Below are 288358 nucleotides of genomic sequence, written 5' to 3'. Positions count from 1 at the left end.
AAGGCCATTAAGTAAACAATTGTCCTGAATTTTTCACTGCCCGTTCAACCTAACGGTTGATGAGCAGGCAAAAAGGCCAAGCAGCCTTTGCATTTTTTAGGAAACCTCATCCACGGACGGGATGAGGTTTCCTAAAGCAAATAAAAAAAATAAAAATTTAACACCTGAATTAAAAACATGTCTGTACTCATGTAACAGAGTCACATGATGGGGACATACTTTATGACATTTTTATTTCCTTTATCATTTTTTTTAAACAGCGCTTCATTCTCCCCAAGGCAGATCCGTCCCTCAGGGAGATTGAAGCGCTCTTTCATACACATGCGCAAAATTCGCGCTAGGCCCACTCGCGCCCCCTTCACCCGCTAGCACAGGCAGCACTCAGCTGGAAGTGCCTTAATTGGCCCGCCTACGTAATATCACGATGCGGTGCCAATCACGGGCGGCGGTCGGCTTCCCAACTGCCCCTGCTTGCACCCACCAAGCACCCACGCTAAGGGCAAAATTCTGCCCCAAGATTCCCCCAGGTCAAAGTTTGTACCACTGGAAAAGCACGAAGAGAAATGGAAAGAACTCAGCACTTCTCTGAATGAACTGAAGGATGAGTTGACAGAGAAGATACAACAATGCTCAATTTTCCAGGAGCCGGCAAACAAATGCAAAAAAGAGATGGAAGAGCTGAAGAATCAGCGACATGAAGCCAAAGAGTCTTTGGAGACAAAAGTCGCAGAACCTTTTAAGAAGCAGACAGACCACGAAACTTTGGAAGACTCAACCACTGAGCTCACTCAAGTCGAGCTTGCATCTGAGATTAGTATGGTGAATATTGAAGTTGAAAAGAAGGCCGAGATTAAAGTCAGTGCTAGAAAGAAGAAGGCACATAGAAAGAAGACGCAGGAACACAATAAGTCTTTAATTCGGCAGCACATGAGCAGAATTTTGTACATAGGCCGGGAAATCAAATTGCAAACGTTGATTCACTTAGTCATTTGCCTTTACAAGAAAATGATGAGCATGTCCCAATTCTGCAAGAACTTGTGTTACGGTTAAATTTCTTAAATTCCTCACCGGTATGTGCTCGACAGATCAGAAACTGGATAAGTTGGAAGTCAATCCTATCTCGAGCATGAGAACAAGTTTACATGGTTGGTCACAAGAGCCTGTATCGGATGAAATGAAACCGTATTTCAACAGAAGACATGAAATAACCAGCCAGGATGGCATTTTATTGTAGGGAACACGAGTGATAGTTTGCCCAAAGACAGCCACTTCTAGTTGAACTACACAGTGCACATCCAGGATTATCACGAATGAAGACCATAGCTTGCAGCTACCTGGAGTGGCCTGGGATGGATGGCAAAATAGAGAGTTTAGCGAAGAATTGTGTGCAATGTCAGCAACTGCAAAAGTTATCTTCAACAGTTCCATTACACCCTTGGGACTGGCCAGGCAGGCCCTGGGTGCGGTTACACATTGTTCCCATGAAAGGTCCCATACAGTCAATGTTCCTGCTTATTGTTGATGCCCACTCAAAATGGATGGACACATATGAGGTAAAGTTACGAACGTCAACTGCTACAATTGAGAAGCTACGTCAAAGTTTTGCCATTAATGGACTATCAGAAGTAATCGTTTCTGATAACGGCACAGCATTTACGAGTGCTGAGTTTCAATGGTTTATCAGCTTCGATGGCATCACTCATGTAAGAACTTCACCATACCAGCCTTCCTCAAATGGACTGGCCGAAAGGGTGATTCAAACGTTCAAGGCAGGCATGAAAAGGTTAACTGGCAATTCCTTAGCAACCAAGCTAGCACGCTTTCTTTGTCATTACAGAGCTACCCCTCACACAACAACAGATGTCACACCTGTGGAGTTATTGATGAAACACCATCTCAGGAAGAGATTGAGCTTAATAAGCCAAATTTAGGGGGGAAGGAGGAAAGGAGTCAGGAAAGCCAGAAAACTAGACATGACTAGCATAGCCGTGAGAGGGAATTTACCGTGGGAGACATGGAATACTTGAAGAACTTTGGAGAAGAACCAAAGTGGTTACTGGGTGAAATAAGTGCAGTGACTGGGCCTCTACATTATCACGTGGAAGAGGAGGGCTGAGTCATATGCAGACATGTGGATCATCTAAGGAAGAGAGAAACAAATCACCAAGAATTGATGCCACCAGTGTTCAAGGCCGGGTCAGCGTTTCCTGTCGAGAGTACTCAACACAGTACAGACATGTCTGATGTTCCTGTAAGAGTTGAGGATACTGAACCGCAGGTACTCCTGGGGAGCAAACTGAGGGTGGGTGTGGTATGAGGGAATGGTGAGGATGACCGAGGGCAGAGTGAGATGGTAGTGTGGGAGGCTGAGGGTTCGATGATAGCGGTAGAAGGGAAAGCAAGGGTGGATGGTGGGGACTTAGAGGCAGACACAGGGCCTGGGGGTGGGAAGGAGGAGGTCAAGGAGTTTGATGGGGTGGGATATTCAGGGTGGAAGGGAATGTGCACGTTTACCTGGACATCCCCAAAGGAAAAGGGCTGTGGCTGATAGGTCACAGAGGGAAGGTGGATGGTGACATCAGGGAGTCAACTGTGATGGGGGAACAGAAATGGGTGATTGGGGGAGGGGAAAAGATGGGAGAGGTGATGAAAAAGCGAATCCAGACCATGCTAACCAAATCGAAAGTAAAACAAGAATCATGGTGGATGAGATCAGGTGCTGCATGGAAGTGTGATCATTGGGTGGGCAGAGATGTAGATCAGCTCAGATGGACCTCAAAGCGAAACCCAGCAGGCAGCATTGAAAATATTCAGGACATTGAGGTGAGTGTGAAACATGAAGGATCCACGTTTGTGGGAGAGTGCTTGCACCAGGCTCTGAAAGGCCCTGCCAAACACACACTTCTCCCTCCAGAATCACTCGTTGGCCAGCTGCTCCCTCTGGTGACAGAGGCTGAGGTTGAGGGGTTCACAGGCAAAGGAGACTCGGCCGGGAGAGGACAGCCTCTGAGATTCCTGAATGGATGACCCAGGGATATCTAGCTGCCGCTTCTCCTCCCTTCAAGTACTGGGGGCCCCAGCCTGACTCCTTGAGGGGAAGCAGCAGTTGGAGGGATGTCAAGGTGCCTGTTTCCCTCTTGCATTGCCACTGCAGGAACTCACCCACGGCTCCCACAACAGAATGCAGGGGGAACATTTTCCCCCTGTCAGGGGGGGGATGTGTGGGAGTGGGAGTGCCATGCGCTCCCTGTGCGGGCAGGGGGATTCCCTCAGCCGGGAGTGCTGCCTCAGGGAGATCGGTTCCGATTCAAAAGTTGACAGAAAGGTAATAAAAAAAATTCCCTGACATGTCCCCTCGTGTGTCACTGTCACATGAGTTGGGACATGTCCTTAACTTTTATTTAAACATTTAATAAACATTTAAAAGACCTGACGAAACCTCATCCTGCCCGTGAAGAGGCTTTATGCTTTTTCTGAGGCCTGCCTGGGCTCCCGGTCTGCCGTCCAGCCCTAATAATGGACGGCAGGTCCATCAATCAAGTTAATTCGTTTTTTAATGGCCTTAATAGGCCATTGACAGTTCGGCAAGTGCACAGTTGATTCGGCTGTGCGCCCGCCAAATTGAAAGTCTAAATGAGGCAGGGTGACATCGGGATGCACACCCGACATTTCCCCACATCATTTGACACTTCAGCAAGCGGGCCCCGCCTCCACTCACTGATCGGAAAAACCTGCCCCAGGTTTGCACATATCTCTGCATTCTATTGCACCAGGGCCTCCATGGCATCTGCCATCATCCCCATGGAGACCTGCATACATGCACAAGGGGGCACCACTTCATCAAAGAGCAGGCAGATGCACTCCTCCGACTCGCATACTACTCTGTTAAGGGCTTCCAACAGCTCTGCATGATATTCTCACGCCTTCTGCTGACCCTCCAGGATAAGTTGGAAGGCCAAATCTAGAAGCCCCATCATCTGACTTGGACCTCACAGGGGACTGCAGCCGTTCAAGGAGGCAGCTCATCACCACCTTCTCAAGGGCAACTAGGGATAGGTAATAACTGCTGGCCCAGCCAGCGAAGCCCACATCCCATGAATGAATAAAACAAAACAATTTTGACCACCAGGGGAGCTATCCCTGGTGCCCTGGCTAATATTTATCCCTCAAGCAATGTCACCAAAACAGATTATCTGACCATTTATCCCATCATTGTTTGTGAGATCTTCCTATAAACATACTGACTGCCACATTTCCCCATAAAAAACAGTAACTATACTTCACAATTAATTTGCTGATTGCAAAGTGCTTTGCAATATCCTGAGGTTGTGAAAGACGCTTTCCATTTTATGTTCATCGTGGCAAGATTATATTTGTTATTTCGTAAAGGATAGCTGATAGGAAACCCATCAGCCACTTAGACATCTGTCTTCAGGGAAACACAAAACATGAAACTCAGGAAATGATGGCACTGAACTGCAGGACTATTGGGGTGATCTTGATGCAGCCTTCTGGTGTGGAAACCCTTTCTTTCTGAAGTGAATCCCCCCCTTAAGCGACCCGAATCAGAATGAAGTCGGAATAAGTACAGTCTCAAAAATGAAAGTGCTAGTTATCCGCAGGGTCAGTGTGAACCACTGATAAGCTACAAACCAAATCACGAAGCCAAAGGGTTTCTCAGGAATGCTTATATCTGAGCTAATGATGGCTTGAAAAATAACGATAAAGGTTTGCAGAGGACAAAGTGTTCCAATGTGTATATGCCTTTCCTATATTCCATATCCTGATGCAAATTTTGTCATTGTCACACCTAGCATCCTATTAATTAGTTACTAATATCTAGAGATTTAGTAGGTTGGCAACTGATTCTTGGTATTGTTCTCCAGGGATCTTGGCAGTTCAGTAAGAGGACAATGTGATAATGTCTTTTCATTTCACAGAACATGGGAGATAATTGTATTCATATTCCCCAATAGTCATTGAAGTTCACACATGAGCTTACATTGATGGGTTTGCTCTTTACCTTTAAAAGCAGCCTGCAATTTAGTGTAATTGAAGCTGAAACCCAAAAGAAGATTTTGCCTTTGTGTAAAAGAATTGGCACTGATATATAAATAAATATATAATCGCTGCTTCCAAACTTAGTCCAATACTTTAAAATAAATTCTTATGTATGGTTTTTCAAATAAAGTGTAACTTCCATAAGGCTAAGGTATTGGCTGCATGTAGTGACACCACCTTTCCCAGCCAGAATGTAGATGACTGGGTAATACCCCTGTCAATCATACCTGGAGACCACATGGCCAGAAATGACCAGGTTTGATCATACCCACATAATCTGCAGTAACTATCCTCCACTGACTGCATTTTGCTGGGAAGAAGTCTTGTCTTAAATTAGGTAAAGTTGCTGCAGTTTCAGTCATGAAATAGACCCTGTAAATAGATATTGCTTTCTTTGCTGTTTGCTTATTAAATAGACTTTGCTTGCGGTAAAGTCCAACTGTAATTTGTCCCACCTCCAATTTATTGGCTGACACAGTGGTGTCAATGGATACTCAGTAGATTATTTTCCTAGCCTGTATCTCTTCACTTGCTCTGTTATACACTATATATAAAATCTACAATAGAAAATGGAAGATTGGACAGAAAATGAGTACAGTATATTACAGCTTCAGGCGCTGGGGCACTGTAACTTCAGGTTGAGTGGGAGCAACATAACTGCTGAAAAGAGAAAACCAAATCTTTAGACAGGGAACATCATCCATTGGATATGATATATCACATTGGGGGCCAGAGGGTAACAACATTAATGATGAAAATACAAAGAACTAGTTAGTGGATTCAAAACTGTGCAGTGTTTCTTGATTTCAAAGTACTGTCTGACTGTAAGTGGCACCATCTGGGGGTGGTGGGGTAGTGAAAGTGTTAGCATTGAGTAGAAGGCCAGTAATGTTAATGCGCATCCAGGGCCCCAGCAAATGACTCATTTCGATCATTTTGTGTTTGCTTACTTTATTGTATTTTTATACTTTCAAATTATAAAGAGACATGAAATTGTTGGAAGTCTAAAATAAGACAAAAATCCCAAGAAGGGGCTAATTAAACTAATGGATTTGCTGTGGAAGCACACAGGCTTTACATTTAGTCTGTGCTCAGAAGCCTATAGGTCTGGATTTTGCAGTTGTAATGATGACCAAATTGCATGCGGTCATTATTCTGTCAAGCTGACAGCAACTCCTGGGGCAGAATTTAGCCCTCAATGGGTGGGTGGACCCCACCATTCTGGCAGCAGGCGGGCAGCCGAACTCCGCCACCGAAACGGGCCCCTCCGCCATTAAGAGTGGGTGGGCTTCCTGTGCGGGGGAGGGAGGGATTCCCCAACTGTCAAAGTGCGCTCTTTCGCGCACTGCTCTCTGATACTAAGTGCTGTCCCAGGGAAATTGGTGACAGTTTAAAAAACATCAAAAATAGAAAAATAAAAAAATTATTAACATGTCCCTGTCATGCGACAATGTCACACGAGATGGGACATGTTAATAAATATGACATAAAGTTTGTTAAAGATTTTGAAAATGGACATGAAACCTCATCCCGCCAGTGGATGAGGTTTCCTGTTTTCTCTATTGCCCGCAGGGGCTCCTGTCCTGCCCGCCAGCCTTAAGGTTGGATGGGAAGGGCCTTTAATTGGGTTAATTATCCTGTCAATAGCCTCAATTGGCCATTGACAAGTCGGTGGATCCGCAGCTGATTTCGCTGTCCTTCCTGAATATTTAAATGGGGCGGGATGATGTCAGGGGTTCCTCCCAACATCATCCCGTGTCATTTTTGTGTCAGCGTGCGGGCCCCGCCCCCAACTTGCTGACAGAAAAATTCTGGCCAATGTCACTGTTGCTGCTGAGCACACCCTCAGGCCCTGAAAAAAACTAATTTTAGAATCCTAGAATGTTCACCTCCCATAAAAAAATCCATAGGCCATGACTTTATGGCCCCTCCCACCCAGCAGGATATTACGACCCTGCCGAACTGAATGGAGGTCTAAATGGCTTGCTGCATCCACTAGGGGGCGGAGACACGCCGCGGCGGGGCCGAAAAGTCCTGGCCATAGATTTTTGAAATAATTTTTTTTTATTTTTAATTTTTGAAAGTTGTTTTATGATATTTCAGCTCCTACCTTAATCCCCATTTTATATACCAATCTTTGGGCTGGATTTTACATGGAGTCAGTGGCCCACCCACTTTTGAAAAGTCAGGGTGGGTCCAAGTCGCCAGCCCAAGAAGCCAGATTTTACGTTCATCAGGAAGTGGCTTCCACCACATCTTGGAGAATGTCACACTTCCAAAGGCTGCCAAACAGAGGGCAGGCAGCTCTCCTGTCCCAGCAGTGCCACAAGCAACTGCTGGGACTGCAGTCAGTCCTGACAAGGAACAAGGAGGAGGGCGGATTGGAATTTAAGTGGGGGCAGTCTCACCACAGCCAATCAGGCCGGCCCCAGTGAGTGAGGGAGAGGGTGCTGGCAATCGGGAGGCTGAGGAAGGTTCAAACAAGCGCAGTCCCGTGTACACGTGGGGCTCTCCATTGGGCACAAGTATCTGGCAGCCAGGCCACATGGCACAAGCACCTCGTGGTGGTGAAAGGAGGCCCTTAAATGACCCTTAATTGGCTTGAGCGCAAGAAGGCCACAAGACACCTAGACCATCACTGGTAAAATACCAGTGGAGACGGTTAGGCGATGGGCACACCTCCCCCCACCATCCTACCCAAATTTAAGCCCAGACTATGTGCCAGGCTGCTCCTTAGGAGGGGGCAGGGGTGGAATGGTATAAAGCTCTGGTCTTTATTTCACTCTCTGTAAACTGATTAAAAAATGAAGGATAATGGGCAGAGTTTTTCCAGCTAGGTGGAGACAAATACCAGTGTATGCAGGATAGGAAAGTCTCGGAAAATGACATAAAGTCACTCTCCTCCAACTTTCCCCAGGGCAGATTCTTTGTCTTACAGGGAACTCCTGAAGGTCTGGCAAGAAAGCAACTGAGGTGATTGAAAAGAAAAAAAAAGAACCCTTTTAACATGAATTCCTTCTTTCCTAACAGCACACAACTTCCATGCTGTGTCTACACTTCACTGGGGTCACCAAGGTGAGTGCACAGTGGGAAGTGTTTCTTCAGTGATATTGACAAGAGCTCCAGCCATGGTGATTGAGAGAATATGGTTCAAAGCCCCTTTTCTCCCAGACAGTACTCATTGTTTGACAGGTGATTGGCAACTTCTTGGAAGACTCTTCACCTGTCTAGCTCTTCAGTCATCTTCAGCTGTACTTCCCTGCTGCCAGCCTTCACCACAGAATGGGAACAACTCATACAGCTCTACCTCTTACCTCTGCTGAGGGTCAAGAGCAGAAGCCACACCACTATCATCAACTCCAGCAGGAGCAACACCAGCAGCTGCCTTCTCCTCAACCACATGCTCCTCCATAGTTCAGATGGGGTGGGCAATGAGATCCAACTGGAAGGATGTGAGACCCCCAGCACAGGGTAGACAGGCAGAGGGTCAGCTCTCCTGACAAGACTGAGCACCAGTGCCCCAGGAGGCTCAAGCTCTCACGATAGGTTACTGCTGATATCTGCAGTCTTCTGGAAAAAGACCTCCTTCCCAGTGAAACAGGTGGGCATGCATTGCCAATGGCTGACAAGGCACTTCTCAATGGCTTCTCAATGGCCGTGGCTGGGGCTCTTTCCACCACATCAGTTTCACCAAAGCAGCTGTTTCTGCGTGCACTTGCCTTGGTGACCCTAGTGAAGGCCAAACCGCCCAATCCCCACCCCCACCACTCTGAAACCACTGGCTTTCCAGGGAAATTGGCAATGAGGTATCCTCTCAACTGGAGAATCACAATACCACCTACATTGACACTGGGGGGTTAATTTTCCAAATCAGTGTTGCTGGTAGGAAGCCTCATCTGCAAACAACATAAATTAGACACTGAATGTACAATGATCTAACCATTATGGTCAGAGAATCTGGGGTTGTGCATTCCTGAAATTCCAAATTGTTCTCCTTATGTAAGACTCCCTTCAACAGCAAGGATTGCCAAAATGACCCCGCCAGATTCACCTTCATTGGGTATATTTGGTGAGTCTCCTCTAATAGGTAAATTGTGCTGTGTAATATTAGTTTGGGGATGCTTAACACATTTGTCTGAAATTCCTTTGTCTTCTGTTTTAACAGAGCATTTTCCCACTGATTTTGAATGACAAAGCCATGTCACACTAATGTGTTAAGTGTACATATAATATTTTACATCTGGTAGCTACATGAAAGAATATGCAAACATAGATTGCAGGGAAGATGGGTGAGAAGTAACTTCAATGCCAGAAGTTCTCCAGTAGCTTTGATAAAAAGCTGGAGAAATGACAGAAGCTAGACTTCTTTGAGACTTTCACCCAAGAAGAAAAGTCAAGGGAGCCTTGTGGAAATTCTCCCCCAAGTCTTGCCTCCAAGAATTTGGGCAGTTTTATCAAATTTACCTGGCTATGAAATACATGATGACTTCTGTAGGGGTCCAGCACTGATGCAATTCCTTGTTATGTAGGTTCAGTACCTAGGCAGTTCAGTCAGCAGATCCCAATGGAAAAGGGGGTAAAGGTTGGGCAGGATTCTGAACATAGTCACTATCAGAATACTCCTGCCCAAAAGAACTTGTGCGTGGATATTGGTAATAAATGGATTAAGCAGAGGCATGATGCTGTCCACAGATGAATAACCCGAAAGCATTCAATGTATTGGGCCAAAACATCCTTAAACCTGCCCACTCTCTCTCCTACTTTAAGGCTCTACCTAAAACCTACCTCTTTGTCCAAGCTTTTAGTCACCCCTCCTAATATCTCCTTTTTTGCCTCAGCATTCATTTGTGTCCAATTACCCTCTCTTCACATTCACACGCTAATTTCTCCATCATTTGGCCTCCAACACTAATTCAACCAATGTTACTTCAGGAATAATATCCAATCTTCATCGTGGGTGATCTGCAGTCTTTTTGTCCTTTGAGAAACTTAAAATATTAGCTGCATCCACCTTTTTCTTTACAGCAAGTGGTGCTGTTGGTGGTGATAGGAATGGGCCTGTTAGGAAGTCAGGTTTATGATCCAGATGCAGATCTTTTGTCAGAGCAGAGTTCTAGCAGGGCTGTTTGTGCCTTTGACTTTATTGCTTGTGGGGCTGTTATACCTCCACTTTATGCTTTCAGCATTTTAGTTTTCATTTTCAACCAGCATGCACAGATTCTTTATTTTCCAATTTTCCATGCACTTTTTTTATTTGGGTGAACCACCAAACAACAACTTTAATATAGCTATAAAATGCCCCAAGGCACTTCAGAGGAACATTATGAAGCTAAATTAGACATTGAGTCATATACATTAGGGCAGATGACCAAAATTTTTAACAAGGAGGTAGGTCTTGAGGAACGACCTAAAGGAAGAAAGAGAGGTCGGAGTCAGAGAGGTCCGGGGTTGGGGGGGGTGTGGAGTTGGACATGGGAGTGGGGCTGGGGGGATGGTGGTGGGAAATTCCAGATCTGAGGGCCTAAACAGCTGAAGACACACCAGCTTTGCCTCACCATTCACAAACTAGAACTTTGTGAGACAGCACATGACACTAAATACCACTATCCTCTCCCTATTTCACAGACTCCATGTGCCCCAGTAAACTGAATTTAAAGTCATTGTCTTCATTTCAAATTTTCACTGAGATGTTCCCAAGGAGCATTATATATAAATGTTGGTGGTAGTGCTGGTGCAATTGGAATTGTGATGGTGATTGTTACAATGATAAAATTGTGTTGAGACGGTTGCTATTTGAGGTCTCCTTTTGCAGCTGTCAGGCTTTGTTCTCCTGAGCTGGGAGGGTGAAGCATTCAAGGCCAGTTAATTCTCCATAGTTAGTATTGATGCTGCTCCATGATTCTCAGTGAATTAAATTTCTGTGGATCAAGTGTAGCCCAAGCACTGGAGGCATGATTCAAAGCATTTCTTTCCACTCGCGCAAGATGGACTGTTCATCTTTTGCACAATTCTTCATAAATCAATCAAATGAGAACTGGTCAGATGTATCCTATGCAAGGAAAGCTGAGGTCAAAACTGACTTTGTGGCACTCCAGAAGACCACTCTTCTACTAGTTATACGGTCAAGTTGCTAATCAGTCTTCAGGCTTTTAGCGAGTAGACATACCCTTATAAGCAAATAAAAAGCATGCCTGGCTCTATACAAACTCACTAATTCAATCAGCAACGTTTCTTGACTTCTTTTCATTTTAATAATTAAGCTGCTTTCTTTTCTAAGTAGCATTCATGAATGTGTCTTCAGAACCAAAAGAAACATATGGAGTTACTGTGTGGTTACAATCTGAAAAGGTTGGCATAGTGTACATGAACTGTGATAGATTTATAAAAGAAAGGGAGAGAATATGGCTCCATTTCAATAGCAAAGTCAAATCCAGTAGCGTGTTATATTCCGTGTGTATGATAGACAGAAAGAACCGTCAGAGTTATCTACAGTGACATTTCAGCTTGGATCCTTTTCTCATCCCGCGGGAACAAACTGCATTGACAGCAGTCCTGTGTCAATTTCCATCTGACTGTCAGTTTCACTTTCCTTTTATTATCTGCAGTAAGCTGGGGCAGTTCCCAGTCTGGATAGGCTGCTGATCGCTATCTCTCCAGCTCTAAGCTGCCCTACTGTGAACCTGACCAAGGGAAAGGAACGCTGATTCTCTTTGGATCCTTTTTTTCTCTTCCTTTCCTTTTCTCTAGCGCCCAGGCTTTTGTGTCTGCTTTCAAAAATGCTGTTTGACTGGCAGCCTGTCACAGATCGGTTACCACCTAAAGCCGCTTGGCAGGGTGAGGTGACGGCCCAGGAAGGGATCTAAGTGGGTTTATCAGTGCTTCTTTACGCCTCGTGGGCTCCTTGACACAAAGGAAAGGGTATTAAAGATCTGAGGCGAACCTAAAAGCGTGAAAGCTCCTTATAGGCTGCAAAATGCAGATGTGACTAAATTTTTAAATATTCTGAGAGGCAGCTATTCATTCAGCCTATGGAGAAGAGAAAAAAATGTGTTTCTTTCAAAATGAAAAAATGGTATACGTTCCACTTGAATGGGACTTGGAGTCTCTGGAACAATTCATTTTGAGAAGCTGTGGTGAAATGGTGCCAAACAAATACTTAAGCTTTATCCTTTTCCAGTGCTACTAAATCACAAATTGTATTCTTCCTCACTTCATGCAGACAGTGTATCAGCTTTGATTAAAATGGGTCTTCAAGTGACAGTTTTACTCAGTTGTTTACTGCAGTGAATGTAAACTGTGGTCCTCTTGCTATGATAATATGGAAAGGCTGTATTCACTTTCCACTCACATCAATGGACAAATTTCAGAATACATTTGCTACTATCTATTATATGTATTTACTATGGAAAAATATTAATCCATTCATGCTAATTTATTATTAGGATTTCACAACAAACATTGGATAGCAATAGTACATTTTCACCTTGCAAAATAACTGTTTCTGTTTAGTTTTATTTTCTAATTTGTTACTTTCTTCACCTTCCATTAAAATGCCATTGTTTTTCTGAAGAACAATGCAAAGTGTCATCTTTTTCATCATTAGGTTCAAATAATTTTCCCCTATATTTAAATTGCACTTACGTTATGTTACGGAAGGCACAATTTTAATTGCTTTCCAGCTCCAATAGATCAAGTAAAATGAGCACAATCTTATAGATTCATTTTGCACTTACTGGTATTATGCTTAAAATGCATGAAGAGTTTCAAAATCCAACACTGTCTTAATTTCCTAATTTCAAGATTGAAAACTAGGATGATTTAGTAATATTCAGAAAGCTGATTTTTAATAAGTCACACTGAAGACATGTGCCATGGTTTCTGAAGATATGCCCTCTGATTAGTGAACCCCAAAAGCATGGTTCTACTTCAGATTACAATTAGTTTTGTACTTTTTTAGCTTCTACTTCACGCTGCCTTCCTTCTGACCTGCTTCTCTCTGACAGATGCAGATAATGAATGCTCATTGCATTCACAATGCATACTATGGGTGCAAACCTATATCTTAGCGCCATGTTTACATGCTAACCATCAGATGGACAGTTTTATTATTTATTTTTCTGTATACAATACACCCACAATGTATGTTTTCAACTATTTATGCCATTTCTTTGTTGGCTCCACCGGCTTCCCAATCAAGTCACAACAGGAATGTAGGACAATCTCTGTGGAATTTTAGGACCGATGAAAAGATTTCCTCAACCATTCTAACAACATGTGCTTACAGTGCCTTTACTGAAGGAAAATGTCCCAAGGCACTTACAGAAGTGTTGCAAAAGAAAATTTGACACCAGGCAAAATAAGGAGATATTGGGACAGGTGGACAAAGCCTGGTCAAAGAGTTATATTTTAAGGCGTGCCTAATGGAGGTAAGAGAGGTGAACAGGTTTAGATAGGAAATTTCAGAGATCAAGGACTAGGCAGTTGATGAGATGGCCTCTAATGGTAGAATGATGAATATCAGGGATGGGTAAGAGGGTTAAATTGGAAGAGCGCAGAGATAATGGAGAGTTCTAGGGCTGGGAGATATTACAGAGTTAGAAAGCCACAAAACCTTGGAGGATTTGAACACATGGATGAGAATTTTAAAATTAGGGTGCTGCCAGACATTGATTCCATTGTACAGCTATGTCAATGGAGGCTCTAAAACAGAATAAATTGAAACCTTTGAAGCAGGCTGAACAGATGACTATCTGGCTCACCAGATGGATGACTCTTTGATTGGCAGGCTAATCATCTGTTCAGCCTGCTAGAAAGGTTTCAATACATTCAATTTTACAGCCTATGTTGACACAGATGTGCAATGGAATTCAATTATGAATGATTGTCTGAAGTCCAAGCCCACTAATGGTTTTAGATCTTTAGGGGGCTGTTTATCCAGCTGTGAAGGGAACATTTAGCTCTGTTTGGTTGACATATTTTATAGGCTTTTAATAACATTATCTATCTGAAATGGTTGTTCAATGCCTATTTGCTTATTTGGACAAGATTAAGAAGTGGTAAGCAGATTAAAGCTTTCTCAGTTGGAGTATTAATAGCTGTGTTTGGTTGACAGTTTTATGAGCTTGCAAGAGGAGTGATTTTTCAAGAGGATTTTGAATGACAGTTTGCTTATTTTGACAGTTTTATGAGCATTTCCCAATGTTATTTTAGGGCTCATGAGTTCTGCCCATTGTGGATACTGGAAGAGTACTTCAAAGGTTTAACAGATCTCTGGACTTTAAATCAATCTGAAGAAGAAAGCACAGTGTCCAGATGATACATTAAGTCAGATTACAAAAAAAGCTCTTTATCCACTGGATAATGTACCAAAATGCATGTGAACACCTATACAATGCTCGTCAATTTAATTGTCACTTACCTTTTAAGAACAGAGCCCTATGATCAATCACTGAATTAAAAACATATTTAACTTATCATAAAGTCTCTAATTATGACAGCTGAAGCTGGAAAGACTTTTTAAATTCATTTACCAAAAGATTCCAAACTCAACAACAAGCTTCCCCATGGTTGAAGACTCCTCTGAGGTGCCATGAACTACATTTTGCAACAAAATGGGCCTTACTCCATGAAAAAAGTGGGGGTCTAAAATGCCCAAGTAAGTAGGTAAGGGTAGAGGTGCTAGGTGTGGGCTTGCTACCTACACCCTAATTCCAGAGGCATTAAAATCCCATGCCAGAAATGAGAGCCACAATCCTGGAATTGGGCCCCGCCTGCCATTTTTAAATCATGTCTGCCTCCATTCTGACGGAAGCATGAAAATCCAGGCCGAGGTCATTTTTTTTAAGTAAACACAGCAGGAAATTGCACACATTAAGAGATGTTAATGGAGAAATAAATGAACAATGAAGGAGAACTCCCCTGCTCTTCTTTGAACAATGCCAAGGGATCTTTACATTCACCTAAACAGTTGGGCAGGCTCTTGGAGTAACATCTTATCCAACAATACAGCAACCACGCCACACCCACCAATAGTGTGCTGAAATGTTAGCCTAGATTGTATGCTTCAACTAACAGAAGGCACACTACCACTGGACTAAGATGATACTTCCAATAGAAATGGAAGTTAACACAGTGGAGAAAGAGGGATTTCCTCAGTGCACTTGCTGTATTGAAATTGTGAGCATGTTATTGAGAATAGATTTGAGATTTTGCATAACCAAAACATCTGGATAAATTTTCATCTTTGCTGCCTGGCTGGTAATCTGACAGACCGGAGCAATGGTTCATTATGGAACCTGCCCAATGTTCATTCCGCAGGTTCTATAACAGGTGATGATCTGTTCCCTCAGGTAATCACCCATGCAGTGAAGATAAAAGTGTATCCCATAATATCCACACCTTGAGCTTTCATAAAGGGTTAATTACCCTTACACTGTTGTCAAGCTTCCGCATCAACTAAGTGTACAGTGCCATGTGAATGATTGAAAAGGAAATTCTTTGAACATGTTGAAAAAGCTTTGAATTAGAAGGAATAAAACATCTTACACCATATTTCATCTTAAGAATGCTGATGACTCAGATCTAGGTGGGGATGTGATTTGTGAGGAGGATGCTGTTATGAACAGGATGGGGGCTAATTTAAACAGCTCTGACCGATACCTAGCATCACACTGTGGTATATGAATTTCAGTGCCGTGTGATGTTAGGTCTGAAGGACATATGCCTCAAAGACACCAGGTCGTATCAAACAACATGTCCCAGCCGCTGTTCACAACTGGCAGGGTACAGACCATACCCAACCAGCCCATGCTTGCAAAACTCAAAATGCAGTGTCCAACATTAGATGTGATTCTGTGATTGAACAACATTTGCTAAATAATCCTCAATGTGCTAAGAATTATGCTGACAACCAACCTAAGATTGTCAGCCAGGCTCACAATGTGGTGCATTTGCCTGTACTGGAAGCTACGTATATTAATATACAGGACAGACAAACAGAAAGAGCATGTACGTATATTGTGCCTGTTTCAGCTAAACAAAATAAGTGACAGCCATTTGCTGACTCAATTCTCAGGGCAATGCCTTGACCAATCAGAGTCAAGCCACCTGGTTTAAATTTCAATGTTTTGCAGTTAATTGTCAGGCACCATCAGTGGCGCTTTCTCCATGGCAATGTCACTTGCCAACCAATCAGCACTCTCTTCATATGCAATAAAAATTATTGTTTTCCCCTTATGTTGGTATCCTTGTGAGTGTCCTGATGAGTGCAAGATGGAAAGCTTAGACATGTCTCTTTTTTCAGCAATACTCAAGTTCTGTACTACCAAATGACTATTGGTGTATATTCCTTTGTCTGGGTTCCTGAGATTGTTAATGATTTTAAGAAATTGAAAGAAAGGTTGCAGGGCTCTTTGCCTTAGCAGGCTTGTAGACTTCGGTTGGCCAGCCTGGGTTCTGAAATGCAGATGGCTTTTGTATAGTTCCCACAGATGACACCAAAATTGGTGGAAAGTAAGTTGCAATGTAGAAATAAGAAATTTACAAATGGATATGGACAGGCTAGGTGAATGGACCAAAATTTGGCAGATGGCGTTTAACGTGGATAAGTGTGAGGTTATCCATTTTGGTCAGGAATATATAAAGGCAACTTATTATTTAAATGGAAAGAAACTTCAGAATGCTTCAGTGCAGAGGGATCTGGGTGTCCTCGTGCATGAATCGCTGGAAGCTAGTGTGCAGATACTGCAGGTAATAAGGAAGGCAAATGGAATTTTGGCATTTATTGCTAAAGGAATAGAGTATAAAAATAGGGAAGTGTTGTTGCAACTCTACAAGGCATTGGTGAGACTGCACCTGGAGTACTGTGCATAGTTTTGGTCCCTTTACTTGAGGAAGGATGTAGTTGCACTGAAGGCGGTTCAGAGGAGGTTTACTAGATTGATTCCAGAGATATGGTGCTTGTCTTATGAGGAGAGATTGAGCAGTTTAGGCCTATACTAGCTAGAGCTTAGAAGGATGAGAAGAGATCTAATTGAGGTATATAAGATGCTAAAGGGGATAGACAAAGTAGACGTGAAGCGGATGTGTCCCCTTCTGGGGCATTCTAGAACAAGAGGCCATAGTTTTAGGCTAAGGGGTGGTAGATTTAAATCAGAGATAAGGAGGAATTACTTTTCTCAATGAGTCGTGAATCTGTGGAATTCACTACCTCAAAGGGCAGTGGATGTGGGGACGCTGAATAAATTTAAGAAGGAGATAGACAGATTTTTAATTAGTAATGGGTTAAAAGGTTATGGGGCGAGGGCGGGAAATTGGAGTTGAGGCTGAAATGAGATCAGCCATGATCATAATGAATGGCGGGGCAGGCTCGAGGGCTTAACTGCCTGCTCCTCCTCCTGGTTCTTATGTTCTTTGAACTTGGTCTCTGCAGCCCACAGGGGAGTTGTTAGGGTCTCCAAAGGTAACAAAGTGTAAATTTCTTTGATACTGCGGAATAGTCTCTTTTGCTCAGGGTAATAGACAAACATGGCTTCAGCCATTTGAAAAGGTCATTTTGCAGTTTTAACATTTTAGAATTAGCCATGAGGATATATATAAATATATATATATAAAATATGTATTCTAAAAATATAAGAGTGTGAAGTCTTAGCAATGCAAAGAGGCTTCCAGGGGATTTAAACAGGCGAAGTAAGTGGACAAGAATATGGTAGATGGAAAATGTGAAGTTGTGCGCTTTGCTAGAAAAAGCAAAAATGCAGAGTATTTTTTAAATGGTGAGAGATTGCGAAGAGTTGCTTTCCAAAGGGACTTGAATGTCCTTGTTCATAAGTCACTGAAAGCTAGCATAAAGGTGTAGCAAACAGTTGGGAAGGCAAAAGATGTGTTGGCCTCTAAGTGCAAGATGATTTGAGCACAGGAGTAAAGATGTCTTGCTGCAAGTGTATGGAGCCTTGGTGAGACAAGACCTGGAGTATTGTGTACAATTTTGGTCTCCTTATTTAAAGAAGGACATACTTGCCATTGAGGGAATGCAACATAAGTTCACCAGACAGATCCCTGGGATGGCAGGATTGTCCTATGGATCAGCATTTTCCGGTCGGCGAGTGTGTCACCCCGCGTCATTTAGATTTTCAGTTCGGTGGGCGCGCAGCCGACTCGGCTGCACACCTGCCGACCTGTCAACGGCCTATTAAGGCCATTAAAAAGTAATTAAAATTATTAATGAACCTGCCCGTCCAACCTTAAGGTTGAGGGCAGGCGAAGAGCCCAAGCGGCCTTCCGAAAAAGCATGAAACCTCATCCACAGGCGGGATGAGGTGTCATGAGGGATTTAAAATGTTCAGAAAATTTTAAAATAAAATTAATAGACATGTCCCAGCTCATGTCCCAGCTCATGAGGGGACAAGTCAGGAAAATTTTTCCTTACCTTTAATAAATATTTTAAAGTTCAACTGATTTCTCTGAGGCAGCATTTTGCCTCAGGGAGATCTGTGTGCTCTTCCGTGTGCATGCGTGAAAGAGCGCACGGACTTGCTCAGGGAATTCCCCGCCCCCACCCGCACAGGGAGTGCACAGTGCTTCCGGGCGGATGTCACAATAGGCTCGCCCACGTAAAATGGCGGCGTGCCCCCAAGTCGGGGCGCCGATCGGGAACCCACCCACTCCCGCACAACCTCCCCGACGGGGGGGAAATTGCTGCCCATGAAGAGAGATTGAGGAGGCTGAGCCTGTATTCTCTACAGTTTAGAAGAATGACAGGCAATCTCATTGAAATATACAAAATTCTTACAGGACTCAACAAGATAGATGCAGGAAGGATGTTTCCCCTGGCTGAAGAGGGGAGGGAGGGTGGGTCAAGAGCCAGTGATACAATCTCAGAATACAGGGTTGGCCATTTTGGACTCAGGGTGTGGTAAATCTTTGGAATTCTCTATCCCAGGAGGCTGTGGAGACTCAGCTATTGAGTATGTTCAGATCAGAGATCAATAAATTTCTGGATAGTAAAGATATCAAGACATTGGAATAATGCAGGAAAGTGGTGTTGAGGTAGAAGATCAGCTACGATCTGATTGAATTGCAGAGCAGGCTCGAAGGGCCAAATGGCCTACCCCGGTTCCTCTACATGCAAAATTCTTACAAGGCTCGACAAGATGGATGTAGGAAGGATGTTTTCCCTAGCTGGGAGGTCTACAGCCAGGGACACAGTCTCAGAATATTGGGTTTCAGTTTAAAATATATTTATCTGTAATGCAGTGGACAATTCATGTTAAGACAAACTAATGTAGTTATAGACTTTGTTCCAATGTTATTTAGAAATGGATTTTACTCCAACACATATTAATTTAGGGTACACATTATTCCAAGGTATATGTCTAAGACGTCATCCTTAATGTAAGGGTGGTAACTATTTTAATATAATAAAATATATATATATTACATTTGAATATACATGAATTATATTAAGATAATCTACCCTGCCATGTCATAATGTTTCATGGTTTCTAGTGTGCTGTAATGTAATACTATCTACTTTGCAGTATTTGCACAGAATATAATATTTGCACTTGCACAGAATATAATATTTGCACTGTTGCAGTGTGAATGACTGTATCAGTGTGAATCAGTGTAAAGAAGTACTAAAAAATAAATCGTCGCCAATACTTTAGAACAGGTTTCTATGTTGAACTATTAAAATAAGGAGAGAAGATGCCGTAGGAATGTGAATTTTAGAAGGGGATACAAAAAACACATGGGGCAGGATCTTCCCTTCCTCCGGTGAGTGCGGCGGGCAGGACCTGGAGCAGCCAGGAAATGGACCACCGCCCGCAATCGGGTTCCAATCGCAGTTTCACGCCAGCTGGCCAATCAACGGCCAACCAGTGTGAAATGCGCACTTGGAGCCTCAGCGCTGCCGGAGTGGGGGTGGAAGGAGCGCGAGCGCTGAAGTCTGCACATGTGCGGGGGAGCACGCACTGAAAGCTCTCTGCAGGCACAGAGCTGCCTCAGGAAGCTGAAGAATTTTAAATGATAAATGAAGATTTTAAAAATAATGGAAACATGTCCCCACATGTGACTCAGTCACAAGAACAGGGACGTATTAAAAATGATGTTTCAAAATTTTTATTTCTTCCTTAATTACTGTTGGAAACCTCATCCCGCCCTTGGATGAGGTTTCCTCAAAACTGCAAAGGCCATCTGGCCTATTTGCCCGCCCGCCAACAGTAAGATTGAACGGGCAGCAAAAAATAGCAATTAATTAATACTTTAATGGCCTTAATAGATCTTTTTAATTGTTGGCGGGCACACTGCTGACTCACGCACGTGCTCGCCAACTGAAATATTGCGCAATGATGTCGGGACAAACGCCTAACGTCTTCGCGCACCATTTTACTCCTGATCAGGTCGGGTGCATGCCTGCCCACGGGATGTAAAATTCTGCCCATAATGTAACTGGAATTTTAAACTTTGCCTTAGCTCAATGCTATATGTTCAACTGAAATTAATGAGAAATACCTAATGCTTGGGGAGAGTGTGTGATGACCAAAAAGAGACTTGGGTAGAGGAGTCAGCAAAAATCTCAAAAACACAAAAAATATTACAAAACAATAGCTTTGCTGTCCTGATATTAATGTCAGGGCCAATGAGCTGCCTCAGTGATGACCAAATAATTGGTTGTTCACTTCTGTCCTTGTCTCACCCTGACAGTTCTGCAGATTCCCTGAACAATGCTCCAAAGACTATATTCATTGGGGGTAAATCCTCATTAATCATACCAGTCTGACAGGAGTAAGAGCACCTGCATCTGTTAAACTAACCCATGGTGGTTTCTTCTTGAGGCTCTGCATGCATGAAGAAGGAAAGAAACCCACATTTGCGGAGGAGCAGGTAATCTGAGCGAACACGTGAAAGTCATGCTTTAATTATCCATGAACAACTTTACATGTTAACTGTTTGATGGCCAAGTTTACTGTACTCATTTAAAACATTATCCCATCAATTTTTTGCCATCCTTTTCCCATCTCAAGTAACATAGAAACAGGAGTAGGCCATTCAACCACTTGAGTCTATTCTGTTATTCAATTAGATGAGGTTGATCTCTATCTTAACTCTTTTTACTGGCTTTTCTTTCATATCAGGGCACCCTTGCCTAACAAAAATCTATTAATCTTAGTTTTGAAGTTTACATGTTTTCAATGGACTAAGCCCCAATAGCTTATTAGAATAAAGCTTTTTTTTGTCCATAGAACACTAGCATCGCTGACATTTATTAACCTTTTTTAATTGCCCTGGAGAAAATAGTGTTGAGCCATCTTCTTGAACTTCTGCAGTCCATGTGGTGCTGGTGCACCCATAATGCAGGGAGGAATGTCAGGATTTTGACCCAGCAACAGTAAAGCAATGGCAATTTATTTCCAAGTCAGGATGGTGTATAACTTGGAGGGGGAGCTTGCAGGTGGTGGTGCTCCCATGCACCTGCTGCCTTTGTCCTTCTAGGTGTTAAAGGTTGTGGGTTTTGAAAGTGCTGTCAAAGGAGCCTTGGCAAGTTGCTGCAGTACATCTCGTAGATGGTGCACACTCTTGCCACTGGGTGGCAGTGTGGAGGGAATGAATGTTTAAGAATGTGGATGGAGAGTCAATCAAGCAGCCTGATTTGTCCTGGATGATTCTGAGTTTCTTGTATTATTGGCACTGCACTTATCTAGACAAGTAAGAAGTATTCCATCACACTTTTGTCTTCTGCTGTGCAGAACTTGGACCAGTTTGGGGGGGGGCGGGGTAAAGACATAAGTGCAGAATTCTCAGCCTCTTCCTACACTTTTAGCTTCCATATTTATGTGGTTCATCCAGTTCTGTTTCTGGTCAATGGTAACTCCCAGAATGTTGATGGTGGGGGATTCAGTGATGGTAATGCCATTGAACATCAAGGGTAAAATCTTTCTTGGTGGAGATGGTCATTGGCTGGCATTTGCCATGAAGTTATTCACCACCCATCCCAAGCCTGGTTGTTCTCTGGGCCTTGCTGCATGCAGACTTGAACTGCTTCAGTATCTGATGAGTTGCAAATAGTATTAAAAACTGCAATCATGAGTGAACATCCTCACTTCTGACTTTATGATGGAGGGAAGGTAATTGAAGAAGCAGCAGAAGATGGTTAGGCCTAGGACACATCCTGCAGCGATGTTCTGGGACTGAAATGAACAGCCTTCAATAACCACAACCATTTTCCTTTGTGCTAGGTGTGATTTCAGCCATTGGAGAGTTTTCTAGCTGATTCCCAATAACTTCAGTTTTGCTTGGGTTCCTTGATGCCACACTCAAGTCAAATGCTGCTTTGATGTCAAGAGCAGTTACCCTCACCTCACCTCTTGAATTCAGGTCTTTTGTTCATATTTGGAACAAGTCTGCAATGAGATCTAGAGTCAAGTGGTGGTGGAACCAAAAGTGAAAATCAGTGAGTGGATTATTGATTTGTAAATGTTGCTTCATTCTCCAGAGACATGAGTTCAAATGCCACCATGGTAGCTGTGGGAAATTTTAGAGGGAGCTTAAAGTAAATTTATTAATGGAATAAAATGCTGGTCTCATTAATAATGATCATGAAACTACCAGATTGTTTTAAAACCCATCTGATTCACCAACGACTTTCAGGGGAGGAAATCTGCTGTCCTTACCCACTCTGGCCTACATGTGACTCCAGACTCACACCAATGTGGTTGACTCCTAATTGCCCCCCGAAATAGCCTAGCATGCCATTCAACTGTTAGTGGCTCACCACTACCTGCTCAAGGGCAGTTAGGGATGGGCAATGCTAAGAAGATATAATAATGTCTATAATGTTATTGGAAATAATTTTAAAATAGAGTTTAGTGGTGCTTCTGTCTATATGTGTGTATGTGCCTTAATTGGATTAAAGCCAGCTGGTCTGGAGGCTTTGACATATAGAAGAGAAGTAGGTTTGAAATGTTAATTTGGTAAACATGGGGGTCATTTGCAGTTTTTCTTTAAACAAAGTAGTGTAGTTTGGATTCAGAGAGGGAGTGAAATATTACACCTAGCCAGAAGAAGCCAAACAATGTGTTTACTTTTTCAAAAGCATACAAGTAAAATTGTCATTATGAAAGGGTTTTTTATTAGATGAGGTAAAGTACAAAAGACATAGAGATACAATGAAAATTTGCATTCAAAGGGGAAAATATATATAAAGGAAGAGAAGGCTGTTAGCAAAAAGGACAGGGATTCTAAGATCTAAAGCCTCCAGCCTGCAAGCCTCAAGCTGCTGTATGCAAGGATCCAGAGCTGAAAGAGACTCATTTTGAACGTGACTGTCCAGAGCGTGCTTTACCAAGGGTCTGTTTAAATCTATCTGTTTTTCCTTAACTGAGGTGTAACTGAGAGTCAGAACAATGAGGGGATTTTTAGAAGTTATTAGCATAGTAATTTGTAGACATATGTATGTGCTTACAATCTTTTAATTAATAAATGTTTAATTTTGTTTTATAAAAACCCCTTGAGACTTAGTGATCTTATAACAGAATTCAAAGCCTGCATCTCGAAACATAAACATTTCAAAAATTGGTGATGAAAGTTGTTTGAAGTTTCCCTCCAGGATTTGAACAACTCAGCATTTACCATCAGCTATGTCATAATAATTGGCGGCTCACCTGGGAAATGTTTGAAATTCCTTGATTTTTTGGAATTGGTGAATCTTAAGGTTTCGAGTATGAGAAGCGCAGACTGGAGTCAAACGTTAACAGCTGCAATGTGAGGATCTACAGGGACACCTCACTGCATGTCGTCATCATCTTCCACAAATTTGGCAGCCTAAGGGCCTCCCGGGTGCACCTGCCTCATCTAGCCAGTGCAAGAGGCTCATCCCCATCATCATCACTACCAAGAACCCCCTCACCCTCATCCCCATCAACGTCCTCCTCATGGGAGGAGACATGCAGCTCCTCCATTTCCTCCTCAGCCAGCTCCTCTCCCTGTTGCAGCGCCAGTCTGTAAAGGGCGCAGCAGATGATGACAATGCGTGACACACTCTGCAGACTCTATTGCAGGGCCCCACCAGACCGGTCCAAGCACCAAAACTGCATCTTCAGCATCTCGATGGTCTGCTCCACCAAGTTACGAGCTGCTGCATGAATGTCATTATACTGTCACTCTGCTGCAGTCTGAGGCCGCAGCATGGGTGTCATCAGCCACAGTCTCTGTGGATAGCCCTTGTCCCCAAGGAGCCAGCCCTGCAGCTTCTGTGGACCCTGGAAGGCTGCAGGGACCTGCAAGCAACTGAGGATATAGGGGTCCTGCACATTCCCTGGAAACCATGCACATACCTCTAGTATGTGTTTCTGATGGTCACATACCAGCTGCACATTCAGTGAGTGGAAGCACTTACAGCTGATGATGCACCAAGCATAGCAATGGAGACCTGAGCACCACATGAGTGCAGTCAATTTCACCCTGCACCTGTGGGAATCTCAAGATCAGGGCAAATCCAATGGCCCTTGCATCCTGGCTGTCCCAATCCCAGGCAAAATGCATAAAGTTGTGTGCCATGGAGAAGATGGCATCCGTGACCTCATCGGTGCATTTGTGGGTGATGGATTGTGAAATCCCACATAGGTCACTTCTGGAGCTCCGAAAGGAATCACAGGCATAGAAATTGAGCGCCGGGGTCACTTACACAGCCACCGGCAGTGGATGCCCTCCATGTTCCCTTGGCGCCAAGTCCTGCAGTAAGTGGCAGATGTGAGCCACCCAGGTCCCTAGATATGCACAGTCATCGGTGACACTGGTTCTCAGTCATCTGCAAGAATGGCAGGCAGCATTCAAAGAGCCCGGGCATCACTAGGCGTCGACCAGCCACGGCGCACTGTCACTCCAAGGCAGAGTGTGCGGGAGCCCCTGCTGCCCCTTTCTTCAGGAGGTTGCTGCACCTGCCTTTGCGTGGCCAGGAGCCTCAGTCACTCTCTCTTCCATCTTCTATGGTCTCTGTAGGCTATCAGGCATACAGCTAGGTCACCAGTATCCATGATCCTGATGTGGTCCTTCTGCAGCATGAAAGAGAGAGAGAGACATGGTTATCATGGCTGGACTTAGCAACTTTCCTGGCCGTGTGTGACCTCCCCTTAAAGCTTCCTGGAGAGTGCTGGTTATCCCTTGGATGGTCAGAGATGCACTGCATGACTGCCCTGTCAACCTGCGACATGGGGGACACTGGTCCAAACCAGGATGCTGAGATTGCAAGGGGCTGTGAGCGCCTCCAGCAGTGACTGCTACATGGCCAGCATTGGTGAGGAGGTTGTACAACGTGTGCACCCCAACTACTCTGCGGTTCAATGAAGGCAGTTAATTGAGTTGCAGCAAAATGATTTGCAATTAAAACCATTATATTAGACAATTTACTCAGAAACAGAGGGAAAATGTATTTCAGAATGTTATTACCTTAAGGGTGATATTCTAATGAGAAAGTGGGGGCCGGATTATGTCTCAGCAAATGAAAGCTGGAGGGAGGTACATCAGGTTGTTATCACAGTTGGGTATAGAAATGAGATTCTGAGGATTGCTCATGAAATTCCAATGGGGCAACATTTAGGAATTAGAAAGACACAGGCAAAACTACAAAGATATTTTATTGGCCAGGATTGCACAGGGACATAGTCAAATTCTATAGAACATGTCACACATGTCAGGCAATAGAGAAACCACAAGCAGTGATTAAGCAGGCCCCTTTAATTCCTATACCTGCATTTGAAGAATCTTTTACAAGGGTCATGATTGACTGTGTAGGAACCCTTCCTGAGACTAAAAGTGGAAATCAGTAATTACTGGCAATAATGGATGTGTCTACCAGATTTGTTAAAGTGATACCTTTAAGAAACATTACAATCAAGAAAATTGTGGAAGAGTTAACTACATTTTTTTCAAGGTATGGTTTATCTAAAGAAATGCAATTAGATCAGGGGCCAAATTTCATGTCACAGCTGTTCAAGGCAGTAATGAACAGTTGGGGATAAAACAATTTAAGTCAAAAGCTTAGCATCCTGAGTCACAAGAGGATTTGGAGAGATAGCATCAAACTTTAAAAATATGATGAGAGCACACTGTCAGGATTATCCACAGGATTGGGGTAGGGGAATTCCATTCTTGTTATTTGCTATTAGAGACGCTCCTAATGCATCAACCAGTTTTAGCCTTTTGAACTAGTTTATGGTCATAAGGTAAGGGAACCACTGAAATTGATTCATGAGAAATTAATGGGTCAAAATTCAGAAACTATTCTCCTGGATTACATATCAAACTTCAGTAAGACATTGGATAGAGCATGTGAGTTAGCTAGGGAACATTTAAAGATATCACAACAAGTGATGAAAGTGAAAGCAGACAGGAAGGCTACAGCTTGGAATTTTATTGTTGGAGAGAAAGTGTTGGTTCTGTTACCAGTGCTGGGTGACTCATTAAAGGCAAGGTTTAATGGGCCTTACAGGACTGAGAAGAAATTGAGTGAAGTAAATTATTTAATAAATACTCCAGATAGAAGAATGAAGCAGAGGATGTGTCATGTAAATACGCTTAGAAGTACTTTGATGGGACAGAGGAGCAAAAGGAGGTCTTAATGGTGGTAGATAATGAGACAGAGGTAGAAATGCAGAGCTCTCAAATTGGTTTTCCTCTAATCAAATTAGATAATGAGGGGGTACTTGAAAATTTAAATGTAATATTGAGTTACCTTCCAGACAAGTGTCAAAGGGATTTGGAAAAGCTATTGCAGTCATACAAAACTATTTGTGGAAATAAGCTGGGGAGGACAGATTTAGCTTCACAAGGTGTCCCTGTAGAAGTTTCATCTTCGATAAGGCAACATCCTTATAGATTAAATCTGGTAAAGTTATCAAAGTACAAAAATAAATTGACTTCATGTTTCAAAATGATATCATTGAGTCTAATTGCAGTAACTGCAGTTCACCTATTGTACTGGTATCAAAACCGGATGGAACACAAAGACTATGTGTGGACTATTGGATGGTAAATGTGGTGACAAAAGTGGATTCATATCCTATACCACGGTTGGAGGATTGTATTGAGAAAGTGAGACAATCAAAATTTATCACAAAGATTGATTTGCTAAAAGGATATTGGCGAGTACCGTTGTCAGAGAGAGCAAAGGAGACATTGGCTTTTGTGATACCAAATGGACTGTATCAGTTTAAAGTCATTTCAAAGACTGACGAACAAAGTAATTGCAGGTCTAAGCAATTGTGCTGTTTATATGGATGATTTAATAGTTTTCAGTCAGACATGGGATGAGCATTTACAACATCTGGAGGAATTGTTTTCTTGATTACAAGAAGCTAATCTGATGATGAACTTGGCTAAAAGTGAATTCGCAAAAGCGCAAGTTATGTATCTAGGCCATACCATTGGACATGGTAAGGTGGCTCAGAGAGATGTGGAATTCAAGGCTATCATGGATTTCCCAGTGCCTACAACAAAATGAGAAGTTTAGAGATTACTGGGCATGAAATTTGTACCAGATTTTAGCAGTGTGGCTGCTCCACTGACTGAACTACTAAAATGAACAAGAGGTTTCAATGGACACTGGGGTGTCAGAAGGCATTTGACAATTTGAAAACTGTATTAACTATGATAGCAGTTTTGGCAGTATCCAATTACGCCAAGCAATTTAAGTTGGCTGTTGACACAAGTGATATAGGCATTGGGGCCATACTGTTACAAGAGGATAATGGAATTGAAAATCCGGTTGGGTATTTTTCTTGAAATTTGAATGCACATTAGAGAAGGTGTTCAATAATCAAAAGGGAGACGTTGGGTTCGATGTTAGCCTTGAAGCATTTTGAAATCTATGTGGCAAACCATTCATCAGAAACAATTGTTTATACAGACCACAATCATTTGAAGTTCCTGGACAAATTTCAAGACAGAACTGTAAGGCTATTCAGATGGAGTGTAATACTGCAACCATTTAATCTACAGATTATACATGTTGCTGGATGAGAGAATCTGATTGCAGATGTTTTATCAAGAGTTTGAAGCTTAAAGGAAAGATTGGCCATTTTAAAACCTAGACATTGAACTGGAATGATTTATGCCGATACCAAGGATTTATATACATACTAATGCATGCATCTGGTAACGTAATAATGTAAGTATATAGATACATATAGGAGATGGTGTAAGATGGGTTGATAAAAATGAAGCCATCTTTTAAAATTATGATGTTTGATTTTTTGATAAGGAGGGGGATGTCAAGAAGATATAATAATGTCTATAATATTTTGGAAATTATGTTAAAATAGTGTTTAGTAGTGTCTGTGTCTATGGGCAGATATTTCAGCTCATCAGGCTGGCATGCACCTGATCCAAACGAGCATAGAATGACGCGCAATGAAGTCAGATGAGCATGGCAATATCATCGCACACTCGCACGATATTTCAGTCAGCAGGTGTGCTGCCAATGCCTGCGCGTGCCCGCTGACAATTAACAGGCCTATTAAGGCAATTAAATTACCAACTGAATTCGATTTTTCACTACATGTCCAATATTGCAGTTGATGGGCAGGCAAAAAGGCTAAGCAGCCTTTGGATTTTTTGCGAAACTGCATCTACGGGTGGGAGGAGGTTTCTTTCAGTGATTTAAAAAAAAATAAAAAATTTTCAAACTAATTTCTAACATGTCCCTGCTCAGACATGTCATGAACATTTTAAAATTCTTTATTCTCATTGTTCAAAATCTTCATCTCCCTGAGGAAGCTCTGTGGCTCAGGAAGTAATTCCTGCACGCACCTGCACACATGCGCACTCGCCCTCCTCCCCAACCCACACAGGCAGTGCTGAACGCTGCAGAGTTTGTTTCACGCTAGATGGGCGGACCCCAATTGCAGGCAGTGGTTGGCTTCCCAACCGTTCCCACTCATCCCTGCCGAGCTTGCCCGATGAGGGTAAAATTCTGCCCTTTCTGGGTGTGTGTCTTAATTGGATTAAAGCCAGCTGGTCTGGAGGCTTTGATGTATGGAAGAGAAGTAGGCTTGAAATGTTAATTAGGTAAACCTGGGGTCCATTTGCATTTTATCTTTAAACAAATTAGTGTAGCTTGGATTCAAAGAGATGGAGTGAAATATTACACCTAGCCAGAAGAAGCCATTCAATGTGTTTACTTTTTCCAAAGCTTATTAATAAAATCGGTGTTATGAAAGGGCCTTATTATTAGAAGTAAAGTTGGAAAGACATAACAATACAAAGAAAATTTGCATTCAAAGGGGAAAATATGCTTAAAGGAAGTGAAGGCTGTTGGTAAAAAGGAGAGGGATTCTAAGGTCTAAAACCTCCAGCCTGTAAGCCTCAAGCCGCTGTCTGCAAGGATCCAGAGCTGAAAGAAACTCATTTTGAATGCGACTGTCCAGAGTGTGCTTTGCCAGGGGTCTCTTTAAATCTATAGGCAGAATTCTGCATGCCTGCTAGCAGCAGGTGTGATAGGTGGCTTGCGTAGACAATATGGCGTGATTGGTTTCACGACGGCGAGAAGGCAGGTCAATTTTGTCCGCTCAGCCCACCGATGGTGGGCCACATTTCCTGCCAATGGTCATCAGGGAGCTCATTGTAATACATCAGCATACCATTAAAAGGCCATTCCGCCAGGGTCATGCACCCCACCAGATCGTCTGTCCACGACAGTGGGAAAGCACATCAATGTGTCTCACAACAGCGCACAGGAAACGTGCAGTTGGCAGCCTTCTCTCTGGGAGAACTGGAAATGAATGAACAACATCATTTTACAGAGCTCGCCAGGGCCTCCTATTGCTTTGCAAGTTTCAGAGGTGCTGGGGAGCCGGGGTGAATTGCCGCCCTGCCACATCGAGTGGGGTGTCTGGGGGCAACTGCTGGCCAGCCTCAGTGCTGACTATTGTTTGGTGGGGGGAACGTGGCAGGGGTAACTGCTACTCTGGCATTGGATCCCACTCACTAGAAATCAATATGGTGGTCAGTATAGGCAAGGGAAATAGCCACGCAGTAGGGACACCTGTATAAACTGACCATTTCTCTGCAACTGAGACAGTTCAGGCACAACCACAGTGATATGATTCGGGCGAGGCTCCTAGCCTGCCCACACATGCTAGCAATGCAGCGACACCAAAGGGCCACCAAGCACTCCAGAATTACCGCCCCCCCCCCCACCAGCACAGACTGGAGGCACTCACAGCCCCTTGCAATCTCAGCATCCCAGTTAGGAGCAGTCTCCCCCACGTCATAGGTTGACAGGGCAGCCAAGCAGCACACTCATCTGTGGCCACCTCTCTCCAGGAAGAGTCAGGAAAGGTGCTAAGTTCACCAATGCTAATCACATCTCTCTCCGTTTCATGCCGCAGGAGAGCACATCAGGAGCATGGAGCCTGGTGACCTAGCTGTGTGCTGGATAGCCTACAGAGACCACAGAAGATGGAGGAGAGCGACTGAGGCTCCTGGCTGCACAAAGTCTGGACCAGCAACCTCAGGAAGAAGGGGCAGCAGGGGCTCCCACACAGGCTGCCCTGGAGTGACAGCGAGCTGTGGCTAGTCGGCAGCCAGCAACACCCAGGGTCTATAGACACGGCCTGCCATTCCTGCAGATGACCAAGAACCAGTGATAACTGTGCATTTCTAGGGACCTGGTCACTCACACCTGCCACTTACTGCAGGACTTGGCACCAAAGGGTCATGGAGGGCATCCAATGCCAGTGGCTGTGAAAATGACCATGGCGCTCAATTTCTATGCCGGTGGCTCCTTACAGGGCTCCACAGGTGACCTCTGTGGGATTTCACAATCCATCACCCACAAATGCATCCATGAGGTAACAATGCCATCTTCTCCATGGCACACAACTTGGTTCATTTTGCCCGGGACTGGGACAGCCAGGATGCAAGGGCCATTGGATTCGCCCTGATTCTGGGATTCCCTCAGGTACAGGGTGCGATTGACTGCACTCATGTGGCGCTCAGGTCTCTGTCGTTACACTCAGTGGACTTCATCAACCGTCAGGGCTTCCATTCACTGAACGTGCAGCTGGTGTGCGACCACCAGAAATGCATCCTGCAGGTGTGCGCAGTTTCCAGGGAGTGTGCACGACGCCTACATCCTCAGTAGGTCACAGATCCTTGGAGTCTTCCAGGGTCCACAGAAGCTGCAGGGTTGGCTCCTTGGAGACAAGGGCTACCCACAAAGGACGTGGCTGATGACGCCCGTGTGGCGGCCTCAGACTGCAGCAAAGCAATGCTATAATGAGGCTCATGCTGCAACTCGTAACTTGGTGGAGCAGACCATCGGGATGCTGAAGATGAGGTTTCGGTGCCTGGATCGGTCTGGTGTAGCCCTGCAATACAGTCTGCAGAGGGTGTCACGCATCATTGTCACCTGCTGCGCCCTTTACAACCTGGCGCTGCAATGGAGAGAGGAACTGGCTGAGGAGGAGATGGGGGAGCTGCACATCTCCTCTGATGAGGAGGATGCCAACGGGGATGAGGCTGAGGAGGTCCTTGGAGGTGATGATGAGGGGAATGAGGCCCTTGCACTGGCGAAATGAGGCAGGCGTGCTTGGGAGGCCCTCATAGCTGCCAGATTTGTGGAGGATGATGGCGACATGCAGTGAGGTGACCCCAAAGTTCTTCACATTGCATTTGTGAATGTTTCACTCCAGCCTGGCCTATGGCAGCGCGGATACCCTCTGTGAGAATGCTCCTGTCATGGAGATGCAGTGAAGGCCCCAGTAGTCATTTGATTGCAGGAGGATAATGATGATGACATGCTGTGAGGACACTCCATGAATCTTCACATTCTCTGAGAACGTCTGACCCCTGTCTGGCCAAGGGCAGCTCCGAGATCAGGATTATATCATAGAGACGCAGCCATGAAACTTTAGAAGCATCTGATGTTTTATCCACCTTCAGCACCTGAGCCCTTCAGCACCTGGAGCACAGCATCAGTGGTCATAGATGTTGAAGAGATGGGGGCCAGCCCCTCCATAAAGGTGCTGAGAACACATCGAGAAAATGAGAGAACTCTGTTGTGTCCACCCTCTACATCCTGGCAGCAATGACAAGTACTGCGAAGGTGCAGGTATCAGTAATGTTTCCTGGGACTGTGAGGCTGGACCATCACTTTGGTCTGAAGGCTGCTCAGAACAAAGGGAAGAGGCCTTGGACTGAGACACCTGCCTTTATCTTGTGCAGAAAGCTTTCACATCTGAGTGACAAGACATTGCTCATCAGAATAAGGAGCCATAAGCAGGGAGACATTCTGAGGAGTTTAATGACTATAATGAACAGTACATACAAGTGATTGCCCAGGCTGTGTAACTAATTCTCCTTAAGTTTCCTAACCCTACCACTACATCTGGGTGCTCTCCAGACATCCACAGCAGAGGTGGAGGCAACCTGCTGACTGTGATGTCCTGTCAGTGATGACTTTGGTGGGCATCCTCAGGAGGGCCAAGACTTGGAGGGCCCCCGGCCTTGTTGTGCTGTTGTTGCAGACGGACTCCTCTGTCGTGCCTTGCAATCTGAGGAGCGGACATCCCTTCCTGATGTTCCCGAGCTAGCCTTTGTAGCTCCAGCAACTGTGATATGACTGAGTCCAGAGGCTCATCATCTGATTCGGACTCAGCAACATTCTGGCCTCCAACAGTCCCCCAAGTTCCGGGGACCTGGGAAGTCCCTGCCTGTGGATCCAAAAGTGCGATGTGCTCACCAGATTGTGATCCCAAGACTACTCTAAAGTTAGGTCCCACTAAGGTGTGTGTCTCTGCGCTGATGGAGGGTGTGGGTGAGAACTATGACAGGACTTTAAGGAGGGTGCCTTCAGATTTCTCTTCAGAGGTTTCTTTGGGGCTTCATTGGAGGCCATGGGTCATGGACTCTGTCAGCTGTTTCCCAGCTGTGCCTGAGAAAGCAGGGAGAGATAATTAGTGCATGGCAGTGGCCTGTGAAACAGGACACATCACTCACAGCATGGTTGTCTGATGGATGTTGCACTGCTGGATCCTCACTTAGTAGATCACCACTGACCTCACCATCAACACAGTAATGGTCCAGATCCTTTCCAGCCAGTTGGATGGCTCTGTTTTCAAAGTCTATGAGAACCTTGATTTCAGACATACCTCCACCAGTCTGCGATCTCTCTCTCTCTTGTTGTGTGCCAGCTTGTCCTGCATGAATAGAGATGGAGAGTGTGTAAACTGGACATCTGTCAGGCCAGATAAGTATGCCTGGCATATGTGGGTGGTGAGTGATCCCATGGGCGGAATGAGGACAATGAAGGTGTGTATGAGAGAGTGAGTGGTGATGACTCTTGAACTGGCAGTGAGTGAGGGTTCTGTGGATGTGTGGTGGGTTTGTGAGTGTATGAATTGAGAGTGATGGGAAGAGTGACTTAGCCTGGCAGAACAGAGGAGATCAGTCATCCTCTTGCAGCTACAGCTGCTATCGCCTCCCAAGCCAGATTGCTGAAGTTACTGCCCATCCTGCAGCCAGAGCTGGGGTGGAGGACATCGCAGCAGGCCTGCACAGCATCCAAAAGGCGCTCGAGGGACACATCATTGAACCTGGGGGCTGCAGTCTTTTGGGGGCATGTCCTGGGCTGGAAGCACTGAGAGGTGTGCACGCGGCTGCACTTTAAATATGATGTCCGGCGTGATGAAGCAGCGAGGTGATGGCATGGCGGGTGAATGAGAGCCCACCCACCACAGAAATGGCATGTTTCCCAGGGAATGCATAAATAACGCGGTGAGATTGGGACGATAAGGCGTGAGAAATCGCTTTTGCAGCTGGCACATAAAGTGTCATTTTTCCCTCCCAATACTGCATCTACTGCAAATCTGGGACAATTCCATCCCTTTGATTTGATTATCATGCACTTCCTGATACATGGAGTTCTCAGAAAGATGGAAATGGGGATATTTTAAAGGTGCAAATCCTATTGCTCAATTCCATTCTGCATTTCAACTTCCGATCTCAGCAGCAAATGGTTCCAAATTCAAACTCAAGAGCCAGTGTTCGGGTGAGAAATAGTGGCTCCCAGTGAAGTTCTTTAAATACTGGGTGATTCAACATATATACAAAATGCAAAGTAATACATTGCAGATTTTATTTTTGTGAATTCTTTGATATTTTCAATTATGTCATAAGCCAGGCTTGTCCAACTTTTTCACATGGATGGGCCACATTTCAATTTTTTTCTCACTCAAGGGGTGATGAGCAAACTTTGACAAGATATGATTCGGAACAACATTAAAAATATAATTTTTAAATTAACATCAAAACAATAAATCGATATTTTTTTAGAAAAGTGCTGAATAAAAACGACCATTAAAAAGCTCCAAGCAGCACAGTTAACCAATGAAACCATTTTTTGCCTTTTCGCATAAGAAGCAGAGCTAGCGAGATGGACTTGGCTCCAAGTTCTGGTCACCAGGGAAGGGGTGGGGACTGGGGATGAGCTAAGGAGTTGTATTTAACTAACACTGACCTTGCATTCGCTTTTGGCGGCACACACTCTAAGCTGGTCTCAGCGGAATTCAGACAAAAGCAGGTGTCGGAAGCGGGTTGCCTTTCAGCCTCGGTTTTCTCCTCTCCTGGTGTGCTTTTTGGATAGGTTTTTGGGGAGGGTTGAGGAGGGCAGGGTTTGTGCATGTATCTGGCTCACTCCCAGTCTCAGGGTTCTCACTGTCACTCACTCAGACAGGCTCTCACAGTCTCACTCATTCATACAGACTCACCCACTCACACAGACTCACTATCTCACACAGACTCACTTGTTCACTCAGACAGACTCACCCACTCACACAGACTCACTCTCTCACACAGACTCATTTGTTCACTCAGGCAGACTCACCCACTCACACAGATTCACACACTTATACAGATTCACTCACTCACACAGACTCACACACTCAGACAGACTCATGCACTCAAGTGTGGACTTTGGGAACCTGATTGTAATACATCAGCATATCATTATTAGGCCAGCCCGTTGGACTCATTGCCCCCACTGGATTGTCCGCCCACATCGGCAGGAAAACACACCGGCGAGTTTCACAACTGTACATTAGTGATGTGCACTTCGCTTGAGACTTCAGGGTTTATTTGCCTGCCTTGCTTCAGGCAGCACTCACAGTCATCAGCACCAGGCTTCACAGACAACATCACATCACTTTTAGGGGTCTCACAGCAGATCTCTACCTACCAGGTCAGCCATATGTGGGTGGCTTTTCAATGGCTGCATGGCCAGGGCTTGCTTGGGAAAGGGGGAGGATTGGCCTCAGGCAAGGGAAGAGACTGCAGGACGAGGGCTGTACTGGGGAAGGAGGGTAACCCAGGGTGTGTGGGGGGGGCCCATGTTGATTTGTGCAAGTGGCCTCAAGATGGTGAGGGCTGAGGAGGCAATCGCTAGGAGGAGATGAGACCAGATGGAGATGTGAGGGTATGTGTGTGAGATTGGATGGTGATATCCCTTGAGCTGGCAGTGAGTGAAATGTCAGTGAGTGTGTGAGTTTAGTGATGAAATGGTTGCCATACCCTGGCTGCGCAGGTGAAATCATTGATCCTCTCTCTGCATAAGATGAACAACCTCTTCATTGCAACATTGGCACTGACCACCACTGCCACCACCTGTCATGCTGGATTGGTGATGCGGCTACCCATCCTGCAGCCAGAGTGGGTCAAAGGACATCACGGCGGGCCTTCATGATGTCCAAATGGCATTCCAGTGATGTGTCATTAAACCTGGGGGCTTCAGTCTTCTTGCCTTTCGAGGACACCTTCCCTGCAGTGATCATGGGCTGGAAGCACTGAGATGTATGTGTACGGCTAGACTTTAAATACAGCACTGGCGTGATGAAGCAGGCAAATGAGAGCCTGCCCACCATGGAACAAGGCGTGTTTCCCAGAAATGCATAAATGGCGGGTTTGGGACAAAACGGCGTGATTATCTGCCATCATGGCCAGAAGAAAAATGCCCGCCTGTTTCCACACACACTGCAAATCTGGGATGATTCTGCCAACAGTGTAACTTGGGTGCAAAATCCTCAGAAGCATACTTAAGCTTGGGTGTGAGGATATGCTATTGCACTTGTCTGGCTTCACAACCAGTGTAGCATAACTGGGTATTTGACACAACAGATGGTGGATGACATGAGGAAGAGCAGAAAGGAAAGAGAAAGTTTGAGAGAAAGAGAAAGATTATCATTTTTTTTTTAAATGGCAAAAAAAGCCCAATTTAAGGCAGGTATACAGAAAATGTCAGAAACCTGGAATTTTATTGAGTTTGATTAAACATTTGTGCTGCTGAACAGTTTGTGATGTGGCCAAAATAACCTATTCGGGTATTGAATGGAGAAATGATCTTGATTTACAGGAATAAATCAATCCTGCTACATCGTCTTAATGCTGAATGCTTGTGGGTAACAATAAGTAGGTGCTAAAATGAATATTAGGAGCAGGAAAAGCTGAAAATAGCCAAAAGCAATCAATATATTTATTAAATAATCACTGATTAAAATAATGTGATAAATTGACCACAAAGTGTAAAATCATTGCACCACTAATAACTTCCATAAAATGCAATAAGTTTTTTTTCATCTCAGATCAGATATCCAGTTCATCTTCTATGGAAAAGCTGAGGTCTATTATAGCAATATTCAGCAATATTATTAACAGCACACTGAGCAGAATGTCACCAGTAGGTGTAGTTTGAAATGAATATCCACAAACGTGTATTACTAGAAATTATGGGTACCTACCCACAAGCGAACCCTCGAGAAATAATGATCCTGATTTTCAAGGGTGAAAGATTGGCCCTCCTGCAGTGCCTGAGTAATTACGAACTGTGTGCTGACAAGACACTGTTTAAAGTCCCAGCTGAAAACTGTAAGGGTTGCTTCACACATGGAACAATTGTCCATGAAACAGTCACTATTTTCACATGACTTGTCTTTCTCTACTTGCCAGTTTTAGAAATTTGTATGTTCAGTTGGAATCCAGGTAATTGTACTGCTACGTTTTTGGCAAATACCAAACGTACTGAAGAACTAAAATAAAATGGATATAATATTTCTGCTATAATATTTAATCTTTTTAAAAACACTAATATTTATCACGTTATTATATAATGTAAAATCATTTGATGAAATAATTTAAATTCTATGTGGTACGATTAAGGCTGGAGACTATGGTAGATCCTTATTACCTGTCTTTCTATTGCTGGATATATTTCAGAAATAATTTGGTGTATTTTGCTCCATTCACTAATGATGACAAAAAGGTCCCAATTTGTGCTCACACTGACAATTTCACTAAAATTAGTTAATCTAGGGAAATATTCCAATATATTCTTTGTGTTAGTCTTTGCAGACTCTTCTTAAAACAGCAAGCAATGCCTGAGATAGCATGGATTAGTCATGGGAAAGGCTACAGTTCAGTTCATTCCAACACCATGGGAGGAGGAATGTACAGCTTCTGGATGGAAATTAAACCAAGAAATAGAAGTGCAGAAAAAAATGCATACACTATCTGCAAATAGTTCAATCAACTTTAATTAATTCTTGCTAAAGTTGCAGCAATTACATCACAATCACTTTTCTATGAATATAATTATAATCTATCAATTACAGGAAGTGTATGATCAGTTTGAACTATCAGGCACAGCCTATCTTCCAATCCAGGTGAATGCTAAAGAACCCATGGGGGGATGCTGCTAGAAGAAGAACAGGGGAATTCCCCTGCTGTCCTAGCCAATACACCTCTCTTAACCAATACCACCCATAATAAATGACCTGATGATTCACCATTGTGCTTTCTTGAAATCTTGCTATACAAATTGGTTGTACTTCTAAGTAATTCATTGTATTTCTGGGAGATTTAATAACGTGATTTACAAAATCAAGTCCGTTTGTCACAGTAACCTTGGCCCAAAACAGAATTAAACCACACTATCAAATTAACAGTACCACGAAATAAGTAAAGGACAGATAAACTGGACTGATAATTATCTCATAATTCTAACAACAAACATAAACTTCATAAATTAAGCTTCAATCCTGCAATTCTTGAATTCATCTGAATTAACAGACCAGCCTGCTATCTTCTATCTGTTACTATCCACATGTGACTCTGAGGTGTTTATTATTGCCTCCAGTTACCCACCAAATCCTCTCCTTAATTTTTTTAATTAATCATTTATGAAAAGCCTTGACTATCTGTGTACATTGCGTTTGCAAGAACAATGCAATGCAGCTGATGGGAACTTCCTGTGATAGTTCTTTTTAAAAGTATGATCACATAGGCCATCAAGGATTCTATTATAATTTTGGCACTTGTAATATAGCTAAGTCAACAGAAAGAATGATTGTCAGGCAACAGCATACAGTGTTGTGAATTCAGTAAGTAAAGCATGATATTCTTGGCACAGCAATTAGAATATCTACAGGTATCAATGCTAGTAGTATGAGCTGAACACACAATGGAATACTAATGGACCTGTTATCATCAAAGAGTGATATATGGGTCCATATTTTGTGGTTGTAATGATGGCAAAACTGTCAGCGTTCACCACCATTGCAACAGTGAAACTGGCAGCAGTGTCTGGTATCTGTACATGCCCAGTTAAATGCAGAAATCTAGAAGTTGCTGTCAGTGGTCCCCTGCTCCTCCACATGCTGCACTGTTGCAGTCCCCACAGATGGGGCAGGATTTTGAGGTCGGCGGGCAGGCGTGGTAGGCAGGCCCGGGAGCGGCCAGGAGACAGGCTGCTGGCCGCGATAGTCGCTCGATACGATCTCACGCTGGTGGGCCAATTATGGCCCGCCGAGCATGAACGGTGGTGGGCCAATGGCCAGCAAGTGGCAAGCAGAGGCGGGGGCCTGTCACCAACCCAGCAGCTGGTTTAAAACCGGCACAGTCAGGCCCTGGAAGGCTGCCAGTGATGAGGAGAACTCTGCAGGAGGGCAGGTTGGGTGGGCACTCAGCTCCCTGGCTTTCTGGTGAGTGCCTCGCACTCCTGCCGGAGGAGGTGGCTGCCAGGAGGAACACCCTTGTCCCCAGGTATGGAAGGAGGAGGCCTCTGCACCTCATGAAAAGAGCTTGGGAGGAGATGGCAATGCTGGTCAGCAGCCATAACGTGGTGCGAGGTCCAGTACCACCAGAGGTTTAAGGACAAGCTGCGCAAGGGAAGGGTGAGTACTGTTTTGGCATGGGTCAGTGTGGTGAAGTGTTAAGGTCTGCCCATCCTCCCATGGATGGGAGGGGTGTTAGAGTCTGAGTGCCAGCTGTCAATGATGCTGGCGCTGGCCAAGGGGGTGAGCCCTGGCTGCTTGGACTGAGTGCCTTGAAGCACGAAAGCCATGACTCAGATGTGCCTTGTGAGATGTTCCTCAGGTGGGGTTGGCCAGGCTGCAATGGCTCTGCAGGTAGAGAGTGAACTAATCAATGCTCCTCTGTCCTTTTAGGAGAAGATGGCCTATAACAACATTGAAAGGTCGTGGACCGGCGGAGGCCCAGCTAACTTCCTAATCCTTTCCAGATATGAGCAGGAGGCCTTGGAGCTGTGGGGGCACCAGGCACCTCGGTCAGCCGATCATAGAGCGGCTGAGGTGTCAGACGAAGCTGAGAGAGCAGTGCACAGAGGTGAGAGCTTCAGATGCTGCAAACGTTCTTGTGTAGTCTCCTCATTGATGGGAGCCTAAAAACTGGTTTCCCCATTTTGATCACTGAATGAGAATAGCACGATGATGTAGATCTCCATGGTCTCACCAGGGTGCCTGGCATGCACAGTGACAGTGTGATGACATAAACTAATAACATGTTGTTGTTCTCCTTTAGGTTTGCCACCATGCACCTAATTGCAGGACCCTGAAGAGCCACCCCTGACACCAGGGGACCACCAGACTCCAGATGCAGCTGCATCACACCCGGTCTCTGAACCAGGCACTAATGCAGATACCAGCACCTCGGTGGGCGTTAGATCTTCAGCTAGAATGTCGGTACACAGTGGTGAGGACACTTCAAACTTGCTTGAGGTGCAAGTGGAGGCAGAAAGTGCCCAGGGCACCGGCAGTCAGAGGACGGCTGGAGGCCAGGACAAGACAGATGATGAGCCTCTGGAGTGGTCCACTAGGCAGCCGGTGCTGAATGTTCAGCAGGATGTGCAGGAGGATCAGGTGGAAATCCATGAGGGTATGCGTGCCATGTTCTCCGTTGTGGAGGAATCCATGTGGAGCATGAGCACTGCGGTGACCTTCATGGCCGAATGCACTGACTACTCCATTGAGAGAGTGGAGACTCTTATGGAGAGGCAGCTCCCGGGACAGAATCAGGGGTTCCTGGAGTTGTGCTCAGACCTGTAAGCCCCCACAGGCACTGACCTCAGGTGGTCAGTGCCAGTGTGGGAGATGGATGAGGCACCCCGTATCCCAGCTAGGTGCCCATCCATCAGTGATGAGCAGGGAGGTCCAAAGCAACTTTACGTTGGCGCACAAGCTGCTTGTCATCTCTGCGGGCTCCTCTCAGAGGTCTCTGGATGACAGCAGCAGCTCCTCCACCCCTCTGCCAGTGACCATGACATCTGATGAGGCTGTGGCAACTGGGGAGATGCAAGCCGTGGCTTGGCTGCTCCCTCCCAGGCAGGGCAGGACGGGGCTAGCACAGACTGCACTGGCCAGAGGACGACCATCAGGGTCATCAAGGCCAACAAGACAGCAGAGTCAGCAGGCTGCGTCCAATGCCAGGGCCAGTGACAGGGGAGCACTAAGATGTAGCACTCGTAAACGTAAGTATAAGGCACCATGAGCACAAGAAGGATTGGCCACGAGTGATCTTCTGTTGTGTAATGTTTTGCTTATTTTAACTGGTTTTAGGTTGAAGACTAAAGAGAAAGTTCTGTTAATTTGTGATGTGTCAATATGAGATGAAGTTTCTTTTGTTGTAATGGCCTGAGTATTCTTCACCTTTTTTATTTAATGTTATGCAGGGTATGCCAGTATGTAATGCAGGATGCGGGTGGCTTGAAACTTAATTGTGCAGGCATTGAGTGAACTTTGGGTGCAAATAAAAGAGTCATTTCAGACATCTGGTGCACTGGTGTGAGGTTGAAGCTGATCTTTGGTAGCCTAGCTATTGGAGCGTTGGGTCAAGACGTCGTGGTGACCCTGCCCCCTGACGATTACCGAGGTCTGTCTCCACTTTGTTTTATTCATTCATGGGATGTGGGCATCGCTGGCTAGGCCAGCATTTATTGCCCTTGTTCAAAGGGCATTTAAGAGTTAATGACATTGCTTTGGGTCTCTATTCACATGTAAGCTAGACCAGGTAAGGACAGAAGATTTCCTTCCCTAAAGGACATTAGTGAGCCAGATGGGTTTTTACCACAATCATTAAATTTAACTTCCAGGTGTTTATTGAATTCAAATTTCACCACCTGCAATGGTGGGACTCAAACCCAGGTCCCCCTTGGTCTCTGGTTTGATTACCAGTCCAGTGACAATACCACTACGTCACTGCCTCCCCTAGAGGTGAGGAATGCCTTCAGAGTTCTCCTCACCGTGGTCCTCCTCTTACTCACTACTGGACTCATCATTCGTGGCATCTTCTGCCTTGGACCTCCTGCTGGCCCTGAACTCCTTGTGCCTGCCACTCTCCCCCAACAGGTCCCTCCTCTGGGAGCTGCAGTGGGATATTTCGCCTACTCTCCCTGCTGCCCCTCTCTTCCTCCTCAGAGCAAGTGCTGCCAGCAGAGACCACAATCCCCATTACCCCCAGGTAAGGGAATGCTGCCTGATACCTGGAAGAGTCCACATGGCCTGAATCCTCTGGGGTCCTTTGGAGACACAGGTCCTTTGAGTCCTGAAATGAAGCCTGGAAATGCTCACAATGAAACCCCGAACAGAAATGAAGCTGCCAAGTGTCAATAAGTCACCAGCAGCAAACTATGTACCAAACTCCTCACTACTCACATTTGGCAATGCTGCTGACCCCTTTTATCCCGCCCGTGGATTAAGTTTTTGAAATTGTCGGCTGGCCGTCCGCCCGTTTTGCCCATGCAATGAGCGCAAAACTGCATGGGCAATGAAAAATTAGCATCAATTGACTTTTTAATGACCTTAAGAGGCCTCTTAATTAATGGTGGGCTTGGCTCTGGCACCCACTCCCGCCCACCAACCGAAATATCGCACAAGCGCACGACGGCGTCGGGACTTTCAACTGACGTCATTGCGCGCTATTTTATGCCCGATCGGTTCAGGCGCGTGCCCCCTCTCCCCCACCCCCCCCCCCCCCCCCACCATGGGATGTAAAATTCTGCCCATTGAAGTCTTCTGAAATCACTTGAATTGACATGAACCTCCACCTTTCCATCATTAGTCTCCTGTAAAAGCTCTTGAAGAAGTTGCACCTTGTTGAATGAAATGTGACTGGGGTTTTAACGACAGTAAATTCATAATTATGGTGAACAACCGCTCTGTCCTGAAAAACAAATTTTATACTTGTGGAATGTTAAGTTTCTCCATAATGGTAAAAATGACAAGACGTATAATATAATTTTTAAAACGTTTGTTCATGATATTTTAGCATCTGCTTTACTCCATGTGTCCTTATCCTTATTTTTCTGACTGTAAAACTATTTTTAAAATGAAGGATAATCAGTGCATTTTGCTTTTTGGTTTGCTGTCTGAGAATACTTCTATTTTATTGGCTGCTCAGCCAACTTGATGGTATCAGTGTTGCTAGATGCCAAAGATTCCCCCTTAGTTTGCACTAGAATCAAACTAATGTCAGGAAAGATGAAAACCATGCCACAGAGTTTGCTTGATCTTTGTGGGGAGATTTGTTTGAGATCAACAACAAGAGCAGCTGACTGCAAACTCCGGGTCACTGTACCAGTGTCCTTTCATGCTGGATGATGGAACCTGTGTTTATACCAGGATCCAACGAAGAGGATAATAGGCCTAAAAATTATGTAAATGTTGGCAATCTTAGCTTTATGGTCCAGATTTTCACAATTTCAATCAAATATTTGTTCGCTGTTCTGTTTTCAAATCAATTTGCAAACTTAGGAATCCTTTCATTCAGCTCAGCCTTTTTTTATTTCACAGCCTTGCGCTTCAGTGTCAGATTTACATTTTCCGATCCCATTTCTGTTTTTCTTTTACATGTTGGCAATGATGCCAACACTGTCAATGTTCGCCATCCTTACAGCTGTGAAACTGACAGTAACTTCTGGCATCAACACAGGCACTGTTAAATAAAGAAATCTGGAATTTGCCATCCGTGTTTCTCTGTTCCTTCACAGGCACACTGTTGAATTTTCCTCAGGCTTAGAAAATCACTTGAATTGATATAAACTTCCACTTTTATGCTATTGATCTCACTGCAAAAAGCAGTGAAAAAGTCACAACTTATTCAATTCTGTTGCAACTGGGTTTCTAACATAATAATAACTTTGGAAGTACTGCTGAACTCCTCTCTGACTCCAGAAAACTAAAGTTGTTTTTAATGGCAAATTTTTGAATTGCAAGAAAAAATTACACATTTTTAAAATAATGAAAAATATATTTTTAATTTGTTTATGCTATTTCAACTTCTACCTTAACCCCATGTATAAGTCAATTGAACTGTTAAGCGCCTTAAGTGGCCTCTAATTAATGATGGGCACGGCTCCAACACCTGCATGTGCCCGCCGACAGAAATATCGCTCGCCCGATGGTGTCCGCCATGTCCACGTTGGATCTTGACATTTCGCAAATGGAATCTTCATTTCCACTTGTTTCACAATTTTAATCAAATATTTGTTTGCTGTTCTGTTTTCAGATCAATTTGCAAACTTATGAATCCTTTCATTCAGCTCAGCCTTTTTTTATTTTACAGTCTTGCGCTTCAGTGTCAGATTTACATTTTCCGATCCCACTTCTGCTTTTCTTCTACTGTCTCCATCAGAACTTTGACCTTCTCCTTCATTTTGGATTCACTGTTGGCCAGGTCTGGTTCATGTGAAGCCTTAACTTGTTTCAGTTCTGTAATTGTACAACGCATGGACAGGGATTTTCCCTGCCCACCAGTGTCGGGTGTGATCAGTGGCATGAACAGACAATATGGCGTGATTGGTTTCACAACAGTGTGAAACCAGTTTGCGATCATCCGTTCAGCCCGTCGATGGCGGGCCACGTTCTCCGCCATCAGAAATCGGGAACCTCATTGTAATGCATCAGCATATCATGATTAGGCCTGCCCGCTGAAATCATTCCTCCCCACACTGGATTGTCTGTCCACGTCAACGGGAAAACACACCAACACGTTTCACAACAGCACATAAGCGACGTGCATCTGGTGGGCTGCACTTCGCTCAGGACTTCAAGGTTTGTTTGCTTACCTTGCTTCGGGCAGCAATCGTAGTCATCAGCGCCAGGCTTCACAGACAGCACCACATCACTTTTAGGGGGACTCGCGGCAGGTCGCTACCTACCATATCAGCCACATGTGGTGGCTTTTCAATGGCTGCAGGGCTAGTTCTTGCTTGGGGAAGGGAAGAAGTGGCCTCAGGCAAGGGAAGAGGCTGCAGGACAAGGGTTGTACTGGGGAAGGAGGGTATCCTAGAGTGTGTATGGGGTCACATGTTGATCTGTGCATGTGGCCTCAAAATGGTGAGGGCTGAGGAGGTAGTCTCCAGGGGAGATGACAGCAGATGGACACGTGAGGGTGTGTGTGTGAGAATGGGTGGTGATGTCCCTTGAGCTGACAGTGAGTGAGATGCCAGTGAATGTGTGATGGGCTTGAGTGTGTGAGTTTAGAGTGATGAGATGGTTGACATACCCTGGCTGCGTGGATGAGATCATTCATCCTCTATCTGCATTGGATGGCCAACCTCTTCTGTGCAGCATTGGCAATGATCACCGCTGCTATTGCCTACCAAACAATAGTGTTAATGTATCTGCCCCTCCTGCAGCCAGAGCTGGAGTAAAAGACATCACAGCAGGCCTCCACAGCGTCCAAAGGGTGCTCAAGGGCTGTAGTCTTCCTGCATTTCAGGGCCATGTTTTCTTTGCTGTAGTCCTGGGCTGGAAGCACTGAACGTGACTGTACATTAAATGCAGTGCCTGGCATAATGAAGCGGTGGGGTGATGGCATGGTAGGTGAATCAGAGCCTGCCCACATGGAAATGGTGTGTTTCCTGGGAATGCATAAATAGTGCGACGGTTTTGGGACGATACGGCATGAATCCCACCATCACAGCCGGCAGATAAAACATCATTATGCCCACCCGCTACCGCACTTAGTGCAAATCTGGGATGATTCCCATGGCTTCATTATCCACTCACAACTTGAAAAGTTCTACGGCTTTTCCTTTCAATGCCTCCTCTTTTCCATTCAACTGCTCCTTCGGCTCTTCAGTCTGTTTCTTGTAGCTTTTGGCTTCCTCCTGGAACGTAGAATATTGCTGAGTCTTCTCTGCCAACTGGTTCTTCAGTTTGTTTGGAATGACATTAAATTCATTTTCCTTCTCTTTGTAATTGTCCAGAGGAACAAACATTGACCTGAGAAAATCTTGTCGTATTTGAAGGCCTTTCAACAGGTTTTCCTTTTCTTTGCGAAGCTCGACTGTTTCATTTCCTGTAAGTCAATAGAATCTCTTTGAGTTCCTTCTGCTGGGTTTCCATTCTGCTGTTTAAGACAGTCTCCGCTTCTTCATGCTGCTGAATGGTTACGCATTCCTTTTGCATTTGACCTTCAAGGGCAATCAACGGTTCTTTCAGCTGTTTATTTTCTTGTTGAGCTCTTGCCAACTCACTCTGGCCTTCAATGTGTCATTTTGTTGTTACTGATAGTTCCAACCTGTTTTTCTGAAGTAACATTCAATGTCCTTATTCCCTCCTCATCTTTTTCCATGGCTACATATTTATTTTTCAAGGAGTCTTTCAGGGTCACAACTTCTTTGCGTGCCTTTTCTGCCCGCTGCCTTGCTTTGCTGCATATCTGGTTGAGTTTTCCCAACTCATGCTTTGGTTTACCAACTGTGGAACTGAGGGTCATTATCCCCTTCTTGTACTTTTATGTCATTGCTGAAATTTATTTGTTCAGATCTTGAACAGCTTGGTTCATTGAAGGCGTCAGTTTATCGTGTTTATTCAAGGGTATATACTCAGCTTGAATTTTGCCCTTCAAATCTTCTAGTTCAGCTCTAATGCAGATATTTTCCTGTGGAAAAGCTTCATTTACTTTTTGCACATTTTGCTTCTTTTGAGTTACTTCAGATAGCTTTTCTTCATTCACAGCCATCTGCTCAATCTGCACTACTATCGGTGTCACTCGCTCTAAGGTCTTTTGTCTCCCTCCCTCTGGGGTCTTTTGTTGCTCTCCCTCAGGATCTTGTTGCCCTCAGTGCTTTATTGAATTTGTCCTCTCTCTGGGGCCTCTTGTTGCCCTTGGCAATTTATTGGGAGCTTAAAATATCTATCAAAGTCTTTTAATATCTTACCAAATGTTGTTGGATCCATATGTTGGCTGTGGAGCATTTCACCAGCAAATGAACCAAAGACAAATAAAAATTTATAAACTTACACTTCTTCCGATTCCTTATTTAATCCCGTACTTCTATACATTAAAAATTGTCTTCTCCAAGACTCCCACTTTTTGGTCTGGTTTAGTCCTTTCCATAACACAAATATGTCTGGCTCTTTACTTTTCCGTTCATGGCTGGTTTTTCTTTTGTAGTTACTGCTTTAAATGTCATTACTGCTTGGAGGGCTGTCAGTACAGTAACATTTTTGTTCCCTGTCAGGTTGTTTCCACAGCTGTCGGTTTCTCTGTGTTTGTTTCCCGTACTTTTCCTGATTTTTGCAGGCTCCCTGGCAATCGTGGGCTTTTTTCTCTTTTAGACTCTTATGGGAGGAGCATTTCTTTTCTGGGTGGTTCTACTTTTTCACTCCTAAATGGCTTTTAGAATGTCCTGTGCTGTGGGAGTTTTGGCAGGCTCACAGTCCAATCAGGGTCCTTTTATTTAAACTTAAAGTGCCAGCGCTTTGTTCTTAAAATCTGCAGATGTTGTTTTTATTTTTTAAAACTCTGCAGGTTCTGCTTAAACTTTTGACTCTGCCAGCTGACTTTTTTTTTAAACTTCAGTGCTTTAGTATGCCTTACTGCTGCAATCTGCTGAGCCCTGGTACTGCCACCTATTCTATAATGTAAGTACAGCTTCCTTTTTATAACTTTGATCACTGTCTCTTAAACTGACCAGGTTCTTTGAATTTGCATTACTCAGGTTCTTGCAATTTTTGCTGTTTTGCACACCATCTTGTGATTTAACTAAGTGTCTTATTTAGCGGCATTCAGGGTCTTGCGAGTTTTGTAGTGTTGCTCGCCCATTATGTGATCTAAGTAGTTTGTTTGCTCTGCGCCACACAGGGGTCTGCAAATGGGCTCCCACTCAATCTAGTGAAATCCTCTAAGTCTGTAGCAAAGCTTCTTTAACTGTTTCTTCAATTTTTCTTCTTAGGTGCACGTCTCTCTTGTCCAGCTTCAGCTGTTTTTAGCGTTTCATACCTTGGGATACTGTTCTGTGTTCATCGTTTAAAATGCTGCTACCTTTCAGGTCACCACTGATGTGATATCTTTTAGGAGCTCCTACTGCTATCAACCATACTATATTATGCCGAAAGCACTGATATCCCACTGCTGCCAACCATGTTGTAATCTGAAATAAAAACAGAAAATGCTTGAAAACTCTAACAGCATCTGTGGAGAGAAAAACCGAGTTAACATTCCGGGCCCATATAACTATCCTTCAGAGCCAAAGAGAAGTAAAAATGTGATAAAATTTATACGGTTTAAGGGGAGTGGAGCAGGTAAAGCTGGATAGAAGGCCAGCAATAGGTGGGGGCAAAGGAGAGATTGACAAAGCTGTCATGAACAAAAGGACAAATGGGGTGTTAATGGCAGTGGTAAGGAGGTGCTGATAGTGACATTAAGGTCAGAAAGCAAAATGTGATAATAGCAGAACAAGGGTAAGCTCTCTGAAAAGAACAACATGAACAAGTGACCGATGGCCCTTGCAGGGGTGGGATGGGGGGAGGGGACAGTGGTGGGGATAAAGATTGAAAATAGGATAAAGGTGGGTATAGAACAATGAATAGATAAATAAATATGAAAATAAATAAAAATAATAATAATTGGATAAAAAGAAAAAAGAAAAAAAGAAATAATAATGAATATTGAAAAAAGGGGATAAAAAAGGGGGTGAGGATGGAGGAGAGAATTCACGGTCTGAAGCTGTTGAACTCAATGTTAAGTCTGAAAGGCTGTAAAGTGCCTAGTCGGAAGATGAGGTGATGTTCCTTCAGTTTGCGTTGAGCTTCACTGGATCATTGCAGCAGGCCAAAGACAGACATGTGGGCATGAGAGCAGGGTGGTGTGTTGAAATGGCAAGCGACAGGGAGGTCCGGGTCATGCTTTCAGACAGACCGAAAGTGTTCCGCAAAGCAGTGACCCAGTCTACATTTGGTCTCTCCAATGTAGAGGAAACCATGGGCAGAATTTTGCCGTCGGCAAGCAGGGGGCGGGGCCCACTCACCAACATGCTAAATGATGCTGGATGATGTCGGGCATAACCCCCAATGTCACTGCACCCCATTTAAATTTTCAGGAAGGTGGGGGCACAGCAAAATCAGCTGCGGGCCCGCCAACCTGAAAATGGCCAATTGAGGCCATTGACAGGATCAATTATACAATTAAAGGACCTGCCTACCAAACTTAAGGTTGATGAGCAGGCCAGGAGCCCCAGCGGGGAAGAGAAAAAACATGAAACCTCATCCACCAGCGGGTTGAGGTTTCATCTAGGGCTTTAAAATGTGTAATAAACTTATTATGTAAACTATGAACATGTCCCATCTCATGCTAGGGAATTTTTTTTCAATTTTCATATTTTTAAACGTGTCAGCGATCTCCCTGAGGCAGCACTTAGCCTCAGGGAGATGTGCGCTCTTTCATGCACACTCTTGCTTTTGGGGAATTCCCCCCCCACCCTGCCCCTGCACAGGAAGTGCATAGCGCTTCCCACCGGATGTCACGCTGGGCGGGCCTTAATTGGCCCGCCCACGTAAAATGGCGGCAGGGCCCGCTTCTCCAGCGGGGATCAGCTCCCTGCCTGCCAGAGACTGTGTTGGTCCCGCCCACCCAACAGGCAGAAAATTCTGCCCCACATTGGGAGCAGTTAATGTAGTAGACCAAACTGCAGGAAGTGCAAGTCAAGCACTGCTTCACCTAAAAGGAGTGTTTGGGCCTTTGGACGATGAGGATGGAGAAGGTAAAGGGGCCGATACTGTACCCTCTGCGATTGCATGGGAAGGTGCGTGGGAGGGGGATGAGGTGTTGGGGGTGATGGAGCAGTGGGCACCATTTTTATTTATTTTCATTTTTTTCATTTATTCATTGTTTTATCCCCAGTTTTTATCAAATTTTCAACCTTTTTCTTCCTACCACTGTCCCCTCCTCCCACACCAATCCTGCAAGGGCCATCGGCCACTTGTTCATGTTGTTCTTTTCAGAGTGCTTACCCTTGTCCTGCTATTATCACACTTTGCTTTCTTACCTTTATGCCACTATCAGCACCTCCTTTCGCCCTTACCACTATCACTAACACTCCCTTTGTCCTTTTGTTCATGACATCTTTGTCAATCTTTCCTTTGCCCCCACCTATCGCTAGCCTTCTATCCAGCTTCACCTGCTCCACTCCCCCCTTAAACCGTATAAATTTCATCACATTTTTACTTCCCTTTATCTCTGAAGAGTCAAATGGACTTGAAACGTTAACTCTGTTTTTCTCTCCACAGATGCTGTTAGACCTGCTGAGTTTTTCCAGCATTTTCTGTTTTTGTTTCAGATTTCCAGCATCCGCAGTACTTTGCTTTTATCATGTTGCAATATGGGTTCATTAGATGTCTCAATGTTGAGATTTTGAGACTTGTATATTTAAACATGAGCACTTTATTGTTAATCTTTAACAATTTACAGATCTCAGGTTACCGACATGCATGGTGCTGTTACCTCCATGCAGGCTAGATCCAGAGTGGTCTTTCTGGCCTACTCTCTCAGTCTATTACCATGCCGCTCTATATACCATACTGTGAGCAGTGCTATTCTCTAGTCCTACATTAAACCTTGCTCTGCCTAGCACCTCTACCTTACAATGGCATGCAGGCAGATACAGCATCATACAATGATCACCATGTTTTAAGCACACATGTTCCTTTAACCCTCTGAAAACACAAAAGGTTAATGTTAGGCAAAACAAAGTTTGGTTCAGTTTGCAAAAATGCTTTATTCCTCAGAAAACTAAACATACAGAACATTGAGTGTGATCAAAGATGATTGGTATGATCAGAATAACTTTGGTTCCTGTACTATTATAAAAATTAAGCACATCCATCTGCTGGTTCATTTCAGAGAGACCATTACTTTGATAAAAGCCCAAACTCTCCTTCATCAGGGCAGAGGTTTGCAACTTGGATTCTGCTGCTGTCTGCCTCCCTTTGCTTCCTTTCTGTTTTCTGTTTTAACTTCCCTGTTAGTATCCCTGCTGATTCCCTTCACAGGCTAGCAGATATCAAAGAAATCTGTCAACACTAAGGTGCCAAACGTTTCCTGAATGACCAAACAAGCTGAAGAATGGTTTATTATTTGGGACCTCTTCAAAACCACAGTCCATCCTGCATTTTATACACTTCTCAAGACCACTTGATTTTTAGTGCTACATGAGACTGTCTGGAGCAGCTAGGCTTTGGGCAAGCTTCTGCTGAAAATGCATCTTAACGTAACTCATATCGGTGACCAAGTCCTAAAACAAATGGTGATGGAAGTTCTGAATCATGGCACTGATTTTAAAGCTGGAGCCAAGACAATATGCAATATATACCAAAACAAAAACAGAATTACCTGGAAAACTCAGCAGGTCTGGCAGCATCGGCGGAGAAGAAAAGAGTTGACGTTTCGAGTCCTCATGACCCTTCATGAGGACTCGAAGCGTCAACTCTTTTCTTCTCCGCTGATGCTGCCAGACCTGCTGAGTTTTCCAGGTAATTCTGTTTTTGCTTTGGATTTCCAGCATCCGCAGTTTTTTGTTTTTATTTATGCAATATATACCAGTTGGAAGCAGGAATCTGGGGGTCAAAGATTCTTTGTAAAGGGGAGGGTGAAATTTTCTGAACTAAATTTTCCCTTTTCAGGGTTACAAGGCAGAGTCCAGTTGGGGCACACCTTGGCGTCTTCCAAGTTAAGTTCTTGAATAAGGCTTTTGAATTCTTTTCTTTAGCTTGTCTTTAAATAATTTTCAAAAACAACTGAATAGGGACTCCTGGAATCACAGAACTGTTTTGTGTCTGCACCAGCTCTCCGAATCAGCATTATGATTCAGTGCTATTCTCCTGCCTTTTCCCCATTACTCTGCATATTGTTTCTATTTAAATAATCATCTAATGCCCTCTTGAATGCCTCGATTGAACCTGCCTCCACCACACTTCCAGGCAGTGCATTCCAGTCCCAGACCACTCGCTGTGTTAAAAAGCTTTTTCTCACACCGCACTTGCTTCTTTTGCAAATCGCTTTAAATTTGAAGCTGAGAAAAACGTTCCAGCAGTTCCATTCACTAAATGGTACTGCTGCATTTTGGGAAGTTGGATACACTGCACAATCTATATTCAGCTGACAGAGTTACTGCTCGGAGTAAGTTCATGAGCAACTTGAGAGATTGTAAATTCGAACTCTGATATTGAGTGTCCTGAGGCCCAGCCGGACTCAGGAGGGTGTTACTGGTTATCTGGGAACCAGAATCTGGTATAAATGGGATTATTAGGATTTAGCAATTGGAGGATGAGTAGTAATGGGGAGGTAGTGGAGTTGGTGGTAGAAGGATCTAACAGCCTCATGAAATATGGAGGCCCGTGATCTCAACTGGCATTAGCTTCTTTTGAACTATTGTACCCCAACTCTTCATAATATTTCCACCATCCAGCTTCCTCTCCCCTCACGTGCTCTTAGCTACTCCCAAACACTATTTACACAATCAACAGCCAATTCTTTCATTCAGATGAAATTAAACATTGTCTGCACTTCCAGGTGAAAAAGAAGGCCACAAAATCTATTTGACAAAGAACATGGGAGTTCTAGTGTCTGCCAACATTTATTTGTCAACCAACACCACTAAAACAAATTATTTGGTCATTTGTCTCACTGTTGTTTGCAGGATTTCCTATGTACAAATAGGCTGCTATGTTTCCCTACTTTAACACTGGTAAATATTTCTTTGGCGGTAATGCACTTTGGGACATAAAGGTGTCAAACAAAGTAGGTTCTGCCTTCAGGTAATCAGGCATAAAGTTTCTAGTTCATAAAATAAATAGACAGAGAATCGCCTCATGGCGTGCACAATTTCCTGATATGCACTCCTGACATGCGCCAAGATGTAGAAACAGGAAATGTGTCCTTTAGTGTACTATTAGTGAGTTTGCAAATTTATACAGTCTTTAATGAAGATAGGAGTTTATTTTCATCCTCATCGCCTGGACAGTAATCTAACAAAAATTCCACATGGGCTGAACAATCTGCTCCACCGATTACTACCCAAGCAGTGGAACTATAAATATGTGGCCAAAGCTTGCCATAAATAAACAAACATAACCCCATAAAATCCTCATAAAAGTTCATCATTCACACAATTTCAAGTTTTTATATACAAGAGAACTTTAGGCTTTAAATGGTTTAAAATATAATCAGTTTTTAAACTGAATTTTCAAAGCAATAAATGGCAAACCATTTGCAACATAAAGATCTTTTTTTCTTTTCTAATCATTCGCAATAGCAGGTTTTGATTTTCAGAGATGCTGTCTGTGAGAAGTTCATAACATCAAAGCATATAATCTTTATAAATGTCATCACATTTCTGAAACAAATGCAATGTGAATTGCAAATTCCAATTTCTTTCAAATCCTTTGGAAAACAAAGAAACTCAAGATTTGAGGTAGGGGGGTTGGCGGGTGAGGGAAACGTACACTTATACCACTCAATATCCATTGATGCAAAATGCACATGCTCAGAATGGGTAGGTGCGATTGAAACCCTCCCTATCTTTGTGAGATAAAAATATCAAATCAAAACCTAGTCTGAGAAAACCAGCGGGAACACAAAAGGCAAGTCAATATGCAAATTTAATCACATTGTTGTGATATGTGTAGGTTTTTTTTAGTTTTTTTGGAGACCTTATTTTAGAAATTAAGAATTTTAGTTCTGACATTAAAACTGTCTGACTATTTTTCTGATATCATGTTGACTGTGAAAGGATTATACACCACCTACTGGTTTGACAAATAATAGTGGCACATCATTGGTGTCAGTCAAGATTGGCATTCCATTATAGTACCATCTAGTGGCATTACATGTAATAGTCATAGCTCAGCAAAACAAGTAGGATTGATATTTTAACACTGGCATTCCAATTGCGAATGTTGGTGGTTGATGGCTTCTGTGCAGAGCATGTAGCACATAAAAAAAAAACATGATATAGCCATCAGATCTTTTGGACAAGGGTTTTTAGATGATATCAAAATAAGAGACAGGAGAAATTATTATGAACAATGCAACAAAATTTAGAACATTTACATCTTTTAAATTAATGGGCCAGTGGATGGCAGATACAATTTTATGTGGATAAGTTTGAGATAATTAATATGAGAGCAAGGGAGCAAAATGAGAAGCAGTTGCTAAATGATATTGTTGGAAGTACATTATGCATACAATGCCGTCTAAGTGGTTGTACAAAGAAAAGCGATGTTACAAAACAACTTGAATTTAAATGAGGAGCCTTCATTATACCTGGCAGCTTCAAAACAATCTTTATTTGAATTCAGAAAGATAATTATTGGAAAAAATATGAATTGATCAGCACAATACCAAGCTAAAGTGAAAGGAGGAAAATAATTTTAGGATGGTTAGAGTGAAAATGAAGAGAGATTTGATTATTACTACTTAAGGCATTAGTCAGACTCTTTTATGCATATTTTTGGTCATCTAATCATAGAAAGGATGTTACCGTCCTTGAGAGAATACAGAGAAAAATCAAAAGAATAATTCTGTATATTTAAGTTTGTGCAAAGATCCAGATGTTGATCTCATTCCTTTGTTGTAAAATAATTATTTAACTGATGTCCCCCAGGAATGGGAGTCCACCATCCCTATCTGGCCTGGCCTATGGATAACTCAATGTCCTCAGGGCAACCAGGGATGGACATTTAATGTTGCCTTGCTCCCGTTAGCCACATTCTGACATTAAATATTTAAAATGGAGGAAGAATAGAATTTAGGCAGAACTTTAGGTGAAAAGGTTTTGCCCAATTTGTGAAATACGTTACCAGGAAGGCCGCTGAAGAAGTTAGTATAAATGGGTTCAAGAGACAATTAAATACACTTGGTGAGAGAAAGGTACAAATAAGGTGAGTAGATGGGGCTGATCTGTGTACATGTGACAGGGTTTGTTTTGAACCTAGCGAGCTTTTTATTGTCCTTAAAATGGCTTACGTTCTTCCTAAAGTATGCACTTCAGGCTGGCTTGCAGGTAACAATCCATATTAATAGGAAGATTTTGTTAAAAACAATTTTAATGATCTTGGGCCAGGATTTTCCAGTTGTTGGGCAGGTTCGGCAGGGCCGAGCAGGAGCGGCTGCGAAATGGACCACCGCCCGCAATTGGGCTGCAGACACAATTTCACACTGGCTGGCCAATTAACGGCCAGCCAGCATGAAACATGCTGCAGCGCTCATCACTGCTGGGGTGGGATGTGCGTGAGGAAGTTCGCGGATGCGAGTGAGGACGTTCACACATGCACATGGTGCGCACACTAAAAGCTCCCTGAGGCACAAATCTGAAGATTTTTTAAAAAATAAAGAAAGAAATTAGAAATGTTAAAAACATGTCCCCTCATGTGACTCTATCACATGAGCAGGGTTGTTAGAGATGAGTTTGAAAAGTTATTAATTATGCTTACAACACTGGTCGAAACCTCATCCCGCCTATGGATGAGGTGAAGCCAAAAATGCAAAGGCCACTTGGCCTTCTCACCGGCCCGCCAGCCGAGTAGTTGGAGGGGCAGTGAAAATTTTCAATCAGTTAGTTCATTGGGGGCCTTAATAGGCCACTTAATTGTCAGCAGGCGTACTGCCGACTTCTGTGCGCAGTCACTGACCGAAATATTGCGCAATTGCCCAATGACATCAGGACGCTCGCCCAACATCATCGTGCGCCATTTTCGTGCGCATGCCCACCCGGCGAGTGCAATATTTTGCCCTTGGAATCAGAATTTCAGCAATTAAACAATGTCATTGTATTCTTAATGCAATGCAATGTTCACCATTACATTTCATTTAAAAAATTATGATTTTTTCATAAGTAAAGGACCCTGTGCTGGTAAACTGTGGAAGACCATACCAGTGATTCTTTCAACTGAAAGGAATTTAGGCATGTTGTGCACAAATGACAGAGTACTTTTGTGTAAAATAAATAAAATATTTCACGCATGTTGTTTAACTTCACCATCTTCTTGAGCCATGTGTTCCTATATCACACCCTCTCTAAGCACTTCCTGTGTCAATCATCTGGCTGACTTCATCTGTCATAAAACATGGAATGGATGCTTCATGACATAGGGAATGGAGCATGTCTGCATCATAAAGTGGGCTGCATTTATTACAAGACTCCTGATTTTAAATAAACACTCAACATCTATCATTCCAATTTAATTTATGAACAGTTTTGAGGTGTCAAGTTTAATAAAATAATTAAATAGATTTAAAAGTGTTTCAGCAAAGGGTTCTGTAACTTCACCTTCTTGTGCATATTACTCAACAGGCATCGAGCATGTAAAAGCAAAAGGATATTTGTTTAAAAATAGTCCCCATTATGTACCATAGGATCAGGTGTAGAAACAGGTAGTCCAGCCCTTCAAACCTGTTCTACCATTCAACTAGATCATAGCTGATCTGCATCTTAATTCCATCTACCGTCTTGATGCAATATTCCTTAATAATCTTGGCTAATAAAAATCTATAGATTTCAGATCAATTATACGCATTGCAAATTGTGAATTTTAAACTGAATAGACTACCTGATTTACCTGATTCACATTCAGAGTGACAGGTGAAAGGATTTTTTTTATTGTGTGTTCCACAAGTTTGTCATAATTTCAGCCTTTGATTATAAAAAGGTAAGCACTGTCTTCTAGGGAAACGCTTAACTGTTAACCTGCATAATCAAAAAGCAAAACTGAGTTGCTCTGCTGTGTTTCTCTAGCTATGCCAGCTATGTGAATAAGTATACAGAAGGTGGCTGTTACAATCTCCACTGCCTGCGGGATTGTAACAGTCACCCAGAACACTGGTGAGTTCAGGGGAATGTGTTTTGTCCACTATATGCAGAAGTTGGAATAACTTTTGACAGACTTTATGGTAAGAGCATTAACACACAAAGTATTTACTATACTTTGATTGTTTACAAATGGCCATAATTTAATATAACAACTTTAGCTAATTTGTGTCCAATGGTCACGTTTACATTGTATTAACAACTTGTATTAATACAGTACCTTTAACATAATAACATGTCCCAACATGCTTCAAAGGGCCATTATCAAACAAAATATGACCAAAAGCTTCATCAAAGAGGTAGGTTTTAAGGAGTCTCTGAAACTAGGTAAAAGAGGAAGAGAGGCAGAGAGGTTTAGAGTGGGAATTACAGAGCTTTAGGTCTTGGAACCAATGGCTGCTTTTCTCTTCTTCCTGCCAAAGTGGACAGGTTCACATTTTCTCACACTGAATGTGCCAAAACTTCGCCCGCTTTATTAACCTATCTATATCATTTTGTAGATACTTTACCTCCTCTTGAGAACTTACATTCCTACCTATCTTGGTGTCATTGGTAAATTTAGCTACTATACATTTGGTCCCTTCATCCAAGTCATTGATCAAGGTTGTAAATAGTTGAGGCCCTAGCACTGATCCCTGTGGCACTCCACAAGTTACAGCTTACCAGCCCAAAAATGGCCCACTTATCCCTACCCTCTGCTTCCTGTTGGCTAACCAGTCCTTTATCCATGCAAATATGCTACCCCAGCTTATGCCATAAGCTTTTATTTTGTATAGTAACATATGATGTGGCACCCAAATGCCTTTTGGAAATCCAAGTACAGCATATCTACAGTTTCCCCTTTATCCATTTGCGGTAGGGTAAACGTGATGTTCCCCAAAGACTTGAGCATAAAAACCAGACCGATGCCTGGCTCTTCTTAGGCAATCCCTTTGGATCGAGAATAACGTATTTCTTCACTGGTTCGATAAGTTCTGAAATGGCCAATAAGTCTAATACATGATGTGCAGACTCTGCCATATGCTGGGCAGATGATGTTTGAATGTTCAGGTAGATGAGTTGTTAGGAGATTTGTGCGCTCTCTCCAATGCCTTAACTTCACCTCCGAGTGTTCCCAACGAAGCCTCTTGAAGTGTTCGCTGTCTTCCCAAAAGAACCTTTTCCATTTTTGTCGGTCACAAGCCAGGGACTCCCATGATAAAAGCAAAATACTGCGGATGCTGGAAATCCGAAATAAAAACAGAAAATGCTGGAAAACCTCAGCAGGTCTGGCAGCATCTGTGGAGTGAGAAACAGAGTTAACGTTTCGAGTCCATATGCCCCTTCTTCAATTCTGTTAATTTCAGGGACTCCCATGAGTCGGCAGGGGTGTTTGACCTCTTCCAGGATCCTTTGACGACATCCCTAAAGCATTTCCACTGACCTTCTGGAAATCTCCTGCTGAACCGAATTCCGAATCTGGTGTCAGGCATAAGAATAACGTGTCCTGCCCATCGGAGCTGGTTTTGAGTGATTAATGGCTCGATGCTGGACATGTTGGCTTGGGAGAGGATGCTACTGTTAAACCTCCTTTCTTGCCACCAGACTTGGAGGATCTTGTGAAGACACTGTTAGTGATATTTCTCCAGTGCTTTGAGGTGCATGCTGTAGGTTATCCAGGTCTCCAAAGCATATAGGAGTGCAAGGATCACTGCTGCCTGTGCCGTACAAAGGGAATCCTGCATTGTTGGAGGCCCTACCTTTTGGATGATATATTAAACCAAGGTCCTGTCTGCCTGTTCAGATGAACTTAAATGATCCCATGCAATATTTGAAGGAGAACTGGGCAATTCTCTTCATGCCTTTGTCAACCGAATTCCCTCCAAAAGAAGATTTGTCTGACCGCTTATCTCTGTTTGTTGGATATTGCTGTTTGCAAATTGGCTCAGTGTTTGCTCACCGAACAACACTTTCAAAATAATTCATTGACTTTGAGCATTTTGGGACACCCTGAATGTGAAAGGCACTATAAAAATGCAAATACAAGTTATTTTCTTCTCACTGTCACTTTAGAGATGTTTTTGGAGCAAATTGTTCTTGTTTATTCCAACCCAAATTTTAACAGAATTACCTGGAAAAACTCAGCAGGTCTGGCAACATCGACGGAGAAGAAAAGAGTTGACGTTTCGAGTCCTCATGACCCTTCGACAGAACTCAAGTTCTGTCGAAGGGTCATGAGGACTCGAAACGTCAACTCTTTTCTTCTCCGCCGATGCTGCGTTCTGTCGAAGGGTCATGAGGACTCGAAACGTCAACTCTTTTCTTCTCCGTCAATGCTGCCAGACCTGCTGAGTTTTTCCAGGTAATTCTGTTTTTGTTTTGGATTTCCAGCATCCGCAGTTTTTTTGTTTTTATTTTTGTTTTTATTTTTTTGTTTTTATTTTTGTTTTTGTTTTTATTTTTGTTTTTATCCAACCCAAATATTGCCCACCATGGAGATAACAACCCCCACCTTCATTTAATTTAATTTAATGCAGGTTTGCTGAGCCTAGTTTCTATCCAGCTAACATTGATGTGGCATCAATTAATCTGGATAATCATTTTGTTTCTGTTGTGAAAGCAAGAAACATAGAGAGTCATAACTAACAAATTACATTACTTGGTTTCCAAGCAGATAACAATTTTTTTTAAAAGTTCCGTTCATCTTATACCACTTACACTAGGTTCCAGTAACAGCATCATTTTCATACATAGTTTGCTTCTTAATTGTCCAGTATCTCGCAAGACATAATGCCTATACATGTTTCCTATCTGTAACATAAAATACAGTTGTAAGAATTACTTAATGAAGAATGAATACTATAGTGGAGGAATGAAGTGAAAGAGTTGGCTGATACAATGGGCTGAATCTTGACAGGATGGCTGCATAGGCCAAGGAGGCATTGATGGTGGTGTTGGGGGAGGGGTGGTGAGTTGGAAACAGAGTTGCTGTCAGGGAACACAAAGCGTCAAATTTCCCTGAATTCTATGGAGATCTGACTCAACAATTCATAGTTTTACTTTGATAGGTTCCTCATCCAGAAGGCAAGCTGATGGAGATGCTTATCTTCTTGTTAGTGGGAAGGGCTTTGGAGAGGACTGCAGCTGCAGATAAGGTGCAGCTTTGGTGTGGGCGGGGGGGTGGTGGGGGGGTGGGGGGGGGAGTGTGGGAGGAGGGGGGTTGATTGGGTGGGGAATAATTCCTGACTGCAGGATGGGGGACATGTGGGTAGTATTGGGGGGTGGGAGTGAGCTGATGCTGGGGGCCTAGGGGAGTGGAATCACTTACTTTCTCTCCGAAGCTGTCACTTCCCTTTAGGTGCCGGGATTCCCGAAGCCTCAGAAACTCTGCCGACCGTGGCTTGACCCATAGAGCAGGTTAAACCTGAGGCTGCCAACCTCATTAAAGTATTTAAACACCTAACCTGCCTCCTGGGTGCAGTTGGCCATCCACCCATTGACCTGCCTGCATTAAGCCCATGGGGAGATGGTGGTGTGGTGGTAATGTCACTGGGCCAGTAATCTATAGGCCTAGGCTGATGTGCTGTGGACACAGGTTCAAATCCCACCATAGCACCTGGTGAAATTTAAATTCAATTAACAAAATCTGGAATTGAAAGCTAGTAATGGTGATCATCAATTATTGTGAAAGCCTAGTTAGTTCATTACTGTCCTGTAGGGAAGAAAATCTGCCATCCCTACCTGATCTGGTCTACATGTGACTCCAGATCCACAGCAATGTGGTTGACTCTTAACTGCCTCCTGTGGCTGAGGAAGCCACTGGGCTCAAGCAGGACTTAGGCATGGTCAACAAATGCTGTCCTTGCCAGCAGTGCCCACTTCCCATGAAAGAATAAATATTAAAAAAAAATAGAAGTGGACAATTTTGAGTCAGCTTTGAGATTCTTAAAGTCTTAACATTTCACCCAACCCCAGCCTACTTGTTTTGACTGTTAGAATTCAGCCCAGTAGTCTTGTACAGTATTTATGTTAATAGTTGAAATTACACCCCTCCACTATGCTGTTAGGTTTCCCTAAACAACATTTACTCCTCTTTTATTTGGCCTACACTGTGCTTCTCCCCTTTGCTTTGCTCACTGCGGTGCTCATGCCCCCAGTATGCTTCTTCAGCTTTGTTCATTCTGGTATGCTAATTCACATATAATCTATCTAGTTTCTAGCCTTAGATTATAAATTTGCCATTGCTGATGGTCTCTAAATTAATTACATGTTACCACACTAGATAGCTCAATACCCAGATTAAATGGACATGTTCAATAACTCCATGCAGAAGTACAATGTTAATGCTGCTCTGAAACCTATGGACAGAGGAATGAGCTATTATGTAGCTATAACACCAGTATACTAGAGGGGAAAAATCCATGCTAAATTTAATCCAGAATAGTAGCTCTGGTATGAATAGGAGTGGCTGACCTTGAACACCTGGAAACTAGATAGAATTGGAGTTAATCATCAAGGATAAAATCTTTTGTTTTGCTGATATGGGCACATTATAAATCTGATCACTAGCGAACATAATCACAGTACGAAACTGAATCTAATGCACAAGCAAAGTACTCAGAAAACTGGATTTTTGAAATAATAACAGAAAATGATTAAAGGTCATTAATCTGAAATGTTAGCTTGGTTTCTCTCTCCACAGACGCTGCCTGTACAGCTGAGTATTTCCAGTATTTTCTACTTGGAAAACAGAACCAAGTTTGAAAGCTTCTTGGAAAGGTATGAAATAGAGATCAGGAAAGTTATCTGGTTCAGTGAGACAGCTTTTCTCAGCTTGTGTTATAGCAGATAGCCCCAGCACAGCTTGTGGCTGCAGCCAAATTTGTTCAAGAAAATGCTGGAAAAACTCTGCAGGTCTGGCAGCCTCTGTGGAGAGAAAAACAGAGTTAACATTTCAAGTCTGAATGACTCTTCTCCAGAACTCAAAGCAAGAAAGGGCTCGAGGAAAGGGCTCACGGCTCGAAAAAAGAAAAAAAATTCCAACCCCAAAACTCTTAAGGCAAAGGTTGAAGACAAGAGCTATATAAATCTTGAGCCTACAGGGTGAGTGAGACAAGAGGGTGATTGTCAACAAAGTAGTCTATCAGCTTGGACAGTGAGTGATGCAAGAGGGTGGATTTTACAAATTGGTAACTGGGAGTATATAGGGGTGTCATTCTGCAGAGTGAACCAGTAGGGTTAGAGGACAGGGATAATTGGACCAGGGAATACTGTAATGTTGAAGACTGGAAGAGGTCAGGATAGGAAACTGGGGCAAGAGAGTGTAATGTAGAGCAGGATGGAGAGGAAGCTGAGAGGAAAGGGGAGAAGCAGGAGGGGAGGTGGGGCCTGAGAGACTGAAAGGGGGAAGTGAAGAAAGTAGAAGACTGGAGGGAAGGGGGCTAATGAAGGGAAGCATGGGAGAGAAAGGTGGGTGGGGAGAGGAGAAACAAAGACATGGAGCAGAAAGAAAGGCAGGTGACAGGTGTGAAGAGGGAAATGGTAATATGGAGAAGAAGACAGTCAATAGATGGTGTGAGAGAGAAAACAGGGATAACAGAAAAGAGGACAGAGGCAATGGGGGAACAGTGCTGAGGTGTTTCTAGATGCTTTTACACATACTCACTTAAGTTTATCGCTGTGAGAATTCAGGTCAAATGTTGGATTCTGTAGGGGTTTACCTAATTGTTTACACAGCTGTGGGGTTGGTTACTTGACTGAAACAATAAAGTACTTTGGAAGTCTCTGACTCTGGACACCTGAAGAGGTGAAAGAAGGTCAGGGAGGCTTTCTTTTATATTATATTAACAGTATGATATAGAGTGAACCAGCATGGACAGAGATCTTAAATTCAGAACAAGAGAGAGGTATTGCTGGGAACAGGACCAAGTATAAATCTTGCAGTGTGCATATAATTTTTAATTACAGGCTCCTCACAACATTGTATGCAGCCCCTTGCACTTCCCTTTTATTCTTGAATGGAAAATGATGGTGCCCTGGGACACTTTACTGTGTTAAAAATGCTAAATAAATACAAGTTGTTGTTGTCATTGTCTTATAGGGAGAGTTCATAAAGGTCAGGGCCTGGATGGACAGCAGCTGAAAGAGGAAGAAGCATTGCTGGGAGGTTGTTTCAAAAGGCATAACCCTTCAACTGGGCATGTAGCAATGATGCAAACTGCAGCTGTGCATGAACAGCCAAGCGACAGTGACAGAGAGGGCAGATAGATTACAGCAGCAAAGTGAATGGGGACCAAGTGGTGGTGAACAACAGCCAGGAGCAGGCAGAGATCACCAGTTGGAGAGAACAGGTGGACCATGACATTTGAGGCCAGAGATGGATAGCTGATAAGAGAAGGCCACATAGCAAAAGAGGCAGAGAAGACCACACAGCTCACAATAGACCAGAGACCCAATAAGTGGCTGGAAAAACTCTAACACCATGGCAATGGAAACTCATCAGCAATATTTAAAACATGAAAAAGCATAGAGATGTCTTGTCTTCAGGTCAAAATGAAGTTGGAGTAAGCCCTAAAGGCACAAACTTGAATCGCACAAGAGGTGGCAATCAGGGCATGGCAGAGGGAGGTTCAATTAATATGCTGTATACTTTCAAAAACTTAAAAGGGAAAAAAACATTAAAAGTGTTTAAATGAAGAAATAAATTCACAAAAAAAGTAAAATGTTCTTTCCAATTAAAATGTTAGGATCGCAATGCCAATAGAGACTGACTGCATTCAATCAATTGACTATATAGAAAACATGTATACATGTGCAATAGTACCTACTGTGCACGTCACACAGGCATGAGTCTGTGAATCTGTAATAGACAAGGTGCAACACCCTAGCACTGAAAACACTTATTACGTTGCCATTTGAAGCATTATGGGTACTAGAAGTACTTATTATGGGCATTTCCAATAGCAGTAAGATTGACATAGGAGTTTTCAAAAAAAGAGCAACCTAATACCAATTTTAGGTAAGATAGTATAACATATATGATACATATATATATCAAACTGGTTGGAGAACCATAGTTAACCTCTTGATGGGACGGTTATGTGGAGGCATAAGAAGACCAAGGCCTGAATTTTTCATATGGTGGGGTCTTGCTTCCCACCATCTGACGAGTCAGTGGGGAACACATCACCACTGATTCCAAGCACCCTGCAGCCATTTCATGCTCAAATGAGCATTAAATGGCTGCAGGTGGGACTTCCGCCCCTCATTCAGGAGCAAGGTCCACCTTAGAGAGCTGTCACCCAAACTGATTGGCCCGCAGCTCTCCAGTCCCTGCAGCGACAGCACTGCAGCGGACAGAAGAAGAAATGCAGGAGGACGCCTGAGACTAAGTCTGGACATTGGAGGTCTAGGTGATTTCAAGGGGTCCCAGGGCAGGGACGGTAGGGAAGGCCTCGGGTGTGGGGGCAGGTGTGAAGGGGACAATCTGGGTCTTGGGGGAGAGGCTGAGGGCTGGGCGTGGAGGGGGGGAGGGGGCACAGAGTCCACTGGCCCTTAAGGGGGTGGGAGATCATCCAACTTTAGAAGGGGGCTTCTGAGGGATGTGCCCCCCAACCCTTCCCATCCTTTCGGCCTTCCCCCACGCAACTTCAATCCTACTGACAGCCTAAAAATTCAGGCTGGGTGGGAAACAGCTCTTAGGTGACTAATAAGTTGCCACCGAGAGACCTCAATTGGGGCAAGGGACGACTTCCTGCTCGTGGCCTTGCCAGCCCCAGCATAAAATTGCTGTGTAGTTGGAGCAGGCAGGAAGCCAGACAGAATCCCATCCCTTCAAGTTCATGTTTCCTCCACCCTGCCTAAAAACTTGCCAGTGGGTGAGTGTAAAATTCTGGCCTAAAGACAATGTGAGGAAAATTAGACAACAGATCACTCTGAGCTCTTCTCAATCATTTAACAGTCAATCCTAGAGGATAATTGGAACACGGGCGTGGAGGAACAGGGGTGGGGTGTGGTTGGGTGGGAGTGGTGGGGGAAGGCTGCTTGAAGGCCCTGTCAGGCCGTGGGGCAATTATTGGCATGGATATACTCATAAAGAAGAAGAAGAAAAATAATCAAACAAGTCTGGGTAACCAAAGGGCGGGATTGTTCTAGATTTGCACAAAGTGCAGAAGCAGGCAGGAAAAAGGATGCTTTACCTACCAGCCGCAAAGGCAGGTTTTCGAGCCATATTGCCCCATTCTCGATACTTTATTAATACTGCATTGCCAGGAAACACGCCAGATTGTCGGCTGTGCAGTTTCCGATTCACCCATCCCACCATCATGTCAGGCCTGAAGTAATCTGGAAGCCATATTTAATGGGCACCCCTGCACAGAGCTAGCACTCTTTAAGGCATTAGAAGCTGCTGCAAAGTCATGGCTGCCAAAGGGAGGAAACTTGCTGTCCCCAAATTTAGCGACGCCTCCCTTCAGTGCCTATTGGATGCAGTGGAGGGCCGCCGTGAAATCTTCTACCCCCGCTTTGGACGAAGACCAGCAAGCAAGGTGGCAAATCCAACATGGGAGGCGGTGGCAGCAGTGGTCAGCACCAACACCCTGCAAAAGAGCACAGCCAGCCAGTGCTGAAAGAGGATGAATGATGTCCTCCATTCCGCCAGGGTAAGTCAATCTTTTCATTACTCTCAACTCACACACTCACAAACCCATCACTCATCCACAGGGCCCTCACTCACTACCCGCTCAATGGCCATCAAAATTCACTCTCTCACATATAGCTTTCATCTGCCCTGTGGATTGTGTCCTCATCCCATCCATGGCACCACTCACCATCTACACACACCAGGCCTGGCAGGTGTCTTGCTTACGCTCTCTCTATCCTGCAGGGCAAGCTGACACACAACAAAAGGGAGAGGTCGCAGACTGGTGAAGGAATGCCCAACATCAAGATCCTCACAGACTTTGAAAATAGAGTCATCCAGCTGGTCGGTAATGATCTGGACCGTTCCTGTACTGAGGGTGAGGTCGGCGGTGCTGCACCAAGTGAGGATCCAGCAATGCAACATCCATCAGACAGCCATGCTTTGCATGAGGCCCCCTGTTTCACAGTCCTGTGCCATGAACTAATTATCTCTCCTTACTTTCGCAGGCATATCTGGGAAGCAGCTGAGGGGGTGTACAACCCAGGCTCTCGACTCAAGCCCCAAAGATACCTCAGAAGAAGAATCTGATGACACCCTAATTGAAGGCCCATCACAGTGCTCACCCACACCCTCCACCAGAGCAGAGACACACACCTTGGTGGGACCTAGTTCTACAGCAGCCTCAGGGTCACAATCTGGTGAGCACATCTCATTGTCTGATCCACAGCAGGTGGCGCGGAAGCAAGGGCTTTCAAGGTGTCTGGCATGCAGAGGACTGCTGGAGGCCAGAAATCTGCTGCATCTGAGGCAGATGAGGAGCCTCTGGACGTGGACATACCTCAATTGCTGGAGTTGCAAAGGTAATTTCGGGGACATCAGGAAGGGATGTCCGCTGCACTCCCAGATTGCAAGGCATGATGGAGGAGTCTGTCCAACTTCAGGCTGAGGTGATAGCATCAGCATGCAAATGCACCAAGGTAAACATTGGTAGGATGGCGGCTGCCATGGAGACCTTGGTCCAGGACATCAGTCCTGCACTGCTGCGTGGGCTGAACTCCATCGCTGATGCCATAATTGGCCTCTAACAGTGCCAACACAAGAAGGGTACATGACTGCTCAATCTCACTCCAACTTCCCCTTCTGAAGAAATCAGCCAGAGGCCCTCGGGCACCCATAGGGACGAGGATCAGCAGGTGTACAACCCAGGGGTCATCCACCCAGGTGACTCTGGGATTGTCCAGCCCATCCGAATCCCCTCTTCCTATGACATCAGCAGCTCCAGCTCCACAGGCTGAGGAGGATGCCACTACCATACAGCAGGACCCTGAAAGCAGGCCAGGGCCCTCCAGGTCTTGACCCTCCAGAGAGTGCCTGCAAAGGTCATCACAGACAGGTCACAGCAGTCAGCAGGCAGCCTTCACCTCGGCTCTGGATGTCCAGGGAACACTAAGACGAAGCAGCAGGGTTAAAAAAGTTAGGAAGGTGTAGTTGCACAGTTTGGGCACAGGTGTTAATCACTTTTACTTAATGTTCACTATTGTAAATAAACTTCCAAGAATGTCTCCCTGCCTATGGCTCCTTGTTAGGATGAGCAGTGTTCGTGCCACTCAGGTGTGAAACCTTGGTTCCTTCACAAGATAAAGGCAAGTGTTTCAGTCCAGGGCCTCTTCCCTGTGCAGTATGCAACATTCAGACCAAAGTGATGGTCTGGCTTCACACTCGCTGGACGCATTACTGATACCTGTACCTTGGTGGTGCTTGTCATTCCTGCCAGGATGTCTTGAGCATGTGTCACAGAGTTCTGTCATTCTCTCTGTGTGCTCTCAGCACCTTTGAGGTGGGGCTGGCCCCCATCTCTTCAGCATCTGTGTTTGGTGACTCTGTGCTCCTGAAGGGGTCAGGTACTGAAGGCTGACAATGGATCAGATGCATTTAAAGTTTCACGGCTGCGTCTCTATAATATGCCCCTGATCACAGAGTGCAAGCAAAAGGCTGTGTGAAGATCTATGGATTGTCCTCACTGCATATCGTCATCATCCTCCTGGAATCTGGCGACTATTAGGGCCTCTGCTGCATCTCCATGGCATGACCCTGAGCACTGAGGATATGTGCATTGTCATCAGGCACCCAAGAGTCAAATGTTCACAGATGCAAGGTGAGGGTGTCAGGACTGTCCTCACTGTATCTCATCATCATCCTCCGTGAATCTTGCAGCTATGAGGGCCTCCCGAGGATGCCTGCCTCATCTGGCCAGTGCGATGGCCTCATCGCCAGCATCTTTGCCTTTGAGGACCTCATCATCGTCACCCCCTTCGACATGTGCCTCATCGGAGGATATGTGCAGCTCTTCTAGCTCCTTCTCAGCCACATCCTCCCCTCCCATCCCAATACTGGAGCAAGCAACGATGATGCACGACACCCTCTGGGGACCACATTACAGTGCTCCACTGGACCTGCCGAAGAACCAGAACCTTATTATTTGCTATACCAAAGTCAGGCCGCGGCATGAGTCTCATTATACTGTTGCTCTGATGCAGTTTCAGGCTGCCACACTAGGCATCATCAGCCACATCTTCTGCAGGTAACCCTTGACCCCGAGGAGCCAACCCCACAGCCTCTCTGGACCCTGGAAGATGTCAGGGATCTGAGACCTGCTAAGCATGTAGGTGTCGTGGACTCTCCCTGGGAATCGTGAACTGACCTGTAGGAAGCATTTGTGGTGCTCGCAGACCTGCTGAACGTTCAGCGAGTGGAAGCCCTTGCGGTTGACATAATTGACTGCTTGTTGCCACAAAGATCTAAGCGCCACGTGACCAATTTGATTGAATTTTTCAAAGAGGTGACCAGGTGTGTAGATGAGGGCAATGCATTTGGCATAGTCTACTTGAACTTCAGCAAGGCTTCTGATAAGGTCCCACATGGGAGACTGATAACAAAGCTAAGAGCCCACAGGATCCAAGGAAATTTAGCAAATTGGATCCAGAATTGGCTGAGTGGCAGGAAGCAGAAGGTAATGGTCAAGGAGTGTTTTTGTGACTGGATGCCTGTGTCCAGTGGGGTTCCACAGGGATCGGTGTTGGGTCCCTTACTGTTTGTGTTATATATAAACAATTTAGACTTGAATATAGGAGGGTGGATCAGTAAGTTCGCAGATGACACGAAAATTGGTGAGGTGGTAAATAGTGAGGAGGATAGCCTTAGATTACAGGAGATATAGATGGGCTGTTAAGTGGGCTGATCAGTGGCAAATGGAATTTAATCCGGGTAAGTGTGAGGTGATGCACTTGGGCAGGACAATAGCAGGTGAATAGTAGGAACCTGGGATGTACCAAGGATCAGAGGGACCTTGATGTGCATGTCCACCGGTCCCTTAAGGTAGCGGGACAGGTAGAAAAGGTGGTTAAGAAGTCATATGGGATACTTGCCTTTATTAGCCAAGGCATAGAATATAAGAGCAGGGAGGTTGTGTTGGAATTGTATAAAACGCTGGTTAGGCCACAGCTAGAGTATTGCGTGCGGTTCTGGAATCCGCATTACAGGAAGGATGTGATTGCACTAGAGAGAGTGCAGAGGAGATTTACCAGGATGTTGCCTGGGCTGGATAATTTTAGTTATGAGGAGAGATTGGATAGACTGGGGTTATTTTCCCTGGAGTAGAGAAGGTTGAGGGGGGACATGATTGAGGTATATAAAATTATGAGGGGCATAGGTAGAGTAAACAGGAAGGAATTTTTCCCCTTGGTGGAGGGATCAATATCCAGGGGTCATAGATTTAAGGTAAGGGGCAGGAGGTTTAGTGGGGATGTGAGGAAGAATTTTTTCATCCAGAGGGTGGTGGGAATCTGGAACTCACTGCCTGAAAGAGTGGTAGAAGCAGAAACCCTCATAACATTTAAGAAGTAGAAACATAGAAACTAGGAGCAGGAGTAGGCCATTCAGCCCTTTGCGCCTGCTCCGCCATTCATGATGATCATGGTTGATCATCCAACTCAATGGCTTGCTCCCACTTTCTCCCCATACGCTTTGATCCCTTTCGCCCAGGTATTTGGATGTGCACTCGCGGTGCCATGGCATACAAGGCTATGGGCCTACTGTTGGAAAATGGGATTAGAATAGTTAAGTACTTGTTTCACCGGCGCAGACTTGATGGGCCAAAGGGCCTTCTTCTATGCTGTAGACCTCTATGACTCTATTACTCTATGTGAGTGCAGTGAATGGCAACTGGCACCTTTGAAAACCTGAGATCGGCGCAAATCCTAGTGCTCTTGCTTCCTGGCTTTCCTGATCCTGGGCGAAATGCACAAAGTTCTGTGCCTTTGCGAAGATGGCGTCCATAACCTCCTGGATACACTTGTGCATGGAGGCTTGCGAGGTATCGCACAGGTCACCTGTGGAGCCCTGGAAGGAGCCACAGTCACTTTCATGGCCACTGGCAGGGCTTATAATTCGAAGCAAATATATTAAAATGATGTTCCCAAAGTACAGTGGTGGGAAACAGAGCCCGCTATTGACGGATAGAGTGGATGATCAGAATCTGGTTTCACGTTGGCATAAAACTGATTTTTGGCCATCTTGCCATATTGTCCACCCCCACCCGCCAAGGCCAACAGGGCCAGAAAATTCTGGCCAAAGTATCTTCAATTAAACGTCAGTAGGATTACTTCTCTGTAAATTGAAAAGGCGCTGTGCGTTTTACACATGCACAAGACATTACTATAATTGCATGTAATTTTATTATAGCAAAAATGGGACAAATTTGTTTCCCCAAATGAATTCCTGTTTGTCAACTACTTATTCCATGAAAGCTGTGTCTCTTTAAATATGTAGGATGGAATACAATTATAATTTACATCTATCAATAGAGTAAAAGAGAATAAAATGTGCTTGTGCAGTTAAAAGTCTTTAAATTGCAGACAGGGACAGATGCAATAGTGCACTGTTCCACAGTGTTATTTCCATTGAATCCCCACATGGTGACTTTCTAACTTCTAATGTCCCACTTGTTGGAAGGCACCAAGTCAACCAGACACTTAAGGGGAGGGGAAAAGAGGAGTGAATTACAACAGATTGTCATTGCAGTTGCAAAGTGAAACTTGCAGGGGTTAGGGGAAAAAGTTATCTGCCTGGTCCAATGACCAAGGATAAAATAGAGGTAAGGCAAAAACTAGAAGGTAGTTCAAAGTATATATACTGTTCAATTCACTGTGCAATACTTTGCTCCTGGTTAAATTACTTGGTACAACACTATTGCAATGACCTGGATTTTCACCCTCGAGGCAGGTACGGGAAAGTTCCCAGCTCGGCCTGCCCACCCTAGGAGAAAGTGCCCACAAAGGCAGGATCTTCATTGCTATAGGCCAGCTGACCTGGAAAGAAATGCGTTGGGAGCCACAGTGGCTGCCAGGTGCAGGGGTGGACTGTTTAAAAGGCCCCCATTGGTGCCATTGGACTTTATCCCAGTGAAAAAAAAACAAAGGCCCTCCAGCCCTACCCTTCACATTCCCTTCACCCTCCAAATGCTCCCCATGCCACCTCATGCCCCTGCCCCCATGCTACCCATTCCTTCAGGCCCTTCATGTGCCTATGTCCCCCTCAGGCCCCTCATGCCTGCTATGCTAAGCCCTGCCACTTCCATGCCCATTGCCTCACTGTACACTTTCTAGAACCAATGGACATCATAGCGTATAGTGGAATGTGTAAAAATGTAGCTTTGAAAAAATGCAATCCATCGATTGCTTTCTCTTATGCATGAAAAAAAACTCTGGTCTGCAAACTAATAAACCTGTCACTCATGCAGACTCTTTGAAGTTTCAAAAACTACAAACTACAAACACTTGAAATCAATTGTTCTGTCAACAAACATTTTGAAATTGATGCAGAGGTCAGAGAGCCTGAGCTGTCAATCAGACAATATTTCCTCTGGAACACAGGGATTCTAGTATCATAAAAGCTGTCTGGACTCTCAGCCAAGCCTCATTAAGTATGCTTGGCTGAAAGCCCTGACTACCACTGGAATACTGGAACATCTGCACCCCAGAGGAAACATTGTTTGATTGACAGCTCCGGCTCTCTGATCTCTGCATCAATTTCACAATGTTAGTTGACACAAGTTAAATAGTTTCAAGGGTTTGTGGTTTGTGGTTTTCTGAAACTTCAAAAGGCCTGGATGATTAACATTTTTATTAGCTTGCAGTCCAGATTTTTTTTTCAAGCATAGGAGAAAGTTATCACTGGATTACATTTTTTCAAAGCATTTTTTTTATACACCCGCTATGCACTATGGTATTCATTTGCTCTAGAAAGTGAGTTAATGGGCATGGAAGGGCCAGAGCTTGGCAGGGTGGGAATGAGGAGCCTGAGGGCAGTGGGTGAAACGGCAGACATTGGTATAAGAAGCTCACGGGGCTATATGGAAGGGGTGGGTTGAAGGGCATAAATTAGCATAGGGGGCATGAGGGGACATGGCGTGGCTGGGGGGTGTAACTTGGCATGGTGACATGAAGGGGTCTTTTTAAACATATGTCTTAAAAGGCTTCCTCGTGCACACTAGGGTTCATTATTCCTGAGGGGTCGTGAAGCACAAACTTTAAATACCTGGCCCAACACAATGAAAATTGCAGAGGTGTAGGACCTGACACAATGAAAATTGCAGAGGTGTAGGACATGCTTATCGCTGCAATCCTGGCCAGGTCAGGAGTGCTGAATGCAGGCATTTGACAGGAACCAGCCTGCACCCTTTAAAGGCACTCCCAAAAATTATAAAACCCAGGAATGGGGTCGAGTATCCCAGAATCGGGACCCAGCCGCCATTTTTAAAGAACTCCTGAGTCAACCTGACTTGGTGAAAGTCCAGGCTGGTGTTTTTGTACCTCCTTATATCATCAGAGGCCAAGGCAACAGGAGAAGGTCCACTGACAGCCACCCAGGAAGGGGCACAGTCTTTAAAACTTTGGGGCGGGGGAGAAATGGGGCTTTGTGAAATAAAAATAAAAAAACTCCGCAAATGCTGAAAATCTGAAATAAAAGCAGCAAGTTCTGGGAAGACATCTAACATGTTGGGTCAGAGGTATTCATCTAACTGCCTCATACAGGAACATAGAAACATAGGAAAAGAAGCAGGAGTGAGTCATTCAGCTCCTCAAGCCTACTCCTCCATTTACCGAGATCATAGCTGATCATCTACCTCATTCCATTTTCTCACACTATCCCCATATTCAATCACAGAATCACAGAATTACAGAATAACAGAATCACAGTGCAGAAGAGGCCCTTCAGCCCATCGAGTCTGTGCCGACATGTGAAAAACACCTGACCTACCTACCTAATCCCATTTATCAGCACTCGGCCCATAGCCTTGAATGTTATGATGTGCCAATTGCTCATTAAGGTACTTATTAAAGGATGTGAGGCAACCCGCCTCCACCACCCTCCCAGGCAGCACATCCCAGGCCATTACCACCCTCTGGGTAAAAAGGTTTTTCCTCACATCTCCCTAAACCTCCTGCCCCTCACCTTATGTCTCCTCGTGACTGACCCTTCAACTAAGGGGAACAGCTCTCCCTATCCACCCTGTCCATGCCCCTCATAATCTTGTACACCTCGATCAGGTCACCCCCTCAGTCTTCTCTGCTCCAACAGAAACAACCCAAGTTTATCCAATCTCTCTTCATAACTTAAATGTTTCATCCCAGGCAACATCCTGGTGAATCTCCTCTGCACTCCCTCCAGTGCAATCACATCCTTCCTATAATGTGGCAACCAGAACTGCACACAGTACTCCAGCTATGGCCTCATCAAGGTTCTATACAACTTCAACATGACCGCTCTACTTTAGTAATCTATGCCTCGATTGATAAAGGCAAGTGTCCCATAGGCCTTTTTCACCACCCCACTAACATGCCCCTCCAACTTCAGAGATCCATGGACACACATGCCAAAGTCCCTTTGTTCCTCAGAACTTCCTAGTGTCATGCCGTTCATTGAATGCTTCCTTGTCAAATTACTCCTTCCAAAGACTATCATCTCACACGTTTCAGGGTTAAATTCCACCTGCCATTTATTTGTCCATTTGACCATCCCATCTATATCTTCCTGTAGCCCAAGACACTCAACATCACTGTTAACCACCCAGCCAATCTTTGTGTCATCCGCACAATTCCTTGATATCTTTAATATCTAGAAATCTACTGATCTCTTTCTTGAGTATATTCAACAAGTGAGCTTTCACGGCCCCCTGGGGTAGAGAATTCCAAAGATTCACTACCCTCTGAGTGAAGAAATCTCTCCTCATCTTGATCCTAAATGGCCAAACTCTTATTCTGAGACTGTGTCCCCTGGTTCCAGGCCCTCTGTGTCCTCTGGCCGCTGGGGGGCCAGGGGAAAGATCTTCCCTGCATCTACCCTGTCGAGACCTGTAAGAATTTTGTATGCTCTCATTCTTTTAATCTCTAGAGAATACAGGCCCAGTCTCCTCAACCTCTCCTCATAGGACAATCCCACCATGGGATCAGTCTGGTGAACTCCTCTATTGCAAGTATATCCTTCCTCAGGTAAGGAAGCCAAAACTGTACACAATATTCTAGCTGTGAGATTGAGTTGCTGTGTATTTCCACCTAGAAGAACAAGAGCAGCAGATGCATAGGAACAACACAACCTGCAAGTTCCCCTTCAAGCCACGCACCATACTGACTTGGAACTATATCGCCGTTCCTTCCCAGTTGGTGGGTCAAAATCCTGGAACTTCTTTCCTAGTGTCACTGTGGATGTATCTGCACCACATGGACTGCGGCAGTTCAAAAAGGTGACTCGCCACCATCTTTTCAAGGGCAATTAAGGGCTGGGCAATAAATGCTGGCCTAGGCAGTGAGGCCTACACCCCATGAACGAATAAAATTTTTAACATACCAGCCCTTCCTGGTGGGAACACCCACATTTTGACTGAATCATAAAAACCTCAACAATGATTTTTCTTTTATTGATTCATGGGATGTGGGCTTTGCTGGCTGGGCCAGCATTTATTGCCCATCCCTATTTCCCCTTGATAATGTGGCCACATTGCTGTTAGGGAGGGAGTTCCAGGATTTTGGCCCAGCAACAGTGAAAGAACGGTGATATATTTCCAAGTCAGGATGGTGAGTGACTTGGAAGGCAGCTTCCAGGTGGTGGTATTCCCATCTATCTGCTGCCCTTGTCCTTCTAGATGGTGGTAGTCATGGGTTTAGAAGGTGCTGTTGAAGGAGCCTTGGTGAATTCTTGCAATGCATCTTGGAGATGGTAATCACTGCTGTTACTGTGCATCGATGGTGGAGGGAGTGAATGTTTGTGGACATGGTGCCAATCAAGCGGGCTGCTTTGTCTTGGATGGTGTCAAGCTTCTTGAGCGTTGTGGGAGCTGCTCTCATCCAGGCAAGAGGAGAGTATTCTATCACATTCATGACTTGTGGCCTTGTAGATTGCAGACAGGCTTTGGGGAGTCAGGAGGTGAGTTACTCGTTGCACGATTCCTAGCCTCTGATCTGCTCTTGCAGCCACAGTATTTATATGACTATTCCAGTTCAGTTTCTGGTCAATGGTAACACCCAGGATGTTGATAGTGGGGGATTCAATGATGGGAATGCCATTGAATATCAAGGGTGATGGTTGGATTTTCTCTTGTTGGAGTTGGTCACTGCCTGACACTTGTATGGCACGAATGTTACTTGCCACTTGTCAGCCCAAGCCTGGATATTGTCCAGGTCTTGCTGCATTTGGACATGGACTGCCTCAGTATCTGAGGAGTTGCGAATGGTGCTGAACATTGTGCAATCATCAGCGAACATCCCCACTTCTGACCTTATGATGGAAGGAAGGTCATTGATGAAACAGCTGAAGATGGTGGGCTGAAGACACTACCCTGAGAAACTCCTGCAGTGATGTCTTGGAGCTGAAATGACTGACCTTCAACAACCACAAACATCTTCCTTTGTGCTTGGTATGACTCCAACCAGTGAAGGATTTTCTCCCTGATTCCCATGCACTTCAGTTTTGCTGGGGTCCTTGATGCCACACTCTGTCAAATGCAGTCTTGATGTCAAGGGCAGTCAGCTCAGGAGTTCAGCTCTTTTGTCCATGTTTGAACCAAGGCTGTAATGAGGTCAGGAGCTGAGTGGCCCTGGCGGAACTCAAACTGGGCATTAATGAGCAGGTTATTGTTTAGCAAGTGCCGCTTGATAGCACTGTTGATGACCCCTTTCATTATTTTACTGATGATGGAGACTGATGGGGCGGTAATTGGCCAGGTTGGATTTGTCCTGCTTTTTTGTTTGTGTACTGGACATACCTGGGCAATTTTCCACATAGCCGGGTATATGCCTGTATTGTAACTGTACTGGAACAGCTTGGCTAGGGGCGTGGCAAGTTCTGAGCACAAGCCTTCAGTGCTATTGCCGGAATGTTGTCAGGGCCATAGCCTTTGCATTATCCAGTGCTTTCAGCCGATTTTTGATATCACGTGGAGCGAATCGAATTGGCTGATTTTGAGTATCTGCAAATCATTTTTGATTGCTTGCCAAACACTTTTTAATAAAGATAGGTGACTGTTTAAAATGACATGATCAAACCATATCATATCAGTGGAACTAATAAAATAAATTGGTCATATTTATGTCAATATGGCTTGTAGGCATAATAATCAATTCCTTTTGAGCTTTGAAAAGTGAAAAATGATCACTGATTTTAATAATATTATATATCTCAACTCCAAATGCATTTGGTCCTTGTCGACAGGTTTATATAAAGCATGATCCTAACTGTCTGTTGTATCAGCTTGGAGATAACTGCTTAAACCATACTGAGTTGCATTATAATTTAATTTCTAGGCGCATAATCACTTTATGCCTTATAGAATCAATTTTTATTCATTGCTCGTTTTCAAGGTTCTCTTGCACTCCATCAGTAATCTACAACATACTGACTCTCTCGTGGCTACTCCATGGCCCGATTAAGAGGTGAGGTACTGCAGCAGTGTATCTTAGTGCTTTCCCGTGGATACTAAAGGGGTCAGAAAGTGGGGGTGGTGGGGTGGGGGGAATGGCTTGTAGGCATGAGCAGCCTGGCTTCCAATCTCTATAGAATCTGTACTACTGTGTACAGTGTTGGTCCACATATTTAAGGAAAGATGTAAATCTGTTAGAAGCAACTCAGACAATGTTTATCAGACTAATACCTAGGATGAGTGGGTTGTCTTATGAGGGAAGGTTGGACAGACTAGGCTTCTATCCACTGGAGTTTTGAAGAGTAAGAGGTGACTTGATTGAAACATATAAGATCCTGGGGGATCTTGACAGGGTGGATGTGGAGAGGATGTTTTCTCTTGTGGAAGAATCTAGAATTAGGGGTCACTGTTTAAAATTAAGGGGTTGCCCATTTAAGACAGAGATGAGCAGAATTTTTTTCTCTCAGAGGGTTTTGATGCTTTGGAACTCTCTTCCTCAAAACACAGTGGAAGTCGAGTCTATAGCCAAAATTTTCGGCTTGGCGTGCGGGGGCGGGGCCTGCTTGCGAGACATAAAATGATGCAGGGTGACGTCAGGCGTACGTCCTGAAGTCAACGCACATCATTTAGATTTTCAATTCAGCGGGTGCGCAGCCAAGTCGGCTGTATGTCCGCCAAACTGTCACAGGCCTATTAAGGCCATTTAAGAACTAATTAAATTAATAAACTGAGCTGCCCGTCCAACCTTAAGGTTGGCGGGCAGGTGAAGAGCCCAGGTGGGCTCTTTCATGGAATCTCATCCACGGGATGAGGTATCATGAAGTGTTTATAAATTGAATAAAATTTTTTATAAAAATTCATTGACATGTCCCAGCTCTGAGGAGACATGTCTTAATTTTTTTTCTTTCTTTAATTTAGATTTTTAGAACTTAAACTAATCTCCCTGAGGCACCTCTGTCTGTCCGCCACGAATATTTTTAAGGCAGAGGTAGATAGATTCTTTATAAGCAAGGGGGTGAAAGGGTATCTGGGGTAGGCAGGAATCTGGGGTTGAGGTACAATCAGATCAGCCATGATCTTATTGAATGGCAGAGCAGGCTTGAGGGACCTACTCCTGCTCCCAATTTGTATGTTTCTATGTTTGTACATTTGTAATCAATTAAGCTTAGTATAGAGGCTGTAACCATGCATGAACCTCTTCAAGTCTTTGGCGCTACAGGGATTTACTTCCATTGGCCATGAGACTTCAAGAGGACCAAACTTCGAATACTTTGCCATCCTTACTTTTTAAAAATCTTTTTCCATATCTTTTTCCTATGACAGCATTCCCCCCACCGCCCCCCAACCACCCCCTCCCCTCCGCTGCCACCCCCTCCCCACACCACCACCCCCCCCCCCCCCCCCCCCCCCCCCCCCCGTGGAGTGCATCCACAATCCACACTAACAAATATAGATTGATTTGCATATGGCTAATTTAGGTAAGATATTGTACAGAATAATAAAAGGAGAGAGGCATACAGATGAATAACAACCAAGAACTATTTACCTCATCGTGCTTACAAGAGGCAGGTGAAATGCAGATATGTCAACTTGCCCAGATTTGAGGTATTGTATTAAGTGCGAGAAAAAAATCAATGAATTTCTGTGCTAAAACTCATTACCAATAATTCCAAACAGACCATCTTAGACCATGCACCTCAACATAAACATTGTTGGATGAGAATAGGTCTGGGTTGATTCACTAGGGCCCAAAAATATGACTGAAATTTAGGTCTTAAGTTTGGTGACCTTAGGACTTTCAGCTGCAATCTGCCCCATAAAGGAGAGGATCAAATATAACCTATTATCAACACCATGGTAATAATCATCATATCTTCAGTAAAAACACTTTGCTTCAACAGAGTTTAATCAAGGTGTTTGCGATAAACACTTCCAAACATTAGCCTCCACAATGGAAAAGATTTGCAATATTCAGTGTTTCTTTTACATAGCCCTCCCTCCTTCCATTCCCAAAACACTTTCCTCATGTAACTGCAATCAGACTTTAATTGTAATTTCATAGCTTTTCATTTGTAACTTATAGAAGAAGAACCATATTGATTGAGGCTGATTTTCTCAGTGAAACCTATTGTTTGGAGATTATATACAAGCTAGGTGATTTTATCAAGTTCCCTTTGGTTTCATTTTCTTCCTTATTCTCCTGGGAGATCAAAACCTGGCTCGCACAGCAAATCGTCCTAAATTAAAGTTCCTTCTCCAACAGCATCAACCAAGCTTCAGTTTATGAGTGCATTTTTTCATATAAACTTTTATGTGTTCTTTCCCTTTCCTCTTTATGAACCCCCTCACCAATTAAACAGAATGAAGCATGCACCAATACCTGCTCCCAATTAAGTGAAATCTGTATTCTTGCCACAGCCTGCAGATTTTTTTTCTCACTCTCCCTTCATTAGCCCTATTCCTCTGAGGCTGGTTGGCTGGCTGCCAGGAATTGAAAATCCTTATACACAGAACATCTCTCTTCCTCACTCTCAGCCTCCCCCTCCTTCCCACCCTACCTCCACACACGAATACAACAATTACTGGATTACATTTGCCTTCTAGTGATCTGGACTACATTGGAATGAGATAACATATTTGGTTCAAAATAAAAGCTGTGTAATGTTTAGCGTTAATCAAAAAAATTGAATGTATTAACATTTTATTTAATTCTGCTCAGCTTTATTTAATCCATATAATATTATAGAAATTTCCTTTTAACATTTTCAAATGATAGTCCAGCATGACAGCAAGTTTGATAAAAGTATGATAAAAGAGGAAGTATATCAGGAAGCAATGATGGATTTTATTTTTTTCTAAAGAATATTTAACAGATTAAAGTAATTAACATGACGCCAAGAGGTTAATAAACAAGGTACATCTCAAAACATTAATAAAAACACAGTATTTTATTCAAATGCATTGCCTCCAAAGAACTTGTTAACGAATTATTGCCTGAGGCTGTCAGGCAACAGAAGGCAGGACTGATAGCTTCCTCAGCAGAGCTCTGGGCTCAGTGTAGTTTGTGTAAAAGTGACCAAGAGAGACAAGCATTATTTTTACAAGTTAAGTAAAATAACTTATATGTTGCATGTATGTCACACTTGAAAAAATGTCAATTGTTATGACATGTCATAATGCAATGGGGTCTTTTTCAAATAAAAGCTCAGTTCGGGCCTAAGGCTTTTGTGTGCAAATTTCTCACCAGAGTTTAACAGCTCCACCAAGGTAGTTAATGAGAAGCAAACATAAGAGAACCTTTAACAAGCTGAGCCTCATGAATAAGGAACTTGTCCCCTGAAGAGCAGGCAAAGACCACAAAGCAGTCCGCAGCACTTAGGAGACGACCAAAAGACCTCCCAACCTGGTGGCAGCCATGCTACTAAAGGCCAGTGTTATCAGCACATGCATTGAATTAAGAACTTTACAAAAGAAATTAAAGTTGACTATCCTTTTATGTATTCAGGAAACTTCACTGCATTTACTGAATAACCTTTTCTTTAGATTGGAAATCATTCAGCATTATAAGAACACACAGAGATCTTTGCAGATTCAACTGATAATGGAAAAGTTTGTTTAACATGAACTATTTTTTTTAAGCGCAAAAAATATTTAACCCTAATTGAGTTATGCAACCAGTTTGAATGCTGCCTGTGTTCCAATAAATTTAGAAGTAATAAATCAATAATGGATACATGATGTACTGTCTGGTCAATCTGGCTAGGTGAGTTGACTGACGAATAAAAGTCAAGCTCATCAATCTTCGACATGTCTTCAGTTCAGGGAGACATTGGTAAACAGAAATCTATCATTGCTTTTCAATCATATTAAAGATGATTATATCTATGTCGATGTTTATACCAATTATTTTCTCCAAATATTTCTTCCGTTGCCTTTTCTTCCTACTTCATGTTCCTTTGCACTATTCACTGGAACAAGAAGGTGCCAGGTGACATGTACGCATACTGCACTTAGTATTATACTTCCAGGAGATCCCAAATGCATTCCAGCTTAAACTGTTCACCAGCTTTCTCTCTTTCCCAGATGTGGACACTGCTCCACCATCCTGCTGCACTGATGTTCTGTACAACCAGATGGAGACTTTGTTGGTTCCCAATCCTCCATTACAGTATCACTACAACACCATCCAGCTACAGTATCTAAAATGAAGCTTGAGTATAGGCTGTTTATAAGTGTTGAATATAGCAGCTTATAAAACAAGATCATTAGAAAGCTGCCAAACAAGCCCACAGGCACCTCGCTAATTAGGTCTGTCACAAACTCTGAGCAACTTATCTGACTTCCCTGGGACAAGGTCTACAAAGTTTCTTGCTCTTTGTCCAAAAACAAATTAAACAACATTTCATATCTAATCTTACATCAATACATTATACATCTTAGCATGAATGCACTCTGGGGCATAATATTTCCATGGCAAATCAGGAATGAACACGATGAATCTGTAGTTCTCCTTGTAACTCTGAATCCCATTCCTTACCAGATGTTAATCTAGTTCCTTTTCATGGGTGTTTTACCTATAGAATTAATTATCCTAGCTGGCAGGCTATTCCAATTATATGCAACCCTGGAAAAACTTGCTTGCAATCACATGCCATGCTTGAGATTGGTTCAATTTATATGCATGTTCCCTACTCCTGCATTCATGATGAGATAGCTTCCATCTATATTTATCATCCCCCAAAGCATCCTATGGTGCTGCTATTCTGCAGAGCAGTTTGACACCCAATACCTACTCACACCAACATATGATTTTTCATCACTCTCTAATGAAGCAAAAAACTACGTGCAAATCAAAATTCCACACAACAGGGTTGAAATTTTCAGTTTACGTTTAGATGTGCCTAAGGCACCTCATCAACTGGAACATGTGGGAAATCAGGAAACCCTTACAACCATACATACCCTGGGTAATGGTGGCAGCAGGGTGATGTATGCACAGGTTGCCAGCAAACCAATATTTTTGTTCACTCAACATCAATACAAATGGGCAAAGGATGTGTAGCACACACTCCACCAGCAGAATTATGAGAAAGGTCATTAGAATTCAATTTGCATATAAAAAGCGGCCTCCCTCCTAAACCAAGTGGGCACTCAGTTTGCCCTTCTCAGAGTCCAACCTAGCTGAGGTGGCAGCAGGTGGAGCACCACAATGAGCACAATAATTTGCCCAGCAAAAGCATTAAAAGCAGAGCTTATAGTAGTCAATCAAACTGTAACTCAATGAAGTACTGAGAATACCTTCCAGTCAATCAGACTGTGGCATAACAGCAATTAAGTCAAATTCCATTCAATGAGGTATGATTTATTAACTCACAAAAGACAGCAATCTATACTCTAAATATAGGCATTATTAAATTTTAAAAATATTTAAATGTTATTTTATAATTTGTCTGTAATGATATATAATCATTTATAACATATAGCACCACTCCTATGTCTCAAACCTTTAGACCACATTTCTTTCAGCATGTTAGACTAAATGCTAGAGTTTGTTGAAATATGCTCCTCTCACCCCAGGATCACAGTTCAAGCACTGGTCAATAAAAGGGATGAGTTTTTCCTGTTCAATAATGGTTAAGTGTTTTTGAAGTGCAATGAATTTGGGAAGCCTTTGTCAGTTCCCTGTAGGCGTGACTCCATATCAAAAATGTGTCTTCATTTCATGCAATTATCATGCAATGGCTTTCAGAAAGACCATAAGGACAGAAATGTATCAGAAGGGTGCAGCTGGGTAGTTTGATCCCTGAAGACTGCATACTCTGCCAACTGTCAATGTTTTAATCTGACAGTCAATATTTGAAAACCATGGCTTTAATTTTAATTTCACCTGTCTGATTGAAACCAAATGGAGGGACCACTTAAAATTGAGTGAAGGGCTGACCCACTGGCTAGCTCCAACTGTGGCAAGGGCACTCCTTTCAAGCTAGCAAGGCACTCTTTAAATATGCAGGTCTAGATCCAACATAGTCACTGAGGCCCAATCTACAATTTAAAAGTGAAGCCTGAGCAGGAGAGCAATGATGGCTTTCTCACCAGGGCAAACCTGTGTGGAGTGGTGGCCAAGGACAGAAAAACAAGTTCTTTCTTTTTATTTTTATTTTGTGTGGTGCTCCTTGGCTACACTCCTGGCCCGACTTGGGCCTCCCCCCACCCCACAACACCCGACCTGGCAAGGATCCCCTCCCTAAGCTCTCAAACGGTCCTTCCTTGTCAAATTGTTCCCACGAGCCCCACCGCAGCAGCCTCCTGTCACACAAATTCCCAAACTCATCAGTGATTCCTATTAGAGTCAGGCAGGAGTCTATGCTTGCATATGTAAATAAAATCTGGGAGCTAAAATCTTTATTTGAGTTTTCCTGTCAAAAGATGGAAATCTAAACTAAGGTTTAGAAATATAGGGAACAGATTTGGCATGGCGTTTTTTTTAAAAATCTAATTGTATTCGTGGATTCAGGACTCCGCTACAGTGTCCCTTTGTTACTATGGAATAATAAGCGAGAGATCCACACAATCCATATTAGAACATTCAGCATTCAAGGGGAAATATGAGGAGCGCCATTAATAATCAATAAGAGTGCAAAAGCTTACTAATCCCAGATAGCCAGGTCCACCTAAGAGCATAAAATTAATTTCCCTTTCTGCTCCTGAAAACCTTCTACGTACTTACATTTTCCTACTGATTGCAATATGTAATGACTTTTATTTCCAGTTCAGGAAAACAAAGCCTATTGAGAGCAAATCAGCAATATCAGCAAAATTACTGTTGATGACAACAGCTGACAAATGATTCATACATTCATGATATTCTTCTGCTTGCTACTTTAAGGAGGTGTTAATCTCTTTACACAGAGGTATTTTCTTGAAACCATAATTATACAGTATTCCCTAAACCACGGCTCCCAAACTGTGGTCGATGTATATCTCTAGGGATATGTAGGAGAAATAGTCTGATGTCAGATTCTCTTGCACGTCCTCGCTGCTCACACTGTCTCTCGCATGCTACTTTATTTGTTTTCTCTCATTTCACTGTAAATGGTGCAAGTTGCATTAAATTAGGAGATGCAGACTGTCAGTTACCAGCATTGATGACACACTGAGAAGTTAAATAAAAGAGTCTTTGGGGTTTGTTGGCAGCTTTTGATCGGGTTTAAACTTTTCGATATGTTGAACTGCCGCTTGCTTTGCTAATTCAGTTTAAAATGGAAAGAAAGGCTTGCACTTAAGAACATTACCAAGCTCACCGCTGACCAAACATTACAGGAGGTGGTGGAGGTGGGTCACAAACATGTTGGAATATTCTTTGATTTATTGAGCTTTTTAAAAAAAATCGTGCTTGTTGCTGCCTGAGATTTTCTCCTCCTTTGTCATGCATTACTTTAAAGATCTAGTTTAGACTTTTATGTTACTTTTTTGGGGAGGAATTTAAATTATTTTATGTTTTGCAAACAGTTATTTTATTAAGAAAATATTAACTTATTTTCACCTTATTCACAGGTTGATTGATCCAGTCTCTATGTAAACTTGATAGTTTTTATTAAGTGTGCACCAATTCCAAATTAAATATGAAAGGCATAACTTGACAAAGAAATGAAGTCAGTAAAATGTGAAATGCTTTAATCGACAATGTTAATACCTAAAGGTAACAAAATACTCCAAGCAACTGTGTAAGCAATCCTATTGTTAGATGTGGCTTATGGTAATTACAATAGCATGCATTAAAATAATATATCTGGAAGAATAGAAAAGTTCACTTAAAAAAACAATCTTGTAGTTTGCAGGTTTAGTGGTTGCAACGCTGAATAACTCCAAGTGCAGAGAATCACATAGACTAAAACCAGCATGGGAAAAAATAGCCCTCTACATTCTTGAAATTTATAGTATCTGAAAATGTTTCTAGAAAATGTCAAATAGGATGGACTGATTGTAACTAGCAGAGTGACTTAGTTGTTAAGTCAATTTAGGTTAAACTGAAGGGTCTGTAATCCTGGATTTAGGTGAAACTGGTGGGAGGGATGCACTCTGTACACAGTGAATTGCAAATAGCTGGGTCCACTTCCTTTTCACAAGTTTTTCGGCAGTAGCCAAATCGCAAACTTGTCCTGGACATCCCAACTCAGTCTCAACCAATATTCTCTTTACAATTTTGTTGCTGTGCAAAGCCAGTTTTTTCAATGTATGGTTGAGCATGCAGTATTTAAATGGAACAAGGCCTGCACAATATCTTCCAGGCTTCTGCACCGCTGGGCATGCATGTAGCTTGGCAGGAACATTGGTTCCAACAAAGGCAGTTGGCTAGGTTTGGGCCCAACTGCGAGCAGGGTTTCCTGAATTATCATAGAGGACTGGAAAAGTCTTGATACCATTTGTTACAGCTTAACCTTTTCATCACTCACGGTAATGAAATTAGAGTATCGTCCATGCCTCTTTACAAATCAGCAGTCACTTATCACTTCAAACATTATGTGCATGCACTCAACAAAACTTATCTGACATATTATTGGTGAATTGTACTATTAAGCCATTGTTTAATTTTATATATGAATTATAATATGTGCATTTTGAACAATTCTTGGGCATTAAAGAGATTACGAATTTAAATCCGTATGGTGATAGGAAACTTAGGCAGCTGAGAGTTCTGGAAGGGGTTTTCAACGTGTAAAGTTTGGGAAGCCTTGCTCTACTAATTGTTCTTAAAATTTTAAAATCATTGTATATCAAGTCATTCGCTAAATAAAAGAGAAAAAGACAGATCAACTGGACACTTTGGCACTTTCACATTCCCAATAAATAGGAATGTCTGTAGGGAGTGCAGGTCAGAGAATTAGGTTACAATGCTTTGGGTGCATCTTTCACCCAATTTCCTCTGGCTGCAACTCATTTCTGGAGCGTGGGATTAGTCCTGTCATTTCCTTGGAATTGTTCATTAGAATTCAATTTTAAGATTTTGTTTCAATGATATCCATCCTGAAGCAACATAACAAAATAATTATTTAAGATAGTTAAGTCATTTTAACTTAAGCCAAATAATCTCTCACCTGCCTCTGGGCAGTGGGTCCAGAACAGGGATAGATGTGATTGTGAACAGGTTTTGTCTTGCAGAAGGAGAATGTATGCATTATTGGTTGGTATTATTGCATGATATGTGTGAAAGGATTTCAGTCCACAAATTAGCATGATGTACCTGGGGCTGGATTCTCATCTACAGGAAATTAACTTTGATAGAAAACTATTTTTAATTTTATATTTAAAATATCTGTAAATCCTGCAATGACATATCATCTGAAAAGCAGAATTACAATGGGCAGGAAAACAATCAAAAATAAAATGTCTTTTGAAAAATTCCTGGGGTGTGGGCAGAGTTAATGGCAAGGTGAATGGCAGCAAATGAAATGAGGAGATGCTGGGAGGCGACTACAGGGGTTGATCAGGTAGTTCAAAGGCAAAGAGCCTGAAGTAACAATGGGAGTGAGAAAGTGCACTGGCAAAGGAATAGGTGATGGGAATGAGAAAAGCAACAAGTGATGAGCAGAAGAAATGGGACTCATTGAACCATAGAATGATACAGAACTAAAGGAGGTGATTTGTGCTTTTGCTGGCTTTTTGAAAGAATTATTGAGTTAGACTCCCTTCTCTGCTCTTTCCCATCACCCTGCAATGTTTTTGTTTCCCCCATCCAAATATTTATTCAGTTCACTATTAAAGTTATTACTGAATCTGCTTTCACCACCCTTTCAGGCAATTCATTATAGTTCATAACAACCCGCTGCATAAAAGTTTCTAACTGTGTCGCATCTAGTTCTTTTTACCAATTATCTTAAGCCTGTGTCCTTTGGTTACTGACCCTCTGCCACCGAAAAGAGTTGTTTCTTATTTACTCTATCAAAGCCTCTCATGATTTTGAATACCTCTTTTAAATTTCTTCTCTATTCAAAACTTCTAGGCAGCAAACAATTTTTGGGGGTGTGAAGCTAACTTATGTTGGATAAAATCTGAAAAACATAAACAAAGAGTGCCTAATGAAGCCTTCTCTGTTTATAATAATAATAATCATTACCATAATGATTATGACCCATATCAATTCACTCAGGAATGTGTGTATTGACCCAACATACTTCAGTTCCTGACTCTCTACAGCTGATAGTATCAGAGTATCTGTCCTAGCTGGTGGAAGAGCAATGAGTGTCAGTTAATACTCATTTTCAAATCCCTCCGCTGCTTTGCCCCTTCCTATCTCTGCAACCTCCTCCAGCTCTCGAACTCTTCTAACCTTATGCACTTTCCCATTTTTAATCACGCCACTTTTGTCTTCAGCTACCTAAACATTAAGCTCCGGACTTCCATCTCCAAGCATCTCTCCCTCTCTCTTCCTTTATGATATTCCTTAAAACAGCTCAGCACCTTTCCTAATTTCTCCTTATGTGGCTCAATGTCAGATTTTGTTCAACAGTGTTCCAATGAAACATCTTGGGATAAAAGCAAAATACTGCAGATGCTGGAAACCTGAAATAAAAGCTGAAAATGCTGGAAAAACACACTAGGTCTGACAGTAGCTGCCCACAAACACCTAGAGATGCTTTAGGGTGTTAAAGTCATTATTTAAACACAAGTCATTTTGTTGTGGCCTGCAACTTACACCTTGGGCAGTATCTTTCATTCTATAGTAGAAGTAGGGCGGCGGGAGCGGAAATGAGAATGACTTCTGCTCGGAGACAGGATGGCTGGCCACGTGTGATCTCGCGCTGTTCAACTCATTACATATGTATGCATGAGGAGCTCGGCAAATCTTGCAGTGGGGGGCAGGAAAGTCACCAATGCCACTTTTACCTTATGGGGTCAAAGGTTCCGGCGCCGTACTTAAGCGGCACCTGGACAGCCATTCACTCACGGCAACCAGGAGCATCAGTCTGGTTTTCTTCCCTGACACTCTCCTAACAAGTCCTGGAGAGTCTGGCTTTCTTCCATAGACACCCTCCTAACATGCCCCGGATAGTCTGGCTACCTTCCCCGGGCACCCTCCGACCCTCCCCCCCTTAGCCTGCCTCCTTTGCACAGCTTCCGGCAGCCAATCTCAATTTAGAGGCTGACATTCCTGAGTGGTTCCCTGGAAGGCCAAGGAAGCAACTACCAACTTCAAAGCCCAGGATGAAGTCCATCTTGCCAGGTGCACGGCACTTATTTGCGGTCATAAATGTGAAAGTTCTAATTTCTCACTGGCGGAGAAATTAATTTGGGGGGGCATTTAATTCTGGCAAGCTGGCCTTTTCATGAGCATTTATGACATGTAAATGCAAGCAAAAGGGCTTCCTGACACTGCTCGCCAGCAAGTTAAACCCACCTTTAAAGCCCTCAGAACTTAATTGCAAAAGTTTACCTGGCCTTTGGGAAGCTGATTTTTGGCTTCCTGACAAATTGAGACCGCCCGCCCGCCAAGCTGCTTGCTGCAGGTAGGACCAGAAGATTCTGGTCCTTGTATAGCTGGAGGTCAGCCTGATGTGAAATTCCTTTTAAGTTCTGGTACCAGACTTTTTGCAGATGCATTAAAATGTATATGTTATACTGCATAAAGTATGTCAGAATCTATTCTGCAGCATAAATGTGTAGTTAAACACAAATAAAACACTTGATTAAGTTATTGAATTAAATAATTAGCTCTTACTAAAATTGCGTTCTATAAAATTTTCTGCAAATTCTGCAATTAATTCCAACAGGACACAAACATTCTTATCGATAAGGAATCAGAGTTACTTTTCTAATGCTCACAGTGCCATTTCCTGAGCATCTTCAGTAATTACAATGATTAACCTTTGCATTTGATCTATCGAGGCAATTTATCAAGCTGCCATTGCAAAGAATCTTTTTGTCATTATAATTTAAAATATAAAAATACTTCACCAATACAGACTGGCAATTGGGCTACCTACACATTGACAATCTTGCTGCTTATTGGCATGACATGCTAATGCAGCTCTTCACTAATGAGCATTTCTCGTTGTCCTTTATGAATTGGTATGATAAGATGGTTGACAGTATCACTAGGACTAATTTTAACAAGTGTTGTTTTTGTATCGACTCATAGAAGGTTACACACAAAGGCAACAACACTTGAGCACCAGAAGAGGACCGCTATCCCAAGATGGCAGTTTAAAAAAATCCTGTCCACCAGGATTTGTGTTAAAAAAAAGTCTCTTCACCAAGGTGACTTACACAAGGGAGAGAGCACTGTAGGGCAAAGTTGGAGACCAAACCCAGGCTAATGGTTACTACCATCCTTTGCTTTTATTCTTTGTTTACCTACTCGCTTATTCCATGAAAGACAAGCAAACTCTATACTGGACCAGTATAATACACAAACAGCAGACTTATTTGTACTAAGGCTGATACTCAGTGCAGTATTGAGGGCATGCTGCACTGTCAGAGGTTTAACTGAAAGCCCATCTGCCTGCTTCATCTGTAAACTGGATGACTGGGTCTTTTAACAGCACAAATGGGGGTCGCTCATACAGCTGGATTCATACATGTTCAACTGTGAATAATTAGGACATGGCATACACTTGATCTAAGCAGTCCAAGTTTGCAGTACAAGCATCAAGTCAACCTGAGAGGTTGTATGATGTCATGATCGTCCCACTGTCAAAGCTCCCAGCACACACATACCATGCTATCAGCCTCCTTATGAAGCACTGCAAATAGCCGGAAATGCTGCACCCACCATTTTGAAGGCTTCCGACTCCAGCAGCGCTTCAGAGTCGAATGTTGTGGCCTATATGCCTGCAAATTTCTCCATTCCTCCACATCCTTCACCTATATCCCATTAAATAAATACTCCTTTCCTTTTTTCCCTCCAAAAATGCATTATTATACTGTTCTCTACATTAAATTACACCAGCCATCTGTCTGTCTGTTCTTCCTGTCTGTATGCTCTTGAAGCCTATTAAAGGTCTTCTCGATATCATGTCCCATACCTTACTCTCAATAGTAAATTTTAGTATATTTTCCCTACACCCAAGTCCAGATCCTTTGTATGTAAGTCGAGAATAAAGTAGCCTTGCATGCCCAACCATTCTCCAATTCAAAATGCGCCCACTAATCATAACCCTTTATTTTCTGATCATAAAGTGATAAGCTTTCATGGTATTATATATCCCCTTACAATATGTCCATGCTTGGAGCAGCTTATCACATGACTTTGAAAATCTATGTATATTAATTACACCCATTGCTTTCTCTTTACCTGCACAGACATTTTTTCAAAAAAAATTCTACTGAATTTTCAAACAGCTTGCCTTTAAAATATCTGCGCTGGCCTAGAAATGCATAAAACATACACCATAGAAACATACCATTTGGTCCATGCCTTCACATGAGCTTCCTCCCATCCATCTTCATCTAACTATCAGCATAAAATTCCACTTTCTCCCTCATATGCTTATCTAGCTTCCTTTTAAATGCATCTATACAATACACTTCAACTACTCCATATGGACACTAGCATTTATTCGACATATCCTCCCATTGAATACAGAGGATGCGGAGGAGGCATTGCTAATGGAATTTCTGTAGCGCTCTTAAGTTGTTGCTGATGCATAGTTCAGGTTTCATTGCAGTACAGGAGCGTGGTGATGGCAAGTGCTCTGTAGCCTAGGACATTTGATAACTTGTGGAGGTTTTTGTTGTCAAACACTCACTGCAGTAGTTTGTAGAAGTCTGAACTGGCGCAGTTGATCCAGTGTTAGATCTCTTCCTCAATACTGACCTTCGGAGAGAGGGGTATGGGAAGCCAGTTCCACAAGCATTCAGACAAAATTGAAAAATCAAGTTTGATGGAATGGGCTCTGTCCGGATGGCTGAAAACTGCTTCCCCCACCAGGTCCTGTCCTCTCGACTCTCAAAATGTCAACGTTCCAGGGGAGGGCAAAGAAAAAGCTTCAAAGACACTCTGAACCTCTGCTTGAAGCGTGGTGGCATTGACATTAATGACTGGGAGGAGGTTGCTACCAACTGGTCAGAAAGACGGTAACTTGTCCATCAAGCTGCATCATGCTTTGAGTCCCAACATCTTAATGATAGGCGGAGCATGTAGCGTGTTATGATCCCAGTTGATATTACTACTGGACAAGCCAGATCTCAGAGTGGAACCCAGATTGATAGATCCTAACTTTTATTTTTTGTTTAGAAATGTGGAGAGTGGCCACTGAACAGAATCACAGGAGTCAGCTGAAGAACTTTTAACAAAAGAATAAAACATTTATCAAACAAATACAGTTGACATACATTTCAATACTCCTTCACCCACAACCATACCTTTGCAGATATATCCAGATTTCTAAGGATAACACAAGTTACAAAAGCTATTTTATACTTTAATATTCATGGTAACAGTCCATGTAAACAATAGGTCACCTGTGGTCAGACACACCACACTCTGAAACCAAGGGCAGAATATTACGCTCAGTGTGCAGGCGCACACCCGATATGCCCAAGCATAAAATGACATGCGATGATGTCAGATGAGCGTCCCAACGTCATCACGCAGTCTCATGATATTTCGTTCGGCAGGCACGTGCCAGAGTCGGCTGCACGCCAGCCGACAACTAAAAGGCCTATTAAGGCCATTAAAAAGTAAATTAAATTCAAATTTATACTGCCCATCCAACCTTACGGTTGGTGTGCAGGTGAAAAGGCCAAGTGGCTTTTACATTTTTTAGGAAACCTCATCCACAGGCGGGATAAGGTTTCCTAGAGCAAATAAACATCAAATAAAAATTTAATTTTTGAATTAAAAACATGTCCCAGCTCATGTGCCAGCATCACATGGGGGGACATGTTTTATGACAATTTTATTTCCTTTTTTTTAAACAGTGAAGATTGCGCTAGGCCTGCCCGCCCTCCTCCCCCTGCCTGCCCAGGCAGTGCTGAGCGCTGCCGCTCATGTTCCATATTTGGCAGGCCTTAATTGCCCTGCCAGTGTGAAATCATGGTGCAGAGCCGATCGCGGGCGGCTTCCTAACCACCCCCGCCCCCGCCAAGGGCAAAATCCTGCCCCAAGTAACAGATACGGCCTCAAATGGAAGCTGTGGATCTCTCCTCAACTCCCCTTGGCTCTTGTCACACCATGAGCTAACTGGTCTCACTGAATTCCATCTTTCACATGAAGGTTTCAATCTCCACCCTCAAATAACCCGCTTTGGAATCTTGTCCCAAATTACGCTTTCTCTCAGATGCCTTCCACAAGGGTCCACCTCCTGGGTTTTGAACTCTCTTTCCGATGTTCCTCTCCCCTGGGTCACCACATGCATTCAAGCATTCTTCTACGCATTCTCTCTCATATACTCAGCCATGCCAATAGAACACCACTGCCTCAAATGCCCATGGTAAAGAGTTACAGACCTTCAGCCGTCTCCTTGGATCTTCTGGCTTCTCACAAGCCTATGTTGCTTTCTGCAGCTTTCTTCTCTTTAATTTGGAGCCTCCCTCTGCTCCTCAGCCTTAACTTCTCAGCCAGGATTTTTCCTATGGCAGGCAGGCTGGGCAGGAACAGGCACAGATGGGCGTGGAGTCGATTGCCACCAGCGATTGGCTCTGCGCCACCATTTTACACAGGTGTGCCAACTAAGGCCCACCCAGCGTAAATCACAACTCCCAAGATCAGTGGGAAGGACAGGCGGCGGCAGGAGTCCAATAGCGACCTGACGGCCTATTCAAAAATGGCGAAGGCAGCGATCCTGATGAATAACGTCCTCAGAGAGCAGGCCAGGCTGGAGGGCACGTCAGCGGGGCAATCGGCCCCGAGGTTCTCAGATGAGTGCCTCGCTGCCCTCACCAAGGAGGTGGCAGCACGCTGCGAAATCCTGGTACCAAGGGATGGGTGGAGAAGGTCCCCCCACCTAAAAAACGTGCTTGGGAGAAGGTACACCCACAGTGCTGTTCAGAGACAAGTTCCAGGATTTGGACCCAGTGACAATGGAGGAACGGCGAAACATTTCCAAGTCAGGATGCTGAGTGGCTTGGAGGGGAAATTCCAGGTGGTGGTGTTCCCATCTATCTACTGCCCTTGTCCTTCTAGGTGGCAATGTTCGTGGGTTTGGAAGGTCTTAGAGTGTGAGTAGCAAATGTGATGGAGGCAGCATCTAGGCAAGGGGCTCAACCCTGGCTGCTTGGAATGAGTGTATGACGGCTCCAGGGTCATGAATTGGATGAGCCCTGCAATGTTTCACTCAGGTGTGGATGACAGGGCTGCAATGGTAATGCAGGTACAGGGTGGACTATTCAATGCTCCTCTCTCCTTTCAGGAGAAGACAGCACTCAATAATGCTGAGCAGCTGCGGACCGGCGGAGGGCAGCTCCACCTTCTCATCATGATCAGATATGAGCAGGAGGCACTGGAGCTGGACAGGTGCCATGCGCCCAGGTCAAGTGGCTGTGGTGAGGTTGGGGTGCCACTGGGAGGTTAGAGTGCCGAGCACTAAGGTCACAATGTCTGTCAAACATTCCACTGCTGACTGTATATTCATTTCAGCCTCTAACATGGGATCCTGATTGATAATGGAAGGAGGACCACATCCAGGAGCCAGGCCTGCACATTAACAGTGTAACAACTTCAACTAATCAAATGTCTTTGTTCTTCCTTTCAGCCTCACCGGGACAGGCTCGGACTCAGGAGGCAGAGGGACCACCGCTGTGGGCTCAGAAGACATTAACCCACCAGCATCACACCATCTCAGCCAGGCAGGCACCAGTGCCGATACCAGCACATTGGTGGGGATAAGATAGTTGGCTAGTATCTCGATGCACAGCAGTAAGGGCACTTCACACTCGCTTGAGGTGCAAGCAGAGGCAGAGATTTCCCAGGGCCCCTGCAATTGGAGGAATGCTGGGGACCAGGAACATGCTCAGTCAGTGGCTGATGATGGGGCTCCAGAGTCGTCCCTGAGGCAGAAGACCTGGAAGTCCAGCTGGAGGAGACAAATGAGGGAATTTGTGCCATGGTCTCCGTGATGGAGGAGTCCATGTGGCGTATGAGCAATGTAATGAGCCTCCTGGCCGAGAGCAATGCCTCCTCCATGAAGTGGTGACTCCCATGGAGAGGGTCCTCCAGGAGAACAATCAGGTCTTCCTGGGGATGCGCTCAGACCTGCAAGCCCACACAGTGGCATTGACCTCAGGTAGTCAGTGTCAGTGTGGGAGATGGATTGGGCACCCAGTACCCCAGCTCGGTGCCCATCCATCAGTGCTGAGCAGGAAGGTCCAAAGCACAAGCTGCCTATCATCTCTGTGGGCTCCTCTCAGGTCACTCTGGATGACGGCAGCAACTCTTCCGCCCCTCTCCCAGTGACCGTGGCATCTGATGAGGCTGCGGCGACTGGGGAGATGCCAGCCGTGCCACTGGCCGCTCTCTCTGAGTCGGGGCCAGCACAGGCTCCACGGGCCAGAGGATGCCAGCCAAGGTCATCAAGGCCAACAGGACAGCAGAGTGAGCAGGCTGTCTCCAATGCCAGTGCCAGCGATGGGGGAGCACCTGGACATAGCATCCGCAAGCGTAAGCGTAAATCATCTTAGGCACAACACGGGCTTATCACTGGTGGTTTTCTTTCACCCCACTTTTAAGTTACCGTTAAATAGATATGCTGTTCAACACCTTTTAATGTACTTTGATTTCTGTATGCAAGTTTGTCAATCATTAAATGTTTTGGTTCTCAACAAGCCTCTGGGGGCTTCATTACTTCTGCAAATGAAGGGGGATCCATGATGTTATGAGTGACTTGTTTGTCATTGAGCTTTAATGACAAGGTACATAGTTAATGTTCCTGACTAAGCAAATGTTGTTCTCAGGAATCGAATATGGAGCCTGCAGCCCTGACATGTGTTGATGATTCAGCTTTGGTAGACTAGATGAAGGAACATTGGATCAAAACCTCCCAGGTGTCCCTGCCTCCCTGGATGTTGCCCAGGTCGGCATCTATCCCCTCAGCGTTCTCCTGAGCGTGCTCATCCTTGGACTCACTACTGGACTCATTGTGTGCAGCCAGAGCATCTGCGTCTACACCTTCTTCCTTCACTGCGTCCCCCCTTTCCAGATTGGGAGACTGCAGCATGCAACCACTATCAGTGACACACGATCTGGGGGATATTGGAATGCAGCACCTGAATGGTCCAGGCATCAGAAGTGCATCTTGAGAAGACCAATAGTTCTCTCTACCACAGCCCTTGTGGAGGTATGGCTCCTGTTGTGCTGCTGCTCAGCTTCTGTTCTTGGATTGGGGCCTACCCGCCTGCCCGTTGCGCCCATGCGACACCCTGAAAATCGCACGGGCTGTGAAAAATCATCTTCAGTTGCTGCCTCAAGGGCCTTAACTAGCCTGTTAGTTAATGGCGGGCGCACCTCAAAACTCATAATGCGCTCACCTTCTGAAATATCGCGATGGCGCACAGGGACTTCAGGACGCACGCCCGACGTCATCGCAAGTCATTTTACGCATCGGCATGTCGGGCCCACCCCCACATGCTGACCGGAAAATTCTGCCCCACATAACAGGACCTTCCCCAGATTCCTGTCCGAGTCCTTGGACTTAACTGTCCTGTTGAGAATTTTCCTATTCCACTCCCTGGTTTTGGAGACTTTCTTCTTCAGTTTTTGGAATCTGCCCCTGCAGTTCCCTTTCTTGTCTCCAACCTCTCTGGAATCCTGGCTTCAACTGAACTATAATTGCTTTTGTGGTTTTCTCTGTCCCTCTGTGGGGCCCCTCTCTCTGAACCCCTGTTGCTAGGCAACAGAACAGATTTTTCTACCTTGTCTGTTTTAACTCCCCTTCAAGAGTCAAAAAATTCCTATTAGAATGCAGGCATCTTTTAAAGTGAAATTGAAACTCAAATGTCCCATTTTCTTAACATACCAATACAGGAACACATTTTAAACTTAACTCCTAGCATCCACAAATACAAATACTCTCTAGTTCCTAACAAGCAGCAGAGAAGGAAAATAAAGAAAACAAATTTTGCACTTCGGATCCCACTACGCCATGGAAATTCCTGCCCCACCTGCCCAAAGATAAACAGGTGGAGAATCGACCTGTTCAGTTGCATGAAGACCCATTACAGAAATTTGCAACCCTGAGAAGATGCCATCCTCAAATCGAGGGACAGCCGATAATGATAACGATCTCTCCCAATGGCAACAAGTTTCACGTTCTCACCATTCTCCAGGTAAAGACATTTTTTCTGCATTTTCTATTTGATTTCCTGTTGGCTACTTAGATTAATGAGCTCCAGTTTTGCTCTACTCCTCAAGAAGAAACATGCTCTCTGTGTTTACTCTATCAAAACCTTTCATAATTTTGAGTCACCCCTCAGTCTTCCCTTTTTAAGTGGAAAGAGACACAGCCTATTCAACCTTTTCAGATTTGTAAAACCTCACAGTTCTGCAATCATCCTTGTTTTTTTTTTATATTTTTGCCAGGGTCTCAATATCATTTTTCAAGTATGGCTACCAGAACTATACACAGTACTCCAAATGTGGTCTAACCAAGTTTCAATATAGTTTTGCACTTCTCTGTTTCAATTCTAACCCTCTATAAACAAACCCTAATGCTTGGTCTGCTTCTATCATGGCTGTATTGATGTGCATCACAATTTTGAGTAATTCATGTGTTTTCTTCTTGCTCCTGTACCCCATTTAGATTCTTATGTTCCATGTACTGTATGACCTCCTTATTTTTACCAAATCACATGGAATTTATTTGCCAATTATATGTCCATTATGCAATTTTATTAATACCACCTTGTAATTTGTTGCAGTCCTCCTCAATGTTGATTATCCTTCTCAATTTGCTGTCATCCATAAATTTAGAAATTGTGTATTTAATTCTTAAATCAAAATCATTAATATAAATTGTGAATAACAGTGGTCACAGTAATGTTCCTACTGGGACTCCATTTCACATCTTCTGCCACTGAGTAGTTAACCTTTACTCTGATTTTCTGCTTTCTGTCTTGCAACCAGCTAGCTATCCATTCTGTTATTTGGCTGCATGCTTTAACCTTATTGTGCTGTACTTTTATCAAAAGCTTTTTGAAAATCTAACTATATTACATCTACCATCCTACTCTTGTTTATTTTCTGTTACCTCTTCAGTACTAATTTATCTCTTAAATCTCTACCAATTTTATAACAAATCAGGAATTCTAGGCTTCTGCCCATAACTGAACGTAAACTTTTCTCCCTTCTTGGAACTGAAATACTATTTTAACTACCCTCCTGTCCTTGGCACAATTTGTTTATTTAATCAGATTTGTGTTCTGAGTTTCTCATAGCTCCTCTCTAACTTCCTTAAAAAGGCTTAAGATGCATGCCATCAGGACTTGGAGATTTATTTAATTTGATTGCTGCTACATTTTTTGGAGGATAAATTCATTTTCTACATTTATCTCTAACCATTGTTTCATATTTTTCTCTAGTACAGCCATAATCTCACACTACCATCATTTACAAAAACTGAGGTAAAGTATTTCTCATCATCATATTTCATTTTCTACAATTAGATTTCCCCCTTTCAATCATTAAGTGTCTTAACTCCCTCTTTGATTATTCTTATATTTTTAATATGTTTTAAAAGCTATTAGTATTTCCATTTACGTTGTCTGATATTCCTTTTCATATTTATTGTTATATCTTCTAAACTCTCTTTCCTCCTCTCTAATGGCAACTTTTGCAGTCCTCATGATTTTCTCTAGTATTGGTGTATCTAATTTTATGTACCTCCTGTTCAAATGTAAGTCTAGTTTTAAACCTCTGTTTATCCATGGAAGTCTACCTATTAATGTGCCTCTCTCCACTCCTTCCCTTAGAAAAATATTTTAATCTTGTACTCTACCCATGGCATATTTGGAAATTCCCACTGCTGATCCATCATTCTCTTGGCAAATTTTTCCCATGTCTTTTTTCAGTCCAGCAAGCTTATCTTTGACTCTTCACCATCCTTCTCTATTTTCACATTGGTTGCCAAAGGGGTACTACCATTGTAGCTCTGTGGCCCTGTGTCTCCTTTGTTTTCAATCTCAGTCAAAAAATGGCTCCTAAAATCCCAACAACTAAAAATGACTAGCCAGAAGATTACTTAATGGAGGTGGTGATCACTCTAAATATCACTGCTTCATCCTGCATCCTGAGTGCTCTATCCATCTTTTTCTAGAGAGGATTAAGAATGATTGGATCAAAAGCTTGTAGGCACCAATTGCCCAGGAGGGTCCTAATGCAAACCTATGCATATTTTAAACAAGTCCAACGTTCAATTCAGGCAGCCACTGGAGAAAGAGAAACAGTGCCCTAACCAACATGGTGGCAACTAATATGTGTGAATGTCTGGCATGGGATATCCCACCAAAAAAATAGTAAGTGCAACACTGATTCCATATCCAAAAACTGGAGAAATGAGAATTGAATTTCTGCCCATAATATATATTTATCTCAACATTCATTTTAAAAGTAATTTAAATCATCAGATCTGCATTTCTCTATAACTAAACAGCTTGCAACAGTGATAATACTGTCGTACACCTGCACACCTCAATGTGATAGTCATGTCATACAAATAAACCCCTGAAAATTACAGTCTGATAATAGTCTTATGACTCTTCTAAGACTTGTGTGCATTGCCAAACAGGTTAAATTGTTAACTGCCTTGATGGTATCAGGAAAGTTATCTAGTATAAAGTTATCAAAAATCTCATCACCACAGAAAGAATTATTTGACTGACAGACAGACAGATTCAGTTCCTCTAATCCCTATATGTAGCTGAGAGGGACCACAAGGAACTCAGTAATCCCCTTCTTTATGACTTTCAACTGCTAAAGGGTTCAGAAACTACTAATCTTCACTTGTCATTATTTTCCCACATCAACTGTACGTAGTATAAAGACCAATTCCTTTCTAAACCTTGAACATGCAATTTCCATTACACCCTGCACCAAAGAAGCACATTCTGTACAATATGAATGAAAGTAAACACAATAGAAATTAATATTCCTGTACAATATCTGCAATACTGTCCAAAGGAAAACTCAAAGACAGTGACATATAATTGCTCAAATATAAATGAAAAATGTTGCATCTTTCGGTTTGCACTACTTTGCATCCTGTTGTCATGCTTCCATGTCAACATTTTCCATTATAAAGTCTTAAGCCCATATTGATAACAGGAATTGCCTGTTGCACAAACATGGGTGGCTCTCAAACAGTTTTCAGGATTTTCTCTTTCAATTCCATCACTGTATTGTTTGTCCCTCAGCTTATTTTTAATAAGTTAAATATAGATGTTATTCTTTAGTTTGGAATTGATGGATAATTATCACCACTAAATCCATTGACAAATTCAAGAAAGACATCCTTACTTAGAGTGGTGAGAATGTGGAACTGGTGACCACATAGAATGGTTGAGTCAAATAAATGCCTTAGAGGGGAAACTAGATATGCATATGATAGTAAAAGGAGTAGAAGGATATGTTGATATTCTGGGATGAAGTAAAGTGGGTGGAGGTTCATGTGGAGAATAAGCACCAGCATTGTCTAATTGGGCTGACTGGCCTGTTTCTATGGTGTAAATTCAATGCAAAAAATATTTTTACTTGAAACTTATAATTTATATTTTTGCCTTGGCATGAAGTCCTATTCTAATGCCTGTCCCCACTGACCCCTCTCTCAGAAAAACCCTCACATCACCATCTGGTTTCATCTCCTCTAGAGACTGCCTCCTCAGCCCTCACCACCTTGAGGCCACTTGTACAGATCAATACATGCCCCAACACACACCCTGGGATATCCCCCTTCCTCTGTACAGCCTTTGCCCTGCAGCCTCTTCCCTTGCCTGAGGCCATTTCTCCCTCTTCCCCAAGAAGCCCTCGCTCTGCAGCCATTGAAAAGCCTTATAGCTGGTCTGATAGGTACAGACCTGCCCATGACCCCCCTCCAAAAAATTGATGTGGTGCTGCCTGTGAAGCCTAGCACTGAAAACTGCGAGTGCTGCCCAAAGAAAGAGAGACAAACAAACCTCGAAGTCCTGGGCAAAGTGCAGCTAGCCAGGTGCAAGTTGCTTAGGTACAGTTGTGAAGCACACCGGCATGCAATCACGCTGATGTGCCTGGATGATCCAGCATAGGGGGATGATACCAATGAGCAGGGCTTATAATGAGATGCAAATATTATAAAATCAAGTTCCCAATGTCCAATGGCAGGAACCGCGGCCCACCCACCGTGGACAGGCAGAGTAGATGATCATAAACCGGTTTCACAACGGTGTGAAACTGAGTTTTGTCCTTCCCACTCGAGTGTAAAATGACACACGTTGACGTCGGGAAGCGTCCCGACGTCAACATGCGGTCACGCGATATTTCAGTTGGTGGGCGCATGCCGGAGTCGGCAGCACACCCGCTAATAATTAAAAGGCCTGTTGAGGCTATTAGATTATCAATTAACTTATTAATTTTTTGCTGCCCGTCCAACTTTATGGTTAGTAGGTGGGTGAAAAGGCCAAGTGGCCTTTGCGCTTTTTAGGAAACCTCGTCCACGAGCGGGATGAGGTTTCCTAAAGCAAATAAAAATAATGTAAAACTTGTAAAACTTAATAAATAACATGTCCCTGCTCATGTGACTCTGTCACATGAGGGGACATGCTTCATTACATTTTTATTTTCTTTATTTTTTTTTATGTAACACTTCATCTCCCTGAGGCTGCTCTGTGCCTCAGGAAGATTATGAAGCGCCTTCTCGCGCACATGCACTTAGGTCAAGCGTGCCTGGCTCACACTTTCCCCTCCGCACTACACCCTCCACCCCTGCCCATACAGGCAGCGAGGAGCACTCACATTTCACGCCAGGTGGGCCTTGATTGGCCCGCCAACGTGAAATTGCCTTCCAGCCCCGAACGCGGGAGGTGGTCAGCTTCCCGGTTGCCCCTGCCTGCCCCCGCTGAGGCCGACATGGGTGAAATTCTGCCCATAGTGTTTGAAAAATTGATTAGAGATTTTTAAGATGTAATTTGTAGGATGGATAAGAGGGAATGTAGAATTGCTGGATTTTCAAGAAACATTCAGAAAAGATGCCACAAGAGGTTAATACACAAAATTAGGGTTCTTGAGATTGGGAACAATATATTAGTAGGTATTAAGGATTGATCAAAGGCCAGAAAATAGTAGGGATAAATAGATCCTACTTGGATTAGCAGGCTGTAACTGAATGGCTTTCAAGGCCAGTTAAGAGTCAACAACATGGTGTGGATCTGGAATCACAATTAGGCAACTGGATAAGGACAGAAGATTCCCTTTCCTGAAGGACATTGGTGAACCCAAGTATTTTTTACAACAATTAATTAGATGGTGACCATTACTATGACTAGCTTCCAGTTCCAGATGTTTTACAAATGAATTGCATTTATATTCCATCAGCTACAAGAGTGGGATTTGAACCCATGCGCCCAGAACATTAGCCTAAACCTCTCGGTTATTAGGCTAGTTACAGTACCTCTACATCACTAGCTCCAGCGTCTTTGGCAAGAATATTCCGGTCAGTGATCTGTCCTTGTTCTTCTAGATGGTAGTGGTCATGGGTTTGGAAGGTGCTGTCTAAGGAGCCTTGGTGAGTTCCTGCAATGCATCTTGTAGATGGTATACTCTGCTGCCACTGTGTGTTGGTGGTGGAGGGAGTGAATGTTTCTCGACGGGGTGCCAATCAAGCAGGCTGCTTTGTCCTGGATGGTGTCAAGCTTCTTGAGTGTTGTTGGAGTTGTGCTCATCCAGGTAAGTGGAGAGTGTTCCATCACACTCCTGAATTGTGCCTTGTAGATAGTGGACAGGCTTTGGGGAGTCAGGAGATGAGTTACTCACTGCGGCTCATTGTTATCAACATCAGTACAGGATTCTACAAGGATCATTCATGACTTCTACAAGAGTTTAAAAGGTATGCTAGTCATGGGTATCACCTACACTTGTATGTGCTTGTGAAAATTATTTTTAAGTCTGTGGAAAGGGAAACAAATCCTCTCTCCTTTCTCTTCTGAAAATGGTGATAGTTCTGAATCATTCCTGGCTGGTAACAGAAACTGACAGTAACTGACGACTATTTAAAAGTTCGTGGAATATTTTCTTATTTTAACATCACAACTTTTTTAGCTTACCAAATTAAGAACTGCTAAGAGGAACTGGATAAAACCAGTTGTGTTGTAAAGCTATTTTAAAAGCAAATAGCAGAATCTTACAGCACAGCATTTGATCTATCATACCTGCATCACCGTTTTGAAAGAGCTATCCTATTAGTTCCCCAACCCTAACTCGTTCCCCATAGCCCTTCAAATATTCTTCAAGTGTCTATCCAATTTGTTTTGAAAGGTTTTACTGAATTTGCTTCTGCCACCGTTTCAAGCAGTGCATTCCAGATCATAAAAATGAATCTCATCTTCCCCATGGTTCTTTTGTAAGTTATCTGAGATATCCCACTATAGGAATATTTCCATGCAAAGTATTTAGAAAGCCTCGATAAAAAAATGTTAGATCCCATTTTTTTCTGTGGCCCCTTTCAGCTGTTAGACAGACACAGTGGTCAGAATTTTTCGCTGACCAAGCAGGCATGTGTCTAGCCTGCTTGAGCGTAAAATAACGCACGATGACATCGGGTGATAGTCCCGATGCCATTGCACACTTGCCCGATATTTCAGTCAGCAGGCGCCAGAGCCGCACCGGCCATTAATTAAGAGGCCAGTTAAGGCCATTAAAAGTCAATTGACACTGATTTCTCGTTGCCCGTGTGATTTCACGCTTGTCGCACGGGCAAACTGGGCAGGCAGCCAGCCAACAATTTCAAAAACCTCATCCATGAACAGGATATTAAGAGTCAGCAACATTGCCAGTGTGAGTAGTGAGGAACTTGGTAGATAGTTTGCTGCTGGTGACTTATTTGTACTTGGCAGCTTCATCTCTATTCGGGGCTTCATTGTTAGTATTTCCAGGCTTCATTTCAGGACTCCTTGGTGTCTCCAAGGCCCCCGGAGTATTCAGACCATGTGGGCCCTTCCAGGTATCAGACAGCCTTCCCTTACCCTGGTAATGGGGATTGTGGTCTCAGCTGGTGGCACCTCCTCTGAGGAGGGAGAGAGGGACAGAGGGAGAGGAGGCCAGGTGTCACAATGTAGCTTCCAAGGGAATTACCTGTGGGAGCACAAGAGCAGGCACAGGGGACACAGGGCTAGCAGGTAGTCCAAGGTATTAGAGGCCACAGAAGATGCCACTTTCCTGCTGCCAAGGTTTACAGGTGGTGATGCAGCTACCTCAATATGTCTGAGATGCAATGCTGAAGGACGCTCCGCCTTTCAAGGAAGACACTGACCTCCATCTGTCAGATGATTGAGCCTGAGATCACCTCCGAATGTGTGGGTGGACACCCCATGCCAGTGGCTCTGAAGGTCACAATGGCCCTCAACTTCTATGCACGGCTCTTTCTAGGGGTCAGTGGGGGATCTGTGTGGAGTCTCCCAATCAGCTGTCCAATCAGTTGCGTCAAGCTGGTGACAAAAGCTCTGTTCAGGCAGGTGTTGACTTTCATTCATTTCTGTATGGACGAGGCCAGCCAGGCTGTGTAAGCCAGAGGCTTCGCGGCCATTGCTGGCTTCCCCCACATCCAGGGTGCAATCGACTGCACACATGTGGCCATCAAGGCGCCAGCAGGTGAGCCCAGTGCCTTCATCAACAGGAAGGGCTTCCACTCCATGAACGTGCAAATATTGTGTGACCATAGGATGCATATTATGCAAGTCTGTACAAGGTACCTGGCAGCTCCCATGACATGTACATCCTGAGACACTCCTAGGTACCGAGGCTCTTCAGTGCTCCAAACCAACTGGATGGATGGCTGCTAGGTGACAAGTGCTATCCCTTGAAATGGTGGCTTATGACACCTCTCTGCCACCCAAGATCAGAGGCAGAGCAGCTGTGTAACAGAAGCCATGCGGTGATAGAGAGGACCATAGGTCTTCTGAAGCTTTGCTTGCCTTGCCTAGACTGTTCAGGGGGAGCACTACAATACCATCACCTCCCCCCGCACCCCCCCCTGCCCCCCCCCACCCCACCCCACCCCCCACCCCCCCCCCCCCCCCCTCCCCCCCAGAGCGGGTGTCACTGATGGTGGTTGCATGCTGTGCTCTCCACAATCTGGCACTGGCAAGGGGGGAACCACTGGAGGAAGAGGATCTTGACACAGCTCCAAAGGGCACAGAGGATGAATCTAGTAGTGAGTTAGAAGAGGAGCACAGTGAGGAGAACATAGAAGGCATGGAAGCAGACTTCTGTAACTTCCAGGGAGGCAGGGACATCATGTATGCCTTGTTCTAACACTACTTCAGTTAGGCTGCCAAATAAGCATTATCACCTCATACAAGGGCTGCCGCCTCCATCCTGGATGCCTGAAATGACCCTTTCCTTTGGCCCCACAGTCCATTCAGCGCCTGTGCAATAGAGTTTAGAACCACTCATGTCCAGCATTACATACTTGCGTACCCTACCCCACATTAAATAAAAAAGGTGAAGCATACCCAGGCCATTTCAACAAAAGAAAATATATCTCATGTTGACAGTCAAAACAAATTAATAGAAGCTTCCCTGGTCTTCTACCCAAGGCCAGTAAACAAAAACAAAACATTGCACAACAGAAGATCACCCATGGCCAGATCCTCTTGTGCTCAAGGTGCCTTAAACGTATGTTTGTGATTTTGTGAGTGCCACGTCCTGGCGTGACCCCCTCACTGGAAACGGCATTGGAGGTAGCCTGCTGACTCTGCTGTCCTGTTGGCCTTGATGACCTTGGTGGTTGTCTTCTGGCCAGTGGAGCTTGTGCTGGCCCCATCTGGGAGGGAGCGGCCAGTGCCAAGGCTAGCCTCTCTCCAGTCACTACAGCCTCATCGAAGCCACAGTCACTGGCAGAGTGGCGTAGGAGCTGCCGTCGTCATTCAGAGTCCCTCGAGAGGAGCCCGCAGAGACGACAATCAGGTTGTGCGCCAACGTGAGGTTGTTCTGGACCTCCCTGCTCACCATTGATGGACAAGCACCTAGATGGGATACTGGGTGCCTCTTCCATCTCCTATATGGACACTGACCACCTGAGGTCATTGTTTGCGTGAGGGCTTGCAGGTCCAAGTGCAACCCTAGGAACCCCTGAGCTGCCTCTCCATGAGAGTCACCACTCTCTCAATGGAGGAGGCAGTGCATTCAGCCATGAGGGTTAATGCACCGCTGGTGGTCCGCATGGACTCCTCCATAACAGAGACCATGGCACGCAAACTCTCATGGATCTCTGCCAGATCCTCCCGCTGGAAATCCAGCATCTGCCGCCTAATGAGCGACTCATCATCTGCCTTCGACTCAGCATCGTCCTGCTCTGTAGCAGTCCTCTGACTGCCAGCGCCCTGGGCACTCTCTGCCTCCACCTGCACCTCAAGTGAGTGTGAAGTGCCCTCACTGCTATGCACCAACAGTCTAGGTGAAGATCTAACGCCCACAAAGATGCTGGCCTCTGTGCTGCTGCCTGATTCAGAAAGCGGGTATGATGCAGGTGCAGCTGAAGCCTGGCAGTCCTTCGGCGTCAGGGCTGGATCTTCGGTGTCCTGTAATTGGATGCATGGTGGTGAACCTAAGGGAGAACAATGACATTTCATTAGCTTAAGTCATCACACTGTCACTGTGCATGCCAGGCACCCCTGGTGAGATGATGGAGATCTGCATCATCATGCCATCATCTTTCAATGATCAATGGGGAATCCATTTTTGAGGCTCCCGTCAATGACAAGACTACACAAGAATGTTTGCACCATCTGAAATTCTCACCTCTGTGCACTGCACTCTTACCTTGGTCTCACATCCCAGCCTTTCTGCAAAACGTTAACTGTGTTCCTCTCTGCAGATGCTGCCAGACCTGCTTAGTTTTTCCAGGTATTTTTATTTTTATTTATGTTTTGGATTTCCAGCATCTGCTGTTTTTTGCTTTTATCTTAGAATGTAAAGAACCTATTTTTAATTTTTTAAATTTTCTTGGACTGTGATTTTAAAATTGGACTGCAGCTTTAAAAACTATCATAGCTGCAGTTGAAAGACATATTCACTGGAACAGGATGAGGAATATCTACAATGTTGCTATCCTGCAACAAAGGGTGCCATTAGAGAACAGAATGGTGCCCGAAAGAAGTTCTGGACTAGGGGGACTGTGACGACATTTTAATTGGCTCCTTGACAAATACATGAATAGGACAGGAATAGAGCGATACGGACCCCAGAAGTGCAAAATGTTTTCGTTGACGGGCAATATGATCAGTGCAGGCTTGGAGGGCCAAAGGGCCTGTTCCTGTGCTGTACTTTTCTTTGTTCTTTGTTCTTTGTTCTTTGATCCTGACCTGGCGACCAGGGCTTTGTGTGGTAATAGTGCAGGCAGAACAGCTCCTAGCCTGAAAAGAGAGAAGACCTGAAACCTCTCTCTCCTGAGTTTGTAAGATTCCAGCAATTCTGCCATAATAGCTAGCTGGCTATCCCTCATATCTCTGTAACCTGCTTTCTCTGAAAACCCTTGTCAAGAGGAAAATCACCAGTAGAGACATTGAAAAGCAAGTTTTTCAACCAGTCAACCATAGAATGAAAGTCTGGGAGACTACCTTATGTCATCCACATCAAACTGCAAGGAATTTGGAAGACATCAATCAAAATCAACCCATCTAATCCTGTACTCCGGATTGGTGCGATTGAACTGTTTTATCTCGCCCTTAAAATCCATGTTTTATGTGTCTTATGTGTGTGTGTGTATGTATGTGTGTGTGTTTGTGTATAAGAAGGTTTAAGAAGGGGTAGAGTTTAAGTTATAGGGTTAGAAGTTAGCAGCTTATATTTCCTTCTTTTGTCACTAGTTAAAGATAATTCATTCATTAAACAGATAATTACTTATTAAGATTACAAACCTGGTGCTTGTATTCTATTAACCTAAATTAAATTCTTAGGTAGAATTCGGGCAATCTGGTGGTTTGATCTATACCCAGTGACTCTTCCACGTAATAAACTTTATCTTAGGCAACAACACATGTAGATAAAAACAAAAAACTGCGGATGCTGGTGTATATATATATAGGTATATATATATATATAGTGTGTTTCACAGGTATCTTATCAGACAAAATTGACACAAAGCCAAAGGAGACTTTAGGATAGGTGGCCAAACTCTTCGTCAAAAGGTAGTTTTTTAAAGGGAGAAGAAAGAGGTAGATAGGCCCATCAGTCTCAATCATTGTTTTTTACTGATAAAGAGGCACACCTAATAAGCCTGCCCAAAACAGATTGCAAAACCAGCAGAATCAGTCATCCAGTGCTATATTTAACATAAGCAACAAGAACCTTCCACTCACCAGGATGTACCAGTCTATTTTCATGCTCAAAAGCAACATAGCAGATGGCATATGGTCTTTAAGCAAATCTGTGGGGTCCTTTCCAAATCTGACCACTTAATATGAGTACCCATGAATTATTGCTTTACCATAGCTCACTGCACAAAATGATGATAAAATGCACTTCAAATTTCAACAGGAAACATGACAATTTTTATTATAATAGATTACTTTAAAAACAAGAACAGAAGGAAGTGTCAATGTGGTCATAAAATGTATAATAAACTGCATATGTTTGTTTTAATGCTAGTAGCAGTCTATACTAGAATCAGCTTGTCCACTGGAACAGGTTTCAGTGCCTATTGTAAACAGTGAAATGGACTTGCTTGCTGTTCACTGCAACTCAGGTGGCAGGTTCTCTAACTGACAGTAATCACACTTTAAGTTCACAACACCCACCGACCATATCTTTGCTCCCCTGATAGCAGCACACTCCATTTAACTCAATAACATATGTACCCTGGCAAGCGATGATGGATGGCTACGAAACTGTCCTCATAACTCTACTGCTTTGAAAAAGCTCCAGCTCTGTTCTACTCTACTGGCTCATCTTCTCCAGGGTGTCTCTGACTTTAGGTCAATTATCTTTTGTCCAGGAACAAATATAAATCATATCATAACATACCTGCAGCAGGTTCCCCACAGGAGACAATAGGAATTCCAAATAACTTTCAGTGCATACTTTATAACTGTCACACATTGAGTTGAGTATTTATGTGATGCTTTTCAGTTTTCATATACCCAAAATAGCAACAACACATTTATGTTGCTGCCTAATCAATCATTCAAGTTATGTATTCATTAAACTGAGCAACAACATTCTTGAGTAACAATCCCTTCCACAATGGATCTTTGCAATAATATTGTTTCCATTTCTAATGCTAAATAAACTAAAGGGAACATACCTCAGTGTACTCCTTTACTGAAGGGAAACTATATAACTTACACTTTGTTGTATAATTCTCAAAGTCAAATAAATAACCACACTGACTACACGTAGTTATTACAGAATAATTCATGCACTATGTTATTTTAAATTATCTATGCAGAAAACTGCAACAGTGAATTGTAGTATCACCAGTGTGCATCACAGGGTACTCAAAGCAACTGATCCTCAATACGCCAGCAATCACCCAATGTTGTCATCACTATAACCCAGCACATAGCATCTAGAATCTTGTAATGCTGCACGTACAGTAAGCGCTAACAGAATTTTCTGCAATGATATGCCAGTGATCTATAATGTTGGGGGTTGGATATGTGGGTAATGGTGGTGGAGTTAAATCGGACTGCTGAAAATGCAATAGGAGGAGCAATAGGAGGGAATGCCCCAGTACTTTTTAATCAAAGTGTTTGACGTTCAAGAAGTCCAAATTTCTGGAATGTATGAGGCTCTTTAAAAGTCCAAGTACTATGTAACTTACATAGTGACTTACACAGTGACACAACTCTAGGCTTCTGTAAGCTTGCATTTCCGAATAGTCGCATCCAAATCACAACCGTATCACTGCGCACTGATATTTTTGACATGTTTACAAACTGGTTGCCCAGTCTTCAAATTTATATTCTTACGCATTATATTCCTGATTTTGCAAGTGACAGTAAAGGTGCAATTTACTGGCCATTTTTTTGGACATTTTGCAGATCAGTAGACTTTTTTGATCATTATGTGGTTACCCTCTGAATTGAAAAAGAGTTGCATATGGCCATTCTTGAGTTACTATTGCCTTAAACTTCAATGCATCCAGTTGCATTGAAAATGCCTCAGGTGACATCTGACAGATCAGATGGTTTGCAGTTCATTGTTAAAAAAAATCAGGTCACTGATGCAATGTTTGTCAGCATGAAGGACTTCACCGTTTTGCCAAACCAAATGGGCCAGCAATGAGACAACTTTCATTTTTTCAGAATGTCTGGAATTTAATGGAGGGCCTCATCAATGGAACCTTCATGGCTATCCTTTCACCAATCTCATGGTGCCAATTAAGAATAGCACTCTCTGTTAATAATTTGTCACACATCCAGTCTGACATCCAGTACTGGATGAGCAAAAGTTTCCTCCAGTTATGAACAAGAAACTAAGGGTTGGGTAGGAAAGAGGTAGGAAAGCAAATTGTGAGGAGGATACAAAGAGTTTGTATAGGGATATAGATGGATTAAATGAGTGGGCAAAAATCTGGCAGATGGAGTATTTTGTGGGAAAGGTGAGTTTACCCACTTTGGCAGGAGGAATAGAAAAGCAGAATATTATTTAAATGGAGAGAGACTGCAGAACGCAGCAGTGGAGAGGGATCTACATATCCTTGTACATGAATAATAAAATGTTAGCATGCAGGTGCAGCAAGTAACCAGGAAGACAAATGGAATGTTGGCTTTTGTTACAAGGGGGATGGAGTATAAAAGTAGAAATGTCCTGCTACAACTGTACTTGCAGTACAGTGTACAGTTTTGGTCTTCTTACTTAATGCAAGATATATTTGCATTGGAAGCAGTTCACAGAAGGTTCACTAAGCTGATTCCTGGGATGAAGGAAAGGTTGAGCAGGTTGGGCCTATATTCATTGGAATTTAGAAGAATGAGAGGTAATCTTATTGAAACATATAAAACTCTGAGGGGGCTTGACAGGGTAGACACTGAGAGGATGTTCCCTGTAGTGGGGGACTCTAGAATTTGGGAGCACAGTTTAAAACTAAGGGGTCTCCCATTCAGGACAGACATGAGGAGAAATTTATTTTCTCTGAGGGTCATTAGTCTTTGAAATTCTCTATTCCAGAGTGCAGCGGTCATTGAATATATTCAGGGCTGAACTAGGCAGATTTTTGATCAACAAGGGAGTCAAGGGCTAAGGGGGGCAGGCATGAAAGATGTGTTAAGCCACCATCAGATCAGCCATTATCTTATTGAATTGCTGCAGAGGTTTGGTGGGCCAAATGGCCTCCTCCTGCTCCTGTTTCTTATGATCTTATATGCTGGTTAGATTGAAGACATTGGGCAGAATTGTCCCAGATTTGCACAAGTGCAGTAGTGGGCAGGAAAAAAAAGCTGCTTTATCTGCCAGCCGCAATGGCGGGTTTTTGCACTGTATCATCCCATTCCCGCCTCATTAATCATGCAGTCACAGGAATCATGGCGTCTCACTGGCGGCAGCCTCCAATTTGCCTGCCACACCGTTACTTTGTTGCTTTCTCATGCAGGGCACCATATTTAAACTGCAGTCGCGCACACATTTCTCAATGCTTGCAGCCCAGGACTGTTTTGGTGAAGACATGACCTCAAAAGCCAAGAAGAATGCAGCCCCCCGATTCAGTGACACATCCCTGGTGCACCTTCTGGACACCGTAAAGGCCCGTCACGATGTTTTCTACCGCTGCTCGGGCCGCAGGGGGCCTCTCGGTCTCACCATTCTGGTTTGGGAGGCGGTGACAGAGGTGGTCATTGGCAATGCTGCACACAAGAGGTCGGCTATGCAGAAAAAGAATGAATGATTTGATCTGTGCCGCCAGGGTAAAAAAACCAACTTATCACTCTAAACTCACACACTCACAAGGCCATCACACATTCACTGGTATCTCACTCACTGCCAGCTCAAGGGACATCACCCTTAGTCTCTCACACACACCCTCACATCTCCATCTGGCCTCATCTCCTCTGGGGTCTGCCTCCTCAGCCCTCGCCATCTTGAGACCATTTGCATAGATCAACTCACATCATGGGATACCCTACTTCCCCAGTACAGCTCTCACCCTGCAGCCTCTTCCCTTGCCTGAGGCCACTTCTCCCCCTTCCCCAGCCAAGTCCTAGCCCCGCAGGCATGAAAAGCCACCTCCGCCTAACGGCTGGTCTGGTAGGTAGAGACCTGCCCTTGAGCCCCCTAAAAATGATGTGGTGCTGCCTGGGAAGCCTGGTCCTGATAATCATGAGTGCTGCCTGAAGCGAGGTAGGCAAACAAATCTCAAAGTCCCGAGTGAAGTGCAGCTCGCCAAGTGCACATTGCTTATGTACAGTTGGGAAACACATTGGCATGCAATCATGCTGATGTGCCCAAATGATCCAGCAGGGGGTGGGGGAAGGAATGATTCCAGCAAGCAAGGCTTATAATGAGATGTTAAAGTATTGAAATTACGTTCCCGACATGCAGCAGTGGGAACCACGTACTGCTATTAATGGGTGATGCAGGTGATGTCAAACTGGTTTCACAATAGCGTGAAACCGATTTTTGGCTTTCTCGCCATATTGTTCCCCCCCACCAAGCCCGCCATGATGCCTGACGCCAATGGGGCTGGAAAATTCTGGCCATTGTCTTTTGTCCCTGCCACAAACTCTGTTCCCCAGCTATCTCCCTGGCAACTGCCTGAGGCTGAACCAGCTCATTCCCAATCTTATTGTTGTATCTGACCCCGCGATGATCTTCTGAACTATATCCACTCCATCACCAAGGTCGCTTATTTTCACCTCCATAATATCGCCTGACTCAGCTCATCTACTGTTGAAACATGCATCCATGCCTTTGTTGTCTTTAGACTTGACTGTTCCATTGCTCTCATCTTCAACCCACCATAAACTTGAGTTCTAACTCATTGTTGTAGGTCTTAGATTGGGTTGTCATTCGTCAGGATTGATAGAGACTGCTGGAGGCCACAATGTTGGTCAACTTTACCTTTTATTCAACATTCTACTAATTATGTACAGTGCAAGGCTTAGCATGAGGCTTCACATCAAACTATCTCTCAGCATACTTTGTTATGTGATCTTACATCAATGATGACATAGACTATTTACATATTTAACATTAACCCTTCACACTACATATCCTCCAAGTTTCTGAATCTATTAAATACATTATTTACATTATCCTACATCTCATCCCGAAATCTTTGTCTTTCATCTCTGGTTCATAACATTGTGGTGGTTTCACCAATCTCCCGAACTTGTTCCCTGCTCTCTTGGAGAATGTATCAGAATCAAGTTTTCCATGTTCTCAAACTCAGTAGAGTAGTATGTGAATCATTCTAGACTGTAGTGGCCATCAGTGGTTGCTCCTGATGATGTATTGCACTGGAGATCTAGCTCAAGATCATTTCCTCTAATGATTTTGAGATCCCCAGCCACCAAACAGAATTTTGTGCTCTAGCTCAATACTTTATAATGTCCACGTGTCCCTGGTGTTTTCTCTGAAGTATCTCGAGCCTGAGGACTCTAGGGATGACCAATCTCCTATCATAAAGCAGCAAGTCATTCATGACACAGAGATGTCTTTGTTGCTTAAAGTATTGCTTAAGGATGAGATCATTTGGAACATACTCTGGCTATCCATTAATGCAGTATTTCCGAATAATGGCATATTCTTCATCTCCTTCTTGTGTCTTTCGAATTTTATTTAGCCTGTTGTAGCTAGTAGAAATTTTGTGGTCAGTGAGGTAGAGGGCTGACAAAATATATTTCCTCTTGCCCATACTTTTCAACAGGAATGCACGATGATGTTGTTTGTTGTTTTCCTTGTTCAAGTTTGTCCATCCTTTTCTTGCTTGATTCAAGCTGCCCTTCCCTGTAAAGATCTAGTGGTTCCTTTCCCTACTGCTCATGCAAAATCTCCTGCCCGGCTTTCTTGAAGTCTTCACGTGGTTCGATTAGGTTCTGGTGCTCCTGCTACAGAGCCCTTGTTTCAGTCTTCTCAAGACCTCGAAATACGTGTGGAAGTTCTGTCCTGAATCCTTTCAGTTTTTCTTGGCTTCCCAATTCGTCTACTTTATAGGTGAGCTGTAGTCCTGTGCAAACTTTTTGGCTGAACAGCGAACACTCTTAGTTTTAGGTCATATACAAAGTTTCTGTGATTTATCTTCCTTTGTCCTGAATTTTGGCAGTCAACTGTCTCTTGAACTTCAGCTGAATGCCTCCTGAACCTTGGAGTCATCTAGTCAATGGCTGGAGGAGGTCTTGCTTTACCCACTGTTCTGTGTCTGAAAGAACGGCAACTCCTGCTCCAGCGCCTAATTTGAAGTTTGTTTTATATTCGTTGACCAGAATGTCTGCCTTCCAATAGTTTCTATTAGATCCTGTAATTTCTCCCAAGAATGGTACTTCATTGTCTTTTTCATCTTTAATTTCTTGAATGTCACATGGTTTAATTAATTTTTCCTTAAATTTCGGTATTAGGAGCTTTTGCTGTGGCATACAGATTTAAAATGGCCTCTCCTCTTACAGGAATGGCACTCCGCATTTTTGGCAAGGCATTCGATGCACTGGTGCAGCCACTAGAATCTAAAATAGATTCACAGAGCATCCCAGAATTAACTAGGGAGCAAAGCAGGGAAAGGGATAGTGAGGGAGAAGCCCCATAGTCGAAGAGCCTGAAGAAAGGCAGGTTATTAAACCAAGAAAGGGGAAGGTGAAGGACCTGCCTGAAGTATGGCTAGCAGAAACCTTCTTTCTGACATTAATTAGGGACAAAGGGAGTCTCCAAACAGATGAGCAGATAGAGAGTGAGATCTTCCCCAAGTCGAAAAGCCAAAAGAGAGTGTAGCTGAAGCCGCACCTCCACTTGAGGACAGTGCTGTTGCAGGGGACAAGGAAAACGTGAGGAGAGAAACTCTTCCAAAGCCAAAGGCCCTAGGTAGGAAGCCAATGATTGGTTTAGCCGATAACTTACTGGAAAAGTTAAATGGAGACCAGGAAAGTTCCCAAATTGGCCCAGAAAGGGTAAGGGTGAGGCCTCACTTAGTGGAAAAGCCACCAGGAGGTACATCGAGAGCTGACCATCCACCAGAGGACAGTTGTGTTCCAAAAGACATGGAAGCCACCACCTAACTGACCAGCAGAGAGATCCCAACCAGAGTGGATCCCCAACCCACCCCATTTAAAATGACCAATAGCGATCCATCAGGCGACAGCCCTGTAGCTCCACCTGGTATGGATGTGGGAGAGGCTCCTTCCAGAACGCCATCATCTGGGCCCAGAAACGTTGGCTGAAGGTCCAGAGCACACTGCCTGCCTGTTGCCAGGCCTGCCTAAAGCACCTAGTAGCAGAGGCTGGAACATTTTAGTTACGTTAGCGCCCAAGACAGACACTGAATCAGAATCCCCGAAAGTGGCCAAAGCTCCTTTAAAACACCCTAGTCTCCTAACCCTCAGCCTAATCACCATCCCTAGGGGCCTGGTCACCCATATCTGCCACTTACTTATGCCAAGGGGACATGGAGTGCATCCACTGCCAGTGGCTGTGCAAGTGACTGTGGTGCTTAGTTTCTGTGCCAGTGGCACCTTTCAGGGCTCCACTGGTGACCTCTGCGGGATCTCACAATCTACCACCCACAAATGCATCCATAAGGTCATGAATGCTACCTTCTCAAGGCCCCACAATTTTGCTTATTTCGCCCAGCACCGGGACAGCCAGGATGCAAGGTCCATTGGATTTGCCCTGATCTCAGGATTCCCACAGGTGCAAGATGCAATTGACTGCACTCATGTGGCACTCAGGTCTCTGTCACTACACACAGTAGACTACATCAACTGCAAGGGCTTCCACTCACTGAACGTGCAGCTGGTATGCGACCACCAGAGATACATCCTGCAGGTACACGCATGGTTTCCAGTGAGTGTGCACGACATCTACATCCTGAATCACTCGCAGATCCCTGCAGTGTTCCAGGATCCACAGGGGCTGCAGGGATGGCTTCTTGGAAACAAAGGCTACCCACAGGGGCCATGGCTGATGACACCTATGTGGTGGCCTCAGGCTGCAGCAGATCGATGCTATAATGAGGCTCATGCTGCAGCTTGCAACTTGGTGGAGCTGAATGATGCAGTTCCAGTGCCTGGACCGGTCTGGCGGTGCCCTGCAATTTGGTCCACAGAGGGTGTCACGCATTATTATTTTCTGCTGTGCCCTTTACAACCTGGCACTCCAACAGGGAGACGAGCTGTCTGAGGATGAGATGGAGGAGCTGGAGGTCTCCTCAGATGAGGAGGATGCAATGGGGATGAGGGTGTGGAGGTCCTCGATGACGTTGATGAAGGGGATGAGGCTCATGCACTTGGTAGGCGAGACAGGTGCGCTTGGGAGGCCCTCATAACTGCCAGACTTGTGGAGGATGATGACGATAAGCAGTGAGGTGTCCACATCGATCCTCACATCGCAGTTGTGGACATTTGACTCCAGCCTGGCTTATGGCAGCGTCAATACCCTCTATGAGAGTGCTCCTTTCATGGAGACGCAGGGGAGGTCCTAATAATCACTCGAGCACAGGAGGATGATGACAACATGCAGTGAGGACACTCCATAGATCTTCACATAGCCTCTGAGAATGTCTGACTCCTGTCTGGCCGAGGGCAGCTCGCTTGCGCTTTGTGATCAGGGTCGTCTCATAGAGACGCAGCCATGAAACCTTAGGCGCATCCAATGCTGCGTCTGCCTTCAGTGCCTGAGCCCTTCAGGAGCTGGTGCACAGCATCACTGGTCGCAGATGCTGGTGTGATGGAGACCAGCCCCACATTAAAGGTGCTGAGAGCACAAAGCGAGAATGAGAGAAATCTGACGCTTGCCCACTACATTCCAGCATCAGTAATGTTTCCAGGGAGTGTGAGGCTGAAGCATCACTGTGGTCTGAAGGCTGCACAGAGCACAGGGAAGAGGCCCTGGGCTGAGACACCTGCCCTTTATCCTGTGTAGAAAGGTTTCACATCTGAGTGACAAGATCACTGCTCATCAGAACAAGGAGCCATAGGCAGCGAGACATTCTTGGGAGTTTATTGACAATAGTGAACAATATGTACAAGTGATCAACACCTCTGCCCAGGCTGTGCAACTACTTTTCCTTAACTGCCCTAACCCTGCTGCTACATCACCTAGGTCGTTGACCCTGGGGTGTGCACCTGCTGATCCTCCTTCCTATGGGTGCTCGAGATGGTAACAGCGGTGGTCAGCGCCAACGCCCATCAGAAGAGGACAGCCACAACAGGATGAATGATCTCCCCTGTTCCAACAGGGTAAGTCACTCTTTTCATCAATCTCAACTCTCACACTCACAAACCTATCACACATCCATAGGGCCCTCACTCACTGCCAGTTCAAGGGAATCACCATTCACTCTCTCACACTGTCATTGTCTTCATCCTGTCCATGGGACTACTCACCATCCACACAGGCCAGGCATACTTATCATCTGGCCAGGCAGGTGTCCTGGTTACACTTTCTCCATCTCTATCTATGCAGGGCGAGCTGGCACACAACACGAGGGTGAGGTCACAGACTGGTGACAGAATGCCTGAAATCAAGGCCTTCATGGACTTTGAAAACAGAGCCATCCAGCTGGTTGGCAAAAATCTGGACCAGTCCTGTGCTGATGGTGAGGTCAGCGCTGCTCCACCAAGTGAAGATCCGGCAATGCAACATCCATAATGCAACCATGCTGTGAGTGATGTGTCTTCTTTCACAGGCTATTGCCCTGCACTAATTATCTACCTTTGCTTTCGCAGGCACATCTGCCAAATAGCCAACAGAATCCTTGACCCAGAATCAAGCCATGAAGAAACCTCTGAAGAGGAACTTGAAGGAACCCTCCTTGAAGTTCTGTCACAGCGCTCACCCACACCCTCCTCCAGCGTAGAGACACACTGGGACCTAGCTCTAGAATAGGCATGGGATCACATACTGGTGAGCACAGTGCACAGTCTGATCCACAGCAGGAGGTGGCAGAGGCTTCACAGGTTCCCGAGGCCCCCAGAGGACGCCCGCCAAAGTCATTACAGACAGGGCATCGTAGTCAGCAGGCTGCCTCCATCTCTGTTGTGGATGTCTGAGGAGCACCAAGACGTAGCGATAGGGTTAGGTCATGTTGTTGCCCATCCTGCGGCCAGAGTAGGGGTACAGGATATCCCAACGGGCCTCCACAACATCCGGCAGTCACTCAAGGGACCCATCATTAAAACAGGGGCTGCGTCTTTTCCCCTTTGCTGGCCACGTCTCCCAGGCAGTGGTGGTGAGCTGGTAACAATGAGCAGTGTGCTGGTAGCTGCCTTTTAAACATGGTGGCCAGTATGATGCAACAGTGGGGTGATGGCGGGAGGTCAAACAAGAGCCCGCCCGCCATGGAAACAACGTTTTTCCAGGGAATGCATAAATAATGAGGCAGTTTTGGGACAATGGGACGTGAAAACCTGCCATTGCGGCTGACAGGTAAAAAAAAAACCACTACTGCCCCTGGTGCAAATCTGGGAAAATTCCACCCTAAATCTTACTTTCTCAATCCTTTTTTTTTGTATGAATGCGCAGGGGGCTATGTTGTGACTCTCCTCCCATGTTTGAATGTGTGCAAATAAACTAACCCTCTGATTTCATCATACCACGAGTTTGCTGTGGGGTTATTAACAGAAATTGGATCACACCAAAACTGAGGTGTTGGGAAATACACCACTATTTATAAAGGGGGAAATCAAATTCAAAGCACCTTCCTGTTATGGATGAGTGGTGTGAGGAGAAATCAGAGCTGTTTAAATTAACCCCCCACTCCTGTCAGTAACACACTGATGATATAGACTGTCTATTTACACATTTAACATTAACCCTTTACACTACACTAACAACACGCTGCTACAAATATCCTAACTTTCACAAGGATTCATTCATCCATTACCTCTGTGCTCCTACATTGGCTCTTGGTCAGCACTGCCACACTTTTAAAATTCTCATCCTCATTTCCAAATCCCTCCATGGCCCTGTAAAACTTTGTTTTAATAGCACTACTTAAGATGTTTTACTTTGTTAAAGACACTATATAAATGCAAGTTTTAACCTTTTAACATTGCCAAGATGCCTCACAGAAGTGCTAGCAATCAAAATATAGAGATTTTAGGACAGGTTTTAAGGAGAATCTTAACAGAGGAAAGAGAGGTGGAGAGGCAGTGAGGTTTAAGAAAGGAATTCTGGAGCCTACGGTCTAGGCAGATGGAGAAACAGCCACCAACTGTGGAGCAATTAAAATCAGGGATGCACAAGAATCCAGAATTGGAGGAGCGCAGAGATCTCAGAGGAAATGCAAGGCCGAAGGAGGTTACAGAGATAGGGAGGGACAAGGCAATAGAGGAACTTGAAAACAAAAAATAAGCATTTTAAAATCGAGGATGGATGAGGAGCCAATTTAGGCCAACAAGCACAGGAGTGTGTTGTGTTATTGTCTCGTGACACAAACGCACCAAACATTATGACAATGATTGGTAATCTAAATGAAGGATTCCTTATTGAAGAATAACAGGATTCCAGGAGAGCTCTTCATGCACGTGTTAACTGCTGATCAACAGCTGCTCGAACTATTATATCACATTTTAACTTGCATCACTCCCCATGATGATGTATAACCAAACCATTTACATATTCAGCAGGATGTTAATTAGTATGTTAAACTACATGCCCCAAAAAGCAATATCACAACAGGGTGTTGAGGGAATAGGCTTAGTGAGTTAGGATGTGGATGGCAAAGTTTTGAATGGGCTCAAATTTATGCAGGGTGCAAGATGAATGGCTGACCTAGAGATAAAAACAAAAAAACTGCGGATGCTGGAAATCCAAAACAAAAACAGAATTACCTGGAAAAACTCAGCAGGTCTGGCAGCATCGGCGGAGAAGAAAAGAGTTGACGTTTCGAGTCCTCATGACCCTTCGACAGTTCTGTCAAAGGGTCATGAGGACTCGAAACGTCAACTCTTTTCTTCTCCGCCGATGCTGCCAGACCTGCTGGGCTGACCTAGAGAGTTTGGAATCATCAAGTCTCGTGGTAACAAAGGCAAGGGTGAGGCTTTCAGCAGTAGACGAGCTGAAGCAAGGTTAGAGACAGGCAATGCAACTGAGGCAGAAGTAAATGGCCTTGGTGATGGAGTAGATATGGGGATAGGTGCTTATTTCAAGATCAAGTAGAATGCCAAGTTTGCGAATGCATTAGGTTCAGCCTAAATTAGAGCAGGGAAACAGACAGTGTACATGGCCAATTTCTTTTCAGTATTTATTGGAGGGAATAGGAAAGAATATATTCACATTAACATCTGAGTTGTCTGCAGCCATCAAAACTATATCATGCAGTTGGTACCAGCCCCTCTGAAAGTTGTGGCATGGCAATAATTTTACATGAGTCTACAGTCCTGTTTGTTAAATGCCTTGGAGCCATTGTTGATGACAAGACTGGAATTTTGGAACTGTCAGAAAATATGAAAGGTCATGACCTGAAATTTTGGCTGGGATTTTATGCTGTGCTGAAAGTCAAAGGGCTTTTGGCTGGCTCTCCAATTTTCTATTCCTGCCCATGACGGAAAATCCCGGCCATTAATCCTTTTTCCCCTCTCCACAGATACTGCCTGACCTGATAAATATTTCCAGCATTTCCTATTTTTAGTTTCAGATTGCCAGCATCTGCACTATTTTACAGTATTTTAAAATATAAAGAGGCAGGTAATGGTGCAGCAAGGAATATCTGACATTTAATGGCAAACTACAGGTACTGCAATTAGGCCTGAATTTTCACTCCCAAGTCAAGAGTGCAGAGTCGGGAAGATTTCCGACTCTCCAAACCCAACTCTGGAGAAAATACCCCGGCTGGCCTGATTTTCATCTGGGGGTGGGGAGTAGAACAGGTGGCGGGAGTTAACGGTGTTGGGCCCGCCAACCTGGGGAAAGGTGCGGAGGCGAGCTGTCTGAAAGGCTAGCCTCGGTGCTCCGGCATTTTGACCCAGCTGTAAAAAAACAAGAAAACAAAAAACAGCCCTCACCTGCTCCCCCCACCCCAGCCCCCCCACCCCACATTATCCATTCCCCATCCCTGACAACCCATGCCACCTCATGACCCCATCCACATCCCCATTGCCCCTCATATCTTCCATGCCAATCTATGTCCTTCTAACCCCCCATGGCCCCTCATACCCTCAATGCTAACCTATGCCCCTCTATCCACCCCTGATGCCAACTTAGTGCCAAATCATGCCAACCCATGCCCCCACCCACCACCCTTTGCTCTTACATCCTCCATGCCAACTCACTCTATATGCACCATGGGCAGACCTCAGGACCCGTGCCGAGGTGAAATAAAATAATGTTCTGTTCCTGTTAAAAAATTTCACTATCTTTTTTAGATTCTCATTAATGAAAACCCATTCACCGTATTTAAATTCCTTCAACTACTTAATCCCTTATAAAAGTAAACATTTCATCCAAGTATTTAATCCCTTAAAAAGCAAGCATTTGTATTTGGAGTTGTCAATCAAAGTGTAAGCTGACAGGCACACCATTATGATAATGATAAGTTGTGGAATCAGTCATGCAGCACAAATGCTACAATTATAGCCCTCAGGCTTGTGTCAACAAGCAGAGTGAAATAGCAAACACTGTTTTTTAAAAACTAAAGACTTTTTTAATTTAAAGCCCAGGAGATATTAAATACCTTGGCAGTTCCAAGGGGATTTAAATGCCTTGATAGTTTGACAAATAAAATGAGTTCACCCACTTTTACACACATGCATGTCTAATTTTAATGATCCCAAAGGGAATTGACCTCTCCAAAGGTGTCCCTCGACCTAGGATACCCTACCCCAAGGAATGCCAGCAAGTTTAGACCTTTTGATAGGTATAAAGCCCACAGGTCATATTTTGGATATCCCATTAACAAAAATTGGATTGATTTTAAGCCAACTGCACCTTTACATGTGCAGCTGCTTCTGTGAACCATGGATGTGCAAAATATGTCCTTCAATAGTGAAAATGGTGGGTGCCAGGTTTTAGACACAGGGCATCTGGAATTGGGGCTTTGGCACCATTTTGGCTAAGCCAGAGACCCTCTCTGTTATTGCAAAAATTCAGGCCTTAATCTTTGAAGTCTTCCAGCACAAGTATTCCTATATCATTGTGCCAAAGAACTGGTGCACCAAACTCAACTGACATTGTGATTCTATACTTCACTTCACCCTCCATCATTGCAGATCTGTTAATCTTCTCTGCAGAAACATGGCCCAGTGCAAAGGTACTTTTAAAACAAAAATCTATACCCCATTCTGAAGATTTATTAGAGCAATCATATTTAGGCTGTCAGTGTCTCTTACCCTATGTGTCAATGTGTTGAGAGCATAATCGAATGCCTAACTTGGCATTCTTCAAGATGAACTCTCGCAGTAAAAATAAGTGAGGTGGTTGGCTGCTGGCTGTCTTGAAGTGATTCCTGGGATAGGAGTGGTTTTGTACCTCCTTATACTGGGTCATAAGAAGGACCTGGGGCTGCTCGCACTATGTCTGCTGGCATGCCGGCTACTTGGGCCTACTTATCTTATACAGCTGGCACTATCAACCTAAGAAATAGCTTCTGTATCTGTGACATGTAATTCCTGTGCTGCTGGGCACTCCCTCTCCAAGATCCCCAATGTACAAGTGTAAACTGCAGAGTTGTAAATTGTCATTGACGCTTCACATTGGCACAGTCAACCCAGAAGCAATGAGTTGTTGGCATTGCAACCCAGAATCTCTATCATGTATCCTGAGAGATTGCATAACTGTGCCTACAATTTCTGTTAAAGGGATTCAATTATACGCAACCCCTGGAAGGTGCATTTTGATTCATCACAGTTCTGTGTAGTGGTCAGTATCCTGGCACAGATACAAGCTGCAACTTTTCCATACCAGCCATCACAACTTTCAGGTTACTTCTTACACCCTGGCAAAGTGGCGGGACTCAGAAAACAGGATTTTCTTGTACAGAGATTCCGGAAAGCATCAATCCCTAAAATCAACAGCTATGAGGACTGACCCTCTAGCTAAGTCCCTTAATATGTCTAACAAAAACAAAGCACCACATCTTTAAAGCCTAGAAGTAAGTTGTTGTTGAGCCCTTTTAAAGGAACAGCAGTACCTCTTTCTTGCTGCTGTAGCAGATATCTTGCCAAATCCCCCCAGTCATCATTCTGTACTTGAAAGCATGGCTTCATTTTTTTTAATGAGGCCAGTGCCCCCTCTACAACATATTCAGGCCTAATGATGCAATTTTGAGCATGGTACTGTAGTACCTGAGCAGACAGAGATTCCACCCACCCTGGGTGTGGTACTAAAGGGAATGGCCACAAAGGGATGGATTTTCCAAGCCCAGGGATTTCTCTGGCCCTGGCCACTTCATTACCCAACAACCTGGATGCTGGGATGAGCCTAAGCATTAGGTCAGCTAAGGGACAGAGGTGGAGCTCACATGGGTTTCCAGGTATGGGTCCTAAGAGTCCAGAAATTGAGGCAACCTCTTTCCCAGGTCTGATAAAGGAGGCTGATCAAATACGTTTTCAGTACTTAGGTGGATGGAGCCTACCCACCACCACTCACATCGCAACAGGCAGCTGCTGATGTCATGTAAATTGGTTAACCCCACACTAACTCAATATTCCAACAATATCTGGAGGGGAGGTCAATACTGATGATCTTTTAAGCCCGCTTTGTTTGTAATACTAGGATACTGAATCATATCCTGCCTGTGTCTTGGGGCAAAGCACATTCTCCAGAAAAGCAGATACAATTTCAATTTGCTACCGCTCACATCCATAAAAAGTTTTCACTTAGATGATAAAATGCGATGTTTTTTTTATAAATGAGCTCAAAATACAATTTTCAAACAAAAAAAAAATGAAAATTTAGTGGACCAAGCTTGTCTATATATTCACTAAAATATAATAAAATATTTTAATGTATAAATATTTTACATCAAGATACATAAATAAATAAACTACATATAATCCATCAGTTCAATATTGTAGCTTTTACATACTTCGATAAATGACTACATACGAGATGGAAGTGGGGATTGCTGGCCATGTGGTTTCGTGCTGTACCATTTAGATTATGTTGCTATCATCAATATTATCTGAACCATAGGAGGTGTAAATTAAAGGTAATTTTGAAATATGTAAGTCAAATTGAAATGACAAAAAAATTGAGGAGTTGCCAAGTTGCCAGGAAAGTTCAGGGAGGACATAAGCTCTTCAAAAGGTTGAGAGCATTTACTTCAGTGCTCCATTTCATGGGCTCCATTCTGTTCTTCAAGTTTCTCCATCTCCGTCGCATCAGTTCAGATGATGCTACCTTCCACGTTGGTGCTTCTGACATGTCTTCTTTTTTCCCTCAGCCGATAATTTCTCCCTGCGCTGTGCTTGCCAGGGCCTTCAGCCATGTCCGGCCCATTTCCTGCACTTCTGCTCTCACCCCTTCACCTCCCTCCCAGAACCATGAAAGGGTTCCATTTGTCCTCACTTTCCACCCCATCACCTTCTGTATTCAAAGGACCATCCTCTGCCATTTCTGCCAGCTCTAGCATGATGCCAAAGCCAAACACATCTTCCTCTCCCCTCCCCTGTCAGCATTCCAAAGGGACCATTCCCTCCATGACACCCTGGTCCATTCCTCCATCACCCCCAATACCTCATCCCCTTCCCATGGCACCTTCCTGCAATCACAGGAGGTGTAGCACTTGCCCTTTTACCTCCCGCACTCTTCATTTTCTAAGGTTCCAAACACTCCTTCCAGGTGAAGCAGCAATTTACTTGTACTTCTTTCAATGTAGTATACTGTATTCACTGCTCACAATGTGGTCTCCTTTACATTGCAGAGTCCAAACGCAGACTGGGTGACCACTCTATGGAACACCATCGCTCAGTCCGCAAGCATGGCCCAGAATTTCCAGGCACTTGCCATCTTAATTCACCATCTTGCTCTCTTGGTCACATTTCAGTCCTCAGCAAACTGCAGTGTTCCAGTAAAGCCCATTGCAAGCTTGAGGAACAGCACTTCATCTTCTGATTAAGCCCTTTACAGCCTTTTGGACTCAACATTGAGTTCAATAACTTCAGACCATGAACTCTTTCCTCCATTTTGAATTTTTCCCCCTAAATGCCAATCCATATCTTGTTCTCATATCTTTGTTTTCAGACAGTGTTGACCTTTATTCTGTTATTAACATCTAGTCAGGATCAATGCTTTGTGTCTTTAATACTATCACTACCACTACCTTTGTCTTGTGTTCCATGACATCTTTGTCAATTAATCTGCCCCTTCCCCCCTTTTCAACAGCATAAAACAAATTACTTTCCTACCTCTCTTCAGTTCCTCTGTTTCTCTCTCCACAGTTGCTGCCAGGCTTGAGTTTTTCCAGCACTTTCTGGGTTTTTTTTCAGATCTCCAGCATCTATAGTCTTTCCTTTTACTCCAGTGCTAACCCTGTAGTAAATTGTAGGGTCGGCTTATTTGCATGGGGGCACTGTGCTGGAAGAAAGGAGGTTTAAATTGTAAATGCAGGCTTTTAAAAGTCTAAAATGGCTGAAGGTTTCAACAGCAGACTGGGGTAACAGGAAGTAACTTGCAAGACTGAGTTAACTGTCAAATAATCATAATAGATGGTTCATGTGAGATTTAGTGGCAGTTTTAAAGAATGTCTTCCACTGGAGAAGTGGATAAAGGCACTGAAATGGGGGCAGGCCATTGGAAGGTGACCCCAAAAAAAAGTCCAAAAATGTAATGAATCAGACTGTCAGATACACCTGGATAAAATGCAAGGTAAAGATAGACTGCATCATTTCAGGAAGACCCCACAACTGGTCACAGAGCAATGATCACAAACAGAAACCCAACATAAATAGGTCCTACCCAAGTTACAGGGCTCAAATGTTAAAGCACCACTCCAGTGCCATGGATGCAATGTAAAATTGGGGAAAATGTGATTTTTGACCATACACTAATTCTACAACAATCTTATAATACATTATAGTACATCCAGGTAGATTTTAAAATTTAGTGCTTCCTGCACAGTGTCTCAGCTGATGGTTGCCTTAATTTGTAAAAATTTAAAACCATTGTACATGACATAACTAAAAGAAAACTACCCTGCCACTCCAAAATAGCTTATTTTCCAATTCACCACAAGCAACATCACCTACTTCATTGATGTTTATAACCAACACAGCCTATGCATGACAGCTTACAAGAATGCTGGTAGAATGAAAGCAGATATTTCACATTGCTCCTCTTGTATCCCCTACCACATTTTGGCCCTGGTGTCAAATATCTAATTGCAGTTAAAGCCACGTGCAGTTGTAGAGGAAGTGAATCTGGTCTTCTTTTCAATAAAGGCACTATCATGGGAAACATGAAGCTATATGGGGATATCTTATAAGTTCTTTGTTTTCAAACATTATAAAATTCTCCATTTGTTATCACTAACCATACTGCCGTCAGCTGCTTCACTTATTACTTCTGCCTGTCACAAACACACAGGCAAAGTAATAAAGTCTTCCCTGGCGTAATGATATTTTGAAGTTTCAATGCCAATTAAAGTGTGTTTTATATAATACCAAGCTACATATATGGCTCCAGGACTGTAAACTACATCAGAGAGAAATACAGAACTGTATATGTCAACCCACATTACAGATTAAAAGCTGAGTACTATTTACAAAATTTATTCAATGTAGAATTTCTTGTTAATGAGGTGCAGCTTATTTCACCATTGGTCTGCAGTGTTGGCATCATTTTTAATTGTTTATTTCAAACATCATCAAACATCAATAATGTATGTCTCTATCCACACAATATAGAAAAAAATGATTATATTAGTCCCATACTCTATTGGAACAGAATTTAGAATAACATTTCTTGCATCAGTTGTATACATTAAATATGTTATTTAGATTTTCACCATCATACTGCCAAGTCTGTCATCTACATGAACCTATTTAAAATAGCTAATGAAATACTGAACAAATGGAGTTTAACACAAATGTGTTAAGAATTTAAACTCTATAATCATCTAATATAAATTCAAAGCCTGTGCTTTCTCCTTTCTAATTGGTTATTACCTACTTTTATTATTCATTTATCACATGCAAAACCTTTCTCCTCAATTTATATATTTTCCCAATCATGTTCCTGAGAAGATAATTGTCCAAGATAGCGCCACCACAATAGTTAATCAGCCGCCCCACCTAAATCCTTGAAAATAACAATCAAATAATTTTGTTAAAGAGAATCACACATTTGTCAATAATCTTGACTTAAGCAGCATTCTTCCTCATCTTCAACAAGCACGTCATCTCCAAGACTATAATGATTAGGAGTTATGACATCCTTCTCCTTTCCAGCAAGCATGCAAAGGAATCTATCTGCTTCTGGCTCTGTTGGGAAACAGAGGGTTAGTTGCTGTTAGGACAAAGGTTCTGACATTATTACCACAACGTACATCGCTCAATACGAATCTATCACGAGACTAAGAACAAAAGTCATTTATCTGAGATGTTAACTCTTTCTCTTGCCACGGATGCCCCCTGAGCTCTTCAGTATTGCCAGTATTTTTGGGTGATTTCAGATTTCCAGCATTCATGGTATTTTGTTTTTATAACAAATTGGCCCAGCTATTAATTCTGTATTACTCCTGGTTCAAGCACAATTATACTGAAAAACTGAAAATACCAATTCCCTCCTCCCACAAGCCCTGTAGTGCGGTAATGACATATATATTGTCTTTGACTGATCAAACTGTACCAACCAAATCTCTCATAGAACTCAAGCTCTGCTACAATTCAAGTAGCCTCTCCACACACGTTATTTCGTTTATCATTATTTTATTATGTAGATGCTGGCAGGGTGTTACACCAGCTGGAGAGTCAAGAACTAGGGGGTCACAATCTCAGAGTAAGGCATTGACCATTTAGCACTGAGATGAGGAGAATTTTCTTCACTCAAATGGCTGTGAATCTTTGAAATTCTCTAGCCCAGAAAGCTCGACATTTAATCATTGAGTAAGGCAGAGATTAATAGCTTTTTGGTTACTACGGGAATCAAGGGACATGGGGGAATCCTGTGCGAAGGTAGAGTAGAGGTAAAAGATCAGCCATGATCTTACTTAATAGTTGCGTAGGCTTGAAGGGCTGAATGACCAACTCCTGTTCCTGTTTTTGATCTTTCTTTTGGTCATTCTGACTATGCCAGGACCTGAAGTGGCAAACCGTGAGAAATCAAATTCTGAGTGGGCCCAAGGCTTCACCACACCCTGCATTGGATTGGGAGCAGATCTACCAGTATGCCATACAGCACCTTTACTCCTTACATAGGGATGTTAATGGAATACAGAAATCTGGCTTATTTGATTATTAATTACTTATGCTTCAATTACAGGATAATTGAGATACTTCCTTCCAATAAAATCATCTGTTGCTAGTCAGTGACCACTTCACAGTATTATGTTAAGTTAGTTTTGTTGTAAAAGGTTAGCAACATCAATGTTTCTCTTTTGTTCACATGGTAATATAAATTGGTCAAGTTAAGCACGCACACTAAATCCTACTGAAATAAAATCTAAAACCTAAGCCATTTTACAACACCTTGCATTGGATTGGGAGCAGATCCACCGGTATGTCATAAAAATAGTAGGTGTCATGCAGTAATCTAATTTTAAAACACAAAGAATGGTTATAAACTGTGCATAACATTTGAGAGAACATCTGCACCACTCGATTAGATTACTACCTTGTATTCACTTCTAGTTATTCATTATTCTCGTTTACTAATAACAAAATTGTTCCATCTTACAAAAATATCAGAACATCTCCATAAATTTAACTTTATCAAATCCATCATCTGACTTGTGTAACAAGCAATACATCAAAAAATATGAATACCAATTCATAAGAACATAGAGAAGTACACAACCAGAAAGACTATTCAGTCTATCTTAATCACCCCCTCACTCAGATGTATGTTTAATTCTCCCTTACGTTTGTTCACACCAGCTGACTCCAATGCTTACTAGGACAGCGAGGCAGTAACCTTGAACTATACATAAAACTAATATTAGCAATTATTGAGTTATTTTCAAATGAATAATTGATGTGCCCTAACATGTACAGAATCACAATTATTTACAATATTAATCTATATTTGCATAAATTATCTTTTATATAGTTCAATTGAAATAATGTCTCAATATATTCTGAAGAAGGTAACTACCTTCACCTCAGTATTGAGTTATTTCCACTTTATTTGGAGTTCACATTCAATAAACTACAAGGAACTTGTTAAAAGAAGCAGGCATTATACAGGAGTGATTTTTAAAATAATATGTATTTTACCTGCCTCACAGGAATGGCAAGGCTGCATTTTCTAACAATTCTGGAATATTATAAAATGTGTGCCACTTGAGATGTACATAACATAATTCAAACATGCACTGGATGTGGGGCACTCCTCTAACATGCTGTGCTGCTGTAAAATTTGGGCTCCTTGCATGCAGAATGCAATCGTGATTAATTTCAAGAAATGAGTCCTGGCAGGCTAGCACATCATTTCTAAATGCCAACAAGTCCTTTCCAATGAGTTATATGTATTTTATTGTGGCAAAATTCTGCAATTTCACTGAGACTTGGGCTCCCTGCTGCACAATGCCCCAGCTACATATAAGTAGATGTCATATTTAGTAATTACTTTAGCACTGCCAGCTTATCCCTGTATGATTAAACAGATGGAGAATTGTAACACAGTTTTTCTAGCTTCCCCTGGTGCAGTTTATAGAGCTGCCAAAGATAACCTAAGTACCTTAGAGGGTAGGTGCTACAACAACATATTTCAAACTGATAAGTGATTTACCACACACGCCATATTTTGACCCAGTATTTAGATACTTTTCATCACCCTGAGTGGTTTCTTTCTTCTGAAGGGCTGTAATAGATGACTCTTTAATGCTGGCTCTCTAGTGCAGCCTAGTGGAAGGACTTCCATTTATACATTCCCACTTCAGAAGCAAACACTACAGCTTATCACAGAATTGTTACAGTGCAGAAGGAGGCCATTCGGCCTGTCATGTCTGTACCATCTCTCTGAATGAACAATTCACCTAGTGCCATTCCCCTGTCTCTCCCCATAACCCTGTAATGCTTCCTTTTCAGATGACAGTCTAATACCTTTGAATGCTTCGATTGAACCTTTCTCCAATACACTTTCAGGCAGTGTATTCCATACCCTAACCATGCGCTGTGTAAAAAAAGTTTTTCCTCATGTTGCTTTACCTTATTTTGTCTATTAATTCAAACCTTCTTCTTCTCGAACCTAATAAGCAGAACCATCTACCATGTCCAGATTCCTCATGATTTTGAATACATTTATCAAGTCTCTTTTCAGCCTTCTTTTCTCCAAGGAAAACCATCCCAACTTCTACAATATTTCTTCATAACTGAAGCTCTCATTCCCAGAATCATTCTCATGAATCTTTTCTGCATCTCTCCAATGCCTTCACATCTTTCCTAAAGTGCGGCACCCACACCAGTATGCAATGCTCCAGGTGAGGTCTAACTTGTCTTATACAACCTCCTTGTTCTTGTACTCTATGCTCCTATTAGTAAAGTCTAGGATACTGCATGATTTATTAACCACACTTTCAACCTGTCCCGTCACCTTCAGTAACTTAGGCACAATGACTTATGCACATACACACCTAGGTCCCTCTCCTCCTGCACCCATTTTAACATTACAACCTTTATCTTATATCACCTCTCTATGTTCTTCCTACCAAAATGAATCACTTCACATTTCTCCCTGCCCATTCCACCAGCCTGTTTATGCCCTTTTGAAGTTCTACATTGTCTCCCTCACAGATCAAAATGCTTCCAAGTTTTGCATCATCTGCAAATTTTGAAATTGTGCCCTGTACATCAAGACCTAGGTCATTAATTATATAAGGGAGAACAAGGGTCCCAACACTGACCCATAGGAAATTCAACTTCAAACCTTCCTCCAGTCTGAAAAGCATCCATTAGCCTTTACTTTCTGTTTCCTATCACTCAGCTAATTTCATATCCACATTGCTGCTTTCCCTTTTAATCCATGAGCTAATCTACTTTTCTCACAAGTCCATTGTGCATCACTGTATCAATTGCCGTTGGAAGTCCATGTGCACCGCATCAACATTATTGCTCTCATCAACCCTTTCTGTTACCTCATCAAAAAACTTCAGCAAGTTAGTTAAACATAATTTTTCCTTAAAAAATCCATGCTTGTTTTGCTTAATTCACTCACATTTGCCTATGTGACTATTAATTTTGCCCCGAGTTTCCCCACCACTGAAGTTCAAATGACTGGCCTGTAGTTACTGGGCTTAACTTCACACCTTTTTTTTGAACAAGAGTGTAATATTTGCAATTCTCCAGTCTTCTGGAACCACCTGAGTCAAAGGAAGGCTGGAAAATTATGGCCAATGCCGCCAAAATTTCCACTCTTGCTCCCTTAGTACCCTTGGATGCATCTCATCCTGTCCTGGTGCTTTATCTACTTTAAGTATAGACAAGCCTATTTAATACCACCTTCCCGTCAATTTTAAATTCTTCTTGTGTATTAATTACCTCCTCTTTTGCCATGGCCTGGATAGTATCTTCTTTATTTGTAAAGACAGGAATGAGATTTAAAAGCAAAACAGTGGCACAATATGCACATGAGATATTCTTTGTATAAAGATATACATGCATAAGGAGGCCAATTGGCTAAAAAAAAATTGCATTAAAGCCCCAAAAGGAATTTAGTCTTCAACCTCATTGTTCTGACTCAAAGCTTGATCTATGAAAGTGGGAAAATTACTCACAAATATAGTTATACTTTTAAAATGTTAATAAAAAACAATTAAAAGCAAGAGGTATACAGACAGTTTAATGCCATTAGCTTTAAGCAAACATTGCCTTGAGCCAAAATTTTTCACAATGTGAGTGAATCTATAGTGAATATCTTTCTGATTCATTAATGCCTAAATATACATGGACAGTGAGAAACTGAGAATAATAACCTGTCTCCTCAGTCACTGGCATATTAGTGCCCTAGCCCACCGAGCTGTATAAGAAATTACAGGATGGAGATGTTACAAATGATTAAGCTCAAACCAAATAAATGAAATTGTATTCAAGCTCTGAAGTGCAGGGAAGGCAAGGATCCCATATCAGATTGTTTCATGTGTTTGCTCCTCTGGTTGGAGGAGGGGAGAAAGATGAGCTGATGTCGCTCAAAAAGGTCACTTTGCTCTTCTGGAGGTGAATAAAATAGGTGTTTTTTTTTTGCTTAATTATAATTTATTTTGCATCAACTTGTGCAGCCTTCAGATAAAATATTCTTTTAGTTTATCATTCTGTGAAAGGATGGAGTTCTCAGGTTAATGAGTTAATGATCTTACTTTGTTATCATGGTGTAATGACTTGACATACCAGACAGGTTTCAACAAGAAACAGATAAACTTTATTACAGCGAGTTTTTCAGGTGCTACATGCTTGAGCTAAGTCCTCCACAGGAAGACCCACACCCACCACCCACCCCCCCCCACCCCCCCACCCGCCACCGGATTTTCGGTGCTTAGGGGTCATTGGTCGGAGCCTCCAAGAACATCATGTGACCCTGATAGACAGTATTAGAAGAGGCTATACCTTCAGTTACTATACATGGGGAGGTGCTTTACCTGTGCTCAGGAAATTGGAAAAATTAGCAGAGGATTGTTGCCTTCTCCTCTAAGCCACTGATATTTATTATTCTTTATAGATGGACTGTTATGCCCATAGCCGATATTAATTGCTGCATAAACCAAATCCCAAAGGAAAACTTGGCTTTTTGGCCACAACCATTTTTTTTTGTATTCTCATAATGAGAAGAAGGCATACCAATCTCAACAGGAGGAGGTACAGTAACACTTTGGCGTTTTTTAAAAATTAAAAATAAAAGCGTTATTAACATAAAATAAAAGAAGGCTTAAACACACAAGATTACAGCTATGCAATTAAGACCAGTCTTACAAAACATTCTCCCCAAAACTCTGTAATTGGTCAAACACACTAGTAACCATTTTCCAGGCAACACTCACTTGTAGATGTTTAAACATGAAATCCAGTAATATTACACAAGGCAAACAGTTGTAGCTTTAATAAAGGTATACCACATGACTCTTACCCCCTTCCACTCTGCGATGGATTCATTTCAGAATAAAACTGCTTGCTGCAGGACAAGACTTCTCTGGTTTGACTGGATGGGTGATTCAAACTGCATCCTCCTCCAGTCCTGCATTCCAGCTATCTCAACAGCTCAAACAGCTCCAGCTATCTTCAGCTATCGCTAGCTCTCTTTCCAGCTCAACAGCTATCCGTGGTAGCTTTAATATACCTTTTTTCTCCGTTCATTTTCATTCCATTGTTCTCAAACACCTCTTAAAAATGTAAACCCTTTCAAATATAAGATCTTTCATGTTTCCATCTTGTCTTTGTTTTTGAGTCAATAAAATATCATATTCCCACTACTTGTTTACCTATGAATTCCTGCGAGATGCAAACATTTTCCTTTCACTTCTGACACCACCCCCACTTTGATATTCAAACAAACTCCCAACTTATCTAAAAATTCAAATGTTAGATGTAGCTCAAACTTAACACTTCTGCCCTTTTCATGTTTCCAAACGCCCAGACAACCTGAATCCTATCAAATTCAAGCCCAGCTTAATTAAATCACACACACAGACACATACACCTAAGCCTTATTTAAAGAATAACACAACATTTCCTAAAATATTAAAAATAAAATTCACTCTCACAGGGGCAAGAAATAAACCGGAAGCAAAAATGTAATTAAAGATATTTTCAACATTCTTTCTTTCTCAGGTATTTAAATAAATAGGCCTCAGTGGTTTAAAGGATTCTTTGATTTGGTACATGATAGCAGAAAGGCAATTCACGTATTATTTCACTGAGGAAGGTTGGTCTTTGGAACAGCTTACTAAAGGAGGATTTTGGGCAAGTAGTACAGAGCTCTTCAAAATCAAATTGGACCAATATCTTGAAGAAAAACATACTTAATCATTTACAACTGCTGGAACAACAGGAAACCAGCCTACATGATTTTATGAGCGTTGATTTTGCTCTTTTTTCCTGAGCTAGCAGGGCTGGTGCAACCAGGAGGCAAACTAGGTGGTTGTCTAGAATGGCAATATTTAGTGGGGGGGTGGAAAAAAACTAATGGCTTCCTCAAAAAATCAAAACTGAAAGCTGGCCGGAAACCCATGAAGCTTCCCAAAGGTTGGACACAGCAGCTACCACTGGGAGCAACTGTCAGTGAAACTGACAGTTTGATTTTTTTTAAAGGCTGGTAAACCATGAAGCTGCACATAGGTAAGCAGCAGTCCCCGATCTCACTAATTGTTGGTTGCTGAGAGCGGAAGCTGACTGCAGAGTTCTGATTGGAGGAGCAGCAGGCGCAGCAAAGACAGAGCTGCTCCTCCAACCACAGACTCTGTCTCTTTAAGTTTGGTGTGTTTCAGTTGTGTTTGAAGGATTTGTCACAGCTTCTCTTGAAAGCACCGCACTTGAACATATTGGAAAAATTGAATGTATGCTGGGAGGCGATACGTTTGCCACTGCGCATTAGCAACTTTGAGGAAGCTGGAACTGAGCCAGAGGGAGAAAAAAAAACTTCCAAGGGATAAGACTTCAAGGGACACTTTCCATGGGGGTGTGACAGAACCATAAGCAAAGCAGGACCCTACACAAGAGTGAGAAATGGACAGACAGAGAATCTCACACGCACACATACACAGAGCAGTGGAGGAGACATGGGAAGAAATAGAGAGAGAACACAGTTAGAATCAAGGAAAGAGACACACAAAGGGATAGACAGGGACAGAGAGGGACAGAAAGAGAGACATAGAGGGAGGAAAGACATAGGACACCTCCACAAGGGCAGGACAAGAAATCCCTGTGTAAAACAAGGATTCCAGTAAAGACAGCTGGATTTCTTCATTCAGGGATTCTTAGGGAAAGAAAGCTATTGTTGAATAGCATTAGAATTAAAAATATACTAACACCAGGAAACAATGGCAGATGGAGATTATGTTGTATATTGATTATGATTTGTATCTTCCTGTCTCCCCTCACCTAAGTATCAGCGAACAATCTGCCCAATCACATAGGCCAGAACTTTTAGCTCATGGGGCGGGCACGCGCCCGACCCACCAAGCATAAAATGATGCTATCACGCGCGATATTTCGGTCGGCGGGCATGTGCCGGAGTCAGCAGCGTGCTCACCAACAATTAAAAGGCCTATTAAGGCCATTAAAGTTATAATTGAAAGAAATTTTGTACTGTCTGTCCAACCTTACAGTTGGAGGGCAGGCGAAAAGGCCAAGCAGCCTTTGCATTTTTTAGGAAGTCACATCCATGGGCGGGATGAGGTTTCTAACAATTATTAAAAATAAAATAAAAATTTAAACATGTCATCTATAACATGTCCCTGCTCATGTGACAGAATCACATGAGGGGACATGTTTTATAACATTTTTTAAATCTTTATTTGTAATGCTTTAAACTTTTCATCTCCTTGAGGGAGCTCTGAGCCTCAGGGGGCTTTTCCAGCGCACACCTGCGCACATGTGCGAACTTGCACGCTCGGCCTCCTCCCCCACCCCCACACATGTAGTGCTGACCGCTGCTGACCGCTGCCACGCGTTTTTCACACTGGTTGGGCCTTTAATTGGCCCGCCAGCATGAAATCACAGTCCAGCCCCGATTGTGGGCGGTGGTCAGCTTCCTGACCGCCCCCACCCACCCCCTGCCAAGCCCACGTTACAAGGGAAGAATCCTCCCCACAGGTAAAATGAATTCAAATTAATATTTCAAACAAACATTGTGTTTTAAAGTTCACCAGGCAAATGAAACATTTTCATGCATTGGATCGAAATTCTGTGATGGACTGGCGCTCCATCCTGGGTGTACCCTGCCTATAGCCCATTGCCTGTCAGGATAGGATCCAACTCCCCATGACCCTGAATTGCATGAAGTGGTTCTGGAAAAGTGAGTGAGTGAAGTGAGTGGATGGAAATTGATTAGAAAATATAAATATAAAAAACTTAATGTAAAAGTAATTTTACGTCTTAAAAGTTGCTCAGCTATTCATGAAATGACATAAGTAAACAAACAGGCTTCAGCATGTGTGGGGAATGGGTGATGCCAGTTAATCAAAAATTACCTTAGAGTTCTGCATTTTCGACCAACCAGAAAGCTCCTGGATGATCTCACAGTGATGCGGGTGCTGAGGTCTCATGAGAGGTGTGGTAGTGTGCAAATCGGGTGAGCAGCACTGACGGAACATGGTGCTGCAGAACAGTGGGAGGCTGAGACCAGATTGAGGGCAGGCCACCAATTACAACTACCCGTGAGTTTTGACAATTTTTAGCAGTTGTGTGAGAAGGCGACTGACCAGGAACAAGTCTTAGGGCCATTTTACTGTAGTCATTTTCATAGGTTAAATGTGGTGTGGTGACAAGGTTGAAGGTTCGCTTAGGGCACCTAATACTCTTGCACGGGCCCGGTGTACTAGATAGTCTCAGGCCCTGAGGGGCACTGTACCTGTAAGGTGAATAGATCACGCAAATTTCGTCTTTGCCTTCGACAAGGATATACTCCCAGCATAAGACCACTCCCTGGAAGGGCCTTGCACTTGGACAAGAATTAGAAGTGTGCACAGTTGACAAGCCTGGCCATACAAAGATTATACTGGGGAAGGAAGAATATAAATCTACCTGAATAGGTCTGGGGCTATCATTAGTCAGCACCCCAACAATGCATGCCATTTTACAGAAAACCAGAGTATCCTCAGCCTGCAAACCAGAAGAACCAACTCACACTATTTTCGGAGTCATGTTAGCCGCTCTATTGTCCTGATGATATCCTTGTTACCACCAGGTTAGCAGGATTGTAGAGCAATAGACAATGGCTCACATAATAAATATATTCACACTGAAGTAGCTTTGCAACAACTGTAACCAATGTCACCTCCACAGAAAAGCTTTCACATAATCACAATCTTTTTAAGAGATATAAACTACAATTCTTACAAAGCGCAAAGTTTCTATTTTCTACTGGGTACTAATCTTCTCATATTGTAACAGTCTTGGACCAAATATGTACATTTTCCCTCGCTAGCTGGCGCGATTCCTATTAAGTTAATTAAAGTTAAGATTATTGCTCTTTGATTGCAATCATTTTTGCTGTCCCACTTGATCAGGAGAGCAAGATTTTATGACCAAAGTGCATTTCAAGGAAAGGATATCAATGCTGTATCTCTATTGGTTTTCCCAATGTATGTTTGAATGCTACAGGAATATCTCCCATTCCCCCCTGAAATTTGGTCTCAGTTTTTTTTGTTACTGAACTACTTGCCATATATCATAGGAACATGGGAGCATAGGAACATAGGAACATAGGAGCAGGAATAGGCCATTCAACCCATTGAGCCTGCTCTGCCATTCAAACATCATGGTTGACCATCTATTGCTACACAATTTTCCACCGCTATCCCCATATTCCTTGATGTCATTGGAATCCAGAAATCTATCGATTACTGTCTTGAACATGCTCAATGATTGAGCTTCCACAGCCTTTTGGGGTAGAGAATTCTAAAGGTTCACCACCCCCTGAGTGAAGAAATTCCTCCTCACCTCAGTCTTAAATGGCCTGGCCCTTATTCTGACACCATGTCCCCTGGTTCTAGACTCACCAGCCAGGGAAACATCCTATCTACATTTACCCAGTCAGCCCTGTAAGAATTCTTGTCAGTTTCAATGAGATCACCTCTTATTCTTTGAATCTCCAGAGAATACAGGCCCGGTTTCCTCAATCACTCCTCATAAGAAAATCCTGCCATCCTAGAGATTAGTCTAGCAAACCCCCTTTGCAGTCCCTCTATGGCAAGTATATTTTTCCTTAGATAGGGTGAACAAAACTGTACACAATACTCCAGGTACGGTCTCACCAAGGCTCTATAGAATTGCATCAAGATATCTTTACTCCTGTACTCAAATCTCCTTGCAGTGAAGGCCAACATACCATTTGCCTTACTAATTGTTTGCTGCACCTGTATGCTAGCTTTTAGTGACTCCCAGGTCCCTTTGGATGTCAACACTACCCATACTTTCACCATTTAAGAAATACCGTGTCTTTCTTTTTTTCACTGCCAAAGTGGATACTTTCACATTTATTTACATTATATTCCATCTGCCATGTTCTTGCCCATTCACTTAGCCTGCCCAAATCTCCCTGAAGCCTCCTTGCATCCTCCTCACAACTAATATTCCCACATGGTTTTGTGACAGCCAAGCAAAGAGGCAGCTGGGAGATTGAAAACAACATGAGTGGAAAGGCAGTCGGGCGATCTACTGAGCATCTAGCAAGTGTTTAAGGTTTATTCTGTTCCTTGTGTTTAAAATAATATAGCCACTGTACCTTTGTAAGTTGATGATAAGTTGATTGGCCAGTAAGTGCTTAGTGTTAGGCACAGTGTGTTAATAGCCAGCTTATGTCACAGGTGTTAAGGTAGATCCATTAATAAAATAGAACTAAAACTTTACTCTATTTTATTTTAAAATGAAACACCTAAAACACATACCTGTGTAGTTAAGAAACATGTAGCTTATGGTTGTCAGTGGTTCTAGCATTTAATAAGCATAGTAAATTGTAGCGCACTTAGGAATTACTCTAAGTTAATTAAGAAAGTAATTAAATTAACTAAGTAACACAAGTAACAATGGCAGGACAGGTGCTATCTTGCAGCTGTGGAATGTGGGAGCTTTTGGATACCACATCTATCCAGGACAAACAGATCTGCAGAAAGTGTAAGCAGTTTGGGAAATTCAAAATCAGGATTATCGATCTGAAAGCCAACCGGCAGACACTGCGCAACATAAGGGAGGGTGAGAAATACCTGGCTCCTTTGTTCCAGATGACAGTCACACCTCTTAGAATAGGATCTTCTGTTTTGGTCAGCATTTGGGAGAGGAGAATATGCCCATATATCAGTAGTCATCATTAATGAGCAGAAAAGCATGCTTGTAGCTGAGGCTCATTTGCAAGGTTAATGAAATTGTTGATGAGTGGTCCAGCAACGTATTCAGAAATGAATTTCCATCCTTATTTTCAGGCTTAGGAAAGCCAAAAACAGAATATCACATAATTTTAAAAGTGGTGCTAAACCTACATGCCTCTTCACAGTGAGGAAGGTCCCTCACCCACTCTTAGACAAAGTCAAGAGCGACACTGAACACATGTCATAACAATGGGTCATCTCTTCAGTAACCATACCGATGAAGTGGTGTTCTGGAATGGTCACAGTACCAAAGCCTAAAGGTTCAATCAGAATCTGTATGGGCTTGACTCAATTAAACAATTCAGTAGAGCGTGAGATCTACCCGATAGCATCATTGAATGAAAGTCTCACCAAATTAGCAAAAAGCACCCTCTTCACAAAATTGGATGATAACAGTGCCTTTTGGAAGTTCCCTCTGGACAAAGAATCCAGATGATTAACTACTGTTATCAGCCCATTTGGTTGTTATTATTTTAAAAGGTTACCATTCAGACGTGCTTCTGCACCTGAGATATTGCAAAGAATGATGAGACAGACCCTGGAAGGTATGTAAGGAACAATATGCCATATGGACGACATTCTTGAACACAATTCATTAAGGGAAGAACATGATCAATGAGTGAGGACAGTCCTCAAAATCCTACAAGAAGCAGGTTGGAGATTGACTGAAAAATGTGAATTTGCAAAGCCTAAGATAAAATTCTTAGGGCACATTCTGCAAGCTTCGGGAATTACAGCCAAGCCACAGAAAATCCTGGTTATTAAAGAGTTCCCACAGCCTAAAAACAGAATTGCAAAGATTCATTGGGATGGTCAATCAAGTTGGCAAGATCCTACCGAACTTGGTGGAAATCAACAACGTGTTGAGACAAGGTCAAGAGTAGTGCTGAAACATGCTGAAACATGGACCAGCAAAATGCTTTGACGAGATCAAGCATCTCCTAACTTCACCAGAAATTCTAGCGCACTATGATCCAGAATTGCCAACAATTATAGCAGCAGACACATAATTTACAGGCTTGTGTGCTGCGTTGTTTCAAGTTCAAAAAGACGGACAAAGAAGGCCAGGTTATTATGTTTCAAGATATCTCACGGACACAGAGAAGAGGTCTGTAACCACTGGAAAAGAAGCATAAGCAACCACAAGGGCCTGCAAGATGTTCCCTGATTATGTAATGGTATTAAGGTTTAAAATTGAAACAGACTACAAACCTTTGATTACTGTTCTTAATCTAAAGGAAATTGCAACAATGCTGTCTAGAATTCAATGCTTTAGACTGAGACTCGTGAGATACGATTCAGTTACTGAGTATGTTCAAGGGAAGTGCCAGGTGACAGCTGATGCATTATCAAGAATACCAGTGGAAGGAGTCAAGTTGGAAGATTTAAATTTTATTGAGGCAATGAAAGCATATACTTTGCTCCATTTACCGAACACTTACCAACCACTGAGAAGAGATTACAAGAAATTAAACAAGCACAATAACAGGATGACGAGTATATCAAAATAAAAGAGTATCGCCAGAAAGAGTGGTTGAATTATACTCCTAACAACCCAGTACTTTGCTGATAATTTGAATGGAGAAAACATCCCACTATCGTCAATGGTTCCTTACGTTTTAATGGCAGGCTAGTCATGCCTAAAACACTTTGACTTGACATTCTCCCAGAAAATCCATCAAGGTTACTTGGGAATAGCGAAATACCAAGCAAGAGCCCAGCAGTCAGTCAGGTGGCCAGGTATCAGTCACTGCATTGAAGAGTTAATCATGAACTGCCTTATGTGTTCAGTGAATAGGCAACAGCAGAGCAAACCATTGGCAGCCTGCACTTTTCCTTCGAGGTCTTGGCAGCACCTGGGGATGGATTTATTTAATTTTAAAAGCAAAATTTTCAACATCGTCATTGATTACTACTCCAGATGGTTTGAAGTGAGTAGACTGCATAGCACCATGGCAGAGGCAGTCAATACATCACTAAGAATAATCTTCCTGACACATGGCACCCCAGGTATTGTGGCATCAGGCAACGGTCCTCAGTTTGTTAACGAACTGTTCCACAATTTTGCGCAGAAGTATGGTTTCATGCATATGACTAGTTCACCTAGATATCTTCAGTCAAATGGAGAAGCAGAAAGAGAAGTTCGAACAATTGGGTAATTGATGAGAAAGGAATTGATGAAATAACTTAGCCCTCCTAAGCTACAGAACGTCACCGTCAAAAAACTTGTTCTAACTGTCAGATCTATTGATGGGAAGACAGCTCCAAACACAACTTCCAGCTCTACAACAAACTGCAACCTAACATTATCTCAGATTGTAAGAAAGTTAGGAAGTGTGAGGAGCAGTGAGACAGTTACGCTCATAATTTCAACTTCAGACACAGAGCATGAGGCTTGAAAATGCTACATCCCGGGGAGATAGTGTGCAGACTGTTCAACAGAAAGAAGGCATTGTAATAGAAAGAGCTCCATGTCCGAGATCTTATAGAATTGAGACGGACCAGGGGAATATCAGAAGAAACAAAGAGCAGTGATATCATCGGGAAAGAAACCAATGGAACATTGGACATACTATCTAGATCCGGATGCAGACAAGGAACCAGAAACAATCTGCATAGCACCAAGGCAGAGATAGTCAATACATCACTAAGAAGAATCTTCCTGACACATGGCATCCCAGATATTGTGGTGTCAGGCAACAGTCCTCAGTTTGTTAACGAGCTGTTAATCACCCAGGTGGAAGACACTCCCATTGAACAACAAGAGTGCAGTTCATCCTCAAACTTGAAATGAAATCAGGACCAGATCAGGGAGATTGGTCAAGGCACCACAGAGACTAACCCTGTGAAGTCTGCGTCTTTGGGGGGAGATGTAGGAGGATGTATATAATTGGGATAAAGACTTGGGGGGAGATGTAGAGCAAAGGGTAAACCTCAGGAGTACCTGATACTAATGTAACTACTGATGTAACTGTGATACAATGTGACATGACTAAAAGACTGAGATCTGGAGGGAAGCATAAGTACAACCTCATGTAGAGTGTTGAGACATGTATAGTAGATCTGTAAATAAACAAGAGTATTTTTTATGAACAGCAGTCTGTGGTAGTATTCTTGGAAAACAGGCAAATCCTAAAGAAACCCCATCTAGACCCCAAACTCAAGACGAAACTGTTTCACAAAAACGGTAGTGGAAATATGGAACTCTCTCCCCAAAATGCTTGGATTCTGGGTCAACTGACATTTTCAAAACTGAAATTGACAGTTTTTTTTTTGCTTGCTAATCGTATCAAGGGAACACAGGCAGGTAAATGGAGTTCAGGTACAAATCAGGCACGAACTAACTGAATGGTGGAACAGACTCAAGGGACTGAATGGTCTATTCTTGTTCCTATGTTCCTGAGTCTGCTCTTGAATAATAATAGATAAGCATCTCAAACCTACTTGAAACCAAAATCAATTTTAGGAGGCATTACTACCTGACTGGGGTATCTTTTAACAGCCTTATTTCTTCAAGCAGCAAAGGACAACGTTCTCTGAAAATGTCATTATCATGTCGTTGTGTTAACCATTATGGCAAGTTTAGACCCACACATGTGAAATCTTTAGCAGAACAAGCTTTACTTTTTATTTTTAAATCATATTTTGTGTATTAAAATAAAGGTAAAAATGAATCAATAGTGGCAAATGCCACTGAAAGTATAATATATTTTAATGGCCATGGCCAGATCTCTTGTAACAAAGTCAAGGCATCTTGCAAGTCATTTTAAAATGTGCCATTAATATATTTTGCAAATACTTATCTAATCCTTAAATCTTTTTGCAGTTAAATGTTTAGTACTAAGATTTGCCAGTGAAAAGCCAAAGCCCATAACACAAAACAAAACCAAGACTGTAAAATGCAGTATAATAGTTAATAGCTCATTGAAATATGGGTAATTTTATGACTTTCTACTTTTCACCTGGATGGGTGATATACAGTGAAACTTGTGTTCAAGATCATGGTTCTTCACAGATTTCACTCCCACCATGAACCAGTAAAATAAACTCTGAATTGAGAATGGGAGGTCACCTGTCCAGAAACGGGTGATTGTGGTCACTCCCTATGCTTGCCATTTTAGATAGGATTCGCATATTGTAAATGCATTTCATTTTAAATGCTGTTTTAAAAGCTAACATTAGATTTTCATGACTATTGTGGGGGCATGTGAAGATTCAACATTATTATAGATAAATAAGGCCTTATCTAAGAATGCAATTGGGCTTTCACTTTTCCCCAGTGCTTACCATCAACATTTCATTTCTGTTGTCCCGGAACTCCAGCATATGTTCACATAAAAAATATGATAAGCAATAACAATACTCGTCTGTTCCTTGCAGTGTCAGGCATAGTGTAGTAATTGTAGCTTTAAGGAATGTAGTGACTGTAGCTTTAAGACTTATTGTGTTGTGCAGTATCACATGACTGTGTGAACAAATCAGTTCTAAGTGCAGGGAACCTTAGAGCACGAGCTCCCCTAGATGTGGAGCTTGATGGAAGCATGGAACTACTACTGCAGATAGTAAATAAAGTTTGATGTTTTTAATGAGAAACCTGTCTGGAAAATCAAGTCCATATCACATAGGGTAGAATTTTGAGGTCAATGGGTGGTCATGGTCGGCGGGACCAAGAGCAAACGGAAAGTGGCCCACCACCCATGATTAGTCCCCAACTGCGATTTCATGCTGGCGGGCCAATTAAGGCCCAGTGTGAAATGCTGCTCTTCACTGGTTGGGAAGGGCTGAGCAGGGTCAGGAGCCTATTGGTTGCTGGGTCCAATGCTGACCTGTTGGCCACTTTAAAAATGACCCAGGAAGCTCCCAGAATGACTGCCATGAAAAGATGTCTGTTCTGCGTTGGCTTGATGGAGCCGAGGGCGGCTGGAAACGCCAGGCGGGAGGGTACATCAGGCAGGTATTTGGCCACCCGCTTTTCGGATAAGTGCTTCATGGTCCTGCTGGAAGAGATGGCTGCCAGGAGGGACACCCTTGTTCCCAGAGATGGGGAGGAGGAGGCCACCGCACCTCACAAAGAGGAATGGGAGGAGGTAGCAGCACTGGTGAGCAGTCATGACATGGTGTGGTGCACATGGATGCGGTGACAGAAGCGGTTCCTTGACCTGCTGTGCTCAGGAAGGGTGAGTTCAATGTTGGCATGGGTCAGTGTGCAGAGATATTAACATGTAGCCATCTCCCTGTGGACCTCAGGCATACTACAGTCTGAGTGCCAACTGTCGATGACACTGCAGCTGGCCAAGTGAGTCAGCCCTGGCTGCTTGGAGTGCCTTACGGCTTGAGGGCCACAACTCAGATGTGCCCTGGGAGGTGTTCCTCAGGTAGCTCTGGTTAGGCTGCATTGGTGCTGCTGGTAGAGAGTGAACTAATCAATGCTTCTCTGTCCTTTCAGAAGAAGACAAGCCACAAACAAGCAGAGAGGTCATGTACAGGTGGAGGCCACCCAACCTGCTGCTGCTCACCAGGTTCAAGCAGGACGCCCATGAGCTGGAGATCTGGCACACTCCCCATGCAACCAGATATGGAGAGGCAGGGGTTCCAGATGAAGATAAGAGCTCAGTGCACAGGGGTGAGACTTTTGGATTGTGCAACCATTCTAGTGTAGTTTCTTGAATGATGGGAGCCTCGGACTTGGAGTCCCCATTGATCATGAAAGATGACGGCACCATGATGCAGACCTCCATTGTCTCACTAGGGTGCATGACATGCACAGTGACAGTGTGATGACTTTAACTAATGACATGTCCAAGGCATAGCGCCTGGAAAACTAAATTTAAGGCACCATTAGCACAAGAGGGACAGTACACGGCAATTTTCTGTTCATTTATGTTTGGTTAATGTGTTTGCTGGTACGGACATCAACACCAATAAATGTAATGTCATAATGGTTGCGATGTGATGGTAACATTAAATTTGCTTTATTTCTGATGGCCTGAGTATGCTTCACCTTTAATATTTCTGGTGTAGGGTACGCCAGTGTGTAATGCTGGACATGAGTGGCTCGATACTTTATTGCACAGGCATTGAGTGGATTTTGGGTTCAAATGAAAGGGTCATTTTAGACATCTGGGATGGAGGCGGCAGCCCAGCCATGAGGTGGAAGCAGATCCTTGGTAACCTAGCTGAAGGAACATTGGAATAAAGGTGTCCCTGCTGTCCCTGCCTTCCTGGAGGTTACCGAAGTCTCCCCCATGCCCTCAACATTCTCCTCACCGTGTTCCTCTTCTGACTTACCACTGGACTCATTGTTTGTGGCCTGTGCAGCTGCATCAACATTGTCTTCCTCCAGTGGGTCCCCTGCTGCCAGTGTCAGATTGTGGAGAGTGCAGCATGCAGCCGCTATCAGTGTCACCCACCCTGGGGGGTACTGTGGTGCTCCCCCTGAATGGTCCAGGCATTGGAAGCGCATCTTGAGAAGACCTATGGTCCTCTCCATCACCGCTCTTGTGCAGGCATAACTCCTATTATAACACTGCTCTGCTTCTGTTCTTGGGTGGCAGAGAGGCGTCATGAGCCACCTCTTCAATGGAGAGCCCTTGTCACCCAGCAGCCATCCATTCAGTCGGGCTGGAGCACTGAAGAGCCTTGGCACCCGAGAGTGTCTCAGGATAAAAGCGTCATCGGAGCTGCCAGGGTACCTTGCACACATTTGTAGAATATACGTCCTGTGGTCACACAATATCTGCATGTCCATGGAGTGGAATCCCTTCCTGTTGACAAAGGCACCCAGCTGATCCACTGGCGCCTTGAGGGCCACATGTGTGCAGTCGATTGCACCCTGGACACGGGGGAACCCAGCAATCACTGCAAACTCTCTGGCTCGCTCAGCCTGGCTGGCCTCATCCGTACGGTAAAGAATAAAGATCAGTACCTGCTTGAGCAGAGCTTCTGTCACCAGCTTAACGCAACTGCGGACAGCTGACTGAGAGACTCCACAAAGATCGCCCACTGAGCCCTGGAAAGAGCCGGAGGCATAGAATTTGAGGGTCTCTGTGACCTTCAGAGCCACTGACATGGGGTTTCCACCCACACAGTTGGACCTGATCTCAGGCCCAATCGTCTGACAAATGGAGGCCACTCCATTTGTCTCCCTTTAGATGCAGAGCCTCCTTTGGCATTGCATCTCAGAAATATTGAGATAGCTGCATCGCCACCTGTCCTGCCACCTTCATAGACCTATGGAAATGCACTCCAAGGTCTCTCACTTCCTCAACTCTCTCAATCACTTCTCATTTTTTGAGTATTCTCTTGATTTGCTTGCCTTCCCCAAATGCATTGCCTCACAATTTTCCAGATTGAATTCCATTTGCTACTTCACCACCCACTCAACCAAATCATTCTGGAGTTGACAGCTATCCACTTCACTATCAACTACATGGCCAACTTTTGTGTCATCTGCAAATTTCCCAATCATTTCTCCCACATTTAAGTCTAAATTATTAAGATATACAACAAACAGCAAGGTCCCCAACACTGAGCCCTGTGGAACACCACTAGAAACCGTTTTCCATTCGCAAAAGCATCCATTGACCAATACCCTTTGTTTCCTGTCACTGGGTCAATTTTGGATCCAATCTACCACCTTCCCTATGTCCCATGAGATCTCATTTCCCTGACCAGTCACGGGGGACCTTGTCAAATGCCTTAATGAAATTCATGTAAACAACATCAACTGCACTACCCTCATCAATCCACCTTGTTACTTCCTCAAAAAATTCTATTATGTCAGTAAGACACAAATCTTTCCCTAACAAAACAATGCTGACTATCCCTGATCAATCTGTGCCTTTCTAAGTGACAGTTTATCCTGCGTCTCAGAATTGTTTCCAATAATTTGCCCACCACCAAAATCAAACTGACCAGCCTATAAATTTCTGGCCTATCCCTCGCCCCTTTTTAAATAATGGTACATCGTTCACAGACCTCCAATCCTCTGGGATCTCACCTGTATCTATTAAGGATTGGAAAATGATCCTCAGAGCATCCGTTATTTCCTCCCTGACTTCATTCAACAGCCTGGAATGCAATCCTCTGGTCATGGTGACTTATCCATCTTTAAGGATGCAAGTCCCTTCAGTACTTCGTCTCTCACTATGGTTACTGTAACTAATGTTTCACATTCCTCCTCTTCAACTGAAATGTCTGCATCATCCCTCTCCTTAGTGAAAACAGAGACAAAGTACTCATTAAGAACAAAAACAGAATTACCTGGAAAAACTCAGCAGGGCTGGCAGCATCGGCGGAGAAGAAAAGAGTTGACGTTTCGAGTCCTCATGACCCTTCCACAGAACTGAGTGAATCTTAGGAAAGGGGTGAAATATAAGCTGGTTTAAGGTGTGTGTGGGGGTGGGGGGGCGGTGGGGGGGGGAGAGAAGTGGAGGGGGGTGGTGTGGTTGTAGGGACAAGCAAGCAATGATAGAAGCAGATCATCAAAAGATGTCACAGACAACAGAACAAAAGAACACATAGGTGTTGAAGTTGGTGATATTATCTAAATGAATGTGCTAATTAAGAATGGATGGTAGGGCACTCAAGGTGTAGCTATAGTGGGGGTGGGGGGAGCATAAAAGATTTAAAAATATTTAAAAATAATGGAAATAGGTGGGAAAAGAAAAATCTATATAATTTATTGGAAAAAACAAAAGGAAGGGGGAAGAAACAGAAAGGGGGTGGGGATGGAGGAGGGAGTTCAAGACCTAAAGTTGTTGAATTCAATATTCAGTCCGGAAGGCTGTAAAGTGCCTAGTCAGAAGATGAAGTGTTGTTCCTCCAGTTTGCGTTGGGCTTCACTGGAACAATGCAGCAAGCCAAGGACAGATATGTGGGCAAGAGAGCAGGGTGGAGTGTTAAAATGGTAAGCGACAGGGAGGTTTGGGTCATTCTTGCGGACAGACCGCAGGTGTTCTGCAAAGCGGTCGCCCAGTTTACATTTGGTCTCTCCAGTGTAGAAGAGACCACATTGGGAGCAACGAATACAGTAGACTAAGTTGGGGGAAATGCAAGTGAAATGCTGCTTCACTTGAAAGGAGTGTTTGGGCCCTTGGACGGTGAGGAAAGAGGAAGTGAAGGGGCAGGTGTTACATCTTTTGCGTGGGCATGGGGTGGTGCCATAGGAGGGGGTTGAGGAGTAGGTGGTGATGGAGGAGTGGACCAGGGTGTCCCGGAGGGAACGATCCCTACGGAATGCCGACAGGGGGGGTGAAGGGAAGATGTGTTTGGTGGTGGCATCATGCTGGAGTTGGCGGAAATGGCAGAGGATGATCCTTTGAATGCGGAGGGTTGTGGGGTGATAAGTGAGGACAAGAGGAACCCTATCATGTTTCTGGGATGGAGGAGAAGGCGTGAGGGCAGATGCGCGGGAGATGGGCTAGACACGATTGAGGGTCCTGTCAACGACCGTGGGTGGAAAACTTCGGTTAAGGAAGAAGGAGGACATGTCAGAGGGACTGTTTTTGAAGGTAGCATCATCGGAACAGATGCAACGGAGGCGAAGGAACTGAGAGAATGGGATGGAGTCCTTACAGGAAGTGGGATGTGAGGAGCTGTAGTCGAGGTAGCTGTGGGAGTCGGTAGGCTTGTAATGGATATTGGTGGACAGTCTATCACCAGAGATTGAGACAGAGAGGTCAAGGAAGGGAAGGGAAGTATCAGAGATGGACCATGTGAAAATGATGGATGGGTGGAGATTGGAAGCAAAATTAATAAATTTTTCCAAGTCCCGACGAGAGCATGAAGCAGCACCGAAGTAATCATCGATGTACCGGAGAAAGAGTTGTGGAAGGGGGCCGGAGTAGGACTGGAACAAGGAATGTTCCACATACCCCATAAAGAGACAGGCATAGCTGGGGCCCATGTGGGTACCCATAGCCACACCTTTTATTTGGAGGAAGTGAGAGGAGTTAAAGGAGAAATTGTTCAGTGTGAGAACAAGTTCAGCCTGACGGAGGAGAGTAGTGTCCATTTCCCTTCCCTTCCTTGACCTCTCTGTCTCAATCTCTGGCGATAGACTGTCCACCAATATCCATTACAAGCCTACCGACTCCCACAGCTACCTCAACTACAGCTCCTCACATCCCGCTTCCTGTAAGGACTCCATCCCATTCTCTCAGTTCCTTCGTCTCTGTCACATCTGTTCCGATGACGCTACCTTCAAAAACAGTTCCTCTGACATGTCCTCCTTCTTCCTTAACCGAGGTTTTCCACCCACGGTCGTTGACAGGGCTCTCAACTGTGTCCAGCCCATCTCCCACGCATCTGCCCTCACGCCTTCTCCTCCCTCCCAGAAACATGATAGGGTCCCCCTTGTCGTCACTTATCACCCCACAACCCTCCACATTCAAAGGATCATCCTCCGCCATTTCCGCCAACTCCAGCATGATGCCACCACCAAACACATCTTCCCTTCACCCCCCCTGTCGGCATTCCATAGGGATCGTTCCCTCCGGGAAACCCTGGTCCACTCCTCCATCACCCCCTACTCCTCAACCCCCTCCTATGGCACCACCCCATGCCCACGCAAAAGATGTAACACCTGCCCCTTCACTTCCTCTCTCCTCACCGTCCAAGGACCCAAACACTCCTTTCAAGTGAAGCAGCATTTCACTTGCATTTCCCCCAACTTAGCCTACTGTATTCGTTGCTCCCATTGTGGTCTCCTCTACATTGGAGAGACCAAACGTAAACTGGGCGACCGCTTTGCAGAACACCTGCGGTCTATCCACAAGAATGACCCAAACCTCCCTGTCGCTTGCCATGTTAACACTCCACCCTGCTCTCTTGCCCAAATATCTGTCCTTGGCTTGCTGCATTGTTCCAGTGAAGCCCAACGCAAACTGGAGGAACAACACTTCATCTTCCGACTAGGCACTTTACAGCCTTCCGGACTGAATATTGAATTCAACAACTCTAGGTCTTGAACTCCCTCCTCCATCCCCACCCCCTTTCTGTTTCTTCCCCCTTCCTTTTGTTTTTTCCAATAAATTATATAGATTTTTCTTTTCCCACCTATTTCCATTATTTTTAAATATTTTTAAATTTTTTATGCTCCCCCCACCCCCACTAGAGCTATACCTTGAGTGCCCTACCATCCATTCTTAATTAGCACATTCGTTTAGATAATATCACCAACTTCAACACCTATGTGTTCTTTTGTTCTGTTGTCTGTGACATCTTTTAATGATCTGCTTCTATCATTGCTTGTTTGTCCCTACAACCACACCACACCCCCTCCACTTCTCTGCCCCCACCCAACGCCCCACCCCCCCCCACACACACACACCTTAAACCAGCTTATATTTTACCCCTTTCCTAAGATTCACTCAGTTCTGTGGAAGGGTCACGAGGACTCGAAACGTCAACTCTTTTCTTCTCCGCCGATGCTGCCAGACCTGCTGAGTTTTTCCAGGTAATTCTGTTTTGTTTTGGATTTCCAGTATCCGCAGTTTTTTGTTTTTATACTCATTAAGAATGCTGCCCAGATCTTTTGCTTCAACTCTCAAGTTACCATGTACATCCCTGATAGGCCCTACCTTTTCCTTAGTTATTCTCTTGCTCTTAATATACTGGTAAAACATCTTAGGACTTTCTTTGATTTTACCTGCCAATATTTTTCCATATCCTCTCTTCGCTTTCCTAGTTTCCATTTTTACTTCACCCCTGTACTTTGTATACTCCTCTAGGGTTTCTATTGTATTAAGTTTGTGACCATCATAAGCTTTCTTTTTCTGCTTTATCTTGGCCTGTACACTTCTGGAAAACCAGGGGGCTCTAGATTTGGCAGTACTTTCCTTTTCCTTTGGGGGGACATGTCTACACTGCACCTGTAGAATCTCGCCTTTGAATGCCTCCCACTGATTTGACACTGTTTTTACCTTTAATTGTTGTATCCAGTCCACTCTCGCCAGTTCACCTCTCAGCTTTGTAAAATTTGTTTTCCCCCAATTTAGAACTTTTATTCCTGTTCCACTTTTGTCCTTTTCCACAATGATGCTAAATATAACTATATTATAGTCACTATCTTCAAAATGGTTTCCCACTGCTACTTCATCCACTTTCCTAGCTTCATTTCCTAAGACTGAATGTAGAATTGTGCCCCTTCTCATTGGGCATGTTACAACCTGGCTAAAAAAGTTCTCTTGAATGCAGTTCAAGAATTTTTCAACCTCTGTGCCCTTCACACTGTTCGTATTCCAACTGGTATTAGGGTAGTTGAAGTCCCCAACAATTACTGCCCTATTATTTTTGCACTCAGAAATCTGTTTGCTCTTCTAACTCCATTCCCCTATTTAGGGGTCTATAGTATGCTCCTAAAAGTGTGGTTGCCCTTTTTTTATTTCTGAGCTCAACCCATATGGCCTCATTTGATGCTTCATTTAGTATCTCATCCATTCTCACAGCTATAATTGATTCTTTAACCTATAATGCGATACCACCACCTTTTTTACCCCCCTCCCTATCCTGCCTGAAAACTCTATATCCAGGGACATTGGGCTTCCATTTTTGCCCCTCCTTAAGTCAAGTTTATAGCAATGATATCGTGTTGCCATGTGTCTATCTGTGCTCTCAGCTCATCAGCTTTATTCACTATGCTCCCTGCATTTACATATACACCTTTTAACACTGCCAAATTCCTGTACTGTACACTTTTTAACCTGTGCTGCTGCTGTCTTTCAGAGTCACTCACTAATTCTCCATCCCCCATTCCCTGCTCTGAATTTGCCCTCAGGTCCCCATCACCCTGCCAATCTAGTTTAAACCCCACCACCCCCCAATGGAACTAGCAAATCTCCCTGTGAGGATACTCGTCCCAGTCCTGTTTACGTGTAGACTGTCTGGCTTGTACAGGTCCCACCTTCTCCGGACCGGTCCCAATACCTCAGAAATCTGATGCCCTCCCTCCTACACCAGCTTTCCAGCCATGTGTTTATTCACTCAATTCTCCTATTTCTATACTCACTTGCATGTGGGACTGGGAGAAATCCTGAGATTACCACTTTAGAGATCTTCCTTTTCAATCTCCTTCGTCAGTCTCTAAAGTCTGCTTTCAGGACCTCACACACTTTCCTACCTAAGTCACTGGTACCAACTTGGACCATGGCCTCTGGCTTATCACCATCCCCTAGAAAAATTCCTTGTAGCTGCTCCAAGGCAACATGCCATCCTGGAGTCACATCTACAGCCACAGAAATGCCTGTCAGTTCCACTAACTAACAAATCCCATATCACTACTGCTCTTCCCCTCTTCTTTCTCCCCCTCCTGTACAGCAGAGCTACCTGTAGTGCCACAAACCTGGCTCTTACTGCATTCCTCTGAGGAGCCAATGCCTTCACCAGTATCCAAAACCAAAAAGCCAGACCCCAGGGGTCTCCTGCATTTCCTGCCTAATTTCCTTGGATTGTCTGGTGGTCACCCATTCCCTTTCTGCCTCCAGGCTTCCAAGCTGTGGTGTGACCACCTCACTGAATATACTATCCATATAGTTCTCAGCCTCGCGGATGCCCCACCATGACTCCAGCCACAGTTCGATCTCCAAAGCCCAGAGCTCAAGGTTCTGCAGCTGGTGACACTTCTTGCACATGTGGTCATCTTGGGCACTGGTAGCATCCACAACTTCCCACATATTACAAGACACACATTCCAAATGGCCGAGCTGTCCTGCCATGGCTTCAATTTATTCCCCTTGTGTTAACTATATTTTACTTTGCTTTAGTTATGCAACTTTATTTTATCTGGCCTCGACTAATCTTTATTTCCCTATTGATTGTGTTTCTTACTTAAATGTAAGTAGCCCTTTCTTTTAAAAAGAATGTGTTTTTCTAATTCTCAGCTACTTGTTGACACTCCCTAACAGCAGTTCACCAACCAATGGACTTACGTTTCTCCTGTGATGTTCGGTGCTAGGCGCCACTGACTGCCTTTCCCAGGATCCTCCTTTCACACTTTCCTCTAGCTGCTACTGACTGTCTGTCCCATGGTCCTCCTCTTGCACGCTCCTCTAAGTGCTGCTGACTGCCTATCCCAGATTCCTCCTCTCGCACTCTCCTCTAGATGCTGCTGACTGCCTAGCTCGGGGTCCTCCTCTCGCACTCTCCTCTAGGTGCTGCTGACTGCCTGTCCCAGGGTCCTCCTCTCCTCCTCTCGCACTCTCCATGAGGTCCTATTGACTGCCTGTCCCAGGGCCCTCCTCTCGCACTCTCCTCTGGGGGATGACTGGAAAACCCCAGTTAGCCTCCTTTAATTGGCCTTAAGTGGCCGTTAACAATCTGGGTGCTGTTTTCCCCCAGTGCACCACTGAGAAAACACCCCAGGAGTGGGATGGAGCCAGGGAACCAGCATGTCTGCTGGTAGGGCTAGTTTTAGCTCCTTCCTGTCGGCAATTCCAGCCCCAGCAAGACCTATCAAGTCCTTGGGCAGACTTTTATGGCTCCGTCACGGTGAAAGCAGGGCCATAAAATGTGACAAGCCATTCAAAAGTCCATTGACTTCGGCAGGACTGGAAAATCCCGCCGGCCAGAGGGGCCATTGGAGTTCTTACGACACAATCCTCACTTTACTGTCTGATCCCCTCAATTTAATGATCTAATATATGATACATTAATGCAGTCTCTCGGAAATGCCCTGCATTTTCAATAGAAGAATGTTAGTGTATTTGCAGGTAAACAATGGTGATGGACAAAGAAACAGCAGCCCCTTATAATTTCAGATGCTGGAGTGTCCACTCTCAACTCTAACAGCATCACAAATATACTATCTTAGACAATGTCCTTTTATTAAGGAACATGCAGGAAGGATGTGAAGGTGACAAGAGCTGCAAAGGAACAGCAGCTTTGCAACGTCACTAACGTAACACCACACTTGAGACATTCCTGGTGCCTTGGCTTAGGGGCATAAGGTTTCAAATTAGTTCATCAGGCGTAAATATTGATCATTATTTTTATTGCAATGATGAGAGTTTAGAAATATCTAGTGGAAATGAACACTAAAATATTGTATCATTTGTTTTCCAATTTTTGTCTAATGCTTGCAACACTGAAATACTTAAAACTCATCTGTTAAGGTATTACTGACGTTCTTATTGATATTCTTAAGAATGGCTAAAGCATTGAACAGTCAAATATTATCTTAAATAAGTTTGGAAAGCAAAACTATTGAAAAAATGTAGGTTAAATGGAAGTTATTGTTGCATCAGTAAGTTTTTAGCTGGGTCTAATTCTAGAATAATTTGCTTAAAATACCACCACGATGCAGTTTTCACATTCAATTTTGGTTCAATTTTATACCAATGGAAATATAAAAAAAGTCTGCAGCAGATGGCATTGTAATGTGACAATGTCACTGCACCAGCTATCACATTGTTGGGCTCTCTGTTTGCAAATCTGATAATGTGTGTCTGGCAAAACCCTTTTACAGGACGCCAATGCCCCTTTTGTGGCTTGAGTGAGTAATTAGAGTGAAAAATGATGACAGATGTGTTTCAGAGCTTAACATCAGTTCTGAAGCAATAAAACATGGGATGGACAAGTTATGCAGAATAAACCCAAACTCACTGCAATACTGTCCACGGTTGTTAGAAATCAATTCTGTGTATTTGAAAAAGCTGTTGCTTTACAATGTAATAACTGATTACCTCCTTCATTAGCTAAAACATGGCAAGTATAGGTTATTCTAAGGTCATAAACACAAAGGAAGACATTGTACACCATCTTTTTTATACCAGTATAAAACATTATGTAAGGGTGGAGGAGGCTGATCACCTTTCGTGCATATTTTCCCAGTAACTATTCCCCAGATTCAGCCTCCTCCTCAAATGGTGGACACAGTGCCTCTCAACAGGAAGTCCTTGCTGGTAATCTTTCCCAGTAACAGTCTATTCATACATGACTGACACCCGCTTGATTCTCTATGCAGATCACATCTCAGCCCACAAGGAAGCAGTGATGGGGTCACTACAGCTCAGCATGGAACGAGTGAGCAAAGAAATGGAGGAGCACTCAGCTGGCATAAACCCATGAGTCTCAAGGCAGCATAAAAATCATCAGCCACGCTAAATGAAATTGGTTTACTGATATCTTAGCCAGATGTACATATTGATAGAAAAGTATATGCCTTGTTCCTAACAGTTCAGATATGTTTTTTTTCTCTTTTACAGTCTGCACAGAAGTACATTTCAAGTTTCATCAATCATTATTATGTTCTGTTACAGCATTTTCTAAAACTAATACTATGTTTGGAAAGTGGGCCCTTGGGTTTCAGTACACTGACTGAAATATTAGCTATGTGTTCAGCTTCAGTGTTTGTTAATTCAGCCATGATGTTGGCATCTATTCTACAGTGAGTGCAGTTGGGGTGTGACTGACCCTCCCCTCCCAAGAATCTCATGGGATTTTTCGCTTTGGTCTACTAACCCTCGAGCACCACTGCTACTTCAGTCAATCTATGGTCTGGACTCCAGAAATATTGTAAACCAACTAAATCCCTCCCTGTAATAAGACAGCCACAAGGCAACAAAACACACAAATATGTGGGGTATAAGTATTCAAAGTATAATATATGCTCTTCTGTAGCTTGTTTCATAGCTTCCCTTTGTGAAACCTTGTTTCAAGTCTTTCTATAAGCAGTCAAGCATACAATAAATGTTTAACTTTACCAGTGGGCCAGAGTATGAGTGCCTAATTGACTCTCCTCACTAATAAGCCACAATATAACAGAATATCAACACATTATGCTTAAGCATATCACTTATATGTAACTTGCATCTGTTTTTAGTTATTATATTTACAAACCAGAATATTTCATATTTAGAAACACTCAAAAATAGCTATTGTAATAAGTATTTGCTGTTTCCTTCTAATTCTATTGTACTACACAATTAAAGTATGCGATTGTATCAAGTGAAAGTTCTTTTGGGTATTTATGCAATTCTCCAATTTGCTGTGAGGAGAATGTGACACTTTATATTCCAAAGACATGAGGGGCACTTGTGCATAACAGCACCAGACATTTCAAAATATCAAGGGCAAAAGTACCTTATTTGGCTAACTGACATCATCTTTCTGCCACAGTCCACTGAGAATCAATTGACAAAAAACATGTTGGTTGAACACAACACTGCTCAGTTCTTTTGAGGGGTGTAATTATTTCTGTACTCAAGATTTAAATGGTAGCTTTCAAATTCCAAGAGGGCAGAAAACAGACAATAATACATTGGCCACCCATCATGCACACAGCCACTATTCTCCTTTCCGTTGATCGCTATCCCTATAATAAATTAATACAACAATTTGCACTTATGCAGCTTCTTTAAGTCTAGAAAATTGTTTGAGGAACTTCACAGAAGTGAGAGAGAAAAACGTGAAAATTAAAGCACAGTTAGGTGGAAATGACCAAAGCTATGGTCAAGGAGGTAGATTTTTATGTGTCTTTTGAAAACTGGGTGAGATAAAGCAAGGTGCAAGGATTGGAAGAAGAGGTGGGGTTGAGCAAGGCCATAGAGGGACTTGTAAATGATGACAAGAATTTTAAATGCTTCAGGAGATGGTGAGTCAATGAAGGTTAATGAATGAGACTTATTATAGAATAGACTCTCAAACATGGGTTCCCAGTCGAGTTGGAGTTTTTGAAGGATGGAGTTCATGAGGCTAGGGGGAAAAGGATTGGAGAAGTTGCACCTGAGGGCAACAAAGAGACAGGAGGGCTTCAGAAATACCAGGAGTGATGTATGGATTGAAGCAGGTGACATTAAGTTTATGCAATCTTTCACAAGTCTTTCCATAAGCACCCAAGCATGCAATAAATGTATGTTTTTATCAATGGACCATAGCACAAGTTGCATAGCTATGCATAATTGGCTCTCCTCACTAATAAGCCACATTACAACAGAGGAACTTAAATGCTTTGCTTATTTCACTTGGGGTAAATGATCGCCAGTGCACAGTGTAGAGGGGAAAATTGGACAAGCTCCATTATGATTGTGCAATCCTCTTTGCCCAATCTGCCTCTAAACATTTCACCCAAGGAATGTTTAACATCCAAACATAATAAAAGGTAAATCTCCCTAGTCAGTCTTAATGATGAATAAGACTTAGAGTATAAAGTTCAGCTGAGGTTTCAACAGGAGACCAGGGGCAGAATTGCTCCAGATTTGCACTAAGTACGTTAGCAGGCTGGTAAAACGTAATTTTACCTGCTGGCCACAATGGCGGGTTTTCACACCGTATCATCCCAAACCCGCCACATTATTTATGCACTCCCGGGAAGCATGCCATTTCCATGGCGGGCAGGCTCTCATTTGCCCACCTGCCATCATGCTAGGTGCCATATTTAAAGTCCAGCCGCAAGCACACATCTCAGTGCTTCCAGATCACTACTGCTGCATAGAAGACATGGCCCTGAAACTGAAGAAGACTGCAGCCTCCAGGTTCAGTGACGCATCCCCTGAGCACCTTTTGGATGCCATGGAGGCTCGCTGGGATGTCCTCTACCCCCGCTCTGGCCAAAGGATGGGCAGCAACAGTACAAACCCAGCTTGAGACACAGTGGCAGTAGTGGTCAGTGCCAATGCCCTTCAAAAGAGGATGGCTACCCAGTGCCGCAAGAGGATGAATGATCTCCTCCGCCAGGGCAAGTTACTCTTCTCATCACTCTCAACTCACACACTCACAAACCCATCACACATCCACAGGGCCCTCACTCACTGCCAGTTCAAGGGACAACACCATTCATTCACTCACACACACCTTTACTGCCCTCATTCCATCCATGGGACCACTCACCACCCACACATGCCAGATATAATTATCACCTGGCCTGGCAGGCGTCCTGCTTACACTTTTTCCATCTCTATTCAAGCAGGACAAGCTGGCACACAACAAGAGGGAGAGGTCGCAGGCTGGTGGAGGAATGCCCAAAATCAAGGTCCTCATGGACTTTGAAAGCAGAGCCAAGCAGCTGGCCAGCAAGGATCTGGACCGGTCCTGTGCTGACAGTGAGGTCGGGGCTGCTCTAATAAGTGAGGATCCAGCAGTGCAACATCTACCAGACAACCATACTGTGAGTGATGTGTCCTGTTTCACATACCACAGCCATGCACTAATTATCTCTCCTTGCTCACGCAAAATCTGCCAAAAAAACCGACAAAGTCCATGGCCCAGGGCCTCCAATCAAAGCCCAAATAAAGCTCAGAAAAGGAATCTGGAAGCACCTGCCCTGAAGTCCCATCACAGCACTCACCCACACCCTCCACCAGCTCAGAGACACACACCTCGGTAGGAACAAGCTTTAGAGGCAATATGAACATTTATGGAGTGTTCTCAGTGCATGTTGTCATCATCCTCCTGCAATCGAGTGACTATTAGGGCCTCCACTGCGTCTCCACGACAGGAGCATTCTCACAAGGGTATTCGCGTTGCCATAAGACAGACTGGAGCCAAAAGTTCACAGCTGTGATTTGAGGAGCTATGGGGGTCACTTCACTGCAGGTCATCATCATCCTCCACAAATCTAGCAACTATGAGGGCCTCCTGAGCACGCCTGCCTCATCTAGCCAGTGCGAGGGACTTACCCCATCCTCATCAATCCCGAGAACCTCCTCACTCATATTCCCTTCAGCATCCTCCGTGCAGTTCCTCCATCTCCTCCTCAGCCAGTGCCTCTCCCCATTGGAGCGCCAAAAGGGTGCAACAGACACCAACGATGCATGACACTCTCTGTGGACTGTATAGCAGGGCTCCACCAGACCGGTCCAGTCACCGGAACCACATCACCAGCATCCCGATGGTCTGCTCCACCAAGTTACGAGCTGCAGCATGAGCTTCATTACACTATCACTCTGCTGCAGCCTGAGGCCGTACGGGTGCCACAGCCTCTGTGGGTAGCCCTTGTCCACGAGGAGCCAACCCTGCAGCTTCTGTGGACCCTGGAAGACTCCAGGGATCTGTGACCGACTGAGGATATAGGCATCGTGCGTACTCCCTGGAAACCATGCACAGACCTGCAGGATGCGCTTCTGGTGGTTGCACACCAGCTGCACATTCAGCAAATGGAACCTCTTGCAGTTGAGGTAGTCCACCGTTTGATGCGACAGAGATCTGAGTGCCACATGGGTGCAGTTGATTGCACCCTGCACCTGTAGGAAACCCAAGATCTGGGTGAATCCGATCGCTCTTGCAAACTGGCTGTCCTGGTCCTGGGCAAAATGCTCAAAGCTGTGTGACCCCGCACAGATAGCATCCGTGACCTCATGGAGCATTTGTGGGTGGAGGGTTGTGAGATCCCACAGAGGTCACCTGTGGAGCCCTGAAAGGAGTCACTGGTGTAGAAATTGAGCACCATGGTCACTTTCACAGCCACTGGCAGTGGATGTCCTCCATGTCCCTGTTGTGCCAAATCCTGCAGTAGCTGTCAGATGTGACTGACCAGTTGCCTAGACATGCAAAGTCTTCGGCGACACTAGTTCTTAGTCATCTGCTAGAATGAAAGGCGGTGTCTATAGACCCTGGGCCTAGCTAGGCCTGCAATGACATGCTGTGGTTCTTGGGCGGCATGTGCAGGAGCCCCAGCCACCCCTTCTTCCTGAGGTTGCTGCTCCTGCCTCTGCGCAGTCAGGAGCCTCAGTCGCTCTCTCCCCTGTTGTCTTCACTCTCTGTGGGCCATCAGGCATACAGCCAGTTCACCAGGTTCCATGATCCTGATGTACTCCTCCTGCAAGATGAAAGGGAGAGACACATGGTTAGCATGAGTGTACTAAGAGCTTGTCCTGGTTAATTGTGAAAGCCCCTTAACACTTCCCGGAGAGTGCTGGCCACCACTTGGATGGCCAGAGGTTAGTGTGCTGCATGGCTGCCCTGTTAGCTTGAACCATGGGGAGACTGGTACAAACCGGGATACTGTGAGCACCTCCAGCAGTGACTGCTCCATGGCCAGCTTTAGCGAGGAGATTGCACAATGTGTGCAGTCGTCCAACTGTTCTGAAGACCGCTAAAATGCTCATGGATTTGCAGTCTGTGCCGGGGGTGGAGAGTGAAAAGCTTTGGAGCACTTAGTGGCACTTTGAAGCCTCTGCATTGCTTGAGAGGGGAAAAAATCTAGGGGCCCGATCCCAATCACATCAATGTGACTGCACCTGAACTGTTTCAGTTGCAGAGGAATGATCACTTGATACAGAATTCCCTAAAGCATGGCCACTTCCCCCGCATGCATGTGCACTATAATCAACGACAGGGCTGCCCTTAATCCCCCCGCCACTAGTCGCCTCAAAGCAGGGCCACCATTAACTTCGACTCCCCAACATCCCTGAAGCTTGAAGTCCAACAGGTGACTCTGGCGAGCGCTGTACAATGTTACTGTGTACTCACCTCCAAGTTCCTCTCAAAGTGCAGGCCACCAAGTGCACGCCTTTTATGTGCTGTTGTGAAACACATCAGCGTGCTTTCCTGCCAACAATCAACAACAGACGATCCAGCGGGTGGGGGAGCAATTCCGGCAGGCTGGCCTGTTAATGATGTGCTGATGTATTACAATGAGGTTCCCAACGTCCAATGCTGGGAAACGTGGCTCGCCATCAACGGGCTGAGCGGACGATCGCACACTGGTTTCTTGCCGTTGTAAAACTGATCGCGTCATATTGTCTGCTCATGCCACCAATCACGCCCGCTGCCAGCGAGCATGGAAAATCCCACCCCAGGTCTGTAAACTGTCAGGTTCACCATGATTAAGTAGGCTATAAGGTGAAAGGAATCAAAAGCTAAACAGAATGGTTTCCATCTTTCCAGTGTTAAGTTTAAGATAGTTCAGGATTGTTCACAACTTTTGGATGGATTTTCACAGAGTCTTCCTGACTCCACGAACCTTTAAAAATAGTCGGGGGGGGGGACCCAGATACGGATGTGCCACCATTATTTCTTACAGAGCTAATTTTTGCTGGGAGGTGAAAGGGAGCAGAGAGTGATTTACATAGGCGAGAAACCCAAACTCAGCAGAGCCATTCGAAATCAGTGCTGAGTTCAAGCAGACCCCATTTTGGCTGTTGCAAGGGATTTAACCTGCAGTGTTGGAGTCATGAATTGATGGAGTAGATGTGAACAGTCTTGAAGGGCAGATAGGTCTGCATAACTATCATGATATGAAGTATTTTTAATCCTCTACTCTTTAAATTAAAAAAAATAGGCTGTAGCTGTCATGTGAAGTTTAAAAAACCTCTGCTGAACTGCTTTGATTGACAGGCCATCTGCTGTGGGATAGCAAAAAAAAGTAGCATCTGGTCAAGTAATTTCAATAGGGTTCTTTGTTGACACTTCCCCAAGGGTTATTATTATTCTGTTATGAATTCTTGGTTGCGTTTCAAAAGCTACAATTATTTCAGCAGGGGGTTCTGAGTTCACAATTTGATTGGCAGTTTATTGGGTATGAAAGGATTAGCTATCTTTGATGTGCTTTCTGAATAGAAGTTTATTTTTATAAGAGATTAATCGCTTGAGGAGATTTAAAAGCTTTGAATGGGTTTTATGAATGGGAGTTTTTTTCATTATCAGGTGTGTGGGAATGGGAGCTATATTAGCTTGTTAGAGGTTTAAGTTTTTTCCATCTCCACATAGCTCCTGAGGTCTGTCCATGGTGGACACTTGATGAGTGGCTATGAAGGTAGCATGGAGGGTGTGAGGGACCATGGGGATTGTTATGGGGTGAGAGGGTGCGAGGGGCAAGAGCTAGTGAGTCTAGCAGCTTCTGAAACAACCAAGACGAAGTCCCAGAGAACCAAGGGAGACCTTCTAACCAGCATCCTCCCCTGCATACTCACTCATCTCCAGGGCCCCTACACTCTGCTTCTGGAATTGGTGGTTGCCTCCCCAAGTGAAAATTGCACAGTTCATGGTACTATTTACTGAGGCTGGTTTGGCGAGTCAGGAAATTTCCTAACTTGAGCTACCTGCCTTGGTAGCAAAAATCCGGTTCTTTATGTCAGACAGCACAATAATATTTGCGAAACTGAGGGTGGCAGGTAAAGCTGCTTATTGCTAACATCCATATGGAAGCTGAACTTTGTTAAGGGATAACTGTCATTAAAAAATAAAATAGGTTCTAAGAACAAATCTCAGAGCAGACTACAAGTGACCATGCGGAAACAGGAGGAGTTGCCATTTGCAAGGAATTTGCTGGCTTATTGGTCCATGCAGGAATGGAACCATGAAAAGGTTACAGAGGTTCTCTACAGAGGAAAGGAGGTGGAACAAAATACATTAACTGACCATATCAAAAGCTGTAGAAAGATCACAAAAGCTAAGGAGCAACAATGTGCTGTAGCTCCAGTCGCAAAGGATGCCATTGGGAACTTTGGCTAATATGATATGTGGGTGGGTCAAAAACCAGAGCAGAATGATTAAAACGGAGTGATGAGACGGGACAATGAAAGAACATTCAAAGTTCTGAGTGAAGAAGATGAGCTAACAGATTAGGTGACAGTTGGCGAAGATAGAAGAGCTAAACATAGATTTTTTTTAAGAATGTGGATTGTGCTGAAGGGTAACAGCAATGCCTATAGATATGTATGTATATTATTTATACTCCAATCCCACACAATTTTATAATGATTCCCCTTTCTCCTTCTGATCCCTCACAAAGGGTCCTGATTTACAGACCCCAGTATTGACCCTCACTTGGAGGGGGTTCCTCACTCATTGATTTCTGTACTAACTCCCACTGGCTGCCTGATGTTAAATAAAATTCAAAAGTCAGGCACAGCTCCTCTGCTTCTGCTGGCTTTAAGCAGAGTCCTAGGTGGTTCATGAGTGTGATCCAAAATGACTCGCTCACCTATTCGCCCACTCCATGTGGGTAAACAATTAGTTTTGCCATCCTGCAAAATCTGCTTATTTCTTGGGGTACTGTCGAAAGAGTTTACTTTGATTAGATGCTTGATTTGTATATAATATTAATATCCACTTATTTACTAGCATTCCCTGTTGCTACAGATTCTCTGTTAAGAATATGTTTAAAAAAAGCCTACTGTATTCAATCATTGGTATACATATTAGGTAGGGGAGATTGTGGTAATGTCACTGAACTAGTAATCCAGAGACCCAGGCTAATGGTCTGGGGACAGGGGTTCAAGACCCACCGTAGCAGCTGGTGGAATTTAAATTCAATTAATAAAAAAAGAATCTGCAATATAAAGCTAGCCTCATCAGTAATGGTGACTGTGAACCTTTGGTTGATTGATGTAAAGACCCATCTAGTTCACTAATGTCTTTATGGCAGGAAATCTGCCATCTTTACCCTGTCTGGCCCACATGTGACTCTAGACCCACAGCAATGTGGTTGACTCCTAATTGCCCTCTGACATGTTCAGTTCAAATACAGTTAAGGATGGGCAACAAATATTCGTCTTGTCAGCAACATCCACAGCCCGTGAAAGAATAAAAAAAAATTTTCAGCAAAGAAAAACAACAAATGCATTAATACTGCCAGTGAAATGCAACCACTGTTATGTAGGCACAGTAGCTGTGATCCATTAATCCAAATCCTTCCATAGGTCATCTGCTTTATCACATAATCTGCTGAAGCTACTTAATTTACTGAGGAAAGATTTTGCTGTTATCCCCTATTGTCCACTGAAAAATCCATCCAATCCTACAACCCATTTCTTAGTTTATACTGCAATGTGAAGAGAAAAGTAAGTGGTAACTGCCTTACTCTTTCTTCATGTCTTCTTTCTTTGCATCTTAATATTCACTTTTCTCTTATATTTTCCATTTGCATTTCCTTTTAACATATGGGAAATTCCTGAATGGTGTTGAACAAGTGAGGGGAGAGGCTGAGTGAGATACAGGATTGTTGGTACTCAGAATAAATTATTCCTCAGGATTTGGGAAACACAGGCTGCATTATTCATATGCAGCCATGACAGAGCAGCAATTAATAATGCAAACTGAATTCTGAGCTATATTGTCAAATCAAAAGTGTTTAAGTCTGAGCCTAACATGTTAAAGCTGCATTCTGCTCTGGTCAGGCTGAACCTCATATATTGAATTCAGTTCTAGTCACAGAGGTACAAGCACAAGGTAAACTCTGGAAACAGTGAAGAAAAGAACTACAAGAATGCTATCCAGTGTCAGAGAACAAAGTTATGGGGAAAATATGGTTGTTTCAAAGGTTGAATGAGAGGGGACTTTATAAAAGGTACACAAGTGGAATAAACTGAAATACTAGGGAGCATTAGTACAAAGCAGTAAAAGGCAAATTTAGGATAATAATATCAAGGAGCATTTTTCATTCACTTCTTTGAGTGATTAATATCTGGAATGGGCTTCTAGGTAAAGTTATGAATGCAAAATCTCTGGGATCATCTGAGACAGTCGGGTGTAAAATTGGGAGGATTGTAAGTTTCTATGGAAGGCTGAGATAAATGATATTTGTGAAATATATCCGTCAAGTCTCATCACTGTGCTTCACACTTCTCTGAGCCTGGAATGAAATGTGAGCTTTCCTTGCCAAATTGCAGGAAGTTGTTTCTTAACATGTGAAGCTCTGTTAACAGGCTGAAGATGGATTGGAGCTAAAGCCAAGCCCTGGCTGTGGAACCTCCTTGCTCCCACTGGCAATGATACAGACCCTGCAGCAATAAGCAATGCCAGACCTCTTCCCAACTCCAATGGTTGGAGCCACAGGCAGTGACACAAATCCAGAAAATGCCGACAGTCTTTAACAAGCTGTTGGATTGATTCAAGCCACTGCTCTTAAAGGAGAAGTTAGGAAGGTTCCTGCATTCGTCAGGAAAAGTAACATATCTAAATAATATTGTCACTTATTTGAAAGTTTTTCTGGGGCAGGGATAATCAAAATGTACATACTTATTGGTGGCAGTGGCTCTCAAGAATGTACAATTGGAAATGTATAATGACATTAAACAAGCCAAACCTTTGGGATGTTCATATTCTACAGATGGTTCCGAGGTGGCACGATATCATTGGAAATTCACTGTGTTGTGAAGTGGTGGGATGAGGATTGCGCCCACATTTCTTCAAAGAATAAGTTCCCAGTCTCAAGTATGTCACTGTGGGAAGTGCAGAGTAAAGCCAACACTGCCTCATGGAAGGAGGGGTAAAATTAGAAACATCATGTCCAAGGACTCTCCCATGCACCTCATTCAAGGTGATTTCAAACTGGCATTAGGGGAGGTGACATCAGATATTTCAACACAAATTTTTCACCACTGTCTCCATGTTTTACCTGCACTTCTTTGGTCAGTGATGATAACTCATGAAAGCCCAAGGAAAATATCCTAGTAAGGAAGAATTTGAACAACAACAATGGGGAAGGGTTTGGCGGGGAGTGGGGGAGTGGGTGGAGAAACATTGCTGAAAAGTAAAATGAAGAGCAGATAAATAAATTATAAATTCCGCCAATTCCATTCAAGGAGGCAACATATCATGAGATGAAATATGACAATGTCTCTTTAATTTGATCATCCCTTAAAGGGACATCCAACAAAACAATAAGTTGCATTTATATTGCACCTTTACTGTAGGAAGCAACCCAGTGGAGAAAACCTGTTAGCCCCATGTTAGGTATTTGTGAGAATGTTCAGGTTCTGTGGTCAGAAATAACAATTCATGCTGCTGAAAGCTGTTCACACTTCGTCAGGCACTGCACCCATAAAGCAGAAACTTTTTCAGTCCTGCTTTCATATATTACTGCTCTCATGCTCAAAGAAGCTTTGCATTAAAGTAAAAATTCTATGGTAGCAGGAGCAATCGGCGACATGACTTCAATTGTTTGCTGATCACGTCACTGCTTTCAGCCACCATAAGCACAGTAAAGTAATAGGAACACTAACTGTGTTGCAACTGGTCCCTTGGATATTTTTTTAACCCAACAAAACTAACAATAAAATGTCACAAATAACAGACTAAGATCTTTAACCATCAGGGAAAAACTGCACATGACACAGCTAAGGTACTGGCTGTATTATTTAACTGAGAGAATGCTTGGAGGGAGCAGGATTACAAGCACAATAGACTTCTTGTTGTTTCATCCAGATGCTTCTTATTCAGCTATTTGCATGCAGAAGGGAGGACCATTTGGAAAGGAGCAGCTAAAGCTCATGCTTATGGCAGATACACTGGTGAAGCCTGGAGAAATGTTAAATGGATCCAATAAAGCACTCATGTTGCCAATTGACCTGGGGACCTTCGGGTCTATTGCAAACACACACAAAGGCATTTAGCACACACTCAGAAAATGCTATGGTAAAACACAAACCCATTTGCTGTTAGGTGTTGTCATTACACATTTGTCATGAAAAAGGAAAACATTTATACTGAGCCAAAGTGAACATGGAAAAAAATGTGCTGTTTGGGGTGAACTTAGTTACAGTTAGAATTCTGCCTTATCTTGACAGAATTTTAATATCAGATCTAAACTGATCTCACACTTTCTGTTTTTATTGTCTCTGTGACAGTCAAATAGACAAGGTTCAAAATCTGATATTGCAAGTGTTTTTTTGAGGTATTCTGAAGATGTGGTGGATTTTTTATTTTAGTGAATTGGCAGAAATCTAATATTAGAGTGTCACTATTTTTAAAAATCGGTTCAATGCACAATGCCAACAAGAGAATTTTGGTGAAATGCTGATGAACCAATTTCTCACATCATAATGCATAAATAGGGCAGTAATTCAATGTATTACTCAAGAATGGCAGTCAATATTTCTTTTAATGAAGGGACCTTTCAACTCTGCTGCAACAGATTTTCTTGGGCCACTCAATGACATTGATTTTGAAAATGAAGATATGTATTACAAATATGGTGAATGGAATTCCATAGCTGAGAGCAAAATAATATGAATTTGTATATTAACATTATCAATGTGACAGATTATTTTTTATTCGTTCATGGGATCTGGCTCGGCCAGCATCTACTGCCCTTGTTCACAGGACATTTAAGAGTCAGCAACATTGCAGTGGTTCTGGAGTCATATGTAGGCCAGACCAGGTAAGGATGGCAGATTTCCTTCCCTAAAGGACATCAGTGAACCAGACATTTTATGACAATCAGCAATGGTTTCATGATCATCATCATACTCTTAATTCCAGATTTTTGTTGAATTCAAATTTCACCATCTGCCATGTGGGGATTCAAACCCTCATCCCCAAAGCATTACCCTGAGTCTCTGGAATACTAGTCCAGTGACGATACCACTATGCCATTATGACAACAATTCTTTTCGCATGGGGCAAAATTTTCAATATGTGTAATTTGGAAGCAAAATTGTAAACATTTTGTGCTTTTGCAAATCCAGTACAGGCAGCACAGTGAGGAATCCTTCCTCTATGGTGTGATAACAAAACATACAGAACAAAAATTGTCAGTTTATCCATCAGGATTTCCTGAGACAGCCTCACTAGTTGATACATTGATCATCACTCAGTACTACAGATGGCAGTCTCCTCACCAGAATTAAAGTTTCAAGTGTTGCAGATCTGGGAAGATATGTAAACAACCCCATCAAAAGAACGTCACAAATTCTAATCAAAACAGACCAGCAAGTTTCAACTTTCATTCTTGTTTGTGCTGAGTTAGCAGGTCTGAGCCAGGTAGCAGTTGTGCTGCTATCAACATCCTGGCAGTTACCATTGACCAGAAACTGAACTGAACTAGCCATATAAATACTGTGGCTACAAGAGCAGGTCAGAGGCTAGGAATCCTCCGGCGAGTAACTCACCTCCTGACTCCCCAAAGCCTGTCCACCATCTACAAGGCACAAGTCAGGAGTGTGATGGTATACTCTCCACTTGCTTGGATGAGTGCAACTCCAACACTCAAGAAGCTTGACACATTCAGGACAAAGCAGTCTGCTTGATTGGCACGACATCCACAGACATTCACTCCTTCCACCACCGACGAACAGAGGCAGCAGAGTGCACCATCTACATGGTGCACTGCAGGAATTCGCCAAGGCTTCTTAGACAGCACCTTCCAAACCCATGACAACTACCATCTAGAAGGACAAGGGCAGCAGATAGATGGGAACACCACCACCTGTAAGTTCCCCTCCAAGCCACTCACCATCCTGACTTAGAAGTATATCATCGTTCCTTCACTGTTGCTGGGTAAAAATCCTGAAACGCCCTAAAAATCCTGGAACAGCACTGTGGATGTACCTACATCACATGTAGCAGTTCAAGAAGTCAGCTCACTACCACCTTCTCAAGGGCAATTGGGATGGACAATAAATGCTGGCCTAGCCTTTAACCCTTGAACAAATAATTTTAAAAATTGCCCTCATCCTCCTTGGGTTGTGAGAGATGGGGAGTGGCAGGTCTGTGGGGGGAGTGCGGGTGGTGGAAATAAGCCATTTATTCCAAATATCATCCAGTGGGCATCAGAGGAGGACAGGATTACACTTAGTTATGTTGCCCTTCATGGTTAAACAGCTGACCAGTATTCATGGCATTAGCTTACACATGAAACTAAGTTAAAATTTCATGCAGCTGCCAGCACTTATGGAACTGGATCCAGCAAAAGTTAATCATTGTAGGAGAAGAAGGGGAAGCGATTCATATCCATCAGTACTGTTGATATAAATAGAGCATATTCATCAAGGACAAATCTAGACCCTTGGCCTTTTATACATATTTAAATGACTGGGAATGGTCCTTGACGGGCAACCATTTCTCCACAAGCACATTCCTTTTGGGTGCCACTAATCACTGTTTTATCTAATCAAGGAATCCGCTCTGTATATTAAATTTAATACCAAGAATATCTGCATTATCACTTTAATTTGACTTACTTAGCCAAGACATGGGCTAAAGAGAATATACTATGCTGTTGTTGAAATGTGATTTGTATTATCACTCCTGCAATTGAAATAACAATTTAGCAGCTTAATTGATGAGTGAGATAGAATGATCCAACATCCCATGATCAATCCTCCAAATTTATTTTGTTGATGATGTTACTTTTTTTCATCCAATGAATACCATTTGGTAGTCTTGTGGTATTTAGCTCTCAGGAGCCAGCTGCAGAATGGCATTAGCCTCCCCATCATCTGAGTCAGGGGATGGTGTGTGAAGTAAAGGGACATCAAAAGAAGGAACTTAAACATGTTACTTTCAACTTCAATACAAATGTTATTCATTCATAGCAAAATTATGGTCAGCATTGTAATGGAAAAAGAAATTTCCATTGACAAAGGTTGAAATTAGCTCACTTCACTCAAATTATTTCTACCAGCCCAGTTGTGGGAGGGACATATTTTCCTCTTATTGTGCTTGGGTGTGTGTAAAAGGATCACCTGGGCACAGTGCATATAAATAAATCAAATAAGGAGGATCACATGGCCATAATGAATCTCACCCAATTTTCCATGCGTCAATTTAAACAAACAGAAATTTGGGCAGGCTGCTTTATATGTGTGTGATCCTCCTCCCCCAATTTTCCTCTATTCACTGTACCCAGTTGATCTTTTACATCCAAGAGCAATATGAGAAAATTTGCACAATTGCTGACAATTAATATTAATTGAGTTATGAGCGTAGCTTTGTTGATACATATATGTTCAGATATACCATTGCACATAAAATAGGTATCTGGTATGACAAGTCTCTTTACTGCAAATGATTACAAAGTCGCATCACTAGAACAGCAACGGAAACACATGTGATTCTGGTAACTGTGAAATGCATTTGTCCTTCGATTATTGTGATTTTTTTGTTGATGTTCAGTGGCTAAGCAAGAAAAAGCACAAAATTTAAATTGCTTCAACACAATTTTTTTGAATTATTTTGCCAATGCCTTTAAATAATGTCTTTAAAAATTGAAGTTCCTCCAGTAACCTGGTTCTCCACATGCTTATCCTCTCTGGAATAATTTCCAAGTGAGTCTTTTACTCTGCTGTGAAGTTACTAGTGGAGCATGTCTTTATTTATGCATTAACCTTATGACATAAAGCTGCAGAGCAGCTAGGAGTAGTCAGGGTGTGAAAAACAAAATGACCAGCTTTGGGGAGTTAACTCATTCAATACTCATTTATTTGCATTTTGTGCAGGATTGCATTTTTGTTAATGGTTTAGATACAACATGAAACATAGGTCAATGGCACACTTCACAAAGTGACATGTATATTCCAATGAAAATATCCAAAATACTAATCCTTGGTTTACCAGTTGCATGTGTTTCATTGTTTTACCAACAAATCAATGCATCACTTGATATTAATAACATATTTTTGTCAGAAATTAAAGTAGATAAAAAAAGTTAGTCTTAATACTTATAATTACAGATCTATTGTAGTATTTACTACATTCTAGAGATGTGCAAAAAATGCTGGCCTTTGGCGATGCCCACATCCCGTGGGAGAAAAAGGTGACTTACACCTGCCTGATTTGATAAGCCTGCCCCAACAGTAATCTCTGGGGTCAGATTCACAATAATATTTTGGGAAAGCTTCATCATGAGTTTGTCCAATTCAGAGCAGGACTTAATGAGTATTAAATAATTTAGGTTCTGTCATAGCTTTAAAGTATGGTCATTATCATTGCTATTTGTGCTCAAGAATAAAGGAAGAATCAGGAGATTGTTAAATGGAGACCAGGTCAGCAAAAGAGCAAAGAACATCAGGTTTTCTAATGGGTGTGTACAAACTGAAGCATGAAGTAACAAAGGATACAAAACTCTTTGGCATGGAGCAGTGCAAGTTTCTGAAGATAGTTGCCCAGGGACAATGACAGGAGATTGGCAGGACAGTAAGTGCTAAAACCATTATCCTTCACTCAGCCAGGCAATGCCAAATGAAACATAATGGTCTTATTAGCTCAGTCAAGATAACAGAATTCATCCACAACATGCAAGAAAATACTACCGTGCCCATCTGCCACTTACACTAAGATATCCTACTGTGCTAGCGGTTTGGTAGCTCACCATGAACATCCATGAGACTGTGCCGTCTCCTTAATACATCCAACTTTCACCTGGAAGCATTTCCTCGATCACATCCCAAGAAATGCCTCACATGAAATGTATTTATTTGATGTATACAATTGTCATTATGCCTAGTATGAGCTACTGTCAATATAAGTTTTACCTGTGCATGTTTTAACAACAAAGGCTCATTTTCCCTCTGGATACTTATTTTAAGAAGATAACAGCCCATAACACTAGAAACAGGTGCGACAAGTGGCAGCTTGCAAACCTCTGATGTCTCACCCTCCCTATAAGGAACAGGTGCAACATAATGCTGAGGCAGGAGGTCATGCAGGGTAACATAAATGGGAAAGTAGGAGGACCTCTGCTTGCTATGAATTGATCCCAATCATCTTCTCTTTTCCTTTTCATATTATTATCAGCAAACCATACCACAAAGCCATCATGTGACTCCTTCTGCTGTTATTTATGAACTCTGCTTGCCAGGGAACAATTATTACTTATTTTGCTTCTGAACATGTTGCTAAAGAAGAACACGCAAACCCCAAGACATTAGGACCTGCCAGAAAATGTAAACAACTGGGGAGATGGTGGTGTAGCAGCAATGTTACTTGACTGATAATCCAGATGCCCAGGCTAATGATCTGGGGGACATGGGTTCAAATCCCAGCGTGGCAGCTGGTGAAATCTAAATTTAGTTAGTTAATCTGGAATACAAAGCTTATCTCAGTAATAGTGACCATGAAACCATCATCATATGAACATGCAAAATAGGAGCAGAAGGTGGCCATTTGGCCCCTCAAATCTGCATGACCATCCAATAAGATCATGGCTGATCTGTTTGTGTTTCAAATTCCACATTCCCATCCACCTTTGATTCCCCTGCCTAACAAGAATCTATCTACCTCTGCCTTAAAAATATTCAACAACCTCACTTCCACTGCCTTCTGAGGCAAAGTTCCAAAGTTGTACAACCCTCTGAGAGGAAAAAAAATTCTCCTCATCTCTGTCCTAAAAAGGCAACCCCTAATTTTAAAACAGTGCCCACCATTTGTGGATTCAACGACATCCACCTTGTCAAGACCATTCAGGATCTTATATACTTCAATCAAGTCACGCCTCATTCTTCTAGACCAGTGGAAACAAACCCAATCTGTCCAACCTTTCCTCATAAGATAACCTGCTCATTCCAGGTATCAATCTAGTAAACCTCCTCTGAACCACCTTCAACAGCTTTACATCCTTCCTTAAATAAGGAGACCAAAACTGCACACAGTATTTGAAATGTGGTCCCATCAATGTCCTGTATAACTGAAGCATAACATCCTTACTTTTATGTTTAATTCCTCTTGTAATATAATATTATACTCCATCTCCACATTTTTGCCCACTCACTCAACCTATTGATATCCGTCTGCAACCTCTTCACAGTTTACTTTCCTACCTATCTTTGTGTTATCTGCAAATTTAGCTACCATGCCTTCATTCCCCTCATCTAAGTCATTGATGTAAATTGTAAACCGTTGAGGGCCCAGCACAGACCCCTGCAGGACTCCACTCATCACAGTGCCAATCAGACAAAGGCGCTCTGATTTCTGCCAGCCAGCCAATCTTCTATCCGTGCTAATATGTTACACCCTACACCAGGAGCTTTCATTTTCTGCAATAACCTTTAATGTGGCACCTTATTAAATGCCTCTAGAAATCCAAGTGCAATACATCTACAGGCACCCTTTTATCCACAACAAATTTTACTCCTTCAGTTGGTTAAACATGATTTCCCTTTCACAAAACCATGCTGGCTCTTCCCATTACCTTGAGTTTTTCTAATGCCCAGCTATAGCTTCTTTAATGATTAATTCTCACACCTTCCCCATGATAGGTGTCAAGCTAACTGACCTATAATTTCTTGTTCTCTGCTTCCCTCCCTTCTTAAATTGAGAGGTTATATTTGCTACTTTCCAATCTGATGGAACCTTTCCAGAATCTAGCAAATTTTGGAAAATTAACACCAACGCATCTACTACCTCAGCAGCCACCTTTTTTAAGACCCTGGGATGAAGTCCGTCAGGACCCAGAGACTTGTCAGCCCACAGCTCCATCAATTTGCGTAGCACCACTTCCCTAGTGATTGTAATTTCACCAAGTTCCTCTCTCCAATCCACCTCCTGATTTACAGCTATTACTGGAATGTTTTGTGTCTCCTCTACAGTAAGTCAGAAGCAAAATATTTGTTCATTTCATCTGCCATTTCCCTATTATCTACTATTAACTCCCCATTGTCACTCTCTAGGGAACCAACACTCACTTTACTTAGCCTTTGCCTTTTCAAATGCCTGTAGAAACTCTTGCTATCCATTTTTATATTTCTCGCTAGCTTCCTCTCATACTCTAATTTTTCTCCTGATTAATCTTTTAGTCGTTCTCTGCTGCTCTTTATATTCTAACCAATCATCTGACCTGCCACTCATCCCCTAGCCTAGTATCCCAGTTCACTTCAGCTAGCTCAGCTTTCATGCCCACATAGTTGCCCTTATTTAAACTTAAAATACTTGTCTTAGACCCACTCTTCCTCTTTCAAGCTGAATGTAAAATTCAATATATTGTGGTCGCTACTACCTAGAGGTGCCTTCACTCTGAGGTCTTCATTAATCCTGTCACATTACACAATACCAAGTCTGATATAACCTACACTCTGGTTGGTTCCAGAATGTGGTGCTCTAAGAAGCTATCTCAAAAGCATTCTATGAACTCCTCATGCAGGCTATTACTGCCAATCTGATTTTTCCAGTTTATATGTAACTCTTTCGAGTACAAACAAGTTTCCATCTGTTTCAGATGAAGTTACATTGTTTCATAGTTTGCCATTGTGAGATTTGAACTCTTGATCTTGGGGTTACAAACCCAGTACCATAACCACTTGGCTATTTAGGTAGATTAAAATCACTCATGATTATTGCCATCCCTTTATCACAAGCACCCAATATTTATCACAAGCACCTACAGCACAGGGACTGCAGCAGTTCAAGAAGGCAGCTCACCACCACCTTCTCAAGCGCAATTAGGAATGGGCAATAAATGCTGGCCTAGCCAGTGATACCCACATCCCATAAATGAATAAAAAATTCTGCTAGTTACATCCTCAAAAACTCCAACAGGTTTGTTATACATGATTTCCATTCATAAATCCATGTTGACTCTGCCTAATCCTGCCATTATTTTTGAAGTGTCCTGTTATCATTTCCTTCATTATAGATTCTAGCATGAGTGCTGGGCGCTAGGCATTCATCTGCACTGCATTGTTACACACTGGCCTAGATGTAGGAATCACAGCTCAAAAGGCCACGTACCTTACAGGTAATATTAGTCATCTGCTGTGTCCACTACTTTGGCTGCATTTGCATTCCAGGTGTCACAAAATGTGTTTTGTGCAATAAGCAGAGGTAAATGGAAGCCAGGAATGTTGTATGTGGCATCCACATCAGAAACTGGGCCATTGGCCAGTGTAGATGGTGTGCAAGTTTGCTAAAGAGCTGTTGTTGCATAGTTATGGGCTCCTCATGTATGAACTCCCTTTTCTGCACGTATACTACAACATGCAATCCCATCATTGGGGATTTGAATTTGGTATTGGGTTTAAATTCTGATGCTGTGCCATCTCAGCATTGTGGGCATGGTTTGATTATAGACAATTTGGTGGCATGTGTCCCTCATTTACAGTTCATGTGAGAGCGCAGGTTGTGAATGGCTTATTACAATGTTTGTTTGCAATATAATGAGGCCTATGGTTATGGTAGTGAGGGTTTCAGCCATATGAATTTTCACTGAATCCAACTCATTGATGTTTATTGCCTCCCTTGTGCGGGATGGGCAGTCCCTTGAGTAATTGTGCAGTCAATGTACAAGGTTCTTTCGGCAGAAGTATGTCACCACGGGCATTTTTTTATTCATTCATGGGATGTGGGCATCACTGGCTAGGCCAGCAGTTATTGCTCACCCCTAATTACCCTTCAGAATGTGGCAGTGAGCTGCAATCTTGAATCACTGCAGTCCAGGTAGTATAGCTACACCCACAGTGCTGTTAGGGAGTGAGTTCCAGGATTTTGACACAGCGACAGTGAAGGAATGGTGATATACTTCCAAGTCAGGATGGTGAGTGACTTGGAGGGGAACTTCCAGGTGGTGGTGTTCCCATCTATTGGCTGCCCTTGTCCTTCTAGATGGTAGTGGTCATGGGTTTGGAAGATGCTGCCTAAGGAGCCTTGGCGAGTTTCCGCAGTGCATCCTGCCACTATTCATCGGTGGTGGAGGAAATGAATGTTTGTAGATGTGGTGCCAATCAAGCTGGCTGCTTTGTCCTGTATGGTGTCAAGCTTCCTGAGTATTGTTGGAGCTGCACTCATCCAGCCAAGTGGAGAGTATTCCATCACACTCCTGATTTGTGCTTTGAAAATGGTGAACAGGCTTTGGGGATCAGGAGGTGAGTTACTTGCTGCAGGATTCCTAGTCTCTGACCTCCACTTGTAGCCATTGTATTTATATAATTAGTCCAGTTCAGTTTCTGGTCAATGGTAACCCCCAGGATGTTGATAGTTGGGAATTCAGCCTTGTAATGTCATTGAATGTCAAGGGGCAGATTCTCTCTTGTTGGAGATGGTCATTGCCTGGCACTTGTGTGGCCTGAATGTTACTTGCCACTTGTTAGCCCAAGCCTCGATATTGTCCAGATCTTGCTACATTTGGACATGGACTGCGTCAGTATCTGACCGATGGCAATTGTGATATCGGAGGACCTTAATGAGAATCCATTTTGCACAAGCACCTGCTGTCTTGTGATGATCCGCTCCTGAACAGAGTCAGCCCTGGCCATAAGGCCATGCCTCCCAGCCTCTCTACCATTAGCAACCTCCTCATTCTCATCCATTTTGGAAACTTCCAAATTGATAGGGGCCTCCTTCTCCTCATCATCTTCCTCCTCCTCAAAGGCTGGAGCTCATGGCGTCATCGTCATTGATTTGTATGCCCTTCTGCTGCGCACGCTGTGCAGCACAACACTACTATTCTTGATACCCTTGCTGGGACAGTTTGTAGAGCTCCTCCTAAGTGATTGAGGCACATGAAGTACACCTTTAAAATGCCAATTGCCTGCTCGATGATCCTCTTGGTGACAACGTGGCTGTTGTTATAGTTGTGCTCTACCTCCATTTGTGGGTTCCTAAAACAGGTCATTATCCAAGTTCTTCAGGGGTAGCCCTTTTACTCTAGAAGCCAACCATGGATCTGTGTTGGTGACTGAAATAGCTGAGGGAGTTTGGAATTCCTTAGTATGAAGGAGTTGCGGCAGCTGTCAGAGAACTTTGCACACACATTGCAGAAGATGTTGTGTTGATCACAAACTGCCTGTACATTTATTGAGTGGTAGCTCTTCTGATTGACAAAGGTCTCCCCATGTTGAGTTGGGGACTTGATGGCAACATGGGTGCAATCAATAACATCCTGAGGGAAGCCTGCTAATTGGACAAAGACCATGGCTCTTTGCATCTGAGATGCCAAAAATCAATAGGGAAATTAATTGATCCCCCACATGAGCAAACAGAGCATTAGTTACAGCCTTAATGCAGTTGTGTGCTGCTGACTTGGATATACAAAACAGGTCTCCCAAGGGTCCTTGGAAAGATCCTGAGGCATAGGAGTTGAGAGCAATGGTTACCTTCACAGCCACTTAAAGGGCTTGGGGGCCAATGGGTTGTGGCTCGAGTTGCTGGTGGACCATATGACATACATCTGTCACCACCTCATGGCTTAGCCTCAGTTGTCTTCAGCACTGGTTCTCTGTCATATTGAGGTAGGATGTCCTAGGTCTGTCCACCCTTCCCACAGAGTGGTACCTGGTTTTCCTGCCTCTCCTCCTTCCTAGTGCGTGGGCAGCAGCCTCCTCCCCCTGGCCTTCTGTCTTCTCTCTGGCCTCCAGCTGCTCATGGTGACCAGCTTCTATGGCCTCTATATGCGAGGGTACCGTGCCCAGCTTCTATGTTCCTTTGCGAGAAATGCAATGCGCCCTTCTCCAGCACAAAGTTCTTCCTGGCATCTGGGTGCATAAATCAGTAGGGGCAAAAATAATTGCCCTGCCACACCAGGAGCCCCACCGTCCTATTCCCTTGGGTTAAGGGAAGACTGTTGGAATTTGTTTTGTGCCATTTCTAGGGCTGTGAATAAAATTTTAAGGTAAATTCTACAGGGGTACCAATCCAAAGAAATACACCAAGTTTAGACTTGCTCTTACCAGGTATACTTTGCACACTTTGGGATCCACACTCCTAGGCTACCAAAATCCAACTAGAGTGGAGGCAGTGGCTGATTTAAATGGCCATTGAAATGCCCCCTCTCCTGCCCCACAAAAATGGGAAAAGTTATGTTTGGGAATAGAACTTCCAATTTTCAGGTAGTTCCACTGTTTTCACACAATGGAGAGGTTCCCCGTCATGGTGAAAATCTGGGCCTGGGAGTTTCCAGGATGCAAAGAATCAAAAATGATAAATGAAAATTACTTGGATAAGAAATTACACTAATTTAGAGATGCCTACAATGGTTTGTGCATGTTTCAAGAGGTGGAAGTAGGTGTTTCAAGCAAGTGAATACTGTTTATGGCCCTCATTCTGAGATGCATGGAACAAGAAGCTGAGGAAGATCAAGGAAGCACTGGATAACAATGTTAAGAGTGCTATGTCACTGAAAGGGTTACAGGTGACAACAGCAGCCAGACCAGTTCAGAACTGACAACAGGGGACTGAATTCATTTGGCCCCATTGTCGTTGAGCAGACAGATGGGAATTTAGTAGTAGTAATAATAATAGAAATATCACTTCATTCCCCCCAGAGCTTAGCTTGAACGTCAGACATATTTTACGGCTGCACAAAGCCTTGATCTCCCCAAGTTTTGTATTCTGATTCAAAATGTGTTGGCACAATAGACTGCCATAAACTGAAGGCTTTGCAGCAGCATTCACTTTCTTGTTGCTGGTGGATGAAAGTGGGTAATGCTATTGAGTAAGAGAACATATGGAGCCACATGGATACAATGTATGATTATTTGGGCCTTCAGGTGTCCTACCACATTGTAACATTGCTGTGCCTTTGCTTGCTGTTGTGATTGTGCATTGGAAAGGAGTTGGAGTTGGTTGTTTGAGCAAATAATATTTTGCATATAGGTAATGGACATATGTTGCCCACCACTTGTCCACATGAAGCTACAAGCAGCCTAAAAAACCCAAGGCATGAAAGATAAGAGAGGGTGCGACCTTACCAGACACTGGCAGTTCAGTGCCTCTGGTGGACATAGGCTGTAGGATCAGTTGCAGTATGTAACATAATTCATTGACAACCTCCTTGATAAACCAATGCCCTCTGCCTGTATATTCTGGTGTGGGAACATTAACAATTGGGTGCAATACATTTCTGGTGCTGCCTAGGTCTAGTTTCTTTCAACTGTTCCTTCTTTTCCTCTAAAAAGGGACAGGAGAATTCATAATCAAAACATGTGCACAATCTAAAATGATTGCCAGGAGAGTGGAAATGACATGTACAAAAGTAGATGTCATAGTGGAGAAAGACAAAAGACTTTATACACCAAGAAGAAATAAAGCTTTAACCTGATATTAGCAGTGTTGCTCCTGGGCCCTTTAACTTCTTCACTACCCAAAAATGAAACCATCACTCCGAACATCACCTTCACCCCTTTTTAACAATCTACAGTAAATAAAGTAAGAAGAGATATTACAGGATAATGAGATTTTTGTGTCTTTATATCCTGATAGCCATGTGAAAATTGAAACTTTTGACAGATCTTAAATGGTAAAACCGCTACGCTGTGCATAAGAAACAAAAACAGAGTAAACAATCCAATGTGACAATTGCTGAGCATTACATCCTCATATCTTCCACATCTGGAGCACACTGTACAACAAAGATACATCACTATTGGAAAAAACACTCAGTTATTCCAAGTGTTCCCAGCAGTGATGCAAACATCCTCAATAGCCTCGAGGCCAACAAAAGGCTTTATAAATAAATGCACCACACAGATTCTTACATGTTAGGTTTGAGCTTCAGCACTTCAGATATTATTCAGACAGCCAAAGCTTATCTTTCCCCTCAGAAAGCCCAATCAACTGAGGAAATGTAACATTTGGATGAGCATTTGACTTCGACCATCTTACATAAAATGTATCCAAACTAAATCCCAAGGTGCAGATCAAATTTTCATTCCCAATATGTTTTCTATTTAAAATTATTTGTAAAGTACGTGCTTATTTCATGCTGGTGCCACAGGAATTGCTCTGCCAACACAATGTTTCACAAGCAAATGTGAATTAAAACCATTTTCATGGACAAGTGCATCATTTGAAAAGATAATCTTAATTTCAGAACTACCACATTGTCTGCAGCTCAGTAATCAAGCAAAAAAAATACTGTTTTTTTGAATGAAATCTTAAGCACAAACCAATTGCCCAGTGTAAATAACCTGATTAATCTGTGTCGAAGGCAGCCTGTGCAGAAAAGCTGATGACTTGATCAAAAGGGAAACTGAAGTGAGGGAACAAAAGAGGGGGAAAATATTCTCAGGTTTGAGGTCCACAGGAACCATGGTACAAATTAATTGTTTCTGTACTGTTCAGACCTTCATCAATCAGATGTAAATTACACTATGCATGGCTGGTTTCCCTCTCCAGTCCAGTATTCCCTGTAGAGAACCAGTGGCTGCCAACTGCTCCAGTGGCCCAGCAAAACAGCAGCAAGCCTGCTGACATCCTGGGGCTCTGACCACAAAACATGAAAGGACAGACTGCACTTACAAGCAGAGCAGCAGGCGTTCTGGAGACAATGAGAGCTTATGAGGCAGCGCCCAGGGGAGCACCTAATGAAGGACATCAGGAACAACATAAATAAAATAACAAATCGGGAAGACTAGTAATTGCTCACACCCAAACAAAGATCTTCGCAGACTCCTATGATAGCAAGGTAATTAGAACCGTGTCATCCAGCTCTGCACAGCACAGAAAAATCCCATTTTGTCTGGCAAAGAAGATTGAAACATAATATAAAGTGTTGTCATTCTGTTTAATTTTAAAACAGCAACAGTATTTATGCTGGATTACTTCATATGTTGGTTACTCCAGAACACCAAATAATCATATATATGCATATGTATCTTAACACAGTGAAGAGTGAAATGTTGCGGGTAACTGTATTTTCTATTGTGACTATTTGAATATGTCTGGTATGAACATTTCTGCAACTTTCAGTGAAAGGCTCACACAAATAATTATTAATTCATCTCAAAACCACAATGACTTATTTGGCCTGAAATCATGTTGGTGAGATTTGAATGCATATAGTGATTATATTTATCCAACAAAGGAAACTTCAGCTCTTCAAGGGCAGTGCTAATGAGCAGAATCATGGAGAAGAAGGAAACTGCATGGTTCCTGGTTGCGATTTTGCCGACGGGCTAGTTCAAAACCTCTACTCTGCTGTCGGGGGTTAAATGTTGGGCCAGTCATTTACCCTCAGGGTCACACTCTCAGAAGTCCCAATGCCTTGCAGCTGGGATGGTGCAGAGTCACCTCAGGAAAGTGAGAGAATATTAAATTCTAAATGATAGAGCGATAAATAAACAAACATGGAACTGCTCTGAAGACAGTTTAAAACAAAGTGATCTTGTTCTGCTTTTAGAGGCTGTTAAAATAACATGGATTTATCAGCAAGTTTCTATTTGCCACATTTACTGTTCAGCCCTCTAAAAATTGCACAGGAGAAGTTAAGATCTCCCAGATTTCCCTCTATCTATTTGCTCTATTCAGTTCCTGAATTGTCACCTTGCCATCCAATTTGACAATATGAAGTAAAAGGGATAGAAGGCTCTATAGCACCAGTCCTCATGCTTTGCTGTGGGTTAGCCAGACTTGAACACCAAACAAACAAGCCACTCCACCACAACAAGTTGCTATCTATTGAAGTTAAACAGGATTATAAATTAATGGATCAGCTGTGCCAAATGAAATGAACACATCGGTCAGGAGGTGTTGGAAGCTTAACACACCTATATTTAAATATTGCACAGTAGGTACTTTCATATTGCATCACTAGCTCCTAAACGAACAGCAGCCTGATAGATCCAGCACAGAGGCACTGAGCTCCAGCTTGAAAGTCTGAGTCTGAATCCTATACCAACAGGCATTCATGTTCATACTTCCCCAGAAACTAATTTGCATTTATCTTGATTGACATTCATTGTGACTGTGACTACGGTGCGGTATCCCTCTTATTACAACTTGTTCTCTATGCAGCTTATGACCAGACCTTGACATTATATGCCCTCAAATGGCTCTCTCTCTCTCTCTCTTTCTGATTGTTCAGGTCAAGAGTGCTTTTGCTTGGTTTCACTTACACCCAGAGCATCTCCATCAATGGTTTCCGTTTCTCATTCTTCCCCATTAGTACCATCACGTAAGGAGATTCCAAAGATTCTAAGCTTAGCCATTTCCTCCTTCTCACGTAAATGCTGCTCCCATCATCAACAATGAATCAGTTTCCATTCATATAACGATTGCACCGCAGTCTCTTTCTATTGATTCTTCCACTGCCCCTGTGCCATCAGTCTGCTTTTCTGTTGTCCAGCCTGGGATGAACTGTCATTTTTACCAGCTAAGTGCTAGGAAGACTAAAGCAATTGTCTGTAAACCCTGCCACAAACTCCATTCCCTTGCCATTGACTCTCTCTGCCTCCCTGGCTACAGTCTCAGGTTAAACCAGGCTGTTCACAGTCTCAGGCCTGAATTTTCACTCCCAAGTTGGGTACACAGAATCATGAAATTTCCCAATTCCACAAACCGGACTTGGGAGAAAGCGCCACAAGTAGTCTGATTTTCATCATGAGGGGTAGGTGCTAACTGGAGTTGGGTCCGCTGCCCTTGGAAACATTACAGGGATAAGCCGCAGGGGCTGCCAGGAGCTGAGGCATTCGTTTTAAAAGGGATTTCCTCCCAGTTGTAATAAAAACAATAAAACAATAAATAGCCTTCTAGCTCATGTCCCATCACTCCCACACATTCCCCATGCCCCATCCATACCAACTCATGCCCCCACACTTCCCTCATGGCCCCTCATACCCTTCATGCTAACCCATGCTCCTCTTACCCCCATGGCCCCTCATACCCTCCATGCCAACCTATACCTTTCATCCCCCATGGCCCCCTATAGCCTCCATGCCACCTCATGCCCTGTACCCACCCCATTGTCTTTTATACTCCCTATGCCAACCTATGCCCTTATACCAACCCCCAAAGGCCCTTTATGACTTCTATTCCAACTTAGTGCCAACCCATGCCCTGTCACCCACCAGCATTTGCTCTTACACCCTCCATGCCAACTTACCAAGTATCCACCATGGGCAGACCTCAGGAGCCATGCAGAGATGAAATAAAATAAACTTCTATGTATCTATTATACACTTTACAATAATAAAAAAAACCACTCGTCATGATAAAAGCCCTTTCAATTCATTTAAATTTCTTCAAGTATTTAATCCCATGTAAAACAAGCATTACATTCGTTGATTCACATCAATGACAGCTAATCCTTTTGGAGCTGTCAATCAATTTGTGAACTTACAGGCCCTCACTGGACAATGGACAGAATTTTCCATGCCGTTGGAGTCAGGCATTATGACTGGCATGAATGAACAATATGGTGGGAAGACCAAAAATCGGTTTCACAATGTTATGAAACCAGTTTGCGATTGAACACTCCGCCATTCAATGGCAGGCCACCTTTCCTGCCGCCGGACATCAGAAACTTAATTTTAATACATCTGCATATCATTATAAGCCTGCTCACCGGAATCATCCCCCCACATCAAATTTACTGCCCAAGTCAGCGGGCAAACTCGCTGGTGCAGAACATTGTCTTGACAAGTGTGACGTGCAGAAGTCAGGACTTACCATCAGGGTCTTGCTCACATTGTGGACATTCGAGAAGCAGAAGATACTGGAGCCCAACAGCAACAGGACCCTGGATGAACACATGCATCACATGCTGGGTGGATTTATATGGACATGGCTCTTCCACGAAGCAGCTCACAGAAGGTGGAAGATCACCATTAAAGGTCTGCTTTGGGACATCAGTGTCTTGGCCATGTTCTGCTACGGATGGTCATCGAGGGGATGGAGAGGAATGTCCAGCTGTGAGTAGAAGAGGAAGATGTACTCGGGGGTTGGGAGAGGAAAGTCTAGGTTTGACTGAGAGAAGAAGGTGTACCAGTGAGGGGGGGGTGGTGGGGGGCGAGGTTGGGAGGGCGAGGAGGGAGGTGAGGTTGGGTGGGGAAAAGGAAGGTGTCAGGGGCGGGTGAAGTTGGGATGGGGGGAGGAAAGGTGTCAGGGTCAGGTGAGTTTGGGAAGGGGGTGGGAGTTCGAGGAGGAGGAAGGACGGGGAAGGAGGGTGTAATGGGGGAGAATGTGGCACCTGGGGACGTAGGTGTGAGGGGGGAGGGAGGTGTAAGGGGAATTCTGATGAGGGAAGGATTTTGGAGGGGGGAAGGACTTCAGGTGGAGGAAGGATTCCAGGTGAGGAAAGACTTCGGTGGGGAGGAAGGCATTCAGAAGGGGTCGGGACTTTGGAGGGAGGAAGGAGTCCGGAGAGAGGAAGGAGTCAGGGTGGATGGAGAAGTACACAGAGGGAGGAAGGATTTCAGAGTGGGGATGGAGTTCGGGTGGAAGAAGGAGTTCAGAGGAGGGCAGGGAGAGGGCGAAGTCCAGGGGGAGGAAGGAGTTTGCAGGAGGAAGGAATAAGGGTGGAGGAAAGAGTAAGGGAGGGGTGATGGCCAGGTGAATGTGCAAAGGAGGAGTCTGTGGAGTCGTTGACTGACTCCCAGAGAGTGAAGTGAGGGTGGGTGCAGTAGGAGGGACTGGTGAGAATGAGAGGGGCCAGAGGGAGCTGGGAGGGTGAAGGTGCAACGGTAACCATAGAAGGGGTGGCGAGGGTGGTTGGTGGGGACTCGGAAACAGGCACGGACCCTGGGGGTGGGAAGGAAGGAGTCGGCCAGATCAATGCAGATGGGAGTGGGACACTCAGGAAGTTAGGGAACGTGCACGTTTACCTGGACATCTCGGAAAACAAGAGTTCTGGCTGATAGGTGACAGTGGGGAGGTGGAAGGTGATGTCAGGGGGGCCAACAGTAATGGGGGAAAGGACATGGGTGACCTGGGAAGGGGAAAGGACAGGAGAGCTAAAACATACTTTACCAGTACCATCTTCACCAGTAAAATCAAAAGTGAAAGGAGCTTCATGTTGGGCGGAAACACGTGCTACATGGGAGTGTGTGTGGAGTGGGTGGGTGGAGATGTAGGTCAACTCAGATGGACAACTGAAAGAGAACCCCAGCAGGCAGCATTGAAAATGCTCAGGATAGTGAGATGAGTATGATGGAGGAAGGATCTGCATGTGTGGGAGAGAGCTTTCATGAGGTTCCGAAAGACCCTGCCACACACACACACACACACTTCTCCCTCCAGAATCACTTGTGGGCCAACTGCCTGCAACTGAACTGCTAGTGGGAAGGTGGTGGGGGGCGGTGGGATGCAGGGAGAGGACTTGCGAAGCCTATAAATGAAGCTGAAAGACACCATTACACGTTATCCATTGAAAATTAATATATTTTCAGATTATAAAGTGACAAGATGTGTTCACCTGTGCAACTATTCGCAATCAGAATTTCTTAACATTTCTAGGCCTACCACTTCTTTTAAGTGCTGCCCTGACATCCGCAGCAGGGGTGGAGGCTGCCTGTGCAATGGTTGTCCCTGTTGCATCTGATGACTCCGGCATGGCTCCTCTGGAGAATGGAGGTTTGCTTTGGCTGTCTACCTGTAGGCCAGCTGCTCCCTCTGCAGTGACAGAGGGTGTGGTTGAAGGGGTCACAGGCAAAGGGGAGCAAGAGGACAGCTTCTGAGATTCCTGAGTGAATGGCCCAGGGATTTCCCGCTGCCGCTCCTCCTCCTTTCAGGTGCCCGTGGGCCCCAGTCTGGCTTCTTGAGGGGATGGAGCACCTGGAGGTACATCGATGTGCCCCATTTCCCTCTCACATTGCCACTGCAGGAACTCACCCATGGCTACCGTGATGGAGTGCAGGTCTGCATGCATCTCCACGTTCGGCTGGACCAGGGTTTTCATGGCATCTGCCACTTTCCCATGGAGACCTACAGGGTGAGGAAGCAGCGAGGTGACGGCAAGCTGAGCAAATCAGAGGCAAAACAGCGTGTTTCCCAGGAATGCATGATTAGTGAGGCAGGATTGGGATGATACAGCATGAAAGGGTGCCTTGCAGCTAGTGGGTAAAACGCCCTTTTTCCCACACACTACCTCACTTAGTGCAAATCTGGGACAATTATGCACAATGATAGCTTGTGAAAGCAGTCAAGCAGAAATAATGCTACAATGATAGTATTCAGGTGTATGTTAACAAACATCTATGAAATTGCAGGCAATTACTTTTTTCAACTACAGGCTGTTTTTTTCCCAAAATTTAAAGAGCGGGGGATTTAAATGATTTGATAGCTCGACAGTTCCACAAACCTTATCCACTTTTTATTACATTCATGTCTATTGTTAACAATCCCAAAGGGTTACCTGATCTCTTCCATAAGGTACCTGACCTGTCTGCAAGGGCTCACTAACCTCTCCAAAAGGGGTTCCTGACCTCTCTAAAAGGCTACCTTACCTTTCCAAAGAACTCTGGCAGGTCAAGACCTTTTCCACAAATGTTGAAAGCCCACAAGTTGTGTTTTAGAACCCTGGGTGACCAGAATTGTTTCTGTTTGAAGACAGTTCCTTTCCACCAGAGTAAGTCATTCTCCTCATCACTCTCAACTCACACAAATGTACCGCATCACCATCATCCCCTTCAACATCCTCCTCATCGGAGGTGTTGTGCAGCTCTTTCATCTCCTCTTCAGCCGGGTCCTCCCTGCATTGCAGCACCAGATTGTGTAGCGCGCAGCAAGCTACAATGATCCACGACACCCTCAGCGGACTGCATTGCAATGCTCCACTGGATCTCTTGAGGCACCGGAACCTCATTTTCAAAATGCCTATCATGCACTCCACCAAAGTCCTGGTCGCAACATAAGACTCATTATACTGTTGTTCTGCTGCACGGGCATCATCAGCCACATCCTCTGTGCATAGCCCTTGTCCCCGAGAAGCCAACCTTGAAGCCTTTCTGGACCTGGAAGACATCAAGTATCTGAAATCTGCTAGGGATGCAGGAATCATGGATGCTCCCTGGGAATCGTGCACATACCTGCAGGATTTGTTTGTGGTGGTCGCACACCAGCTGAACATTCAGTGGATGGAAGCCCTTGTGGTTCATATACTGCACTGCTTGTTGCCACGGAGATCTAAGCGTCATGTGAGTGCAGTCGATGGCACCCTGCACCTGTGGAAAACCAGGGATCTGCGCAAATCTCAGCGCTCTGCTTCCTGGCTTTCCTGAATCCAGACAAAACGCACAAAGTTCTGTGCCTTCACGAAGGTGGCATCCGTGACTCCTGGATACAATTATGCGTGGAGGCTTGCAAGATCCTGCACAGGTCACCTGTGGAGCAGTGGAAGGAGCCACTGGCATAAAACTTGAGCGCCGTGGTCACTTTCACGGCCACAGGCATTGGATGCCCTTTATGTCCCCGTGGTGCCAAATCCTGCAGCTGGTTGCATATGTGACTGACCAGTTCCCAAGACATGCAACACTTCGACAACAATGTTTCTCAGTCATCTGCAGGAATGACAGGTGTTGTCTATAGACCCTGGGTCTAGCAAAGTGCCGATGAGCCACAGCTCACTGTCGATCTTCAGCTGTGTGTGTAGCAGACCCTGCCACCCCTTCATCCTGAGGGGGGTGCTCCTCCCCACTCTCTTCTTCTTTTTCTCTGCTCCCTGTAAGCATGAGGCATACCGCTAAATCACCAGACTCCATGATCTTAATGATTTCCTCCTGTAGGGTCAAAGAGGGAGACGCATAGGTTAGCGTATGTCTCCTAAGAACCTCACTTGGTTAAGTCTGAAGGCCCCTTCATGCATACTGGAGAGTGCTGGCCACCACTTGGTGGTTCCTCGGGGACAAGGGCTATGCACAGAGGATATGGCTGATGATGCCCGTGCAGCAGAACAACAGTATAACGAGTCTTATGTTGCTACCAGGACTTTGGTGGAGTGCATGATAGGCATTTTGTAAATGAGGTTCCGGTGTCTCAAGAGGTCCAGTGGAGCATTGCAATACAGTCCGCCAAGGGTGTTGTGAGTCATTGTAGCTCGCTGTAGGGTGCTCTGAGCTGTCCAAAACTCCACCCCAGCCCATTTGACTGAATGGCAGCAGCTTTGCCCTTTGGATTGCAGGCTGAGCTCTCATCTCAGGCGCATGCATACTCCTAACCTGCACTGCAAAGCTGCACTGTTAGCTTGAACCACGAGGGATACTGGTCCAAACCTTAATAAAGACATTGCAAGGGTCTGTGAGCAGCTCCACCAGTGACTGCGCCATGACCACCTTTCACAAGAGAATTCTACAACTTGCCCAGTCAGCCAATTGCTCTGCTGCCCCCTGAAATGCACATTAGTTTGTGGTCTGCTCCCAAGGGGTGAAAAATTCTGGAGCATTTGGTGACACTTTCTTCTTTTGCATTGCTTGAGTGGGCAAAAAAGCTTCAAAGGCCCAACTCCAAGCATGTCAAGCCGAATGGAGCTGCAGCTGAATGGTCTCAGCTGCAGAAGAATGCTCACTTTTGATAAGCTTTCCCAAGTGTGTGGCCACTTCCTTCACCACTCCCCTCCCCCCGACCCACCCGGCATGTGCTTGTGTATTTCCTTCAATCTTTGATGACTTGTCCCACCCCGACCTGACCCATGCTGGAGCCCTTGTCCCAGCACTGCACTGAAAGCCACCCGGGAAAAAGTGACTTCTTGTGCCCCTCACCCCCCCCCCACCGAATGCGCTGCACCTCTTCCTTGATGTCCTACATGCAACGCTCGTGAGCGCTGCACAAGGTTGTGCGTACTCACCTCAGAGTTCCCCTCAAAGATCAGCTCGTCAGAGGAGGAGGTGATGAGTGTTATTGTCACCAGACTGGGGACCGGGGTTCAAATCCCACCACAGCAGATTGTGGCATTTGAATTCAGTAAAAACCTGGAATTAAAAGTCTAATGATGGACATGAAACCATTGTCACTTGTCGTAAAAACCCAGCTGGTTCAATAATGTCCTTGAGGAAAGGAAATCTGCCGTCCTTACCTGGTCTACCTACATGTGACTCCAGGCCCAGAGCAATGTGGTTGACTCTTAAATGCCCTCTGAACAAGGGCAATTGGGGATGGGAAATAAATGCTGGCCCAGCCAGCGACGCCCACATCCCATGAATGAATAAAAATAAAGGTCATTTTAAAGGCAGTCATGAAGTCACACCAACGTGGATGCTAAATTTGACGATGAGGATGATTCCAGTGAGCAGGGTTTATATTGAAATGCTAAAGTACTAAAATTAGGTTCCTGATGTGCGGCGGCGGGAATCAAAGCCCTCCATTGACGGGTGAAGCGGACGATCGCAAACTAATTTCATGACGGCGTGAAACCGATTTTTGGCCTTCTCGCTATATTGTGTTCCCCCCCTCCCCCAACCACCCACCATGATGCCCATCGCTAATGGGACCAGGTGATTCCGCCCAAGGTCTCAAATACAGTCCAAGTACACGTGGGCTGAATTTTACGAGATGCTGAATGCCTCCTGAATAAAATGTTAATAGTGAGCTCGCTCACCAAAAAACCAAATGCCCAGCAGCCATTTTACACTGGAAGTAGCATTGTTTGTTTGAACATGAGACTGTTTTTATTCTTTTATGGGATATGGGCGCCGCTGGATAGGCCAGCGTTAATTGCCCATCCCTAATTGCCCTTGAGAAGGTGGTGGTGAACTGCCTTCTTGATCCGCTGCAGTCCATGTGGTGTAGGTACAACCACAGTGCTTTTAGGGAGGGAGTTCCAGGGTTTTGACCCAGTGGCAGTGAAAGAACGGTGAGATTTTCCCAAGTCAGGATGGTGAGTGGCTTGGAGGGGAACTTCCTGGTGGTGGTGTTCCCATCTATCTGCCACCCTTGTCCTTCTAGATGGTAGCGGTCATGGGTTGAAAGGCGCTGTCTAAGGAGACTTGGTGAGTTTCTGCTGTCACTGTGCGTTGGTGGTGGAGGGAATGAATGTTTGTGGATGGGGTGCCAATCAAGCGGGCTGCTTTGTCCTGGACAGTGTCAAGCTTCTTGAGTGTTGTCGGAGCTGCATTTATCTTGGCAAGTGGAGAGTATTCCATCACACTTCTGACTTGTGCCTTGTAGATGGTGGACAGACTTTGGGGAATCAGGAGCTGAGTTACTCATCACAGGATTCCTAGCCTCTGACCTGCTCTTGTAGACACAGTACTTATATGGCTCGTCCAGTTCAGTTTCTGGTCAACGGTAATCCCCCAGGATATTGATAGTGGGGGATTCAGTGATGGTAATGCCATTGAATGTCAAGGGGCAATGGTTAGGTTCTCTTTTGTGGGAGATAGTCATTGCCTGGCACTTATGTGGCGTGAATGTTACTTGCCACTTGTCAGCACTAGCCTGGATATTATCCAGGTCTTGCTGCTTTTGGACTTGGACTGCGTCAGTATCTGAGGAGTCGTGAATGGTGCTAAACATTGTGCAATCACCAGCGAACATCCCCACTTCTGACCTTGTGATGGAAGGGACATACCCACTTCTGCTCCTATTTGGGGAAGAAGTCCTGCCTTCGAGAGCTACCAACTAGTCTGATTGGCTGGCAGCTCAGTGTTGCCATGAATGCCAGATTCAAGCAGCGGTCACTCCTGTGATGGCAGGCAATTCTTGAACAAGTGGAAGTTATAGACCAGACTTCAAGGTAAGTCCTGGGTATCAGCAGGGCCTGACCCCAATGAGGCGGGATGAAGGGGATGTGAGCCCGCGTTTGAGAGGCCTGGGGATGGGGGTAGGATTAAAGCGGGGTATGACAAGGTGGAGGTGTGCTCTAATGGGCACAGAGGGATCCCCGCCAAAGGGCCACCCCCTCCCCATCACCATGACTTCTTGCCCAGCCTCAGTCAATGCAGTGAGAAGCCAATAATGGAAACAAAATATGTGAAATTATTTCTAGATCTGGTGCCAGACATTTTTACATCTCAAATAGCTCAAGAAACCAAATAAGGAAGGACAGTACTAAAGCTGATACCATGTAACAATCAGAGGATAGTATTGCTGGAAATAGGTTGGGTTTAAGGCCAAGCTTATAACAGAGAAGGAGAAAAAAAATAGACCTAGGAAGGTGGATTTTGAGGGGATAAAGGGAGAACAAATGGAGCTAAGCTAGAATATGTTGTTAGAAGAGAGGATTTCAGAGGATAGATTGAATGTTTTGGTGAAGAACATCATAGAGAGTGCAAAGTAGAAATGAAAACTAGGTGAAGCAAAGGATGGACATCAGCACAGAAGCAAAATACTGCGATTGCAGGAAATCAAAACTAAAAACAGAAAATACTGGAAATGTTCAGTCAGGCAGGATCTGAGAAGAGAGAAACAGAGGTAATATTTCAGGTCAATGACCTTCACAGAATCACAGAATCACAGTGCGGAAGAGGCCCCTCAGCCCATCGAGTCTGCACCAACACGTGAGAAACACCTGACCTACCTACCTAAACCCATTTACCAGCACTTGGCCAATAGCCTTCAATGTTATGACGTGCCAAGTGCTCATCCAGCTACTTTTTAAAGGATGTGAGGCAACCCGCCTCCACCACCCTCCCAGGCAGTGCATTCCAGACCGTCACCACCCTCAGGGTAAAAAAGTATTTCCTCACAACCCTCCTAAACCTCCTGCCCCCTCACCTTGAACTTATGCCCCCTTGTGACTGACTCTTCAACTAAGGGGAATATATTTTACTTGGGAGGAATTGAATATCTTCTAAAATATCTGCCACTGTTCATCAACTGTCCTACCCTGTAGTCTTCCTGCCCAGTCCACGAAGGCCAAATCTGCCCTCATGCCTATGTCATTACCTTTGTTTAACTCAAGAACACTAGTATGGGATTCAAGTTTCTCACTCTCAAACTGAACTTGAAATTCTAGCATGCTATGATTACTCTTCCATAGATGATCCTTTACAATGAGATTAATTAATCCCATCTCATTACACAAAACCAAATCCAGAACAGCCTGCTCCCTGGTTGGTTCCAACACATATTGCTCCAAGAAACTATCTCTAATACACTCTATGAACTCTCCCTCAAGGCTACTCTTGCCAATTTGATTAGTCCAGTCTATATGCATATTAAAATCACCCATGATTATTGCCATGCCTTTCTTACATGCTCCCAGTATTTCCTGGTTTATACTGTGCCCTACTGCTGAACCACTGTTTGGGGACCTATAGATTACTCTCACCAGGGACTTCTTTCCCTTGCTATTTCTTATTTCTAGCCAGACTGATTCTACGCCTTGCTCTCCAGTGCCTATATTATTCCTCAAAATAGCACTGATCTCTTCCTTTACTCACAATGCTACACCATCTCCTTTTCCTTCTTGCCTATCTTCCGAAACATTGACTACCCTTGGATATCCAACTCCCAAACCTGCTCTCACTGTAACCACGTCGCAGTAACCGCCACCAAATCATACCTATTTATCTTTATTTACACTGTTAACTCATTAGTTTTATTCCGAATGCTACGCACATTCAGGTACAAAGCCTTTAAGTTTGCATATTGTCAGTTTTCCCTACTCTTACATGATTCTTTGATGCAATATGGCTTTCACACATTCTGTCCCTTCCTTTCACTTTTTGGTATCAATCAATCTCGTCACTAACCTGCACTCTTACCCTCTCCTCAAACTTTGATTTTTTATATTTCCATGCAACCGAGCCCTCCCCCCACTATTTGGCTTAAAGCCCTATCTACAACCCTAGTTATGTGATTCACCAGGACACTAGTCCCAGCATGATTCAAATGGAGCCTGCCTGAACGGAATAGCTCCCTCTTTCCCAGTACTGGTGCCAATGTCCTATGAATTCGAACCTATTTCTCCCACATCAATCTTTGAGCCAGGCATTTACCTCTTTAAACTTATTAACTTATTTAAACTTGTGCCAATTAGCTCATGGCTCAGGTAGTAATCCAGAGATTATTGCCTTTTTGGTTCTGCTTTTTAATTTACCCCCTAGCTGCTCGTATTCACTCAGCAGAACCTCTTCCCTTGTTCTACCTATATTGTTGGTATCTACATGGACCACGGCAACTGGATCTTTCCCATCCCACCCCAGGTTCCTCTGCAGCCCAGATGAGATATCCTTAACCCTGGCACCAGGTAGTCAACACAGCCTTCGGGACTCTTGATCCTGGCTACAGAGAACAGTATCTACTGCCCTAACTATACTATCCCCGATTACAACTACATTTCTCTTTTCTCCTCCCACTTGAATGGCTCCTTGTACCACGGTGCTTTGGTCAGTTAGCTCATCCTCCCTACTGTCCCTGCTCTCGTCCACACAGGGAGCAAGAATCTCGAACCTGTTGGATAAGGGCAAGGGCTGAGGCTCCTGCAGTGCTACTTCCTGGATCCCTCTACCTGCCTCGCTCATAGTCACACCCTCCTGTCCCTGACCACTGGCCGAATTTAAGGTAGTTAACCTAAGGGGTGTGACTGTCTCCTGAAACACAGTACCCAGGTAACTCTCCCCCTCCCTGATGTGTCGCAGTGTCTGATGCTCAGACTCCAGCTCATCAAGTCTGAGCCGGAGTTCCTCGAGCAACCAACATTTGCTACAGATGTGGTCACTAGGAACCACAGTGGGGTCCAACAGCCCGCACATCATGCAGCTACAACACATTGCCTGGCCCTGCATCTTTATTTTATTTAATTAATTTTTCAATTTGTTTTTAAATTTCCTACTGGTATTTAGTTTATCAATCTATAAAATATTTCTTCTATTTACCTTTAATCTGAAAGCACGTTAGAATAGAGATTCAAAATACAATTTTTAAAATCACTAGCTCTCTCTCTCCTGAGTTGAAGCTGAAGTGTTAGGCCTCCGATTCTGGGCCCCAGTAGTCACCTCTAATCTGAAATTAACTTAAAATAGGTAGTTCAAACTAGCAGTTACTTACCAACCAATGAACTTATGGTTTTCCTGTGATGTCACTCTTTGTTTTTTCACTCGACGATGATGTCTGCAGAGGACATTCTTCCCAGACTGCTTCACAGTGACAGTGACTGCAGAGGACGCTCTTCCCAGACTGCTTCCAAGCGATGGTGTCTGCAGAGAACATTCTTCCCAGACTGTTCCCGGCGATGGTGTCTGCAGAGGACATTCATCCCAGAATGCTTCCCGGCGAAGGTGTCTTCAGAGGACACTCTTCCCAGGCTGCTTCCTGGCGACAGTGACTGCAGAGGACACTCTTCCCAGACTGCTTCCCAGCGACGGTGACCACAGAGGACACTTTTCCCAGACTGCTTCGCGGTGATCGTGACTACAGAGGACACTCTTCCCAAAATGCTTCCTGGCGACGGTGACTGTAGAGGACACTCTTCCCAGACTCCCTGTCATGCAGGACAAGCAGACCTACAACCTGCAGGGGAGGAAATACACAGGAGGAGGAGTACCCGACTTTAGGCTTCTCACACCAGCTGAGGAAGAGGCAATGGTGATAGCCAGAGAGGAGGGATTGCAATCCATGGCAGATGGCAAGGCTGGAGCGGCCAGGCCTAAGGAGGGCAAGGCAACTACCCAGGTGGTGGCAAACAGGTGCACAGGATGCACATGATGAAATGTAAAGTGCTCAAACTGTAATGATTTCTAATGTGATTCTTTTTGTTCTCCACTACAGGTCATCACCATCCAAAGACCAGGCCACAGCCACAGCAGAAGTGTGAGGGCTCCACCACTGGGCAAGAAACAGCCACTGCCCCAGAAGATCTACCATCATCTGCCTCATCATCCACCTCCACCAGCACAGTTACACCCACAGGGGCCCACAGAGGATTCTCATTTAGATTCGGGAGCACAGTCTGATGAGCACAGCACGGACACATCCCAGCAGCTGAGGGAAGATGTGTTGGCTGGGTCCCCACATTATGGGAGGACTGTTTGGGACCTGACCCTTGATGAGCCCCATGCTGATAACAGGCCTCTGGTCACAGCCACAAGAAGCCTGCTGGACATGCAGCAGAGGCGAGGGGAAAATGTGTGGAGATGCCTGGGATTATACATAGCTTTGTATGGGGTATGGCAGAGTTCTGCCGTATCTCAGGCATTTTAACACATGGCTTTATCCATGGAAAGGATGGTGACCACCAAAAGCACACTGACCCGCATTCCATCAGTCTAGCCACGGGCTCAATGCAACAGTGAAGGGAATGAGACACCTCTCTCCAGGAGCCCCTTCTGCTCAGGGAGGCAGCGAGGTGCCTTCATGCACCAGATGAAGGAGGAACACGTGTCAGCTGCCACAGAGCCTTCCTCTCAGGGCAGCCCCAGGGTTAGCGGTGACTCTTCATCCCATCCACGACCCCAATAGCTCCAGCAGGTGAGGCTGAAGTGGATGCTCCTGCACCAGTGCAGGAGACTGCAGTAGGCTGGAGCCCTCAAGGCCTGGGCCTCCAAAGGATGCCCATCACAGTCATCCAAGGCAATGGGGCATGAAACTGAGTAAACTGTCTCCACCTCAGTTGCTAATGTCGGGTTGTATCTAGATGTATTGGAAGAAAAAGAAAACTTCGAAAATGATGAGTACAAAGGTGACACAGGTGACTTGTAAATATAGGCATAATACAATTCTTTTTCTGCAATTGTTCATGATTATTGAGATTTGTTGTGGCCTTTCATAGTATCATGTGTAACGGATCTGGCACACCCCATGTTTCTCACAGTGTGATGGCTATAGAGGAGATAGGGACGCAGAAATTATGCCTGAAAGAGATATGTTGCATTTTTGTGCATTCTTTACTGAATGTTCATATGAATTATTACTTCTGTGATGATCATTCTATGGAACATGGCTTTAAATGCAGGCACAGCTGGCCCCCCATCTATGCACACTAGAGGATCTTGGCCCACTTTACTCCCAGCAACAGGTGCAGCGTTACATTCAAAGCACTTGAATGATGGTGCTTTGTGCAAGGCAGGCTGTTGCATGGATGTCCACATATCCTTAAGGTATCCTTGGTACCAGCACTCACTAGCAAGTGTGTGTGACAAAGCTCTGCTCACTCACCATACTATTCCAGGTGATAGAGGACACAGGTTTAAAGTTAACTTGGCAAGGGAGGATGGCAATGGAAGTCTGGCAATGGAGCAATGATCATGCAGATGCATCAATTGTTGTGCAAACCTTGTGTAGATCAGAGATAAAAACAAGTTCAACGCAAACTGGAAGAACAGCACCTCATCTTCCAGCTAGACATTTTACAGACTTCCGGACTGAATATTGAGTTCAACCATTTTAGATCTTGAACTCCCTCCTCCATCCCCACCCCCTTTCCGTTTCTTCCCCCTCCCTTTTGTTTTTTCCAATAATTTATTTTTCTTTTCCCACCTATTTCCATTATTTTTAAATGTATTCCACCCATTGGTTATTTCACCCCACCCCCACTAGAGCTACCTTGCTTGTCCTGCTCTCCAGTCTTAATTAGCACATTCTTTTAGATAATATCACCACCTTCAACACCTCTTTGTTCTTTTGTCTGTGACATCTTTTGGTTATCTCCTCCTATCACTGCTTGCTTGTCCCAATAACCCCCTTCCCCTCCCACCACCCACCCCCCACTTAAACCAGCTTATATTTCACACCTTTCCTATTTCTACTTAGTTCTGTTGAAGGGTCATGAGGACTCAAAACGTCAACTTTGCTCTTTTCCACCGATGCTGCCAGACCTGCTGAGTTTTTCCAGGTATTTCTGTTTCTGTCTTGTGTAGATCAGGTTGACCCTGGCATCCCTCACACATCTCTCCACGGCCCTGTCTTCCACAAAAGGCTCATTTGGATTCATAGGATCCCCCTCATGCTCTAAGAAATCCTCTTCATCTAAGGAGTGCTGATTTTCTTAGTGCTCTTCCCCTTGCAAGATCTGTCTGCCTTACAGCGCTAGGTAGTGTAGTGCACAGCAGACCACCCTCTCAGGTGAGTATTGCAGAGATCCTCCAGACTGGTCAAGGCAGCGGAAATGCATTTTAAGAAGCCCAATGGCATGCTCAATTATGGGTCTGGTGGGCACATGAGCTTGATTGTAGTGCTCCTCTGCCTCGCTCTAGAGATGCCTCATTGGTGTCATCAGACATGTTCTCAGGGGATAGCCCTTGTCACCGATGATCCATCCAGCAACCTGGGCTGGGGCTTCCAAAAGCTCTGGGATCTGTGAGTTGCGCAAGCATTATAGATCATGACAGTCCCCTGTGAAATGAGCACAGACTTGCATTATTCTTCTTCTCTGGTCTCACACCAGTTGTATGCTCAAGAAGTGAAACCCTTTACGATTTATAAATGCAGCAAGGGAAAATAGGGGATGGGCAATAAATGCTGGCCTAGCCTGCGAAGACCAAATCCCACCAATGAATAAAAAAAAAAGCTGGCTGTTCCCAGGGAGCTCTAATGGCCACACAAGTGCAGTCAATGACACCTTGCACTCAAAGAAACCAGCGATGACACCAAACGCGGCTGACCTAGCACTGGCTGTCTTCATCAGTGGTGAAGTTGATGAAATCATTGGCACGATGGAAGAGGGAACTTCACCTCCTTATGCACCCATGTGTGGCAGCCTGTGAGATGCCACATACGTCACCTGACACACTCTGGAAGCCATTGTTAGCATTGAAATTGGGCATCATTGTAATCTTGAGGGCCAATGGAATGGGGACCCCACCAAATCCACGTGGCTGCACAGCTTGATGAACAACCATATCTTGGTGACTATCTCCTGGGACATCCTCAGACGTCTTTGGCATTGCCTCTTGGACATCTGGAGGTATGTAGTTTTTGCCCTCTGGATGCATTGACACACAGTGCTTTTCTTTTCCAATGCCTTCCCTGGATGCCTGCACCAGGACCAGCCTCCCCATCTGGTGCTGCCTACTGCTGGCTTTGAGGCCTCTGTTGTTAGACTGCATTCTTCTCATCTTCTGCTTCTGCTCCCGAAGTTGCAGGAGAATCGGGTGAATGGGACCTATGGTTATAGTAGTAATTGCGCTGTGTGAAGAGGGCAGACACACATGAGAGGCACACTTGTTCATCTTTCTCATCCATTTACCTAATTATTAGGGAGTCCCTTTAATCAGTCAGTTGTGCACAACATGAACTCCAACACTCTTGACTCAACCCTCCATAAAATTCCCTCCATAAAAACCCTCCATAAAATGTGCAATTTGTGCTGACCAGGAGAAGGGAGCAGGCCTTCAGGTTTGGAAAGTCATTGCAAGCGAATATATGTATAGAAAATGCTTTTCTATGAAATGCGACCAGGAAATATACATTAACTTTAGAAAAAGAGTTTTTGCAAACCCCAACAATGCTATTATACATAGTACCCAGAGAAATCTTTTGCCTGAATGTGTCTCATGCTTTTAAAATTGTGAAATTTTAACAATAATGCACATATTATACAAGCTGTTTTATCCTCTTTTATTTTCTGAACTTATCAACAATTTGCATTTATATACTTCCCTTGGCATAGAACAATAACCCATAGCCATACACAGAGCCGTAATCAAAAGATGATTGTAGCCTAGAAGGAGATACTAGGAATGGTGACCAAGCTTGATTAAAGAGAAGGCTCATATGGAATGTCATGAAGGAAGACAAGACATTAAGAAAGGTTATAGAGTGGCGATAAGACTGGAATTGTAAAACTGTGGAACAGAATAATTATTTGTGCACCTTTGATTATTCTCATATGCTTGTAAGAGAACCTGTCCTCCATTACTAACTTCATCTTTGACTATGGGCCATTTACTTACTTTGAGGCACATAGAAATCTATTCTGTCCCTAAGGTGTCAGCCTTGGCTCCGTGGTAGGACTCTAGGTTGATACAGCTGCACAGTGCTTCACCTTTCGGATGAAATATTAAACTAAGGGCCTGTTAGTCTGCTCAGGTGGACCCAAAAATGCCTATGGTCCCATTTGAAGAGGTGCTAGTGTGTGTCCTAGCCAACATTTATCCCTCAAACATGATCACTGGAACAGATCAAGTCATTTATATTATTTCCGTTTGTAGTGCCTTGGGCGGAGTTTTACAGCCCCTCCTGCCGGCGGGATTTTCCAATCCCGCCAAAGCCAGTGGACTTTTGAATAGCTCACCGTATTTTCTGGACCTGCCCCTGCCACACCGGGGCCATAAATATCCACCCCTTCTTTTCAAAATTGGCTGCTGCATTTCCTTACAACAGTGACTACACTTCAAAAGCACTTCAGTAGCTGTGAATCACTTCAGGGCACCTTAAGGTCATGAAACCAAGCTTGATCAAAGAGAAGGGTCTTATGGAATGTCATAAAGGAAGACAAGACATTAAGAAAGGTCATAGAGTGGCGATAAGACTGGAATTGTTAAACTGTGAAACAGAATAATTATTTGTGCACCTTTGATTATCCTCATATGCTTGTAAGAGAACGTGAACAATTTACATAAATGCAAGTTATTATTGAAAACAACAAATAATCAGAGGGTGAATTACAAGTGTAGGCATGTATCAGAGGCAGAGTGGTAATTTTGCTTGCACATGAGTAGCAAGAGACTGTAAACATTGACCTCACTTCTCACTGTGTAATACTGTTATTAAGCAGGAATGACACACAACATTTTTTAAAATACAGCACTTTCTCAAGACTCCTGGTCACAGTGCATCAAAAGGGCCATACATTCCAGAGAGTACATGGAGTTTTAGATGCAAACACCACAGCAAGAGTCTTCAAAAGCATTGAAACTTTGTCCTTTAATAAGACCGTTTGTGTGAGTTGGCAAGACAAGCCTAGGCAAACCGGAAAAAGTTAAGCATAACTTCCGGGTCTTCAAGTCACTGGTATAATTCACTGAATTTCAATATTTTCTCGGTTTGTGCTTTCCCAGACAGCATAGTCACAGCTATCAAAAGAAAATCTATTCTCATTTCCTGCTTGACAGGGAAACTTATTGTGCTTACTTGACAAGTGCTTTGATGAATTTTGAAACCTACCTGCCCAACACAAAAATATTGTGAAAGAGGAAGTGATAAGATATAAAGCATTTATTTACACATTATGTCACTGAGCCTTTCAGGCTGTTTGTGCCATAAAATATATTTGCTGGGAAAAGAAACAAAGAAACTCTTCTATGATAATATCCTCAAAATTATACTGCTTACAGAAAGATTTTCAAATGATTTTAAGTATCACCTAATAACAAATGTTTCGAACCTTCCCTCATGCCCTATTTGTACAGGATTTTAACATCTGATTCCCAATGTACTTTACAGAGGCCTGATCTGTGGATCTTGCCTCAGCCCTGCCACTAAAGCTACAGGGTCTCTACCACCACAGCAGGATACTGAATCTCAACAAAGCACAAGAAGAATTATAGTTCACAGGATGCAGGGAGTCTGTGTAGCACAGAAGGCTAATCAATCTTCCAGTGCACTCAGACATATCACAGTCAGTGCTATTTCTGCCATTTCATGGTGTGACAGAAAGAGAAGTGTGTGGGAAGCAAATACGCTTATATATTAGAATATGGAGGCAAAATTCAGAATAAATACAAAGTTTTGTTCAATTAATGGTTAGATAAAAATGGGATATGCATCAACCATTTCATAAATTATAAAAATACGCTGCAGTACTGCTGTACATTAAATGCATTAACACTGCAAGCAATGTTCAAGTTGTTCTTAAATCAAATCTGTTAACAGCAATTATGTAACTTCTGTGCCAAAAACAATAAATAGCCGACATAATAAAGTATATCATTTAACATCAACAGACAGTTTAAACCTGTGGCAGCAGCCCAAGTATAACGTTGACAGGAAAATCCCAAGGAGTAGATGGGAGAGAGCGACATGCAGTCCACTTTGAAAAGCCTGTGTTTGCAGAACTTTCAAATCCAATCATGGCAAAGATGCAGCTTCAATACTTATCTCACACCAAGTCACACAAGACATATGTGTAGGTGTCAAATAATCCTCCTCTAGTCTTCAGTACTTGATTTTTACAGAAACCAAATGGTAAGTGCCTTTCTGACAGTTTTTCCCCTTATAGCTGGTGTTTTTATCCTCTTCCTGCTATGGGTCAGTATCTCATTTACAAAAAATCGTTTGATTTATATATAGATATAAGTGCAGGCACTGGTGCAATTCACTTGATTTTTCTTTTGAAATTTAGAATTATTTTGACGAAATTAAATTGTAACCACCATTTTGCTTTACTACACCAACAATTGACTTTGGGCCTTCTCTGGCTACATGCAAGATTTGTTTCTCTTCTGTAGTTTCTGGCACATGAATCTGTAAATGCCACAATGAATGAAAGCTGGGGTGCACACCATTAAGAACATCAGTGAGTTCAAAGAATTAGTTGGGATTCTGCAGGGCAGTGACAGTACTGAATGGGGGCGAAAGTCTCCCCAAGACAGTAAGGGATAGCTAAAGAATTGTGCCCATGAATTGTTCATGTGCGTGCACTACTGGCAAAAGTGTGCCATCGGCAAAGCAGATCAGCTGATGCCTTTTTATGCCGCATGTTATGCATAGTCTGCAGAGATTAGAAGGAGCTGGAAGGAAAATTGGATTTAAGAGTCTTCCAAAGCAAAATTTCAAAACATTCAAAGCAATATTTTATGAAGTACAAAGACTACCCTGGTTTCATTTAATTTCCAAAGATTATTATAACATTGTAATGTAAAAAATTATCAGAGGTATGGAAACAAGACCTTTACCCGGATAAAGAACAAGTATGAGCAAAAAAAACTTCAATATCTTCACTTCCCAAAAGGGTTAGATTAAAAGATTTTTTGCAAATATTAAAGATGGAGTGCCATCATTTACATTCTTTCTGAAGAATCAAATCTTCACAATTGAAAGATTTCTGCCTGCTGCACGCTAGTTGTGCAGAAAACATTAAGGAAGGGTGGAATAGTTCAATGTCCCACTTACTAAAAAAAACCAACAAATCAAACAAACAATTAAGGATCCCAATGATTAAGAAGCTCTTGTTCAAAAACTGCCTGAAAAATAATTACATTTTATCTACAAAAATGTCCAGTTACTAAAATCCAGTGAATAATTAACCAGGATCATGATGAAATAAAAAATCTAATTCAGTTCACATAGGGCAGAATTTTTTGCTGAGCAGATGGGCATGCACCTGACCCACTCAAGCGTAAAATAGCGCGTGGTGGCATACAGTGACCGTCCCAACGTCGTGGCGCACTCATGCAATATTTCAGTCAGCAAGCATGAGTGGGAGTTGGAGCCACATCCGCCATCAATTACGAGGCCAGTTAAGGCCATTAAAAAGGCAGTTAAACTGTATCTTACATTGGCTGTGTGATTTTGCGCTCACTGCATGGGCAAAACAGGCAGGCGGGCAGCCGACAATTTGCTAAACCTCATCCAAGGGCGGGATAAAAAGGGGCAGCATCATTACCAGTGTGAGCAGTGAGGACTTTTGGAGATAGCTTATTGTTGGTTTCTTATTAGCAATTGGCAGCTTCATCTCTGTTCGGGGCTTCATTGTTAGCATTTCCAGGCTTCATCTCAGGACTTATTAGTGCCTGCAAGGCCTCCAGAGGATTTTGACTGTGTAGACTCTTCCAGGAATCAGACAGCCTTCTGTTACCCTGCTAATGGGGATTGTCGTCTCCGCTGGTGGTACCTCCTCTGAGGAGGAAGAGAGGGGCAGAAGGAAAAGGAGGCCAGGTGTCCCGACGCAGCTACCAAGGGACCTGTGGGAGGAGAGGTGCAGGCACAAGGGGAGCAGGGCCAGCAGGAAGTCCAAGGTGGAAGGGGCCACTGAAGACACTGCTATCCTGCTGCCAGGGTTTACTGGTGGTGATGCAGAGACCTCAATATGTCTGCGGTGCAATGCCGAAGGAGGCTCCGCCTCTCAAGGGAGACTGTGACCTCCATTTGTCAGATGATTGGGCCTGAGATCAGCTCCGAATGTGTGGGTGGGCACCCCATGCCAGTGGCTCTGAAGATCACAGTGGCCCTCAACTTCTAAGTCTCTGGCTCTTTCCAGGGATCAGTGGGGGATCTGTGTGCTCTTTCCAGGGATCAGTGGGGGATCTGTGTGGAGCCTCCCAATCAGCTGTCTGCAGTTGCATCAAGCTGGTGACAGAAGCTTTCTTCATGTGGGTACTGACCTTTATTCTTTACCGTACAGGTGAGGCCAGCCAGGCTGAGTGAGCCAGAGGCTTTGCAGCAATTGCTGGGTTCTCCCACATCCAAGGTGCCATTGACTGCACACATGTGGCCATCAAGGCACCAGCGGGTCAGCCGGGTGCCTTCGCCAACAGGAAGGAATTGCACTGCATGAACGTACAGATAGTGTGTGCCCATAGGATGCATATTCTGAAAGTCTGTAGCAAGGTACCCTGGCAGCTCCCATGATGCTTACACCCTGAGATACTACCAGGTGCCGAGGCTCTTCTGTGCTCCAGCCCAGCTGGATGGATGGCTGCTGTGTGACAAGGGCTATCCCCTCAAAAGGTGGCTCATGACACCTCTCCGCCATCCAAGAACAGAGTCAGGGCAGTGTTACAATAGGAGTCATGTCTCCCCAAAGGCGGTGATAGAGAGGACCATAGGTTTTCTCAAGGTGTACTTCCAATGCCTGGGTCATTCACAGGGAGCATTACAACACCCCCAGAGCAGGTGTCACTGATAGTGGTTGCATGTTGCGCTCTCCACAATCTGGCACTGGCAAGGAGGGAACCCACTGGAGGAAGAGGATCTTGATGCAGCTGCACAGGCCACAGATGATGAATCCAGTGATGAGTCAAAAGGGGAGTACGGTGAGGAGAACGCTGAGGGTGTGGAGGTAGACCTCGGTAACCTCCAGGGAGGCAGGGACACCAGGGATGCCTTGATCCAACGTTCCTTCAGCTAGGCTATCAAAGATCTGCTTCCACCTCATGCCAGGGCTGCCGCCTCCATCCCGGATGTCTGAAATGACCCTTTCATTTGCAGCCAAAGTCCATTCAATGCCTGTGCAATAAAGTGTTGAGCCACTCACGTCCAGTATTTACATACTGGCGTACCCTGCACCAGAAAGAAGAAAGGTGAAGCATAATCAGGCCATCAGAACCAAAGCAAATTTAATGTTATTGTCACATTGAATGCATAATGACATTATCATTACTGGTGTTGATGTCCACACCAGCAGACATATAAACCTAACATAAATTAACAGAAAATCACCCGTGAACTGGCCCTCTTGCGCTCAAGGTGCCCACCTCTGCTCGGCCCTTCCCAACCAATGAGGAGCCTTGTTTCAAGCTGGGTGAGCCTTAAAAGGCCCGCCAGCATGAAATCGCGGTTGGGGGCCGATCACGGGTGACGGCCCATTTCTCAGCTGCTCCCAGGCCGCCGAATGCCCCCGCCCGCCAAACTCAAAATTCTATCCATAAAAATTGAACAATTCTGGAAAACAATTTCACTCGTAATACTTGAATACCTGCCCACATCATCTTACAAATGCGGCCAACAAATTGTCCTTCCATAAGCCTCCTGCCTCTGAGATATATAATATATGATCATTTTTGTATGCCTACATCATACGTGCACAACCTCTCGGACGCTTTGTGTCATCTATTGTGAAATCTATGCATTAATGCAAGTGTCTAGCCAAATACAATTTATTTATTCTCACTCTGATGTTTTTGCAACTTCCCATTCATCCTAACACCCAAAGATCATGTCTTCCTTCCCCTCTCAGCTGTTTTGACACTGTACTCTCCCCCAGGGCTATTGTGTGTAATCCCATACTATGCCTTCAGGAAGACTTCATACCCCAACATCTTTCCTTAGGTATTCAAGGTCAAAAACCTAACCTTCTCAAATGCTATCAAATAGATTCCCCCAAGTCCTACAAAGCCTCAGAACTTTGTCCCTCACCCACTTATCCAGAATACTAACAGATCTCAGAAACTTGCCTGATCACTCTCCCAACTTTACCCTTTTCTCCCTGGCTCTGACTATTACCAGGACCCCGACAGTTTATGCTATTTGCGAACCCCAGCCCAATCCCAGGTTAACCATTTCCCATTCTGATGAAGAATCATACGGACTCAAAACGTTAACTCTGTCTTCCTCTTCACAGATGCTGTCAGACCTGTTGAGTTTTTCCAGCAATTTTTGTTTTTGTTTCAGATTTCCAGCATCCGCAATATTTTGCTTTTAACCAGTACCTGTGTCCGCTTGATTTCATTGATCAATCACAGGCCCCATACTGCCTCTCAATTGCCAATAGCCCAGTTTTTCTCTTGGTAAACATTTCCAGCCCTAACAATACTGGCTGCCATTTTGCAATGCTAATAAAGGCAAGGCTTAGAAATTGAGTGCTTAAAGGTGCTCATGAGAGAGCCAGATAAGAATATTAGCAACATCCAGAAGAGGGAAGAGAGGGTGCAAAGAAAAGATTAATAAGAGTGAGAATGAGTGCAACACAAATAGAGTTCCAGGATTAGACCTTCCTCTGGGATAAGTTCACCAAGGTGATTCAGCGAAATTTCATCCATTAATCTAAATCCCATTGTGATACCTACTTTCCAAGGCCAAGGCTGGATCCCACCAGTCAGAGGGAACCCAAGTGATGAAAATTTAACATTGCTGCAGAATATCGATTACAGTGCTTCAAGAAGCAGAATCTCTTAAAGGTTACGTAAAAAAAAAATAAATAAGGCAGCTTTTACTGAGGTACAGGGCCTTCAACTGCAAGTAAGGAGTCCAAAGGCAGGGAAAAGTGTCTATCACTCAGTTCTCTTCCTCTCAAATTGATAATATTGGCTGCTGTTACCTTCTCTTGCTGATCTGTGAGGTCAGCAATAGTTGGGATGAAAGGCAGGGAATTAAGACTGTTTCCTGGACTATACATCTCCACAATCATCTAAACATATCGGTTTGGTCAAGGGAAAGCAGCTGAGTTCTTTCCTGTGGGGAGAGGAAAACTCATAGCGGTGTTTGTGGTATGGAGATCTAGCATTAAACCTTCCCGTTCCACTTTCCTTCACTTTCCAGCTTCTGGTAATGCAGCAGAGAAAAATCCAGCCATCTGGGTAGACTATACAATCTGCCGTGTGTCTGTATAACATACACATTTTAAAGCTTCCATCACGATAAAACAGCAAGGGAAATCTGATAGCAATTACAAAGGGAATCTACCAAAGTTGTCTTGTTCTGTCTGAATATATTTGTTTAAACTATGAGACCGATAAAATGGTCCCTCATGTGCCGCACCAACTCAGGCACTATGTGCACCAGTGCACAGATGAGCTGACCCTGCCAATAATGTAAGGTCAGCTCATTTGAATAACTTTCTAGCTGGGAGGAGTAACTGAGGCGAATTAAAATACAGCAATGATGGAGAACTGAATTACACATTTGTCTTTCACCTCTGGGAGCTGGGTTCAAATCGAGCTGATAGGATGAAAGTCTCCTGTGTGTCTGCTGACAGTAAGGCTCCTATGTGAAACAAGTTTGGGCAGTCTCAATCCACTTTCTAATCGGCATGGTGCCTACAGCAGAAAGCTGTTCCTAATTGGCCCTCTCACTCAGTGAGGCCACAGGGTTGTTGATATGGGAAATGGAAAAATCAAATGCCACACTGGTACATTGGGGAATGGCACTGCGGTGGAGTCCGGGGTTACTCTGCAACTAACTTGTCTGTATCACACCCACAAGTGCAAAACTGACGCTCCATGCTTTAACATCTTTCACTTTAATGAAGACAAGGAAATTTAAAGAACTAACGAAAAAGAATTGAAATGGCAAAAATCAAAAGCACCTCGGTTGAAAGACTGTGTAAAATTTTAATATGTACAAGATCAGAAGAGGCCATTACTGTCCATCTAGCTCAGTCTCTCATCCTGTATACTCAGCCAAAAACATTTTCAGTTCTCTTTTCAATCAGTTGGGTTTTTCCTGATGGCTTCTGTAGCACAATCAGAGACAATGGAAAATATGTTAACACATTTGCTACAAATTGCTAATAAACAATCTTTCCCCAATATCTCTCTGCTGATTCTAATCTTGTGCTATTTTTCAAGATTTGGGAACCACACACAGTAATTCAGTAATTCTCCTCCCACCCCGGTTCTCCCATTTCCCTCTGTGATCTTACAAGCAGTCATTATTCAAGCAAAAAATGTTGTAGAAATTGTTCAATTTACAAAGGGGACTGATGGCAAAATATGCTCTTTAAAACACTTGGCATGCAGAAGAATGTCAGTTGTAAAGGAAAACAAAATGCTGTTGAACAAATGAGTGTACCATGGCAATATGAAAAACTAGAAATCACATCACATAGATGGAAATGGGGAGAAAGACAAGAAAATGACAAGAAAGTGTAGTCAGAATTCAGTGTGAGAAAGAAAAGATAACAAGAAGGAAGGGAGTGAAATTAGCCAGAATAAGCTGGCAAAATGCATCACATGCTGTGTCACTCAGGTGATCCCTGTACCATGTACTCATTGCAGCTCTTCGCAAATTCAACAGCCGTCAACCTACATAAGGTCACTGGACCAAAGTGAAATGAATTGGAAAAAGATTCTTCAACTCAGACTTTTACAAAAAGTAAAATATTTATATTTCAGACTTTTATTACTTATGACAGTTCTGTTTTTAATGATGAACACTGTTCAAGGCCCTTGGTCTCATTATGTAATGTAGCTGGTACTGAAAGATGAGTGCTCATTTACACGCTGGTTGCATTAAGCTGCAGACTGTTATTTGGCAAACCTGCAGTTTTATACTAAATTGAAAGCTTTGTGTTGCAGGTCAGTTTTACTTTAAAAATATTACAGTTAAATTATTTTAGAAGTTCCAGTGACTCAGTTAATAATTGCATCATCCAAATGTGGAACACTGATCAGGAAGGTGGTCAGTGCTGAGTTTGCTGGTCTCGGTTGGGGCAGACATAGAGGTGCTGCAACAAGAAGAGAAAATGCTGCAAATACTCAACAGGTCAGACAACGACTGTGAAGACAGAAACAAAGTTAACATTTCAGTACTGGGCAAAAATTCATTACCCTGAAATTTCAGTTCTGTTTCTCAGCTGTGTTTTACTTTTCACCGAGATGCTGCAATTGCACTCAATGTTCCCTCAGCAGGGGGCCGGGGGGGTGGGGGGGAATCCCCCCATGGATTCCTCTCTTAATTACTATCCAGCAACACTTGATAGAAAATACTCATATTGTATACAGGCTCACTGTGATATCATTTGATAAGAAATGGCCTACAAACAATCATTGTCGAGACTCAAAGGTGAGGGACAGCCACACAGTCGAGGCACTGGAGAACTGCCAGGCTATGAACTGCATTTCAGCATTGGTTAGTGGCTTCAGAGGAAGAGGAGGAAAAAGTTTTACCTGTTGGGCAAGGAACTAATTAGAAAATATAAAGGTAGGCTGCAGGAAAATAATTAATCCTGGAAGACACTACTCTTCAGACTTATACAAGTTTTTAAAAAGATATGCATGCCAACGCAGAAGGTGAAATCACTGAAAAGTGCAGGCTGGATTCACACTAAAGCAGTTGTCATGATGAGTACTCAAGTACTAAATGAATCCATTTAACAGTATGTTATTGTCAAGTAACACATAAATCTATGGGTACACAAAGTAGCAGACCGCATGCAAGAATTTCTTATTGTGCATCATTTGAATGTATATCCGTGGAGGTTGCCATGGTGACAATGACATCATGTGCTTTTCTGTTACATTGCTTAATAACATATAATCCAACAAAACTACTGACTCTAACTGACATAGGAAGTAATGTATCAGTTTAACAGAACAGACAGATAACACCATTGTTGTCACAAAGAAGTCTGCATGGTCCAGGAATTGCCATTGGCTGTTTGATGATGTCATTAGAAACATGGCCAGTCAAGTATCTCAAGCACAAACTGAGCCAATGGCTATAAGGGATGAGGGATATGTTAAGTGATCAGATTAAGTAGGTTAACATTGCACATGACAAGTCAAAGGTTTGTTACTCCTGTGTACTGCCAATCCACATATGTTTTTTTTAACATGAAGTTAATAAACACTTCCCTCAAAAGATTAGGAACTCTGAATGACGTCAAGAGCATATAATGAATGAACACAAATTTTTTTTTTTAAATAAGAAAAACCCTATCCAAATAATGTTGATTAAGAAAAGCCTTGTTTGTAATTCAATGGATTGTTGAATATCTAAATTGTTCCACATGCATTCAATAGACACTTACACCAAAGCGTCAATGGCTGAAGCAAAAATGTTTCCTTAATTTATTCTAGCTGAGATGGCAACCCTTTATTATTTCCAAATGAGGTCAAACTCTCATACAGATGCAGGATGTTTTCAAATTACACTGAGGGTGCGTTGCTAGATCTCTAACTGAAAGAGGCAGCATCACACAATCAGTGACATTAGAAATTAGAAACACTGGACTGGGTTTTCACCCAATTCGGTTGACTCGGGAGCCCTTAAAAAATGGTGAAACAAAAACAAAAACAGAATTACCTGGAAAAACTCAGCAGGTCTGGCAGCATCGGCGGAGAAGAAAAGAGTTGACGTTTCGAGTCCTCATGACCCTTCGACAGAACTTAAAAAATGGTGGGTGGGTCTTTTCTATTTTTCCTTAGTTCTGTTGAAGAGTCGTACGAACTCAAAATTTTAACTGATGCTGTCAGACCTGCTGAGTTTTTCCAGGTATTTTTGTTTTTGTTGTGGTATAGACATGTTGTGTTGAATGTCCTGTTACTGCACGTACTTGTAGATTAGTTGATCATTTGTTTTATTTTTTGTTCTTGGGTCTTGTTGTGCATAAGCTAGCTGCTCCATAACAGTGATTGCATTTCAAAAGCAAATTCGGAGGGTTGAGGGGCTGAAGGAGGTTACAAAGATAACGAGGGATAAGGCGATGGAAGGATTTGAAGATAAAGATGCGAATTATAAAATCAAGGTGCTGCTTAAACAGAAATTAGTGTAGGTCAGCGAGGGTGAACAGGACATGGGTTAAGTTAGGAGGCAGGCAGTAGAACTCTTAATGACCTCGAGTTTACAGAAGGTAGAATGTGGAAGGCCAGCCAGGAGGGCATTGGGATAATCAAGAATAGAGGTAAGAAAGGCAGGAATGAGGCTTTCAGCGGCAAATGTGCTGAGGCAGGAGCAGAATCGGATGATATTACAGAGATGTAATTAGGCGATCTTAGAGCTGGTGTGAACATGTGGACAGGAGATCATCTTGAGGTCAAATATGACACCAGAGTTGCAAACTATCTGGTTCAGCCTCAGATTCAGATAGTTGCCAGGGAGAGGGATGGAGTTGGTAGTTAGGAAACTGAGTTTGGAGTGGGGATTAAATAAAATGGTTTTTGTCTTCCCAATATATATTTGGAGGAAATTTCTGCTCACCTAGATGTGGAGGGGTCAAGAGGGATGATGGTGAAGTTGAGCTGGGTGTCATCAATTTTCACAGGTAAACTGATGCTTCATTTTCCAAATGTCACTGAGGAGCAGCATGTAGATGAGAAATAGGAGAAGGCCAGGGATAGATCCTTGGGGGTTGTCAGAGATAACAGTGTGGGGACAATAAGAGAAGCCATTGCAGTTGATTCTTTGGCTATGATTAGATAGAGAGTTAACCGTTTAATGTGGAAGGAACAGAAAAGAGTAGCACCAAGAGATTGTGAGACTTTAGCTCAAATGAGGTATGGCCATAACTACAATATGTCCAAGTACCTACAAACTTTAAAGTCTGTCCATTGAACCCCTTGTCACACCCATCCCAGCCTACAAAATTGGCTACACAGCCCCCAGAACCAAAAAGCAAAGTTCCGCCAATTATATTTTTATGAGGATTTTGGGAGGTGGATAGGGTGCATGTTGTTGTCCAGGGATTCATTGGAAAGGCACCCATGCTCAAATGTGCAGTGGGTTAAAACCTAGGGTTTGCCCACTGCTGCAAAAATCACTCAACTTTTTTAAATAAACAACTGAAAGAAGGCTCATTTTCTGGCTATTCAACTTCAGGGAGAGAAAGACAAAAAAAAAGTTCAGACTCTGTCCAGAGCAACTTAAATTACTTTCCGTAAAAGTTTGCTGGACAGAGAAATAAGTGATACTTAACTGGTAGTTTCCAGCCTCACTCTGAAGGATAACTTTTGTTTCACTCACCTTTTATACTAGCCCACTCTAGCACCTTGAAGCTTCGTTGACTTTATTCCTGTCACAAATCAATTGTGCTAGTTTAATGTCCTAATTCGAGAGAGATTTTATTTGTGCATATGTCAATTAGTTTGCCTAGAAACCTTGACGCAATTTCACCAAAGCCAGACTGACATAACAAGTCATAACTTGATGGAGCAGCAGGTTTGGTGAAGAAAAGGCTAAACTTTATTTAGGAGACATGTAGAGGTGCTTGCACGCGAGGCACGAACCCTCCATCGGAAGCCCCACGCACAGGATTCCCTGCTTATTGGTCGAAGCCCCCATAATCACAACACATGATGAGTGATTGACAGGAGGGAGGGACAACACATCTAGTTACTACACTTCCTCCCCCTTTAAGTTTCCTACATTTACAATAAAAAATGTCAGAAAAACTAGCAAACATTTGTACAATCCCAGGTGATTACAAATCAAGTCTCTGAGGAGCTGAAACAGTTAGCTTCTGATGTTGCTGGTAAAGGGAACAGTGTTTAATCATGCTCTCAATGTCACTTTTTATTCCTGGCCAGCAGACGTAGCTACATGCCAGCATCTTCATCTTCGATATGCCTGGTTGTGCACTGTGGACCCCTGCCAAGAGCAACTCTCTACCCTGTGATGGGGCCACGACTCTTGAACCCCACAGCTAAATTCCATCTCGACAACTCAGTTCAGTGTTTCTGGAATAAAATGGTCATAAGTCATCAGGCACAAGTGTTCTTGGCCATCCTTATAAAACAAAGTCTTTGACTTTTGACAGTGTTGTGTCTCTGCTCAACCAGTTCTTGATCTGTTTGGCACACACAGGTGATGAATCCAAGAAATTTAACAATAACACTAACTTTTGTGAAACGGGTGTATTGCTACCCAGTAACAGAAGACAGCTAAGTGCATCTACATTGGCTATATGTGAGCCAGGGTGGTACATGAATGTGTATCATAAGCTGACAGCATCAGGGCCCAATGTTGGATTCTCGTTGAAGCTATAGATGGAATAGTTTTGTCCTCGCTGAACAAACCTGTCAACAGCTTATGGCCAGGCACAACTGTAAAATGTCACCCTTGTAGGTATTGGTGACTTCTTGACACCAAATACAACCTATAATCCTTCTTTTTCCAACAGAGAGTAGCCCTTTTCAGCTTGGGAACGTGTTCTTGAAACGTAGCCAATGGGTCCTTCTGAACCATCCTCCATTTGATGTGATAGAACGGCTCCTACACCATAAGGAGAAGCATCATACGCCAACACTAGCTCTTTAGATGGGTCATAATATACCAACAAGCATGATGACTAAAGTAGCTTCTTCGTTGTTACAAAGGCTTCTTCTTGCTGCGACCCCATGACCAGTGGTGATTCTTCCTCAGCAACAAATGTAGTAGTGCCAGTAGAGTGGGTAGATTAGGGGCAGAATTTTGCCCTCGTCAGGCGGGCTCGGTGGGGGCAGGCAGGAGTAGTCAGGAAGCCAGCCGCCACCCACGATTGGGGCACAACCGTGATTTCATGCTGGCAGGCCAATTAAGGCCCACCTGATGTGGGGGAGGAGGGGAGGAGGGGAGGAGGGGAGGAGGGCGAGCACACAAGTTCACGCACACGTGCCATGAAAGCTCCCGGAAGCACAGAGCTGCCTCAGGGAGCTGAAGATTTAAAAAATTAAAAATAAAGAATTTTGAAATGTTAAAAAACATATTCCCTCATGTGACTCTGTCACATGTGGTCAGAAGCTCATGTGACTCTGTCAAAGGAGCAGGGACATGTTGTGCATGTAATGTAAACATTTTTATTTAGTTTTTATTTGCTGTTGGAAACCTCATCCCACCCATGGATGAGGTTTCCTAAAAGATCCACAGGCCGTTTGGCCTTTGCCTGCCTGTCCACCGCAAGGTTGGGGACAGGCAGCAAAAAATTGAACTTAATTACTTAACCATTGCTTTAATGGCCTTAATAGGCCTTTAAATTGTCGGCAGGTACACTGCTGGCTCATGCATGCACCCGCCAACCAAAATATCGCACAAGTGCGCAATGACGTCAGGATGCTCACCCAATGTCATCCTGCATCATTTCATATTAATTCGGGTCGGGCACACACCTGTCCGATGAGCAAAAAATTCTGGCCTAGGTAAAAAACAGCTGTACTAATTAATTATATCAAGGAAAGATTTAAGATCTGTCACATTAGAGGGTGATGGTGCATCTTTAATTGCTTGTACCTTATCTTCAAAAGGATGCAACTCAGAGCGTCCACTCTGTGACATTGGTAAGTTACCTCTGACGCTTAAAATGTGCATTTTTCTCACTTCAGACACACGCTTGCTTCCATAAATCTTCTCAGCACTTCCTCAAAGTTGTATAAATGTTCAGCTTTGGTCAGTCCAGTGATGAGAACGTCATCCAAGTACACGACCACAAGTTGGAGGTCCCTGCAGGAGACCCTCCACGGTTCGCTGAAAAATAACGCATGCTGATGAAACTCCAAAAGGTAATCCGGGTGTGCTAGTAGAGGCTTTAATGGGTATTAATTGCGATGTATTCTCTTGACATGCTACCCAATTCCAATTGTTGATAAGCGTGACTCATGTTTAGTTTTCTATATGACCTGCCTCCTACTACCTTGGCGTACAAGTCATCAATTCTAGGAAGGGGGTATTTGTCTCACTTTGCTGTTTTGTTGACTGTCAGTTTGTAGTCACTGCATATATGTATAGTCTGGTCTGGTTTGACAACTGAGACTATGGGTGCAGCCCACTCAGGAAACTGGACAGGCTGAACTATTCCCAGGTTTTCCAACCTGCTTCCACTTTTCTTTTAGTGAGTAAGGCACTTGAAGAAACGTAGTGTTGCCTGTGGATCGATGTGCATTTTAGCTTCCATGCCCTTCAGTTTTCCCAATTGGTCTTGAAAAACAGTGTCATATTTCTTCAAGATCTCTGGAATTCCATTGGACTTAAAATGGAAAATTTCTGACCAGTCAAGTTTTATTTTCTGCAGCCAATCATGACCCAAAAGATTGGGCCCTTCCCCTTTTATGATTATCACAGGCAGTTGCACTGTCTATTGTTTGTAGCAGACTTGGACAGCAGCAATGACTTTGGCCTGAATGGATTCTCTAGTGTAAGTTCTCAGCTTGGTGGGCGTCCACTCCAATGTCAGTAGCTGACTCCCTTTACTGAGGTACTTGAACATGTGTTCCCCAACAACAGTAGTTGAAGCACTAGTATCCACCTCCATCCGCAGTTGCTTGCCAGTCACTTGCACTGTAACTGTAATGGGCTCAATGTTAACAGCAGTCACATGATACAAAGAGTATATATCAGCAGTAACAGCCTCATCCTTTGCTGTGCCAGTTAACTCAATCAGATCCATTTGATGTTTTGCTGTTTGCCTATCCTTTGCACTGCATTGCCTAACCAGGTGTCCTTTCCTGTGGCAATAATTGCATTCTGCCTCTTTGAATCTACAAACGTCTGCCCCATGATTTCTTCCACACTGTGGCAAATGCATATCTTATTAGCTGACGTGTTACCATTAGGCTTCCCAAGTCTTCATGTAGTGGGCACAGAATTGCTTTTAAAATCTGTTGTTCTGTTTTTCACACCACACTCAGCAGCAGGCTCCCACTTTACATGGAGTACGGCGCCATTATCCACATGCTACAAAGCCTGCGAGTTTTTCATGGCATCTTGCATCGAGAGAGAAATTCCAAGGCACGCTTGAAATCGATGTGGGATTCAGCTAGCAAGTGGCGCTGTATGGCGTCACCCTTGACTCTGCATACAAGTCTGTCCCGCAGCATATCATTCAAGGCATCCCCAAGCTCTCGGTATTAGGTTAACTGTTTCAGATTTGTCATAAAGATAGCAATGGACTCTCCCGGGGCACAAACTCTTGAATTAAACTTGAAGCGCGCATGATCACGGATGTTTTGGGTGAAAGTGCGATTTCACTGAATTCTACTAACTTGCTATATGACTTAGAGCTGAGCGTGTTCGGGGCAATCAAGTTGGGAATCAGGTTTGCTTCCACACGCACTCATCAGGATAGCCTTACATTTTCCTTCAGCAGTAATCTTGCAACGAAATAGAACCTAGGTCACTCGACATGCTGACTCCAACCTTCAATATTAGCATCGTATGAGTCAATTTTTCCAAACAGTGGCATGACTGGCAAGTGTTGTTCAACTTCGTTTTACTACACCAACCAGGGTGAAGTATGCAGCAGGTCGGTTTTATCCCACTCTCGTTGCCAAATTTCATAACTTGATGGAGCAGCAGGTTTGGTGAAGAAAAGGCTAAGTTTTATTTAGGAGACATGTAGAGGTGCTTGCATACTAGATGCGATCCTTCCATCGGAAGCCCCACCCACAAGATTACCCACGCAATAAGCTTCTTGGTCGAAGCCTGTATTCGCATCACATGATGAGCGATTTACAGGAGGGTGGGACAATACATCTCAGCCTGAATTTTACCTTTGGTGGGCACGTGCGATCGGTGGGCCCGGGAGTGATCGGGAAATGGGCCCTCAACCGTGATTTCACGCTGGTTGGCCAATTAACGGCCAGCCAGCGTTAAATACATGCTGAAAAGCTCAGCGCTGCTGGGGCAGGGACAGGGAGTAGGCAGTGATGACGATTCTGCAGGCGCAGGCGAGCGCTGCGAGAAAGCTCCCTGAAGGCAGACAGCTGCCTCGGGGAGCTACAGACCTGAAAATGCTAAAATAAAGGTTTTAAAATGCTGCAAAAAAAATGTCCATGAATCACAATCAATCAACTGAAAATATAGTTGATAAAAATGCTGTCCACAGATATTTATTTTTATTTGATTTCATAACGGAGATTTCATCCCGCCGTTGGATGAGGTTTAATGAAAAATGCAAAGGCTGCCTGGCTAATTCGCCCATCTGCCAACCATAAGGCTGGAGGGGCCACGAAAAATCAGAGTCATTAATGGGCTTAATTGCCCTCTTAATTGTCGGCCAGCACTTCTGACTTTTGCACGCCTGCCAAGCGAAATATCGCACAAGGGCGCAATGACGTCAGGACGCTTGCCCGACATCCTCTGACGTGATTTTACACCCGATCGGGTTGGCCGCACACCCGCCTGCGGGACATAAAATTCAGCCCCTAGTTACCTCACAGCATCAGTTGTACTGGAGGCAATTCATCGTTCCCATTTTTGTTGCAGTCACAATAAAAGCACAAAGAAGTTGGCACACATAAAGCATTGCCTAAATACTACCGTGTTGAAAAGGAAAGTCGGTCATCTGCCCCAATGCAATAGCAATCTTTTTAATCAATTCAAATAGGGCAAAAAAGCAAAGGGATCTTCTTTGAACTTAACTAGTATTATTGATTACCACCAATCCTTTGCAATGATGACAATCTTTTGCATCAGACTTGCCTAAAATGATGATTTTCAAATCAATTAAAATACCAAACAAAACACAATTTTACAGCTTTTCTGACAGTTTGTGGCTAAATAAATTGACCCTAATTTCCTCCTCCCTCTTCAGGTCTGGGTGCTAATATGGTGAGACACACCTCAGCCTGTTGCATCTAATTTGACTTGAACTGCCTGTGGTTTCCAGGCTTTGGCCATTATTAATGTGGCCCGAGTATTTTGTAACACACAACTGACCCATTTGCTCTTAATGAAGAGTGGAAAATCAGCAACCACACACAAGACAAATGGCTGCTGCTACTGGATCTTCTGGCTGTCATACATACAGCAGTAGCCTGATGGCCTCCAGTGTCAGTGTTTACTTGAATGTTCCCGGTAGGTTTTGTACAGCGTGACACCAAGCCGTGCAGGCTAAAATGCCACAGGCTTGATCTCCAGTTTGCCGAGTGACCTTCTCTCATTTCCCCTCAGAAGCTAGGCAGGCAAGTGGATAATTTAGACATGGAACCAGCTCCTGATGGATTCCAGCAACACCCACACCCATCTTACTGGTAGGTGCACATATGATATCAGATCCATCACCTATCAGGATGGTTTGCGAACTCTCCGCTTCTTCCTTAAATGGAGGCCCAATCAGGCCCTATCCACCACCACATTCCGTCCCCTGGGGTTTTCACATTGAAGACAGCCGTTTTATTTCCACTCAATTCCCCCAAATAAAATGCTGCTACTATGGGTTAGCCACATGGCTCCTAACGATGCCTGCCTTTTTGTGGGGTATGTGGAAAATACTTTGCTCCAGTCCTACTCAGTCCCTTCTCTTAACTCATCTGGTACATTGATAACTGTACTGGTGTTGTTTCCTGCTCTTGGTCTGAACTGGAAGATTTCAAGGACTTTGTTTCCCACTTTCCCCCTTCTCTTGCCTTCACATGGTCAATTTCTGACTCTTCCCTTCTGGAACTTCAATGTGTCAATTTCTGGTGCTACAGATAGGGATGAGAGAGAACTGAAACTCCTATTCCCTTCCTTTACTCTCTGTAATCATGTGTTTTTGAAAAGGAAGATGGGTCTGTTTCTTAACCCTTGAGTGTGTGGTCAATTGGAATAATCAGCAGCAAGCTTCTCGTGCATTTAAATAAAAAGATTCTTTTTTCACCCCCAAAATCTAACACTATGTCATTCACTCACCCAGCCACTCACACACACAATCAAATAAAATACAATTAAAGAGAGTAGTGCACTTTTCAAAGTTATATACACAAGAATAATTTGCAATTCACATGATCAGCTTGTCTCAAAACCATATAGTACAGGCCTGGTGAAGAAGAGGTTTTCACTCCATAAGTGCAGTTAGGTGAATTCAATGGCTGAAGTTGAATATCAAAATTGTTGCAGGATTCTCTCAAAGCGTTGGGCTTTTTGCAGATCACAAAGTTAGTTACTTGTTAGTCTTGTTACCAGGGGGCTGTGTTAGTGGACTTGAAAATGAACAGGCTCAGAGACCTTAGGATATTACAGTTTCCAGGTCTTAAAGTGTAGATGTTGTGGCTGTTTCTGCTGCTGCTGTTGTGCCTTGCAGACAGCACTTGAAGGTTAAAAAGGGTGTCCAACATGGCTGCCTTACCATATGGTTTCTCAGTTCTGCTTTCCAAATATGGTGTTGGGTTTAGTTGATTAGCTACAGCCTGGGTTGTTGTTTGGAGACATTCACCCTGGAGGTTTGACACAATTACCATCTTTGTTTCTGAAAAGACCTATTCAGGTCAGGAAATCTCTTCTGCATGGTTTCAGGAGATGTGTAATGACACCTCTTTAACTTGGAAATTGTCCTTTTGTCCTTTTGAGACAGTGTGACAGCTTGAATCCAGTGATCAAGTCAAATAACTCTCAGCAGCTATCTTTTGAAGCATTTCATGTTCATTTTTAAAAGAAAAATCAGTTCCAGAAGATTCCACACTGATTACAATTCATGTTTTGAATATAAAATGCCTCTACTGGGCACGACATGGAGGGTATGCTACCAACCAATCTTCATTATAAGCTCGCTGACTCTCCCAGCTACTTTGATGACATTTCCTTACACTCCAGTTTCCATTAAGGCCTATAATCCATTCTACCAATTTCATCATCTTCATCATATCTGTTCATACAATGCAACCTTCGATACTAGCCCTTCAAGTATGTCTTCCTTCTCCCTAAAACTGAGGATCCCCCACTGCCCCCACACCATGGACAGGGCCCTCCACTATGTTTGTTTTGCTTCAGGCACTTCTGCTTTCACCCTTCTCCTCCCTCCTAGAACCAAAATAGGGTTGTCTTTGTTCTCACCTTCCACCCTATCAGCCTCTGTATTCAGAGGATCACCACCAAACACATCTTCCCCTCCCTTTCAGCACTTCACATGCACCTCCTTCAATTTAGTCTATTGCATTCACAGCTCCCAATGTGGTCTCCTCTACTTTGAGGAGTTCAAACCCAGACTGGGTGACTGCTTTGCGGAACACCTCTAGGGGGGTCCACAAGCATGACCCAGGCCTTCCTGTTGCTTGCCAGTTCAACAAATCATCCTGCTCTCAAGCCCTCATTTCCATCCTTGGCCTGCTGAACGTTCCAGTGAAGCCCAACGCAAACTGGAGGAACAGCACCTCACCTTCCAATTAGGCACTTTACTGCCTTCAGGACTTAATATTGAGTTCAATAACTTCAGACCAGGAACTCTCTCCTTTATCTTCACCACTTTTTTATCCCCTTTTTCAAAATTAAATTTTATTCTTTATCCACTTATTTTTATTTTTTCATTTTTAGTTTTATTAATTTATTCATTGTTTTATCCCCTTCTTTTATCCTCCTTTTTCATCCCATTCCCCTCCCCACCCCACCTCCCCCACCACCATCACCTCTTCCCTCCACCCCATCCCCACAAGGGCCATCTATTACTTGTTCATGTTGTTCTTTTCAGAGTTCTTACCCTTGTCCTGCTATCACATTCTGCTTTCTTATCTTTATGCCACTATTAGCACCTTTTTTAGCCCTTACCACTATCATTAACACTCCCTTTGTCCTTTTGTTCATGGCATCTTTGTCAATCTCTCCTTTGCCCTCACCTATTGCTGCTTCACCTACTCCATCCTCCTTAAACAGTATAAATTTCATCACATCCCTACTTCTCTGTAGCTCTGAAGAAGAGTCATAAGGACTTGAAATGTCAACTCTGTTTCTCTCTCCACAGATGCTGTCAGACCTGCTGAGCTTTTCCAGCATTTCCTCTTTTTGTTCTATATATGTTATGTTCCACTATGGGGTCGCTTTGCTCACGAACGAGTTGCACACTTATCTATTGGCCACATTATAGTGTACTGCAGACGCTGAGGCCAATATAAAATGAAGCACATACTATTTATTTAAACAATCACTAACATGATGTGTGCTTCTCCAACCAGACCCTACTCTGGGCTAACATTAACATGGTAGCCTGCGCTACACAGCTATAGGGCATTACGGTCACATGGTCAATCTCCTCACATTCTCTTAAAGGTGTATTACACCTCAGATTACCACATCCCTCCTCCTTTCCTTGAAAGTACATTAACAATATATTAACTATTTACATGAATAAACTATTTACAAACCCAGTCTCTCAGGAAGCTTTTTCAAATGTGTCAGCCGTTGTAGTTCTACAACTTCGGATGGTTTATCTGAGGCCTCCCTCTCAGGACTTATTGGTTCACTAGGCTCCCCAGAAGGAACCTGTAAGTTTGTCTCTTTGACTCTCTCAGGTTTAGCGGATTCTACAGGTACTTCCAAAGCAAGAGGAGTTCCTTCTACCTGTGATGTACACTCCAATGGGAATGCTTTCATCCTCTTCCGGGCCCAATGCACTCCTGCTGCCCCTGCCCTCCAAGTTCAAGACTATGAAGAGCAACAGTGAGGGAGATTCTGAGAATCAGGATGTTGGGCAAAAATAAATTTAACACAAATGTTCAACCTCCTGTTGTGTAAAAAAAAAATTTAGGGCCTTGTTCGTAACTTCACTTTCTCTTCCTATGTGTCTTCTTTTGATGGGTTTTCTTCTTGGCAATACTGACTTTAATCTCAGCCTTCTTTTCAACTTCCCTATTGGCCAGACTAGGCTCAGGTATGAGCTCAACTTGAGTGAACTTGGTGGTCGAGTCTTCCAGCATTTCCTCATCTGTCAGCTCCTTTGAAAACTCAGGGGTCTCTATTTTTAAGGCTTCTTAACGTAGCTGGTTCTTCAGTTCCATTTATTTTTTATATTTATTAGTTGTTTCCTGGAGAATTAAGTATTTTCATGCTTTCTCAGCTAATTGACTATTCATCTTGGCCAGAGATATGCTGAATTCTTTCTTTTCTTCCTGATACCTTTTTAGTGGTACAAATTGGGATCTAAGGTAATCTTGTAATGCAAAAGTCCTTCAGCAGGTTTTCTTTTTCTTTTTCTTTTTGGAGGTTACTGGCTTCAACCCGAACTCTGTCCTGATGCATCACGTCTACAAGTTCCTTTTGTTAAGTCTTTACACGCTCCTTTTTAACCAAACAGCAACACTTCCTGCTTCTGATTGAGATCTCAGTAATCTCTCAAGATTTATCTCTCTTAACCAGTTTCTTCTGAGCAGACGCGGTCCTCTGTCTGCTACCACTATAAGGGGCAAGTTAGCAGGCTGGCTTCCATATTATACTGGAATCTTGCATATGCCTTTTACTCATAAGACTTTGCCAATATGTCTTTAATCTAGCATCTGAGTTTTCCAGCTTTAGTGAGTGGCCTCCTCCATTCAGATACTTAAACGTGTGTTCCCCTATGACTGTCGTGGATGGGCCTGTATCCACATCCATTCGAATGGGTTTTCTGTCGACTTCTACTGTCATGTAGATTGGCTCAGTTTTACCCATTTTTAAGTTGTGTAGTAAGTAAATAACTGACTCTGTTTCTTCTGGTTTCTCCATTATATAAATTTCACAGCTTCTGCCTTTTTGTTTGAAATCTTGCTTGACTCTCTCTTTACAATATCGCATAATGTGCCCATTGTGATGGCAGTAGAAACACTTGGTTATTTTAAATTGATGTCCATTTCTAGGTTGTCTGGTTCCAATTCTGCTATTATTAATGTAGCGTTAACCCATTAAACAATTGCTTTTTGCTGGTCTGTTAATGGTGGCTGTTTCCCACCATTCCACGGAGCCCTGCGCATTTGCACCATTTCTAGCCGGTGCCACCTTCCCGAAGTGAAGAAGAGCGCCATTTTGTGCTCCCTTGATTTCTTCCGAGTCCCTGACTGTGCTCTCCATTGCAAGTACAAACTCTAGTGCCTTGCTGAAGTCTAAATTTGTTTCTGACAACAACCTTTTTTGAATGGCATTTTCGTTAATCCCACACACTAATCAGTCTCTTAACATGTCATTAATTGGCATCCCAAAATCACAATGCTCTGTCAGTTGTTTTAAGGCTACTACATAGCAAGCAACTGTCTCTCCAGGGCACGACACCTCAAATTGAATTTAAAATGCTGCGTTGTTACTGAGGGTTTCGGCTGAAAGTAGCTATTCACAATATTCACCAACTCAACAGAGCTCTTGGAATCTGGGGTGTTGGGTGCTGTTAGATACAAATTAGGCCATATGTTTTACTGCCACATGTCGATAAGAGGATCGCCTGACCCTCCTCCTTATGGGTGCTCAAGGGCCCCTGGCTGACTCTTTGAGGAGAAGGGGTAGCTGGAGTGAGATTGAGCTGTCCTGCACACGTCTCGTGTTGACACAGCTGGAGGCCGAGTATGGCGATGAAGTTCAGCCCACGCAGCTGTGCAAAACCAACGTCCTGGACCAAGGACCAGTGTTGACCTCAGTGCATTGGCATGCTGGCGCTATCACCTTAGAACGAAGACAGATGGACTCCTCCATAATGCCTTGCAATCTGAGGAGTGCAGCCAGACATCCCTTCTTGATGTTCCAGAGCTTGCCTTTGCAGCTTCAGCAACTGAGGTATAACTGAGTCCAGAGGTTCCTCATCTGATTCAGACTTAGTGGATTTCTGGCCTCCAGCAGTCCTCTGAATGCTAGAAACCTGGGCTCCACTTGTTGTGAATCAGTGAGATGTGCTCATCAGATTGTGACTCCAAGGCTTCTCTAGAACTAGGTCCCACCGAGGTGAGTGTGTCTCTGCACTGGTGGAGTGTGTGGGTGCATGCTGTGACGAGCCTTCAATGATGGTGTCATCAGATGCTTCTTCCAAGGTGTCTTTGGGACTTGAGTCGAGGATCTGGCTCACGGGCCTCCTCGGCTTCTTCCCAGATATGCCTGTAAAAGCAAGGAGAAACAATTAGTGCATAGCGGGGACTGCAGAACAGAGGAACTGACTCACAGTATGGTTGTCTGATGAATGTTGCACTGCTGGATCCTCACTAGGTAGAGCACTGCCAACCTCACTGTCAGCACAGGAACAATCCTGGTCCTCACCGGCCAGCTGGATGGCTCTGTTTTCAAAGCCTGTGAGGACCTTGATGTTGGGCATCTCTCCACCAGTCTGCAACCTCTCCCTTTTCTTATGTCCCAGCTTGGCCTGCATGAATTGAGGTGGAGAGAGAGTGTAAGCAGGATGCTGCCAGGGCAGATGAGAAGAATGCCTCGCAAACGTGGGAGTTGAGTGGTGCCATGGACATGATCTGCAGGTCAGATGAAGGTGTGTGTGAGCGAGTGAATGGCGATGTCCCTTGAACTAGCAGTGAGTGAGGGCCCTGTGGATGTGTGAGTTGTGAGTGTGTGAGTTGAGAGCGATGAGAAGAGTGACTTACCCTGGAGGAACAGATGAGTTCATTCACCCTCCTTCTGCACTGGGTGGCTGTCCTCTTCTTCAGGGTGTTGGTGCTGACCACTGCTGCCACTGCCTCCCATGTTGGATTGGTGATCTTGCTTGTTGGTCTTTGCCCAGAGTAGGGGGTAGAGTACTTCATGGCAGGCCTCCACTGCGCCCAGTAGATGTTCGAAGGAGGCATCGCTAAATTTGGGTGCAGCATGTTTCCACCCTTTGAAAGCCATGACTTTGCAGCAGCTTCCAATCCCTTAGAAAGTGCTAGCCCTTTGCAGGAGCACACTTTATATATGGCAGCCAGATTACTGAAGGTCTGCGGTGACGGTAGAATCAGAGGCTGCCCCACCAGGCATCTGGCGGGTTTCCCAGGAATGCATTATTAATAGGGCTGGGAATGGGACAATTCGAAGCGAAAAACCACCATTGCGGCTGGCAGGTAAAATATCTTTTTCCTCACCCACTACCACAATTAGTGCAAATCTGGGACAATTCCACCCTTAGTAAATTAAAACCTGTTTAAATACTGAAAAAAAACTTTTAAAATGCGCCCACCAGTGCCTGTGTGCCTAAAAAATTAACAGTTTAATTTGAAGGGTCTCCTCGAACAACTGAAACCAGTGAACGCTTGACATGTGATCATTTTGATCTGTGGGCGTGGCTAGTTTTTTGGCCAGTGTCAGCTTCCAGCACCATATATTTTTACCATGCTGAAGACTGCTGAAACTCAATTTACACTAGGCTTAACCTGCATTTAAAATTCCTCAATCTTTCATGCTTGATTAGCCAACTTTGGGTGAGTTGGCACTATGCCAAGGAGTTTAGATATTCGCCAAAAATGTTGACAGTTGCTTGTCAGCCATGCCCAATATTGGAGCGTCACCAGTAGCTTTCAGATAGACTTTTAACCATAATTTTCTCTGCCTCTGCTATCTATAGAAATAAAACAGCAAATTATTAATAAAACAGTGAATTGATAACACCGGGATATCTTAAATATTTTGGAAGTGACGATTTCTTAGCTGTTGTGGAATGATGTAGAAATTTATAAAATAGTGGGCCTCCAACAGCACCTCCAAGGACACGGATAATTCTGAAAAACATATCTTCCATATAACATGCTCATCCTCATACTGGAGTTAAAAAAAAAACTGCTGCTCTTGTGAAATCTGATGTTTGCTTCTCATTTAACAAATAAAAGGCAATGTATACCACTTTCACTTATGTCATAGGTTGAGCTGTGATTGTATTAGATCATTAAAATTACCTCTGCATTTGATTGAGAAAGATTCTGAACAAATGGATAATTGAAGTGCTTGGTTTTGTTGCTAACACAAAGCACTTTAAAAAGACACTGTCACCTCATAAGGAGTTACATAAAGGGTTAGCTACTTTACAAAGATTGCTCCTGGAGGACTATTCAACAGCCTGAAATGTGAAGCAACTGTGTCATCATATTCCCAATTGTATCTACTACAAGAAGTTTGTTCCATTTTACTATAAAACTTGAAACAGAATTTAAAAATATACTCAAAATTTCTTGTTAAAGTGGTACAGAATCTCTTGTGTGTAACAGCTGCAGTGGCTAACTTGGCAGCATATGGTTGTCAGAACAGGCTGTACCTGGAATAAAGAGAGGGCTTGTTTTTATATAGCACCTTTAACAACTTCAGGATGCTTCAAAACAGTTTACAGCCACAAACGTACTTCAGAAGTGTTGCAATGTACGGTAACGAGTCAGCAAAATTGTGCAGAGCAAGATTCCACAAACAGCAATACAGTGATGACCATGTAATCTGCTCTTGGAGATGCTGGCTCAAGGATAACTATTGCCCAGAATAGTAGGTGGGGATGGGGAGCTCTTTGTTCTTCTTTGAAAATAGTGCCATATGATCTTTTACATCAAACTGAGTAAGCAGGCAAAGCCTTGCTTTCATCTGAAAGATGGTACTTCTGACAGTGCAGCATTCCCTCAGTACTGCACTGGAGTGTTAGCCTAGACTATGTGCTCAAGTCTCTGGACTAGGACTTGAACCTACAACCTTCTGAACTAGAGGTGAATGCACAAGCTCCTCCTTTCACTATTTCCCTCCCTCCATTTTCTCTCTTTCACCACTTTGATGTCCATGAACCATATCAAACTTTAAAAATAAGTTAGCCTTCCCTCTGAAAATTTTGTCTCAAATTTTTTTTATGCTTTCACAGGTTGTGGGCATTGTTGGCTAAGCCAGCATTTGGTGCACATCCTTAATTGCTCTTGAGAAGGTGGCAGCTTACCACCTTCTTGAACTGCTGCAGCCCATCTGGTGTAGGTACACATACATACAATGCAGTTAGATTCCAGGACTTTGACCCAGTGATAGTGATATAGGATGGTGTGTGACTTGGAGGGGAACTTGCAAGTGACAGTGTTCCCATGCATCTGCTGCCCTTGGCCTTCTAGTTGGTAGAGGTCGTATGTTTGGAAGATGCTAAGGAATCTTGGTGAGTTGCTGCAGCACATCTTGTAGATGGTACACACTACTGCCACTATGCATTGATGGTGGAGCAGGTAAATGGTTAAGGTGGTTAATGGGGTGCCGATCAAGCAGGCCTCTTGAGTGTTGTTGGAATTCCACATATCCAGGCAAGTGGAGGGTAATCCAGCAAACTCCTGACATGCCTTGTAGATGGTTGTCAGGCTTTGGGGAGTCAGGAGGTGAGTTACTGTCCACAGAATTTCTACCCTCTGACCTGCTCTTGTAGTCATAGTATTTATATGGCTGGTCCAGTTTAGTTTCTAGTCAATGGTAACCACCCCCCCCCACCCCCCTCCCCAAAAGATGTGGGGGGATTCAGCAACAGTAATGCCATTGAATGTCAAGGAGAGATGGTTAGATTCTCATTTGTTGGAGATGGCCATTGCATTTTTGTGATGCGAATGTTACTTGCCACTTATCAGACCAAGCCTGAATGTTGTCCAGGTCTTGCTGGATATGGACACAAACGGCTTCAGTATCTGAGGAGTTGAGAATGGTGCTGAACATTGTATAATCATCAATGAGCATCCACACTTCTGACCTTATAATGGGAGGAAGGTCACTGATGAAACAGCTGAAAATGTTTGGGCCTAGGACACTACCCTGAGGAACTCCTGCAGTGATGCCCTGGAACTAAGATGACCGACCTTCAACAATCACATCCATCTTCCTTTATGCTAGGTATGACTCCAGTGGAGAGTTTTCCCCCTGATTTACATTGACTCCAGTTTTGTTCGGGCTCCTTGATGCTACACTCTGTCAAATGCTGCCTTGAGGTCGAAGGCAGTCGCTCGCACCGCATGGCCAGGATTTTCCAGTCCCACCAGCAGCAGGCATCATTGAGGGAGATTTGGAGAGTTGACAAAAGTCATGGCTGCTCTCCAAATTTTCCCGACCCGCCAGCCAGGAAATCCTGGCCCACGTCTTGAGTGCAGCTCTTCTGTCCATGTTTGGACCAAGGCTATAATGTCAGGAGCTGAGTGGCCCTGATGGAACCTAAACTGAGCATCAGTGAGCAGGTTATTGCTGAGTAAGTGCCGCTTAATACCACTGTCAATGACACCTTCCATCACTTTGCTAATGATGGAGAGTAGACTAATGGGGCGGTAATTGCTGGGTTTGGAATATTCCTGCTTGGATATCAACTACAAATCCTGGGAGAAGTTCACCCAAGATTGCTGCATCTGGCTCTGCCAAATAAAAAATGGTACAGCTTCCTTTGAAAACAAGCACAAATCAGAGACGGAGACAAAATTAAGGGAGAGGAAATCCTGATCCACCAACTAGTCCAAAACTCAAACATCTGCAGCATCCAGTCCTATTTGCAGCAAAATCTTCTGGGCACAGATCGGCCAATTAGCAGTCACCTACGTAGCTACCGGAACCGTACCATATACCTCAGATGATGAATGTGGTCATCTTCATCTCGAAGGATGAACACAAACGTTTCAAATAGATGAAACAATTTCATTTTTTCTAGTTATTTCACGAAGGCATTAGTGAACTATATTGTGACTACTCAACCTTTCTCTTGGTTGCTTTCTTTATTTTAACTTGTCAAAGATCTATCTCATTTACACATTAAGGAAATATGGTTTAACTGGTCAATAGCTGACAAAGGAGGCTCAGCCAAACAGCTTGAAATGTAGGTGGTGCAAAAAAAACTTCAGATTTTACAGCATACAAACTGTGATTCAATCATAATGTATTGGAATGTATCTATATTATTAAAAAAACAAAGGATATAGGTACCAATTCTGGTTTGTTACAGTAAGCAGGCAAGCCAACAGGACTTGTAATCGGACTGACCGCCTGATCACTACAGCAACAGGACTAGTAACCGGACTGACCGCCTGATCACTACAGTAACAGGTGCGAGCTATCCTATTGGTCAGTCCATACTCGGAACACAATCAATGAACTGCAATGTCAAACAGGTGCTCCCAGCCAGCTCACCATTGAGGGCAGCAGCATGTTGGTCAGCACCGCAGTCAGCTAACAATGTAGAATGGATGTGAAGAACGCAAATCTTAGTAGGGGTGCTGGGGAGGTTGTCAGGGGCAAGCACAAAGATACCAACAGCAGGGCAGGGGTATTTCTTTGTTCCTCCTGGCCCTGCATAACTGAAAGAAAAGAAGTCTCACCCATTTTTTAAATGGCATTCAGAAAGACTGCGGGTTCGATTGTGCAAGCCATATATGAAAATCACAGAAGAGTAATCCAACCTGTGGGAGACACTATTTAAGTGACACTATTAATCATTCAGAGCAGAATACTGGCTATGCATTGAAGCCTGCTCAAAAATCAAGTAGGACCAAGTTTGGGCAGCCACCAGGATGGCTTTTTTTTAATTCCGCAAAGGCCATAAGACAAAGGAGCAGAAGTAGGCCATTCGGCCCATTGAGTCTGCTCCACCATGCAAAGAGATCATGGCTGATCCGATAATCCTCAGCTCCACTTTCCTGCCTTTTCTCCATAACTATTGGCTGCCTTACTGATTAAAAATCTGTCTATCTCAGCCTTGAATATACTTAACGACCCAGCCTCTACAACCCTCTGCAGTAAAGAATTCCACAGATTGATTACCCCCAGAGAAGAAATTCCTCCTCATCTCTGTGTTAAATGGGAGATCTCTTACTCTGAGATTATGTCCTCTGGTCCTAGACTCTCCCACAAAGGGGAGCAACCTCTTAGCATCTACCCAGTCAAACCCCCTAAGAATCTTATATGTTTCAATAAGGTCATCTCTCATTCTTTTAAACTCCATTGAGCACAGGCCAAACCTACTTAATCTCGCCACATAAGAAAATCCCTCCATACCTGGGATCAACCTAGTGAACCTTCCCTGGATTGCCTCTAATGCCAGTAAAACAAAAGAAAATGAAAGATAAGGGAACCAAAACTATTGACAGTATTTTAGGTGTGGCCTAACTAGTATAGTTTTAGGAAAACTTCCCTATTTTTATGCTCCATTCCCTTTGAAATAAAGGCCAACATTACATTTACCGTCCCTATTACCTGCTGAACTTGCATGTTATATTTTTGGGATTCATGCACGAGGGCTCCCAAATCCCTCTCTGCCACAGCTTTTTGCAGTCTTTCTCCATTTAAGTAATATTCAGCTCCTCTATTCTTCCTGTCAAAGTGCATAACCTCACATCTTCTCACATCATATTCCATCTGCCAAATGTTAACCACCCACTTACCCTGTCTATATCCCTCTGTAGACTCATTGTGTCATCCTCACCACTTGCCTTCCCACCTTTCTTTGTGCCATCCACAAACTTGGTGAGAGTACATTCACGTCCCTCCTCCAAGCTATTAAAATATATTTTAAATAATTGTGGCCCCAGCACTGAACCCTGTGGCACTCCACTAGTGACAGGTTGCCATACTGAAAATGCCCTGCTTATCCCAACTCTCTGTTTTATATTGATTAGCCAACCCTCTATCCATGCTAATATACTACTCCCAACACCATGGGCTCTTATCTTATTAAGTAGCCTTATGTACCCAGTACATTATTGAACAACTTTCAGAAATCCAAATATATTACATCTACTGATTCCCCTTTATCTATCCTGCTTGTTAACTCCTCAAAGAATTATAATAAATTTGTCAGGCATGATATCCCCTTCATGAAGCCATGCTGACTCTGCTTGATTATAGAGCATTTCTAAATGCTCTGCTATCACATCCTTTATAATAAATTCAAGTGTTTATTTATCTCCCACCCCATTTTGCAGCATAGAAGAGGAGGTGAGTATAATAAGGGCAGGAGTAGGTCAATCAGCCCCTCACCAAGGTCAGTCAGTGAATTTCCCAAAACTTTACTATTTGGTATTGATGAATGAATCATGTGGATCATTGTGTCCAAACTGCTCCAGCATTGATGTTATTTCCTGTGGAGATTTTTTTTTAAATTCCAATACTATTCTCTGCAAGGATGCGTGGGAGAAAATATATTTTTTTGTCTTTTCTAATTTCCTTATTAAACTGAAAGTGGGACTGTGTACTAAGGATCATGAAAAACAGCTGAGAATTGATTTGAAGTAGTTTCAAGGCACAGGAAAAGTAGCTCTGAGACAAACAATAGACAGCATGAGAGATGCAGACTGTGAATACAGCACATGCTATGCACAGGGATTTCCAATAACCTTTTGATGTATGTCCTCGAAATGAGAACCTAACTTTTTGATTTTGGCCTCATCCATCACAAGGATATTTGTTTCTCCCGCTGTTACAAATAAACTGCTAAATAGAGAAAGATGTCTGTTACAACCCAAAGGTTTCAAATACTGAAGTTGGTTCTCCAGTAAGGACTTAATTTTGTTTTGACCCAGTCTTTGATTTTCAATGCTAAGGCCCTTGTGAAGGCTTGAGCACCACTTGCAATTCGTAAACACTGCATGTGCAGTTTTTAATGCTTACGTGGATGTGGGTGCAAGTGACTGCGCATGGGTTTCACGAGGAATATTACAGTGATGATTTGTTTTATCAAATTGCCTGTGATATTCTCAACTATTTCCTCGGTGAATATCCATAGTAACTGAAAACATGGGACAAAACTCCAGAAGGTGCACAGATAATTTTTAATAGACAGACTTTGTGCTCATAAACTCATCAGTTCAGGTAGAATAAAAGAGCTGTGGATCACAGAGATAATTAGCACTTCATAAAGTGACTCGCCCATCCTGACATCCTCCCTCTCCCACGCCCCAGAGACACTGGTCGGAAATCCGACCATAATAAAGTGATGTGATTTACAGCCTTAACAGGACACTGAATATGAGGCCCATGCCATTCAAACACCCCAGAGAGAGACTGCTGCTTCCAACACAGCCAGGATTCTTACTAGGATTTAAGCTCCTTTTGACTTCCTTTCACATTCGTGTCAAGGGTCAATACAACCCAAAAGATATCCTTCTCTTTTCTTGATCACCTCTCATCCACCAGTTCAATTGAGTGTATGCAGCTGCTTTCAGGAGGAATAAAACAGATTTCAGGATACGAGCCAAATCATTTTTCACTATTTCAAGCAGGTGTCTTTTGCGGACTCGTCGTCTCCCTCCCCGATCCGACATGAAAACATATTCTTTCTGCCACTAATTATCATCCTGGGGGTCACAGCAGCTCTTCTATCAGATTGGATGAACAGAAATTTTGTATCTGAAAACCTCCTTTCACTCATTCCTTACACCAGAATTAATTGTTGAGCAAAGAAACATCATGCAGGGATTAAAAAACAAAAGAAAATGAAAGAAAACCTATTACCACTTCTCCATTTTGGTCCAGAAATAGATCCAGGGAACAAAAGTGTTATTTTGCCATGCTTCTTGCTGAAAGCTAACTAGGTGCCCTTTATGTGCACATGTTTGAGATCCTGATAGTATTGAAAATAATTCAAACACTAGCCTACTCGTCAGCAAATCAGTCTTCTGTCTTTAAATCGGGTGTATACACTGTTGCCCTACCTGAATGCGGAGACCATACTTTTATACTAGAGTCACAGGAGCGTATTTGGAACAAAGCAATCGTCCAGTCAGCCCCTCAGACATCTTCCACCATTCAATTAGATCATAGCTAATCTGTATCTTAACTCTATCTGCCCACTTTGCTTACCCAACAAAAACCTATGAACCTATAACGAACAGCTACCCAATTATCATTTAACATTTATAATTGCATCTGGAGTAGTTTTGTGCATTCTACTCCCTAGACATTGCCTTCACCAATTCAACCCTTCAAGTGTTCCAAGTTGCACTTTTGAGGAATCAAGTCATAGTATCCCACAATTCCTGCTAATGCTTTCAATCTTTTAATTGGAGTGAACAAACTCATTCATCCTACTATGATCCACTTAAAGTGGTATTAGATCATTTATTTCCTCACTTCAGGTGGTTTTCACATCCTGTATAACATTTACAGTAAGTCCCCGTTTTAAGCTGTTCCACTTTAACATCGGTCAGTTAATCGGACCCGTATTTGCGTTTTTAGCGTCGTAAGTTTCATTTTAAAGGTGATTTACGGCAGGTCTGACATAGGGTTGTGTGACCTGAATGGTGCCATGTTGGAGCTGCCTCTTGCCATTCCCTGATTCTCCCCCTCACTGCCGAGCCTCCCGGTCTCTTATGCTCCCTGACCCTCTCACTCAGCTGCTCTCCCTCTCACCAACCCTCCCTGTCACTGCTGACCCTTCAGTTCACGGCCTCTTGGGCTCCCAGACCTTTCCTCTCACCACCCCTCGAGCTTGCTGCTTACCTCCTGCAAGTCAAAGCTGCTCTTCCTGCTTCCCATCTCTCATCTACAGGGCCATCGCTCACAGTGAAGGTTCGAGAGAGGGAGAGCAAACAGGAGAGGCGGACAGCCGGAAGGTCAGTGAAAGGGAGGGTCCGTAGCGACTGGGTAGGTCAGGAAGCAGGAGGGGTCATGGGCCAGAGGGTCATAAGTGAGGAGGAGGGTCAGGGAGCAGGGTGAGAGATGAGCAGGAGGTTCGGCAAGCAGGATTGTCAGGGACTGGGATGATTGAGAAGCGGGAGAGGCAGCAGGAGAGGATCGAAGAGTAGGATCAGCAGCAAGTAGGCAGTAAGTAGAAAGAGTTAGCGTATTTCTTTTATATTTTTAAATTTATTTTATTTTAAATGTTATTTCATTTACCAATATAAAATTTAGCAATGCAAAGTATTTCAACCTACAGGGTATGGTGTTTTAATTATTCTACTGATGAGAAAGGTTCTGTAGAACCTAACCATAGCTTTTATGAAAATCTGATTCGTTTGAAGTTATTTCACTTAAAAGTGCACTTTTTAGGAATGCAACACAACTTAAAGTGAAGAGTTACTGTGTAACTAAATGACCTACTCCAAGCAGTTACCTATAGTGTTCTGTACCCAGCCAATAGGAGGATGACCAGGGCAATTCTGACATGACTCTGCCTTAGATTTTCCCTCCATTCCTGTGAGAAGGCTTCAGATCTCCTTTCAGTGTACTGCTCAAACCATGAATTCAGTGCCCAACACCACGTTATAAGGAGTTATGCATTTTCTTTTATTCATTCTTGGGATATCAGCATCACTGGCAAGGCAAGCATTTATTGCCAAACCCAAATTACCCAATAGAAAGTGTTGGTGAGCTGTCTTCTTGAACCACTGCAGTCCATGTGGTGTAGGTGCACCCACAGTGCTGTTAGGGAGTTCCAGGATTTTGACCCAGCAACAGCAAAGGAACTGTGATATATTTCCAAGTCAGGATGGTGAGCGGCTTGGAGGGGAACTTGCAGGTGGCGGTGTTTCCTTGCGCCTGCTGACCTTGTTCTTCTGGGTGGTAGAGGTCATGAGTTTGGAAGGTACCTTGACATTGTTATATTGGCAATAGCATCGGTTGCCAACATATAATTTTATAAAGAGAAAGAACTTTTATTTCAATGCTTTCAGGGTACCCAAAATTGCAAAAAGGCAAAAGCGACGGCCAACTTTCCACAACAAGGACCTACAAACAGCAATGGGATAATGATCAGCTTTCCTGGTGCTGGTCAAGGGATGAATGTTGGTTAGGACACTAGGAGATCTCCTGATCTTCTTCGTGTGATAACACAGGATCTGTTACATCTATCCAAGGGCCTCAGTTTAATGTCCCATCCAAATGATAATGTTTGTGACCATGAAATAGAAATCAAAAAGTAAAGCATGAAAACTTGGCTTATGCAAAAATATCAGTTACAGCATCAGCTTTCTACAGCAGGCAAAAGGTGGTGAAATCAGATTAGAGTTTTTGGAGTAGTCAGGTTCAGCTTCTGGAACAATCTAAAATTACCCGCTCAGTGAATTATTAATACCGATCATCATAAGCACTAAATTTTTTTTCAAATCATTGCTAATTTGTAGCCAAATGACCACACAAATATTTTATGTTAATTAAAAAGCAGTGCATTAACTAGCATAATACTCAGAATTATTTATATTTGATTATAAAAAAATATAAGCAGTTAACAACTGCTTGAAGTCAGTCGACAGATCACCTGAGGGAATTGTGTGATGTCTGCTTTCTGTAGATCTACTTTGGGGTAATGCAGCAAAACCAGATAATGCAAACCAACAGATAGCAGTTAAGAGTGCTCACTTCACACCCCTGTGGTCTTGAGATTCCCATACCGTCTAGCACTTAAATCCTCCAATCACATATGGATGTGTTTGGCTCATTTCCCAGCTGGAGCACCAGGCAGGGTGCCTTATGGTAGAGTGAAGCAGTTTACCTCAGGGCAGAGGGAGGAAGAAAAATCATGTGTAGATTAAGGATTAGTGCCAATTTGTGCCCAAAATTTATGCTTTTATTAAATTTGAAAAATTCAATACAGCTGAGCCATGGCTACATTTGCAGGGACCAAACTCAAGAAACTTCTGTGTTACTGTTGGTGTAATTGAAAGTTACCATAAGGCTGCAGCTTGAAATAGTAATTTAAGTAGTTTGAATCAGACCGCATTGATGCTTTCTCCCTGTTTTTAACTGGCAATATCTTTGGTGCTGTGCTGTTGATGTAATGTTCTGTTTCTTTAACAGCAACCAGGAGCTAAAAATCATGCAAAGCACTTTGAGATGTCCGGTGGTTGTGAAAGTGATTATATAAACGTAAGTCTTGCTTTCTTTTAGATGCAACAGAAAGCTCTTTTGCAGGATTTTCAATAACAATTAGCAATCCTAAGTGAAATGAAAATGAGTGGCTCCTTCTCAGCTGCTAATCAAAGTTGGGGATAATTTAGATGTACAAACGAGACACAGTCCTGCTCAACTGATATTCTTCTTGCTCTCTTTGCACCAGATGATAATGGTCCATTCATCTTTCATCTCACAAAACTGCAGTACCTGAGAGTTTTAAAATGTTAAAAGGCACCTTAAACCTATTAAGTGAAAATTGCCATTTTTTTAAAAACAAGCCTTTAATCATGCAAGTAAGTACAGATTAAGGGCTATGGTTAGATTAGTGTTAAAGGAGGAAATGTCAGTTTGAGCTCTAGCCTAACATTGCCACCTAGGGGCCAGGTTGAAGCACAGTTCAGAGCTGTGAGTTTAAAGCTGAGCAGTCAATCATTGGCAGTCGACAACTCAGAATAACTTCATCCAAGGCCAATCCACAACTATTCAACATTCCTGCGTCACACCACCACCCCCCGGCCACCCCCCCCCACCCCCCCCCCCCCCCCCCCCCCCCCCCCCCCCCGCCTCCCCCACCCCTGTACCCAACCCCTTCTCTTTGCAGCTTTGCTGATTTTCTTTTTTTTTAAATCTTTGTACAGTAACACACAAGCAAAAAGAGAAATGCAAAAGAAATAAAGATCCACATCCAGCAGTATTGTACAAACAATTTGTCCTCTCAGAATGGCATGGCTTCACTCTGGATGGATGGAGGTTTATCAGTACTGGAAGCCAAGAGTAAATAGGTTTCTTTATGACATCCAGAACAAACATACACAACAAAAAAAAAATCCAGGATCTAACAGACTAAAGCTGGCTATGGTATGATGAATGGCCAACTGCCTTGCTTACTGATTACTGTGTATTTCATACCTTACACTGCTCTGTAATTTAATATCGCTGAGAAATTTATTAAAGATTTAGGCACGGTGATGACTGGTTCATGGTAATTTCCTTGAGATGTAGTTTAATCTGTCATAAATGGTCAAAGCACATTCTGCAGAGTATCAGAGCCCGCAAGGAGAATCATGAATGCCATTCTTTGCACTCCCAGGAACCTGTGAATTGCCGCATACAAGAAAAGTGTTTATGCTGCTTTTGAAATTCAGAGCTGTACCAGACCCTGTACTGGTGTTTATTTTTCCCCTCATTCCATAAATTCATTCGTTATAATGTTGATTATTTGGGTCACTGGGAACTGTTCTGTTTTGTGTGGGTCACAAACAGAGGAAAACCTGACACTGATTCAGGCTTTGCTTTGCCCCGAGATCTTTGCAATTACAGACAGTTCATTAAGGTACACAGGAACTGCTTGGATCTCAAATTATTCATGAGCTTCAAGTTCGGGAGCCCTTTTTACACTTGTCAGACAGCTTTTGTTTTTCCCTCTGTGACAAAATGCTCTAATTAATAAACTTCCTGGGTTGCCAAAATCAGAGTGTGTAATTTGTCCGCCCCAATGGCTCAGGGGTAGGGAAGGGAGCTTGCAACAACAAAAAAAAATGAAATGGAGCCACTTGCAATGTCTTTTGAAGCGGCACTGGTGAGAGCTGGCAGGGTTTCAGTCTCAGTGTCTATTGTAATTTGTTAGCAGCAGTCCCAGTTCTGAGAGAGTCAGGGGTCAATGGTGAGCATGGACATTCAAATTCTTATTGACTGAGAATGATGCAGGCCTGTTTCCACAATATGAGCACCTTCACAACGGCTTTCAGCTTGACAGCCCTTTTAAGAAACACTCACTGTTGGCAGAGTTTAACTTTACAATGGCCACATTAGAATTTTCTACACATTGTAGCTTAGAGCCAGATAGTTGGCTCGCTTGCTAAAATAGCATTACACTGCAACAACATTGCAAGACTATTATTTGTGGATATTCTATAAGTGGAGTGGAGTCAGCACAGTGCATAGAATAAAAAAACTATTCAGACACAATGCGGTATCTTCCTTTAAAAACAAAAAAAAGCGTTGTCCCAAGATTGTAGAAAGTATGGACTTTGTGCATGAAGTTCCTTCATATTCTGCAGCACCTGTCTACCTATTTGCTTTACTCTTTTAATTTTTTTTACAAATTATTCCATTAAAATTCAAAGCAATAAGCCTCAGATTTATCTGGACATGCCTGTAATTTTATAATTTTGATAAGGAATATCATTTTCATCATGCTGGCTATCTCCTAAAATATATTGCAATCTGCTCTGAAATTGAAAACACACATAATGGCATTAAGTGTTGGGAGTTAGTGGCATAAAATGACTGAACATATTTTCTTTAATATCTTGTGGAAATCCGGTTCCTCAGGCTTGGCAAGACAGGGTAACAGTGAGGTTTTTTTTAAAGTGGAAAAATTAGACTTCACTGTGGTAGTTATAACTAATGGATCTAGAAAGAGCTCTTTTTATGCCAACCTTATTGTTACTGACTTTTTGAAGTTAATAATCAAGCTTTATAAAAATGACAAAGCTGCTCAGTATGTAAAGGACTTGTCTGGCAAAGCTCTGGAGGTGGATCCCAAAGTACCTTAAACTACTACCTGTCTAGCACCACAATAGGGGGAGACCCTTAATCCAAATGATGGCTTTCTAAAAGAACAACCATTTTCAAACCAATCGCTTGCTTTAAAATGTGCACTATCATTTTTATACATACATTAATTCATCCTTTTGACAAGTATAAAATTTGTCATTGACATTTAACGTCACCCCTAGGCAACGGGTAAAATGAACTAGATTGTAATTTAATCTGTTAAAAAAACAGTAGGATGAACAATTTTCCATCATTAAACCAGATAGCTAACATTCAGATTTTTTTTTAAAAACTTCTCTTTTTGCATCAGCCCCGCAGACAATCCCCACCACCCCACCGAACCCCCCACCCCCCCCACCCACCACCACCCCCTCACCATTTCTCTCTCGACACCAGATTAAAGAAGCTGAAGATAAACTGGCAACTCTTTTTCCCTCCCAAATCTTCTCCACAGTGCGTTTCTTTAATGGCTCTGAGTAAATGACTATCCAGAGGATAATTAAGCCCCGCGCTGTCGCATCGTGTCAGGTCACAGCTGGATTTAGTCAGCATTAACCTTTGGGGAGAATTCGAATATCAGTATCATTTAAAATTAAAGACGCGTAAGCAGCCATTTCTAAAGATGTTAGAAAAGTAATTGTCTGTAAATTGTTTGACCTTGGGATTTAATTGCATGCACAACACACGTATTGGCAAGAACTCTGAACTGGCCTCATGGTCTCCTACAATATTGGGCACAGTTTTGTCTTCCTGGCATCACTTTTCTGGACACATCAAGCTAAATTATTCTGTAAAATATTTAACATCTTTTTTTAACTAAAGAGGAGCTGTTTTTCCTCTGCTATCCTATTGGATAACTGTAACCATTTTTTTCCATCCCATTTAAGTAATTATCTTACAGAATATTACTTCAAATTAAACTAAGAAAGTAGGACCAAAGGACATAAATCTAAATTGGTGAAAAATGCATTTAAAACAGATATTAGAAATAACACCTTCACCCAAAGAGTGATTGATCAATGTTTGAACCAATGTGCCAGGTGGGGCGATAGAGGCAAAGACATTAATAGCACTCAAGACTCAGTTGAAACTTATAATGGGAAAGTAAGGGTGCAATAGAGTGATAAGTTCCAGAGTACCAAATGGCATTTTGTCAGACTTGAGTTCCGAAAGACGTTGCTAATAGTCACAAAGGTGTGGTGAGAGCTGAAAGAATGATGTCATCAGGCTGGGGCTGAACAATAGGCAGTAAATTAAAAAATCTGAAACAGAATTACACCCTATAGCACATGGGTAAACCAAAGTAAAACTGACCCTTATTTGTTTTATTGATAGAAAACAAGCAGGGAGTCAGCTTGTAGCTGCAAGTACAAATCCAATGCAGCAATGTGGGAAAAAACGTGTTTGATAAGGCACTTAAACCTGGGCAACTAACATTTTACATTGGGCTGAATTTTCCGATCAGCATGCAGGGGCGGGCCCAACACACCGACGCTTAAAATGACGCGTGATATTTTGTTCGGCAGGCACGTGCCAGAGTCGGCTGCATGCCCGCCAAAATGTAAACAACTTATTAAGGTCGTTAAGAAATCAATTGAGCCATTTGAGAACGCTGTCCATCCAACCTTAAGGTTGGCAGCAGGCACAAAGCCCTAGCGGCCTTCATGCTTTTCAGGAAACCTCATCCACGAGTTGGATGAGTTTTCCTGAAGCTTTTATTCAATAATTAATTTTCATAAATATAAAAACATGTCCCCACTCATGTGATACAGTCACATGAGGGGACATGTTGAAATAAATTTTTTAATTATTTATTCAATTATTTTAATTTCCATTCAATCTCCCTGAGGCAGCTCCTCAGTGCCATCTCAGGAGAACTGAAGCGCTCTTTCGTGCGCATGCTGAAAGAGTGTTGGCCCTGACTTTCCCTCCTCCCCCCACCCACACAGGTTGCGCTTAGCGCTTCCGGCCGCGCATAATGCTGGTCGAGCCTTAATTGGCCCGCCTGCATAAAATGGCGGCAAAGAGCCGATCAGCTCCATGCCTGCCCCCGCCCACTCCCACCGCAGAAAGTCGCCATGCACCCTCAAAGGTCTAGCTCCTGCGATTGGTCCTTCCCCGAAGCCTCTCCGTCAAGATTCCACAACCCCTCCCCCCTCCACTCCCAGGGCCTCATCTCCCCTCCCATCGATGATATCTCCTGCATTTATCTGGTCCTAGACCATGGGTCTTAGAATTTGGGGAATGCTTGTAATCCCAGCCGCTGGCACAGCTGGCACTACAGAGCTGCCGCCTAATCAAATTGTCCAGCAGCTCTCTGGCCTGCCTGCCATAGAAAAAATTCTGGCCATAATGAAGTAAATTACATAATTATTTTTTTAAAATCCAGCACTGTACTCAATATGCACATCCATTGTATGATTTATGATATTTAATTAGGTAATTAGAGAAGAAAAGATTTGATAGAGGTGTTCATGCTCATGAAGAGTCTGGACAGAGTAGAAACTGTTCCCACTGGTGGAAGGGTCGAGAACCAGAGGGCACCAATTTAATGGCAAAAGAAGCAACAGTGACATGAGGAAAATTTAAGTAGCGAATGGTTAGGATCTGGAATGCACAGACTGCAGATATTGTAGTGGAGGCAGATTCAATCATGGCTTTCAAAAGAGAATTGGATAATTATCTGAAGAGAAAATATTTGCAGGGCTATGGGTAAAAGGTGGAGAAGTGTGACGAGGTGAGTTGCTCTTGCAGAGAGCCAACACAGATGTGACAGGCTGAATAATCTTCCTCTGTGCTGAAATAATTCTATAAATAGGACTTTGAGTGGCAGGACTTCCGGCCCGACCACCTAAGAGTCAGTGGGGAGTACACCCCTGCTAATCATGGCAGCCCTGCAGCCCTTGGCTGGAGACAGGACTTCAGCCCCTCCCTCCGTTGTAAGTCCCACCTCAGGGAGCTGCTGGACAATTTGATTAGGCAGCAGCTCTGTAGTGCCAGCTGCTGGGATTACAAGCAGCCCCCAAATTCTAAGTCCCATGGTCTAGGGCCAGGTAAATGCAGGGGTTATCATCGATGGGAGGGGAGATGAGGCCCAGGGAGTGGAGGGGAGGGGGATAGGGGGTGTGGGATCTTGACATAAAGGCTGTGGGGGAAGGACCACTCGCAGGAGCTAGACCTTTGTGAGGGTGCATGGCGACTTTCTGTGGGGCCCTTGAAGGAGGCGCCCACCCTGCCCCTCCTAACGCTTCCCACCCAAGTCTCGAGTAGGGTGAATTGCTGGGCATTGCCCCCACCCCTGAACACCTCCAGCCAGCCTCAAAATTGAGGATCACCCTAAGCCTCACCTCCCGCTCCCCCAATAAAATTACAGACACTTTGGGGGAGGCCAGGAAGGCGCCAGGATATCCACCTGGGGAATTTCATGGGCCCCCTCAGCCTGCAAGTCCAAAGGCAGGGAACTGTAAGATTCTGCCCAATGATTCCACCCACCCCAGCCAGCATGGTGACACTACAGATCTCCACAGCGATGTATGAATGCAGCATCTCCATGAACAGAGATGGCGTTTCAGAAAACACCGCATAGACAATTCTAAGCCCAAGAAACTGCCGCCAATTCATTTTGCAGAGTCAGCCTCCACGAGTGTCTTGGGGAGGGCTGGTGCTTGCTAGTTTACCTCTTTGCACCATATGCTCCATACTGTAGATTGTTGAAGTTTTTGATAGTAAAAGTAAGAAAACCATGCCTCTCCCACTATTTATGTCTAAATTCCTGTGTTAGTTGAACCTCTTTATGTCAATACTTCAACTTATCCTTCATCATCAAACTCCCATACATCACGTAAATTAAAACCTGCACAAAGATGTGACTTATGCACCAATTGTCCAGTAGTCCTTCACAATGTTCAGGCAGTGTGTTCAAATATCAGGACATCTGTAGCTCCTGAACATTTTCAACAAATATAAATGAGTAAAAAGATCCCACATATTCTACATTCTGGTTGCATTTCATAACAAGTGTTTTTTTTTTGCTCTCTATTAATTTGACATGCTCCTAAAGCTTGTTAAATATCAAACCATAACTTGCCACTGGGGACATATTGCTCAGTAATATGTTCAACTGTTAAATAAAGATTTGTGATTACTTGGTATAGGATAAATGTGGTAATCAGCAAAGCTGGCATTCCTGTCAATGTTAGTATGTCACACTGATAAAGATTCTCTTACTTTCCATAACACAGCTTTACTCACTGCTCAGGATGGGGGGACAAATTGGAGCCCAAACTTAGCTTCAAAATGATTGTAGAGTTGCCACATTAAATATTCCATTTTGATCTCGGCTTCAGGTAAATCCACCTTCAGGATACAGGATCCATGTTAGGACCAGTTTAGAAACCTTGTGCACCCTTTATTTTCTGTGCTTAGACTGGCAGCAGCCCAAGTTTCCTTTGTAGTATCACAATATCAGTAAGGCTGTATGTGAGCATCTTGTTCTCTATATTATCAAAGCCACAGCTCCACTGATGGCAAACTTGAAAACTGCCTCCAGCAGAATAGGTCACTACAAATTGGCATAGCAGACAAAAACTATAGGCTTCACATTTCTGCTGTACAGAAATCTTCACTAAAATAGGGCCATGATCATGTCTTTTAATGAACTATATACATGGTGCAGCGAAGGAATCCATGTAAAGAAGTATGGTCATTATGACCATAATGAAAGGTTATGAGGGGAAAAGAGTAGTTTTACTATAAATAAGTGCTTAAAGAAATTAAAAGGGTTCATTCTTTTAAGAAAGGACAATGCCTAACTACATATCCAGGCATAAAAAACTTGTGTCCTTTTAAAGCAATAAGAGAATCTGTTCACACCCAAAACTCACCCAAAAAAATGCACACCAACACATTTTGTTGCATATTATCATAAAGATAATTCAATGTAAGATTTGATAAGATGAGTTTATACTGATGATCCTTGACCACACAAGTGAAATCTTTGCATCCTGGAATCACATTATAATCTTAAGACACAAACTCCTGAGTAATGGAAATTAACCACCAGGAGTCTATGCAAGCTTCGTTTTCTTAGAATAAATGAGGCTGAAAGCTTATGTTGAATTTAACAGTTTTATAAGTTTTCTTGGAATTAACAAGAACTGTTCTTAAGTAGAAATTAACAGTAATCAAAACCAAATTTGGAATATAAAGTGTCTGAAGCTAACTACAATTAAGATACGACCCCTATACATAAGAAATTAGCCACAGAGTCTCAAAAATGCTATAAATATTGAAAACAGACATAGACTTTCAGATTTGTTTAACTCGTTTAGGCATCTCCCATTAGGTAAAGGTTTGACTGCTGAGGCTCAGCGATGTTTCTCTCTAACTGGGACAGAGCCATCTCACTAACTGTAGTCTTCACTTGGGAACTTAAAATAAATGCGACTTTAATAATTGGACATCCTATATAAAATATTTTACTGTAACAATAATTGAAATTTAAAAAATAGATTCTCTACGAGTTATAAAACTATTTTCTCTTTTACCTAGAATTTATTTAACATTCCAATTGACTGTTTTCACTGACTTTGAATTGCATGCTCAGTTTCCTTTAGCATTTATATTGCCTCACATAAATATTCTTTTGTATCGCTAACTCGAGAACCTGACTCGGTACACTTTTTGGTGGGTGAATACATTACTGAGGAGTAGCCGGGACCCAAATGAAATCCGAGGTATGATCATCTGATTTACACTTGTTAAAAAGCTATCTGGAGGATGGTAACACTTTCGGCTGGCTCCAATGGATCAGTCCTCGAACCTATTTAGCACCTTTACGTCAGTCTTTCTCAGTTTAAAGTCGAGAGGAATCACCTGAGAGGTACTCCTAATCTGGGATTTCCCAGAACGGGTCTTTTTCTGTTATCAAATTATAAACCACTGTAGTACAAGGTCAGATCAGAAGCTTGTTCTAGAAAAAAGGCTTTTATTCATATAGTACCAGTCACAACCTCATGGCATCCTAAAGTGCTTTACAGCCAATTAAGTACTTTTGAAATATAACTTGTTCCAATGAAAGGTTACAGAGCTGAAACGTAAAAACTTTCTCTCTATGGAAGAGTATTTCTAACATTTTTTGCTTTTATTCCACAAACAGTAATATGATAATGGCCAGTTAATCTGATGTTAGCTGAGGGATAAATATTGGCCAGGGAGGACCCCCTCCTCTTCAAAGTAATGTCATGGCATCTTTTCTTTATGTCCACCTGATGGACAGCCCATCTGAAAGACGACACTGCCGATATTTCCAAAATATGCACTGTAAACACAAATAATGTATACTTATTTTTATTTCTTGTGTCTGATTTAAATGCCAGGTTTACAAGAACTTCAAAAAATTACATTATTTCAGTAGAGGTAAAATATATACTTCGTGAATGTTTCCAGACATGTATTTGAGGAAGTTATTCAAATAAAAAATATTTTCCTTTCCCTTTCAACAGCAGAAAGAACAGTCTCTCATCCTCAATAGGGTAGGAGTCCTAAGGACAACTATACCCTATATCCAAAAATTTTTTTAAAACACAACAATGTGACAATTGTCCCAGGAGCTATCGGTTGCAGCCCAAGAGCTGAGTTTCAGGATATACCTTTCAGTTCATTTACATGAACAAATTTGTAGATTCAAATCAAATTTTGCATGCGTGTAGAGAACTACAATTAGCACTGCACTGACTGCAAAATAAAATTGGACCCAATGGCACGTGTAAGTTGTGCATTTTTTCACACTTGTGAAGCAAAAGGCAAACTGTGCTGCACAATGGAATTGTGCCCAGACATTTCAATCGGTTACATGATTCACAGCTTGTTTGAGAATTTTTTTCATGAAAAAGGAGTTAACCTCTTTTTAATTACTTCAAACTGCATCACAAGCACATACAAAAAAAATGGCCTACGCTGTATTTTTGGCAATATTACAATATCCTTCAGGACTGAAAATGTGGAAGCTGGCTTCTGCAGACTGGTAGGAAGGAACCCCAGTGGGGTAAATTTTCAACTTGCTGCATGGGAGTAAAACTGTTGGCGCATATCAGCTAACCACCTATAGAAATTGCCTTAACTTCCACAATGAAATGAAGATGGGACACTTTCAGCAATGGGCAGCTGATCTACAATATAGTTTTCCTCCAATACAACAAGTTTAAAATCAAACCCATTGTTTCTTGGTTGTAGTTTAAATGTAAATGATGCAAAGCCATATCAAAAAAATCTAAGCACTCAAAGTTAATGGCAAAATTGGATTGTCTGTTAGACTGGCAATTACAGAATAATTAGCTTTTAAAAAGGCTGACTATCTTATCAACCTTTTACAACTCTTTTTTTTAAAAAGTACACCAACAGTTGGAAGTTGCTGAATAGTGTTTCACAGTTATCAAATACAGGGTTTAGTAACTGCACCGCAATGTAATGACCAGTGAAAAAGCTGTTCCCTGCCCCAGACTTACCTCATACTGTTTTTAATCCAACAACAATAAGAGGATTCACTGGAAAAAAAACGATCCCAGTTTAATCATTATGATTCTCATCTCTTCCCTCTACTCTCCTCTGAGATTCCTGCCTCCCCAATCCCCACATATTTCCGCTGTCTCTGCAATTGTGATCCTTATTTTATAATATATACTGGTTCTGGAATTTCCCAAATGTCAACTGAAAATTCTTTCCTGATAAGCTTGCGGTCAGTACTTCAAAGTTATTAATCCTTCATCACTCATCGACAACACAGTGCTCTGGCTTAGTCCATGTGGCAGGCATTGTTAGCAAGACAATGGATCAGAAACAATAAAATTAAATCTCCACATTACAAAATAACATACTTAAGAGCAATTTCAAGACAATCAGTTAAGAAAAGCTCTTGTGAATTATGTTATTACCTGATGTGACACCTCGCCCCCAACCCACATACAAACACAAAGGTACATAAACACACATTACTGTTTTGCAGTCAGTCTCAAGCAGCTATTTTTTTACATTGTCTTCTGAAGGCCGTATTAAAAGGTGAAGTTAGATCTGTCAAGTGAATTCTGATTTTGTACTCTCACAGATAGCTGCACTCAAAAGAAGCAGAGGTTAGAGATAGAAACAGAAAATGCTAGAAACGCTCAGCATGTCAGGTAGCATCTATGGAGAGGGGAAGGTAGGGTTACCTTTTAGGCCAATGACCTTTTGCCAGAGCCTTAGTTCAGCATGGCCTTTTGTCAGCACAGATCAGAGGATTGGCCTCTATGCTGACCTGTAACCACTTCGAGTGCGGCTCCATGCTGGGAGTGCGAAGTCAGTAAATTTAATGATTGATTGATTTGATGTAGGATTTTCACATTTTCAAAACATTTTCTCTACTTCCTTCTTTGTTCTAATTACATATTACTGCATCATTCAGTGTAACCAAGTCCATCATTTTATTATATGTGGTATGACTTGAACACTTTTAACTGGGATTTAACCCCAGCAAAATGAATGCTATTTCCAACACTTTGTTTCTTTAATAAAACTTGTGAGTGACATAAATCTATGTCTCTAATAACATGGTTTGCTTTTTTGGAAGGAGGGTAATTATTTTTCTAAAACATAAAGGTCGCAAAAATTGGACTGGGCCCAAAACGAGCGAGGGAATCGTGATGAACAATTACCCCACAGTGTCACTTCCTATGCAAGCAAAACACAAACTTTGAGCTGCCTGCTAATTTAAATGATTGTAACATGCAGTCAGCATTATCCGCACTGATGAGAGGCTGTGCAAGTTAAAGCTAGGCTGCATTACTTAAAACCAGCCTGCACATTTTAAAAGGGGAGCTGCATTGTGGCTGGAACAGGGGCAGGATGTTGTTCTGCAACTAATTCTGACCTAGGAAACACAAAAAAATGGCACAACATGGCAGAGATCAAGCCTCAAGATTTTCCAACTATGGACTAGAGGCCTTGGTGCAGAACGCGGAGAGGAGGAGATATCATGGAGGCCCTCCAGGCAAACTCTCAGAAGGCAGTGGAACCAGATACTCATGGTGGTCAATGAGAGAGGTCAAGCCCCAAGGACCTAGATGTGGGGTCACATAAATTTCAATGAACCTGCACTAGTGGTCAAGTATTTGTCTATTCAAATGCCATATCCCACCAACTGCACCACTAGCCTCAGACGCTGCTCAAATCACCATATCGCCATCACTCAGCTACAAAAAAATCTCTATTAATCAGCACTCACACCTGACATTATAGCTTCACTTCACCCCCACACTTGGCCCTGCTGCAAGCCTCTCACCACATCTAACAACACGAACACCCTACCAGCTATTCAACCATAACAGCCACATCAGCCAAACTGATTGCACCAGATTCATCAATGGACATCCCCCTCTCTTGCAGAACAAGGTGACACACAACTCGGAGTAGCAACAGCTAACCAACCAATAGAGAACATACATGGCTGCATGTCCTTACCCACATGGAGGGGAGGTTGCTCCATTGGTGCAATCATGACTCAGGCAGTATGTTTGAAATCACCAAAGATGACGGTATGCTCGTACCTAATCCTCCTTGTCAAATCATACTTCCGCCTCCCCATCCCACAATCTCTTCTGATTTATAAACTGCAGATGGTATAAACATGTACCTTTTTATATTTCCCCTTCCCCTAACCACAAGATTACCCTTCTGCCTTTTTCCTTTCAGAACTGCAACCTGGCCAGGCAGCGGTGGAAGAACAGTAGGTGGAAGAGCTGGAAGGCAGTAATGAATAAGGAACATCATCATTCACTCTTGTATTTGCAGCCACCCAGCTCAGATAATGATACTGCATAATCTGCAGGATAGCAGAGAGGCAGGATCTGCTTATAATGAGATGGGTAACAAGTGGTCTGCAACCAGGTCAGGGGATAGAGGTAACACAGAAGCACAAGGTCGGTCATGGGTTCTGCTACAGAAGACTCAGATAAGCACTTCGATGGGATGGCCGACAGAAGAATGCTGTACATGCACAATGAAGCCCTTGGTGTATTGGCAGACTTGCTTAAAAGTCTGCATGTAATGATAAGGAGCAGAGAGGAGCCTGGTATCAATTTTTCACAGTTCTTTGCACAGAACTATGAGCTCATCCTTTCCAGCATAGAAGTGTTGTCCAATTCCAATAGCACATTTGCTAACCCAGCCAATGTCTCAGCTTCCATTGCAGCACAAACAGAAGTCATTCAACATCTGGGCGCTACATTGGAAGCTGATAAAGTCATGCAAAGTCAGCTTTCTGCTACACAAACTCAGACTGCTGCCACCAAAGCTGCCGATACCAGTGTTTAAAGGGACCTGCAGAATGCTGCACGAGTCCAGGAATATATCCTGCAGCAGATTACTAGGATTTTTAATGGAATGTACGAGGGTGATCAGTTGACATGCAAATGCAATATTACAAGGTTTGATTTCTAAATTTAATTTGAAATGTTTATTTTGGGGCGGCTATTATTTTTGCATTATGGCCAAGCGGACCCTTCAATGGTCAGAGAAAGGGGGGAGTTAAGATATGGGACTGTTGGTGACTGAAGAATTGGGGTTGTATTCCCAGGTATCCCAGTCGGGTGAGTCGATCATGGACAGCGTAGCCTGAATGGGGCTGTGTATATTGCCACCTCCCTTCCTTCCTCCTCTGTGGGTCAGTTTAGCTGGTGGAAAGTTCTGTGCCCTCATAATTGTGAGGTTGTGCAGCATGCAGAAGACCACCATAAATATTGATACCCACTCTGCCAAGTTCTTTCAGAGTTTACAAGGCAGCAGAAGGATTGTTTAAGCACCCCAATGGTATGCTGAATCACATTTTGTGTGGCAGCATGACTTTCATGAGATGCATGCCTCCCACATGCACATGGGTTTCACACCAGAGTCATGAGCCATGCTATCCAAAGATAAGCCATTGTCATCCAGCAGCCATCATATAGTTTGTCACAGTGGCTCAAATACAGATGGCGTAGAGGACTGCTACAGAATGAAGGTATAATTACTGTTGCGTGGATATGCTGCACCATGGGGAAGCCCGTAATCTTGCAAAATCACACACCTTTTCCATGATCTCCCTTATGCAACAGTGGACAGCAAACTAGAAGATGGTGCAAATATCACCAACTAAAGGTTTATGGCCATGGTCAGCTTCACAGCCACTGTTGTGCCGTCCTCACCCTGTCCTGTGGCTGCAGCAGGAGGCTGATTTGAGGGAGGATGTCCTTAGTGAAGCAAAGGCATCTGACACACTGTTCCTCACTGAGATTCAGGTCAGAGAATTGCTCACTGAACATCCTGGGCAGGTATATCCACTTGCTGAGAACCCTTCTCCCCTTGTCCTTCTCTCTCTTCCAGCAGCTTGTCCTGGTCTACATGACCTCTGCACATTTGCCTTGTCATGCTGTGGTCCAACGGGCATGCAAACTACTGCACCCATGTCTGGGAGCAACTAGTTTATGCAGAATCCTTAAAGTTAGGACAAAGTCTTTTAGCACATGCTTACACCACTCTCAATAGATTTTAGCGGCTTTAAACAACTCCAGCGAACACCAGGCAATTCTACAATCTAAATAAGAACCAGTAGAACTCAAATCAAAGATTAATCTACAATTAGTTCATATTCCCTTTAACTATCACTGGTGGGGAAGGGGGTCCTTTCTGCTGCTGAACTTGTACTCAGCTATGCAAGGATAAAAGAGGGAGCTAGTTGGAGCATTGACTTCCAAAATGGTGGTGCTTGCATCAAATTCACGTTACACACTGATTGACATCACGATCAATCTACTTTGCATACTTCGGGCAGATAATCCTTATACCTGTCTAATGTCCTCACCAAAATGGTGTCCAACACAACCAGCACCAGAATTGTGCACAGGTGCTGCAGATGCCATTTTGGAAGCAGAACAACACTCATAACACCAAAATACCAAGTGCTAAGAAGGTGAATTTTGCAGCCAAGATCTTTATGGTCAAAAAAGACTTTTATCACACCGGTCTAGACCGGATTCAGGTCCCAGGCTCAGAGTTGGAACACTACCACATGGAAGTTCCCCTCCAAGTCACTCACCACACTGACTTGGAAATATATTGCTGTTCCTTCACTATCACTGAGTCAAACTCCTGGAACTCCCTTCCTAACAGCACTGTGGGTGTACCTACACCACATGGACTGCAGCGATTCAAGAAGGCAGCTCACCACCACCTTCTCAGGGACAATTAGGTTTGGGCAATAAATGCTGGTCCAGTGATGCCCACATCCCATGAATGAATTAAAAAACATATTGTGCAAAGCCACTGCCCGGCCATTCATGATTCACTCAGTTGCTCACCCTGACATAATTTTAGTGACAAACAAACAACAATTTTTGTAATGTAAAACGCCAAACGGCCCCATTGTTCAGTGGATTACTTCTGGTGGGAAAGTCATTAATAAATTACCAGTTTTGTTTTGCAGAGGTACGAAATCAATCCTAGTATCTCAGCTGTTTGTGGCACTGCAGGAACAGTTGTATGACTTATTGTTTAACTATGATTTCATTTGTAATCCTCTGTAGTTTGTAAATGGCAAATAGAGATTCTTTAAAACTTAGTCACTTGTATGTGCAAAATATTCAGTTGCCTTTTTGACAAATGCATCAGCTGTTGCACTGAATGCACAGTTCTGCCATTTAGAAACAATACACCATTGAGAATTTCCAACAGTTGCTCAGCATAATCATACCTATGCGGTATTGCTTTGTGGTATATTAATATATTTTGAAAGATTAGTGTATGAAATTTGAGTAAACTTCCCAGATCAGTAGCTCGATGGTTAAAAAACTCATCAGAAAAATACTTAATACTGTATCTTGGTGAGAGTTAAGCCCTAAGTCAGTCTTGGATGTGATCAGTTTCTAAACAGGAAAGGGCTAGTCACAATATATACTTCTCTTCCTGAGAAGATGTGAAATATTCTTAAAAGCTGCCTATGGAATTTGAACAGCTTTATGTTCACAAATGAAAATAGGAAGTAGCACCTTAATATGTCTGACTTTGGGGCATCCTCCAATCCTTATTTTGAAAACAGCAAAAATAAAATAAAATGCATAGACAGAGAGAAGGGCAGAGGTGATAAAAAAAACCAGCACAAAATGCACTGACCTTTCCAGTGAAGTCTATTCCATGTCGCTTGGCCAAAGCCTGTGCTGCATTGCTGTCTCCCTCAATTTCCAGAGCGTGAAAGACATAGGACCCAGTGCTGCCCTGCTCTCTGGTGGATACATACAGCCATCGCTGCAGATGAACCATCAGCAGGACAAACCATATCTGCATTTCCCTACAACAATAAAGCAAATGCATGTAATAGAACGGATTCCACTAATGAGAAGAAGCAAGCCCAAATTTAGTGTTTTTCAACTACTTTTGTTAACTTCAGCTATTAAACACAGCAAATATAGACTTGCCTATATAAAAAAAAGCTTACTGACAATCACCAATGAATTTTCTTTGTCTTGTTAGAAGATTAGGTCATGTGTAGCTGTCTACATAAACCCAGAGCTTAGGTCAAAAAGCCTGACAACACCAAATAAGTCAGGAATGTTTGAGGTCACTGATTTTTTGGGGGTTCTGGCTTATTAGAGTCAGAGCGTTGCTGAGTTACATGTGTGATCTTCCCACTCTGCTCCTTATTGTAGATCAACCTTTTTTTTTGATTGTCTGAGATGCTTGATTAAAAAACTGGTTAACTTTGAATAGAATTAGGTAAAGCTGAAATTTGCTTCAGATCAGGTCAAGCTGGCTGACGGCATTGTCAATCATTCTTAGGCATGGTTTTGCATAGTATCAGGAGCTGTGGCATCTTCTCTATCCCATTACGGAAGACCCTAAATATGAACTGATGTAACTGTAAAGCCTGTTAAGCATTATAGCGTCTTGTTACTTGGTAAGAACTTTTCACATTGTATGATTATAAAGCTTTGTTTTAAAACTAGGTGGTTAGACAGTTGTAGTGACAGAACTGAAAAATTGACCATGATATGAAAGATATAAATTACAACAGAAATCCTGAAGAAGGAAGCTCACTGGTGGGGTGTGGGGAAGGCATAAGGAATGAAAATGAATGGAAGTGTTTCAAGGTGTAAAATAGTTTGGACATTCATAAATTGGTTGAGCTTTACTCTTGTGGTTTATGAGGTCATCTGAACCCCTCAAGCATGTTACAGTCTTTTAAGAGTCTTGTAATATACTTCAAACCATCTGTTATGCCTAATGTAGGAAACTATCACAGATTAATCACAGGACGTTAGTGACCTTCACAAAGCAATTTTTACCCCACAGAATTATGCTCCAAAATACCTTTGGACAGGAGTAAACTGATGTTAGCTAGTTCCTTTAAAATACATTAATTATGCTTATAATTGCTTTAAATAAAATATTTTATGTATTGAAATTACAATGTTCCAAAGACCATAATACAATTTTTGGAGATTGTAAACTAATTTTACAGCCAAGACTCACAAATACTGCAAATCAGTTAATGTAAGATTCTATATCACTAATCATTTTAATTAATTACTTCATGTTTTATGCAAATATTATACATTGGACTTCCTGTTGCTTATTTCAAGGACATTAACAAATTAGTTGCATGTCTAGAAAGGCGATTGCAGCTTCTAATATTTTAGCTTATATCTCAAACAGAACATTTCTGACTGCAAGTAAAAACAAGGCGAGGGGGAGCACAGAGAGAGAGGGAAAGAAAGTGGGCGCACACAGCTACATAAAAAAAGCTAGGTCATTATCAGTCTTATTCTATGTTTTTTTTCCCTTCTGTCTACTTCCACCTCCTTAACATTCCCCATCTGTGCCCATGCCTCAAGAGTCATTACTGCACTCAACTCGAGTTCTCAGACAGAATTTTCCCAGAATTGCACTAAGTGCGGTAGTGGGCGAGAAAATGGCGGGTTTTCATGCCATATCTTCCTGAGCCCACCTCATTATATATTCACTCCCATGAAACACGCCGTTTCCATGGTGGGCAGGCTCTCATTTGCCCGCACGCCATCACCTTGTTGCTGCATCATGCCGGCCGCCAGCAGAGTGCTCATCACCACCAGCTCACCACAGCTGCCTGGGAGACATGGCCTGCAAAGGCAGCCCCCCACTTCAACGGCGGGTCCCTCGAGTGACTGCTGGATGCTGTGGAGGCCCGCTGGGATGTGATCTACCCCTGCTCTGGCCGCAGGATGGGTAGCAATGTCACCAACCCAGCTTGGGAGGCGGTGACAGCAATGGTCAGCGCCTACGCTCTTCAGAGGAGGACAGCCACCCTGTGCCACAAAAGGATGAATGATCTCCTCCATTCCGCCAGGGTAAGTCACTCTTTTCATCACTCCCAACTCACACACTCACAAACCCATCACACATCCACAGGGCCCTCACTCACTGCCAGTGCAACGGACATCACCATTCACCATTTCACACACACCATCATTGTCTTCATCCGTCCATGGGGCCACTCACTACCCACACAAGCCAGGCATACTTATCATGTGGCCCCGCAGGCATCCTGCTTACGTTCTCTCCACCTCTATCCATGCAGGACAAACTGGTTGACACAGGAGAGAAATGTCACAGACAGATGGAGGGATGTCGGAATTCAAAGTTCTCACAGAATTTGAAAACAGAGCCATCCAGCTGGCCGGCGATGACCGGGACCGGTCCTGTGCTGACAGTGAGGTTGGCACCGCTCTACCAAGTGAGGATCCAGCAGTGCAACATCCATCAGACAACCTTGCCATGAGGGATGTGTCCTCTTTCACAGGCCACTGCCATGCACTAATTATCTCTCCTTGCTTTCATAGGCACATTTGGGAAGCAGTAGACAGAGTCCATGACCCAGAGCCTCCAATCAAGCCCCGAAGAAACCTCTAAAGAGGAATCTGAAGCACCCTCCCTGAAGTCCCGTCACGGCGCTCACCCACACCCTCCACCAGTGCAGAGACACACACCTCGGTGGGACCTAGCTTTAGAGTAGCCTCGGGATCACAATCTGGTGAGCACATCACACTTTCTGATATACAGCAGGCAGCGGCAAGGACTTCCCAGGTCCAAGGATCTTGGAGAACTGCTGGAGGCCAGAACATTGCTGAGTCCAAGTCAGATGGCGAGTCTCTGGTCATGGCGCAGTTGCTGGAGCTGCAAAGGCAAGGTAGGGAACATCAGGAAGGGGTTTCCAATGCACTCCTCAGATTGCAAGGCACGTTGGAGGAGTCCATCCGTCGTCAGGCTGAGGTGATAGCATCGGCATTGAGGTCAACACTAGCAGGATGTCAACCACCATGGAGAGCTTGGTCCAGCATGCCGCTCCTACACTGCTGCATGGGCTCAACTCCATCGCTGATGCCATTGTTGGCCTCCAACAGTATGTACATGAGAGGGGTGGTGGGCAGCTTGATCACAGAGTCAGCCCAGGGCCCTCAGACACCCATAGGGAGGAAGATCAGCAGGTGCAAGCACGATCCAGGGCCATCCACCCAGGTGACTCTGGGAGTGACCAGACCATCAGCCTCCCCTCTACCTGTGACCTCCGCAGCTCTAGCTTCACAGACCCAGGAGGGTGCCACTGCCACACAGCAGGGCCCTGAAAGCAGCCCGGGGCCCTCCAAGTCTCGGCCCTCCAGAGGATGCCCGCCAAGGTCATCACAGATAGGACGTCGCAGTCAGCAGGCTGCCTCCACTTCTGCTGTGAATGTCCAGGGAGTACCAAGACGTAGTGGCAGGGTTAGGACAGTTAAGAAGAATTAGTTGCACAGCCTGGGCTCGGATGTTAATCACTTGCACGTAATGTTAACTATTGTCAATAAACTCCCAGGAATGTCTCCCTGCCTATGGCTCCTTGTTCTAATGACCAGTGTTCTTGTCATTCAGATGTGAAACCTTTATGCACAAGGTAAAGGTCAGGTGTCCCAGTCCAGGGCCTCTTCCCTGTGCTCAGTGCAGCCTTCAGACCACAGTGAAGGTCCGGTCTTACACTCCCTGGAAACATTACTGATGCTTGTACCTTTGCAGTGCTGGTCATTGCTGCCAGGATGTAGTGAGTGAGTGCCACATATTTTTGTTAATCTCTCTGTGTGCTCTCAGCACCTTTTATATGGGGCTGGCCCCCATCACACCAGCATCTGTGACCAGTGATGCTGCGCACCAGCTCCTGAAGTGCTCAGGTGCTGAAGGCGGACACAGCATCAGATGCATCTAAAGTTTCATGGCTGCGTCTCTGAGATGGCCCTGATCACAGAGCACAAGCAAGCTGCCCTCAGCCAGACAGGAGTCAGACATTCTCAGGGGCTTTGTGAAGATTTATGGAGTGTCCTCACTTCATGTCGTCATCATCCTCCTGCGATCAAGCAACTATTAGGGCCTCCCCTGCATCTCCATGACAGGAGCATTCTCACAGGGGGTATTGGCACTGAGATAAGCCAGACTGGAGTCAACCGTTCACAACTGCGATGCAAGGATCAATGTGGACACCTCACTGCTTATCGTCATCATCCTCCACAAACCTGGCAGTTATGAGGGCCTCCTGAGTGCACCTGTCTCATCTGGCCAGTGCGAGAGCGTCATTCCCGTCATCATCACCACCAAGGACCTCCTCACCCTCATCCCTGTTAGCGTCCTCCTCATCGGAGGAGACATGCAGCTCCTCTACCTCCTCCACAGCCAGCTCCTCTCCCCGTTGGAGCACCAGGTTGTAAAGGGCGCAGAAGATGATGACGATGCATGACACTGTATGGGGACTGTATTGCATGGCTCCACCAGGCTAGTTCAGGCTAATCCAAGCACCGGAACCACATCTTCATGGTCTGCTCCACCAAGTTGCGAGCTGCCACATGAGCCTCATTATAGTGTCACTCTGCTGCAGCCTGAGGCCGCCACAAGGGTATCATCAGCCATGGCCTCTGTGGGTAGCCCTTGTCCCCAAGGAGTCAACCCTGCATCCTCTGTGGATCCTGGAAGACTGCAGGAGTCTGCGAGCGGCTCAGAATGTAGGCATCGTGCACACTCCCTGGAAACTGTACTCAACCTGCAGGATGCATTTCTGGTGGTCGTATACCAGCTGCACGTTCAGCGAATGGAAGCCCTTGCGGTTGATGAAGTCCACTGAGTGTAGCGATGGAGATCTGAGCGCCACATGAGTGCAGCCAATCACACCCTCCAACTGTAGGAATCCTGAGATCAGGGCGAATCCAATGGCCCTTGCATCCTGGCTGTCCCGGTCCCAGGCGAAATGCACAAAGTTGTGTGCCATGGAGAAGATGGCATCCATGACCTCATGGATACATTTGTGGGTAGCAGATTGTGAAATCCCACAGAGGTCACCTGTGGAGCCCTGAAAGGAGCCACTGGCACAGAAATTGAGTGCCACGGTCACTTTCACAGCCACTGGCATGTCCCCTTGGCGCCAAGTCCTGCAGTAAGTGTCAGATGTGAGCGACCAGGTCCCTAGACATGCACAGTCATCGGCGACACTGGTTCTTAGTCATCTGCAGGAATGGCAGGTGGCATCTATGGACCCTGGGATCTCTAGGCACAAGCTAGCCATGGCTCGCTGTCACTCAGGTCAGCATGTGCAGGAGCCCCTGCTGCCTCTTCTTCCTGAGGTTGCTGCTCCTGTCTTTGTGAGGCCAGGAGCCTCAGTCGCTCCATCCTCCACCTTCTGTGGTCTCTGTAGGCTATCAGGCATACAGCTAGGTCACCAGGATCCAGGATCCTGATGTGGTCGTCCTACAACATAAAAGAGAGAGAGAGAGACGTGGTTATCATGGGTGTACTTAGCACCTTTCCTGGCCCTGTGTGACCACCCCTTAATGCTTCCCGGAGAGTACTGGTCACCCCTTGGACGGCCAGAGATAAGTGCGCTGCATAGCTGCCCTGTCAACCTGTGACATGGGGGACACTGGTCCAAACTAGGATGCTGAGATTGCAAAGGGCTGTGAGCACCTTCAGCAGTGACTGCTACATGGCCAGCATTGGTGAGGAGAATGTACAACGTGTGCAACTCAACTGCTCCGCGATCCACTAAAGTGGTGGCAGACTCGAAGTCTGTGCCGGAGGCATGGGGGGTGGTGGGGGCGGCTGGTGGGGGAAGGGTAACGTGTGGAGCATTTGGTGCCCCTTAGTGCCTGCACATTGCTTGCATGGGCAGGGAGGCTAGGAGCCAAACCCCAGTGACCTTTAGTTCTAGATTTCCCCACAAGAGGGAACATCCTCACCATATCCACCCTGTCAAGGCCGCTCAGGGTCTTATATGTTTCAACCAAGTCGCCTTTTACTCTTCTAAACTCCAGTCGATACAAGCCCAGCCTGTCCAATCTTTCCTCATAGGATAACTACGTTCCTGGTATTAGTTTAGTAAATCTTGTCTGAACTGCTTCGAACACATTTACCTCCTTCCTTAAATAAGGTGACTAATGCTGTACATAGTACTCCAGATGTGGTCTCCTCAGTGTCCTATACAACTGAAGCATAACCTCCCTACTTTTGTGTTCAATTCTCCTTGCAATGCATAATAACATTAGAACCATAGAAAAGTTAAGGTGCAGTAAGAGGCCATTCAGTCCATCAAGTCTGCACCGGTCTTAAAAAGAGAAAAAAGTTAGCCGTTCATCTTAATTCCACTTTCCAGCACCTGGTCCATAGCCTTGCAGGTTACAGCACTTCAGATGCAGATCCAGGTACCTTTTAAATGAGTTGAGTGTTTTAGCCTCAACCACCAATTTAGGCAATGAATTTTGGATGCTAACCACCCTCTGGGTAAGAAAGTTTTCCTCATATCCCCTCTAGTTCTGCTACCAATCATCTTAAATCTATGCCCCCTGGAAATTAACCCCTCAGCTAGGGGAAACTGGTCTTTCCTATCTACCTCATCTAAGACCCTCATAATTTTGTACACCTCAATTAGGTCACTCTACAGCCTCTTCTGTTCTAAAGAAAACACCCGTATCCAATCTTTCCTCATAGCTGCAATTTTCAGGCCCTGGCCACATTCTTATAAATTTCCTCTGCACTCTCTCCAGGGCAATTATGTCCTTCCTGTAGTGTGGTGGGCAAAACTGTACACAAAATTCCAGCTGTGGCCTAACCAGCGTTTTATACAGTTCCAGCATTATATCCATGCTTTTGTATTCAATACCTCACCCAGTAAAGGAAAGCATTCAATATGCTTTCTTTGCCACCTTATCCACCTGTCCTGCCACCTTCAGGGATCTGTGGACATGCACTCCAAGGTCTCTTACCTCCTCAACCCCTCTCAATATCCTCCCATTTATTGAGTATTCCCTTGCCTTGCTTGCCCTTCCCAAATGCATTACCTCACGCTTTTCTGGACTGAATTCCATTAGCCACTTTTCTGCCCACTCAACCAAGCCGTTGTTATAATTCTGGAGACAACAGCTATCCTCTTCACTATCAACTACACAGCCGATTTTTGTGTCATCTGTAAATTTCCCAATTATATCTCCCATATTTAAGTCCAAATCATTAATATATACAACAAACAGCAAGGGCCCCAACACTGAATCCTGTGGACCACCACTGGAAACCGCTCTCCACTCGCAAAAACATCCATCAACCATTACACTTGGTTTCCTGTCACTGAGCCAATTTGGATCCAACTCACTACATTCCCCTGTATCCCTTGAGATCTCACTTTTCTGACCAGTCTGCCGTATGGGACCTTGTCAAATGCCTTACTGAAATCCACGTGGACAACATACACTGCACTACCCTCATCAATCCTCCTTGTTACTTCCTCAAAAAATTCTATTAAGTTAGTGAGACACGATCATCTCCTAACAAAACCATGCTGACTATCCCTGATCAATCTGTGCCTTTCTAAGTGACAGATTATTTTGTGTCTCAGAAGCGATTCCAATAATTTGCCTACCACCGAAGTCAGACTGACCGGCCTATAATTTTCTGGCCTATCCCTCACACCCTTTTTAAATATAGGTACAATGTTTGCAGACCTCCAGTCCTCTGGTACCTTGCCTGTATCTAGTGAGGATTGGAAAATGATCCTCAGAGCATCTGCTATTTCTTCCCTGGCTTCATTTAACAACCTGGGATACAATCCATCGGCCCTGGTGATTTATCCATCTTCAAGGTTGCCAGCCCCTCCAGTACTTCCTCTTTCATTGTGCTTATTATATCTAATATTTTCCATGCTTCCTCTTTAACTAGAATGTCTTCATTAAGGAGAGGGATGATGCAGACAGAGACAAAGTATCACTGAGAACCCTGCCCACATCTTCAGCATTAACACACAAGTTACCATGTACATCTCTGATAGACCCTACCCTTTCCTCAGTTATCTTTTTAATCTTAGTGTAGTGGTAAAACATCTTTGATTTTACCTGCCAATATTTTTTGTATCCTCTCTCTGCTTTCTCAATTTCCTTTGTACTTCACCCCTGTATTTTCTGTACTCCTCTAGGCTTTTTACAGTATTAATCTTTTTGACCGTCATAAGTGCTCTTTTTTCTGCTTTATCTTACCCTGTATGCTTCTGGATAACCAGAGGCTCTAGATGTGGCAGTACAAGCCTTTTTCTTTGTGGGGCATGGGTACACTGTGCCCGTATAATCTCACTTTTGAATACCTCCCACTGATTTGACACTGTTTTCCTTTCTAGTAGCTGTATCTAGTCCACTTTCATCAGTTCACCTCTCAGCTTTGTAAAATTTGTCTTCCCCCGGTTTAGAACTTATACTCCTGTTCTATTTTCTCTTTTCCATTATGATGCTAAATCCAACTGTATTATGGTCACTATCTCCAAAATGGTCCCCACTGCTATTTCATCCACTTGCCCAATTTCATTCCTTAAGACTAAATCTAGAATTGTGCCCCCTCTCGTTGGGCTTGTTATTGTGCTGGCTGAAAAGGTTATCTTGAATGCAGTTAAAGAATTTTGTGCCCTCTGTACCCTTCACACTGTTCATTTCTCAATTGATATTAGGGTAGTTGAAGTCTCCAACGATAACTGCCCTATTGTTTTTGCACTCAGAAATCTGTTTACATATTTGCTCTAACTCCCTTCCACTATTTGGGGGTCTATAGTACACCCCTAGAAGTGTGGCTATCCCTTTTTCATTTCTGAACTCAACCCATATGGCCCCATTTGGTGCTTTATTTAGCATATCATCCCTTATCACAGCTGTAATTGTTTCTTTAACCAATAATGCTACACCCCCCACCTTTTTTACCTCTCCCTCTACCCTGCCTGAAAACTATATCTAGGGACGTTGAACTGCTGTTTTTGCCCCTCTTTAAGCCAAGTTTCCATTATAGTGATGATATCATGCTGCCATATGTCTATCTGTGCCCTCAGCTCATCGGCTTTATTTACTATGCTCCTTGCATTTACATATATACCTTTTAACACTGCCAAATTCCTGTGCTGTATACTTTTTAACCTGTGCTTCTTCTGTCTTTCCGGGTAACTTATTAATTCTCCAATCTCCCATACGCTGCTTGGAATTTGCCCTCAGGTTCCTGTTTCCTTGCCAATCTAGTTTAAACACCACCAACCACACCCACTACCCCCCACCCCCACCCCCCCCACCACCACCCCCCCCGCCCCCACCACCCCCAACCCGCCCAGCAAATCTCTCTGTGAAGATATTCGTCCCAGTCCTGTTCAGGTGTAGACTGTCCGGTTTGTAGAGGTGCCACTTTCCCCAGAACTGATCCCAATGCTTCAGAAACCTGATGCCCTCCCTCCTAAACCAGTTCTCCAGCCACGCATTCAATCACTCAATTCTCCTATTTCTATACTTACTTGTACGTGGGACTGGGAGAAATTCTGAGATTGCTGCTTTAGAGGTCCTGCTTTCCAATCTCCTTCCTAGCTCCCTGAAATCTGCTTTCAGGACCTCATCTGCTTTCCTACCTAAGTCATTGTACCAATGTGGACCACGACCCCTGGCTGATCACCCTCCTCCAGAAGAATGTCCTGCAGCTGCTCCATGACATCCTTGACCCTGGGACCAGGGAGGCAACATGCCATCCTGGAGTCACATCTCCAGCTTCAGAAATGCCCGTGTGTTCCCTTAACTAACGAATCCCCTTTCACTACTGCTCTTATCCTCTTCTTCCTTCCCTCCTGTACAGCAGAGCTGCCTGTGGCACCACAGGCCTGGTAATAACCAGCAGCTTTTATTTCCAGAGGTTCTAGAATCTTCCATCAAAGAATAAATGTATACGCAGAAGACTCTAGAGTGTAATTGTAACTTCCTTCAGGGCTGGGCCACTGCAGTCAATGGGTGAGCTCAGCAGTCACCTCGGGCACCAAGATTTGGGGAGCAGCAAAAATCTGCCGGCTTTTTTTTAAAAAAAAAATCGGAACAGCCATTTCTGATTTTTTTAAAAAGCCGGCCAACAAACCACGGAGCTGCCGGAAGGTCTTTCCCATTCTCTGCAACTGTCATTTTGTTTTTACAAAGAACATTAACTGTCAGTTAAACTGATAATTGCAGCAAGAGGGAACGTGGAACTGACTGCAGATTTGCAGCCTGGCAGCAGGACAGGCGAGGCTAAAGCATCCTGGGACCGGCAAGAGTTGTGATTGGAGGAGCAGCGAACACGGGAGAGACAGAGCCTCTCTTCCAATCACAGATTCTGTCTCTCGCAGGCTTGCTGCTCCAGCTCTTCCAATCACAGATTCCCTCTCTGCCGCTTTTGCTGCTGCTCCTCCAATCAAAGATTTGTACCTGGAGCAGCTGTAAAAGTGGCAGAGAGGGAATCAGTGGTTGGAGGAGTTGGAACAGCAAGCATGGGAGAGACTGGATCTATGATGACAAGGGCAGCTCCGCCTCTACCGCACTTGCTGCCTTTCCAATCACAACCCTGTGCGATCCCCGAGGCTTCCAGCTCGTCCTCTCCAGCTGCCAGGCCACTAATGGCAGTGGCTGAAGTGAGGACTTCGCCACCCCACTGGTGGTCCTCCTGCACCTGGAAAACCTTGCCCATGTTATGCAGCAGTCTCGCAGTCAGCGGCCATGGCGAAATACCCATCCCGGTGTAGAGGGCCAGCAGATTCTTGGAGCAGACCCTCTTGCTAATGTTGGAGCGACTCTCCAGGTGGACCGAGTACTTGGGGAACACCCACATTGTACATCCATTTGAACTATCACTTTGAATTATCAGTGATTTTGGTCATTATTCTCATGAATATTTAGATTTCAGCTTCCTCTCTGTTCTGTTAATATTGGAAACTTGTTTACAAGTGAGGCTAAGGTAAAACTGAATGCATTTTTCACATAAGGTGTGTTTAAACCACTCTTATAGTCTGCTAATACCATTGGCCATAAAAGATCTGAATGTTGGCAGTTGCAGCACTAGCACAACATAAAAGTGGCTCCAAATTCTGAATCTATAAACATGTTCCACTTAGTTTCAAGTGAAGTTTAATAGCTTATTTCATCAATATTCCCTGTGCCCTGTCCATTGCATTGCAAGTCAGTGATTCCCTTTATTGTGTGGATTTACTTCATAGAATCATGCTGGAGAAAATTATAGTCCTTAATTGCAAATGTACTATGTTCTGCATTTTTTTGTTACTGAAGGAACCTCATATTTCCCTATGTGTCTGTGTTTGTGCACATGCATGTGCTTGCTTGTTAATACAAGGTCCCATAAGTAAACAAACAGGTCATGTGGCTTCATGGAGGGCGGGATGGGGGGAGGTGGGAGGGGGTGCCAAGTTGAAGATTCGCCTAGGGCGCCAAACGCTCTTGCACCAGTCCTACTTCAGGGGCCATCTGGTGTTTAGTTAAACATATTTGACTCTTCTTGAATGTTAATAATTTGGTTCAATTTGATGACCTTTAACTTTGATAAAATAACACTGAGAAAAGCTCAAAATGGCTCTCTCTCACTCACAATGTGATATCATTCTCTCAAAATTTAAAGGGCCAATTTTCCTAGATATAGCAGTTGAAAATTTGAACTGTTCACATGATCTTTCCTGATTTTCTGATCCCTAGCAGAACAGTCTGAGCCTCAGCACCTAATTTTTTTCAGCACTGTTGCAATTGGGTTTCTAACAAAGGAAAATGAGGTGGGAGACCATGAATGCCCCTTTCTGCCTCATTCACATCTCTGTGATAGGCTTACATCTAAATACCAGTGCAAGCTGGTTCTACCATTTCTTTCTCCCAGAGTTAAGCACCAAAAATTCCAGCATAATATAAAAGGGATAAAAAGGAGATCCACTCCTATTCCCTGTCCTACAAACCCAACAAATGAACATTTCCCCAAGTGTAAAGGGGAAGAAAATCAGCTCTGCACGTCTTCAGTGTAAAAATGCCAGTATTGGTTAGTAAATATAATGCATGAGTGCTCCATGACCCAGTGCATGAGGGAAGTCAAAAGAAACAACTCTCTCAATTTGACTTAATATTGCTAAATGACCCATGCAGTAGTGAATGGTGGCTGTGGCATCCTTGGATGACAGCCACCACAACATGATTAAGTCTGACATAATCAGAGACTTAGATTGCCAAAGAATATTAGACCCATATATACATATTTCACAAAGCCAATTTCAAGGGCTTTAAGGAAGAACACATTGACCTTAGTTAAGAGGAAATGGAATAACTTTAATAATACGTGGAATAACTTAAGATAAATATACCCAGAACCAGGAAGCGTAAACAAAAAAATTGATATGAAATAAGAAAAAAATGAACGGGAGAAAGATGTTTCAAGAATACAGGAACTTCTGGGTTTATGTTAAAATGGCATTGGGAGAAGCAGAGAGAAATGTGGAATTAAATACAAATGTTAAACACACCAGCAAAAATAAAAATTTCCAGTGGTACAAAAGCATGAGGAATGTTAGAGAAGAGGTGAGAACATTAAACGATGCTAACAAGTATAAAGCAGAGAAAGGGCATAAACATTATAAATTCTCAATGGTAGTTTCCTTAAAGTGTTCATCAGGGAAGACTTTTGTACTTCACCCTCAAGAAAGAGGATCCAAGTATTCTTATGGACTTTGACACAACTAAATGAAACTTCTAGATAGAATTAAAGGCACCAAAACAAACAAATTCTCATGAATGTTGATGTTTATTCCAAGGATGCCAAGAGAGTTATGTGTCTCGAATTTGTTGGTGCCATACCCATGTTATAGGCAAAAAAAATGTTTTCCTTGGGGCTCAGGTGTTTCAACAGGCTAATGGATTTCTGGGCTCTCAGCCAAGTCTCATTATGTATTCGGTTCGAGTCCATATGACTCTTCAACAGAACTAAGGAAAAATAGAAAAGAGGTGAAATATTACATTTCGCCTCTTTTCTATTTTTCCTTAGTTCTGTTGAAGAGTCATCTGGACTCAAAACGTTAACTGTGTTCCTCTCCACAGATGCTGTCAGACCTGCTGAGTTTTTCCAGATATTTTTATTTTTGTTTTGGATTTCTAGCATCTGCAGTTTTTTGCTTTTATCTCATTATGTATTCTTGGCTTAGAGCCAGACATCAATTAGAGTACTAATCCCCAGGAGAAACATTACTTGGTTGACAGCTCTGGCTCTCTGATCTGTGCTGTCAATTTCACAATGTTTATTTATACAGGGGTAAGAGGTTTCAAATGTTCTCAGTTTCAGCTATTGATACTTTAAAGGGTGTGGTTAATAGACGCTTGTATTGGCCTGTAGTAAAAAGGAGCTTTTTTTAGAAAGTGGCAAGATACCAATGAATGACTGTTTTGCAAAGCTTTTTTTACATATACCACTGTCACTGTAAAGTTAATTGCTTCTTTACAGTGGATAAATGGGCATGGAAGTGCCATACATTGGCATGGGGGAATGAAGGGCCAGAGAGGTTGTTTGGGGAGCATACCTTGGCATGGGAGCCATGAGGACCAAAGGGGTTGTTTACAGGGGCACATGGGGCCATTGGGGAAGGGTAGGGGCATAACTTGGCATGGGAGCATGAGGGGCCTTTGGGGTTGTTTGGCACGCATATCTTGGCATACGGGGTGTGAGGTGTCATAGATGGGGAATATTAGGGGGTGAGGAGCTGTGAGAGGTGAGGGCTATAGAGCCTGTTTTTATTATTACTAGGACGAAGTCCCACAGCACCAAGGCAGACCTTTTAACAGCCTGCCTTCACACCCAGCAGCCCCTATGGCTGCTTCCAAATGTTTTCCTGGGTTTCTAGCCCAACTGCTTTCTGTACCTCCCTCCTCCAACCACCACACCCCCAGCACCTCCGCCAGCCCACCCAACCACAATGAAAATCCCATCCTTGTGGGAACCTTCTCCCAAGGTGGGCATGCCAAGTCGTGCATTTTCCTGGCTTCCACTACTCACATCAAGGTTGAGAATTTAGCCTATTTTTTTTTTTACAGGCATTTCCTCTTAAAGAGGACTGTCTTCACAATAAAGCATTTTGGAAACTTATTGCAGCTGCGGAAGTTTAGAAGAGCTGCCTTTCATTTTTCACATGATTGTTAGCACACATTTTCATCAAATGTCCGCCTTTGGGTTGTGGATTTATGCACAGCTCGATAAAAGGTTCCCCAGTTTCTCATAAGAATAAAATCCTCAAAAAAGCAAAATATAACTGAACAGTAACCCTGTAAAACATTAAGTTAACGGTATTAGATGAAGTATTTTCTCCTTTTCTGCACTTCCATATTAAAGAATTGTACTGAATATTCATCTCTAATATTTATAAGAGACCAATAAAAACACAGGTGAAAAACAATCCTTCAAAAGTGACAAGTTAATGGGGTTATTTTCTGATTTCACATTTCACCTTGGTAAATCTCCCAATAGTGTTCAATCAGAAGATAACCCCAATGTCCACTGTTTTTACATACGGTATGTTCTATTCTGATTTAATGAAACACTAAGGGTGAAGACAGGCGTTAAGTGGGAGCTAAGCTAATAAGATATGTCTGGTTTTGGCCTGCATTTTTGGAGCTAGTTGATCATTACCATGATTTAAACTTGCCTGGAGGCATTAAGACAGATAACCGGAGGTTCAGCCCTCAAGCACTAATTAGAAGCAATTTTCATGGAGCTCTCTATGTAGCCTTCACACACCCATTTCCACTGACACAACAGAATGGCCAGGATATTTTGGACGATGGGGTTTCCCATCCCGTAATCTGAAGAGTCGACAGGTAACACATCTCTGCCGACTCCAAGTACGCCACAGCCATTTCATATTCGAATGAGTATCAATTGGCTGCAGGCGGGACTTTCACGTCTCACTCGTGAGGAAGTCCCACGGACAGCACTCTCATCCCTGAAGCAACAAAAGCTGCAGTGGACAGAAGAGGAACTTTATGAAGACAACAGAGCCTAAATCCCAGGAGAGAATGCAAAGATTAGTTTTCAGGGTCTCAGGGTGAGAAGGGAAGGGAGGGCATGGGGAAAGGGTGGATAGTGAGGGATTGGAGTGTCGGGGGAGAAGCTGGGGGTTGGGGGGGTGGGGAGGTCCAGCGGCCACTGGACTTTAAGGGGGGGATTGCACAAAGTTAGAAGGGAGTTTCTGATGGAGGCACCACCCCCTCCCCCAATGCCCCTACCCGCCTGAGGTCTAAACCCTATCAAATCAATCATTTTCAGGCTTCCCCCACACCTGGGAAATCCACCTGCCAGCTTAAAAATTGAAGCTGGGTGGGAAACGGCTTTTAAATCGCCACTAATTGGCCACTTAAGAGCCTCAATTGGGTCAAGGGCAAGTAGTTCATACAAGGCCTCACCCACCCCAGTTTAAAATGGCTGATTGTTTGAGAAAGGCAGGAAGCCCTTTCATCGCTAGAGTGTTGAATGAATACTTCACATCCATCTTCACCCAAGAGAATGAGGATGAACTCGGGGAGAGAGACTGCAAGGTTCTTAAGCAAATTGATATTGGGAGTGACAAGGTATTGGAGGTGTTGGCAGGCTTAAAAGTGGACAAATCTCCAGTTCTGAATGATTTGTGTCCCAGACTGCTGAGGGAGGCAATGGAGGAGATCGCAGGGGCTCTGACCCAAATTTTTAACTCCCCTCTGTCCATGGGGAAGGTGCCAGAGGACTGAAGAGCAGCTAATGTGGTTCTGTTAATTAAGAAGGGTTGTAGAGATAAGCCAGGGAACCATAGGCCAGTGAGTCTCACGTCAGTGGTAGGGAAACTAGTGGAGAAAGTTCTGAAGGAGAGAATCTATCTCCACTTGGAGAGGCAAGGTTTGATCAAGGATAGTCAGCATGGCTTTGTCAGAGTGAGGTCATGCCTAACAAATTTGATTGAATTTTTTGAGGAGGTGACCAGGTGTGTAGATGAGGGTAGTGTAGTTGATGTAGTTTATATGGATTTCAGCAAAGCCTTTGACAAAGTCCCACATGGGAGACTTATAAGAAGGCAAAGGCACATAGGATACAGGGTAATTTGATAAGGTGGATTCAAAATTGGCTTAGTTGTAGGAGGCAGAGGGTGATGACAGAAGGATGCTTTAGTGACTGGAAGCCAGTGTCCAGTGACATACCACAGGGATCTGTGCTCGGTCCTCTATTATTTGTCATTTATATAAACAACATAGATGACTATGTGGGGGGTAGGATTAGTAAGTTTGCGGATGACACAAACGTTGGCTGGGTGGTTAACAGTGAGGTTGAGTGTCTTGGGCTACAGGAAGATGTAGACAGGATGGTCAAATGGGCAGATAAGTGGCAGACGGAATCTAACCCTGAAAAGTGTGAGGTGATACACTTTGGAAGGAATAATTTGACAAGGAAGTATTCAATGAACGGCATGACACTAGGAAGTTCTGAGGAACAAAGGGACCTTGGCTTGTGTGTCCATAGATCTCCAAAGGTGGAGGGGCATGTTAATGGGGTGGTGAAAAAGGCATATAGGGCACTTGCCTTTATCAATCAAGGCATAGATTACAAAAGAAGGGAGGTCATGTTGGAATTGTATAGAACCTTGGTGAGGCCACAGATGGAGTACTGTGTGCAGTTCTGGTTGCCACATTATTGGAAGGATGTGATTGCACTGGAGGAGGTGCAGAGGAGATTCACCAGGATGTTGCCTGGGATGAAACATTTAAGTTATGAAGAGAGATTGGATAGACTTGGGTTGTTTCTGTTGGAGCAGAGAAGACTGAGGGGCGACCTGATCGAGGTGTACAAGATTATGAGGGGCATGGACAGGGAGCTGCTGTTCCCCTTAGTTGAACGGTCAATCACAAGGGGGCATAAGTTCAAGGTGAGGGGCAGGAGGTTTAGGGGGGATGTGAGGAAAAACCTTTTTACCCAGAGGGTGGTGATGGTCTGGAATGCACTGCCTGGGAGGGTGGTGGAGGCGGGTTGCCTCACATCCGTATCCTGGATGAGCACTTGGCATGTCATAATATTCAAGGCTATGGGCCAAGTGCTGGTAAATGGGATTGGGTAAGTAGGTCAGGTGTTTCTCATGTGTCGGCGCAGACTCGATGGGCTGAAGGGCCTCTTCTGTGCTGTGATCCTATTTCATAATCTCCCCCGCCACCCCCCGCCCCCACCTAAAAACCTGCAGGTGGGAGAAGGTAAAATTCAGGCCAATGTTTCAAGATGGCTCAGAGAGAAAGATTTTCCGATGCGCTGGAGATCCTGGTGGAGGAGTTTCAGATGCTTGAGGGATCAAGTGACCTACACCTGCTCCTAAATCATATGTTTGTGTCTGAAGTACGTGCACATTGTCTGTGTTAACTGTATCCAAGGACCTTGGATAGAGTATGGCAGCCAGTGAATGCGATTCGAGTGGGAATCAATTGAGTGGGAAAAGTGAGCAATCCAATTTACCAGAGGCCCAGCAAGAGAACTTTGAAACCGCACATGTTGCCACATGTGTGCGGGGGGTGATGCAAGTGCTTAAAACTTGTAAGACTATCATTGTTGTTTCAACTATTTAAAGTGAAATTCATCTTACTGATTGAAATTTATTGGCCTGTTAATACATGATTCACTTTATGTTGATCTGTGTTTGATTGTACAGCTAAAGTTTTAAAAAGTGAAATCTTGTCCATTGATTCCTTTCATCAGGGGTTGGTCAGGGATTCATTTCTTTCCAGGTTATTGATCTCTATGGGATCCTGCTTTAAACCCACTGACCCTCAGGTCATGACAGTCCTGATGGCATAACTTTCCATAGATCCTTTCAACCAAAAACCAACACATCCAGTTCATAGTTTGATGATCTCTGATACAAACACTCATCTCCTTAGCATGCCTGGACTATTCACATAATTCTTAGGATTCAATCCTTTTTAGCGTGCTCATATATTGCTTCCCAAAGAGCTCCTGGAATTCTATTTTCCTTGCTTTTGTCAAACAGAAAATTGACCCTATTGTAGAGAGCTTTCCTTGCTTCTCCTAACACAAAGTCTGTGTTCTGTGATTGTTCTGCTGCAGCAAAACAGGCTGAACATGACAACACCCCAATTAACTTTAATTAGCCCCTTTTTTAAGCTTTCATCCCCACAGATCAAATTGTGCCCCCCACCCCCACCCCACCACCACCACCCTTCCAGGATTCTCTCTGTGGAGTTTCATAGTTTGTTGCAACCCTTTAATTGTTTTGCATAATTCACAAACTGTATCATTCTTCTCCTATGGATGGTCTTTTGCAAACTGTACACTTGCCTGGATTCCAACTGTTGTATTTTTGTGTATTAACACTGGCAAGAGCTTGTAAATCAGTGTCTCTGGTCATTGATTTTTCCAGGCCATTTTTCAATTTCAGTCCTTTTTGTTGGCAATTCTTGATTACCAATTCTACAGGCACTTTAGTTGTTTTCATATTGTCCATTACTGAAGTTGATATATCAGTAATGTTCCTTGCATCAGGTCTTTGCTCAGCTGGACCACAATTCAGCAAAGAGTTTTTATTCACAGGAACAACTTTGGAACTGTGACACTCTATGCCACATATCTTCCCCTTCATCTCCTCCAGTTTGCATTGAAGTTCGAGAATCTCATTGGTCTTTTCATGACAAATTTCTAACAGTTTGTTAGTTTTGGTTTTTAATTCTGCATTCAACAAATTATTCTGATGTGCCAACAATTCCTTTTTCTGATCAAGGCATTTTCCCTGATATTTCATAGCAACTTCTGATGCTTGAAGTTCATCAAGTTTTAACTGAAGATTGACCTTTGTTAAGTATGCTTCTACAAGCTTATCATTTAGGCATTTCAAGCCCTCAGTCAAGTGTTCTACTTTCTGTGATGGATTCTCAATTGATCTAATCAAATCTCTTTCATTAGCAAACTCTTCTTTCATACATGAAAGTTACTTCTCTAGGTTTTCCTTCAATTTCTTTTTATCAGCAATAGGCATCTCATTTTTGGCCACAGTAGTTTCTTGTAGTTGGTTTAGATTGACATGATCACCTGCCTGCTGTAATACAATTATTGCCAAATTACTGTCTCCACAGGCCAACTCATTACCCAGAATAAAATCCACCCCTTCAAAATCAGTGATTTAGGAATAATTCCCACTGTAACAATTCCATTTACAAAGTAACTTTGTAAGTTAACTTTGTAAGTTAACTTCACACAAAGGAACAAGTTCCTAAATTCCATTAACACCCCTTATCAATACAATACATTTCGACTCCCCTTTTCAAATAAATTCCATGAAGGCCAGTTTGGATTCTGCACCACCAGAGGCAAATGCAACATTAACATTAGTAAAACAACTCTTTAGCTCTGCCCCAGTTCCCTCCCCCTTCCCTACTGACCAAGTCTTGGTGCCAAGTCTGTCTCTTCCTAGCTCTGCTTATTGCGTGAAAAGGCAAAAAATGATTCTATTAGTTGGCTCTGCTGCTTGGCATAGTTTAATGATCTTAATTAATTATTTATTAATTTATTGCTTTGACATTGAATTTTTCTTTGTGCTGCAAATTGTGTCTGTTTTCTTCATACCTTAACTTTTTCTTTTGAAATTCAAGTTTAATGTTGGCCCGAATCAGATCTCAAGCAGCTGCTGCTGGGTTTCTTGCCAAAGGGGAATGAGAGGCTCACAAGAGTCCGATTGTTTTTTGAAGGGCTGGCAAAAGGGATTAATTTTGTTCCAAAGGAAATAGAAAGTTTTGGAAATGCTCAGCATGTCTGGCAGCATCTGTGCAGAGAGAAACAGAGGTTAGTAACCCTTCTTCAGAGTTAGGACATATCATGGACCTGAAGCATTAGCTTTGTTTCTCTCTCCACGGATACTGCCTGGCCTGCTGAGTATTTCCAGCCTTTTCTGTTTATAATTCAGATTTCCAGCATCTCCAGTACTTTGCTTTCCTATTATATGCTCCATGCTGGGCAGTTAGAAGTGTGGTTAGATTCAACTTATAATGACAAAATATTTATCACTCAATGCAAAATGTAATTTTTCTCTCTTAACATTGGTTGGTGTAAATTTACTGGAAGGTTTGGACATTTTTAAATTTGGAAGTGAAACCAGGAACTATGCACTGTTAGTTCAAGATATTCTCATTTGTACATAGGATTACTTACAGTGCTTGTGAGTTTCAAGTCCTTTGGATGTTGTTGTCTGGATCTTGCATAGGACATGGTTCAAAGAAGTAGAGATAATTGCATCATACGATAGACCACGGTGTGTAATTGTCTGACAAAGCCGTGGTTGTAAAATGTATCATCCTGAACCCTGAGCTTTCGATGGGCTTTCTAAATGGAGGCATACAGTAGAAAAGCCAAGAAGTTTTGCCAAACCTATATAAAACAGTTTGACCCTACTGTGACTATGGTTCCCAATTCTGGACACCTAAAGGGTGTGAAAGGCAGTATTAAAGGTGGACAGGGAGAAGGAATTAGGGCATCAGAAACATGAGAAATGCCATGGCCCATGATTTCTCTCCCTAGCCCTGTTTTGCTATCTGTTGTGTGAAGAAGTGCTTCCTCACTTCACTCCTGAATGACCTGAATCTAATTTTATGCAAGGGTGTCCTGGATTGCACCAAAGGAAATAGTTTATTTTTAGCTACCCTATCAAATCCTTTTATTGTTTAAAACACTTTGATTAGCTTACCTTTCAGTATTCTATATTCAACAGAACACAAGCCAAATTAATGCAACCTGGTCTCATAAGGTTGATGAATCCGCATTGCATCTATTTCAAGGCCAATGTATTCTTCCTGAGATGAAATTCCCAGAACTGAATACAACATTCCAGGTTACATCTGAACAAGGCTCTATATAATTGAAACATAAATTCTTCTCTTTTGTCTTCCACCCCCTTTGAGATAGAATGACATTGCAAGGGCTTTTTGAATGCTTTGTTCTCATTCATTAACCTTTAATGATTCGTATGGACACCCAGGCCCCTTTGTTGCCCTCAGTTTCTAGTTTCAGATCGTTTAAAAATATTCAAATTTGCCATACCTGGATCCAAACACTTCCCCACATCGAACTCCATTTGCCATAGTTTTGTCCACTCCCTTAATCTATCTTGATCCTTTTGAAATTCTCTGCTCTCATCTGCATTATTTTCTATTGCCTCCAAACCTAATGGTTGCTCCAATAGCAACATTCATTGCTTATAACTGAGATCATTACCTTTTCCTGAGACTTTTTTTAACAATTATTTCTACTTAAATCTTTGAACATGGCCAGTTAGCCAACTTAACCACAGGTCATACATGTATCATTTTGTCATCAATATATTTTTGAATTAATTCCATTTTTTCTTAAAAGGTGATAATTACCTAGTAGGATTATCTAATTAATCTAGTTCAAGTCATTTACATCTATATAATGGCTCTCTTAAAAACTTGTACAAGCAATTAATCTTTAGCACCTTTGATTTAACTGATCACGTTGCCCAGGTATTATCTCATTTGGAGGTCTTTGCCATGTCAGGGTCACTATTGAAAATGAAGTCAAGGGCCCAATACCTTCACTTTCCTCATGATGTAAAAGATTTAATCATTTACTATATCTATAAATCCTTTAATGTCCAGACCTCAATACTAAGTGAATCACCATTAGACAAATACAAAACCTTTCTGATATCATCGAATAAAGCCACAGAAGCCACATGGGTAACCTGCCCTGGTGAATTGAGATGGCTCTGAATCTGCATGAGTGAATTTCTCCCTCAGCAAGTCTATTAAGACTCTAAAGTCTCTTTCAGTTTCATCCCACCATTTCCATGTAGCTGGGCCTGGGCTAATGGTTGGTACATATGTAACAACAAACTAACAGTATATCCTGTCTGCATCCTAACAACAAGGGCAATCTTTTCACGCTCTTGTGCAGACCTCTCTGCCATCTGCTTTGCTAGTCAAGCATTGAATCCAAGGTGCATTGTGTATTTAAAAAAAGTGTGGGTTGTACTTCAAATAACCAGTAAACAAACAGGGAAATAGAGTGCACACTCTGCAACACCAGTGTGTCAAATGAGGTGTAGCATCAGACTGCACAAGCATTATATGAACCATAGACTATGGAGGAAAGTTTACAAAATTGAGATCTTAACGGGCACCCTCACACAAAATCATTGAATTGTTATGGTGCAGAAGGAGGCTCTTCAGTCCATTGTGCCTGCACCAGTTGTCTGTATGAGCATTATAATTCTGTGCCAATTTTCCTGCCTTTTTCCCAAAACCCTAAACTTTGTTTCTATTTAAGTAATCACCTAATGCCCTCTTGAATGCCTCGATTGAACCTGCCTCCACCACACTTTCAGGTAGTGCATTTCAGACCCGAACCACTCGCTGTGTGAAAAAGATTTTTCTCACATTGTATTTGCTTCTTTTGCAAATCATTTTAAATCTGTGCCCTCTCATTCTTGATCTCTTTATGAGCAGGAACTGTTTCTCCCTATCTACTCTGTCCAGCCCCTTCATGATTTTGAACAACTATCAAATCTACTCTTAGCAGCATTCTCCTCTCCAAGGAGAACAGCCCCAACTTCTCCAATCTATCTTCATAACTGAATTTTCTCATCACTGGAACGATTTTTGTGAATTGCTTCTGCACTCACCCCAGTGTGTTCACATCCTTCCTCAAGTGTGGTGCCCAGAACTGTTCACAATACTCTAGCTGAGGTTTAACTGGTGTCCTTACAAGTTCAGCATAACTTCCTTGCTCTTGCACTCTATGCCCCTATTAATAAAGCCTCTACTGCATCCTTTATTAACTCCTCTCTTCACCTGTCATTCCACCTTTAATAACTTATGCATAAATACACTCAGGTCCCTCTCCTCTTGCACACCCTTTAGAGCTGTACCCCTTATTTTATATTGTCTCTCCATTTTCTTCCTACCAAATTAATCACCTCACACTTCATTGCATTGAACTTCATTTGCTGCCTATCTGCCCACTCCACCAACTTGTCTATGTCCTTTTGAAATTCTATACTGTCCTCCTCACAGTTTACAATGCTCACAAGTTTTGAATCATCTGCAAACTTTGAAGTTATCCCCTGCACACTAAGACTAGATTATTAATATATATCAGGAAAAGCAAGGGTCCCAATACTGACCCCTGGAAATTCCACTACAAACCTTCCTCCAGCCTGAAAAATATCCATTAACCATTGCTCACTGTTTCCTATTACTCAGCCAATTTTGTATCCACATTGCTACTGTTCCTGTTATTCCATGAGCGATAATTTTTCTCACAAGTCTGTAGTGTGGCATTGTATCGAATGCCTTTTGGAAGTCCATGTACACCACATCAACAGCATTACCCTCATCAACCCTCTCTGTTACTTCTTCAAAAAAACTCCAGCAAGTTAGTTAAACATGACTTTCCCTTAAGAAATTCATGTTGGCTCTTCCTATTCAACCCACATTTTTCTATGTGACTATTAACTCTATCCTGAATAATTGTTTCTAGAAGCTTCCCCACCACCGAAGTTAAACTGACCGGTCTGTAATTGCTGGGCTCATGCTTACAACCTTTTGTGAACAAGGGTGTAATGTTTGCAATCCTCCCGTTGTCCTCTGACACTTCCGCTGAGTCGAGGGAAGGCTGAAAGATTATGGCTAGTGCCCCTGCAATTTCCACTCTCACTTCTTTCAACATCTTTGGATGCACATCATGTGGTCCCGGCACTCTATCAACCTTAAGTATCAACAGTTTATCCAATACCCCCTCCTTATCAATTTTGAACCGTTCTTGTGACAAAGTTTCCTCCTCTGTCACCAGGGCCTGAGTAGCTTCCGGACACCTGTCATAAGGACACTTTTTCTTCTTTTATTTAATTTCTATCTCCTTTGTCAACCAGGGAGCTCTGGAGTTGTTTGCCCTACCTTTAACTTTAGAGGGAATATACCTTGACTGTGCCCGAACCATTTCTCCAGCACTGCAATGCCCTCCTTAACCAATACAGCCATCCCTTCTCTTTTCTTCCTGTCCTATCTTTCTTGAACACCAAGAATATTTAACACCTAGTTCTGCCCTTCCTTGAGCCAGGTCTCTGTTATTGCCACAACATCACAAATCTGCATGACAATCTGCACCTGTAACTTACTAATCTTATTTACTATTCTCAGTGTGTGCACATTCATGCAGTACAGCCCTGACTTAGACTTCATTACTTTCTCCCTTACTCGACTCTGCCTATTAACTTACTATTCTCTATTCTAGTGCGATCTGTCATTCCCAGTATTTTGTGCACCTTGGTATTCCTCTCTAATATTCTCTACTGGTTCCCACACCACTGCTGAGTTATTTAAAGCACCACCCAACAGCATTAGCAAAACACTCTGCAAGGAACTCAGTCCTGGCTCTGTTCAGGTGCAACCCGTCCAACTTGTGCAGGTGCCATCTTCCCCAGAGCCAGTCCTGGTGTTCCAGGAATCTAAAACCCTCCCTCCTGCACTATCTTTCCAGCAACACATTAATCTGCCTTATCTTCCTATTTCTGTACACACTGGCACGTGGCACTGGGACTAATCCAGAGATTACTACTTTTGATGTCCTGCTTGTTAATTTTCCATCTAGCTCCCTAAATCCTGTCTGCAGGACCACAACCCCCTTCCTACATAAGTCACTGGTACCAATGTGGACCACGGCCTCTGGCTGTTCACCCTCCCCCAGAAGAATGCCCTGCAGCCGTTCACTGACATCCTTGATCCTGGCACCAGGGAGGCAACATGCCATCCTGGTGTCATGTCTGTGGCCACAGAAACACCTATCTTTTCTCATAATGAATCGCCTATAACTATTGCTCTTCCTTTCTCTTCCTCCTCTCCTGTACAGGCAAGACGCTCATGGTGCCACATATTTGGCTCTGACTGACTTGTATAAGACACTAGTTAGGCCTCATCTGGAGTACTGCGTCTTGTTCTGGGTGCCATACTTGAGGAGGGATGTGAAGGCATTGGAGAGACTACAGAGGAGATTCACAAAAATGATTCCCAGGATGATGAACTGTAGCTAGGAAGATAGATTGGAGAGGTTGGAATTGTTTTCCTTGGAGAAAAGAAGGCTGAGAGGAGACTTGATGGAGGTATTCAAGATCCTGAGGGGTATGGACAGGGTAAATAGTGAGAAACTGTTCCCACTCAAGAGAACATAAAGAGGGCACAGATTCAAAATAATTAACAAAAGGAGTAAATATGATGCGAGGAAAAATTTTTCACTCAGAGGGTGGTTGGAGTCTGGAACAAACTTCCTGAAAGGATGGTGGAGAGAGGTTCGATCGAGGTATTCAAAAGGGAATTGGATTGCTACCTGAAAAGAGAGAATGTGCAAGGTTACAGGGATAAGGCAGGGAAGTAGGAATAGGTGGAATGCTGATTCAGAGAGTCGTCCAGTCTTGATGGGCTGAGTGGCCTCCTTCTGCGCTGTAAACATACTGTGACTGCACTCCTCTGAGGAACTAACATTCGCACCAGTATCTAAAACTGAAAACCGATTAGCCAGTGGGACACCAAGGGACTCCTGCATGTCATGAAAAGTTAATGTCTATAATGTTATTGGAAATTGTTTTTTAAAATAGAGTTCTAATGGGGTCTGTGCCTATGTTTGTGTCTGCAAGTATCTTAATTGGATTAAAGCAGGCTAGTCTGGGTGCTTTGATGTATAATAGTTTTGAGATGTTAATTGGGGAAACAGTAACAAACTCAAAAGGTAAAGTGTATATTTGCATTTTTAAATAAAGCATTCAAAAGAATGGGTGAAATCTTGCACCTAGCTAGAAGATGCCAGGCAATGCTTTGATTTTTTCAGCTTACAAGTAAAATTGGTGGAATCAAATGATGTTAGAAGAGGTAAAATCAAAAACCTAGTAATACAATGGAAAATTTACATTCAAAGAGAAAAATGTGTATAAAGGAGAAAGGAGATTGTGTGTAAGGCAGAGGCATTTTTAGATCCATCAAGTGTGAGAAGCCTCTAGCCTGTAAACTTCAAGTCTGTCTGCAAGGGCTCAGGACAGAAAGAAGCAAATGTCCAGTGTGTGCTCTGCCAGGTGTCTCTTTAAATCTATGAGTTTTTGCCTTAAAAGGGTGTAACTGAGCGTCAGCTTAATTAGGGGATTTTTGTAGTTATTATTAGTAGTAATTGTGTAGAAATATGTATGTACTTACAATCTTTCTTGTATTAATAAATGTTTAATTTAGTTTTATAAAAAAAAATCTCTTGAGACTCGGTGGTCTTATTATTACTGAATTCAAAGCCTGCATCTCAAAACATACAAATTGCAAAAATGGGTTGTGACAGTTGTTTCAAGTTTCCCTCTAGGATTTGAGCAACTCAGCCTAACCATCGGCTATGTCATAATACTGCACTCTCTGCCTGGTTCTCTTGGACTGCCTGGCAGTCACCCATTCACTTTCTGCCTCCATGCTCCTAACCTCCGGCCTGACCAGCTTGCTGAACGTGCTATCCACGTAGGTCTCGGCTTCGTGGATGCGCCATAGTGACTCTAGCCACCACTTGAGCTCACGTTTCTAGATCTGGTAGCACTTCCTGCACATGTGGTCGCCTAGGTCACCAGTAGTGTCCACAACTTCCCACATATTACAGGACATGCATTCCACACAGCCAAGCTGCCCTGCCATGTCTTTACTTCCTGTTGTAGGGTGACTGAGTTGTACTATTAAGGATAGAGTTGATCAGCAGACATTTCCAGGTGGAAACATTAAGTTTATTTACAATATACTCAGCAGCACCTACACTGTGCTTTCAACTCCAACTCTATCTCTACACTGACTGCTGAGGTAGCCCATGCTACTCTTCTATTGGTTACTACAGATCATGTGATCTCTCCTAACAAGTATTATTCTTAAAGGTACATTGCACACTAAATAAAACCATAATTACTGCATCCTTCCCCCTTTAACTCGGCTATATATATTGTGTTTACAACTACATATTTTTCAAGACAACATAATAGTTACACTGGGTAAGGAATTTATAAATTCAGTCTTTTAGGTGGTTTCTCAATACATGTGGAATGTCACAGCTCCACAACTTCAGATTCTTTGTCAGGAACCTCCTTTTCCAGAGTTGCCTGGACACCAGGTGCTTCAGTGAGCACTTGCAGTTCTGTATCCTCAACTCTTATGGGAACATCAGACATATCAGACCTGGGTTGAATATCCTCAACAGAAAATGCAGATCCGGTCATGGTCACTGGTGGAACCATATCTTGACGATTTGTCTCTTTCTTCCTTAAATGGTCCACATGTTTATGGATGATCTGGCCTTCCACCTCCACATGGTAAGATAGAGGTCCAGTCACCAAACTTATTTCACCCAATAACCACTTTAGTCCTTCCCCAAAGTTCTTCATGCATTCTGGCTCTCCCACAGTAAATTTCATCTCGTGACTATGCCAGTCATGTCCAGTTTTTTGGCTTCCCTGACTCCTTTCCACCTTCCTCTCTAAATTTGGTGTTTCAACAATAACTCTACAGTAGTGACACCTGTTGTTCTGTGAAGGGTGAAGGGTAGTCCTATAATGAAAAAGAAAAAGTGTGCTAGCTTGGTTGCCAAGGAATTGCCAGTTAGCTATTTCATGCCTGCCTTGAACATTTGAACCGCCCTTTCAGCCAGTCTGTTTGAGGAAGGGTGGTACAGTGCAGTTTTCAGATGAGTGATACTGCTGAGGCTGATAAACCGTTGAAACTCAACACTCACAAATGCCGTGCCATTATCGGAAACGACTACCTCTGGTGGTATATGAATGGCAAAACTCTGACATAGTTTCTCAATTGTAGCGCCCAACGTCAGTGACTTCACCTCATATACGTCCAAACATTTTGAATGGGCATCAACAATGAGCAGAAACATTGTTCCCATGAAAGGTCCAACGTAGTCAATGTTCAACCGCACCCAGGTTCTACCTAGCCACTCCCGTGGGTGTAATGGAGCTGCCATTGACAACTTTTGCAGTTGCTGACATTGCACACAGTGCTTTACTAAACTCTCTATTTCGCCATCCATCCCAGGCCACCATAGATAGCTGTGCGCTATGGTATTCATTCGGGAAATTCCTGGATGAGCACTGTGTAGTTCAACTAAAAATGGCTCCCTTCCCTGTGGAGGAACTATCACTCATGCACCCCACAATAAGATGCCACCCTGGCTGGTTATTTCATGTCTTCTGTTGAAGTACAGTTTCATTTCATCAGATATGGGCTCCTGAGACCAACCATGTAGCACTTGCTCTTGTACTTGAGGTAGGACTGGGTCCCGACTTGTCCAGTCTCTGACCTGTCGAGCACACACTGGCGAGCAATCTAAGAAATTTAACAGTAAAACAAGTTGCTGTGGAACTGGGACGTGCTCATCATTTTCTTGTAAAGGCAAATGACTAAGGGCATCGGCGTCTGCGAGTTGATTGCCAGGCCTATGTTAAAAGTGTATTCTCATGCAACCAGAATTAAAGCCCATCGTTGTATCTTGCTAAGGCTATGGGTGTTATAGCCTTCTCTTCACGAAACAAACCAATCAGTGTTTTGTGGTCTGAAATGATTGTAAAATGGCAGCCCATGTATGCACTGGTAAAATTTCTTGACACCAAAGATGATGGACAGATCGCCTTTTTCTATCTGTGAGTATCCCTTTTCCGCTGTGGTCAGCATCCTTGATACATAAATTATTGGCTGTTCCATGCCGTCATCCATCCGATGAGAGAGCACTGCTCCCACTCCTTGGGGAGATGCATCACATGTCAGCATCAATTCTTTCGCCTGGTCATAATGCACTAATAGATTGGACGGGTGCAACAATTGCTTCACCTTTAAGAAAGCTTCTTTCTGGGGCGCCTCACAAGACCAACGTTGGTTCTTTTTGAGTAGAGAATGCAGGGAGACCAGCACTGTAGACAAATTGGTAAGAACTGCCTGTAATAGATGATCACTCCTAGGAATGATGTGAGCTCTGAGTCATTCTTTGGCGTAGGTGCCTCTTTTATGGCTCTCACTTTCTCCTCAACAGGGTGGAGGCCCTATGAATCTACCCGGTGACTCAAATAGATTACCTCCCTCGCATAGAACATGCACTTTTCTTTTTTTTGCATGCACTCCAGCTTGCAATAAACATTTTAAGATTTCGTCTAACTTGCCAAATGCTCTTTTTCAGTGAATGCTGTCACTAACACATCGCCTAATAGACTGCAACCTGAGGCAGTCCCTGCAGTAAACTTTCCATTGTTCTCTGAAGGATGGCACAAGCTGAGGGGACACCGAAAGGCAATCGTGTATATTGGTACAACCCTTTTCGGGTATTAGTTGTGACAAATCCCTGGGAGGCACTATCCAATTCTAGCAGTTGATAATAATGAATCATGTCAAGCTTGGTGTACGTTGTCCCTCCAGCCAGCTTGGCATACAGGTCTTTGATTTTTGGAACGGTGTACCTGTCCAGTTTGGCTACTTTGTTAACCGGCAGTTTGTAGCCCCACAAATTTGGACACTTTGGTCGGGTTTATGGACAGGGACAATGGGTGCTGCCCATTCTGAGAACTGAACAGGTTGTATAGTGCCCAGTTTCTCTAGCCTGTTCAGCTCAGTGTCGACTTTTTCTCTCAGGGCGAATGATACCGGTCTCGCCTCCATGAAGTGAGGGTTTGCTTCAGGATCCACATAAATCTTGGCCTGCAGGTCCTGGATTTTCCTCAGTTCATCCTTGAAGAGGGTGCCATATTTTCTAAGCAGCTCTGGTAGCCCACTTGCTCTCAACTGGAAAATTTCAGCCCATTCTAACTTAATCTCCTTTAACAAATTTTGCCCCAGAAGGCTTGGCCCTTCACCTGCTACCACCATCACGGGTAACTGTGCCGATTGGCTTCCGTAATGGACAGTTACTGTGCATAAGCCTTTCACTTGAATGTCTTCACGCGTATTAGTTTTCAGTTTGGCAGCTGTTTCTTCTAAACTTAATTGATGTTCACCATAATTCAAATATCTGAAAGTATGTTCCCCAATTACAGTAGCAGAAGTTTCTGTGCTTACTCCTATTTTGACAAATTTGCCATTTATTTTCACTGTGACAAATATTGACTCTGTCTTTTCAACTTTCAGATTAAACAATGAGTAAATGTCAGAATTTGTTGTTTCAGGCTCTTCGACATTGTAGATTTCATTGGTTTCTTCTTTTGTTTACAAGGCTGCTTGAATCTTTCCTTGCATTGCCTCATCATATGTCCATTTCTGTGACAATAATAGCATTTTATTTTTTAAAGCTGCCAATTGCTAAAAGACTGATTGGTTCCACCTCTATTAAAATTATTCTTCAATTTCACTGCTAAGTTGTTTTTCTTTATTCTACGGCTAGCGGGGCTGTTTCCCATTTCTCATCAGAGTCTCGCTTTCTTGCATCACTTTCGGTTGAGGTTTCCTGCCCAATGTGGAGGACGACGCTATTTTGGGCACACTGTATTGCTTGTGAAGCTCTTATTGCGCATTCCATGGCCAGTGCTATTTTAAGTGCCTTCTTGAAATCCATATTCACTTTGGACAATAATCTTTTCTGAATAGTGTCCTCCTTCACACCACACACCAAATGATCTCTGCACATGTCATTCAGAGTCGTACCAAACACACAATGTTCTACTAGCTGCTTTAAATTTGTCACATAGCATGCAATTGTCTCACCCAGGGTTCAATTTCATGAATTAGACCTGAAGCTCTACATCATGACTGAGGGCTTGGGTTGAAAGTGACCTTTCATGAGGTCCACCAATCCATCAAAATTCTTCGAATCTGGGGCACTGGGTACCATCAAACTTCGAATCAAGCTGTAGGTTTTGCTCCCATTAGTACTCAAAAGGATCACTTGCCTCTTTTCTTCCCCCATAATCTCATTCGCTTGAAAAAGCATTTTGGGAGAGGATGACTTCTTCAATTCTAACCGAGCTTGCAACTTACAATCACTGGGTGAGGTACAGTGCCAATTTCTTTTTAACTTAATTTCTTCTGTTCACTCCTGTTTTATCCTCATCACTAGTTTGTTATAGGGTGACTGAGTTGTACTATTAATGAAAGAGTTGATCTGCAGACACTTCTTGGGCGAAACATTAAGTTTATTAACAATATACTCAACAGCAACTACACGTGCGCTTCCAACTCCAACTCTATCTCTACACTGACTGCTGAGATAGCCCACGTTGCTCTTCTATTATGTACTGCAGAGCATGTGGTCTTTCCTAACAAATATTATTCTTAAAGGTACATTGCACACTAAATAAAACCATAATTACTACACTTTCCTTACATTAACTTTATCTTACTTAGGTTTACTTTTATTACTTTACGTTAGTGTCCCTGACTTTCCCTTAATCTTAATGTTTCATATTCAAATCCAAGTAGCTATTTCTTTAAAAATAATACGCTTTACTAATTTATAGATATTTAAAGACACTCCCTAACAGTAGTTTCTTACTAACCAATAAACTTACAGTTTTCCTGCGATGTCACTGTTCAATTTCCTTTTCAAGCTGATCTCTGGAGGTAAGGTTTAAACTCAGGTCCATTTCTGCTCAGTTGCTCTTGATCCTGACTTAGAATCACAGAATCACAGAATCGTTACGGTGTAGAAGGAAGCCATTTGGCCTATCGTGTCTGCACTGGCTCTCTGAGCATTCTAACTTAGTACAAATCCTCAGCCTTTTCCCCGTAACCTTGCGCATTGTTTCGATGTGATAAACATCCAATGCCCTCTTAAATGCCTCAGTTGAACCTACCTCCGTCAAACTCCCAAATACTGCATTCCAAACCCTAACTACTCACTGTGTGAAAAAGCTTTTTCTCACCTCGCATTTGCTTCTTTTGCAAAACACCTTAAAACTGTGGCCTCTGGTTCTCGATCAGTTTACGAGCGGGAACAGTTTCTCCCTATCTACCCTGTCCAAGACCCTCATTATTTTGAAAACTTCTGTCAAATCTTCTCCCAGCCTTCTTCTCTCCAAGGAAAACAGTCCCAACTTCTCTATATCTTTCCTCATAACTGAAGTGTCTCATCCCTGGAACCATTCTCGTAAACCTCCTCTGCATTCTCTCCAATGCATTCACATCCTTCCTATAGTTTGGCACCCAGAACTGTACACAATACTCCAGCTGAGGTCTAACCAGTGTCTTAAATTCATCATAACCTCTCTGCTCTTATACTTAATTCCCCTGTTAATGAAGCCTAGAATACTGTATGCTTTAGAACAGCACTCTCTACTTGTTCTGCCTTAATGACTTATGTACATATACACCCAGGTCTCTCTGCTACTGCACACCCTTTAGAATAGTATCCTTTATTTTATACTGTCTCTCCATGTTCTTTGTATCAAAGTATATCACCTCACTCATCTCCACATTGAACTTCATCTGCCACCCATCTGCCCACTCCACCAATGTGTCAATGTCCTTTTGAATTTCTACACTGTCCTCTTCACAGTTTGCAATTTTCCCAAATTTTGTGTCATCCGCAAACTTTGAAATTGTCCTCTGCACACCAAGATATATATCAGTAACAGCCAGGGTCTGAATAATGACCCCTGGGGAACTCTGCTACAAACCTTCTTCTAGCTCAAAAAATACCCATTAACCATTACTCTCTGTTTCCTATCCCTCAGCCAATTTTGTATGCACATTGCTACTGCCCCTTTTATTCCATGACCTATAGATTTCCTCACAAGTCTGTTGTGTGGCACTGTATCAAACACCTTTTGAAAGTCCATATACACCACATCAACGGCCTTGCCCTCATCAACCATCTCTGTAACCTTTTCAAAAAACTCCAGCAATTTAGTTAGACACGATTTTCCTTTAACAAATCCATGCTGACTCTTCTGAATCAATCCACGTTTTTCCATGTGACTATTAATTCTATCCCGACTAATTGTTTCTAGAAGTTTCCCCACCACTGAAGTTGAACTGACTGGTCTGTAATTGCAGGGCAGATCTTTACAACCTTTTTTGAACAAAGGCGTAATGTTTGCAATTCTCCAGTCCTCTGGCACCTCCCCCTCTTCAGTCCTCTAGCAATTTCCACTCTCACTTCCTTCAATATTTTTGGATGCATCTCATCCGGTCCCAGTGCCTTATCAACTTTAAGTATCGACAGCTTATCCAATATCTCGTCCTCATCAATTTTAAACCCTTCTAGTGACTGAGTTTCCTCCTCTGTAACCATTACCTGGGCAGCATCTATCTCGTAGGTAAAGACAGATGCAAAGTATTCATTTAACACCTCAACCATGCCTCTTGCCTCTATGTGTAAAACCTACTTTTAGTCTCCAGTTAGCCCTACACCTCCTTTTACCACCCTTTTACTATTGATGTGCTTATAGAATACATTTAGATTTCCTTGTATGTTAGCTGCCAGTCTTTTTCCCTCTTTGCTTCTTGTATTTGCTTTTTCACATCCCTTCTGAACATTATGTATTCAGCTTGGTTCTCAATTGTATTTGTTACCTGACACCTGTCATAAGCCCACTTTTTCTTCTTTAACTTAATTTCTATCTCCTTTGTCATCCAGGGAGCTCTGGACTTGTTTGTCCTACCCTTCTCTTTCGAGAGAACATATCTTGACTGTGCCCAAACCACCTCCTCTTTGAAAGTAGCCCATTGTTCAGCTGCACTTTTTCCTGCCAACCTTTGGTTCCAGTCTATCCAGCCCAGCTCCATTCTTCCCCATTGAAGTCCGCTCTGTGCCAGTTGATTTTTCTTCCTCGAGATTGACCAATGTCATTTTCCACCGTCATCATAAACCTTATGATATAATGATCATTATCCCCTAAATGTTCCCCTGCTGTCAGTTGATCTACTTGGCCCACCCCATTCACAAGAACCAGGTCTAGCAGTGCATCCTTTCTTGTTGGACTGGACACATACTGCTGCAGAAAATCCTCCTGAACACAATCTAGGAACGCTTATCCTTCACTGCCCCTTACACCACCACTGTCCCAGTCTTTCTACGGGTAATTAAAGCCCCCCATTATAACTACTCTATGATGTTTACACCTCTTTGTAATTTCCTTGCAGATTTGTCCTGCTATATCCTTCCCACTAGCTGGTGGTCTATACGTTACACCAAGCAATGTAATTGCACCCATCATATTCCTTAGTTGTAGCCAAATCAATTCTGTCCTTGAATCCTCTGACATATCCTCTTTCTCCAGTGCTGCAATGCTCTCCTTAGCCAAAAATGCCACCCCTCTTCCCTTTTTTCCCTTTCCTATCTTTTCTAAACAATTTGTAACCAGGAATATTTAACACCCAGGTCTGCCCTTCCTAAAGCCAGGTCTCTGTTATCGCCACAACATCATAATCCCACAAGGCAATCTGTGCCTGTAACTCCCCAATTTTATTAATTATACCCTGTGCATTCACATACATGCAGTGTAACCCTGATTTCGACTTCATTACTTGCTCCCTTACTCCGACTCCACCTATTAACTCACTATTCTCTATTTTGGTGCTATCTGCCTCTCCCAGCATTCCATACACCCTGGTATTATTTTCTAATATTCTCTCCTGTTTCCCACACCCCTGCTGAGTTAGTTTAAACCCTAACCAACAGCACTAGCAAAACAACCCAAAACGAACTCAGTCCTGACTCTGTTCAGATGCAACCTGTCTGGCTTGTACAGGTGCCATCTCCCCCAGAGTCAGTCCCAGTGTCCCAGGAATCTAAAGCCCTCGCTGCTGCACCATCTTTCGAGCCACACTTTCATCTGTCTCAACTTCCTACTTCTGTACTCACTTGCACATGGCTGGAAGTAATCAGGAGATTACTACTTTAGAGGTCTTGTTTGCTAATTTTCTACCTAGCTCCCTCAATTCCGATCGCATGACCACATTCCCCTACCTATCTATGGCGTAGGTACCAATCTGGACCATGACCTCTGGCTGTTTGCCCTCCCCCACAAGAATGTCCTGCAGCCGTTCTATGACATCCTTGACACTAGTACCAGGGAAGCAACAAACCACCCTGGAGTCTCGTTGATGCTACAGAAACGCCTGTCTGCTCCCTTAATTAAAGAATCCCCTATCAGTTCTGCCCTGTTGCTCTTCCTTCCTCCCCTCCTGCACAGCTGGGCCACCTGTAGTGCCATGGGCTTGGCTCTTGCTGCTCTCCTCCAAGGATCCATCACCCTCACCAATATCCAGAATGGAAAACCTGTTAGTGAGCAGGACCTCTGGGGGCTCCTGTACTACCTGCCTGTTTCTCTTGGACTGCCTGGTGGTCATCCATTCTCTATCTGTCTGCTTGCCCCTAACTTGCGGTGTAACCACCTCTTTGAACATGCTATCCACGTAGTTCTCTACCTCCGAATGCACCTCCCTGACTCCAGCTGCTGCCCAAGCTCTGAAAGGTGGAGCTCAAACTTGTGCAGCGGGTGACATTTCCTACACATGGGCTTATCTGGGTCACGAGAAGTGTCCACGACTCGCCACAGGATAGGACTCCACTTGGCTGAGCTGCCCTGCCGTGCCTTAACTTTAAACATTTAAATCACTTAAACTTATCAATCTTACTTAATAAACCTTACCAAAAAGTACAGTGCCTACTTTATTCTAAACCTTAGGAATGGAATAGAGAAACACTTACTAGATACTCACTAGGTACTCACCAAACAGCTAGCTTCTTCTTCAACCAATCAAATTGCTTCTTTACTGAGATGTCACAATATTTTTTTTTCTCACTCTCCTTTCGAACTCAGCACGGGCCAGTTCTGAGCAATTGACAGGTCCCCGGGCTGTATTTATTCTCTCCCGCTCCGTGTATCTCCCACAGGTCCACCTCTCCATCCGCTCTTCCCAAAGGTGAGTGATTTCATCTCTTTCACCCGTGCACCGAATTCCCACATGAGTCTAATTCGCTATTTACTTAGTCTCCGACTCACTCTGGTGTAGTCGCCTGTCTCCTCGCACGCCCCTTACTGACCGTGCGGTTTGAAAACCCCGTCTCTATTGTAGACCCTCTGATGAGTCACTAGCTAGTTTAACTTCCTGTTACAATAATTAACCCACTTGAACCAACTGCTTTCAGGTGATTAGCAGACTGACATCAAGGACATTATCAAGAAGTTGTGTGTCTAGACCTTTACAACCTAAAAGGATTTTCTATCTATTAAAATTGATGGGCCGAGTATCCTTGGGGTTTACTGATCTTCCCAGCTAAATTCCTGACATTCATCCGTGTCATGCAAGACTCTACGCTGGAAGCAGAAATTCATAAATTCAACTCTATGGTATGCTTTTCACTGAATTACCCATTTTGTCAGCAATTATGAGCTTAACTACTCTCACATAGATCTTCAGCACAGTAGCACCCTGTAGCCACTTCCTCTAAATAGCAGTTTGACAGCTTGTGATAAGTGAGCAGGAACTCTGCACTACATGGCATTCCTGATATTACTCCTCTGAAACCCTCCAATAACAGGTGCTTCAGCTAGTGCCAACAGTAATTTCCAAGTTTTCTTTGTTTCTGCAGAACCTATCTTAATCCACTCTAAACTCAATCTGAAGCAAATTCCAATCCTCAAATGACTTCAGTTGTATTTGCGGCGTGGCTGCAGGGGATCGGTGATCAGTGCAAGCACATGGGTCAAAAATTGCAATCATTCTGGACAACTGCTTAGCGCTTCCATGCCTTATCTTGTCAAATGTAAAACTAATTTTTCTGCTTCTAAAGACACAATTGATAACAGCCAATGCACCAAGGTGTAATTAAAATCTTAAACAGCACCACGGGAGAAGAATGGTGGATCAAATTTTGCATGCTATAGATGATGGAAGTGAGTGCACAGGATTACAATTGGCGAAACAGATTAATCTACTTGATGCAGTATATGTGCTGAATGTTGCCTGGGGTGCAGTGAAACCTACAATGATAAGGAACTGTTTTGAGAAAAGCTGGCTTTGCACCTATAGCTGATGAATAAATGACTGGAAAATGTGGAGCTGCCAGTGGCAATGACTGCTAAGCAGCTTCACCAGCTGGTTGACATTAACAGCACCACAGAAAACAGTGGGAGCTGCAGGAGGCTGAATGCTTTGTTGACACACATTTTGCCATGATTTTTAGTTTGGAAAGGCTAGGGGGTCATCTATCCTTTAGGTGATACTGTGAAATAGGCAATATCAGATCAGTTGCTCATTGTAATAAATAAATTAAAAGTTGTTAATGTTGATTATTATTGTAGACTTCCTTCAAACTTTAACTGGCCTTTCAATGTAATGGTTGTTATAGAATGTTCAAACTGCATTAAGACATTGTTTATGAAATTTATTGGAAGGTTAAATTATTTGGGGATGTTTCTCTGCTTTGTTAAAAGGTATTTCATATTGTGTGAGCACCAGCGAGTTGCTCAGTTGCACCATGACTTATCAAACTCGCCAAGTCCTGAAGGGCAGAGCTGCCAGAGTGGGTTTGCAGCAGATGGTGAGAGAAACAACACGATGGGATAATGTACTTGGCCTCGTCCACCTCAATTTATTTGTCGCAGACATATCTGTCCATCACAGTGTTGGCAGGAATGGCAACCATACAGTCCTCGTGGAGGCCAAGTTCTGTCTTCACACTAAGCACATTCTCTAATGTATTGTGTGGCACTACTACTCTCGCAAGTGAGATAGGTTGAGAGCAAATCTATAAGTTTGAAGTTGTGTATCCGTGAGTACTGTGGGCCATCAGCAACAGCAGAATTATATTCCAGCTCAATCTGTAACTCATCCATCACTCCTCTATCACTACCAAGCCAGGGGATCAACTCTAGTGCAATGAGGCATATAGAAGACCATGCCAGGTGCAGCACCATGCATATGTGAGAAAGACGTGCCAAATTGTGCGTCTACAACGCAGGCTACATGTATGTTAAATACTGGAAGGAACGTGCTATGGATAGAGCTAAGCAACCCCAGAGCTAACATATCTTGTTTTTATGTTTTTGTTTTCAGACAGAGATGTCTTTTATTCTGCCATTAACCCTTACTCTGGACCAATGCTTGTTTCTTTACTACAACCATTCCCACTCCCTTTGCATTTATTTCCATGACATCTTTATTATTTAAACTCACTCGTCCTCTAAACTATCCCTGACCTGCCCTTTTATTTCAACAGCATAAAACATTTCTACCTCTTTTCAGTTCTGAAGAGGAGACATATTAGACACAAAACGTTAACTCTGTTCCTCTCTCCACAGATGCTGCCAGACCTGCTGATTTTGTTTCCAGCACTTTCTGTTTTTATTTAATCAAAAGTATAGCCAGACAGAAGGATTTAATATGGACCATGTAACAGACATATTATCAGTGCAATCATCCACAAAGTTTGGGAAATGGCCATGGCTTTGTCTGCAACTGCATGGATATTCTGAAAGGAAATGAAGGGCGGCTGTGATTCTTGATCCACTGGCAGAGTTCACTGCAGTAGTGGTCAGTGGGTGAATGGGCACATTGAATGGAAAAGTTAATCAGAGGAAAATGGGGCAGTTTGAGTTACTGCTTTTGAGCAGGCAGTGGCGACTGCCTTGATGAGACTTTGTTAGAATGTCAAGGGAGGCCCAGAGGACAACAGACAGGCACAGAATAGACTTTTTGAAGAGGGATTCAACCCTGGAGTGTTGGCAGGAGAGCAGGAGGAAGAACAATAATGATTGGTGCAGGTAGGGTTTAGAAGGAAAAGTACCTGAGAAGGCAGAAATGCAAGGTCACAACTGAATGACAAAACCAGAGGAGAGAAGAAGCCAAAGAAAAAAACTGAATTTCGAAGTAACTGCCTCCCAGTTACCTGGGAGGGTGTGGAGAAAGAGGAGTTGCAAGGAACACGCCAAGCGGGAGAGGACATAAACACCGAGTGAGGCTCGGAGCTGTAACAGTTGTTGGAGGACAACAGGTTTGAAAAAAAAAAATCAAATTGTGACATCAAAGGAAAGCTATAAGCTGATTGGCTGGTGAATAATAGCTCTTAGGGAACATGTGTAAATAGCTGGAAATGAGAAAAATGTGCATTTTTAAATATTTCATTTTAAGTGGTAAAGGTCTATTCTGTTACCAAGGGCAGGATTTTCCGCCTGAGCATGAAATAGTGTCTGATGGTGTCAGGCGAGTGTCCCAACATCATCGCACACTAGCATGATATTTCGGTTGGTGGGCATGCGCACGAGAGTTGGCATCGCGCCAACCAACAATTAAGAGGCTTATTAAGGCCATTAAAGCATTAATTAAATGCTATTTTTTGTGCCTGTCCAACCTATGGTTGGCAGGCAAGCGAATTGGCCAGACAGCCTTTGCATCTTTCAGGGAACCTCATCCATGCGCAGGATGAGGTTTCCGTAATTAAATATTTTAAAAATAAAGAGCTTTGGGCAGAAATTTTCTGATGAGTGGGTCCACTGTGTGTATATTTTTCTGAATCTTTATGAACTTTATTCATTGGCATAAAATTCTTCAGCTCCCTAAAGCAACTCCCTGCCTTCAGGAAGATTTCAGTGCATGCTCCCCCATGCATGCAGACTTTTGCGCTCACACTCCTTCTGCCCCCACCCCGGCAGCGCTGAGCTTCTCAGCATGCCTTTCATGCTGGCTGGCCGTTAATTGGCCAACCAGCATGAAATTGCGGTCGGGGGCTGAACGCAGGTGGCGGATTGTTTCTCGGCCGCTCCCGGGCCCATCCACCACTTCCACCCGAAGACCTGAAAATCGTGCCCCAAGGTTTAAATTAGTACAGAAAGTGGTGGTAAGGAGAGACACTAAACAAAACATATTTTAAAAATTAGAAAATAAATAATTAAATAAAGTGATGAATTAATTAGTTAATTAAAACACCATAAGGATGGCAGGGCAGGTGACGTGTTGCAATTGTATAATGTGGAGCTTCTGGATGCCATTGTGATCCAAGGCAAAAGCGTCTGCGGCTTGAGGAGCTTCAGCTCAGTCATTGAGCTGGAGGCCAAA

This window comes from Carcharodon carcharias, chromosome 5, assembly GCF_017639515.1.
Source record: "Carcharodon carcharias isolate sCarCar2 chromosome 5, sCarCar2.pri, whole genome shotgun sequence".
In the NCBI taxonomy this organism is placed as follows: Eukaryota; Metazoa; Chordata; class Chondrichthyes; order Lamniformes; family Lamnidae; genus Carcharodon; species Carcharodon carcharias.
The sequence above is the reverse complement of the archived record's forward strand: the minus strand, read 5'-3'. Positions refer to the sequence as shown.